At 46.1% G+C, this 265595-nt stretch overlaps 4 protein-coding genes and 4 long non-coding RNA genes across 10 annotated transcripts; 4 read left to right on the top strand and 4 right to left on the bottom strand.

The window, feature by feature from the left end:
- Positions 1-23248: 23248 nt before the first annotated feature.
- On the top strand, positions 23249-27344 carry LOC128346390 (uncharacterized). Its single transcript, XM_053299634.1, has 3 exons — positions 23249-23618; positions 23844-23880; positions 25856-27344. The coding sequence occupies exons 1-3, from the start codon at positions 23433-23435 to the stop codon at positions 26329-26331; spliced, it is 699 nt and encodes a 232-aa protein (XP_053155609.1). The 5' UTR covers positions 23249-23432; the 3' UTR covers positions 26332-27344.
- Positions 27345-37820: 10476 nt separating this feature from the next.
- On the bottom strand, positions 37821-50602 carry LOC128342361 (uncharacterized). Its single transcript, XR_008314928.1, has 4 exons — positions 50041-50602; positions 49233-49430; positions 47007-47049; positions 37821-38332 (listed from the first exon to the last, which is right to left on the bottom strand). It is a non-coding gene; the product is annotated as an uncharacterized LOC128342361 (long non-coding RNA).
- A 1886-nt stretch (positions 50603-52488) lies between these two features.
- LOC128341525 (uncharacterized) lies at positions 52489-54380 on the top strand. Its single transcript, XR_008314429.1, has 2 exons — positions 52489-52563; positions 53840-54380. It is a non-coding gene; the product is annotated as an uncharacterized LOC128341525 (long non-coding RNA).
- Positions 54381-60902: 6522 nt separating this feature from the next.
- On the top strand, positions 60903-146890 carry LOC128346565 (uncharacterized). Its single transcript, XR_008317050.1, has 6 exons — positions 60903-61130; positions 99201-99266; positions 113538-113673; positions 115721-115837; positions 121999-122083; positions 145779-146890. It is a non-coding gene; the product is annotated as an uncharacterized LOC128346565 (long non-coding RNA).
- On the bottom strand, positions 105624-142776 carry TNFSF14 (TNF superfamily member 14). 2 transcript variants are annotated; one of them, XM_053299996.1, is made up of 4 exons: positions 142646-142776; positions 116427-116463; positions 112346-112387; positions 105624-109025 (listed from the first exon to the last, which is right to left on the bottom strand). In XM_053299996.1, exons 1-4 carry the CDS (start codon positions 142769-142771, stop codon positions 108604-108606), a joined length of 627 nt encoding a protein of 208 aa, XP_053155971.1. In that variant the 5' UTR covers positions 142772-142776; the 3' UTR covers positions 105624-108603. The 2 variants fall into 2 exon arrangements, with proteins under 2 accessions (XP_053155971.1, XP_053155970.1); XM_053299995.1 differs by lacking the exon at positions 142646-142776 and adding an exon at positions 119259-119498.
- On the bottom strand, positions 144472-242672 carry LOC128346561 (venom factor-like). Of its 2 annotated transcripts, XM_053299993.1 has the most exons (40): positions 242590-242672; positions 233832-234024; positions 232429-232591; positions 230251-230324; positions 226387-226472; positions 224671-224753; positions 223129-223219; positions 221543-221645; positions 221336-221456; positions 217314-217429; positions 215477-215623; positions 213868-214083; positions 212902-213096; positions 207527-207688; positions 207288-207414; positions 206627-206704; positions 205453-205653; positions 204635-204746; positions 203470-203555; positions 202959-203098; positions 199254-199466; positions 197302-197365; positions 195871-195957; positions 195154-195357; positions 194281-194356; positions 182913-183078; positions 180218-180313; positions 177050-177200; positions 175810-175973; positions 166164-166322; positions 159651-159801; positions 158000-158054; positions 156260-156347; positions 153924-154013; positions 153653-153758; positions 151355-151444; positions 149579-149659; positions 149053-149136; positions 146973-147108; positions 144472-144767 (listed from the first exon to the last, which is right to left on the bottom strand). In XM_053299993.1, exons 1-40 carry the CDS (start codon positions 242658-242660, stop codon positions 144626-144628), a joined length of 4968 nt encoding a protein of 1655 aa, XP_053155968.1. In that variant the 5' UTR covers positions 242661-242672; the 3' UTR covers positions 144472-144625. The 2 variants fall into 2 exon arrangements, with proteins under 2 accessions (XP_053155968.1, XP_053155967.1); XM_053299992.1 differs by lacking the exons at positions 233832-234024; positions 242590-242672 and adding an exon at positions 233034-233063.
- On the bottom strand, positions 167969-175787 carry LOC128346564 (uncharacterized). Its single transcript, XR_008317049.1, has 2 exons — positions 173186-175787; positions 167969-173070 (listed from the first exon to the last, which is right to left on the bottom strand). It is a non-coding gene; the product is annotated as an uncharacterized LOC128346564 (long non-coding RNA).
- LOC128346562 (uncharacterized) lies at positions 173980-188158 on the top strand. Its single transcript, XM_053299994.1, has 2 exons — positions 173980-174151; positions 182870-188158. Exon 2 carries the CDS (start codon positions 186728-186730, stop codon positions 187757-187759), a length of 1032 nt encoding a protein of 343 aa, XP_053155969.1. The 5' UTR covers positions 173980-174151; positions 182870-186727; the 3' UTR covers positions 187760-188158.
- Positions 242673-265595: the final 22923 nt, after the last annotated feature.

Here is a 265595-nt window from a genome sequence, read left to right as displayed (position 1 = left end):
AGGGGGGAGAGAAGTGGGGGTGGGGAGAGAAACAGACGAAAGAAGGGTGGTTTTCTTTCTTTTCAGGTAATAGCAAGCAATAAGGATCAGAGACAGAAAAAAGGATTTGGAGAAAGGAATACTGTAGTTAGAAAGTCCATTAGAGAAGTAATATCAGCAGAAAATAGAGAGAGCTAGAAAAAACGCTGCCTTGGAGCTTGCGTGAGGACAGAAAGAACTGGGGCGGGGTTATCCCCCTCAGGCTCTAGTGGGTGTGGCTCAGTTTTTAAACTATTTACTTTCTGTCCTGCCTGGAGCTCTTGAGAGAGGATAACCCATGACATGTCCCTGGCCTCAGCAACCGAGAAGGAGAGAAACCACAGGCCGCTGTCACAGCTCCAACAGTTCAGAGGCGGTAGAAAATATTAAGAACAGACTGCCGTGACTGAGGGAGAGGATTGAACTCTGCGAGGGGCGCAGAATAGAGAGCAAGAACGGAGAGATTGGGGGCTGATTGGTCGGATATTTGGACAACATCGGTTCCCTGGCTGGGGCTCGCAGTGCCCATGAAGTGGCTGGGTCAGAGCCAGAAGGGAGGGAAGTGCATTGGCCCTAATATGGGCCGCTTTGGCAGGGGAAAAGACTGGGGTGGCTGGTCGCAATTTCTGTGCCTGAAGGAAGCGCGTCCGGGAGGTGCGTCGGCTTTGGGAGTGGAACCGTTGGGGTGCCAAAAAAGGACTGAAAGGCAGACTTTGCCTTGAACAGGTTCTGTGGCTGCAGCGACCAGAGAAAAGTTCTGAACGAGGGCAGCATGAGCTCTGCAGAGGACAGAACAGAGGACAGTGAGCTACATCGGCTGCAACAGGTGCTGTGGCTGGGGGTGTTTATCCGAGGGCAGCCAGGAGGGAGGGAAGCGTCTCGCCCTAAAATGGGCCACTTCAGCCAAAATTGGGGTGACAAAAAAGGGCTGAATGAGATTCTTCGCCTTCAGCAGACTGCTGGCACAGTGAAGGAGACGGGCGAACTGAAACTCATGGAGGTGGACCAGGAAAGGACAACGCAGGCTTCAGTAAAGTTTAAAAAATGGGGAAGAAATAGGGGCGGGGGAAATGGAGTACTTCACTGTGAACCCCAACACACCTTAACTTCTGAGGAAACCCACCTAAATGACAGCTGTTTGCAGTCATCCCCTCCCCCCCAAAAAAGCAAAAGGGGGGGGGACACCTGTGCTGGCCAACCACTGCCAGAAGAGAGAAAAAGGGATTTTCCACAGTTGACAGACTCCCCACCCCCACCCCAGAAAAATGACAGCTGCTCCCAGTCATCCCCCTCCCCGTGACTAGGAGCAACTTGCCAGACTTCCCCACCACACACACATACACGCACACGCCAGAAAAATGACAGCTGCTCCCAGTCATCCCCCCCCGCAAACCAAAAGGGGGGGGGGCGGGAATCCCTGTGCTGGCCAACCACTGCCAGGAAAGAGAAAAAGGGATTGTGAGCTCCCAGTTTCCAGAATTCCCCAACACACACACACACCCAGAAAAAGGCCATCCTAAAGGAGATGGCCAGCTGCTCCCAGTCATCCCCCCCCCAAAACAAAACCACCAAGGCACACCAGAGTTTATGCCAATCTCCCTCCCACTGGCTGCAGATGAGCATGTGGGGTTTTGCCCAGCTGCAAATTAACAACTTGGATCCCAAGAAATTCTTTGGCCACCCTTTCTTTAGCCAATCTAAACCAAAAGACCCTAGAGTCTAGACAGACTAATGTTAACCATATTCAGTCCCTGAACAACCAAATGCAGGTCAGCCAAGATCAACATAAGAGATCACAAAGATCATCTGACATTGCCTACAATGCCAAAAGAAAAGAAGAAGGACACAAACAATCTCCAGAAGAAGCAGAGAGGAGGGGGAAAAATGGAATCAACGTGACAGAAATCGAAGAGCAGACAAGAGAAATGCAACCAGAAGAACAGAAACAGATATGCCTTTAAAGCAAACCCAATCGCAGTACGTGACAGACATGTTCAAAAAACCATATAAAATCAACTACAATACCAAAAGAAAACTAGAACGACAAACTGAATCTGCAGAGGCGAGAGAAAGGCGAAAAAATGCAAGAAATCAACGTGACAGAGAGCGAAGAGCAGAACAGAACAATAAAATACCGAACCCAGAACCAATAATGGCTTTCAACCAAACACAGTCTCAGCATGTTACAAACATGCAAAAGCCAACATATAGACTGAACTATAATATCAAAAGAAAAATAGAATGACAAAATGAATTAGCAGAGGACTCAAAGAAAAGGAAGCAGTAGCGAAATCAGTGTGACAGAAATCGAAGAACCAATAAGAAGAAACAGCATAACGCAGAACAAAACTCCCCATCAAAAGCAACTCACTACGCTGCTAACAAGACACAGATGAACTCTACACTAGATAAGGCTGCTGAGGAGAAAGCCAAACAAAAAAGATCACAGACAAACCACGGTGATGAGGCAAACAAAGAAAACAACCCACCCATCAACAGATACAACACAACACACCAAAACGAATACGGAAACGGACAGGTGAAAGCATTGAGGACAGGGAACAACGACTAGGCAAAGAAAGGCAAGCTAGATGAAGCAGATTAACAGACTGTCAAACCCACGCCACAAATTACTATCATGAAGACAGCATTGATGAACATAACTGTGGTAATTTATCTGAAATCTGCCAGTACTGTGGCGCTCTGTATTGGTTGGATGAACTCAACAGTACAAGGAAGTACACCAAATGCTGTCATGATGGAAAGGTTACACTCAAGGATCTCTCAGAAGCTCCAGACTTACTCAAGGAATTGCTACTTACACAGTCTCCAGAGGCAAAAAATTACCGACAGCACATCAGAGAATTCAATGCGGTTTGGGCTTTGGCTTCAATGGGAGCTGAAATCAGCACACCTCCAGGCATCAGACCGTACTGCTTCCGTATTCATGGACAAATATACCATAAGGTTTCTCCACTGTACCCAAATGAACAACACCAGGCAGGGTATGGACAACTGTATATATTTGATTCTGGAGAAGCAACAAAACAACGCTTACAAAACAACACTGCCTGCTTACCAACTGTAATGGCAAGCTTAGATTCCATGCTAAGAAACAACATCCAATTTGCAAAGTCATATGAACAAATGCATAGACTAACTGAAGCTATGCCCACAGCTAAAGTGCAAATGATTTTCATGGAACAACCAAATTTAGACCTAAGAAGATACAATGCACCAAGTTCTCACCCTGAGGTTGCAGCAATATTTGTCGGTGAGGATGGTGAACCACCTGGTAACCGAGACATATGCATTTATCCCATCGGTGACACTTGCCAAACCATTTCTCCAATGAACCACAACACAGACCCAATGGTGTATCCTTTGCTTTTCCCACATGGCGACTGTGGATGGCGTATCGGAATGGCTCATGTTGAAGAGAGGCGCTCAGCTAAGCAAATGCAAGTCACAAATACTTTGCATATCGCCTCGCTGTGCATAGAGATTTCAGTCTCCTACATAGCAGTGGCAAGTTGAACCAGCAATACATTGTTGACGCTTACCGTGTTTCCCCGAAAATAAGACAGTGTCTTATATTAATTTTAGCCCCCCAAAATGCACTAGGGCAATTAGCGGTGCATCAGAAATTACTGCTAGGTCTTACTTTCAGGGTAGGTCTTACTTTCGGGGAAACAGGGTATGTCAGAACTGAAGGAGCACGTTTGAAATACCTACGACTTAATCAGAGAGATTTACGTGTAGAGCAATACCATGGACTCTTAGATGCCCTGGAAACTCGCGCAAAAAATTAACATCTGAAAACAGGGAAGGTGCTAATATTGCCATCAACCTTTCAAGGCAGCCCTTGGTACATGCAACAAAACTATCAAGATGCCATGGCCATAGTCAGAAGATTTGGATGTCCAGATTTGTTTGTCAACTTCACTTGCAACCCAACTTGGACAGAAATAAGAAATGCAATGCAAGGCACTCAAAGACCAGAACACAGGCCAGATATAATTATCCAAGTGTTTAAAATGAAATTAGCAGCACTCTAGGATGATATCTTGAAACACCAAGTTTTGGGGCAAGTCATCGCATACATCTATGTAATCAAATTCCAAAAGCGAGGCTTACCACATGCTCACATCCTGCTGACCTTGGATTCCAAAAGCAGAATCCGGACCAAAGATGATATAGACAGGTATGTCCATGCAGAGATACCCTCCAAGGATGCCAGCCCCAAACTATATGAAATTGTAACAAAGCACATGATTCATGGACCTTGCAGCATGATAAATCCACAAGCACCTTGCATGAAAGATGGCACATGCTCCAAGAACTTTCCCAAGGACCTCCGGAACAGCACAGAGGAGAATGTGAATGGATACCCTCCCTACAGAAGGCGGACAACAGCCCCAGTCAGGGTTGGAAAATATGATGTCGATAATCGCTGGGTTGTCCCATATAATCCCTGGATCTTAAGAAAATATAATGCACATATCAATGTAGGTGTCTCTGTCAAGAGTGTCAAGCTAGGTGGCCAGATTTGGCTTTAAAAAAGCCAAATTCTGGCTTACGGCTCATTTGACCCACGAGTATAGGTTCTGGCAACCCTGGTGTCAAGTACCTCTACAAATATGTGTACAAAGGACATGATGCCACATCAATCAAGCTACAAGAAACTCAAACTGGTGTGCTTGCTCATGACGAAATTACAACATTTCTGGACGGAAGATATGTTAGTGCCCCAGAGGCAATGTGGCGAATCAATGAGTTTACCATGACAGAAAAGTCGCACATGATAATACGCTTACCAGTTCATTTGCCAGAACAGCAGCAACTGATTTATCACGCAGGCCAAGCACAGCTGACCATTGCAATGGCATCTACCAAACAAACCATGCTAACTGCCTGGTTTCAACTCAATCAAGAAGACCAACAAGCAAACAACTGCACTTACACAGACATCCCCAAGCATTATGTCTTCAACAAAATCCACACAAAATGGAACAGTCGACAACGAGGAGGGGAAGGAGTTATTGGAAGAATGCCAGTAGTGAGCATCAAAGATACTGAACGATACTATCTGCGCATGCTACTTACACGAAGCAAGGGTGCCATTGGATTTAACAGTCTGAGGTCTGTCAATGGGGTACTCTATGAGAGTTTCCAGGAGGCCTGCAGAGCACTAGGACTTCTAGAAGGAGATAGAAATTGGCATGAAACACTATTGAGGCAGAACAGACACAGATGCCACACTCCCTAAGAATGCTTTTTGCAATAATCTGTGCATTTGGACAAGCAGAAGATGTGCCTGAACTTTGGAATCAACACAAACACGCCCTGTGTGAAGATTGGATCCGTAGGTATTCAGAGACCACTGGGCCACAATATGCCCTTGCTGAAATTGAAACTCAGTTGAGGACTTATGGGTTGAGCCTGAAAAACCTGAATCTGCCAGTACTGCATCTACCAGCTGCTATTCAAAAACACTCCTCCTTCGATATTCTGGAAGAGCAAGAAAAAGCCAGAATACATACCAACAAACTGAACAAAGAACAACAAAAAGCTGTCACCACAGTACTGGAAGCTATATATGGCAATCAGAAAGAAAAGTCACACTGCTTCTTCCTAAATGGACCAGCAGGGACAGGGAAAACATTTGTCTATGCGACACTATTGCACACAATCCTAGCCAAAGGAGACCAGGCCACATCTGTTGCTTCAACAGGCATAGCAGCTACTCTACTACCAGGAGGTAGAACTGCACATTCAGTTTTCAAGATACCATTGATCCTGACTGCAAGTTCAACTTGAGATATAAAGCCAAATACAACTGAAGCAAAACATCTCACCAAGACAAAATTGATAGTCTGGGATGAAGCACCTATGACACATGCACATGCCTTCCTGGCTGTAGACAGACTCCTCAAAGATCTAACAAACTGCTCACAACCATTTGGAGGCAAAGCCATCTTGCTAGGGGGTGATTTTCGACAAATCCTCCCTGCCATCATAAGAGGATCAAGATCCCTGACTGTGGCCAGCTGCTTAAATAAACACCACCTTTGGAAACATATTCATGTAATGAAGCTCACACAAAACATGCATGCTCTCCACAATGAGAAAGACTTTGCAACATGGCTCTTAGCAGTAGGTGATGGCAGCCAGGAATGGAGAAACAATACAGTTACCACAGAAGTGCTACCCAACTATACAGGACCCAGTTGAACAACTATATGGGGACATAGATTTCAAAACAGTCACCCCACAACAACTTAAAGGAAGGGCAATTCTCACTGTAACAAACCATATGTCCCTAGAAATCAGCAACCGTGTACTGGAACGAATACCAGGAGAGGAAGGAATATATGAAAGGAAAGACAACATTGAAAATGAACATGAAGAAGATAGCCTGGCATACCCAGAAGAATTCTTGAACAGCCTAAGCCCAACTGGCATGCCACCACACCAATTGAGTCTAAAACCAGGAGCAGTCATCATGCTGCTTAGGAATTTAGCATCCACACAAGATGACTGTGCAATGGAACATGTCTCACAGTAATATGCCTGCAACCCAACATTATTGAAGCAAGAGCCATAACAGATATGGAAAACACTGAAAACGCCCTCATCCCACTTATACCCTCAGACACAAATGTGCCTTTTAAGTTCAAAAGAAGGCAATTTCCAGTAAGATTGGCTTTTGCAATGACCATCAACAAATCGCAAGGACAGACCTTTGACAGAATATGCCTTTACTTACAAAAACTAGTTTTCAGCCACAGTCAATTATATGTTAACCTATCTCGGGTCAGATCATTTGAGTCACTAACCGTTGTATCACCACAGCAAGACAGCCAAAACTGTGTCTACACAGAACTATACAACACTGATCAGACAGAAACAGACTAAAGAATCCCAGATTAAACCTGTGAAAAGGCAGGAACACCAAGACCTTTAACCCAAGATCAACACAACAACCCCAACGCAATTGCACAGAGCAAGTGCCACAAACATCAAAACAACCCTACACTTCCCAGGAACACTGCACTATGTGGTGCAAACAGAACTGTATGAAACCAACACAGACACGGCAACAAAATGAACACCAATCAATCAAAGCCTCTGAAATCATAAAGTAACAAACTAAGACACACACAAAAACTAACCTAAATCAGCTAACAAGCAGGAACAGCAACACCTTTGATCCAGAAATAACACAACAAGCCCTGTGCAATTCCTTTGTGCACCTGCCACAAAACTAATTAAAAACCCCAAAACACTAGAGACACTGCGCCCTGCTATGCATAAATGACTGAAAAAAACAACGCAAACAGAGCAACCAAATGAGAACCAGCCACATAAACTCTCATTGATGACTACACACTAACAAACTAAGACAGACACAAATCCGAGCCAGAATCAACAATGACATGACACCAACATCAACGGACCAGCAATGAAACAAAAATCCCTCTACAAAGACTTTATGCAGCAGCCACACAGACACACAAAACACAAAAAAGAGACATTGTGCCCTGCTATCTAGAAATGACTACTGAGAAACCGTGCAATCACAGCACCAACAGGAGGACCAGCCAAACAAAGTCAAACTGACCATACACTAACAAACTAAGACACACAAAAATCCAAACCAAAATCGGCAACAGGACAGAAACAGCAACATCAACGGACCAGCAATGACACAAAAACCCCTGTACAAAGACTGGTGCAACACCCGCCCACCCTGTCCGTCACGTACTGTAGTTGGGTTTGCAAAAACAACGGCAAAAATACATCGGGGATACAGTGGACAAGGAAGAAAAAACCATTCAAAGAATCAAAGATTCCCAATTGAAGCAAAACAAAGTAAGTGAATGAATGCACAGTTGCTCTGTGTGGGTTCAGCTAGTTGTAAGATATTCCCCTTAGGGGATGGAGCTGCTCTGGGAAGAGCATCTAGGTTCCAAGTTCCTTCCCTGGCATCTCCAAGATAGGGCTGAGAGAGATGCCTGCCTGCAACCTTGGAGAAGTCGCTGCCAGTCTGTGAAGATAATACTGAGCTAGATAGATCAATGGTCTGACTCAGTATATGGCAGCTTCCTATGTTCCTATGAGACTGCAGGTTGGGGTTAAGTGTTCTGTTGTTTTGACTTGTCACTTTTGTGGAAATCCGGCTGGTTGTCAAACTAAAAAAAAAAAGTAATACTGAAGGGAGGCTTCTTGACCCTCCTCCTGGGATGTGATTGGTTGGAGGGGGGAAATGGAGCAAACAGTGGGATAGGAGAAAGATTGCAGGGAGTGTTGGGGGGGGGGAGCCCATGGCTATGTGAACTGTCCATCTAATCCCCCAAATTAAACTTCCTCGAATCTACTGTGAAGTAGATTCACTTCTCGAAAACCCTGCGGCATAAAGCCATGTCTGAATAACTCCTTGGTGAAGTCACAACTTTCTCCTCCACATTGTTCCTACACTGTATGGTGAATTGCAGCCAACCCTGTTTGTTCCTCTCTAATTAAGCTGAACTAGAAGGATTGTAACTAATTTGCTGAAGCTAATTTGCAAGTTTTTACATTCTTAGAGGTTCTTTTACACTACTCCTGATCCTTCTTCCTAAACTTGTAATAAACCCATTTTAGTATTTTGACCATGTGGGGTTAGTAGTGTGTTCAACTTTGAATGCTCTGGGCTAGGGAATTTACCCTCCAAATGTTTACCTGACACAGTTTTCCCAGTTTACTTGATACAGTTTCCCCTGAAACATGGAATACAAAGAGCTCTTTCTAACAATCCCATGAGCGGGCTAGCTGTCGGACAACGGGGAAGCCTGCAAAAGCCTGCCTTCCCCACAGATAATCCTCAGGATTGTCTGGGTGAATGGACCGCGCACCCAGATGGTCTGCTAGACCACCACTGCCCCAGTCAGCATGGAAGCACAGGGGCTGGGATGCATCATTCCGGGCCCCAGATATCCCACAATGCACCACACCCGTGTAAGGTGCATTGTGGGGATTGTGCCCTTAACCTTGGCTAACTGGCAGGTTTCATAGGCGGGTTTGCTGCCAAGGCACTGTCGGGAGTGGGATGGCTCCCAGTCTGGCAGTTCTCATAGCTGCCCTAACCTGGTCTTGGCTGCTCATGAGAACAGCCTCAAATGGTTGCTAGCTCTGTCTTTCGATCTGTGTAGATGGGAAGGCCAGTAGACACTGATTCCTAATGGATAAACCCTGAGAGACCTAAGTCCCCCTTACTGGAGTCTTTAGGGTGGTATTAAGGAGGTGGCAGCAGCAAGGACCTAAAGAGGAATATGGAGAGGCAGTGGGTTGGTAATACCTCCCTCCATTGAGATCGTTATCACTGTAGCCTTATTCACATGTTATAAATGCCAGCTGTGCTCACACTTACAACCAGTGTTCCCCATAAGAGGGATTCCCAGATGTTGTTGACGACAACTCCCAGAATCCCCAGGTGCAATGGCCTCTGGCTGGGGATTCTGGGAGTTGTAGTCAACAAAATTTGGGAATCCCTCTTACAGGGAACACTGCTTACTACTGACAAAACAAAGGTAGTAGTTTTGGGCAATAGTTACACCAAAGACAGGTGGTCAGTTAATGTCCAATGGATAGAGTAATGCTCCTCCTTTTAAATATTTGGGTGTTTCCTTCCATAAATCCCTCACTTGGAAGGCACATCTCTATGCTGTTGTAGTAACTGCTCGACACTCTGTGGGGGCTATTCTGAAGTTATTTTACTCTAAAGGGGGACAATTAAATGCCCCGACTCTTAAAATATTTCAGAGCAAGGTGATAGTTCAGATGTCATAAGATATTGCAGTCTGGGGATGGATCGAGAAGGTTGTTGCACAGCTGATAATAGTTTAGCCTAAGGAAGATTTTGGGCCTCCCCCAGGCATGCCACTGCTGATCTAAGAATGGAGGCAAGGCTTCCTTCAATTTCCATCAGAGTTCACCTAGCATTGCTAAGGTACTTCAAGAAATTAGACCATCTTCCAGAACATCATTTAGTTAAATCTTGCTTTTTACATTATAAGGACAGGAATCAATGGTCTGGATTCCTGTCTCACATCCTCGAGTTGTATTCCCTGCCCTCCGTGGGGGAACTCAGATCTTGGAGTAAAGAAAACATTCGAGACTGGCTGCATGAATGGGATGCTTGCAGAGATGCTGCTGCGACACAACTCTCAATTCTTTTAATTTGGTACTGCGGTGCAGTGAGAAATGACGTAACTAGCAAGCCAGAGGTTGGCTGCTGGTTTGAATCCCCACTGGTATGTTTCCCAGACTATGGGAAATTCCCATATTGGGCAGCAGTGATATAGGAAGATGCTGAAAGGTATCATCTCATACTGTACAGGAGGCAATGGTACACCCCTCCTGTATTCTACCAAAGAAAACCACAGGGCTCTGTGGGCGCCAGGAGTCAACGCCGACACGACGGCACACTTTACCTTTACCTTTATTAAAGGAAACATAGAAGCTTCTCACGGTACCTGGTTGATCTTACCCGCATATAACTGAGAAAGCCTTTTACAACCTTATGCTTTCAAACTATGCCCATGGCATATCTCAAAGTGAGATTTTGTAAACTTCCATCACCTTTGTCCCTGTGGCGCTGGCCAAGTGGAGGATATTATACACTATGTCTTTTACTGTCCCTTCTGTGATATGATTAGGGGGAAAACGTTGAGACATCATAGATAAATTCAAGGGCTTGGATGTTGAATGTCTGATTTACTTTCTTGCAGATTCAATCCAATATCCAAGTTGCCACGTTTGCCTTGCTTTCCTTTAAACGTAGAAAGAAATTTACATCTGTTATGCTTTATTCCAAACTGTAGAGCTGGTCTCAGCTCAACTAATTCTGTGTCATTATTTGTTGAATGTTATTGTATGCTCTTTTGTTTTAACCGCCCTAGGGTTGCCATATTCAAGCTTCCAAATCCCGGTGGTCTAATTTGCATATTATATAAATTATGTGGCAACTAGTTTGCATTTTATTTATTTGACAGATGTATATACTACCTGCCACTACTCAAGTCTCTAAGTGGTTTAGAACAATAAAACAAACCAATGAATGATGAGAAAGCCGCTTTGTGCAGAACAAAGCCTGCTGTAGAGCAAAATGCTGCCTGGATAAGTGCCATCATGTTATGGTTAAAACAAACTTGAGAGTAAATCCCACTAAAATAAATGGGATGTTCTCCTAAGTAAACATTGGTGTGTGATGCAAAACCACAACTACTACGTGTTTCACCCCGGCTAACCGAGCAAAGAGGCATGTTTTTAAAAGTTCTGATTCTCTATATTTAGTGGATGCCCCCACCCTCTCTTGGCAGCATGGAACAATGGGCTCACTGGGCACCAAAGTCATGTTGCCAAGAGTCTCCCCCACCACCCTGGAACTGGCCCTGATCCCACCCTCTTTACACTATGGGGTTTTTTTATTCCCCCCTCCCCTTTTATTAAACTCTCTTTTACTACAATCTTGCTCCCAGTTCAACTCTCAGGTACCCATGGGGAGAAACCTCAAGAGCAGGAAACTCCTTCCTTCTTCTCACCCTCTCTCCTTTCCTCCTGGAATTAAGCCTCCAAGCAGGCTGTCCAGGCCAGCCTCAGACCGGACATAAGAGGCTCCCTCCAGGAGTAGCTGCAAGGGAAACTGCTGCGGAGCTCCTGGAAAGAACTCATGGTGGGGAAGGGAAACTCAGGCGCTTGCTCTGCCACCTGCCTCTGCTCTTGAGCACTCTTTAAGGTGGCTCCAGCTCTCCCTTGCCTCACTGGGAGAGCCAGTCAGAGCTACTTTAGGCCACGTGCAAAGCTAATGGCAGGAGGCCAAGCCCCGGAGTCTGTCTTTCTTTCTTCTCCTTCTCTGCCCTCCCATGTGATTGGATCCAGAGTAAAATTTGGGCAAACCAGGTGGCGCATTTGAAATCCAGGTAAATTTGGGTGGAATTTAGCAGCCGGGTGGAGGAGCCAAAATCCAGGGGCGACTCAAAATTCCAGGGGACATGGCAAGGATAAACCTCCCTCCCCCTTTTCTTTTTTAATGTTGTGTTATGGCCAATGGTCACAACAATAAATGTATTATTCACTTACATTTGATTAATTATTAAGTGCCATCATTCATTGCAATTGTAATCGAGTCCATCCACCTTGCTGTTGGTTGTCCTCTTCTTCTCTTTCCTTCAACTTTTCCGAGCATTATGGATTTCTCAAGGGAGCTGGGTTTTCGCATAATGTGTCCAAAGTATGCTAGTTTGAGCCTGGTCGTTTGTGCCTCGAGTGAAAATTCTGGATTGATTTGTTCTAGGATCCATTTGTTTGTTTTCCTGACTGTCCATGGTATCCTCAAAAGTATTCTCCAGAACCAAAGTTCAAAAGCATCAATACTTTTTCTATCTTGCTTCTTCAAAGTCCAACTTTCACATCCATAGAGTGTCATGGGAAAAACCATGGTCTGAATGATTCTAATCTTTGTAGGTATAGACACGTCATGGCATCTAAATATCCGTTCCAAGGCCTTCATTGCAACCCTACCAAGTGCTAGTCTGCGGCGTATTTACATTAACAACTGCATATATGGGAGAAAGTTCTGCCCTAGGGATCTGCAAAAAATTTTGGGCACAGAACGATCTGTGCCCGAAATGAGCAATTTCGGGTGATTCAGGGCCGAACCGAATCACCCCCGGTGTCCCCCGATATTTTTTGGGCCCGAGACGAATCACCCGAATTTGGGGGCTGAAAAATTCAGGTGATTCGGTTCATGGTTGCTTTGGGGGGATTTTTTGAAGTTTTAGTGACTTTGGGGCAGTTCAGGGGCATAGCATGGGATCTGGGCAAAAAGAGTGGGGTGGGGTGGTAGTGCCTAATGGGTGCAGGCTACCACCCCAATTTCAGGGGGATTGGGCAAAGGGCTGATTTTTGGGGAATTTCTGAAGTTTTCATGTCTTTGGGCAGATTGGGGCAGATTGGGGCAGAAAGTGGGGACTGGGGCAGAATAGTGGGGTGGGGTGGTATTGCCTAATGGGTGGAGGCTACCACCCCAATTTCAGGGGGATTGGATAAAGGGCTGATTTTTTGAGAATTTTTGAAGTTTTAGTGACTTTGGGGCAGATTGGGGGCAGAAAGTGGATCTGCCCCAAAGGAGTGGGGTGGGCTTGTAGATAGTGCCTAATGGGTGGAGGCTACCACCCCTCCCCAATTTCAGAGTGATTGGGCAGAGGGGTGAATTTTGGTAAATTCTGAGGTTTGTCTTCATAAGGTGAAGTGTGCTAAATTGATTACTTCCTCATATTCATAGTAATTGAGAGTGTGAAAAAGTGAAAGTGGGGTCATGAGAGTTGTTTAATTGAAAAAAAATCTCATTTGCTATGATAGAATGAGAATTCACACCTCAGAAAAAACTTCTGAGGTGTGAATTCTCATTCCATCATAGCAAATGAGATTTTTTTCAGTTAAACAACTCTCATGACCCCACTTTCACTTTTTCACACTCTCAATTACTATGAATATGAGGAAGTAATCAATTTAGCACACTTCACCTTATGAAGACAAACCTCAGAATTCACCAAAATTCACCCCTCTGCCCAATCACTCTGAAATTGGGGAGGGGTAGTAGCCTCCACCCATTAGGCACTATCTACCAGCCCACCCCACTCCTTTGGGGCAGATCCACTTTCTGCCCCCAATCTGCCCCAAAGTCACTAAAACTTCAAAAATTCTCAAAAAATCAGCCCTTTATCCAATCCCCCTGAAATTGGGGTGGTAGCCTCCACCCATTAGGCACTACCACCCCACCCCACTCTTTTGGGGCAGATCCACTTTCTGCCCCCAAACTGCCCCAAAGTCACTAAAACTTCAAAAAATCTTAAAAAATCAGCCCTTTGCCCAATCCCCCTGAAATTGGGGTGGTAGCCTGGACCCATTAGTCACTACCACCCCACCCCACTATTCTGCCCCAGGCCCCACTTTCTGCCCCAATCTGCCCCAAAGACATGAAAACTTCAGAAATTTCCCAAAAATCAGCCCTTTGCCCAATCCCCCTGAAATTGGGGTGGTAGCCTGCACCCATTAGGCACTACCACCCCACCCCACTCCTTTTACCTAGATCCCATGCTATGCCCCCGAACTGCCCCAAAGTCACTAAAACTTCAAAAATTCCCCAAAAATCAGCCCTTTGCCCAATTCCCCTGAAATTGGGATGGTAGACTCCACCCATTGGGCACTACCACCCCACCCAAAAAATTTTCCTGTGGGCCCCCTTTCCCCCCAAATCAATTCAGATTCGGACTCGGATTAAATCCGAATCCGAACCGAATCAAGGGTGATTCGGGTGGCCCATATTCGGGCACAAAACAGAACAGGGGTGATCCGGTTCGTGTCCCGAACCGAATCACCGAATACCTGAATTGCACACCCCTAAAGTGGATACCTACCACTCCAGGTGGAAAAGAGAATTGGAGGAAAGGTTGCATCATCATTATAGTTTCTCCCCTTCTGCATTGATAACTCTGGGATATGAAAATGGCAGGGCCAACCTTAGACAAAGAATATATGATATGGAGCATTAAATTGGCTAGGGCTCTATTCCTGTTGGTGTCCATTTGGGTAACAAGTTCTGGACTCCAACCCTGCTAGATATCTGAACTTGATAACTGTACCAAAATACCATAGAGCTTTGACACAGGCACGATGTAATGCCTTGTCAATTGTACCAAGATATACAGCATAAATATATAACTCCTTTTATTAGCTGTCATCCAGGTTGTACAGATTCTTTTTATCTCGATTGTCTTTAAACTGACTAGAATGACTCAATAATTATAATGTGGCTATGTTCTGTTGTTTAATAGCCAGCAAATTCACAAGGAGTTCATTAAGAATCAAATCTAGCTAATTTATGTGTTTAATCTATGTATTTAATCACTGTATCATAACCCTGTTGGTTTACTTTGCTGGGCTTCTGTTTGTAAACTGTACTGGTCTGCGACTGTAATAAAGTCTTGAACTACTTGATTAGCTAATATAATCTTTGTATATGTTACATCTTCCACATATACATTCATTTATTTATAATATACCGCCTTTCATTAAAACAATCCCAAGACATTACCAGCATTACCAACTTCCCAGCCCTACCCTCCCACCTGCATCACCCAATCTTATAGCCCTTTTTGCCTCTTTTCAAGCATGCAACATCCTCTATGCATGTCTACTTAGAAATTAAGTCCTATTGAGTCCAATGGAATTCATTGAGTCCAGTGGAATTTACCAATGTATAGGAGGAGGATCCCTATAACATAGGAAGCTGCCATATACTGAGTCAGACCATTGGTCTATCTAGCTCAGTATTGTCTTCACAGACTGGCAGCAGCTTCTCCAAGGTTGCAGGCAGGAATCTCTCTCAGCCCTATCTTGGAGAAGCCAGGGAGGGAACTTGAAGCCTTCTGCTCTTCCCAGAGTGGCTCCATCCCCTGATGGGGAATATCTTATAATGCTCACACTTCTAGTCTTCCATTCATATGCAACCAGGGCAGACTCTGCTTAGCTAAGGGGAAAAGTCATGCTTGCTACCACAAGACCAGATCTCCTCCCACAAGACTGAGCAACACAGTTCCTGTTTAAATCTTCTGTTTTAAATCTGGTCATTTCTTTCCCTCCATGCTTTCTCTGTTTCCTCTTATAGATATAACCAGATATAAACAGGGACTGTGTTTTAGGGATCCTCACCCTATACATACGTATTGGACTCAATCGGACTTAATTTTGAGTAGACATGCATAGGTAGGTACTGCATGTGGGGAGGGGCAAATAAAGCAAAGGCTAAATGATTTGGAAGGCGGAATAAGGGCCTGGGAAGGGGGTGATGAGGGTTTGGGCTAGGGTTTTCCCCCAAGTCAGACTTCCTCCACTGCCGCCCTTTTCTTCCTCTTGCCTGGAGCAGAGCAGAAGCAAACCAAGTGATCCAGCACCACTGACTGATGGCAGCTCTCCTCTCCTCACCCCCACCCCGCATCCAACAACCACAATTCTTCTTGCCTGGAGCAGCAGAACTGAAGAAGAGAGCAGTCATCGAACACTTCGGCTGAGCAAAAGCACAGTGGAAGCGGCAGCACCGAAAGCAAGAGGCAGCAACACGCAGGCAGGCAGACGCGAATTCCTGCCCTGCGCTCTCTGCCTCATTCTGACTGGCAGCTGGGAGAGAAGGAAGGGTGGAAGAGAGAGCATGATTGGTGGGTGGCTTGCTATTGTCGGAGGGGGGAGGAGGCGGGAGAGACGCTTGCCCAGCCCAGGTCATTTCGTCTGCACGGCCAGTTAGTTCGTAGGGGGTGCTAAACCACCCTGGCACCTCTCTATTGGATATGCTCCTGCTTCTAGATAACCGTGGATATACTCTGTTATTGTAATAATCATTTATTATATCTCAGGAACGTCTTTAAATAAGGTATTCGGTGGGCGGGGTGTGTGGGGTTGGGGTTGGGGTTGAAAGCAATTCATTTCTGAATTGACCGAGTTTATTGTCCACTTCTGCCGTGTCTGTCAGAATTCTCCTTTAAAAAAATAACCTTTGAGTCACTCTGTACCTTTAGAGCTTTGATTTCATTCTGCAAAGTCTCAGTCAATCATACTGTCTAGTAGTGCATATTTATTTGATAGATAGATAGATAGATATCTAAGTATTGAATATAATGAAATATCTTGTCAAATTAAGCTCAGAAGCAGGTGCTGATTTTGTGGGGTCAGAACTCAGGAGAGGATTTTGGTTTGCCGATTCTGGATGGGGTTACACTCCCGCAGAAGGAACAGGTACACAGTCTAGGAATGCTTCTGGATCCAAACCTCTCTCTGGTGTCTAAGATTGAGGTAGTGGCTTTCTATCTGCTTTAACTCACACACCAGCTGCATCCATTTCTTGAGATAAATGACCTCAGAACAGTAGTACATATGCTGGTAACCTTCAGACTTGACTACTGTAAATGCACTCTGTGTGTGGGCTGCCTTTGTACGTAGTCCGGAAACCGCAATTGGTGCAAAATGCAGCAGCCAGATTGGTCTCTGGGTCATCTCAAAGAGACCATAGTACTCCTATATTAAAAGAACTACTTTGGCTACCAATATGTTTCCAGGCAAAATACAAGGTGCTGGTAAAGCCCTGAACAGTTTAGTCCTGGAGTATTCAAGAGAACGTCTTCTTCACTATGAGCCCCATCAGCCTTTGAGATCATCTGGAGATGTCCATCTGCGCAGCAGCTTGTCTGGTGGCCATTCAGGTTTGAGCCTTCACTATTGCCACCCCAAGACTTTGGATCGCACTCCCTGCTGAAATAAGAAACTCTGACAACTTTAAAAAGTCTTTAAATACACATTTATTCACTGAAGCTTTTAACTAGAATTGTTGTTTAAACTGTTTTAATGTCTTAATCAGTATAAATAGAAAGGACAGATTTAGAACAATTGGCTGAGAATGATGATGTCATTAATCCAGCTGATAAAGGAGGGGTTATTATTCAAAATAGAGGCAATTATGGAAAAGAGGCAATTATGAAAAACAGAATGATTCTTTCTGTCCATCTGACTTTTCTATAATTTCATTAAAATAACTTGGAGTTTCTAAGATCCCCTCTTTCTAAGTAGCCAAAGGAATGTTAAATCATAGAAAATATTTGTCACTGTGATTAATCCGGCTACTAGTCGGAGGGCTACAGGCCATCTCCAGCCTCCAGGCCACCTCCAGGATCAGGCAGGATGTCTCTGAGTACCAGTTGCGGGGGAGTACAGCAGGAGAGTGGACCACTGTGTGAAACAGGATGCTGGACTAGATGGGCCTTGAGCCTGATCTAGCAGGGCTGTTCTTAATTCCAGGCACCATAAGGATGAGCCCCTCTGACAGCCTCTCTAGAGGCACCAGCTGATTCTTCTATGATTATCCAGTCTTCTGGTCCTGCCCAAATGTGACTTGTGTGAAAACGCCACTCTCACTTCCCGGAATGCAGAGCTATGATTTCCAATAGCCACAGGGAGGGGGTGGGGAACCAATTTACTGAGCAGAAAGTGGAAGGGGCTTAAAATGCACAAGGGAATTATTTCTTGTAGACATCCTCAGCACCCCCCCCCCCTTTCTCCTCCCCACAGAGTATATGCTGGCATTTCCATGAACTGCAGCCTTGGAAAATCCAAGTTGCAGCTGACAGAAGAACCAGCCATCACACTTACAGCACCTCGTCCTTCAGACAAACAGGGTCGTAAATGTGAACCAATCCAGGAGCATTTAGTCTACTGACAAAACTTAGAGATGTTCTTTGTTAAATTTCTGTTCCCATATGAGACACCAATGTTGTCTCATATGTTGTCTCCTCTGACTGGAGGACCTAAGTGACAGAACAGGGCAGATTATAGGGGCTGCATTCACTTTCACTTTTTCACACTCTCAATTACTATGAATATGAGGAAGTAATCAATTTAGCACACTTCACCTTATGAAGACAAACCTCAGAATTCACCAAAATTCACCCCTCTGCCCAATCACTCTGAAATTGGGGAGGGGTGGTAGCCTCCACCCATTAGGCACTATCTACGAGCCCACCCCACTCCTTTGGGGCAGATCCACTTTCTGCCCCCAATCTGCCCCAAAGTCACTAAAACTTCAAAAATTCTCAAAAAATCAGCCCTTTATCCAATCCCCCTGAAATTGGGGTGGTAGCCTCCACCCATTAGGCAATACCATCCCACCCCACTATTCTGCCCCAGTCCCCACTTTCTGCCCCAATCTGCCCAAAGACATGAAAACTTCAGAAATTCCCCAAAAATCAGCCCTTTGCCCAATCCCCCTGAAATTGGGGTGGTAGCCTGCACCCATTAGGCACTACCACCCCACCCCACTCTTTTTGCCCAGATCCCATGCTATGCCCCCAAACTGCCCCAAAGTCACTAAAACTTCAAAAAAAAAACCCCAAAGCAACCATGAACCGAATCACCTGAAATTTTCAGCCCCCAAATTCGGGTGATTCGTCTCTGGCCCAAAAAATATCGGGGGACACCGGGGGTGATTCGGTTCGGCCCCGAATCACCCGTAATTGCTCATTTCGGGCACAGATCGTTCTGTGCCCAAAATTTTTTGCACATCCCTAATCCACTTAGCACAAGTGGAACTAAACCTATGGAGTGGAATACCAGCTTTAACCACAATACAAAGATATTAATTCATGCTCTGGCCTCCACTAAGCAGTCCTGCTTCCAGACAAAGGACAGCACTAGGCACACTTGAAAAATGTTACTCAGGAACTTAGATTGCACATATTCTACCATATAGACATTAGAGTACATGCCAAGTTGAGCTCCATATAGCTTGTACTTTAGTTGAAAAAAGTTTTACTGCAGAGGGGATAAATTGGGTGCTCCTAGAGCGGTGGAAGGATTGAATTGCTTGTACACTCTTGTGTGCATTCTGCCTTACATATTCACAATGGCATAGTTTGTGATGATATCATTCACAGTGATTCAAGATGGTGGACGTGTAAACTTTTGAGGTGCAAGTGGGCTAACTTGTGAACCGCTTAATCGATTTGAACCAAATTTGCTACAACTGTAGGGACACATAGGGATGCCCTAATGTTGTGGTGTGTGATGATGTCATCCAACCTAATTCAAGATGGCAGACATGTAAACCTTTGAGGTGCAAGTGCACTAACTTGTGGACTCACTGTTTAACTGATTTGAACCAAATTTGCTACAGCTGTATGAATGCATAGTGATGCCCCAATGGTGTAGTTTGTGGTGATGTCATTCACCCCAATCCAAGATGGTGGACGTGTGACCTTTGAGGTGCAAGTGTACTAACTTGAGGACTGTCTAACCGATTTGAACCAAATTTGATACAGTTGTAGTGAGTGACACACAGAGACACTACAAACTACAAAGGTGTAGTTTGTAATGATGTAATCCACCCCAATCCAAAATAGTGGATACATGAACATTTGAGGTGCAAGAGATCTAACTTGTGGACCTTGATCTGAACCAAATTTCGTCCAGTTGTAGAGACAGTGAAAGGAAAGTATGTTGATTAGTTCTTACTAGAACATTATTGCAACAGAACATATTGAAGATTATTATTGCCACTCCCCAGTCCTTAGGGACACATGCAGTCCTGTCAATAAACGAAAAGAGAGAGGCCAGGACTGGGGCCAACCATGCCAAATTATTTCTAATTACTTCTGTGGATATGGAGTCACTGCCTGAGGTTCGCTAGGTTTAAGCTGCCTCGCCAAAGAGTCTATTTCAGTACAAGTTACTTGTGGGCAGTGGCCACTCTGGCAACTGACTCAAATCCAGATCTAGGCTTGTGAAAACTGCTTCATCTCTCTTGTACAACTTATGGTAATACTCATAGGAACATAGGAAGCTGCCATATACTGAGTCAGACCATAGGTCCATTTAGCTCAGCATTGTCTACACAGACTCGCAGTGGCTTCTCTAAGGTTGCAGGCAGGATCTCTCTCAGCCCTATATTGGAGGTGCCAGGGAGGGAACTTGGAACCTTCTGCTCTTCCCAGAGTGGCTCAGTTCCCTAAGGGGAATATCTTACAGTGCTCACACATCAATTCTCCCATTCATATGCAACCAAGGCAGACCCTGCTTAGCTAAGGGGACAAGTCATGTTTTCTACCACAAGACCAGCTCTCCTCCCTTATAGGTGCAGGTATCACACAATCAGAGTGGTATAACTCACTTGATAGATGAGAGGCTAATCAAATGAGAGTGGTGGTTAAAAGGAAGGAACAACTGAGCACACAGATGAGAGATGAGCACAGCTAAGCACACAAGGAACTATGGTGGAGGTTTTTCAGTACCTGCTGAAGGCAGGAAACCACTTGCTTTACTAGGCTGTGAGACTGTTCATTTGCTGGCAATTTATTGTTTCACTCAGAAGTCATATATGTAGATGGCTGTTAAAATTATTTTTCATTGTGATTTGATGATTTGCCTCAAACAAATCATCTGGCTTCTTGCATATGCAATCAATAAGTGAAACTAACTTTCTGTAACTGCTCATAGATTTCCTCATCCTCAATATGATTTAGTAGTACTTGCTACAAACGAGAGTGAGGATGATGACACTTTGTCTTTCTTAAGACTCAATAAATAAATAAATTCCTGTGTCCCCCCGCCCTGTAATGCCCCTGTCTAGATAGAAGAACTCCTACAGGACAGAAGCAAATATGTTTCAGTTTTGAGCTCTGACGAGATGTCTGTCGGAATTACCCATAGAACCGCAGTTCCTCCTGAAAATAATGCACTTTCTATCGCTAAATCGTTATTGTTTTCTTAATTCTTCGTCGCGTCTCGCCGTGCCTCCCAAGCAGGGCTGGTGCTAGGGTTTTTTGCGCCCTAGGCGAGATCACCTTCTGGCGCCCCCCCCCGCAGCCAATCATATATCAAACACAGATGTATTATAGGAAGAATGAAAAGCACAGAATTTGAAATCCCCCCCCCCGCCAGCGCTCATCGGGGCAGCAGCGTTGCCCCCTTTACCGGATGTAACTGGAAGTACTCGACACGCCTGTATGCGTTGCACACGCACCCAACGCGCACAGATATGTCGAGTACCTCCAGTTCCATCTGGTAAAGGGGGCAACAGGGTGGCACGATGCCAGCCCAACGGACTTTTAGGAAATCGAGCGTGGGGAAGGGAGAGAAGTGCACCCTCCCCTGCCCTTAAAGTTACCCCAGGCCAGTTCCATGCACCTCCCTAATGTGGGGCCCATGGAGCAGACTTGCAGGAGCTAGGCAGCCAGGGGAGCCAATGGGATGAGAGGCAGTAGGGATGGGGGGGGACCCTTCTGGGCAGTCTCTCCCCGCAGTGAGCCAGCTGGCTGGGTCCAGGGGGGCTGGGGGGAGGTGGTGGTGTCTTGCCATGGAGCTGGTGGCCCTTTGGCTACTGCCGGCCACCAGGCACTGCCAGGCTCTCCCGGGGCTGTGGCTGCTGGTTTCTGCAGCCCTCTTGCCTGATGTCTCTGCGCCACCCACAACCCTAACCCTACCCCCCCCACCAGAGAGGGAGCAGCGGCAGCCCGCTGAGTGTGCGGGGCAGGGGGGGGCAGCCTTCTTGCAGGCGGCGGCAGCAGCGGCCTCAGCCTCCTCCTTGCAGGCCTCTCCTCTGCGGCCAACCAAGCAGGTGCTGCTTTCCGCCCTCCTGCCGCATGCAGGTGGGTTGCTCCTTGTGCCGGCGGCGTCGCCGTGCGCCCCGCGAGCGCCTCAGCGGGCAACTGCCAGGCTGCTGCTGGGCGGGCGCCACCACCGAGGCCCTCGACTCAGCCGCGGTGGGCTTCCCGTGCTGAGAGTCACTCAGCAGAGCCGGCCCGCTGCTGACGGCGGCTCCGGGGCGCCCAGTGGCCGGTCGGGGCTTTGGGGTGAGGATGGTCGCCCTCCTCCTCCTCCTCCTGCAGCCGCAACTGGCAGGCTGGGCAAAGCAGGGCGCGGGGGCGGGCTGGGGAGCCCCGCCACGCCAGAGGCGCGGCTGGCTGGCTGGCCGGGGTTGCGGGGTGCCCAGCAGCAGCAGCAGGCCGCTGCCCGGCAGGTGCCCCCACTGGCTGGCCTTCGGTGGGAGCCTCCACGCGGGAGGCTCCCTCTGGAGCGGGAGGCGAAGGTGGTCCTCGCAAGGCCTGGACTGCTCTGTCCAGCAGGCGCGGCGCGGCCAGAGAGAGCGAGCTGAGTCCCAACCCGCCCCCGGAGGAGGCGGCGCCGCCTGCTTGCTGCTGCTTCTGCTGCCGCCTCGGGGGCTGGTCGGGGCCTGCTGCTGCTGCCTGCCTGGCCCCTGCCGCGCGCGGCGGGGGGAGCCCTGGGAGGGGGGCGGCGGCAGCCCCGGGTTGGGTCCCCCGCCTCGCCCCGCCGCCAGACAAAGGGCTGCTGCCTTGTCCTGCCTTCTTGGCCCCTCGCTCTCCCCCGCCAGGCAGGGGCCTGCAGGCTGACCGCTCGGGGTGGGGGGGGGCGGCAGGCTGGCCAGCGCGGCGCCCCCTCCATTTTGGCGCCCTAGGCAACTGCCTAGTTCGCCTTAATGGACGTGCCGGCACTGCTCCCAAGTTGAGCTCGCCAAAACACTTTCCATTGCACAACTGTCTAGACATAGGCACTGCTAAGAATCAAGAGAAAGATGGACACATGCAGACGAGACGAGAGGAGCACATTTCCTTCCCGCGGTGGGCTGGGATCAAGGGCGGGACGGCGGCTCCTCCTGGGGACAGAGGGGCTGCCGACTCTGGTGCCCGAGTTGTGAAGGAAGCGGCAACTTGTTTAGGCAGAAAAGGGCGGAATCGCCTCTTGGTCACATGGTGGGGAGGCGGGGCGAGTAGTTTTATAAACAGCGAGCGCTTGCCGTCTTCGATCATGTTTTCATGCCGGCCGCCTCAATGGAGCCTCAGAGAGCGCCGGAGGATCGACGGGTCTGGCTCACCCCCGCCGTTCGCTGCGCGCTGGTGCTAGGATATTGCGTCCTGATCGGTGCGGTGGCGGCGCTGGCCGTGATCCTGACCAGGCAGCTTTCGCTCCAGTCTCCGAGGCAGCAGGGGATGCAGGAACAGGTATTGTGAGGGAGGTGTGGCGATGAAGCGCGGCGGCAGAGATGGCAGTGGGCTTGCCACTAATGCGCCCGGTGTGGGGTTTGGGGAGGGGGAGATGTCCTTTGATGTTCTTTGACATCGTGGTGGCCGATGTCAAAGCAGACCCGCTGCGGCGCCACATCCTCTCTTTTGGCTCTTGTTTGTGCAATGTCTGGCTCTAACGCCAGCCTTCCCCTTCTCTTTCAGAACCAGAACTGGACTCAGCTGGCCCTGAATGATACCAGTAAGTACCCTTCCTCGAAACCTGTTGCTTGCTTTTTGGAATCCTCGCGGAGTCCTGGGCACTAGGCTCAGAAATGAGTACTGTGTGACATGATGGCCCATGCCGGGGTGGAAAGCTCTGGCTTGCCAAATCTCACATGACCTGGAAACCCTCTGAGGGGCTCTTGTGGGGATCACACTGCAAAAAACGTGCCCGTGTGGTGGGACTGCATACCTGTGATTGCAAATGTGGAAATCTACACGGGTGTTTGTCATGCAATTGTTTTATGGGCCAATGTATACATTAAAAGGTAGTAGGGGCATGAAACAGGGGTGTAGCTAGGGGAGAGGGGGCTGTCTTCACCCGTCCCCCCACTGGCCCCTCAGAGTGAGGGGGATAATGAGGAAAATAGGGAAGGGTAGAGTTTGGGGCCCCTCAAGGGCTGGGCTGGGTGGGTTCTTTGAACCCATCTGCTCAATTATAGATACACCCCTGGACATGAAAAGGTCTCTCATTATGTCAGCTTCTCATAAAAAGAGTTTACGAGGGAAGATCAATGAATGAAGGAGCTCCTTAATCCTTTCTCCTCTGGGTGTTTTCCTGACGCATCCCTCTGCAACTGCTTTTTTCATCCAAAGGGTGGCTATATATTTTCTGAAGCAGGTGGAAAAACTGCTTGGTATGAGGCTAGTGTGATTTTGAGCACAATAAAATAGCTGGGGAAAATAATTAAGTAGCCTCGACTCCACTATTCCTTCGCTCAAACTTACAGCCTCCGACAGAAGTGTTTTTTGAAATTTTATATTTTAAAGTTAGGAGACTGTTCCATACATCTGCTCTGTAACATCTAGTGTGGACTTATGCAGACATGGATTCCGTGCAGGAATTTGGTCATGTTTGAATTAACCAGGAAAGGGGTCTGGACAGAAAGGTTGGCCATGTAGCTGCTGCCAGAACTTCTGGCTGACTGCTTTGGTGGCAAATGGCCCTAAGAACCATGGTTCTTGCAAAAGGTATGTCTGAGACATCCTTACGGGCTGCATGCATTGCAGGGCGGGGCGGGGGGGAGCAAAGAGAGGTCTGAACAAATCCCAAGGTCCTCTGTCTTCAGTAGTGTGCATGGGTTACGGACCTTCCTGCAGGAACCCATCCAGTTCTGTGGACATGCCCTCAAAGCTTTCTGGAAAGCATTCTGTATGTCTTGTGCATGGCTAGAAAAATCAAATGAGTCTGGTAAAGAATTTTGTGTCACTTTGAAGTTTGCATACGGACCTTGACAGAACTTTGGAGGAGGGGGTTAAAGGGTTCTTTTGCATTAGCTGAAAATACACAACTGGGGCAAAGTATGTGTGATTTTCATCAGAAAATGGCAAGCAGAGAAAAGGTTGGCATCCCGTCTCACTGCTTCTCCATCCTAATCTTTCCATTCTCAAAGCTGCTCTACTACACTGCAAAACAATAGCAATGGCTTCAGGGCAGGGGACTGTTACATGTGTTAGTATGAAACTTGTAGTTAGCCCCTGATGAGAGGCAGAAGAGCTATTACATTCAGGACTTCAGGGAAAGCTTAGGCATTGGCTTTTTGCAATCTAAATCAAAACAGTTGCGTATGATACAATTCACTACAGTATATACCAAGAGAGTCACAGGGAACACCAGCCTGTAAAAACTGAATGTATCCCCAGCGAATGTATCTTTTGTTGGAAGTGTGGCTTCTCCTGGATGCTCAGTGCCGGTTTCTGCACCTTCTTTTCTCTGCACCACTCTGTAAGAGCCATCTTATGGCAGAGGCTATATGATTTGAGAATTGCAGCTGCCTAGATGACTTTGCAAGGAAACTTTGGGGCGTATCTCTTAGAAATTATGATGCAAGGCTTGTTCTTGGTGTGGATCAGTTGGGTACCCAGGGGACCTGTTGGGAATACTTAATTATAATGCAAAATTATTGCTGTCATGTTAAGCAATAGTTGATGCTGATTCTTTCATTTGTCTGCAGAAGAAATAAAGGAAAAGCAGCTGCAGTGGTCCTCCAATGAGAGACTTAGAGAAGTATTCCTCAGTCCAGGTTTCGAATACAACAGCACTCTAAAAATGCTAAAGATTCAGGATGAAGGCGCATACTACATCTATGCCCAGATGTCTGTTATATTATTGGCCTCAGGCTCTAAAGAGAAGGGGAATGCTACCCTCATCATCCATCATAAGACTTCCCGCAGTTCTGTTCCTATTGTGACCATCATCTTGCGCCTGGCTCCTGGTTTAAAGCAATGCCTCACTGAATTCATGGCTATCTCATCCTATCAACTGGGAAAGGGTGATTATCTCTATGTGACACTAACAGCAAGCACAGACACGAACTCCAAAGAATTCACTGGCTGGCAGCTTTATGATCATGGTAACCTCTTTGGTCTCTCTCGCAATTTTAATCCAGAAGTAACTAGAAGTAACCCTTGCTCAGATGTTACCTCATGAATGGAGTGAATGTTCCAGGACTGCAGGAAATTTCTTCCACATGGTGTCGGAGAAGATTTATCCAGACTAGAAGCCATGACCGTAGCTGCTTGTGGGATCATACAGACTAGTGTCTTGGCTGAAAGAGGACCAGACTGTCCACACAAAAATGTGTTATTTATTTGTTCAAATAATAGCAGTGAAAAGACATGGCTTTGGGAACTGGGCTAATGTGGGGAATGGTACAAGTCAGGACTATATTGTACTGTGGGTCAGTCTCTTTATGAGAGTAAAGAGAGAAAACTGGACAAACTGATCTGTTAGGAAGAGTAGGTGTCAAGACCCTGCCTCTAGGAATGAGGTTGGGCTAGATCCCCATGTGCCCTTTCTTCCACAGTTGCTCCGATAGTATGCCAGTGTCAAAAGCATCACCCAGAATGCTTACTGGGATAATTGCGGGGGTGAGGGGATGAAGCTTTGCCTCTATCGAAGTAGTAAAAGAGCACACTAATTATTTATTTCCTCTCCCATCTCTCAAACCTAGCACCTAGAAAGTAGCTAGCACTAAAGTAGCCCAGTTCCAGGCTAGATTATTGTTATTGGGAAACTAATTTATATTTTTAAACTAATTTATATTTCTATAATAATATGATATAATAAAATATTAGTATTTTATTTTGAATTGAACGAGAAATTACATGCATCTGGTTTTGATGTAAGAAAGTCTGATCTAGTGCCTACATGCAGAGTGATCTGATTATGGTGCTCAGCTCTCCTTATCTCAGATATATGAGTGAAATGTGTTGCCTGTTGTAATGCCAGATAAAATCCTGGTACGAAAGGTTTGGGGAACACTATATGAAGGACTCAACCTGACTTGTCTGTAGTTGGCCAAGATGATAGATTTGGACTCAACAGTATATGAGGGCCTCTGTTTATTTCACTGGGGCAAATGTGCATGTAACTTTATAATGAAGGTATATTTATTACACAATTGTGTAATTAAAAAAATAAATGTGGATTTCTTATATATGTACAAATGGTCATATAATCTGTGTCTAGTCATACTTGACTCCCAGCACTAATATTCAGTTCTGTGGTATACCACTGTACACCACTATCACCAGCAGTGTTGCTTAACATTCCGTGGCAGAGCTGGTTTCTCAGAGCTTATATCTGCCAATCAGGTTAGACATCATACCTATATGGCATAAGGTTATTCTGAATTGTGATCAGACTGACACATGAAGTATAGGTGGTTTCTGTAGTGGTATTAGAATCATCCAGGCTTTTAGAGCTGGGAGACATTACTATCCATGCTGAGGCCCCTTTTCCGGAGTGGGTCAGGATTTCATAGCTGCCATCACAACTATGGCCTTGTCTCTGTATCAGGGCCCATGCATATCGTCTGGACTTGGTGTTTGTTGCTGGGCATGACAGTGATCTGGAAGAAAGAACATCAATCTGTTTCCATGGATTACTGCCTGGTAGGGCTTAGATTGATTGGGACCTTTAACATCTGTAGGGGTTAGGACCTTTAATCTCTGCAGACCAGCCAACTGGGATGGTCTGCCCTCTGGGACTTATGAATTTATATTTTCTGTCCAATATGGCTGACAGTTCTGTCAAGGCCCTGGTTGCTCCTGGGAGTGGAGAAATGAGCTGATCCACTGACACGATTGTTCCAGAACATCCTTTCACCAACCATCAACTAGCTTCATGGGCCAGAGTCCAATTTCAGGACAAGTTGGTGATGGTGACAGCGAAGAACTAATACTACTCTGCCATCATAGAATCTGCAGAAAGCCGCCCAGTAGAGCTTTTCCATGTAGTTCAGGGTTTGTTACAGCTTGGACCTCACAATCAAATGCAGGATGTGTCTGCAATCCATGGTGACAAAGTTGTGAAGCATTTTGCAGATTAAAATATCTCACAACTTGGACTCTACATTAGCAGTGGCAGATGATGTACTATTGGGAGCTGGCTGTCCAATGATTATGGATTCTTTTCAGCCATGTAACCTGAACATGGGGACAGGATCACTTGTAGCATGAATCTGTCCACTCTTGCCCTTCCTAATAAAAATTGTCAGAAGGGATGTCCAAGAGGGCAGGGAGATGATAAATTTGTTTTTAGCAGAGGGCATGATTCCATTCTGCTTTAACATTGGTAGTTGTTCACCCTCTACTGAAAAAAACCTTCCCTAGAACTCATTGTATTAAACTACTGGCCAGCCTACCTTTTGGGGGCAAGGTGCTTAAGTGTGTGATGGCTACTCAACTCCAAAGATTCCTAGCTGATATATATTATCTAGACAATTTCAGTCTGGTTTCTGACCTGGGTTTAGAATTGAAACAGCCTTGGTTGCTCTTGAGGATGGCCTATGCTGGGAACTAGAAAAGGGGCGTGTGTCCTTGTTGGTTCTGCTGGAATTCTAAGTTACTTTTGATACTATTGACGATGGTATCCTTCTGAACTAGATGGCTAGACAGCACTGTTTTGCAGTGACTCTTCCTGGAGAGTTGGTTCCAGAAGGTGGTAAAGGGATTTATGGTGTTCCATGTGGTTCCGAATCTGTTCTCCATGCTGTTTAATATCTGTATGAAACTGCTATGAGAAGGCATTCAAGGGTATTGAACTGGGTGTCACCAGGTAGTAGATGATGTATCACCATCTGGAGAGGCTGTGTATCTAGAAGTGGTGATGGATGAGAGCAAACAAACAAACAAACAAACAAACAAACAAACAAACATTAAGCCTGGTCAAGACAGAGGTTCTGCTGATCTAGTGATGGTACATCAACCTGTTATGGATGAACAGGTGCATTCCCCTTGGAATAACAGGTTCACAGTTTGGGAGTGCTCCTGGACTCAGCCTTGCTCCTGAATACAAGGATAATGGCTGTGGCCCAGGGACCCTTTGTTCAGATTTGATTGGTATGCTGTGTCCATGCCTGGATCAGGTGGACCCATGCCCTTGTCACCTTATATCTAGACCACTGTATTATTCTGTACATGGAGTTGCCCTTGAAAATCCTTCAGAAACTTCAGTTGGTACAGAGAACGCAGCTGCAAGGGTCCTGACAGGAACCAGACATTGTCAACATATTGCATTGGTTATCAATCTTACCCCCAACTTATCAGCATTATTTAATCACTACTTGATGATTAATTAATAACAAACTTTATTTCCATACTGTCTCCAATGCTCTTTAACATCTATGTGAAACAGCTGGGAAAGATCATCCGGAGGTTTGGTGCAGAGTGTTATCAATATGCTTATGACACCTAGATCTATTTCTCCATATCAACTTCATCAGGAAATGGTATAACTTTCTTAAATGTCTGCCTGGAGTTGGTAATTGGTTGGCTGTAAGGTAACAAACTGAAGTTGAATCCAAATAAGACAGGTACTGGGGGTGGGAAACGAGATATGGTTTTGATCTGCCTATTCTGGGTGGGGTTACACTTCCCCTGAAAGTACTCCTGGATCCCAAACTCTCTCTGGTTTCTCAGGTTGAGGCGGTGGCCTGGAGCCTTTTTTATCAGCTTCAGCTGATATGTCAGCTATGTCCATTTCTGGAGGTAAATGACATTAAAACAGTGGTGCATAGGCTGGTAACTGTCGTGCCCTCACCCACGGAGAGTGAAGAGGAGGAGGAAGTTGGCAATCCTCCAGCAGAAGCAAAGGCCCCTGAAGGGTACTGTACAGAACATAATTTTAACTGAATGTGGGGGGTGGCACCAAAGTCATATTCGGCAGCTGGTGCTGGCTGGGGCAGGGAAGGGTGAGGAAGAAGTCATCATCCCACCACGTGCCCCACCCCTGTCACCCAGCAGGGCTGTCCTTCGGGCATGGCAAGCAGGGTGACCACCCCGGGCCCCGTTCTTTAAACCCCGCTTCGAATTTACTGGAAGGGGGTCCCTCACTGGCTGATTTTTTCCGGGCCCCACACCCCACCAGGGCTCTCTAAGGACAGCCCTGCCACTCAGTTCATGTGTGGTGGCCATTTGAGGGGTCAGCTCAGCAACTTCCTTTTACCAGGTTGGCTCCTCAAATGGCTGTCACACCTGCACATCGGCCAACTGAGCAATGGGGCATGTGGTGGATTCTGTGAGGAGCAGGGCAGAAGCAGGGGTGGATGGGAAGCAGTAGCAGGACATTTCCCAAAATTTTAAAGGTATAGTTTGCTTCCTTGCTGAACACCGCCCCCCTCCACCAGCCCACCACTGGGAGCTGTGGTAGCCATTTACTGAGGAGGGTGGGTTTCCCCCGCCCATACCTAAGCCCCATCAAGATTTGGCACCTTGGCCATTGCCTAGGTCTGCCTAGTGCATAGGCCAACTCAGCCCTGCATGGGCCACAATTCTACCAGTGGGTGAATTCTTGTTACAAAAATGCAAGGTCTAGTCTGTAGAATAGCAGGATTTATAGATATCAGTCTGGAGATAAGGCAGAGATTTCCCCTGTGGTCCTGGAAAGAAAATATGAAATAGAATGGAATGTTAAACTTTGAAGGGGCGGTGGTGGAATATGAACTTTTTAAAGCTTTTATTATTACTGTGGCTATGATTATCATTTATATATCAAAGGGTGGGAGGTTCACCATGTGAGAAAAAGAAGCACAACAGAAAGACCAGCAAACAATCACTGGAAAGGACACTATGTTGGAATGAATGACAGTTGCTATCCCTCTACTAAATATAAGTGAGCATGAGCCACCACTTAAAAGGTGCTTTTTTGTCACTCTGCAAGAATTAAGGAAAGAGATTACTTGCTTACTTAGGACAACTTGATATGGCAATTTAACTTGAAGGGATTCTCTTTAGATTGTTTCCTCCAGAGTTTTTGAGAAACGGGAAATACCCTAAGAGTGGAAGGCAGACTGAACTCTTTCTCCCTCCCCACTCCTTTTTGAGGTGTTCTTGAAGAGAAGGGAGGATGAAAATTAAACAAATAAAGAGAGAAAGAAATAGGGTTTTTTTAAAATCATGAGGGCACTTGAACCAAGACAGCATAATCTTAGGCAAGTTAGCATAAATTGATTCCCTTATTTGTTCTGAAACTGCATACTATGAGTAATTACAATTTCAGTCAAAACATGACTGGATGGATATATTGACTGGCACGATGAGGGAAATTACTCAAATAGTCCCATTAAAGCGAAAAGGAAAAATTAGCCAATGCTTAACTTGTCCTTTTAATTTCAATAGGACAACTTTGAGTATTTTTTATCATTGTGACAGCCATTGCATTTTAGTATAAGTCCATTATTGTAGAATGATACAATTGAAACCAGCAGGGAGCCTAATTAATTAATTAATTAATTACATTTGTATACTGCCCAAAAGAGAAGTTTCTTAAAATTGAGATTTTTTTTCCTTTTTGAAAATTGTATTATGGGTATGGCCAAAGAAGTGGCATCTTAAAAATATAAACCATCTTAGTCTAAATAAATTTATCCTGATATTGTGTTATTAATGACTCACCCAGAATTTATAAACAGCTTAAAGATAATGGTTGATATCCAGACTAAATTACTCATGATTAGTCCCTCTGAAATTAATGGAACAACTTTGTCAATGGGACTACTCATGAGCAACAGTCCATATGTCACTGTGTTATATGGCAAATGTATTATTACTTAGCTCAGTGCTCCCAAATTGACTTTGGTGCAAATAAGGCAGACTCAGGCTCGGACTGGCCCACAGGGCAACAGGTCATATTCCCAGTGTGCCCCACCTGTGGGGTGCCCCTGCACCCTGCCGCGCTCAGCAGCAGTGAATACTCCCACCCTTCAGTACCCCTTCTGCTCAAAACCTGGTGCCCTCCCCACATACATTCCACCGCCCTCTCAGTGCCCCCAGTCTGGCCCTGGGCAGACTGAGGCATTATTTTAAAATGCATACCCTAGTTTCAGTAGAACTGTTAATTTAAATGCATTCCACAAATCTTTCCATCTGCAAAGGCAAGGCAGTCTCGGGATTGTAAAGTTCAGCAGGCATTTAAGGAGGTGGGCGGGGGGAAGGTGCCTTTGAGCATGTCAGAGTGATTATTCTTCAACTAGCTGGGCCCGGTGCAGATAGCTTTCCTGCTTCTCGTTTACCCTGCCCGCCGCTTTCTTTCCCCCACCTGCCCCCTGCTGCCGTTTTCTTGCCCATCTGCCGGTGCCGACTTCTTTCCCTCCCCACCACCGTTGCCGTTTTCTTCCCCCGTCCGCCCCACCACTGTTTTCTCCTGCCCAACCACCTCCCTGCTTCCACCATTTTGAGCCACTTTCCTCTTCCCTTGCTGGCAGCTTGCTCACAAACTCTCCTGAGAACTGCCTCGCGTGGGTTTAGTGAAGGGTATACCTAAGAAGTGTGTGTGTGTGTGTGTGTGTGTGTGTTTCATTACAGGATGAACCCCGGGATTAAAATAAACCAGACAGAATTAAAAAAACAACACAGATTTGTTGTAGTTTGAAGCTTGTTACTGAAACTCTGTAATGTTAACAAAAAGCAGTTAGACACAAACCGTTACAGGACACATCCCTATAGCTGTTTTCAGGTCAAACAGCATTTGATTAGCTTAATTGATTAGATTACCTTTTAATAATTATTATAACAATAACCGGTGGCTTTATTTTGATAATTTCTTTATAGTGGCTTATTTCCTGACAAATGCAGTGTGCATGCAGCAAAGGAAGTGTGTGTGCAGCAGCTGCTGCATTCCAGACTAAAGCAGTGTGTGTGTGTGTGTGTGAGTGTGATTTTTATGGATCTGCCCTTCCCCTCTGCAGCATTCTGTGTCACCCAAAATATGTCCCTGAGGGCATGAAATCAGAGACACTTTCAGGGCAGATTGGTAAAAATCTCCCTCCCATTCAAGCTCCCAAACTGCTTTAGTCTGGAACACAGCAGCTGCATGCACACTTCCTTTGCTGGACATGTGCTGCGTTTTTCAGGATGTCAGTCACTGATTTTATGCCTCTTAGGATATTTGAACAGAGTTTTGGAGTGTATTTAGAGGGGCAATTCATATGAATGAATTGGCCACTGTGGCTGGGAATGATGGGAGTTATAGTCCACAAACAGCTGGAGGGCTGAAGTTGTGGACCCCTGGATTAAAGGATGCAGTGTGACAGTGTGGCAGATGTTAGGGCAAGAGCTGTCTCAGCCTGGCCCTATCTTGCTCATATGTGATGGCTAGTGTTCATCTGAACTGGCAGTCTTTTTCTATGTAAACATAAAAAATGGGCTTGCCTGGCTGTGCTGATGAATTCCACAGTTCTGCAATGTCCTTCCAAGTTCCAGTTCTACAATCTGCAGGAGCCAGCATGGTGTAGTGGCTAGAGTGCTGGACTAGGACCGGGGAGACCCGAGTTCAAATCCCCATTCAGCCATGTTACTTGCTGGGTGACTCTGGGCCAGTCACTTCTCTCTCAGCCTAACCTACTTCACAGGGTTGTTGTGAAGAGAAACCTAAGTATGTAGTACACCACTCTGGGCTCCTTGGAGGAAGAGCGGGATATAAAATGTAAAATAAAAAATAAAAAAGTCCTTCTTAAAATCTGATGATCAGAACTGTACAAATGTGGCTGCACCATAGATTTGTATAAGGGCATTATAATATTAGCAGTTTTATTTTCAATCCCCCAGCATGGGATTTGCCTTTTTCACAGCTGTCATGCACTGAGTTGGCACTTTCAATGAGCTGTCCAGCACAACCCCAATATCTCTCTCCTGGTCAGTCACTGACAGCTCAGACTCCATCAGTGTATATGTGAAGTTGGTTTTTTCGCCCCAGCATGCATCACTTTACACTTGCTTACATTGAACTGCTAGTTTATTCAATTGTAATAGAATGGATTGGGGGAGACAATGGCAGGACTGCAAAACAGCACATATTTTTAATCAATAGTGAGTGTGATCCACTTCCTTAAGGCAGCTCCTCAGTGCCAAGAAAATTGCTGGGATCTTGCAGGGAACTATACTTCACAGGGTTACACTAGCAAGGAGGAAGGAAGCTCAGCTGAAGGGGGAAGCAGAAGAGAACTTGTCTCAGATCAGAATGATGGAAACAGCTGTCCTTAAGGGCTAGGCTCACTAACTTTGGTGGGTGATTTCTGTTCCACTTGGAGGAGGAATATACATGCAGAGGCGTATCTAGGGAAAATAGCGCCTAGGGCAAACACTGAAATTGTGCCCCCTGTCCAAGCATCTGACACCCATCTTTCAGATAACTTTACCATAATATCAGCTGAAAAATACAAGTCAGGCTCGTTAATCTTTTAATATTTCAAAAACTATTTTAGCAGTGGACTTAGCCAGACCAAAAAATGCTGGAAAACTACAAATTTCAGTATGCTGGGGCTCATGAAATACCCAAATACTATCTGGAGGTGTACTTGGAAAACTAAACAGAAGTGCCTGTCTAATTCTTTACTATGTACAGTATTTATTGTCGCATCACCATTACATAAGTTTTAAAAATAAATGGAGAATTTGACTTTTCCCAGATACTCTGTATTAAATTAAAGGATATGCAGAGTAAACTGTGTCACTGCTTGAAATATATTCTAGTCTTTCAGAAAGACAGTTAAAATGAGAGAAAGAGAGCAAGAAACTCCCAGTGGGCCTTAATATTAAGGATTTCACACTGATTCAAAGACAAATTCACCATTAATAGCCATATTAGCAAAATTACATTTAACTCACTTATCACAAGAAGCAAAGTAAGAGCAAATGAATACAATCCTAGCTCATAAGCATCAGCTCAGTATTCACAAGCCCTGATTCTCTGTACATAGTGCCAATCTGAATATGTGTACAGTGACTTATATTATATATTATAATTTTTTTACCTGTAGCCCCTTCGGGGGGCTTCCTAAAGGCTGGGGGGTTTGCAAAGGTTCCTCCTCCCCCCACTGGCCTCTAGGGCCTCACAGGGACCATTTGAGCATGTGCAATGGCCATTTTTAAAAATCTTTTTTTAAATGGCCACTGAAAACAAAATGGCCACCGTGCATGCTCAAATGGCCTCTGCAAGGCCTGGCATGACCTAGGGCCTCACAGAGGCCATTTGAGCATGCACGGTGGCCATTTTGTTTTTGGCAGCCATTTTTTTAAAAAAAAATTTTTACAAAATGGCGCCCCCTTCAAGTGTCGCCCAGGGCACGTGCCCTGCCTGCCTAGATACGCCCCTGCATACATGACAACCTGGGTAATTGTGGCCTCTTGGAGCAATATATACGATCGTTAAATTATGATCAGGCAAAAAAGATCATTACACAGAGGGTAAGAAACATAGAAAAGCAGAGTGACATTAGCCTGATTACTCCCAGATATAATTATCTCAGTTTTTCAAATTACCCGAGGCCAGCTGCATTCCTTACACATTTGCCTACACCCAGGCTGAGAAGGTTCTTCTCTCAGGCCCGTTTTAATGTGCTCCCTTCAGCTGTGTTGGAGAGCAGATTTCGAGGGATCTCCTTGGAGGAATGTATGTGCCTATGTGGAGCTGCTGAGGTGGAAACATTTACTTTGTTTAACTGCCCTTTCTATGATATTGCCCTTTCCATTCAGATCGCCCCATATTGAAAGAAACATTGGGATTGGTCTGAGGAACATTTTATTGTTTATTTTTTAGGAGATAGGCATGAAGAAGTTACTCATAGGATTGCTTGCTTTTGTTCGGAGGCATGTAAACTAAGGTGTCTGCAAACTGGTTTTTAAATTTTTACTTATGTTATTGTATTGAACTGTATTGCTCTTTGCTGTAGTGTTTATTTGGTCATTGACCGTAAATAAATGAGTTCAGATTGGAAACAGCTTGCAAGAGCTACTGAATCTCAGAACTTTGCTCCTTTTCCCCACAACAAATGTTACTCTACCATTGGGTTCTACCTTTCCCCTGGGGATTTTTGCATCACAGGGACCTTTGGAAAAGGAGCCTGAAGAGCTGGAATGGAAAAGGTGGGCTGTAGCCTGAGCTACATGTAGGCTGCCTCGTGGTCTAAGGAGCTCTTCTGGATGGTGGTTTGTTGCATCTATGATGCAATCGTAGGGAAGCTTCTGCCAAGTCTTGGAGCATCTGCCAAGGCAGAAGCAGGAGGAAAATGCTACAGGAAGTGCATGAGGACAGAACTAATTTTTTAAAAAGGCATATCTGGTGGGGAGGTACAGACAATGGGAGCAACAGATACAGACAACCAATGGGCAATGTTTCACTCCCTGGTGTGGACAGAAAATGAACACAAAAAAATATAACATGAATACAAAACAAGAAACCCCCAAGAATTGCTGCATGTGGATGACCCTTTCCTCTTCAATGTGAAAAACCTACAGAAATACATGTGGGAAAGTTCTCTGTCTGGAAGGGCCCAAAGAGGCATAGGACCTTTTTGTTCATACTGGTTTTCAGACTGGAAAAGACTTCACAGCCACCAAAATTCTAACTTACACAGTTCATCTGTTCAAGCTATAGCTGCTGTTGAAAGCCAGAGAAAATGCACATGGCAGTTGTTTATAATGAAGTGAGTGGGCATACTGAGGGAAAGTCAAACCTGAATCAAGCTGTTGCTGATACGAGTTCGACTTGTGTGCCACAACTGAAGTCATGGTTGAATCATTCATTTAATTTCCTCATGCTCAGGAAACTAAACAGATTTCACTTACTTTTGTGAATGAAATGCTTGGGATCATAGCTACCAATGTTCTACATACATTAGTGAGAGACTAAACAGCTGTTTACTACAGAGTAATTGTGGATGAGATGACCTATCACCACAATAGAACAGGTTTCATTTTGCTTCTGCATTGCTATAGAGAATATTTCTGTGAAGTAATTCTTTTTTTAGCTTTTATGAAACTGAAGCCATCACAGCTAAACCTTTTTTACCAAGAAAATGTTGGAAGATGTAGTCTGCTGTTGTAATCTTCCTCTTGACAGATGCCTTGTCCAAAGCTATGACAGAGCATCAAACGCTGCTTGATGTCTTAGCGGATGGTAAGAAGAGGATTCATGACCACTATATGTTCACTGAATAGCATATGTTTTAAAAGTAGTGGTGCAAGGTATGTCTATCACAAACCCTGTTGCCTAGTATTAAGATAATCTGGAGAGATCCAATTATGATTGCCGCCAACTCATTTGGTGGCAACTTGTGTCCAGGCCTTCTCTGTGGCTGCCCCAGGGCTCTGGAATACGCATCCTCTTGAAATAAGAGCATCTCCTTCTCTTTTGCTTTTAGGAAGAACCTCAAGACCTACCTGTTTCCCCAGACTTTTAACTGAATTGTTTTTTTAAAAAAAAATTAATGTTTTTATTGTTTGAGATTGTTTTTACTTGTTTTGTGCATTTTAATGGTTTTATATTGTTTTACATTTGCTATAATTTAACTTTGTACACCACCTAGAGATGTCTATATCAGGCAGTATAGAAATATGATAAGTTAAATAAATAAATAAATAAATAAATATAAATAAGTGTTAGTATGTGTAAACAGTTTCTGAATAGCCACCCTGATATCTATCTATCTATCAAACTTTATTGCATTTCTATCCATCCCATATAAAATCTCTGGGTGGATTACAAATAAAAATAATCTTTGTGATAACGTCATCCAAATGTCTTGCCGCATTTGAACACTTTCAACAGGGAGAGGAGAAAATACATCTGAAACTATTTTGCTCCACAAACTGGACCATTGTTTCCTTGCAGTTGGTTGCTGTTAATTATAGGAAGCTGACTGAGTGCTATGAGGATGTGTTATCTAAAGAAAGAGAAGATCTTGGGGCAAAATCTGATGGATAGGCATGAAACTCACCAGAGTTTGCCTTTTCCTTCATGCTACAGTTTTTGCTGCTTGTTTGGACACACCATAAACAGCTCTTCAAAAAACGATGTTTGTTTTTTCCATCAAGCAGAACTTTTTTTGCTTCTCCAACCAAAGTACAAACTTAGCACATGCAACTCTTAAAAAAAACCCCTTTTGTGTCATCGTCGTCCCCGCCCCATCAAGTAGAACGTGGTTTCATTTCTGTCAAGGAAAGTACAAAGCAATTGTGAAACAACTTTGAATAGTTCTGATGAAGACTACAATGACAGCAAAGATGTAGACTGAGAGTCCCATTCTTCTTGGCCACAGAAAATCTCCATGGCATGCTGATGCCGGGCATGAGTTTCGCCAATCTAAATCTCCTAAGGAATTCTACAGGGTTTTAAAAATGAAATCACTGACAATATCAGCAGCAGTCTGCACAATCACATTTCTTCAGGCCCGTATTAACACTGTAAGCAAAATGGAAATGTTTGTCATAGGAGACTATGAGAGCACATCTATTACAGTCTTTTACACAACTGACTCAGATGTTTCTTGAGTACAGTGTCATTATGATGTGTTGTCATCATATCACAGGGAAAACCAACAAACAGCAAGAAGATCCAGCTGTGAATAATAATACATTTTATGTCTCATATGAGTAAGGCCTGATGCTGTATGTAAACCAACATTATACAAAATAAACTATGAAGAGTAAATTGTGCGAACTCCACATACAGGTGAAACTCGGAAAATTAGAATATTGTGCAAAAGTCCATTAATTTCAGTAATGCAAATTAAAAGGTGAAACTGATATATGAGACAGACGCATTACATGCAAAGCGAGATAAGTCAAGCCTTAATTTGTTATAATTGTGATGATCATGGCATACAGCTCATGAAAACCCCAAACCCACAATCTCAGAAAATTAGAATATTACATGGAACCAATAAGACAAGGATCGAAGAATAGAACAATATCAGACCTCTGAAAAGTATACAGTGTACTGTGCTTGATTGGCCAGCAAACTCGCCTGACCTGACCCCATAGAGAATCTATGGGGCATTGCCAAGAGAAGGATGAGAGACATGAGACCAAACAATGCAGAATTGCTGAAGGCCGCTAATGAAGCATCCTGGTCTTCCATAACACCTCATCAGTGCCACAGGCTGATAGCATCCATGCCACGCCGCATTGAGGCAGTAATTGCTGCAAAAGGGGCCCAAACCAAGTACTGAATACATATGCATGCTTATACTTTTCAGAGGTCCGATATTGTTCTATTCTTCAATCCTTGTCTTTGTTCCATGTAATATTCTAATTTTCTGAGATTGTGGATTTGGGGTTTTCATGAGCTGTACGCCATGATCATCACAATTATAACAAATTAAGGCTTGACTTATCTCGCTTTGCATGTAATGCGTCTGTCTCATATATCAGTTTTACCTTTCAATTTGCATTACTGAAATTAATGGACTTTTGCACGATATTCTAATTTTCCGAGTTTCACCTGTATGTGTGGAAGCCATCTGAGTCATGGGGGTGGGGCAGCTGGCAGGAAACACCAGCTGGCTGGACGCCAAGATAGCATGCTAGAACGGGTGAGGGGTGTGTGTGTGTGTGTGTGTTCATGCATGCGGGCCTGTGTGCATGTGTGCCTGCATGCTTGTGTGTGAGAGAATGGCTATGTTGCTTGTGTACAACATCTATATATATATATTTCTCCTAGGTGTGCCTTTGAATGTGCATCCCGGCAGCCCAGCTGACTGGCTGGGCGACAGACGTGCCTGCTTGGCCGAGGTGCACCCAGGAGGATTGGTTGCCGCCGCCGCGGGCCTGGCTGTGGAGGCCAGAGGTGGCTGTGGGCCCGGCCTGGACACGGAGGCAAGCCCCAGGAGGGGGGAAAGAAAAGGGGGGCAGAAGTGGCGGTGGGGAGGAGAGGCGGCTGGGCCTGGAAGCGCAGACTGGGGCAGAAGGGCGGGGGGAAGAGGTGACCGCCGGTCCCAAAGAGCGCACAGATGCTCTGTGCAGGGTCAGCTAGTTTACACTATTTTGCTAACACCATTCTGAAGGAAATTAAATCAAGCAGAACTGTGAGGCTTATAGGGAATTTCTGGGAAGATAATCTGTAGTTTTGGACACGGTTGTTAAAGCATTTGTTATTTTTAATTATCATTGTTATTTCTGTGTGGGGTTTTTTTTAAGACGAAGGGGGAAATGAAATACAGATTTAAAATTTCCTGCTTCTTTTTGTGTCCTTAATCACTGCTGAATGAGGTGGGATCACACCGTCACTACTGCTGAATCCACTAATTTCATGTACTTGTGTTTTTTCAGCGGGGGTGAGGAATATGGCTATCTTAGTTGAAGGTTTTACAAAGCTTTTGGTGTTCAGCATCAGGAACCATGTGGTTTGGGTAAGCTCTTCTCCGTAGTGTCTAATCATATTTTCCTTTTTAAAACTCCAGGGCATTTCCCAGATTACACGCTGAAACATACTTGCAACGTGTCCTCTAAATTCCCTTCCATATTTCCTGTGTTTCCACATCGGTGTCGCTGTGTTTTCATCAGGGTGCTGTTCACATTTCCCATGCCTTAATGATGCGCTTTTGCCCTACAAAGTTGTAAGTGCGCTGCAGGAAAGTAGCTGTATTTTTCCGTTGTAGGCAGCGTTTCCCAGCATTTTATGCATTGTAGCATTTTGCAGTGTGGATAGTTCTCCCCCTCACCCACCCATGCTTGCTTCCTCTGCCCCCTCACCACGGGGAGAGAAGCAGGCAGGGAGAAATCTTGGCTTTCCCCTCCTCTCCTCCCCACAGATCCCAAACCACACCCCTCCCTCCTCCTCCGCTTGCTCCCAACATAACTTGAGCTTGTCAACACAGACGAGGAGGGGCGAGCAGCTGAGATTTCTGAATCCAACCCTTTCTTGTGCACTTTTTACTGAAGAGGAAGCCCACTGAACTAAATCATTTACTTCTGTGCAATCCCGCTTGCTCCATCTTTTACAACTTTTAAAAAGGCAGTCAAGACACATTTGTTCACCCAAGCTTTTAATCAGCTACCGTTTTAATTGTTTGATGATTTTTAACAGCTTTAAACGTTTTAAATTTTGAATTGCTGTGATGTTTTAACCTTTTTATTTGTTTTATTGTTTTGTTGTAAACCACCCAGAGACTTGCATTTTGAGCGGTATACAAATATGTTAAATAAATAAATAAATAAATAAATAATGAATACTACAAGGCAAAGGGCAGGGTGAGAGAACAGTCACTTCCTTAAAAGGAAGCCCATTGAACTGAATCATGATTCCTTTACTTCTGTGCAATCTCACAGCCCTCACTGGAGGAGCGCTCCCCTCCCCTCTGCCTCTTCCCTCCTATTATTATAATAATAATAAACTAACTAGCTAAATAAATAAACAAATAGTTTGTTTGTTTGTTTGTTTCTCTGGAGAAGCGCCACTGCCATCCTCCCTCCTCAGGAGAAGGCCCGGCAGGAGGGAAGCAGCAAGGGCCATGGAGGAAAGAAGAAAGGTCTCTAGAGGAGAGCTGGTCTTCTGGTAGCAAGCATGACTTGTCCCTTTAGCTAAGCAGGGTCCACCCTGGTTGCATATGAATGGGAGACAAGGAAGTGAGTCTCACAGTCAGTGAGACTCACCAGATGGGGTTAGGTGGAAAGAGTGGGCTTAGCCTGCTCTCCCCGCAGACGAGCAACCCTGCAACCGTGGGTGGCCGGATCGGCTGCCCAGACTTCTGCCTGCTCTGTCACAGAACCGGCAGGGGTGGCGTGGCCCCCAGAAGTTCCAGGATGCCCCACGCTATTGCATCCGGCATGGAAAAGTTGTGTTTTGTCGGGTTGTTAGTTGCTGCGATATTGCTCCTGCTGCTGTTTCCATTCCAAAAGTGACTTGCCTGAATGGAGGTATTTTGCTGCTAATAAGCAGCTAGTCTGGAAAGCGCCCAGACCTGACGAAGCTGACTAAAATAGCTTTTACTGTATCAGAAAGGTAATTCTTTCTAGAGGTCTTTGCAGAAAAAAGACCTTTCTACAGTCAAGTATGGGGAAAACCAGGCTCAGTCACATGGCACCTCTCTGGAAAAATCACAGTACTGAAAAGTTCATTCTTAGAGAATTGATATTGTTAGTAACCAGCACAGAATATAAAGTACCATTGGAATGTTCCATTCAGGTTAAATGTATGTAAATGAAAGGAATGAGTTATAGTCCGTATCATAGAAGATGCTAAACAACAGTTGGATATTATCACTAATCTTGTAGACAATGACACTTGATCACTATTATTACATCCCCACTTTTAACGGTTTGAATAAAATGGATAGTTTAAAAGTTGTTTCTGTTAAAGGTTTAAATTCCCCCAGCAAACGTAGGAAATTTGCTAAGTTATTGAAAAAAGAACATGCGTCCATAATTATGTTACAAGAAACCCATATTAAACAAGGAGATGAGAGGTCCCTTCAGTTGTTAAATTTGGGAGAGGTGCATGCAGTCTCTTCAAAAGGAAAAAAGAAAGGTGTTGCTATGATTTTACAGAGGAATATCACCATAACCGTTTAAGAATGAGTTATTGACCAGGAAGGACATGATATATTTGGGAAAGCATAGTTGAGTAATATTAAAATAATTATTTGGATTTATTTATGCTCCTAATAATAATTTTAAAAGGGGTTTTTTTTTAAATAGAATTGATACATTTTTGATGGAAAATTTGAATCATGAAATTCTGCTTGGTGGAGACTTCAATTAAATGGTTTCTTCCAACTTAGACAGATCTAATAAAACAAGAACAAAAATGTGGATGCTGTTCCTATAGTATTAGAGATGTTCCTCTATGGCATTAGAGGAATGCCCCATCCCAAGGTCTCATGCTGGTGGGATGGATCTTTGTTCCATGCACTCACCAGACAGCCTCAAGGAGCCTTTTCATTGGCCTGTGGCTAATGGGGGGGTGGGGCGCGGGTTTTCACGCCACTCAGGAGGTTCCCCCATCCAGGCAAAGAGTTTGGCTTTAGGTAGGGAGTGTGCTGCTGTGTCTGCCTCCCACCCAAATGGCCTTTGTGGCCTATAAGCGTTCCAGCAGGCAGCTATTCCTGTAAAGTAGCTGCTTTTCGTGCATTTAGACCAGGGCTGCTCAACTGCAGATGTTTGCCTACAACTCCCATAATTCCTGGCTATTGGCTACTGTGGCTGGGAATTATGGGAGTTGTAGTCCAAAAACAGCTAGGGGGCCAAAGTTAAGCAGGTCTGATTTAGACTGAAGGCAGGCCTTTTGGACAGCTGGCCTATCCCACCTGATCACCTTATGCAGTTCTTAGTGTCCCTGCACTCTTCTGGGCAAGCGTTTTCTACCCTTGCCAGCTATTTGGCTGTGCTGTCTTTTGAGGCTCAGGCCCGGGGGATGCGAGATGCTAATGGGGACTGTAGGGTGTGGTGTATGTTGGAGGGTTGGACTAGAGAGAGACCTTGGGCTATAGATCAGAGGCGGCTGGTGACTGTTGCGTTGCTATCAGCTCTTCTTTTATGGTTTCAATCCCTGTGTAGCTCCCTGTGGGATGTAGCGCTTTTGGGGGCGGTGGTGGTAGTAGCTTTCTTCGGTGGTGGTAGTAGCTTTTTGGCTTCGCGAGGTGCTTCCCCATAACAACCCTGCGCCTCGTGATCGGGGCCTGCAATATACGGACCTTTCCTTCCCTGGGGCAGCTGTGGAGCTGCACTTAGGTCATTCTAAAACCGACCAGAGGGGTAGAGGCCAGTGAGTTGACTGAACTGGATGCTGTGGCAAGTGCCACCTTGTGCCCTGTGCAGGCCTTGCGGTGATACGTCATGTTCCGATCTGGGTCAACAGGATGCCTGTTTGTTCATGCAGATGGCATGCCCCTGACTCAATACCAGCTCTGGGCTGTGTTGTGTAAAGCTCTCATTCGGTTGGGTGAGCCGGCTCTTTTAGCATTGGTGCTGCAATGGCGGCCCGTAGGCTGGGTTTTGCAGACACATATGTTAAGCGTATTGGGCGTTGGAGGTCCAAAGTGTTTTTGCCCAATGTGTGTTAAGCACTGTTTGGTTATGACCAGTCTGTTGTTGGGTGTTCACCGTTATTCTTTTGGCAGGTGCTGGCGGAGCAGCGTGGCTCTGGTGCGGGTGCTCATCTGCAGCCACCCCCTGGTCTTCTAGGCTTTCAAGTGGGCCATCTCCTTGCATTTTGGTACCCAACTTGGTTTGGGGAAGCAGGCCAGCGTGCACTGGTTGGAGTTTTGGGGGATGGTGTGGAGCCAGTTGCTTCCAGCATTATGGGATTATTTAGCGATTAGTGCCCCTCCCAAGGTTTTAGTTAGAGGGGAGAACTTCAAGGCACCTGAACCAAGCTTCTCGGGAACAAAGAACAGAGTCAGATAGAGGTGACTATATATGACATTCTAAATGGTCTGAAAAAAATTTAAATTAACAAATTGCCAGGGCCAGATGGCATCCACCCAAGAGTCCTTAAAGAACTCAAACGTGAAATTGCCAGCCTCCTTGACAAAATATCTAACTTATCCCTACGACCAAGCTCTGTTCTAGAGGACTGGAAAGTAGTCAATGTAACACCGATTTTCAAAAAGGGATCCAGGAGGATCTGGGAAATTACAGGCCAGTTAATTTAACATCTGGCAGATTATCATCTGGTGCAGTGGGGAAGTAGCTTGCCTAGAGATCAAGAGGCTGTTAGTTCAAATCCCCGCCAGTGTGATTCCCAGACTGTGCCTAGTAAATATATATTTGTAGTCACCTATATCGGGCAGCCGCGATTAGGGAAATGCAAACAGGTTTGACCCCGAATCAAGCCCCCCCCCCCCGAGTTCGGTCTGACCTCAGACCAACCCCACCTCCACTGACAATTCGGTGGTGGGGGGTTGCGATGTGTGTGTGTGTGTGAATTTTTTTAAAAAAATATACCTTTAGCCCCTTCAGGCTAAAGTCTCTTCATCTTGGCAGGACTTCCATTTTCTGAAGAAAGTCTTCCTTTTTATAGCTTCCCTGACTCTACTTGTTAGCCACACTGGCATCCTCCTGAACTTGGTTCCTCCTTCTTCGACGATCCCAACTGACAGGGGCGGATTAAGCTTTTTTTGCAGCCCATGGGCAAAAAGGCTTTTGCTGCCATTTTACCTTGAACAAAAAAAGTTTTGCCTTTTTAAAAAAATAATGTAAAAGCGGAGTGGCGGGGGGGGACTTTTTCGTCTCCCACTCCACCATTGCTGCAGCCACCACTGCTCACAGAGAGGGGTGGCAAAATTTGAGGAGAGGCAAAATTTGCTGCTACTCAAATTTTGCCACCGTAGGCAAATGCCTACTCTGCCTCTCCATTAACCCACCACTGCCAACTGAGCTACTGTTATTGTGGTTTTGAATAAGTTCCATGATTTTCTGGAGTGATTTGACCCTCCTGACTTCTCTTTTTACCGCTCCCCTGATTTTTGAGAAGTTTCCTCTTCTGAAGTACAACGCATCTGTATTAGACTTCCTTGGCAATGCTCCACTCGCATATAAGCTGAATTGGATCACATGATGGTCACTATTCCCCAATGGTTTTACAACTGTTATTACTTCTTTCTCCCTATATGAAATGAAACATTGCTGTGTCAGAGCATTCTTACCCCGGACTTCCAGGCCAATGTCCAGGGACTCTACACTCATTGGGGGCCCCCAAATCCTCTTTAGTCTGTCCCGGGTGGTGTGGTTGCTGTGTTGTCAGCCTGCACTGTGCTGGGCGGCCAAGTGTGACTGTGACCAGTGCTGGGTGCCAAGCATGACATCTGCTTTAGAGATAGAGAGGGGAGTGGGGAAAGAAATATGTGGGATGGGAATATGTTGAGTTGTGTGTTGAAAAGTTTCTGCTACTGCATATTTGCATAAATATACCTGTTTTATATTCTTACGTTCTTGTGAGTTCAGTTGCTGTTTGTGCCCTCAAGAACCCACATATTAGCAATAGCAATAGCAATAGCACTTACATTTATATACCGCTCTATAGCCAGAGCTCTCTAAGCGGTTTACAATGATGTAGCATATTGCCCCCAACATTCTGGGTACTCATTTTACCGACCTCGGAAGGATGGAAGGCTGAGTCAACCTTGAGCCCCTGGTCAGGATCGAACTTGTAACCTTCTGGTTACAGGGCGGCAGTTTTACCACCAGTTTTACCAGTATTAAAAATACTGCGTGTGTCACGGTGTGTGTGTATGTAAAGGGATGATGCTTAACTTCTTTATTTATTATTTAATAAACTTGCAGGGGGGGGGGGGCTCAAAGGCCTTTAGGTCCAGGCTCCAAAATTACCTAGGTGCACCTCTGACTGGTGTGGTGTTTCTGGTTAATCCATTCCTTGATCTAGGCCAGCTTTTGAATGGGGCTTTTCTTACTTGTATTCCAGTCCTGGTGTAGAGGCACAGCTAACAAACAGCCAGCAGCAAGAGCACTGAACAGCAGTTTGCACTTGCGTCTCTGTACATAGTATTCATTTCATTAAACTATTAATATTCCTGATTCCACTCCTTGTCCTTGCACACCACCACTCTTTCTTCTGGATTCTACAGCTGGGTTACTCAGATGTATTGGTGTCCTTGCACAAGAATGAAAACTATTTATTTATTTATTTATTTATTTGGGAACATGGGCTTCCCAACTTCCAAGACCTCCCTGACAAACTCACCTTTTCCCTGTGTTACGGGCATATAACCTCCCCTGTTCATCCCCCACATTCCCCTACTACAGAGCATGAAATATGCTATGGATTTTGATATTGGGCGGTATATAAATTCAATAAATAAATAATAAATAATGAAAATTAATAATTATTCTAATAATAATAATAATAATAATTAAATTTTGCAGTACCTGGAACTTCCCTTTGTTCTAGTGCTGCTCTCCTGTCAAAGCCCTGGAACAATGGGATTAAAAAAAAATCAGTATGAGATGGAGCTCTGTATCGGACATAGACTGCAGGGTGTAGGAAGCAAGTCTGCCCAGGAATGGAAACGAGAGGGGTGACAGGCGGAGCTGTCACTCCCAGATAGCTAGCCACAGTCTAGCAGGGCAAACATTTGGCTGCAGAAGGAACAGGCACAAGCAAGCAGAGAAGTATTGATTCCAGAGTTGGAGTCATGGTTGCTGCTGCTGCTAAATGTACAGGTCCCAGAAGATATGTAAATAAATAAGATAGCCTTAATTTACAAGATTATAAGAGATTTATGCCCAGAGGGATTTTATTAAAAAATTATTTCCACATTCTGGACACTGTTAGATTAGTGCTAAGTTTATTTAATAACAATAATTTCATTTTAGAATACATGCATCATGTTATTTTTTTAATGGAAATAAATGTGTTTTTAAAAAATTATGTATGTTAAAAGTGCTTCTTTTATCATACATTTTAAGAATGCCATTTTGAGTTCAATCCCCCACCTCACCTGCAAAAACTGATATTTTTAAAATGTTCTAAGCCTTTTCCTGCCTAGGGTAGCCTAGTCCTCAAATCCCTCCCACCCCACTGTATACCTTTATCCATATTTTCATTGCTGCTTCATGTATAGAATAAAAGTGTTGTTTTTTTAAAGACAAAACCCTGACTACCTTTCATATGTTTAAGGGCTCCCAAATAACTTTCTTGCCCAGATCCTAGGCAAAATCCTAGGGCCACTGCCAGGAGGAAGAGAAGGCAGGGACTCAGAAGGCAAGGACCTATCTTCACATTTTCTCCCAGGGCCTACTCCAACCCTGCTAGACTCCTGGCATAGGAACGGGCTTTCTGTGCAACAGCACCCAAATATAGCACTGCCCAGAGGTTGCTGGTTCAAATCCTCACTGGTATGTTTCCCAGACAATGCAGCAGGGGGCGTGGCCTCGCTCTGAAAATGCCAGCGAGTGCTGTGAGTGAGTGCCAGGAGAGCAGCGCCCGGCCACGCTGTGGGCACAGCACTGGCTGGTATTTGCTCTGAAACGGGGCACATGGCGAAGCTGAGCCCACTGCGTCAGACGCAGTGGGCGCTGGGCCTGCCTCCCCCAGGCAAGCACATATGGCGGTGGCAGGCAGCCGCAGTAGCTACCACGTGCGCCACTGCCAGGAGCCAAGGCGGGCACACAGGCAGCCTGTGAGGCTGCCTGCCGCTTGCTGGCACTGCGGGACTCCTCCAGACATGGGGCCCAGGGCTACCACCCCGGTTGCCCCAACCCAAGGACGGGCCTGAATTAATGTTGTCTGGAGACATGGAGTTAAAGTTCCAAATAAAATAGTTTATTTAGGAAATCCATGAGGGACAGAGATAAGATCTACATGAACAGAAGAACAGCCCTGATGGCAGGCCCAAGGCCTATCCAGTCCAGCATCCTGTTTCACACAGTGGCCCACCACATGCCTCTGAGAAGCCCACAGGCAAGAGATGAGGGCATGCCTTCTCTCTTACTGTTGCTCCCCTGCTTTCTGGAGTGACTTTCCCGTTCAGCTTTCCTTTTACGAGTCCCCTCGTTTTTCAGAAATTTCCTCTTCTGATGTCCAATGCATCAGTGTTGGACTTCCATGGCAATGCTCCACTCACAAATAAGCTGAATAGGATCACATTATAGTCACTGTTCCCCGATAGTTCTACAGCTCTCACCAGGTCCTGACATCTCTCTGACATCTCTCACCTGGTCCTGGGTACCACTTACTGGCTGTCTCTATCCCTAATGTCTCTAGTGGTCAGTAGGGTTACTGATGTTAAGAGTCTATGCCATCAGGAGCTGCATCTCCAACAGACAACTGGAGAGCAGCAGCTGCTCCTGCTCCGTTTTTGCCACCATCATCACCCGCTTGCGAAGATGGAGAAGGAGTCAGCAAGAGGGTGGCACTGGTGGGAGGCGCAGTCACTCCTTGCTGCCTACTCACTTCCTCACCCTCTGAAAGAGAAGGCAGGCAAGCGAGTGGTGAGGGTGAGAAGGAGGAGGAGCAGCCGCACAGGGCTCTGGTGGGTGGTGGGGTCCTTTGCTGGGCCCCAGCAAGTGCCCCACTGTGGTCTGCGCGCTACATGCAAACCACAGCCAAGGGTCACTCAGAACAAGCCAAAATCTCACAGGAAGTTCATGTACCTCAGCGAAGCAAATGCTCAGCTCACACTTAATTGGAAATTCAGTTGCTGACAGTGAAAGTTTCTTCTACTTCCCATCCACTAGGCAGACTTTGTTTCTCAAGGGCCTGGACCCCAAACAGGAAATAAGTTGTGTGCATGACAGTTGGCTTGGCTGAGGTTCGGCCTGGTTGGTCACAGCGGGAAGCTCCTTGCAGTGCTGTTAAAGAACAGTGGATTTGGTTGGCCTTGAGGAGGGCCTGCACTGCTCAGGGGAGGGAGGGAATGACAATAAGGGAAAGGCAGGCTCTGAACTCCTCAGCTCTTTCCCCTCTCCTCCTGTATCCCCAACCAGCATGGGCTGGTTAGTAATCTGCTGGGCATTTTTCACACAGGGCTTTTAAAGCCCTTTAGCTCGCATCTCCTCTGGAATGGAGGGTGTGCGTCCACATATCAGGCGTATTTACCCCAAAGTCCCTGTGAGCTATTGAGGAGCACTTCACACACAGTTTTTCACTGCACCTTGGAGTATAGCTCTATTTATATCCAGGGTTAAAAAAAATAAATCTATTTTTTGCATCGGTTTTTTGGGAGAACTTCGAGTTTGTAGTAAACCCATGGTAAAGCCTGCTGTGTGAAGAACACCCTGGTCATCTGCATGGCATAGTCATTTGACTCAGCAAATGAGCAGCCTGGGCAGCTCAAGTTAAAGCCAGGGCTCCACATTTCTGGGCTGTGCAGGGGCACCAACGTCAAACTTTGCCTAGGGTGCCAAAAACCCTGCTCCCATGCAGTTTGTTTAAGTGTAAGATTGAGATGTAAAAGCATACCTAACCCATCATATTTCCATACACAATGAATGAGTACGCAGCTCGCTCACTCAGCTCAGTTTGAACCTTGCACAGCACGTTCAGTCTGCAGCAGCAGCAGCAGTGTGGATGTGTGTGGGGGCAAACTGGACCTTCATTTGCTGGGCATCATGATCTGCAACCCCAAGCCCAGGCAATGGCAGTTTGGGCCCACTGCGGTACATGATGTGCAGGAGGTATGGTGGCCATGAACAAGCCTGGTGTGTGTGTGTGTGTGTGTGTGTGTGTGAGCAAATGGGAGAGAGCTCATCTGGAGGACATGATGCCACACCAGGAGGCAGCACAGCAAGGGAGGAACAAACGAGTGGGAGGAAGCCGAAGGACATGATGATACCACCCAGAGTGGCCGACAGCACAGGGCAAGCATGGGCCCCTGGCTGCCCCCGTAAAGTGTGGCAGTGTGGTCTGGCAATTGGTGTGACTCAGGTGGCACCAGCAGCATGCTTGCCAGCCCGCATAATCTGCCACTGAAGGCAACGCCTTCACCAGCCCTCTGTAAAGGGCTGGCCCTGGCTCAGCAGAAAGGCCGGGGCCTGTCAGGAAAGGGAGGCGGGACTTCCTGGCTAAGCAATAAAACCTCCTTCCTCTTCCAGGAAGGGCATAGAACCCCTGCTAACTTGGCAAAGAGGCTCCTTTTTAATGTGGTGATTCTCTTTATTTAGTAGGGGGAGAGTAACTGGCCCTCTCCATCCCCAGCACAGTATCCCCAGTGACTGTTGCTGCTGTCGATCTTATGTTTCTTTTTTTGGATTGTGAGCCCTTTGGGGACAGGGAGCCATCTTATTTATTATTTTTCTTTGTAAACCGCCCTGAGCCATTTTTGGAAGGGCGGTATAGAAATCGAATAAACAAACAAAAAAACAAAAGCAGTAGCTAGCCAAACGGGAGAGGCAAATGTCCAGTTGACAGCGGAAAGCCTCAGCAAAAGCTTGGGCTTCCCTGTCACTGGGAAAGTATACTATTTAGAGACTGTGGGCAACATGGCAGCCCACCTTGCACAGACCCCCCCCCCCCCCGCAGTTGATAGAGCAACTCCCCTGGACACCAAGCTGCTTTCCTTCTTCCTCTTCCTAATAGCAACAGGAAGAAGAGGAAAAGATTTGAAAGAAGGAAGGGGTGTGATCTTAATAGGGAAGGAAAGAAAGCGGGGGAGAGGGGAGTGCCATTTGGAATTCTGCTTCAGGTAGAACAATGTCATGAGCTGGCATACCACCTAACTCCAGGTAGGTGCTCTCAGCTCTCATTCAGTCTGCCCCTCTCTGCTTCTCTGCATTCAAAACTGCTAACTACCTCTGCTGTCACCCTCCTCAGCTGGAGGGATGACACCTTCTCTAAGATCTGATGGTATCTCCTTCAAAAGACTCAAAAAAATACTTCAAAAGACTGCAGCTATCTGGATGCCATCTACTAAGCATTAGCTCTCGTTGATTAAACCTTAACCTACCATCTTGGAATATTTACCGACAACTGCCTAACAAAGCAACTGTAAACCAGCAGTGTAAAAATATTGGCCAACATCCCCACTAGGTGTGGAGGTGCTGCCTGCAAAGTGCATCTGGAGTGCTTAGAAATCCAGAGTTGCCCTGTGCAGGTGGAAAAATTTCCACCAGTCCTTCCTCCTCCTGGAAGTGCTACTAAACACCCGAGAAATCTCCCAGAGGGTTTTATTTGGGGAGTTTAAATGACACTTCTAGGGGGAGGAGAAATCAGGGAAAACAAAACAAAAAACAAACCTGCTTGCGCGACCCAACTTTGCAGGCAGCACCTCCACAATGTTAGTGGGGATGTCAGCCATGATTTCTGGCTCTCTCTCATCTTCTTTATCAAGTTGAGATTAGATGTCAGCAGGGGCGTAACTACCATTAGGCAAGGGGAGGTGGCTGCCTGGGGGCCCCCACGCCTCGAGGGGCCCCCCAGAGGCAAGTCACATGAGGCAAGTCACATGACTATATATTGTGAAGTGTGTGTGTGCATCTGCGAGGGGCCCATTTAAAAATTTTGTCTCTGGGCCCACTCCAGCCTTGTTACGCCCCTGGATGTCAGCCTCCGTTTGCAGCAGCCTGTTCACGCTGCAAGGTCCTCAATCCATTTTTTACTGACCACATCATAGAAGTATTGTGCGTAATCTAAAACTCTCAGTGGACACAGAAATATGTTCCACCCAGAAGCAGTTGCGTCAGGCTTAAACTCCTTTATTTAAACCACATGATATGAAGAATGAACAAGACAGGCTTGATATCCACCAGCAGCCCAAGATCTTTTGCTGACTAAAGTGAGGCACTAGTGCTACCCTTGCTCCAGGCTACCCCACTTTCTCCCCTCCTGTGTCCAGTGCTCCATGCCCCTCCCCATTTTCAAACAGACATGTGACCAGTGAGGAGGGGAATGAAGTGGCACTTTGTGCACTGCTGCTGTTAAGCCAGGAAGCACAGGGAGCCATCTACGGAATAGGAGGCGGAGATGGAGGCAGGGCAGGATGGGCAGGTAAGCAGGTGCCTCTACTGCCACCTGAGAATCTACCACCTAAAGTGAACTGCCCCCACTTGGCTCATGGATGGGTCAGCCCTGGTTATCCAAGGCTGTTCCTATTAGTCCTCCCCCATTCTGCCCCATCTAAATTCAGCACCAAGGAAGCTTGATTCATGCACTCAGAATCAATTACTGTGTATTCAGAGTCACACATGTGCTCTGTTTACATATCATCATGGCCTCCATGTTTTCAAATATCATTTACAGCCACAGAAGCTAGAAGATGGTTATTTTAAAGCAATCGCTGATCATGGATTTTGTATGAAATTCCACACTCACAAAAGATAGATAGTTCAGGCTTCTCTAGCAGAGGGGTGGCCAACTTTTACATTCCCTGACCAACAACCTGATTAATACTGTGCACACGCACCTAAAAAAAGGCATACATGCAGTGCTAGCATTCCTGCTTCTGAAGAGTGAGGGACTTGCACACAGAGGGGCCCATGTTCACTGATCCTCCCCCTTCTCCTGAAAGTGTTGAGTGTGACCCAGACATAGGTCCCTGAGGGTCACATATGGAGGTACTGCAATACCAGGTTGATGCTTGGAGTCAGGTCATATGGAGCTCTGGGTCATATGGAGCTCTTCCAGGGGAATTGGGATAGGTGAAAATCACCCCCCTCCACGAGCCCCTGCACTCCAGAAGTGGGGACATTAGTGCATTCCTGTTTTAACTGCACACACCCAGCATATTCCCTCTCAGCTACATAATAAAGCTGGCATCACAGGATTTCACAGTTATGGAGCACGTATGGTCAGGCATAACATTATGCACACACATATTTCATATTACACACAAAAATCCAAAAAAGAGGTCTAGTATTAAAATGGCTACTGAAATGTGGCATCTCTAGTTCTTACAACTTAAAAAAACATTTTTGGTAGGGCTTCCAGGGGAACAGACACAATTACTTTGGGGGCTTCATCAAACACATGGGCCTCCAGTTGTTCATCTCTGACATAGGGGGCCTAGTACCCCTGAGCATATTACACTTTGACTATAACAATGCAGTATAATGCCATGCCTAAGGTTTCAGTCACTTACTCAGATCAAGTGTTATTGACCTGAGTGGGATTTAGTTCCAAGTAAAGATGCACAGGATCAGGCTACATATCTGAAAATGTGTGCTCAGGAATATATCTGAGTCATGTATAGAGCAGATATTTGTTATCATATAACTAGATTTTTTAAAAAATGTCTTTTGAGTGTTTGCCAAGTCTCTCATTGCAGCTTGAGGAGTTTTCTGGAAGATCCAAGTCTGGGCTTGTACATCACCTCATCTGAGATTATTGTATGAGGATTCCCCTCCATGAGGTTTCCATGGGCAATAGCTTGGGGGAGACACTGTAAGGAGTCAGGCCATCTGTAGCTGCAAATTTGCAAAGTGACAGTGGAATGATTCGGTGAATCCTTCCATCCACTTCAGTGGAAATTGATGCTTGAGTCTGCTCTACATCACTGCCACCTCCCTGCTCGAACACTGCAAGGGGAGTCTGTGCGACATACCGAAACTGAGGAAACCACATCCCCGCTAGGGAGCGTTTTGAGAAAAACAGCGTGGCCATCATTCAGCAGTTTTTCTTGTGCTGAAAAGCCGACTATTTCCTCTACGTTGCTGAAGCCAGCAACAAAGCCTGGATGGTTGCTTGTATGATGAAAGCATCTGGCTGGAACACAGCACAACGCTCCACCGACCCTGCTTCCTGAATATGCAGATTTCTTTTTTCGCATCTCTTTGTCCATCTGGAAAATAAAATGTAGTTTTCCTTTCCCTTGTCAACTGTGACGTACCTAAGGTTCCATATGAGGTTCTGACTCTCAGGTGTCAGCTATTAAATCACATAAAGACTGCTTGGCCACTGGGTTTAGACTCACCAAAACCAATTACAAATATGTAGCTGCCACCAGCAACTTTAGAGATCAGTAGGCAGGAGAAGTCTTTCCATGAGGCAAGGTGAGGTGTTTGCCTCAAGTGGCAGGTGGAGTAGCAAGATGTCCCCCACTGCAAGCATGTGCCCTCCCATTGCTACGCAAGCATGTGCTCCCTCCCACACCGCTGTTCTGGTTAAGAAAAGGGGGACAGAACTGAAGAGGGAAATATCAAAAGGGCAGTAGTGTTCTGAAGATATTCTATATAGTCAATGTTATCCTTTTCCACATCTTATATATTATTTATTTTTCTATGTAAATTGCTTTGGGAGCTTTGGTTGAAGAGCTGAATATAAGTATCCCATAGTAGTAGCAGTCCATCATCACTAGCTGCTCTAACTCCTTCTCCCTTATTATTACTATTGGTGTTGTTGTTATCCCACTTTTCAACAACAAAAAGGTTCTCAAAACACTTTATATAGACAAAAGAAGAAGATGGTTCCTTGTCCCCATAGGGGTCACAATCTAAAAAAGAACACCAGAAAGACATAATCAAACAGCACTTACCATATGCTCAGAGGTATGCTTCCAATTTTTTCTTATATATTGTTGTAACACTATTCCCCACTCCCCAGCTTTTGCCAGTGCCACCAGCCTGCACATTCAATGGACTGGAGCATGGAGGGCTTAGCCAAATTGTGTTTCCATTGTTGAGGTTTTGTAGGCCAGTACACTATCTCAAAGCCACCTAATGGCACAGCGGAAAAATGACTTGACTAGCAAGCCAGAGGTTGCCAGTTTGAATCTCCACTGGTATGTTTCCCAGAATATGGGAAACACCTATATTGGGCAGCAGTGATATAGGAAGATGCTGAAAGGCATCATATCCTACTGCACAGGAGGAGGCAATGGTAAACTCTTCCTGTATTCTACTAAAGAAAACCACAGGGCTCTGTGGTCACCAGGAGTCAACACCGACTCGATGGCATACTTTACCTTTACACTATCTCTGGCTGCACATCAAGTCTCATGCCCTCATGGCATGAACATCATGGGCCATCAAATTTACTCACTTTTTAGATCATAGTTGTAGTGGCCACACTCATAATTATCTTTTCAAACCAAAGGTTGTTTGCATTAATTGTATATTTATTTATTTATATATTTATTTATATTGGCCCATGTTCTCTGCAGTGTTACAGGCCCCTTTTTAAACAAATGAAGTCACATTAATCCTTCATTTAACAAATTTACCCTCTTCTGTATTTCACCTATTCTGAATTGGCTCATATTATTTATTCTTTAGCAGTGTATAATAAATAATGTATTCATTATTCTTCAGTCACTTATTGGAAAATGGTGGACTATGAAGGCGATTGTCTGACTCTGGTATTTGCGGAGGGAGCCTTGCCTGATTCACACATACATCATTTTTATATGGTTCATTTACACAGAAGGGAGGTTTCTGACCTAGTGGGATAGTTTTGCATGAGAAAACAGACCCCGAATTCCAGAAATTCTTCCATTTGCACAAGCTTTTGTACCACCTCTTTTCAACATTTTTGACCGTCCACTAGATGACATACCCTATAGCCAGTATTTTCCTTATTCACCATATTTCTCATACGATAACACATACACCCCCCAAACACATTGTGAGTCTGCAATATGAGAAGTATTCCATTAGCACTGTTCATGGAACAGCACTAAATCATTTCCCCCTCCTTCTTACGGTTTGTTGGATTCCCCCCTCCTTCTTATGGTTTGTTGGTTTGTTTGTTTATATATATATATCCAGCATATATATGTGGTTATATGACAACAATAGGTGATCCTGCTTAAGAACATAAGAACAACCCTGCTGGATCAGGCCCAAGGCCCATCTAGTCCAGCATCCTGTTTCACACAGTGGCCCACCAGATGCTGCTGGAAGCCACAGGCAGGAGTAGAGGGCATGCCTTCTCTCCTGCCATAACTCCCCTGCAACTGGTTCTCAGAGCCATCCTGCCTTTGAGACCGGAGGTGGCCCACAGCCCTCTGACTAGTAGCCATTGATGGACCTCTCCTCCATGAAGTTATCCAAACCACTCTTAAAGCCATCCAGGTTGTTGGCTGTCACCACATCCTGTGGCAGAGAGTTCCACAAGTGGATCACGCGTTGTGTGAAAAAGTACTTCCGTTTGTTGGTCCTAGACCTCCTGGCAATCAATTTCATGGAGTGACCCCTGGTTCTAGTGTTGTATGAGAGGGAAAAGAATTTCTCTCTCTCCACTTTCTCCAAACCGTGCATGATTTTATAGACCTCTATCATGTCTCCCCGCAGTCGTCTTTTTTCTAAACTAAAAAGACCCTGGTGTTGTAGCCTTGCCGCATAAGAAAGGTGCTCTAGGCCCCTGATCATCTTGGTTGCCCTCTTCTGTACCTTCTCCAGTTCAACAATGTCCTTTTTAAGATGTGGTGGCCAGAATTGTACGCAGTACTCCAAGTGTGGTCGCACCATAGTTTTTTATAAGGGCATTATAATATTAGCTGTTTTATTTTCAATCCCCTTCCTAATGATCCCTAGCATGGAATTTGCCTTTTTCACAGCTGCCGCACATTGAGTCGACACTTTCAATGAGCTGTCCACCACGACCCCAAGATCCCTCTCCTGGTCAGTCACCGACAGCTCGGATCCCATCAGCATATACTTGAAGTTGGGGGGTTTCGTCCCAATGTGCATCACTTTACACTTGCTAACATTGAACTGCATGTGCCATTTTGTCGCCCACTCCCCCAGTTTGGAGAGATCCTTTTGGAGCTGCTCACAATCCGTTTTGGATTTCACTACCCGGAAGAGTTTGGTATCATCTGCAAATCTGGCCACATCGCTGCTTACCCCTGCTTCTAGATCATTTATGAATACATTAAAAAGCACCGTCCCAGTACCGATCCCTGGGGGACCCCACTTCTTACTTCCCTCCATTGTGAAAACTCTCCATTTATACCTACCCTCTGTTTCCTGCCTTTCAACCAGTTAGCAATCCACACATGTACCTGTCTCCTTATCCCATGACTGCTAAGTTTCCTCAGGAGTCTTTGATGAGGAACTTTGTCAAAAGCTTTTTGGAAGTCCAGGTATACTATGTCAACTGGATCACCTTGATCCACACACTCGTTGACACCCTCAAAGAAGTCCAAAAGGTTGGTGAGGCAAGATGCTTCTGTCTATGCATGAGAGTTTGAGCCTGGTCATTTGTGTCTTGAGTGAAAATTCTGGATTGATTTGTTCTTTTGTTTACCTGTAACTTTTCTGAGTGCCCCCCAAACCTAGAGCCAGCCTTGGGCAAGAGCCAAGCCAGAAGGATCTGGGTGATTCTCCACCAAAATCAAGACTGTACCTCAGAATCTGGTGCAATGTGCCAGAAAGTGCAGGGAAAAGATGGCGGAGGGGTGAGCGGGGGGGGGGCATGGCAGTTGAACTTTGGAACCAATATATGCCTGGTCCCGCTGAGCTGTGTATATGGAACCAGCTTGACTTGGCTCTCAATTTCTATTGTTCCGGTTTCCATGGTGAGGTGATATATTTATCCTCTGGTCACAGCGAAGAAGAGTAAGAGGATGTGGGGAGGCCAGCAACTTTCAGCTGGTCTTCATTTACCAGTGTAACACCCACAGACTTAAGGAAAAGAAAAGGCGTTGCGGTTTTTCTTTTCCAGCATGCAATATAGGTGCAATATTATTATTTTTTGCTTCACAAATATGAAGTTGTGATTGGGCCTCTAAAAGGTTACTGAAGGAGGAAAAAGCCCAGATAGGTAAAGGGAAAGTCCTGTTCTCAACAACGCGTACATTTGCTAATATAATAATTACGGTGATTTTAAGGAGGAAGTATAGTCTTTCTAGGCCGAGAGAGAAATGTTATAAAAGTTTATTGTAAAGCTTTTTAGCATTTAATAGCCCTGATATAGATCTGGATGTAAACAATCATGTGGGCATTTAAATATAGTTATAGGATTTTATGAATATTTTCTAGAGGGGTAGCCATGCTACTTTCTTAAATAAAAAACAATAGAGACTGTGGCACCTTAAAAACTGATGGTTGTCGGGGGGTTTTGTGGCACAAGCTTTTGTGGACTAGAGTATACTTGATCAGCTGCATCAAGTGTCATCCTCAGATGAACCCCTATAAATAGTGGAGACTTGCACTTTTTGGCCTTTTGGCCTCATTTTTTAAATTTTTTTCTTCCACACTCCTGTGTATGTAAATGGGGGCAAGGGAAGAGGATAATACTTCATGCATCTGAAAATGTCCCTGAGGATGCTTCTTCATGCATTTTGAGGAACTGGGTGTCAGCCCATAAGAAATTTATTTATTTATTTATTTATTTATTTATTTATTTGATTTATTTAAAAAAATCATGTATACTGCCTCCTCTAAAGACTTTAGGCAGTGACATATGTCATCATATCAATCTGTTTTATTTTCAAGTGATGTAAAACTTTTTGTAGCTTTTCTGAATGACGGAGTATGTCAATTTAAAATATGTCAAGGAATGAAAAATGGCTCTTTAAAAAAATAAAAATAAAAGAGTTCCATCTGTCTTGTCTGGACCCAGTACATGCAATAGAAAAAACCAACAGTTTGGTAATTCACTTGGAGCGTATTGTAATCTTAACTGCAGAGATATGTAGGATCTGCTCCAAACCTAGCTAAGAGTCCCTCTAGTGCCCATATACAGAATTGCAAACTTCTGATTAACCCTCTGAAAAGTATCAAGTTGGGGGTGCATTCGCATATTCATTCCAAAGGGGAAGCTTTGGTGGACTTTATACTGCCCATGGTTTTGTAAGTGAGTATGGCTACTGGAGGGGACTATTGCTTTGTAGGCTTTCTGGAGATACCCGGTAGGGCTAGGCCAATTTGGGACACAAGATGCTGGGCTAGATCAGATGGTCTAAGTCAGCAGGGCTGCTGTTGGTTTCATATGGTGTGGCCAAACTAGGCAATATTGCAGGGGTGCTCTTTCTCAGACCAAGAAACCAGAATGTACAGTGCCAGAGAGCCACACAGACACTTAGGCAAATTCAATATTTTTTTAATACAAGTCAGTAATAACAAATCATAGCATAGCAGGGTTTGAACTCAGTGAGATTTCTGTCATTCTTCCTTTTTTACTGTTTTCTTCAAGTTTGGCTTGTATTCAGTTGTGCAGAAATGAAACAATGTCATTGGTGACTTGGAATTTTTGTTTGGTGAATGAGATTGGGGAAGGCCTTTAAAAGAAGTACCCTCCATGGACTCATTTGCTCCATGGTGTTTGGGGACTGTCTTTTTGTTGTTGTTGTTTAATGTTGCTACCTCTCTGTGTATAGCAACAGTGCCTGGAGGCACTCCCAACAGCTAGCTGCTTCCGGTTGCCCCCTTTCATTAGTCTAGAATGAGGCAGGAAATGACCCTGCATGTTGTTGGACTATAATTCTTAGCATCTCCAGTTGAAGGCCACTGTGGCCGATGGGAGTTGTAGTCCAAATGTGAAGACAACAAATGTGTAGTCTGGGGACTCACATTTGAGAACCCCTATTGTAGGGACATTTCCTGCTTTATTTTAGACTTTAAAAAATTGCAGCCAGCAGCATCTGGCTGCTGGCAACATTCTCAGTTTATCTAGGTACTGTTGCTATACACAGGGAGGTGGCAAAGAAAGAAAGAAAGTAAGTAAGAAAGAAAGTCACTCCCTAAACACCATTGAGCAGGTGTGTCAGCGGTACTTTACTTTGGAAGGCATACTATCAGGACTGAAAGAGGTACATTTTCACCTTGAAAAAAGCTGCATACAGCTTGTGAGATGCTAGTTAGCCACCCCTGTGATATTCCTGTTGCATGACTGGGGCCTGTGTGGTTTATTTTTCAAATGCAAATAGTATGAAGTGTGTGTGACGGGGAGTGATATGCACTGAGACTATTTGGAGGAGGCCCATTGCCCCTGACAGTCCTGATCTGAGTTGGGACTCCTGCATCTGTTATTTGCCATGTGGGGAAAGCTCCCATTGGAACCAAATTAGTCAGAGGAAAGGAAAGAGCTGATACCAGTGCTCACAATGCATTGCACTACACATGCAAGTACATCTACTCCCCACCCCTGAATGTAAACACAGCAGCATGAAAAGCAGTTTCTGGTAGGAACGTTGATCAGCCTATCCCGATAACTCTGAAAATGTGCTGCCACAAGGGCACCACGGGTTTAATTTGCATGCAAGATAAAAAATCAAAACATGTTATTATTGTGTTAACTTTCCTGCTAGTCTAGGTAGCCTCTAAGACAGGCCTGCTGAACTTAAGCCCCCAGCTGTTTTTGGTCTACAGCTCCCATAATCCCCAACAACAGTAGCCAACAGCAAGGGATTATGGGAGTTGTAGGCCAACATCTGTAGGAGGGCCGAAGTTGAGCAGGCCTGCTCGAGGAGAATGCTTTAGTCTATGTTGTAGCATTAATCAGGAATGTTTGACTGTATAAGCAGAAATACTTTCGCTCAGCCAGCCTAGAAATGCATGTACGAAGGACCAGTCTTCATTACCCCTGAAGAAAACATCTCCATTACCAGAAACTTTACCATGAGCTCGACACAGAGTCATATAACCAACTCCAAGAAGAAGCTATACATCTGATATGTAAGTCATAGCATGTTAGAAGAGCACAAAACTAATTAAAACATTGCTGGATGTTTATTTGCTTGAGTAAACACTTACTGAGTTCTTGGAGCACAGATTTGAAATCTTAGGGCTCAGGATAGAAAATGAAGTGGGATTTCTGAGTGTTCATATCAATCATTAGAAAAACCTCATGGGGTTTTTCTATGAATGCTCAGAAATGTTAACTGCTGTTTCTTTTTCCGTAAGCAAAACAAAACAAAGCAAAACACCAGCCTTACCTTAAGGAAGGGCGAAGAAACTGGTGGGTGGGGACAGTTTTCCCTGTAGCAGGGATTCCCAGATGATGTGGACTTCAGCTCCCATAATCCCCATCTAAAGACCATTGTAGCCAAGGATGCTGGGATTTGTAGTCAACAACATCTGTGTCCCTGTTACAGGAAAGGGGAGGGAGCAAGAGTGCAGGCCCTGTGCAAGTCTCATAGGGACCTACATAGGAAGCTGTCTTCTAAGTCAGATCGTAAGTCAGGCTCTTGGTCCACCTAGCTCATTATTGTCTACACACAGGCCTGCTCAACTTAGGCCCCCCAGCTGCTTTTGGACTACAACTCCCATAATCCCCAGCCACAGTGGCCAATAGCCAGGGATTATGGGAGTTGTAGGCCAGCATCTGTAGGAGGGCTGAAGTTGAGCAGCCCTGTAATGGCAGCGGCTTCTCCAAGGTTTCAGGCAGGAGTCTCTCCCAACCCTACCATTCAAAGCAGATGCTCGGCCACTGAACTATGGCCCCATCCCCTAAGGCAGGGGTAGGCAACCTAGGGCACAGGCATCGCAAAATTATTTTAAGTGGGCACTCACATTGACTCCTGAGAGGAAGAAGCTGCACCGCTCTCTTTAGCAGGAGTCAGGTCTTCTGGGCTAGATCATCTTTCCCCTTGTGTCCAGAAAGGGACACTGGCATTTCTCCATGTTTATATCCAGGGAATATTAGTGGGAATTTCTCAGAAATTCTGCTTGTCCAGGAACGTTCTTATGTTCTAAGAAAGCTTACACTGGGCATTCATTTTGTTGTATTTTAAAATGGTAAATGTCCACTAGACACAAGTCAGAGAGACAAACTGAAACATACTAGTGAATTACACTGGATCACAACAGACTGGTAAGAGCTTGATTTTAATTTATTTTAAATTAAGATTAATATGCATTTTAAAAAACATTATTTACTTTACATACAACTATAATTTAATTATATAGCAAGAAAGACTTTTTAATGTTAAAATATATTACTGGCACACGCAACCTTAAATTAGAGTGAATACATGAAGACTTAGCCCTAAGGGGAATATTTTACAGTGCTCACGTGATCAGACTGGGTTGGGGGGTGCTGGGGCTTGCAACATAGGGAGGAGAGGGCAGGGCAGCTCTTGGCTCTCTGGATCCAGTTACTGTCAGGAGAACAGCTATTAGAATGGTAAGTATATGCCTGTGATTATGTACAAGTTATATGCTTTCGTCATTAGGACTGTTTTTTTTATTTAAATCATATCTATGGCTGGTCTGTTGGGAGATTTAAATCTAGTTCTCTCTGAGGTAGTAAACCTGTATCTGAGCAGTGCCACTTCAGACTGCACACGAGGGACTAGAATGATGGAAGCTGCCTCTACAGGTGAAACTCGGAAAATTAGAATATCGTGCAAAAGTCCATTAATTTCAGTAATGCAAATTAAAAGGTGAAACTGATATATGAGACAGACGCATTACATGCAAAGCGAGATAAGTCAAGCCTTAATTTGTTATAATTGTGATGATCATGGCGTACAGCTCATGAAAACCCCAAATCCACAATCCCAGAAAATTAGAATATTACATGGAACCAATAAGACAAGGATTGTAGAATAGAACAATATTGGACCTCTGGAAAGTATACAGTGTACTGTGCTTGATTGGCCAGCAAACTCGCCTGACCTGACCCCATAGAGAATCTATGGGGCATTGCCAAGAGAAAGATGAGAGACATGAGACCAAACAATGCAGAAGAGCTGAAGGCCACTAATGAAGCATCCTGGTCTTCCATAACACCTCATCAGTGCCACAGGCTGATAGCATCCATGCCACGCCGCATTGAGGCAGTAATTGCTGCAAAAGGGGCCCAAACCAAGTACTGAATACATATGCATGCGTATACTTTTCAGAGGTCCGATATTGTTCTATTCTACAATCCTTGTCTTCTTGGTTCCATGTAATATTCTAATTTTCTGGGATTGTGGATTTGGGGTTTTCATGAGCTGTACGCCATGATCACCACAATTATAACAAATTAAGGCTTGACTTATCTCGCTTTGCATGTAATGCGTCTGTCTCATATATCAGTTTCACCTTTTAATTTGCATTACTGAAATTAATGGACTTTTGCACGATATTCTAATTTTCCGAGTTTCACCTGTATACACACAATATATATCTGCACATCGAAAATTAGCCTCTCTCTCTCTCTAACAAGCTTGTTTTCTATTTACATTTATGGAAGAACATTTGATCATGTGAGCCCTCACCTGCATCCGATAGCGTTACAGTCCAGACACAGGTTTACCACTTTTGAGAGGACCAGCCTGCAGATATAAATTATTCCCATGCCATGTCTTTTTCGTCATGGGAATTACTTGCAGGGCTATTTTGGTGAAACCCCTCCCCCTCTCCATCTCGTGATTGGAAGTGGCTAACGGTCACTGCTTAAATATAGCAGTGGAACTTCCCAGCTCCTGTGAGCAGAGAAGAGCGTTCATCTGTTCAAGCAGCTCTTCCCATGACAAAGAAGAGGAACAAAGCGTGCTGTTCTGAAACTTCAAAACCTTTTCTTTTCCTAAAGTCTGTGGGTGTTTGCTGGTGAGAGGAGACCAGCTGAAAGTCAGTCCCCACATCCTCTTGCTCTTCTTCGTTGTGACCAGGGCTAAATATATTGCCTGTTGGCGGAAACCAGAACAGCAGAAATGGAAAGTCATACTGATCCCGCACACATAGTGCAAGGAGACCTGGCATATTGGTCGCAGAGTTCAGGGCCTCCCAGAAATGCTCCCTGAAATAAGAACATAAGAACAGCTCTGCTGTATCAGGCCCAAGACCTATTTAAGCCAGCATCTTTTTTCACACAGTGGCCCACCAGATGCCTCTGGGGAGCCCACAGGCAAGAGGTGAAGGCATGCCCCCTCTCCTGCTGTTACTCCCCTGCAACTGGTATTTAGAGGCATCTTGCTCTGAGGCTGGAGGTGGCCTATAGCCAGCAGACTAATAGCCACTGATAGCCCTGCCCTCCATGAATTTGTCTAAGCCTAGGTGGCCAGATTTGGCTTTAAAAAAGCCAAATTCTGTCTTACGGCCCATTTGACTCACAAGTATACCCCTTAGGTTCTGGCAACCGCCTAAGCCCCTTTTAAAGCCATCCAAGCTGGTGGTCATCACCACATCCCATGGCAGAGAATTCCATAGATTAATTATGTGCTGTGTGAAAAAGTACTTCCTTTTGCCGGTCCTAAATTTCCTGGCCACTAGTTTCTTGGGATGACCCCTGATTCTAGTGCTGTGAGAGAGGGAGAAATTTTTCTCTCTGTCCACTCTCTCTATTCCACAGCAGTGGCTGGTCCTCATGAGTCAGGGGGGCCAAATACAGGCACAAAGGAAATGAAAGTTGAAAATTAGAAACATTAATATTGTTAGTAAACAAAGGAAGATTTTATTATTAGGGGTTAGAAACTAGCTCAGTTCAAACATAATGACAAAGTGACTGGTTTGTAATCTGTTATGAGCATGAACAGAAGCAAGCCTCTGGCTTGCATGCTTCCCTTTCCCCCTCCCTTCATACATGAGACGGGGAGATTAGACCACTTTTCATTCAAAGCAAACTGTTAGCTATTCTGACATTAGGTTGTACAAGTTTACAGATGTCTGAACACTCATACGTGTGTTTCTGTGGATGCCTGTACCTGTGTTCATTTTAAAAATGAATCTAGGTACAGTTCAAATGCATGGTTCTGTACTTGTTCGACATAACAAGTGAATAATGATACCTGTGAATCTGTACCTGTGTACACTGTACACTCATTGTATAAGTGGTGAACATGACGTGTGAATAGGGCTGTAGCAGAGGTGCCCAGTCATAAAGGTGGGAGGGGCTGCACGCACACTTCCGTCAAACAAACATACGAGTATCCAGAGGCGGCTGGCGAGGGCAGCGCCAGGGTGGGCGGCAAGGGGGAGCAGGAGGTACCTTTAAAAGTCTTTACCTTGGCGAATAACTGCACCGGGCAGCCTCTGCTAGCAGTGGTGGTCCGCCCAGCATCCTGCGCAGAACCTGCCCCACCTACAGCACTCCTCTGGCCGCATGGCGGCCATTGCATGGAAGGAGAGCCAGCGTGGTGTAGTGGTTAGAGTGCTGGACTAGGACCGGGGAGACCCGAGTTCAAATCCCCATTCAGCCATGATACTTGTTGGGTGACTCTGGGCCAGTCACTTCTCTCTCAGCCTAACCTACTTCACAGGGTTGTTGTGAGGAGAAATATGTACTACACTGCTCTGGGCTCCATGGAGGAAGAGTGGGATATAAATGTATAATAATAATAATAATAAATAATTATTATTATTAGCTATTCTGATTCCTTGGGAGCAGCTCTGGGCATGGACTCCAAAAGAAGACACACACACACACACACACACACACACACACACACACACACACACAGTGCGGGGAGCTACCACCACACTTATCCCCTCCATCCCCCCCCCTTGGGGTCAATGCCTGGACCCATCCCCAAAGAATCAGAAGCCAGATATTCCAGCCAGAAACAGACAAAAGGACATTACAGCAACAGGGAGGAGGTGGATGCTGGAGGAAGCTCCCTGCTGTGGAGGACTCATTTGCTGGAGCTGCCTGTAACTTTTAGCTTGGATACTAAATTTGGTTGCTGCTGTTCTTGTTCTTACACTTTAGTGGGAGGAAAGTTGCACCCCGCTCCTTGCCTTTACTAACCTGCTGCAGCGGATCAGCAAACCGTTTACCTGGAAAGCAGAGGGGGATGCTCCTACCTTGGTGACTGAGAGGCAGAAGCTGTTTCACCCCTCCCCACCCACACTTTCTGCTTTCTCATGCTGTGCTCTCCTTCTGCTTTTTCTGCTTCTCCCTCTGCTTTCCAGGAGTAACAGGGAGATGTTATTCAACAGGGAGAAGTTTATTCTTGAGTAGACTTAGCAGTCATGGGATAAGAGGATAGGTTCAAGTGTGGATTGGTACTTGGCTGGAGGACAGGAAAAAGAGGGCTGGAATAAATGTACAGTTTTCACAATGGAGGGATTTAAGAAGTGGCGTGCATCAAGGATCTGTACTGGGACTAGTGCTCTTTAACTTGTTCATAAATGATCTAGAAGTTGGGGTAAGTTGTGAAGTGGCCAGATTTGCAGATGACACAGAACTATTTAGGATAGTTTAGATCAGGGATTCTCAATGTTGGGTCTCCAGATGTTATTGGACTTCAACTCCCATAATCCCCAGCCCCAGTGGCCTTTGGTTGGGGATTATGGGAGTTGAAGTCCAATAACATCTGGGGACCCAACGTTGAGAATCCCTGGTTTAGATGGTGTGAAGATTGTGAGGAAACAGGAAACAGAATGTGAAGAGCTCCAAAAGATTCTCTCCAAAGTGGGTGAATGGGAGACAAAATGGCAAATGCGATTCAGTGTTGGAAAGTGCAAAATGGGGCGCGCACACACCTCGCGCCCAGTTTCACATATTGGAATTGAATTAAATAAATCAATTCAATTCAATTCCTATACCACCCTTCCAAAAATGGCTCAGGGTTTAATGTTTACATTAAAACATATATACACTGATGGGATCTGAGCTTTTGGTGATTGACCAGGAGAGGAGAGAGCTCTTGGGGTTGTGGTGGACAGCTTTTTGAAATTGTCAACTCAGTGTGCGGGAGCTGCGAAAAAAGGCAAATTCCATGCTAGGGATCATTAGGAAGGGGATTGAAAATAAAAATGCTAATATTATAATGCCCTTATACAAATCTATGGTGCGGCCACATTTGGAATACTAGTCTGTACAGTTTTTGTCACTTAAGAAGGAACTTTGTAGAACTGGAAAAGGTGTCAAAGAGGGCAACCAAGATGAGCAGGGGCCTGGAGCACCTTCTTTATGAGGCAAAGCTACAGCACAGGTGCGGAGGGAGGCCAGTGGCGGCCCAGGTTCTGCTGCCGCCGTGGACCCTTAGCCCCGCCCCCTGAATCTGACATCAGATGCAGGGACGTGGTTTAGCTCCCCAAAGGGGCCACGCGGAGAGCAGCAGGAGAGAGGCCATGCCCTCAGCTCTTGCTTGTGGACTTCTCAGAGGCATCTGGCAGGCCACTGCGTGAAACAGGATACTGGACTAGATAGGTCTTGGGCCTGATCCAGCAGGGCTGTTCTTATTCTGAGAAGCTATTCTCAGTAGCTTGGGCATTTAAATTCCCAAGTTCACCAGCATGGAGAAAAGCAGTGGGGGAGTCTCTTGCCTCAGCAACTGAGCCAGTATTTGACTCCAAGTGAAGTGCACCACAGTGGCCAAATCTGGTGCAATTTGACCTAAATCAAATCACTGACCAATTCATGGCCAGTCAGGTGAACTTGGGCATTTTGACCCATTTTGCCAGTCCTTCTCCAGTCCTTCACCTGTCCTCCTTCCTTGAGCCATTTACTGATAGACATGAGAGAGGTTCAAGCACAGCAGTTTCATTATGAAAAGGACTGCCAGAAAAGATTTTTATTTCCTCTTCCCGCAGCCCTAGGCAAGATGCAAGGTCTTTTGTGAACCAGTCTTTTCAAGAGCTTCAGACATCTCCCTGTCTCTCACCTATCTCTGCCTTTACTTCAGGCCCCTGTCTCCTTCCCCTCTTTCCATCACCCCTGTTCAGATGTAGCCCATCCCTGTGGCCCCATCCCAGTGAGCTTCCTACCATTTCCCAAGTCCTGCACTCTGGAAATATTATTTGTTTGTTTGTTGCATTTGTATTCCGCCCCAAACTTTCATCTCTGGGTGGTTTTACAAGTAAAACAACTTTAACAAACTATATATAATATTTTAACTTATAAAACAAGTTAAAATATATACAAACACTTAAAACAATTTAACAATTTAAAAATCAGCCATGAATTAAAACCTTAAAATTTTAAAGAACAGAAAATGCTTGGGTGAAGAGGTGAGTTTTCAAATGCGTTCTAAAAATTGTCAGAGATGGGGAGCATCGTATCTCAGTAGGGAGCACATTCCACAGTCTCGGGGCAGCAACTGAGAAAGCCCATCCCTGTGTGGCCACCAGCCGAGCTGGCGGCAACTGGAGACGGACCTCTCCGGACGACCTCAATGGGTGGTGGGGATCATAATGAAGAAGATGTTCTCTTGGATACCCAGGGCCTAAGCTATTTAGGGCTTTATAAGTTATGACAAGCACTTCGTAATTTGCCTGGAAACCTATTGGCAGCCAGTGTAACTCTATCAACAAAGGAGTGATGCGGTCTCTCCAAGATGGCCCAGAGATCAATCTGGCCGCCACATTCTGTACCAACTGAAGCTTCCGGACTACATACAAAGGCAGCCCCACATAGAGCGCATTGCAGAAGTCAAGTCTGGAGGTTACCAACATATGTACCACTGTTTTGAGGTTGTTCATCTCAAGAAACGGACACAGCTGGTATATCAGCCGAATCTGATAGAAAGCACCCCTGGCCACTGCCTCAACCTGAGAAACCAGGGAGAGGTGTGGATACTCCCAGGCTGAGAACCTGTTCCTTTTGGGGAAATGTGACCCCATCTAGAACAGACAGATCAAAATCATTTCTAGGGTTCTGACCCCGCACAATAAGTACCTCCATCTTATCTGGATTCAGTTTCAGTTTATTCTCCCTCATCCAGCCAGTTACTGCTTCCAGGCAAGCATTTAGGAAAGTTATGCCATCTCCTGAAGAAGTTGACATGGAGAAGTAGATTTGGGTGTCATCAGCATACTGATAACACCCTGCTCCAAATCCCCTGATGATCTCTCTCAGCAGTTTCATGTAGATGTTAAAGAGCATTGGAGAAAGTAAGGAGCCTTGATGGACACTATACTTAAGCTCAGACTTCAAATAGCAACAGTCTCAAATCGACACCATCTGGAATCTGTCCAAGAGGTAGGAGTGGAACCACTGTAAAACAGTGCCTCCCACCCCCAACAACCTCAGACGTAGGGATGTGCAAAAAATTTCGGGCACAGAACGATCTGTGCCCGAAATGAACAATTTTGGGTGATTCAGGGCTGAACTGAATCACCCCCGATGTTCCCCGATATTTTTCAGGCACGAGCCGAATCACCCGAATTTCAGACCCAAAAAATCCTGGTGATTCGGTTCATGGTTGATTTTTGGCGATTTTTTTAAGTTTTAGTGACTTTGGGGCAGTTTGGGGGCATAGCATGGGATCTGGGCAAAAGGAGTGGGGTGGTAGTGACTAATGGGTGCAGGCTACCACCCCAATTTCAGGGGGATTGGGCAGAGGGGTGATTTTTTGGGAATATTTGAAGTTTGGGTGTCTTTGGGGCAGATTGGGGGCAGTAAGTGGATCTGCCCCAAAGGAGTGGGGTGGACTGGTAGATAGTGCCTAATGGGTGGAGGCTACCACCCATCCCCAATTTCAGAGTGATTGGGCAGAGGGGTGAATTTTGGTGAATTTATGAGGTTTGTCTTCATAAGGTGAAGTGTGCTAAATTGATTACTTCCTCATATTCATAGTAAGTGTGAAAAAGTGAAAGTGGGGTCATGAGAGTTGTTTAATTGAAAAAAATCTCATTTGCTATGATAGAATGAGAATTCACACCTCAGAAGTTTTTTCTGAGGTGTGAATTCTCATTCTATCATAGCAAATGAGATTTTTTTCAATTAAACAACTCTCATGACCCCACTTTCACTTTTTCACACCTCAATTACTATGAATAATATGAGGAAGTAATCAATTTAGCACACTTCACCTTATGAAGACAAACCTCATAAATTCACCAAAATTCACCCCTCTGCCCAATCACTCTGAAATTGGGGACGGGTGGTAGTCTCCACCCATTAGGCACTATCTACCAGCCCACCCCTCTCCTTTGGGGCAGATCCACTTTCTGCCCCCAAACTGCCCCAAAGTCACTAAAACTTCAAAAATTCTCAAAAAATCAGCCCTTTGTCCAATCCCCCTGAAATTGGGGTGGTAGCCTCCACCCATTAGGCACTACCGCCCCACCCCACTATTCTGCCCCAGGCCCCACTTTCTGCCCCAATCTGCCCCAATCTGCCCCAAAGACATGAAAATTTCAGAAATTTCCCCAAAATCAGCCCTTTGCCCAATCCCCCTGAAATTGGGGTGGTATCCTGCACCCATTAGTCACTACCACCCCACCCCACTCCTTTTGCTCAGATCCCATGCTATGCCCCCGAACTGCCCCAAAGTCACTAAAACTTTAAAAATTCACCAAAAATCAGGATTTTTCCCAATCCCCCTGAAATTGGGGTGGTAGACTCCACCCATTGGACACTACCACCCCACCCCAAAATTTTGCCCCTGGGCCCCTTTTTACCCACCTGAATCGATTCAGATTCAGATTAAATCCAAATCCGAACTGAATCAAGGGTGATTCGGGTGGCCCAGATTTGGGCACAAAACAGAACAGGGGTGATTCGGTTCGGGTCCGAGCCGAATCACCCGAAAACCTGAATTGCACACCCCTACTCAGACGTTCCAGAAGGATACTATGGTCAGTAGTATCAAAAGCCACCGAGAGATCCAAAAGGACCAATAGAGTCACACTTCCTCTGTCAATTGCCACTTGGAGATCATCCATCAGGCTGACCAAGGCAGTCTCCACCCCATAGCTCGCCCGAAAACCAGTTTGAAATGGCGCTAGATAATCAGTTTCCTCCAAGACCGCCTGGAGCTGAGAGGCCACCACCTTCTCAGTTACCTTGCCCAGCTATGGAGGTTGGAAGCAGGCCTATAGTTGCTCAACTCTGAGGGATCTAATGCAGGCTTCTTTAGAAGAGGTCTAATAATTTTCTCCTTAAGAGAAGGAGGCATCCTGCCCTCCCTCAGAGAATTTATGATTTCTACCAGGCCTTCCTGCTAGATAGAACAAGCCATGTTGGACAAGGGTCAAGAGAACAAGTGGTAGGCCTCACCGTTCCGAGCAGCTTGTCCATGTCCTCAGGAGTCACAAACTGAAACCGATCCACATAAGAGGAGTTGCCGGACACCTCCAGTTCAGACATCGAATTAATTGTGGAGTCTCCATCTAAGTTGGCCCAAATCGGAGAGATTTTATCTGCAAAAAACTCTTTAAACACATCACATCACAGCGGGTAACTGATGGCTCCAAATTCTGGTTCAAGGAAGGGGGGGCATATACTAGCCCCCTCATAACCCTGAACAACTCCACTGGACGTGAATTCGCATATGCAATACGGGCAGAAGAGAACTGCTTCTTTGCCACATGTATTGCCTAAGCATAGATCTTTAAATGTGCTCTATGTCGTAATCTGTCGGATTTTTAGTCAAGTCTTTCTCCACTTGTGCTCCAGTCGCCTACCTTGCCGCTTCTGCCCCCGTAGATCTTCCGTATACCAAGGGGCCTGTTTTGAAGCGGGTCAGAGGGGACGCTTAGGAGCAATTGTGTCTACTGCCCTGGTGAGCATGTTATTCCAATTTTGCACGAGGGCATCAACAGGATCACTGGCAGAGCCAACATTAAAAAACCCCAAGGCTTCTTGGAATCCTATTGGATCCAATAACCTCTTTGGGTGGACCATTCTAATAGGCCCCTTGCCCCTGCAGAGATGGAGAGTGGTTGTAAGCCTAACCTTAACCAGAAGGTGGTCCATCCATGACAATGGGGAAATCACAGGAGTCCCCACTCATGGAACACCACCCATATCAGAGCAAAAGACCAAATCAAGTGTGTGACCTGCAGTGTGCATCGATCCGGAGACCACTTGGGATAGGCCCATAGTTGTCATGGCCGCTATGAATTCCTGAGCTGCCCTGGACAAATTGGTCCTGAAACGAACATTGAAGTCCCCCAGCACCAAAGGTCTGGGAGACTCCAACGCAAGTTCCGCGACCAAGTCCGTGAGCTCACCAGGGGATTCCGTTGGGCAGTGGGGCGATCAGTACACCAACAGAAGACCCAATCTATCCCTGGTCCCCAGACTTAGGTACACACATTCAATATGGTCAGATACCTCGACAGGGACCCTGGTAAGGGAGATGTTATCCTTATAGACAACAGCCACTCCACCTCCCCGCCCACATCCCCTCACCTGCTTCTCTACAGAATACCCCGGAGGAAGAACCTGGGACCAGACTGGGCCACCAGCCTCCCCCAACCAAGTCTCAATGATACACACCAGGTCAGCGTCTTCATCCATAATCAAATCATGGATGAGCTTGGGTTTATTTTGGACCGACCTGGCAATGCAGAAGAGCAAGGAAAGGCGATGTGGTTTATTGGCAGTGCTCCCCAAGGTCATAGAGCTGGCAGGATATCCGGAAGAGGAGACAACTATTAAATTTCTGACTACCCTTCCCCTGGAACAGCCTGCTGACCTGCCAATGTTTCTTCTTCTATTCACCACCACCACCAGAATAGCTGCCCCACATTCAACCAAGGCGTCCCCTGTCTCCCCATCTCTAGATGAACCCAAACACATAACTTCTTCAACCCAATCTCACCAACAGTGAAGTGAGCAAGAATCTTCTCTAGCTGTTCAAGTTAGTATGTCGGCCCCAGCCCTCAGTCCCACCTCCGAAGGCCGCCTCCAAGGGCCGGCCCCCTTTGGCGGTTGGCTGTAGGTGGCCTGTGACAACAGCTGTGCCTCTGGCTGCAGCCCACTCTAATAAAGGCCAAGATCTCAGAAGCCCAATGGGTGTGTCTCACACCCACACCAATCAGGCAGTTTGGCCAGGTGCAGAGTATATCTGAACACAATTAGAGTGAGTTCAGCCCCTGATAGCAAACAGGCTACAGCAAGGAGGACAAGAGCAAAGAAAAAGCCTTGGCCAGACCCTTCCCCACCCAGAGGAGAGTGGAGCATAGAAGCCAGATAAGAACTCCTTACCCCCACAGCCATCTTCCAGCCACCCTTCCAACCGCCTCTAGCTGCTCCAAGATGTTTAGTTGTCCCTTATTTATAGATTACATTTATATATATAATTTATATTTATAAATGCCCACACTTATTCCTGACACTTTGCTTTCAGGCCTCTTAAGCATATCAGTCATTGCCCCTTGATCACTAGACTAGATGCACAAATAGGTCCAGTATGGGAGTGGAGGTTGGCATTATGCCTGTTGACGTCACAGATTATTATTATGTATATTGCACCATCCATTTACATGTGTTTTACAAAGAATGAGGGGCTTACAATCAGCATAAGGGAAACAAAGGAAGGGTAGGAAAATGAAGGCGGGGATAAACAAGGGAGCAATATGTGAATGTTTCAGCTGCAAAGACTTCAGCTTAGTTACAGCCAGAGATGTGGGGTTGCAATTTTTTTTGGTGGGGGAATCCTATGTTTAATTTTTATGTGAAATATTTCCATTTCTCAAATATAAATTGTATCACAAAATTCATGAGTTACTATGAATGGATGCTAATGCAATATTAGGCAAACCTGGAAATTCCAAAGTGGTAATTAATGTTTTTCAGCTGATTATCCTTAAGAAGTATGCTAGAGGGTACAATATGTTTGATTGATGTGTAAAGACAAGGGTAAAAATATATCAACCAATCAAGCAATCAATCAATCTTTATTATGGTCTCAAACCAGCACCAGGAAAAAGGATCATGTAAGAGGTGATATTAAAAGCAGATTAAAATGATAGAGTCTATGCCTGTTAGCATAAAGACTGTAAGGCTACTATGAAATTGCTATAAGACTAAAAACGATGAATGTTTGTAAAAAGCGATACAGGAGCTATAAAATTGCTAAAACAGTAGCATGTGACCACTGTTCCCTCTAAGAGGGATTCCCAGATGTTGTTCACTACAACCCCCAGCATCCCCAGCTGCAGTATTCTTTGGCTGGGAATTATGGGAGTTGTAGGGAACACTGCATGTGACTATGGAGTCACAGTAGGGCTAAAATCTATGAGATGGTGTTGAAAGTTACATGCTATTAACTATAAATTGCTGCAGTGCTAAAATCTGTAGAAGATAAACTGAGACTTTAAAAGGAGTAGTGCTTTTAAGAAGTTAGTTCTTGCTGGTGGTCAGAGCCCAGCAAATTCTGCATACTGCTGCGCAGAACTTGGCAACATTGTATGTTATAGGTGGATCTGAGTCTAAGAGTGAGACGTAGTATTGGCCTGAGCATCCTGGTGACCTGTCAAGTTGTGGGAGAATAAGGGCGTTTTGTACGTCTCTGTAGAACAGGCAGTGAAGGATGAAAATCGCTTTGGGAACTTTTGATGAAAAGTGGTACATTAATATTTGCCATATTTTTAAAGGAGGACATTCTCAATAGTGTCAACCAAGTCGCAGGGGCACAGATGTTCTGGGAAAGGGATCTTCCTATATTTTCCTTCAAGGCCAGCCAAGGGGAGGGCATCACAGCAAGTCAGGGTAAAGACCGTTCTGCGGTTTGGTACTTCTAGCTGTGTGTTGTTATGTACCTTAGACTTTCAGAGAAAAGAGAGTTCAGAGACCTATTTAGGTCAGTTTGGCTTTCTGCATCCATTATGCACTATTTGATAAGTGTTATGGCGCACTTGTAACCCAAGGAAAGTAGGTGGGGAGGGGAAAGTCCAAGTAAGGATTGTTTCACGGATAGAGATCGCTTCCATGTTGATTGGAAGCTGTCCATCAATGTTGAGGGCCATTGGGAGGAGGGATAGTCTCAGCCAGTAGTTGTGTTTGGATAGCCAGATTCTGGCCTCCACTTTCACCAGGCCTGCTTCCAATCATAGAGCGGCATTAGAGACACAACAGGGGACTTGCAGTACTCCTCTTAGGAATTTGGATTGAACGAGGACAAAGTTGGAAAAGAGGCCAAGCTGGGCATTGTATAGAAGTTGTGCCATCGACTCAGCTTCATATAGCTTAAGGGCTGCGGGTATGTATTGGCCCCCTTTTGATTGGAAGAATTTTAGAATGGCAACGGCACTTCCCTGGGCATTTTGGGCAACATAGTTGTCATGGGCCTTCCTAGTTCCAGAAGCATGGAAAACCACCTCCAGGCGGTGAGGTTGGTAAAAAGCATGAGACATGATTGATGTCATTACCATTTATACACCTAGGAGTTTTCCAGATTGCACATTGGAACGTACGGGACGTAGCAAGGTTGGAGTGGGCCCAGAGACAATATCTTAAAATGCCCCCACCCCTCACTGAAGCTCAGCTCATGAAGTAAAGAAATCTTAAGTGAGGCTGAATAGTGGTAACAAAAAGCATAGATATATAGATATAGATATAGATATAGATATAGATATAGATATAGATCTCCTATGTGCCACAATAGAACATCATCCTAAATTATTTTTTTAAAGGTTTTGTAAATTGTGGATGATGCAAGTCATTTAATGGTACTAGAGAAAGCCATGCTGTTCTGGTAGCTCCAGGTCTTAACACTCACATCAGTTTCGGAGGATGAATACAACTGAAGGAAGGCCGGTGTGCAGCTGTGGGCGTCAGTCATGGGACTTGCCTCAGCAGGGGCTAAGGCAGTGGGCCCCCAGACAACTGTCTCCCCTTGCCCTATTATAGTTACACGCCTGGGAACATACTCTAAGTGCCCCTCCATATTGCCTGTATTTCCACATCGGTGTGGCTGCGTTGTAAGCAGGGTGTGTTCACATTTTCCATGCCTTGATTCGAATTTTAATGATACGTTTTTGCCCACAATGTTGTAATTGTGCTGCAGGAAAGTAGCTGTATTTTTCCGTTGTAGGGAGCCTTGCCCTGCATTTTATTCATTGTAGCGTTTTGTAGTGTGGACAGTTCTTTGCACCACCCCTTGCTCTCTCCGTCCCCTCGCCTCGGGGAGAGATACAGGCAGGGAGAAATCTTGGCACCCACACTTCCCTCCTCCTCCGCTTTCTCCCAGCATAACTTGAACTTCTCAACACAGAAGGGGAGGGAGGAGATTGGAGGGGTTTTATTATTATTTTTCCACCGGGGATCTTTTGTGCATTCCCCTTTTAATTTGCTACTTTGGCCAGAGACTCATATTAATGCACCTGAGCAGATTTCTGAATCCAACCCTTTCTCATGCACCTTTTACTGAAGAGGAAGCCTATTGAACTAAATCATTTACTTCTGTGCAATCCCACTTGCTTAAGAGCCTCCCCATCTCTTACAACTTTTAAAAAGGCAGTCAAGAAGACACATTTGTTCACCCAGGCTTTTAATTAGATTCTGTTTTAATTATTTGATTATTTTTAATAGTTTTAACGTTGTTTTAAATTTTAAATTGTTGCAATGTTTTAATCGTTTTATTTGTTGTTTTATTGTTTCATTGTAAACTGCCCAGAGACGTGCATTTTGGGCAGTAAATAAATAAATACTACAAGGCAAAGTCCCTTCTCTCTCAGCCTAACCTACTTCACAGGGTTGTTGTGAGGAGAAACTCAAGTATGCAGTACACCACTCTGGGCTCCTTGGAGGAAGAGCGGGATATAAATGTAAAAAGGAAATAAATAATTATTATTCATTTACTTCAGTGCAATCCCACAGTCCTCGCTGGAGGAGTGCTCTCTCCCCTCTGCCTCTTCCCTCCTATCTATCTATCTATCTATCTATCTATCTATCTATCTATCTATCTGGAGGCACACCCCAACCATCCTCCCTCCTCAGGAGAAGGCCTGGCAGGAGGGAAGCAGTGATGTTGAAGGCGGAGAGGAGGAAGCCACAAGGCTCCCCAGCCCTAGTGAGATTCTGCCAGGGGCAGGCATCTCCTTAGGGTGAGGCAACTAGTGTGATCACCCCGGGCCCCGCGTTTGGAGGGGCCCCATGGTGGTAGTGCTGTGGTGGTGGCGAGAGTGGCGAGCAGCCTGCCTCACTGATGGCTTGGCTCCAGACTCTTGCTGGCCGCGGCATCCGGGGTGGGGGTGGGGAGACGGACAGTGAGCGGTGACCAAGGCAGCAAGCGGTGAGCAGCCTGCCTCAGTTCCCAGCAGCATGGCAGCTGGCACGGCCACTGCCATGTGTGCAGGGGGGGAGTGGCAGTGGCCAGTGAGAGGTGAAGGGCCTGCTTAGTGCAGCGAGGCTGCCTGCGTGCCCACCCTGGCTGTGGAGGGGGGAGGAGTGGCGGCAGCCAGTGAGCGGCAAGCTGCCTGTTCCGCTCGGCGAGGCTGCTTGTGTGCTCTCCTGCCTTGGCTCTGGGGGGTGGAGCAGCGACAGCCAGCAAGTGGCGAGCAGCCTGCTCTGCTCAGTGAGGCTACCTGCGCACCTGCCTTGGCTCTGGGCGGTGGAGCAGCGGCAGCCAGCAAGTGGCGAGCAGCCTGCTCCACTCTGCAAGGCTGCCCACACACCCTCCTCGGCTCTGCGGGGGAGTGGCGGCTAGTGAGTGGCAAGCAGCCTGCTCCGCTTGGAGATGCTGCTCATGCGCCTGCCTTGGCTCGGGGGGGTGAGGGGAGCTGAAGACCTGCTGGCCGCCGCCACCATGGAAGAGAACACCCACCCAGGCATGCCAGTTCCTCTCTTCCCCCTTCCAGGCTCGCCACAGGATTTCCTTTTGCTCCCCGATAGAAAAAAACAATTTTTTAAAAAAATCACATCACACACACTCCACAACTCCATTGGCCCCAATGGAGCAGGAGGAGGGGCAGATAAATGCGTTTCAAGGAGAATATGGACACTCTTGCCTGGAAAATACGTTTCAGGGGATGGAAAATATGGATGGCCACCAGCTTATAACGAAGCATTAAACAACTTTCGTTTTGAAACCATTACACTATTCCATCACAGTCTGCAACGCATTGACTGCTGTGAATCTCATAGTCTGGAAAACACCCAGGAATGCGTCCTCGGTCTCTTAGGGAAGGCCATGATTTTGCTTTTATGGTAGTTGATTTCCAGTCGGTCTTTCTTGCAGTATTGGGGTCCTTGAAAGTTTTGCTGCATCATCAGCATAGAGCAGGGTGGAGATATGTTTATTTGCCCACTTCAGGGATGGAAGTATGGGTTGTTTAGGTGGCCCACCATGTCATCTATGTAGAAGTTGAACAGGAGCATGTAAGCAACCTTGTTTGACACCCTTATGGGTTGGGACAGCATTAGATAAGTGTCCTTTGGGGTTGCATCTAACTTTTCAGGGATTTGTAATCATGCATTGCAAGTGGAATATTTTTAGCCTACTTTCCAGTAGGCTTATGAGATCACCCTGCATTCTGTGTGTTCTGTGTGTATGTCCGAGTGTGTGTCCACGTGTGCCCCACTTCGCAATGCCTGGACCAATATGAACCAAATTGGGTACAGTTGTAGGGACACATGGGGCACTTCAACAGCATAGTTTGTGATGATGTCATCCACCCCAATCCAGGATGGCAGATGCGTAAACTTTTTAGGTGCAAGTGGGCTAACTTGTGAACCACTTAACCAATTTGAACCAAATTTGCTACAGCTGTAGGGACACATAGGGATGCTCAAATGGCGTGAGGTGTGATGATGTCATCCAATTCAAGATGGCGGCTACATGAACAATTGAGGCGCAAGCAGACTAATTTGTGGACTGCCTAACCCATTTGAACCAAATTGGGTACAGTTGCAGTGAGTGACACACAGGGACAGCTCAGTGGCATAGTTGGTGATGATGTCATCCACACCAATTCAAGATGGCGGACACGTAAACTTTTTGAGGTGCAAGAGCACTAACTTGTGGACAGCCTAACTGATTTGAACCAAATTTGCTACAGCTGAATGGACACATAGGGATGCCCCAATGGTGTAGTTTGTGATGATGTCCCCACCCCAGTCCAAGATGGCGGGTACATAAGCCTTTGAGGCACAAATGCACTAACCTGAGGACTGTCTAACTGATTTGAACCAAATTTGGAACAGCTGTTGTGAGTGACACAGAGGGACACCTCAATGGTGCAGTTTGTAATGATGACATCCTCCCCCTTGATCCAAGATGGCAGGCGTGAACATTTATGGTGCAAGAGATCTAACTTGTGGATCTCGATTTGCACCAAATGTAGTCCAGATATAGAGACAGTGAAAGGAAAGTAGGCTGATTAGTTCTTATTGAAAAACTTGTTTAAATCGGTTGATGAAGTACAAGGCACTGGTCAATTGTGGACTGTCCCTCCTTGAATCCAGCCTACTTCTCTGCCAGGATGTTTTCTTGTTCCAGCCAGTTCCTTAGTTTCTAGGAAAGATGTCTGGTGTAGAGTTTACTGACTGTGCTGAGCAGGCCGATAGGTCTATAATTGGCTGGGGTCATCCTTCCTGCCTTTTTAAAAAAGATGGGAACTATGACTGTGAGCCTCCAGTCCTCAGGGATGGTGTCTGTGCCTATCAATGGATGTGAACAGCGCAGCCAGAATGGGAGCCCACCAGACTGGATTGTTTTTGATAAGCTTAGAGGGGATTAGGTCATTGCCAGGAGCCTTCCTGGGTCTAAGGTGGGAGACCAGGTCCATGATCTCAGCAGGCGTCACTGGCAGTCATGGGGGCAGGTCCTCTGCATCTTGCTGAGGGCATCCGTGGTCCACCTCTTCACTTTTGTATAGTTCATTCAAGTGCCATTCCCAGGACTCTGGTGAGATGAAGCTGTCCAGGTGTGTCAGGCCATTGCTAAGGTAATCCATGGTAATGCGGCAGAATAGGGCTGAGTCTTTGGTTCTGACTGCTCAAAGAAGACCAAATGGCTTTCATAGTGTCTCTTTTCTTGTATTAAAGAAGTTGCTTGTATTACCTCTTCTGCTTGAGGAGGTCCTGTGCCGTCACTAGACTTGTGTTGGACTTGTAGGTGTTGTAGTTAGCCATAGGAACATAGGAAACTGCCATATACTGAGTCAGAGCATTGGTCTATCTAGCTCAGTATTGTCTTCACAGACTGGCAGTGGCTTCTCCAAGGTTGCAGGCAGGAATCTCTCTCAGCCCTGTCTTGGAGAAGCCAGCTTTCTTTTCTTTTCTTTTTGCTTGAACACATTCAGAGTCGAACCAAGGTTTGGAGCAATGTAAGTGCAGCTGTGGGAAGCCATTGTTTCTTCAGGTTAAGTGTTTTGTAGTTTCTGCACTAGGTTGCTATAGCTTTCAAAGATTAAGTTCAAGGAATCTGCAGAGAGCAGAGAGAGGTGAATGCCTTCAAAGTGTTCTGAGGAGAGTTATTCTGTTATTGCATTGTCCAGTTGGGTGGACCATTTGATGTGACAGGCTCTTCCCACTGGCAAGATGTGAGGTTGGTAAAAAGCCTCTGTGTGTAGCTGCCAGGCAAAAGGTTTTAGGCATAGGGTGACTGGAAAATGGTTGCTGTTGAATTGTGGTGTGACTTCAAAGTGGTCTGCAAAGTGGAGTAGGTCCCCAAAGACAATTACATAGTCAATGACACAGATTTTAGTCCTGGCCCACAAGGTAAGTTCTGCAGAGTGGTCAGTTTCAACAGAGCCATTGAGGATGTGGAGATTGTCTGTTGGACATTTGGGCTAGACAGAAACCAATGTAATTTGACTTCTCATCCTTCAAATGGCGTGCTAGGGAGAGTAGGTCTGCTTTGGGATTAGGTGGGAAGCATTGTTGGCATGCATATAAGATGTCATAATCGGGACCTATCCTGGCATTATAGTCCCCTCCAATTGATGAAGGAGGATAGGAGGTTGGTCAGGTAGTGTTCCAGTTCATGCCACAGTTTCCTGACCTGAGATTTCTGTCTCTGTGGGGGTTGATAGATATTGCTTACTAGTAAGATACAGTGTCTGAAGGGGATTGTAACTGCCATAGCATGTTTCTTGAATAGAGGAATTATTGTGGATGATGCTCACAGGATGGTGAGCCTCCATGTTTTGCATATAACTTTTAATCCATTCCTGATTCTCTCTTTTATGCCTTTCTTTAAAATGATGTTCTTATGGCAAATATTTGTACCCATTTTTTACTGTTAACTATTAAGCAGGGTGGATTTGATTTAAATCAAACTGATTTAAATCACGATTTAAATCACGATTTAAATCACTAGCAGGGTGGATAAAAATAAAAAAAAATCCGATTTAAATCAAAAAAATCCGATTTAAATTAAAAAAAATCCGATTTTTTTAATTTAAATCGGATTTTTTTGATTTAAATCAGATTTTTTTTATTTTTATCCACCCTGCTAGTGATTTAAATCGTGATTTAAATTGTGATTTAAATCAGTTTGATTTAAATCAAATCCACCCTGCTATTAAGGGTCATTTAGTTTGTGGTTTGTTTCTGTCTTAGCAATAGCAATAGCAATAGCACTTAATTTATATACCGCTTTATAGCCGGAGCTCTCTAAGCGGTTTACAATGATTTAGCATATTGCCCCCAACATTCTGGGTACTCATTTTACCGACCTCGGAAGGATGGAAGGCTGAGTCAACCTTGAGCCCCTGGTCAGGATCGAACTTGTAACCTTCTGGTTACAGGGCGGCAGTTTTACCACTGCGCCACTTAGACAGCCATCGTTTTATTTTAAATTTTACTTTTACTCCTGGTTTTTATAGTCTTTTCTCATAGTCTTTCATTAAATGCTGGTATTGTGTACCCTTAGACTCTTAATATCTACTTTTACTTACAATATGTAAAAATACTTTAAATATGTAATCACTCCTTTTACTTTATGCTGGACTCTGACTGTAATAAAGATTGATTGAGTCAGGAGGGAGACCTTTATGCTTGTTTTTTGGATATCAGTCTGTATTCATATTGGCAGGGACCAGTGTAGGGATTCCCAGTGGGGCAGTCAGTGATGGGTTGGGTGCAGAGAGCCACATAGTTGAGGGAGGTAGTTTCTCGGGTGGGTTCTGCTGCTACTAGTTCCAGCTGTATTTCTGATGACACAACAGTCAGAGACTGGGGACTGTTATCATGATTCTGGCATGAAGACAGTGGAAGCGTGGAATCTTGAGCTCTCCGCTCAGAGGATCTCTCATACAGGCTTCACAGAGGAAGCAGGCAGTTCCCTCATCTCAGTCAAGCAAATTGGGAAAATTAGAGCGCTGATGTCATCAAAATGAGGATAATTGGCAAACAACATTCCAAGGCCCATAGCCAACAAGACAGTGTCCCTGAGGGTTGCGTATGGCATCTGCTGCTTTGGTGGCGATGAGCACAATGTAGAGGCCTGTTCCTCTGGGGTAGGTGTGTCTGTATGTAGGGTCTGAAGTTCTTCATCAGCAATAGGAGATTTGCATAGTGATGTTATTAGCTGGGTCTGGGTTAGGTCAGGGGCCCCTTCCTTTGGAGTTTTTGTGAATGAGAAGCATTTGAGGCTCTTCAGCACCAGGAGGTAGCATAGATAGAGCTGTCTTGGGTTGGAGTTGGGCAAGCTCTGGGTATCCCCACTCCTTGAATTAGCTGTGGGGGGAGGATTCAATGATGTCTAAATCATTGTCTTCAAGCTCTGAGTCTGTGTCGGAATAAGAGAAATGAACTCATAGTTTCCTCCTGAGTCTGGGAGGGGTTGCAGCCTTACTTGTACCCAGCAAGAAGGTCATCAGGTCATGCTCGAGGGAATTTATTAGGGCTTTGGCAGTTGCACTACTGTGGCCTTCAGGTGGGGACTGATGATGGAGAGTATCTATGTCTCTGTCACTGTCTGTGGGTTTAGACTCGGTCGGGGTGGGGGTGGTGGGGGTGGAGAGGAGTGTTCATGGCTGTGCCTGTTTTTTAACCACTGTGAGTAAATTCCCCAGATCGGCAAACTCTAAGCCTATAGCTCTGTGATCATCATGTTCTCCGGGCTATAAAGGGTTAGACTGTGGATGCAGCTGAGATGCATTTGCAGGCGGTTTATTAAGGCTAGAGATAGTTTCCTTAGCAACTTCATCATCAAGGTCGCTTTCAGCAGGAATGTTTTGACTCTTGCTCTTCGCTGCCATTAGAGGCCAAATGTTAAAGCTGCCCCCCACCCCCACCATTCAAAGGAGCTGGTGTGGGAAGGTGGGATGACTGAAAGTGAGCAGGAGTCTCTTTAACCCTGGGCAGAAATTGGATCAAGTCCAGATCTACAGATCTGGAGTGGCAGTTAAATAGTTGGCTCAGAGAGTTAGTAATCATTTTGCAATGAGTTCATCTCTTGGCATTATTAAGGTTAATCTCTCTTTGTAGTAGCACCTGGGAGTTTGAAGTACATACATTGATATAGACGAATGGGTTATTTTTGGCAGTCCAGCATGTGTCCTGGGTGTGATTTTGGCAGTGCTCCTGACTGGAACTGAGGAGAGAGCTGCCTGGACATTGTTGGGGGCTGTTTTTGGAGGTTTAATTGTATATTTGTGTAGCACAAATGCATCAAAGGCATGCCTGAGCTTATTTACTTTTGTTGAGAGTTTGTTTAAATGTCCTAAAATTTGTATGACAGTTTCTGCTGTAAACAAACATGCATCTCCTAAATATTTTGGTAGGGATCCATAGGAGTGGCTATAGGGATGTCTGGCTCTCTTAGGTTCCCTGTCTCTTTCCTTTCGTGGGGTTTCCAAGCCAGAGTTCTTAGACAGTGAAGGAGATGCTTGATGTAATGCAGTCGCCCTTGTAGCAGACTCTTTGGGTGGGGAGGGGGATGAAAGTTCTCTGTGCTCAGGACCATAAATCTGTTCTTGGTAGGGTGTGCAAAGGTTTTACTCATGGCTCTGTTGGTGGGAAGGTAGGAGTCGATCCTCATTTGCTTCCCTGCCTTGGCTGGTAGGTCATTAAGGCTCTTCCTATTTTTTCTCTTCTTGCTTTTATTTGTCATGGTTAAAGTTTGTGTAGTTTTGCTAGAGAATTTGAGCTCCAATGAAGAGAAGTCCAGTTTACAAGTAGGAACTCGTGAATAGTGCTGCTAGCTAGTCACCATCTTCACCCCTCCCTGGGCAAAGATATCATAATTTAAACCAAAAATTGAGTTCAAAGTTCACCTAATGGTGATAAAGATCAAATCAAAACAAAATTAACATTGTTATTTCATCTTGGTCTGCAAGTGTAAGCAAAATCAAAACTAAAACTGTGATTAATGTTTGTTTCATTTTCAGTGCAACAAATGTACACAGCAGTATCTCATTTCTTTTCTCGAGCTGGGGAAGTTGGAAGTATTTGCATATGATCTATTGGCTTCCGCTTGCTTTTGGTTTGAAAGTAGTCTTAATAATGCCTAATCAGAGGGGACAAAAAACATGGTTGTGTGACATCATTATAATGAAGTCCAAGCAGGAAGAAAATGTCATCATGACCCCTGAGCCTGACCTCTCCTTGACAGGGACTGAACTGGATGATTCTGATGGAGGAATGGAGTTTGAGGCCCCTCTGCTCCAAGATTCAGTAGATCCCATATCCACTGATCCCTAACTTGGCCAAAGGACCAAGACCCCTAACTCTTGGATCCCCTGACCCCTAACTCTTGCTTTCTTCTTTGAGTTCTGAGAAAAAGGCTGCATTATTCACACCAGTTCAGTCACCACAAGACCAACTATGCCACAGCCAGTGGCTGCATAACTAGACACAGATCCTTTGTTCTCCAGCACTCCAGGACAGGGGTATGGCCAGGTTACACTTCCCTTCAAAATGGTTCTGTCTGCAACAGATCAGTGCTGGAACAACATCATTATGCAAGCTTCTGTCTTACTCCTTTGATTTTGCCTTGATCACACATAGACCTGACTTTCTGGCTCTTGACCTCAGCTTGTTGATTTTGGCTTGTGCTTGCTTCATTGGGGGCCTGACTCTCCAGCTCTTGATCTTGGCTTCTTGACCTCAGTTTACACTTGCTCCCTTGGAGATCAGTTTTGTGGCCTTGGCCTAGCCTGACTCCTTCACCTTCAGCTGACAGGCATGGGACTGGCCATTTAAAACTGAACTGGATCACAGGGGCACCTCTCAACTGAGAGGCGCTCGCACAGGGCAATGAAGCTTAAAATAATTCAGGGCCTGGGGTGATGTGGAGCTGGGGAAATTGCCCTGATTTGCCCTACCCCAATGATGGTCCTGTACAAGATTGTGCCATAAGTTATTTAAAGTAGGTAGCTGCTTTAAATCCTTTGAACCATGCAGACAACTATATGATTTATTAATCCCTGCATTTCTGTAATTCTGGGATTTGATTTTAAAACATGATTTGATAGCAGTGTATAGGGACAAAACATTCGCAGAGATAGTATCTTGGCATAATTAAGAAATTTGGTCACTTGCATTCAGCAGTTAGGGCTCTTCAAGATGATGATATAGACCAACTTGAGTGCATATTTGTATGAAGAATAAAATGGAAAATCTGCACTACATTCAAGGACGTTGTGCAATATTTTTAGCACCATCTGCTGTCAATCTGTGGCAGTCCATGAAATGGCTGTGTTTTAAACTCCTTTTATTCTAACTTTTAAAACACAGTTATTCCATGGATTGCCACAGATTGTCAGCAGATGGGGCTATGAATATTATACAAAGTCTTTGAACATCATGTGGATTTCCAGGAGTTTTTTTAATCGTCGTAATTTGTGCTCAAGTTGGAATATATAACTGGAATAGTGCTTAGAACCAGAAGAACACATGGTTGGAAATTAAGGTTGGATGGATTTTAATTACATTATGAGGCGAGTCTCATGATCAGTGAGACTCACTGTAAGGGGTGTGAAGCCCACTGTAAGGGGCTTAGCCCTCTTTCCCCACAGACAATCAGTCCTGCAGCCGTGGGCGACCGGATTGGCGGCCCACACAATTGCCAGCTCAGTCACGCAGCTGGCGGGGGCTGCAGGGATCAGGGGCCGCATGGCACCCAAAAGTTCCAGGATGCCCCGCACGAGTGCGCGGGGTTTCCTGGAGAGAACCCCCGAGCCCGGGGGTTGCCATGTGTTGCCACGCCACAGAGCCACACCACGGCAATACATGACCAAATAAACGTGGTTAGCAGAGTGCTCGCTCCGCTAACCCCATTTAAGGGGAGGGCTGCAGAAGCGGGTCACCCACTTTGGAGAAACCGGGCTTGCCTGCGAGCCCGGTGGTTCTCACGCTCGGCTGAAATCGGGCTAGGCTCCCTTAGCCCAATTTTGGCTGATCGTGAGAATTGCCTCTGTGTATTTCACTGTCCTATAATTCAGAACTATGAAATAGATCGGTGGCAGTTATGGATAAAAGTGCAAGGTGAGTGGTAGCAGTGTTCATTCTCAAAGCCTCCAAATCAGATCAGGGCAGGAGTCCAGAAAAGTTGGGAAATGGAATGTACATCAGCTTATGAAAATACTGAGGCGGTTCCCACAATAAGTGGGAACTGCTGAAATGGGGTTTGCGGAGAGAGCGGGCTTAGCCCACTCTCCCTGCAGACGAGCAGTCAGTCTGCTCTGGGTGGCCGAACTGGCCACCCACACAACTTCTGACTCCATTATGGAGCTGGCAGGGGCTGGGGGGATCGGGGGCCGTGTGGCCCCCGGATGTTCTAGCATGCCCTGCGCGGGTGAGGTTGCTTTTTAGCCTCCTGGTTGGGTGTCTACTTGTGAGTTGCCACGGTGCAGAGCTGTGCCGTGGCAACACACAATCGTAGAGCCTGGGTTAGCGGAGCGCTCGCACCGCTAACCTGGGCTTAGGGGAGGGTTATTTAAGCAGGTGACCCGCTTGAGAGCAACCGGGCTCACCTGCGAGCCCAGTGGTTCTCACAGTCACCAGAAAGCGGGCTATGCTCCCTTAGCCCACTTTTTGGCGATCTTGAGAATCACCTCACTGATTTCTATATTTTTGGCTAAACAAAGTGAGGTCTCTGGTTTAACTTTCTTATTTGACACTCCCTGTCAAACACAATAACACAACCCTGTCAAACACAATAACACAACAGGCAGCTCACATGATCATGAAATCAGGCCTAAGAGGCTGTATATCAAGTGTCATGAGAACTCATGGGAATCCCTCAAACCCAGATCTTTGACAGCAGGTTAACACAGATCCTAAACCATGCTCTTATCCCAGGTTGGGGGTGGGGGGATAGGAGCCTCCCTACCTCAGGTTGCTGATTGTGTCTTGGACTTGCCCTGTTTCAGCGGCTCCCAGCAACCAGCTGCCATGTTTGTAATAGCTGTAGCTACGGGGGCTGCCAACTGTAATTATGCCGCTCTGCACAGCACACTCTGTGCTCCTCCTTGGAACAGCATCAGTAGGGCTGAGTCTGCCTCCTGCCCCCTCGTGGCTGTGAAACAGGTTCAAATTTGAACTGGTTCAGTTCAAAGGTTCGAACTTGAATCAAACAGGACATTGAACTGGCAATGCTGGTCCGAGTTCAAACCAAAGAGAGCCAGGTTCTGTTTGAACTGGTTTGAGCCTCCAAAACTGGGTTTGGTGATAGGCATCCATGGGTGCCAACTACATTCCCAACCCCCAAACAACCAGACACTCCTACAATTTTTAATGGGTTTTTTGGGGTGTGTGTGTGGGTTTTCACCATAGGGTATAATTATACCATTGGGAATGAATGAGTGAGTGAGTGAATAAATGGGGACTTGAATCGGCCCATTATTCCCTGTGCAGAACACCTAGGGGCACAAATCCAGGGGTGCCTACCACTCACCAAACCCCAAAGCAATCAGACTTTCCTGTAATTTTAGATTTTGCGGGGAAGATTTTTCCAATTTGCATTTCTCCCACAGGGAATAATGGGGATTTGAAGCAGCCCCATCCCCCCTTTGAGGGGTGCCTTGGCACCCCAAAGTGAGTTTGGGGGCATGGCAAGTATGGCTGTAACTCCCCCCAGGTAGCCCCAACTTGGTAGGGTTTACTGTATATATAGCCTGTTTCAATGTAATGAATAGGAGTTCCTCCCCCATTCATATAAGTAGAACAGTGTGTGACCTGACCTATTGACCTTAATTGCTGTGAGTTCACAGCAATTAAGGTCACACAGTGTTCATTGCATTGAAACAGCTATAATCTTTTAAAAATATATTTTAAAAAACCGTAAGCCCTACCAACTTCAGGCTGCCTGGGGAGAGTCATGGCACAAGCTGCCATGCCCCCAAACCCACTTTGGGGTGCTCAGGCACCCCCCATAAGTGGAGATGGAGCATCCTGAAATCCCCATTATTCCCTATGGGAGAAATTTAAAAACTGAAAAAATCTTCAAAAAAATCATTAATAATCGCAGGAATGTCTGGTTGTTTTGGGGTTTTGTGGGTGGTGGGCACCCCTGGGTGCCTACCACCCACACTGGTATTGTGCCTCTAGGTGCTTCACATAGGGAATAATGGGCCAGTTTGAGTCTCCATTATACCCCATGTAGAACCTGTTCGAATTGGGTTCAAATTTGAACCTGTTCGAAGGTTTTAGACTCCATTTTCGGTCATATCCTCCATTTTATGTCACTTGTTTTGCTTGATTTCCTTTGCTGAGCTCATGCTTCCCTGATTGGCCAGATGAGTCTGGCTCCCTGGTAGGCTCTGCAGTGGTGTCAGACCTTGAGAACTGGCACCCTATTGGCCGGCAGAGAGAACAAAGGTGGAGATTCCCAAAGGAGGGAGTTTCAAATCCTATTTAAAGCCAAGCCTCTGGCCTAGAAAAATCACTCAGGCTGCAGTCTTCCTTTGCTTCCTTCTGGCCTGCTGCTGGTGGTGGGCACAGCAGCAGGTCAGTTTCTGTGGCCGTTTTTTGGTTCTTAGCTGTGTGTCTTTTTTGTTGTCGCTGTAGTGTGGCCTGCTAGGGGCACAAACCCAGGATGGGTAGTAGACAACCAAGAGTGCCCACCACCCACCGAACCCCCAAGCAATGGGCACTCCTGTGATTTTATTTATTTTATTTATTTTATTTTAACATATTTTTATACTGCCCAAAACTTACGTCTCTGGGCGGTTCACAACCAGATAAAAACAAAGATAAAATGTTAGTTAAAAACAAAACAAAACTTAAAACACAGCAATTTAAAAACAATTTTAAAAACAATATTCTAAAAACAACATTAAAACAATTAAAACAATATCAGTTAAAAGCCTGGTTGAACAGATGTGTCTTTAGAGACTTTTTTAAAATTGTCAAAGATGAGGAGGCTCTTATTTCACTAGGGAGCGCATTCCAAAGCCTCGGGGCAGCCACGGAGAAGGCCCATCCCTGAGTAGCCACCAGACGAGCCAGTGGCAAAATCAGATGGACCTCTCCTGATGATCTCAATGGGCGGTGGGGTTCATGACGAAGAAGACTTTATCTTAAATACCCAGGGCCCAAGCTTTATAGGTTATGACCAGCACCTTGTATTTTGCCCGGAAACATATCAGCAGCCAGTGTAACTCCTTCAATACAGGAGTAATATGGTCTCTCCTAGATGACCCAGAGACCAGCCTGGTGGCCGCATTCTGGACCAACTGTAGTTTCTGGACTACGTACAAGGGCAGCCCCACATACAGTGCATTGCAGTAATCCAGTCTGGAGGTTACCAGTAGATGTACCACTGTTTTGAGGTTGTCTGTCTCAAGAAATGGGCGCAGCTGGCGTATCAACCGGAGCTGATAGAAGGCACCTCTGGCCACTGCCTCAACCTGGGATACCAGGGAGAGACTTGGATCCAGAAGCACCCCTAGACTGCATACCTGTTCCTTCTGGGGAAGTGTGACCCCATCCAGAACAGGCAGATCAAAATCATCTCTTGAGTTCCGACCCCGCACAATGAGTACCTCTGTCTTATCTGGATTCAATCTCAGTTTGTTATCCCCCATCCAGCCCATTACTGCCTCCAGACAGGCATTTGTGTGTGTGTGTGGGGGGGGGGTTATGCCCTCTCCCAATGATGCCAACATGGAGAAATTGATTTGGGTGTCATCAGCATACTGATAACACCCAGCACCAAATCTCCTGATGATCTCTCCCAGCAGTTTCATGTAGATGTTAAACAACATCGGAGATAATATGGAGCCCTGAGGGACCCCATACAAAAGTTCAGATTTTGAAGAACAACAGTCTCCAAAGGACACCATCTGGAACCTACCCGAGAGGTAGGAGTGGAACCACTGCAGAGCAGTGCCTCCCACCCCAACCCCCTCAGACGCTCCAGAAGGATACTATGGTCGATAGTATCGAAAGCCGACGAGAGGTCCAGAAGGACCAACAGAGTCACACTTCCTCTGTCAAGTCCCAGTTGGAGATCATCCATCAGGCCGACCAAGGCAGTCTCCACCCCATAGCCAGCCCGGAAGCCAGTTTGAAATGGGTCTAGATAATTAGTTTCCTCCAAGACTGTCTGGAGCTGGGAGGCCACCACCCTCTCAATTACCTTGCCCAGCCATGGAAGATTGGAGACAGGCCTGTAGTTACTCAGCTCCGAGGAATCAAAGGTAGACTTCTTTAGAAGCAGTCTAATAATTGCCTCCTTAAGACTAGGAGGCATCCTACCTTCTCTCAGAGATGCATTTATGATCTCTACCAGGCTTTCTACGTTAACCTCCCTGCTAGATCGAACAAGCCATGTTGGGCAAGGTTCAAGAGGACAGGTGGTGGGCTGCACCATTCCAATCAGCTTGTCCACATTCTCAGGAGTCACAAACTGGAACTGATCCAACCTAACCACATAAGAGGAGTCGCTGGACACCTCCACATCAGACACTGAAGTAATTGTGGAGATGGAATCTAAGTCGGCCCGAATACGAGATATTTTGTCCACAAAGAATTTATTAAACACATCACAGCAGGTAGTAGATGGTTCCAGATTCTGATTCAAGGGAGGAGGGGCACATACTAGCCCTCTCACAACCCTGGACAACTCCGTTGGACTTGAACTTGCGGATGCTATACGGGCAGAAAAGAATCGCTTCTTTGCCGCACGTATCGCCTGAGCGTAGGTCTTCAAATGAGCTCTATGTTGCAATCTATCGGATTCAAGCCGAGTTTTTCCCCACCTGTGCTCCAGGTGTCTACTTCGCCACTTCAGCCCCTGTAGTTCTTCCATATACCAAGGCCAGTTTTGAAGCGGTTCAGAGAGGATGCTTAGGAGCGATCATGTCTACTGCCCTGGTGAGTTTGCTGTTCCAATTCTCCACCAGGGCATCAACAGGATCGCCGACAGAGCCAACACTAAATCCCTCCAAGGCTTCTTGAAATCCTATAGGATCCAATAACTTTCTCGGGCGGACCATCGTAATAGGTCCCTCGCCCCTGCAAAGGTGGGGTGTGACTGTGAGTCCAACCTTAACCAGATGGTGGTGCGTCCATGACAATGGGGAAATCACAGGATTCCCCACCCACAGAACACCACCCTGATCAGAGTGAAAGACCAAATCAAGCGTGTGACCTGCAATGTGCGTCGGTCCCGAGACCACCTGAGATAGGCCCATAGTCGTCATGGCCGCTATAAACTTCTGAGCCGCCCCGGACAATTTGTCCTGAAGTGAACATTGAAGTCCCCCAGCACCACAAGCCTGGGAGACTCCAACACCAAACCCGAGACCAAGTCCGTCAGCTCAGTTAGGGACTCTGTCGGGGGGATCAGTACACCAACAGAAGTCCCAGTCTATCCCTGGTCCCCAAATGTAAGTACACACATTCAAAATGGTCAGACACTCTAACAGGGATCCTGGTAAGGGAGATATTATTCTTATAGACCACAGCCACTCCACCTCCCCGCCCGCAGTCCCTCACCTGCTTCTCAACAGAGTACCCTGGAAGGAGAAGCTGGGACCACACTGGGCCCCCGGCCTCCCTCAATCAGGTCTCTGTAGTACATACCAGGTCGGCACCTTCATCCAGAATCAAATCATGGATGATTTCTGATTTGTTCCGGACTGACCTGCCATTACAGAGGAGCAAGGTGAGGTTCCAAGGGTGGTCAGAACTGCTCCCCAAAGTCAAAGAGCTGGCAGGACAACCGGAAGGGGAAACAGCTATTAGATTTCTATGTCCCCTTCCCCTGTAATGACCCATTGACCTGCCAACGTTACTTCTTCGGTTTCCCACCACCACTGCCCCACCATCAGTGGACATGCCCCCTGTCTCCCCATCTCCAGGCAAGCCGAGACACATTCTAAAAAAGCCCTCAACCAGGACTAATTAAAACAGAAGCCCCATTATTAAATGCCCACCACATAAAATATACCTGGGCCAAGAGGCCTGGCCCTCACCCTCGCTGTCTCCTCAGGTGGCGACCCCACCGGTGGCAGACCTGCTGCCACAGGCAGCGTTCCTATATAGGGCCAGAGAGAGCCCCTCTGGTCAGCTGGTAGCAAAAACAGCTGACTCAGTCCTGGCCCTGATCCTGCAAAGCAGCCACTGCCAAAGGCCACAGTTCTGCAGGTCAGGCAGGGGGCTGGCAGGTGGACTTGCCTTCTCCCCCCACTCCTGGAGGCAGATGTTCCAGCACAGCAACAGCAACAAGCAGACAGCCCACACCAGTCTCTCACCCTGGGGGCTGTCTAGGAAGCAGGTGGTCTCTCTCGAATGCTGCAGGGCTTCTCTTATGTGATTTAATTTTAATTTTATTTTATTTGCATTTTTTCATTTCTCCTATAGGGAACAGTGGGGATTTGAGGTGGCCCATCCAGCCCATCCCCCCCATTTGGGAGTGCCTGGGCACCCCAAAGTTGGTCTGGGAGCATGACAGGTTGTGCCAGAACTCCCCCCAGCCAGCCCCAAGTCATTTGGGTTTACGCCCCCCCGCTGGAAGTTTTTAGTTCTGGCCTCTCTTAACAGTCTATCTCAGGCTTCCCCAAACTGCGGCCCTCCAGATGTTGCTGAACTACAACTCCCAGCATCCCTAGACACAATTTTTTGTGGCTGTGTATGCTGGAAGTTGTAGTTCAGCAACATCTGGAGGGCCGCAGTTTGAGGAAGCCTGGTCTATCTCTTTCAGAGTGAATTCTCTGGTTTGTATTATGAAAAGCTCTTCATAGAGAGAGCTCATACAGCAACCAGGAATCCAAAAATTGGATTCTTGGATGCTTTATGTGTTCTCTCAATGAGTCCCTATGAAGAGCTTTTCATAATATTATATACAAACCAGAGAATCCACTCTGGTAGAGATGCCAGAACTAAAAAAGAGGCCAGAACTCTTGTTAAGAGAGGCCAGAACTAAAAAATTACTGGGGGGGGGCATAAAACCAACCGACTTGGGGATGCTTGCGGGGAATTCTGGCACAACCTGCTGTACCTGCAGACCCAATTTGGGGTGCCAGACACCCCCCAAAGGGGGGTATAGGGCATCCTCAAATCCCCATTATTCCCTATGGGAGATATGAAAAAAACTGAAAAAACCCTCTTCAAAAAATCATTAATAATCACAGGAGCGTCCGATTTCTTTGGGGTTTGGTGGATGGTAGGCACCCTGGGTGCCTACCACCCCTGGGTGCCTACCACCCACCCCAATTTTGTGCCCCTAGGTGCTCCACATAGGGAATAATGGGATGGTTCAAGTCCCCATTATACACTGTGTAGAACCTTTTAGAACCGGTTAAATTGGGTTTGAATTCAAACCAAACAGGGGGCGGAGCAGGGCTCGAATAAAACCAAAACCGAACCTACCCACCCTGGTTCGAAGCTGGTTCGAATTCAAACCAAACAGGCCAAGCTGGTTTTGTGCACATGCCTACTGCAGATGTCATGAGGTTTTTCCTTTTATGATAGCCCGATGCATTGTGGGAAAGTTCTCCAGTTCTCAATGGATTTCCCTGCTCCAAGCTAGCTGCAGCACTCGTGTGTACTTTGCTTGCAAAGCCCAATGGTAGCTCTGTTTGTTCAGGTAAGAACTCTTCCCACCCCCACACCATCTCCAGATGATCGTGTGTATGAGCCTCTCTTGAATACTGAGATAATAGTTTGAAATTTGGTATACATGTTTAGGATGCAAGCCTACATTTCAAGTTTGAAGACCACCTTGGCCTCCATGGCCTCCATACCTGTTTTTAGGTAGAATATGGTATTTTACTTAAACTGTAAAAATACATATATTGTGAAATAAATTGGATTAAGCTGATATTTGTTCTACATGTATTGGTATTTATGTTTTACATGTGTATTAGATTTATATTGCTGTGACTCATGGCTGATGGAATAATATAAAACATGTCATTAAACAGAGTAGTAGAAACAAAAAAAGTAACCAAGGAAGGAATGGATTGCTGAACATTCCAAATCTCAGAATGGAGCCAGTGTCCTGCAGCCCCCCCCAAATGAAGGTTTAAAAGAAAGACTCACAGTAGATGACCTCAATGTGGGTCCCTTTCTAACTTTAACCCCTCCTTAACACTAGATTTCCACCCCCAGCTGCATAAAGGCGCATAAACAAGCAAACCACTCCCAGCTATGCTCTTGTTGTCAAACTCTTCCCTGCACTATGGTACATGATGTATCCACAAGTGTGGACCTTCACCTGTTATGAAATTTATATTATTAATAAAAATAAGACAGAGAGCCGGGTCTCACAATCAGTGAGACCTGGTTTGGAAGGGTGAGTGGGGAGAGCGGGCTAAGCCGAGCAGAGCAGGAGCCTTGGGTGGCCAAATCGGCCGCCCACACGATTGCACGCTCCGTGATGGAGCTGGCAGGGGCTGGGGAGCTCGGGGGCCGCGCAGCCCCCAGAAGCTCCAGTATGCCCTGCACAAGTGCGCAGGGCATACTAGGGAGACCCTCGGACCTGGGAGGCGGCTTTTTGCCTCCCCTCTGGGGGTCTACTCGTGAGTAACCACAGCGCGGAGCCGCACCATGGCTACTCACGATCTTTAAAACCAGGTTTGCGGAGCGCTCCTCCCTTGGCTTTAGGGCAGGGGTAGTTAGGCGGGTTACCTGCCTAGGAACCACCGGGCTCGCAGCTGAGCCTGGTGGTTCACACAATGGGGTGAAATCGGACTAGCCTCCACTAGCCTGATTTCGCCCCATCGTGGGAATAGCCTCAGAGTAGGAAATTACCCCCAAATGAATGGGCTTTCTCTGATGTGGTGGTTTCTATTAAGGGTGTGCATGGAGCCACTAAGGGTGGTTTGGTTCAGTTTGAGTTCGAACGGAACTTGAACTGAACTGCCTGGCCCACGAGCCGGTTCGTTCAAACCAGCGGTGGTCCAGTCCGAGCGGTAAAACTGGTTCGACCCAGTTTGAATGCTTGTAAAGGGAAATTTTACAAGCATCAGGGGGTTGAAAAAGGGCAGGCGGGGGCGGGCAGGAGGTTACCTTATGCACTGTTGCGGCCACATGGCTCCTTGGTGGCAGTGGGCCGGTGGCGGCTCCTCTAGGCCCTGCCAGCGCTCCCTCTGCATAAGCACGGGCTGGCAGAGGCCATTAGGGTGGCCTCCACACATGCATCACACGCAAATTTCTACGTTCTGGAATTACTTCAGAATGTACAACAGGAATGCACCACTGGATTCTTTATGGAATTGACTGATACCAGGACATCTGATTATGTCCTAGGCATGGATTAATTATTGTTGGAACTGTGGAGTACAGTATACATTTCCACTTTTTACTTTGTGGTGATACTGGTTTTGTTCTTGAACTAGTATTTTTAAGCCCGTTATAATAACGGGCGCTAGGTCCCCCCCCCCCTTTAAGCATTCTTCCTTTCTATTGCCCTTTTTAAAATTTTTGTCTCTGTCTCTCTTCCTTTCTCTCCTTTCCTTCCTTTTCTTGCTCTCCTTTTCCTTCGACCCCCCCCCCACATGATTAAGGGCCAAATCGGCCCATGCAATTGCCCCCGTGGCCGCCGCTGCCAACTGACCGCCCTCCCAACTGCCAAGTCCTCCTCAGCCCCGGCCCACGTCTATCGGGCGATATAAGTCCATATTTTGAGAAGAAGAGAGGAGCTCGCAAGCAGAGCTCCTCTCTCTGCAAAGCCTCTTCCCGAACTGGAGCTTTGGGTGCAAAGGACGCCTATTGCGTCCTTTGCGTCCATAGTGCCAGTTCGGGCAGTGGCTTTGCACAGAGAGGAGCTTGGTTTGCGAGCTCCTCTCTCCTTCTCAAAATATGGATTTTTATCACCCGACTGACGCGGGCCTAATCGGGTAAGGAGGAATCGGGCAGCTGGGAAGGCAGGCGGGTGGGTGGTCGGTGGCGGCGGCCGCGGGGGCAATTGCATGGGCCAATTTGGCCCTTAATCATGGGGGGAGGGTCGGAGAGGAGGACTCGGGCAGCTGGGAGGGTGGGAGGGCGGCAGCTGCGGCGGCTGCGGTGGCTGCGGCAGCAATTTTTAAGAACGATTGGGACATCAATTTGGGGCAATTCTGATAATTTGGCCAACATGGCCGTCCGTATCTGGGCGGCCGTATCTTTTTTGGCGGTTCTGGGCATGCGCTCTGCGCATGCCCCAAACTGCCAAAAAATACACAGGAGGCACGGGATCACACTCAAGGGTTTTATTATAGAGGATTAACAGTCTTTTGTACAGTTTATTATGAGTATGTATTATGAGTATGTTATAGGCATTGTAATTGACAGGTTGTGTGTGTGTGTGTGTGTGTGTGTGTGTGTGTGTGTGTGCGTGCGCACGCGTGGTTTCTATCCCATTCCCATTATAAGTCAATTGGGAGAAAAACCACCCCAGAAATTAATGGGCTTTCTATGGTGGGGTGGTTTTTATCCCATGACCATTTAAAGCTATTTGGAATGGAAAGAACACCCTGTTTCTCTTTGGAAACATCAGTTTTGTTTTGTTTTGTTTGTTTGTTTATACATTTTATATCCTGCTCTTCCTCCAAGGAGCCCAGAGCAGTGTACTACATACTTAGGTTTCTCCTCACAAGAACCCTGTGAAGTAGGTTAGGCTGAGAGAGAAATGACTGGCCGAGAGTCACTCAGCAAGTATCATAGCTGATTGGGGATTTGAACCCGGGTCTCCCGGTCCTTGTCCAGCACTCTAACCAGTACACCACAGTTTCTCAACCGCCGGTCCCCGGACCGCTGCCGGTCCTCAGGGGGTTGAGTGCCGGTTCGTGCAAGTCCTTTAACACCCCCTCCTTTTCAAGCATGCCAGTCCTTTAACACCCTGGAGATTAGCTCCCTGGAGCTAATCTTTAACCTGGCAGCCTTCACTGCAGGGCTCATGTATAAACTCTGTTCTGAACTTCTGCATGCATAAACTCTGTTCTGAACTACTACAGAGGAGGAACAGAGGAAGGCAGGCAGGCAAAAGATAAGAAAACAAACAAAAGTAAGCAACAGTGCTGATCAAATGAAAAAAGAAGGGAAAGATAAGAAGAATGAAAGGGGTGGGGGTGAGGGGCGGGCTGATCATGTACTGACTCAACAAAAGGGCATGAAGATCAAATAAAATGGGATTTTTAAAAGCAAGCATACAGGAGAGAACAAGTACAATCTGTGTGAACTGAGAAATAAAATGTGGGGGTGGGGATGAGGGAGATGAAGAAAGGGGTGGCTAGGGTGAGCTACTGACTTATCAAAAAGGGGATGAAGCTAACATAAACTGGGATTTTTAAAAGCAAACATGCAGGCAGGAGAGAGAACTAGTGCAATGTATGTGAACTGAGAAAACCAGTGGAAAAAAGAGATCACGAGAAAGGGGATGGAGTGGGGGCTGGGTGTAGCAAGGTATGAAATGGTGAATAGAGGAGAGAGAAGGAGGGAAAGAAGGATGAAGAAGAGACCCACTAAAAGTCTTCCCACTCATGTGTGAGTACATAGTACTCCCCCCTCCCTTAAACCTCTGCCTAAAAATCATTACAGTTGTAAAAACCTGGATATATATGAATGTGTGGTATGAAGGGTTAAATCTCCCACCCCATTCCCTGTGGTTTACTTTCCTAATGTGGATGCCATATTGATGTGTAAAGTTCATTACCATAACATTACCTTTTCAAGGTAATGAGTGTTTTAGTTCTGAGTGTACTGCTTGGAGGTTTTTTGGATGATGTTTGGTTACAGACTTCCAGTATGATATGAGATGTCATGTTTTAAGCTTCCTATTAATTAAGTTGATAAGCTGGTTTTATGATAGCAAACATGCATTGTCCCATTTGCTAAGGAGAGCAAGGGCAGTGATTACCAAATGAAGAGAGGAGGAAAGCTGGAGGGGGAGTACTGTGTGTGTAAGAGAGAGTACTATTTTAAAAGCAATATTAAATTACTATTTTTATGCATTTAAGAAGCAAGATATTATGTATACAGGAACTTGACACAAGTTCCTGCCTGCATGTTTATATGCAAAATAGATAGATGAGGAGTAAGAAAAGACAGAATTGGAAGAATGGAGTGTAAGGTTGCAACCTATTTTTAAAATATGGTAATGTTAAATCTGGACTGGACAAATCTCAGGTGCCAGGGAGCCATGATGTCTCATCCTTTCCTCCCTCCCCCTTTTGAGCCAGAACTTCAAAAGTTAAATATTGATTAAATTCATTTTCATTAATTTCACTTTGATTTAATTGATTGATTAAGTGTTATTTTAATAATCAGCACCCTAAAAATTGACCTCGGCCCCCATGAGCCAAGTCACGGTCAGTTTTGGCCCATCAGGACATTTGAGTGGTGAACACCTGTGAACGCCTGTACTAATAGAAAAACTTGAAACCCCTTTGCTAACTGCTGGTCTGGGACTAGAAACTGCACACAAAAAATGTAGCGGTCCTTGAAACTCTGCATGACGAATTTAGCGGTCCTTGACTCCAAAAAGGTTGAGAAACACTGCACTGCACCACGCTGGCTTCCCCTTACAAGTTCAATTGACCTTGAAAGATGATAGTCTCTGAAAAATAGTCCAAGGGACTACAGAATTCTGTGCTCTTGAGTTTGGGAAGATGAAACCTGCCCTTCCCACAATGTCAGACCTAGTGTTTGGAACAAATAAATCATTCAGAAGCATCTGACCTCGTAGAAGCCGGGATTTTACGTAGCAGGACAAAGCCAAAAGATCACAACCACAGTCCCCACAACATGACAGCTTCAGTAAGCCTGGCATTGATGGATCAACCATTCACAGTACATCTCTGGTCTTTTCCTATTTCTCCTAGTCGGATACAGCCCAGAAAGGGGGAATTGGAGCTTGGTTCCAGGTGGAGAAGCGAGAAGATGAAGAGGTGAGGTGTGGCACTTAGCAGTCTGCTGAACCTCACTCACCTGCCCGTGAAGGTACCGGGATAATGGGTTACATGACACGCAGAAATGGCAAAATGTGGTCTAAAACCAGTCCATCACTGGCCCAATGCATGCATCATATGGAAGCACACAGGGATGGTGTATGGAATGATCAGAGACACCATCTTTCTGCCACACCACACCCTGTGCCTTACTCACCCAGAAATGGGGAAGGAATATTGGGATACATCAAAGTGATTATCCTGATATGCTGCAAGGCCTGGCTAGAGTGAATGGTGCTGATCAAGTGATGGAAGGGAGCCTGGCAACAGCAGCGGTGAGAAGATGCTGGTATAGCAGCTGGCATGCACAGTGGCAATGAGGTGGGGCTTCTGACACCTGAGATGGCCCGGGATATGAGGAGCTAGGCCTGGGAAACAGCCAAAGGGCAAGGAGGTTCATTAGGGAAGGAGGGGGATAGAGACAGGAAATAGAGGAGGAAGTGGGAGGCCTTTGAAGGGATGTGTGGGTGAAACAGAGGTGTTTAAGGATGTGCAGATCAGTGATGAGGTGAACAGTGATGAGGTGGGTTCTGGGTCCTCCAATGAGAGGCCAAATCAAGAGGAGTTTAGTCTGACAGGAGGGGGCAGTGAGTGAAGCAACTCCTTCCCTTGCAATTTGAGGCCTTGAATGTATGAAAAAGAGAGAGGTGGTGGGAGAGACCCTCATGAACCCTGAGGGAGGAATCAAAATGCTGCCTGAACTCCTGGAGAGCCAATGCCAGTCAGAGTAGACAATGCTGCTGTAGATGGACCAACTGTCTGACTCAATAGGCTGCAGCTTCCTATGATCCAGTGGAAGCACCTTGACTTAACAGAACTGGGGAGGAGAGCGCGTCTTGTGGTAGCAAGCATGAATTGCCCCAATTGCTAAGCACATCTGCCCTGGTTTGTATTTGAATGGGTGATTACATGTGGAGGACTGTAAGATAGTCCCCTTAGGAGATGGGGCTGCTCTGGGAAGAGCACCTGCATACTTGCATGCAGAAGATTCCAAGTTCCCTCCCTGGCATCTCTAAGATAGGGCTGAGAAAGACTCCTGCCTGCAACCTTGGAGAAGCTGCTGCTAGTCTGGGTAGACAATGCTGAGCTAGATGGACCAATGGTCTGACTCAGTATAAAGCAGCTTCCTATGTTCCTAACTGAAAGCATATATTGGCCTGCTAGTCCTGGCTGGTGTGTTTCATGCCAGTTATGAAGAGCTGCGGGGGACTATGGAGAGTACATCTGGGGCCTTCCTACTTCTGTGCCATGATGCAGCTGATGGTTTGGCTTGAAAACATCACAAGTAATTTAAGGTTTGATGATAAAGCAACACAACAGGAGAGAAGATTGCCAGGCTGGCACCATTACAGGCATCTGGGCCTTGTTTGTACAGCAGCTACAGCTGTGCTACATTCCTGGGTCTGACCTAACAGCTGAAGAGCAGCTGTTTTTGAGGTGCTGTGCCTTCTGGTAATACATGCCAAGCAAGCCAAAGAAGTACAGTTTGAAAATATGATGGTGCTGTGATGCAGAAACATCCTACCCACTAGGATGGGTAGGTGTTGTTGACCTTGGGAAGCAAGCTGTAGGAGGTCTGCAATGAAGACAAGTAGGCCTGCAAGTTGTACAGCAATATGTAGAGCCATGGAACAACACCTGAGGCCACTTCAGGTGAATCACCCCTGTACCTGCACTCCAAAACTCTGTGGAGCACATGTAGAGGTACTCTAGTTTCAGACTGAAAGATGTGCCAAGAACGCATTGGCACATCCACAAGTGACAACAGAGCAGATCCCTTCTTGCTGCAGCCCTGATGTTATCACATGTATAGGGCTGTGTTCAGCTGAACCTGCCCTCAGAGAATTGTGATGAGGAATAACTTTTCCCCCCAGTGTACAGCTGGTAGAGGATCTCCTGAGCAAGGGGTTGACCTATGCAGCCATTATGAGACACAACAAGCCTGGAACTACATTCACAAAGGGAAGCACTGTCATCTGGGTTTGGCTTGGGTGGACAGCAGATCATGGTCTTGTGTGTACCCAAGAAGTGTGTGTCCAAGGTTAGCTGACAAGAAACCAAGCAAAAGATATAATAGTGGGCGACTGGCCTGAAGAAGGCACTTGACCAGCTCCCAGACCTATGATGATTGCCTTTAGGTCAGTCACAGAGTGCCCTTCCAGCTGAAATGCTGAAAACTGAGCTGTTGAAGTATGGATCCTTCAAACCACATGGTTTGAAGTGTTTGTTTTTCTTAGCTGAGAATTCACATTCTCAGTGAGTTGTGCAGTCACACAGGGCACCATGGTTGGGATACGGGCATCACCCACTACACTTCTCTGGATTGAAATGTTAAATTATTGTGGGTTCTGTGGCCTGAAAAAGTTGTGAGGCACCCATTGTATCCAATGGAACTACTCAGGAGTAGAAAGTCCTACTTGTATATAAAAATCATGGACTCTGGATGAGGGTTAAAGTCTCAGAACTTGAGCATTTCAGAGAAAAAGGAGTTTTCAGAATTGCCCACTGCAAACTATGCTACTGATTAATTCAGATGTAGGTCATGGTTTACAAGAATCATGCTCTAAGCCACATGCAGCAAATATAGCCACAAACCATCAGAGTCCTGAGGTTATATTTACCAGAGTAACAACTAGGGCTGAGCCAAAGGTGCAGCTTATTTCACAAACATTTTGGCAGGTATTGAATGCAACTGTGTTTTCAGCAATTATTCTGAAGACGTGTGTGCGCACGCAAAGGACTCTTGGGAAGTTTGCAGAGGAGCAGCGGGGAAGGGGCGTCAGGGAGGTATCCTGCCGCCCCAATTACTCGGAATTTTATGGCGCCACATCGGGAAAGCGGCGGGAGGGGTAAGTAAACCCTCCCGCCGCTCTTAAAGCGACCCCCCGAACCAAACCACCAGGGTCCGGACCGGTCTGGAGGCCTTTTCAATGGCCTCCGGACCGGTCCGGGCCCATCTCTATGAGTGTGCAAACCAGACCAGTTCAAACCCCTGTACATCTCAAACCAGGGCTGTTTGAGTGGTCCAGGTTCAAACCGGACCAGTTCAGACCACTTCAGGGGTCTACTTGTAAAGGGGAATCCGGTGATGAGTAAAGGGGCAGGGGGGGTTCCTAGTTCTAGAGGGTGTGGGAGGGGAGTCAGGACTACTTACCTTCTGTGGCAGCAGGAGTGGTGATGGCTCTCACCACCCCCGCCGTCCTCCTGGCCTGGGCTGCTCTGGAGAAGGCTGGTGGGAGTGGGGTGCCACCGCCTCAACGCCACAGAAAGTAAGTAGCCCTGACCGCCCTCCCACACGCTCCCATGTGTGGGTGGATCGGAGCAGCCTGCGTTGCACTGCAGAATATGTCGGCCATTAGCTTTTTAAAAAATTAACTGAATCTAGTACGCCCAGTAATTTCTAGGCATTTGAATGACAGGTATTTTATGTATTTATTTATTTATTGTTAAATTTATACCCCGTCTTTCATTAAGAAAATCTCGAGGTATGATTGTTGTGATGTCACCGAGATATATTCGGTGTCTGAGACCAGTGCCTTGGGCAATGCTAGTTCCTTCCCACATCCTGAAAGGCATATATGCAGGCTGGTCAATGTGTCCGCCCTCCCACCAATGCACAGGTTTCACATAGTGTGACGCTGTCAGAGGCCTATAGTTCTTTGATATTTATACCTATGAGCTTATATCAGTATTGCACACCAGCAAGAATGGGTTTTGTCTCTGTCCAAGCTCTGAAGTAGCTGGGCTACTTCACAGTAAGCATTGCTAAGTCTGGGGAAGCCCCCAGCCCCTTTCCACAGGGCTACTAACGCTGAGGTGCATCACTTCAGCTCAAGCTATGGAAACTGGTGCAGCTTTTCACCTACCCCTGCTTGAGCATGCTCCAGCCAAGTGTTTCAGGCCACAGGAAATCCTCTCTGTAGTGCTCACCGCCACAGGTCCCCTATGAGGTGGTTTGACTGAAAGGAAGCCTGTGTGAGGCAGAGCAGCCAGAAGCAAGGTAAGTTGGTGTGGCAGCATTGCAGGCTCTCTGTGTATCATTTTCAGCGTCACGCAGTTTGTTATTTCTCTTCAAGTGACGTGAATGCTCATTTATTCCTCACGCACTGGTATCTAGGCACCACAAATAGCACATTTGGTGTTCCCTGTCCAGGGAGCTATAATATGAACAGAGGTCTGGTCATTGCTATCTTTTTTGAACCTCTGCAATACAGATATGGTATACTTTCAAAATTCAAGGAATCTGGGCTAGAAAGAGACAACAATTTATAAGGGATATGAAAATGGTTGGAATGAGGCATCATTTCCCTTGTCTACTTAAGTATTTCTTTTGTCTCAGCTGCCAAAATATTTTTTTACAGGTTTTCAAAACAACAACAATAATAAAAATAGGCCTGGCCCAAGTACCCATGAAAAGGCTTGGAGAGAAATGGCTTTGTGGACTGCAAACAGTCCGTACACACACACACACACACACACACACACACACACACACACACACACACACTAATGTACTCTTTGCTTCTTCTCTGACTTTACAGTCATGATGGAAAATGACCCTGCATTGCTTATGCAACTGAGTGACTCTTACTGTTGTCCCTCACCCAACACAGCATGGGAAGAGGGGGCGGATGTCCATGCCCAGGCAATGTGAGGACACTTCCCTATCTTTTAGTATTACACTGTGGAACGGCAGTGCAGTGTGGGAAGAGAGGAAATGTCCCAACTTTGCCTATACAATGCAGGAATGTGTTCCCTTTTCATTCATTCTGGCCCAACCCTCTTCACAGCTCAGAGGAGAGCCCAGAAGCATTGCTGCAAGGTGGGCCCTTTTGCTGGTTGAAAGCATGGCTGCAAAGTCAGCTTGCCCTCCCCCTCCTCCTCCACAACAAATCAAAAACAGCAAAATTGAATTAATAAAGGTGCCTTTCCATGCCACAATTTAGTATCATTTGGTTTGGGAAGAGTTCAGGTGAGGGAGGGATTTAATATTGGCTCAGTACACTAACAGCAATGTGCTGTCCCTACAGGCAACAACATTTTTCAGGACGATTGGCCCTTAAGGTGTACTATCAGAGTAGTAAAAAAAGTTGGACTTTGGGGAGAGTGTTGAAAATGGCAGTGAGGGATACTCTGGCATTTTTGCAGAGCTGTTTGGAGAGACCCAAGCAGGGTGGCTACTTGTTTGGGAGTATCCTCCCATCCCTCTCAATTCTGCACTTGCTTCCTGCGCCTTGCAGTCCAATTCCGCTCCAGATCTCCATCGAACACTAATATTTTAAATAGATAAATAAAATTCCTGATGTTCTTGGGACACTCTGACAGCAGTGCCCTTGAACAAAGTGGCGGGGGAGTGGGTAGGTTCAGTTACTGCAGAATCCATAGCAGGTTTCTCACTTTGTAGTCGGGGCAGATTATATAGTCAGCGATCACTATGTTTTTCCCCAGCAGCTTTCTTTCTTTCTTTCGGCTGATTGTTCTTCTGTACCAACAGTGCAGCAGAATAACTGGAGTGTTTGGTTCCCTTGTTAGAGAGCACACACTGAAAAAAAACAGGGTTTTTTTTGGGGGGGGGGGCGTGTCTTGGGAGTCTTTTTTACAGCTATGTAAAAATGCACATTTAAATTGCTGCACTCCAGAGCACGAAACAGCCATTTAAAGACTGAATAGCCCACAAGGGCACTCTGCATGGTGATTGCTTTATGGGAAATCATGTTGGGGCAACAGTATTGAAAATCGGTGTCCTATTTATGTGCTTCTTCATCTAACGGCTCATTTAGCCCTCTTCCCTGTCCCTCTAACGATGCATTGTCCAGCCCATGCTATGATTCCAGCTCTAGTCACAAACAAGCCCTTAGCAACACACAATTTGCTTTGCTTTGTTATTTCAGTCTCTTCTTCTTCCAAGTGATTGTTTGTTTAATGGGGAATTTCAAACCAGAGGAGGAGGCGAAAGTGAAGTAGAGGGAAGTCAAGGAATGGCTAATCAGAAGTTCACAGAAGTCCATCCAAAGAGAGGGGTAGAGAGGAGAGGATAATTTTATTTTTGTTTGCCAAAGTGTGCTTGCACACCTGTGCTGCGATGAGGACAACTTTTCCATCTTGAAAATATGGCAATCCGCCTAATGTAGCAGGTGCGCAAGTATAATTTTTAGCTTCCCTGGTTACCATTCACACATGAATCAATGGTAACCTAAATGGCAACCTAAATATCTATCAGCCTCCCCACTTAAAAGAGAGAGCCCTCACCTATTCCAAGTGGCACTTACTGTACTTCAGAATCATTACAAGGAACACTTTGTTAGGTTTTAAACAGGAATATCCCTTTATTATGAAGCATATTGTAAATAAAAAAAGAAAAGATAAATCAAAGTAAGGTATTGGATTTGTATGGTATGGGTTGGATTTAGTGCTCCATGACAGTTGTTGGGGCATCAGATTGACTTAATACACAGTTGTATTTGCACAAGAACATTTAAAAAAAGAAAATGACATTTCGAGGGAATCAGTGGGCACCATGCATGTGCACACACACAGGTACTCCTTGACTACCTTGGCACAGGTGAATGTACCAGTCCAAAATGAGAGGAGAAGCACCTCCTCTTCCTTTACAGCCCTATTGGCCAGAAATGGGTAGCATAGATCAGGGGAACTCTCCTGAGTGTATGAGCCAAACTAAGAAGACACATAATGCACTGTAATAAAAAGCAGCAATATGAACAACCCTGATTTATGCCAATTTACACGTATATGCACTTTATATACTCTTGTCCTAACTTATACCACTTACTTCCTGCAGTATAGTCTGGGACACCTACTGGTTAACAACTATCCCTCTTTCAAATCATATTGGAGATGTATGGTATTTACTAAAGTATGGTAAAATATCATATTTACAAATATATAAGCAACATATTTACAATATACAAGAGCATTCTGGGAGGAAAAATGATGGCTGGATGGAGTCAGCTCTTTCTCCTCTCTGTTCCCAGTCACTTCTTCTGTTCCTTCACATACACACACACACACACACACACACACACACACACACACACACATCTCTTCTTAACAGCAGCCCTTTCTCTTTAGCTGGAGGTAGTGTAGGACTTTCATAAACTCCATTGGCTATTCCTGTATCAAGCATTCTAGATATATTAGAAACAATCTCCTATATTTATTGTTAAACTCCTATAAATTAACTTCTTTTTAAAAAAAATCTGGTTGACTGTTAACATTCTTTTGTCAAATCTCAGATCCTGATCAGTCATAGCTATAAGGCAGAAACATTTGGTGAGTCTATTCAGAATAATCAGACAGAAAATCCATTACAATGTGGTTTAGTTTTACGACATACCTTTATTATTAAGGATGAACAAATACTAATGGTTTGGGGTTTTCTGCATGTTTTCTGCAGTGTTAAAAAACACCCCCCTTTGTCAGTGATGTTTTAGCACTGTCATAAAAATTTCTCATTCATTTAGATTGTCCCTTCTTGCTGTCACTCACAATTGACTTCACTTGCCCTCTGTAATGTCATCACATAGCTAACAGTGATGTGCAATTTGATTTGACCTCAAATCGATTTGGTAGACCAGTCTACCAAAGGCGAGCAGACCTGCTAAATCTGGAGCGGAGGGCTGGTCTGCCCACTGACCTCAGTTGGTAGACCAGCTGTCCCTGCAAAAACCACCATTTTGAGGCCCATTTTTCAAGGGAGAGCTGGTCTACCAATTGGGGTAGGCAGGTAGATAGTGCTCCACTGCAAACTTGGCACATCAGCCCACCTTGGAGGACCCAGTAGACCAGTTCTCCAAGATATGCTGATACTCCAAGTCCGGAGTGGAGGGCTGGTCTACTCGCCGACCCCACTTGGTAGACCAGCTCTCCCTGGAAAAACTGTGCCATTTTGAGGCCTGTTTTTCCAGCTCTCCCCAGAAAAATGGGCCTCAAAATGGTGCTCAAATCATCCAAATTGATTTGGGTGATTTGGGGGTGATTCATTGAGACAGCTGTCCAAACCAACTGTTTTCGATGAATCAATTTGATTACTCTGCAATTCAATTTGAGCTCGAATCAAATCACGGGATCTGATTTGTGCAAACCTGTAATAGCAAAATCTGATTGGCTTGATCAGACATCACCCCATGATCCCTGATTGGCTGGACTACCAGGAAAGACTACCCTCGCTTTCAATCATCTTCATTTTTAATTAGTAACATGGTCCCACAGTTAAATATAGTACTGCTGTCATGATTGTATCTTAAGGTGAGGACTCTGTTAAAGAAAAAGAAACTACATACACATAGAAGGGAGCTCATAAAGTGATAGCTAAATATAATCTACACAATCCCTTCTGGAATACTGGAGGTGGAGGAGGAGATGGTAAATAAGCCATAAGGACATAAAGCGACAGTGCCGATCAAAGTACTGAAGAGTCAGATTATCTGAAATTAGCTTCATCTGCTTTTTACTGCAATCATGAGCAATAGTCTCCAGCATAGGGGGCCTCCTCAAGTTGAGCAACAATATCAGTGAAACTGTCAAATCACATTCTGCATTGTGCTGGGTACATTGTTGAAGAAGAAGGCTGCCAGTGACTAAACGTAAAAATTCATCGTCTTCTGTACACCATCTCTAACACTGTGTACAAGTAACTTTTCTGAGCCTTGAAGGCAGTTTCCTACATGTTCATCATTTGTGTCCCACTACAGTTTCTGGTCAAAGGGATTTGGCAGGCTTTTTCAGTACACGTTGAGTTCTAATCTGGAAAATGTGCAGCACCAGCCCCTAGCTTGTTGACTGGTGCTACTAAAGTAGATGGGCAGATGTTTTGGTGTGACTGTTGTGGGCACCTGTTGGGTAGTGCTCATGATGTGTAACACTAATTATTTTTTGTTGAATGTGAAAGGATGCGATCATGTCCACATAAGCACTCATATAGCTTTTAAAGAAGAAGAAGTGCAAGGCAAACCACTCCCCATCCCACTATTTTCCAAGAATTATTTTCTTATTTTTAATAGCCATTTCTTTTTAACAGGGTTTCCTATCCAACCATACAGCAAACACTTCTGGGTTACTGCTGTTGTTCCCCCAAAGAGTCAACAGGCTTCTACCCCTCCACATGACAATCTGCCATGCAGCAAAACTCCCCCCTCTTTCGTTATATTTGAACAATTACCAAGCTACTGAAACAAGACTGGCGCTAATGCTGCCATTAACAGTTTAAGGAGGGGGCCATTCTCATTGCTGCATAGTCTGTACACAGCCCAAATCTCCTTCAGATCATAAAGGCACCAAAATAGGATTTGAACTCATCCTTGATCCTCACCAGCTGTCTCTCTGACACCTTGATATAGATTTCTTCATTCTCCTCTAGCTGTACCACCCCAGCCAGGAAGCTGTTGTGCCACCAAAATGTGCTGTCCTTCGAGTTGCAGTAGAGAATGTTGTTGATCAGCAGAGGTCTATCCTCTGGGTACCGAGGAGTCCTCTTGTAAATGCTGTGCACAACCCACATATTCTTCTGCTCGTTGTGTGGGCAGCCTGAATTCCCCAAGTAGAGCTTGGAATAGATGTAGTAGTGTCCAGGCTTGTTGCAGATCAGGGAACCCCCTTTGTAGCCCATGTCCTGGAGAAAGGCCAAGCCCAGCGTGTGTTCCCACTGCAGGGTGCTATTCCCAGACGCAGTGAAGGAAGCACCTGAAAAACAAACAACAACCTGTTCCATGCAGTCTGGGAAGGGGCAACCAAGGAAATTCTACCCCCTTTACCAATGGAATGAGAATGGCAATGAACCTAAATTTTATGACTTACACACGCACACACACACACGGAGCCAGGGATCAGCTCTGTTGGGCAACTGCCAGGGCCTCTCCTAATGTGCAACCCTACACAAAGTGTGCCGTTCTGAGGCAAGGTTTTGCAGTCCTGAATCAGTAGAGTCAGATACGTTGCAACACACATTTGTGTTCTTTTGTACTTGTACTACTGCAGTTCCCAGAATGACTTGGCTTTCCTTTTAGGGTGGCGAGTCTCTGCTGGCCTGGCCTCATCCTCCAAAGTGCCAAATTCAAACTCTAAAAATGGCCTTGTAGAATTTACTTCAGGAAAGACACCGTGGAAATATGGCCGCTCCTTGCTTTTCAGCCTCGCAGTAAATCGATAGGATTACTTATTGATCCAGGAGAAGAAGACTGCCGGCCTAGGATCCCATATATACAGGGGTAGCACATTGTGGCAGACAAAGAGATAGAGATTTTCAGTGTCGAATTGCATGCTCCCTCTCTGTGTAGGCAGACAAAGTCATGCAATATGACTTGAAGAAAGCAATAGTGTGTGCATACGCACAAGCAAAATGCCCAGGTGTGTCATAGCGGCAATGCACACAACGAAATATTACACCCCACTGTGCAGTTCCAAATTTACCTTAGGGAAACTCCTGCTAGTTGCCAAGGGCCTCAGAGGGACCCACTGCCAGTCCCCAAGTCCCCCTCTGGGTCCATAGCCTTGTTGTTGCTCAGCCAAGAGAGGAGTTGCTCCATTCTCACCTCCTCTCTCTCATCCCATCTACCCAGGTGAGCTGCTCCACTAAAGACTCCAGGGACGGGCTCAGGAGGGAGGGCCAGTTGCCAAGGCACTGTATCTCGGATATTTCGTAGGCAGTGTGTGCAGGGCTGGCTTTAAGCTTCAGGGGGCCAGCCCTCAGCAAACTGCCCTCCATGGGGCCCATGAAGCTCAGAGTCAGCTTGCATACTAGATACTGTTTCCTCTTCACAAGCCTCACAACCCCTGGGCATACAGGCCTCAGAAGGATGGGAAGGGGTTTCTAAGCACCCTTTCCCATCTGCCGGGGAGAGAGGGAATGCCTTGCTCCTCCCCAGAAGCCCATACAGACAGCCACCCTTCATTTTCATTGGCTTCTTCATCACTGGCATCAAGCCCATTATATCTGTTCTCAGGGTCAGCCACCACCCCTCTTAGCCCCTCCCCTGCCTTCCATGCCCGCCCTCCTGTGTTCTGCCCGCCCATTAACCCTTAAAGGGGACACCATACAGGATTCCATTTCCTCTCTCTGCAACATCCCCCGGTAGGGGTGTGCACAGAACCGCATAGCTGCGGTCCGGCACTGTGGAGGGGGTCCCCTTAAGGGTGGGGAGGGTTTACTTACCCCTCCTGCCGCTTTGCCCCCTCCAGCGCCCGTAGTTCTTGTAGAAATTGGGGCGGCAGGATACCTCCCCACCGCCCCTTCTTGCTCTGCAATGCAAAGGCCGAAAGAAGTCTTATGCGCACGCGGCCTGCAAACTTCACCGACGCGACGGGTAGACCGGGCCTCCGGCCGCTGGAGGCCCGGTCTACCCGCCGGGACGAGGCCGGGTAGACCGGGCCTCCGGCGGTCGGAGGCCCGGTCTACCCGTCGCGTCGGTGAAGTTTGCAGGCCGCGTGCGCAGAAGACTTCTTTCAGCCTTTGCATTGCAGAGCAAGAAGGGGCGGCGGGGAGGTATCCTGCCGCCCCAATTTCTACAAGAACTACAGGCGCTGGAGGGGGCAAAGCGGCAGGAGGGGTAAGTAAACCCTCCCCACCCTTAAGGGGACCCCCTCCACCCGGACCGGACCGGCCAGGTCTGAACCGGTCCGGACGGTCCGGAGGCCTTTACAATGGCCTCCGGCCCAGTCCGGACCCACCCCTACCCCCAAGGTCTCTGCAGGGGGGAGGGGCCTGCTAGTTCCTGGCTGCAGCCAGGCAATGGCTTGTTGGGCCATTCTGGCCCAGTTAAGGGCAGCCGTCCTCCCGGCTTCCTTCCGCCCCCTCCCAGCATGGTTGACTTCAGCTTCATGTGTGGCTGGACATTGATCTGCTTGCTGTCTGGTCAGGTGAGTGCCCCGCCCCACTGGGCACTGGGGGAGAGCCCCAACACGCTGCCTCCCCGTAGGGAGGAAAGAAAACATTATATCAGAGATGCATTGATTTAGTGGCTAAAGTGCCAGGCTAGGACCGGGGAGACCCGAGTTCAAATCCCCATTCAGCCATGAAACTAGCTGGGTGACTCTGGGCCAGTCATTTCTCTCTCAGCCTAACCTACTTCACAGGGTTGTTGTTGTGAGGAGAAACCTAAGTATGTAGTACACTGCTCTGAGCTCCTTGGAGGAAGAGCGGGATATAAAATGTAAATAAATAAAAATAAATAAATAAATAAATAAATTCTAGGGTTACTGGGGTAAGGAAATTAATTTCCAATCCTAACTAGAAGCCCTGCCTGACTTCATACTTGCCCGCTCTATGCACAACAACAAAATTTATATACTGCTTTTCAACAAAAGTTTCCAAAGCAGTTTACACAGAAAAATAAATAAATAAGATGGCTCCCTGTCCCCAAAGGGCTCACACTCTAAAAAGAAACTTAAGACAGACACCAGCAACAGTCACTGGAGTTACTGTGCTGGGGGTGGATAGGGCCAGTTACTCTCCCCCTGCTAAATAAAGAGAATCACCATGTTTAAAAGGTGCCTCTTTGCCCAGTTAGCATGCATTTAGGAACACAGGAAGCTGCCTTAAACTGAGTCAGACTATTGGTCAATCTAGCTCAATATTGTCTTCACAGACTGGCAGCAGCTTCTCCAAGGTTACAGGCAGGAGTCTCTCTCAGCCCTATCCTGGAGATGATGATGATGATGATGATTTATTTACATTTTATATCCCACTCTTCCTCCAAGGACCCCAGAGTGGGGTTCTACATTCTTGAGCTTCTCCTCACAACAACCCTGTGAAGTAGGTTAGGCTGAGAGAGAAGTGACTGGCCCAGAGTCACCCAGCAAGTATCATGGCTGAATGGGGATTTGAACTAGGTCTCTCCGGTTCTAGTCCAGCACTCTAACCACTACACCTGGCAAGAGATGCCAGGGAGGGAACTTGGAACCCTACAAACTTCCAATATACTAGCTCTGCTTCAGTTCTGCTGCAACTGACATCTTAGAAAAGGTGATATAGGTTCAAATTTGGCTTCACTGAGGTACATTCTTACCTGTCAGGTGAGCAGCTGGCTTTTCAGGGGCAGGTTTGTGGTCTGTTAAAGCAAATCAGACAAAATTGAGCTTTTGCTAGTTGTCCCCAGGCACCTGAAGGAACAGAAACCATTGCTACAGAACTCCTTTGGATGGCAGATTATCAGGGCTTTGTGTGTGCATGCCACAATTCTGTGGTAGTGCAGAACATGAACAGAAATTTGATCCTGGGTGCAGAATTCAGAGAGAATCTCTGGGTCATTTTTTTTAAAAAAAAACAACAACAGGTTTCTAGTCCTTCTAGTCAAAGATCTGCTTAGAGATGCTTGGATGGCATTGGCTGAAATCTCAGGAGCTCAAAAACTTGCTGAATAAGACAGATTTCCAGTACTAGAGTTCTACTACCACCACGCCTGCAATCATAAGGGAGTGCCCTAAATAGATTCTTGTCCTTCCCTCCAACAGAAACAGACTAATTTCACAAACAGTAAACATCATAGGACTGACTAGACACTTATTGCAACATACGAGAAGTGAGGCACATTTGTGACTTTGCATAATTCATACAGGACATCAAAGAATCTCTGTTTTCCTATCCCAGAATTTGGATTGCCTTGGAGCAGAATTTTGCTTAGCACAGAATATACATCAATGCCCTTGGTTGCCTGTGGGCAGTATCATCTGAAGCAGCACCAAGTTTTTATTACATACAGCCCCTGCCCCCCCCCCAATCCTCTTTAGTCTGTCCCGGGTGGTGTGGTCGCCCGGCGAAGCATGATGATGCTTAATTTGCAGGGGAGGGGGAACCTCCAAGGACTTTAGGTCCAGGCTCCAAAATTGCCTAGGTGCACCTCTGCCAATGGGAGTAGCAGTGGGAGTGTGAGGGTTCACTCCTGCGTAGCCACGGAGCCTCCCTGCCTTCAGCCATGCTGTGAAGCTGTGAAGGGGTTCAGAAGCAGTGGGCGTGCCTGTTGCTTAGACAGGTGGCTCACTGCCACAGCCCGTGAGTCGTCGCTGTTAGCCAGGCCAGTCATCAGTGGTCAACGTTGTTGGGCACCTGCCAGAGCCCAAGACTGGCAGGGCCCCACAGCTAATGGGAGAGACCATAGCCCCTTTTGCTTAAGCCTGTGCATATGCTGGGATTCGCACGTAAGCAGCCAAGAAGGTGCAAGAGAGCATGGCGTGGCATCTGGGTCATGTTTTTTATTGTAGGAGGCAGCCACTGTTGCTCACCACCAACCTCATCCAGCCCAACTGCTGCGGCAGTGACCTTGATAACTGCCAACTACTCCCTCATTCTGGCAGCTCATTCGCTCGTTCAGGGCATGGCTCCCTCCAGTGGAGGCAGGTAAGTGCTGGGGATCAGAGCCCCTTTGCCCCCAAGTGGCATCTCTTAGGTGGCTGGGCATGGAGAGAGAGAGAGAGAAAGGGAAAGGCTAGGAAGAAGCGGAGGTTCTTCTGTGCCCATCTCCAGTTTAGTTTCCTTGGCTGGCTCCCAAAGCATGAGACTCGTGCCCTGGAGGGAGCCTCAAGAAAAAAAAGAGGGGAGGGATGTGAAAGCCCTCCCCTGCTGTGCCATCATCCCCGACCACTGGCTGAAGATGCTGGGAGTTGTAATTCCACTACATCTGAAGTTGTGCATCCCTGTACTAGGGAGGAGTTCTCCTTGAAATGATTGGGAGCCAGGCAAGAGCACTGCTTGTTCTTCCACAGCTCCCATTCAATTCAATCTGGTTTGCGTGCAGGAGAATTTCCCATGCGATGGTGGAGCCCAGCTCAGACCTGTCTGTCACTTCCATTCTGCTGCTGCTAATGGAACCTCCAACTCTGCCACCTCCAGGGACCACCTCACCTGGTCTCATCTTTGGGTCACCTCTACACAATGGAAGAGAGGGATAGTTTTGCATCTCACAGCTGGTCTTAACTGTGCCCTGTGGTCTCAATGATTATAAAGCATTAGCTATTCTGGCGCACATTCTGTTGTGTATATTTATTTTCAAATTCTAGAAGTCTCTCCTTGGCTCAAGTGGCCTCAAAGCAACGCACCTCATATTAACAACATAAAAAACATTGTTTATAACGATCATTTCCTGGTTTCAGTGTTTCCACTGGCCTTTTGCGTGTGTGGGAATCTTGATATGCAGACTTGCACCCTCAGACGTTAGCCCACAGCATCCCTCTGAGCTATAAGTCATTCCACTAATGGATTGTGTAACATCCCTTTGCAGAATGTAAAGGTTGATATCAGAGGAAGCGTAGGCTGATGGGGCAAGCAGGGGGAGGTGGGGGCGTTATCAGCAGAGACAGCCCACAGGGTTTTGTTTTTGTTTTTGCTGCCCCAAGCAAATTAAAATGTTGCCACTTCTCTGTTGTGCCTTATTGCATAGCAATAGCATATTATTTATCTGTTTTTAGATAACAGAATTGAGCAGAATAATGGTTTCATGTTTTCAAGAACTGAGTTTTGATTGTAGACCGTTTTTTTGGTTTTGAACACAGAATGGGGCTCTAGCCATTAACAGAGAGCAGGGGTTCCCAGATGTTCTTGGACTACAACTCCCATCATCCCCAGCCACAACAGCCAAAGTCCATTGTAGCAGGAGATGATAGGAGTTGTATTCCAGCAACATCTGGGAACCCCTGATTGAGAATTGCTGACACAGAGGGTCATAATTTGTGTCAGCTCTCTGGTTCTGAGATCCATTTAATGAAAACCTTGGCAAATACATAGTCATCACATGTTTTGTGCAATTCAGACATGACAAATAGGTGTTTGCCAGTGTTTGCATGAAATGGGTTCCAGTACCAGAGAGCTGATGACACTGTCATAAAAATGCGCTTTTAAGGCAAACATTCATTCAAGTGTAATGAGATTGCAACCTAAATGTATTTTTGCCTTTAGAAGTGCATTGCACTGGTTATTTGGCCTAAACTCCTTGCTGAAAACTAGAAGAGTTGGATCGACTCCACTTGAGCCAAGAGGTTTGTGCTAGGCTCCTCTCACCACAGAGCAAAATGCATCTCCCCCTCTCTCGCCTCTGACTTCAGGAGGGCAATTTGTATCCATAAAGGGGTCTTGCCTGTTCTAGGCTCTCTGTGAACTGGGGCAGGAGGGTAAGCCTAACTATAGGTAGTGAGGGATACCCATCAAGTTGCACGTTTTCAAAGAGCAGCAGCCCAGGATTTCCTGGAAGGGCTCTGAAGCAGAACCGGGTGCTCTGTGCTCAGTGAGAGGACACACCATTGGTGCACAGGCCATCTCAGGCTCAGTTCCTGGCTGCAGCTCCAGGTAGGGCTGGGAAAGACTCCTGCCTGAAACCCTGGAGAGCCACTGCCAGGCAGTGTAGACAGTATTGACCTTGATTGACTAAGAGTCTGACTCAATTTCTTCATAGGTTCCTCTTTCAGATCGTATATGGCTGGATATGATCCAAGAGTTGCACCCTAGCATCCTTTGCCATTAAAAGGGATCTTGAGAGCTTATGGGAGTGGCAAGATGAGTTTCTCCTAAGGTAAAGGTATAGTTGTGCCTTCTCAATTTCAACTCCTGGTGCCCACAGAACCCTGCGGTTTTTCTTTGGTGGAATACAGGAGGGGTTTACCATTGCCTCCTCCTGCGCAGTATGAGATGATGCCTTTCAGCATCTTCCTCAATCGCTGCTGCCCAATATAGGTGTTTCATCATCGGGGATTCAAACCAGCAACCTCTTGCTCCCTAGGCAAGTTACTTTCCCCCTGCGCCATAAGACAGGAGCCGAATTCGTGTTAAGTTCATTGCACATACAACCTATCCACAATGCATGTGTGTATGTACGTACGGATAGCTATTCTCAAATTGAACATAATTGTAGTACGCTTCTGATCTGCACCCTGCATTTGAGGCGGTCTGTACCCAGGTTCACTTTTAGAATGAATTCATGTGCAGTCATTCACACAAAACCAGATACATATGTATGCACGTACTATATAATGTCCGAATAGGGCTAAGATTAACCAGTCAGGTTAACGAGTAATGTGAGGTCTGGCTCATGGACTGCACTGCTTTGAGTTCATTCTGCTTCTCCAAACTAAGGATTCATATACAGAGCACGACAAGCCTACCTTGTACGAATTTCTCATGGGTGGCTTCAGCGTTTTCCTAAACAAAGAAAATCCAGAAGTAAATTTTTAGCTAGATCGACTGCATCACATTCACATATATTCTGCCACAGAGATAAGCACTGAGGGTAAATACCCTTCTCTGGAATTCTTCCCGATTTCCATCAGAGTACTGGAAATTAGTGCTTAGTCATAGCGACCCAATTCTGAACAAATTCGGAACAATTCTGGATTTTGCTCCTCCTGCCACATTCCTTCCTCTGTCTTTCCAACAGGCACTTGAAGGCTGTTTAAAAAAACTGAGAATGGCTGTTCTCCAGTTACTAGGAAGGGGGCCACCACAACATGCCTAATCTTGGGGTCACCACTATGCCATTATTTTATAACAATTGATTTTAATTGTTTTCGTTTAGTGTTAATCTCCCTGAGCTATTTTTGGAAGGGCGGTGTAGAAATCGAATAAATAAATGATAAAATAAATAATAATTATTATTATGGATGATAATCACACTCAAATATATTTTGCTTCAGTTCTAGGGCCAAGCTGCATCTTTCCGGGATGTATAGAGACAGTAACGTTATGGGAACATCATAACCCATGATAACCTTCCTGTGGCTTTCATTTTCCTGCAGGCTGTGTTGGAAATGTTTGAAATGCCCTTTAGATTCTGAACAGACACCCAGAACTAACTAAGGCAGATTACAAATTATCATTAGAAACTCGACTCAAGCTGAATGTAGCTCAAAATGTGCCGGGATTTTGTTTGGTTATTGCAGTGCTCCGGGGATTAGGAGGAGCATTTCCAGGACTCACATCTGTCTAGTGTATTAATCAAATTATTTTAGTGTCCTTCCTTTAGCAGATACTATATACATGGGGAGTTCTATCCTACTTCTACACACCCAAGGGGAATGGGTGTGGCAATCAGCTTGTGACTGCCTGCATAGCTATTTGAAAGACCTGGGGCTCAATCCACTGGGACGTTCTGCTGCATGAGCCCCACTGAAATGAATGGGAGCTGCTCAAGGGCACATGGCATGACTGTATGGGGGTCCCTTTTATTTCACTGGGGGTCTGTGCAGCAGAACTTCCCAGTGGATTGTGTGTCAGATCCCTAATCCTTGAAAATGTGTGCATTGTTATCATGACATATCAATTATGTATTATCATGAACAATGCAAGATAACAATGTTATCTTCATTCATACCCATTACTCTGGGTCAGCATCTGTGTACACACACAGAGAGAGAGAGAGAGAGAGAGAGTCCTGTATCAGAGGTCTCCCCACGAAAAGCATGTTTAAAGTTCAATTTAAAACCTCTTTCTTTGGTTCTTGACTTGCTGGGTTAGTCCCAAACAGTTTACAGTCCCAAAAGAAATGTAGTACAATCTTTCATAGGACCAACATACTTTGGTTGAAGGAGTTTGCATACTTCTGAGTTACACAAGGTCTCCATCAGGCAGAATGAAAAAGCAATATCATTGTCCATTGCACAGAAAGCAATACAACTGCCCCCCACACCTCCAGACATCTAAGTTATTAAGCACACACTTATGATACATGCTCTTGAGCTGTCACAAAATCATTTGGTCACATATGCCAGACAAGCGTTCTATTGAAAGGGATTAAAAGTACTTCAATTTGCCATCCAATTAAAATTGCTATCAAGGCTGGTTCCAGAGGGGATTGAAGATGGGCATGTGCTGGGGCACAAGTCTGCCAAATGTCTCACCACTTGGCCAACTCCACCATCCTCACTTAGCACAGAGTACCCAAGAAAGCTAGAGGCAGCATAAGAGAATTCTCTGCCTGCCTGCCACATGTTTTCCAGGTCAAGAAGACCCACCATGAAGATGCTGTCCATGCCCAAGAGACCCCAAGATGCTGGAGCTGGCACAGGTTTACACTTTCCCCCACTGTTTCTGTGATTCTAAGCTTCACATACCAACATGAAGCAGATGAAACTTCTCTTGAGCACGCCAGAAAAAGTTTCACCAGCTTCATTTGGGTTTGCCAGGTTGCTGTGAATGACACCAAGATCAGGGTCAGCAACATGGCAACTCTATACAGCAATTAGCAGCCAAATGCATATTCCAGTTAAGCTGAAGCACAGAGATCTAATTTTTTAAAGTGTAACTCCAGTATCTTAAATGGAAACTACAAATGGATCTCAAGTTTAAATCCTTGTTAAACTAGTTGGCAGGAAAGGCTACATCTTGGCTAAGAATGAGCTATATTTTCATTCTGTGTGGCAAAAGCACACTTTGTATTATTTATTTATTTATTTATTACATTTCTATCCTGCTCTTCCTCCAAGGAGCCCAGAGCAGTGTACTACATACTTGAGTTTCTCCTCACAACAACCCTGTGAAGTAGGTTAGGCTGAGAGAGAAGTGACTGGCCCAGAGTCACCCAGCTAGTATCATGGCTGAATGGAGATTTGAACTCAGGTCTCCCCGGTCCTAGTCCAGCACTCTAACCACTACACCACGCAGGCTCTATCTTGAAGACTATCTTCTGGTGGAAACATTGCCTATAAAACCTGTTAGAAATTCTTGGGACATGTATCCTGTCACATTCATAGACTGTCCTCAACATAAGTAAATCAATAGCATACACATATGCCATTCTATAATAGCACATAAAGCCTGGTCTCAACACATGAGATCCCAGCCAGAGAGTCATGAAAAGCTGCCCATCCCAAAAAGCATAAGGACTGGCATATGATTCCCAGCATCTGCTGATTCCACACTGCCTGTTCCGTATGCACACAGAAAGGAAGTCTCCGCGGTCTGCCTCCCACTTCCCTGGTCCACAATGCACCCTGTATCACCTCTGCTGTAGCTCTGTCCAGTTCCTTGCGGAAGCAGATCAAGAAATAGCCTTGGATGCCTAAGCCAGCCAGTATCAGCAGCATCAGGACCCCCAGGATCAGCTGGCAACACGGCCACGTCTTCTGATGCCTCCGCACCGGGGGCACGAAGGGGACATCCCTCTGCGGCCCGTCCACCACAAAAACGGATGGATACCTTGCCCCGGCTTCCATGGTGCTCTCCCTCAAGGGACTGCAACTAGGACAACTGTGTTGTTGAGTGGAATGTGCTGCTGAGTAAACAGGCCTGCTGCTTTGCTGTGGCCTGGGTTATGTTGAAGAGAGTGCAACGCCCACATCCCTAGGAAGGAAACCACAGTCTTACCCAACTGGTCTCTCTACACACTAGGTCTATACGCTTGCTTTGGTGTGCTGGGACTTCCTCAAGGGAAGCCACTCCTCTTGGTCCTTTCCTGGGTGGGTGTACATGGCTTTCTGTTTGATCTCTGGAGGCTTGCACTCCCACACAAACTGCTGTGAAAATGCAGGGTGGGTGGGGTGCTGGGGTCTGTCTTTGTTCCAGCCAGGAGTTCCACCTGCTCATCTGTCCTCACAGCCAGTTGTCAACATGAACTGAACCCATGGAAAAAGAAGCAATTTTGGCTGCCGGTAGGTGGGCTGGTTTTAATGTGCTATTCAGGGTACAGCAGTTATCCAGAGAAGTGGATAACTGTCACCTTCAAATCCCACAAGTCTGCAGAATTTTTTTTGACAAGGCACAATGATTTACTCAAAGAGCAAAAGGCTGTAAGAATCACCTTTAAAACGTCAGGCTTATTAAAATGTTTTTCAAAAATATTTTTACAACGATGTGTAGTGGGAAAGAGATACTAAAACTAACCAAAGTTTGCATTTTACTTTTATAATACAATTCGGCAGAAATACCATGTTATGTTTTGTATATGCTGTTAAAGGCTTTCCTTTCAGTTTTTCACTGCACCGAGTTGTTTAACAAGAAAATACTTTATTATAGCATGTTAGAGTGCTGGATTAGGACCAGGAAGACCCGGGTTCAAATTCCCCCTTAATCATGAAACTCAATGGATAACTCTGGATAACTAACCTCATGGGGTTTTGTGAGGAGAGGCGAGCTGGTCTTGTGGTAGCAAGCATGACTTGTCCCCTTAGCTAAGCAGGGTCCACTCTGGTTGCATAAGAATGGGAAACGTGATGTGTGAGCACTGAAAGATATTCCCCTCAGGGGATGGAGACGCTCTGGGAAGAACATCTAGATTCCAAGTTCCCTTCCTGGCATCTCCAAGATAGTGCTGAGAGAGATTCCTGCCTGCAACTTTTGAGAAGCCGCTGCCAGTCTGTAGACAATACTGAGCGAGATGTGCCTATGGTCTGACTCGGTATTTGACAACTTCCTATGTTCCTATAACCATGTACACCACTCTGGGCTCCTCAGAGGAAGAGCAGGATTGAAATGAAATGAATAATAAATAAATAAAATTTTAGCATTTAAAGGAACCTCAGAGGCCTTCTAGTCTGGGTGACAAACCTTTCAGATATTTGGAAGTAGCTATCATCTCTCCCTCAAGTCTTCTCTTCTTCAGGATAAATGTACACAACTCCTTCAATTGTTCTTCATAGGATTTGGTTTCCAGACCCCTCACTATCTTGGTTGCCATCCTCCGAACGGGTTCCAGTTTAAAAATGTTCTCCTTAAAATCCAGGGTTCCACAACTGGACATAATGACTGACCTGAGATGCAGCCTACTGCTTCCATAAGGATCCACTGCAGGGCTCTTGCAGACTTCAGAGGAGGCTCTGATGCTGCCCTGAGGTAGGGATGGGCTTGAAACACGATTCGGCATCCAAATCGCAGCACAATCCTTTTAAAATGGAGGGCTTCCACACATCCCCTTTAACATGGAGGAGAGCAGATCCGTCCCTGTCCTTCCTCCACTCGCTGCAATGGCCATGCTCTTGTCACTGCCTCCAGCTATCTGCGCATGTGCCGGCGGTGCTCTTTCCCCCAGCTGCCCCCACACAGTACTGGCACACACATGTCCGCCACACATGCGTGGAGGCCATGTGCGTGCCAGTGCCAGGCGGGGGCAGCTGGGGGAGAGCGCTGCCAGCACGCGCTGATAGCTGTGGGGAGCACTATGAATATGGCAGTGGCAGCGCATGGAGGAGGAACAGGGACGGACCTGCTCTCCTTCATGTTAAAGGGGCTCTGGAAGCCCTCGGTTTTAAAGGGGTAGTGCTGCGATTTGGATGTCGAATCGTGTTTTGGCACATCCCTACCCTGAGGTAGCAAATGCAAAAGCTGAGTTTCCACCTTTCCTGATTTGGGACAATGGGCATCGTGACAGCCAGTATTCCAAGTGACGTCTGATCAGAACAGTGTGGAACCATTACTTTTTTGTGATCTGGATAATATGCCTCTGTTAATGCAGCTCAAGACTATATTAGCCTTTTTCGCAGCTGTATTACATTGCTGCCTCATGTTCAACTCAAGGCCCAATAAGACACCAAGATTCTTTTCACATATACTGCTGCCAAGCTGCATTTTCCCCATCCCTGTGGGTGTCCAACATTTCATTACACCAGCAGATGTTCTTTCCATGTTTCAATCATAAGATCTTCTTCCGTAGAACAATTACTATTTAAAACTCTGTAATTTTCAAAAGACCTTCTCAAAGGACATTTGGCCAGCTGCTAAAAGCACCTAAACTTTTTTTCTTTCCAGGTAGCAGCAGTAGCAGCAGCAGCAGCAGCAGCAAAATTCAGCACATGACTTATACTAAGTGGAAGTATTACAGAAGTGAAACTCTGTAAGGAAACGTTCTCTCTCTCCCTCTCTCCCTCTCATACAGACACACACACTTTCACCCCCACTTGAAGTTTCACCTATATCTTTTCATGTCTTAATCTTTGTACTGCTTTTAGCCCAGTGGTTTTCAAATGTGTTCTGGAGAATCCTCTTGCTCCACAATGAGCTTTCCCAGACAACAAGCTTTACTGCAGGTTTTCTGTGAGGCTTTACTGCAAGTTTGAAGTTGCCCCAAAAAACCGATGCAAAAAGTTGATTTTTTTTTTTACCCTGGATATAAATGGGGCTACACTCTAAAGAGTGGTGAAAACCCCAAATTATGTGTGAAATACTCCCTGATAGCTCACAGGGACTTGGGGGTAAATTTGGCCAATATGTGACCGGACACCTCCATTCTGGAGCTGGGTGTGAAAAACTTCAGTGAGAAGAGCAGCAGCATGCCTAGTCATTCTCCAGCCACTTTCGCATATACAGTGTAGGAGAAAGGGAGGGCAGACATCAACACAGGAACAAAAGAGGAGAAAAACCTCTAAGATGCCCAGGGAGTTATTCACACATGGCTTTATGCCTCGCGGTATCCAAGGAGCGACTGTACTTCGCAGCTGATTCGAGGGAGTTTAATTCAATGGTTAGATGGACAGTTCAGATAACTGTGGGGTCCTCCACACACTCCCTGCAATCTTTCTCCTTTGTACGTTCCCACTGCTTGCTCCGTTTCCCCCCTCCAACCAAACACATACCGGAGGAGGAGGCAGGAGGGCTTTGTTTGTTTGTTTGTTTGTTTGTTAGTTTGACAGCTGGTTACGGAAGAACGACATGACAAGTTGTCAAGCAGCCAGATCAAACAACAGAATGCTTAACCCGAGCCTGCCGAATCTGACCCAAATTATTGCTAATTTTTATAATGAATTTGCCTTTGTGACTGCCTTCACCCAGACCATTTTTAAGAGGTAGGGAAATTTAAAGTAGAAATCATTGCTTTCTCCACTGGTGAGGTGAAGGGGAGCTGGGGGCGGCCCGCATTTGGCCGCCACCGTGGCCCCCTGCCCCCCATCTGACATCAGACACAGGGGGCCGGCTAGCCACGCCCTGGCATCTGAAGTCAGACATGGGGATGTGGTCTCCCTCCCAAACGGGGCTGCTAATTGTGGTTTTTAACCTGACTTTTAACTTGTTTACTCAATTTGGTTAATTTTATTATTTTTATTGTATATTGTATCTATTTTATTGTGAGCCGCCCCAAGCAGTAGTGTACTGGAGAAGTGGGGTATAAATATTTTAAATAAATAAATAAATAAATAAATAAATATAGCCCCACTATCCCCCCAAATGACCCCTGACCCCCAAAATGACCCCAAATGCCTAGAAATGACCCCTGACCCCCCAAAATCATGAACCTCCAATTGAAAAAAATCTCACCAACCTGCAGATACTCAGGTCACGGTTGGCGAGACCTGACACAATTTCCTGGTCGCAGAGACTCAAAACCGCGATTGGGAAACCCGCGATTGATGAGGGATGACTGTATTTAATCCATTGAAGTTAAGTACCTATATGACTGTACCATGAAGACATTCCCTCACCCCCATCAATTAAACAAAGGAGCATCATTATGTTAGATGTCCCAATTTGCCATTCCTCCTTTCTTAATTTAGCTCCAATTGCTTCTTCCCATCGTTTTTCACATCACTGGTTTTGCTGTATTGTGTATTTTCTATATCATAAAGTGCTACAGGATTTTGTTGCAGTGATGAAGCCTCATATTAACTGGCTGTGCTGATGTAATATTTCTGAATGTCCACAAACATTCTGATGTCTGGGGAAATGTACCAGCCAACACAGAATATTTGCAAACGATTTCCTGTAAGACAAGTAACAGGACAGTTGGGCTGGAATTAAAACCTCCTAGAGACAGAAGTAGTTCTGTGGATGCTTGCACCGTTGGGGGCTGGTGCCAATTGGAGCTTCCATCCTGGGGGAAACAGTGACTGCCATGGGTCCCCAAGCCAGATTGGGCCCATAGTGGTGGGAAAGAGTTAAAGATTCCCTCTCTCCCCACTTCTGATCTGGATCAGGCCCTGTGGGTGGCTATTATTACATTTTAAAAAACACACCAGAAAAGTGCTGCTATGGTGCACTTGTAATCGTTTGAGCATTCCTTTGCAGTCTGATCCTGAAAGCCTGGGCAGACTGAAGGGTTTTTGGTTGCCATTGATGTGGCTGCTTTCAGAGAAGGTCAGCGCTCTCTAAGCGGTTTACAATGATTTAGCATATTGCCCCCAACATTCTGGGTACTCATTTTACTGACCTCGGAAGGATGGAAGGCTGAGTCAGCCTTGAGCCCCTGGTCAGGATCGAACTTGTAACCATCTGGTTATAGGGCGGCAGTTTTACCACTGCGCCACCAGGGGCTCTTAGGTGAAGAGCCCCTGGAATAGGTGAAGAAGCAGTTCAAGCTTAGGACTAGGGAACACAAGGACAAGGACAAGGAAGACAAGGACTTCAGAAAGTAGCCCAGAGAAGATGGGGACCTAGTAAAAGACTGGTCCAGAGGCAGGAGGGACAGATGAGCAGATCAGAGACTGGTCCAGAGGCAGGAGGGACAGATGAGCAGATCAGAGGGGAATTGTGTGGAGATGAATGGAAATGAGGTGTTCACAGCCAGGAGCTGGAAGTGTGAGGAAAATGGAATATAGTGATTTGACAAAGACAAAGACAAGAAAATGGAATATAGTGATTTGACAAATCCAACCATATAGTGATTTGACAAATCCAACCATATAGTGATTTGACAAATCCAACCAAACCCTTGTTTGCAAGCCGCTAGTCCAGGAGTACACAACTCAAATACCCTAGTGGGCTGGAACCAACCATGGCTTGGTATGTGGGAGCCAAGATCAATTTTCAGGACATTATTATGTTAAAATCAACAATACTGAAGAAAGCAGTTATTAGCTACTTGTGGATCTCACTCCCACCCACCACATTGAGGGACCCACAATTTTATTTATTTATTTATTTGATTTGATTTGATTTGTATACCGCCCTTCCAAAATGGCTCAGGGCGGTTTACAATTAAAACGCACCACTAAAACAGTAAAGAGCTAAAACAAATTAAAAAACAATATAACGATTAACAATTTAAAAACATTTTGAAACAACAATTAAACAATTACAGTAATTAAAAACCCTGAAATCGGGTTTTGAATTTTAAAATAAACCAGAAATTAAAACCCCCACAATTTAGGAAGCTGAGAAAGCTTGGGTGAAAAGAAGGGTTTTCAGGTGTTTTTTGAAAATTGCCAGAGATGTAGGCCCTGTCCCTGATGCCAGAAAGTAGGCCCTGTCCCTGCTCAGCCAGTTGGGCATCCGGAATGCATGCGAGTCCCTTGCCTCTCCCTAAATCCCTGTTGCTTTCAGGCTGCAATACTAGGCATGCTGACTTGCGATTAAGCATTACTGGGTACACTGTGGGATGTATTTCCAAGTAAACATGCATAGGATGGCATTGTAAGGCAGTTTCTGGAGAGGACAAAGAATGGGCCCCCTTGGAGAAGAGGAAACTGACCAACAGAGTGACCCTCTGCTTTTTGGGGGTGTGCTCTGCCTATGCCCACCTGATGCTGCTACCGCCGCTAGTGGTGTGTCCGGACTGGTCCGAAGCCATGCAAAAGGCCTCTGGACTGGTCTGGAATTCGGCCGGCCTGGCGGGGGGGGGGGAGTGTCGCTTTAAGGGTGGGGGGGTAGTACTTACCCCTCCCACCACTCTTCCCCCTCCGGCGCTCGACTTTAAGGTAACGTTTTTGGGGCAGCGGGGTTCCCCCATCGTTGTCTGCAAAGCTCCAGAGCAAGTAGAAGCCGGTGCCATTCATGTGCCCGTCGCGGTGCGCGCACCCATTGCCGCCACCAGCGCAAACCGCGATGGGCGCATGCATGGCGCCAGCTTCTACTTGCTCTGAAGCTTTACAGCCAACGATGGGGGCAGGGGCGGCAGGGAGGAACCCTGCCGCCCCAAAAATGTTACCTTAAAGTCGAGCGCCGGAGGGGGAAGAGCGGCGGGAGGGGTAAGTAATACCCCCCGCCCTTAAAGCGACACTCCCCCCAGTGCTGGACCATGCCTCCGTGGTTCTATGCACATCCCTAACTGCCACTGTTCCATCCCATTCCATCCATTGCTGCTGTGGAAGCAGCAACAACTGGCTCATTCGCTTGTCGATCTATCACAGCTACACGCATGTCATAAGGCCTCAAATGACCAACTGTGTTGAGCCACTGCTGCTCATCAGTGGGATGTTTTAGTCTAAGACCGTAAATATAATTTGACTTTGACTTTGACTCATCAGTGGGACAGGCCAAGAGCTCTTCATGACTCCTGATGTTGTTGCAGGATAGTCCTACCTGGAGGCTGTAGACTCCAAGAGTTGTGGTTTGCAAGGACAAGGCAGTGGAGTGGAATCAGGAATATTAACAGTTTAATGAAATAGATCTAATGTACAGAGAGATGAGTGCAGACTTCTTTTCTGAGCTCTTGCTGCTGGCTGTTTGTTACCACCACCTCTACTCCAGGACTGGAAAACAAGTAACTAAAGCCCCATTCAAAAGCTGGCCTGGATTAAGGAATGGATTAACCAAAAGCACTGCGGGGTAGGGGTGTGCATGGAACTGGCTAGCCCAGTGTGGTTTGAGTCCAGACCGGACTCGAACCAGACCGGCCAAGTCTGGTCCAGCCCCCATCGAAACCCCCCACCCGGGTCTGGTCTGGGTCCGGACACGTTTGTGAATTTAATTTTTTTTAAAAATTAAAATACTTGTAGTCCCTTTGGGGGGCTTCCTATATGCCATGGGGGGGGGTCTGCAAGGGTTCCCCTTCCCCCTGCCGGCCTCTGAAGTCACTGCCGTGGCCCAGGAAATCAATCATTTTGGGCCCATCATTTTGGGCCTCTGTAGTGTGTGGCGGTGGCCATTTTGGCCACCACCGTGCATGCGTAAATGACCCCGTGAGCCCTGGCATGACCCAGGGCCTTGCAGAGGTCATTTGTACATGTGTGGTGGCCATTTTGTTTTTTCCAAAACACGGGTCATTTACGCACGTGCGGTGGTGGCCAAGGCCACTGCGCACTACAGAGACCCGAACGGCCAAAAATGATCAGTTTCCCGGGCCGCGGCAGTGACTTCAGAGGCCGGCGGGGGGTGGGGAACCCTTGTGGACACAAACACACACCCCGGCGGCATACAGGAAGCCCCCCAAAGGGGCTAAAGGTAGTTTAAACTTATTTTAATTTTTTTTTAAAAAAAATTCATGAACATGTTTGGAGATTCGGTTCCGGTCCGGACAGAATGGGGAGGGGGGTTCAGTTTGATCCTGAACCCCCAAACCTCCGGACCAAACCTCTGGACTGTGGGACCGGTCCGCACATCCCTACACAGGGGCAAGCAAAAAAAGGGTTTGAATCCAGGCTGAATCCAACCCCTGAGCCTTATGTTGTGCAAGCCTGCTCTGGTCTAATAAAATCCAATAATGTAATTATCTCTGTTGAGACCCTTTGTAATTTGTACTTTCAGCATGAGGCTAGGGAAATTCTTCAAATGATGTGTCAGCGCCGGCCGTATGATATGAAATGTTCTTCTTTATAGGATCTTGTACATTTGACAGTGGGAGACTGGTATCACCTTGTCTACACTTGGCTCTTGTAATTTCTGATAAGTCTTCACCAACAGATCTCTTTTAACAAGATCCATTATATGCTGCCATGTCAACAGTTTTATCATGTTTTCCTGAGCTATTGTAGGCCTTAGCTTCTTTTGGATTTGTTCCATTTTTCTAAGGTTGGGCTGTAGGAATAGGTTCAGCAGAGCTCCAGTGCAGCCAGTATGTGGGCCACAACCAGGGTGGATGCATTGGGATGGGTCCAACACCTGTTTTTGTTTCTTTTGTTTCTGGTACATTGTGAGTTCATTCAGAAAATACTGGGAAGGTGAGCAAAGCACAGTCTGAGATGGCTTCTGGTAGGATTGCCAGATCAGATGCATCCCAAAACCTGAGATTTCAGAGGCATGGGCTGGTGATGCCACATGATGGCCAATCTTTGAAAAACAGGGTGTGTATGTGGTGGAATCTGGTACTAGTGGTAAAACCCAGGGATAAATGGGTGATAAATGGTGCTCAGCAGCCATGCCCAAATGGTCTGAGATTAAGAATTGCTGCCTGTCTGCTTGAGAGAAAGGGGGGAAAGCTGGGTCACTCTGGGCAAACCGGCAGCCTATCTAATCCTCCAGCCTTGTTTCCCCCCATGCTTGAAGGCCTTTGTGGTCCAATTTGTCAAGATAGCAGCAATGTAACTCCTCCCATGGCATGCTGCAGTGTCTTGCATCATTTCTTTGAGGCCAGTGCAAACATAAAGTATGCCCCCCATCAAACCCTTGTTGTGCAAGTTTGACAAGAAAGGTTTTTTTCTGCTTTGGAAAAGTGGTGTTATTCAGTTCCCTTTGTCCGAGTCCTTGATTTGTATTTCTAGCCAGATGTGACAGAATGGCACATGGGTATAATTAATATACAGTACATAAGTGCACTGGCAAATGCTTTTTGTTTTGGAGATGGAGTTCTTGTGCATCGACCTGTTGCACCATCCTAATGACCATTATTGTCACCTTAAGTGGCACAGCGGGGAAAGGCTTGACTAACAAGCAGAAGGTTGCCAATTCGAATCCCTGCTGGTACTATATTGGGCAGCAGTGATATAGGAAGATGCTGAAAGGCATCACCTCATCCTGCATGGGAGGAGGCAATGGTAAACCCCTCCTGTATTCAGCCAAAGAAAACCACAGGCCTCTGTGGGCGCCAGGAGTCGAAATTGACTTGATGGCACACTTTACCTTTAATGACCACTAGGGGCATTGGGAGTAGAGGTTGTTATTGAGGGTCTCTTTACCTGTCCCTGCTTGCCTCTATGATCCCTGCCTTGACTCCTCAGGTACTTCCTGTAGTGAGTCAGTCTTCTTCCTTTCCTCCTAGAGAGAAGATGGAAATGTCTCTCTCTCTCCCTACCTATTCATTATGTAGCTGATAGATAGGATAGGCCTTTCCTATCTAAAATGTATTTCACCAATAAACTAGTTAAGTAACTTAGACTCTACAGGGATCTCCATCTGTGTTACTTAAACAGCTGCAACAACTAAACTCTGCACCCTGAAACTGGAGTGGTAGCTTCCTTGGTGCTTTGCTAAATAATCACAAAACCCCAACAGGGTTATGGGCCCAGCAGCCCAAAAGTCTGCAGCAGAGTTTTCCTTTTAAAGTGCAGCTGAGTGAGTTAGTAAGACAGCATAGATCCAGAGGTGAGCAGCTCTGCCCTCTCCAAGCTGAATGGAAGGAATTACTATCTGTGGGGGCTATTTTCTTTTAAAAATATATTTAAAAGGGGAGCAATTAATAGCTAGATCTGGGGGTGGGAAGAGAAGGTTACTGCTCAGTTGGAAATAGTTCAAAGCAATTCCCTAAGGAAAATTCTGGGCCTCCCCCAGGGCACTCCTGCTGCTTATGTAAGAATGGAGATAGGGCTGCCCCCGATATCTGTTAGAGCACATCTGGCGTTGCTAAACTATTTTAAGAAACTAGACAGCTTCCTGGAACATCATTTAGTTAAATTCTGCTACTGGTATTATATGGATGGGAATCAGTGGACACAACTTGCTATCCTGTATTTTGCAATTGTATTCCCTGCCCTTCATAGAAGAACTTATTGTTCTTATTGGCTGCTAGTCTGGTGGTTGTGGGCCATCTCCAGCCTCAGAGGCATGATGACACCTCAGAGGCTCAATACCAGTTGCAGGGGCGCAACACCAGGAGAGAGAGCATGCACATACCTCTTGCCTGTGGGCTTCCCAGAGGCATCTGGTGGGCCAGTGTGTGAAACAGGATGCTGGACTAGATGGGCCTTGGGCCTGAACCAGCAGGGCTGTTCTTATGTTCTTAACTTAAGTCAGAGAAAACATCAGAGATTGGCTCCTTGAGAGGGATGCTATCCAAAACGCTGCTGTGGTGCAGTCCTTACAATTTTCATCTTTTTCATCAAATTTCAGTGTCAGTATAAGAAAGATAGACGTTTCATGCTGTATCTGGTTAAGTTCACATGTGCACCACTGAGGAAGGCATTTTCCATCTTACACTTTCAAACCATGCCTACAGCGTATCTTGAAGGTAGATTTTGCAACCTGCTCATCCAGTAGTGAGAGCCTGTGTTGCTGTCATCTGCTGTTGTCAGCCTGCCAGCCTGTGTGCCCCCTAACATGTGGGGATGTGGCTGCTGCCCTGTGGGTGAGTCTGTGTGGGATCGGGGCCAAGGGGAGTTAGTCAGCAGTTGTGAGGACCATCTGCCCAGACTAGCCATCTTCCTGGGCTTATAAAAGGGCTACTGCCCTGTGGCAGTGGGCCCGCCACCGAAGGGGTGACACCAAGGGGGGCCCTTTGGGGGGAGACACTTCGGGGGTCAACGAGGGCCAGGTGGTATTATTTTGGCTTCTGTTGTTTTTAGGTCTTGGGTGTTTCAGATGTGTCTTGGTTTGTCTGGGGAGGGCATGTCCACTGACCATGGGGTGGCTATTACAGTGGTGATGGGAAATAGAAGAAGTAAAGTTGGCAGGTCAGCATGTCATTATAGGGGAAGGGAAGTCAGAAATCTATTCATTATTTCCCCTTCCGGCTGTCCTGGCAGCTCTTTGACCTGGGGGAGCAGTGCCAGCCTCCCATAGACCCTCACCTTGCTCCTCTGTAATGTCAGGTCTGTCCAGGATAAGTCAAAAACCATCCATGATTTGATTATGGATGAAGGGGCAGACCTGGTATGTATTACAGAGATTTGGTTGTGGGAGGCTGGGGGCCCAGTCTGGTCCCAGTTTCTCCCTCCAGGATACTCTGTTGAAGAGCAGGTGCAGGGACGTGGGCGAGGAGGTGGAGTGGCTGTGATCTATAAGAATAACCTCTCCCTGACTAGGATCCCTGCTGAAGTGTCTGACCATATTGAATGTATGTACCTAAGTTTGGGAAGCAGGAATAGACTGGGACTTCTGTTGATGTATGTCATGGCTAAGACTTCTGAGCCAGAAGAGGAGCGGGAGGACTTAGTTGGGAGAGCAGGCTCAGAAGCACAGCAGGAGGACTTGGCTGTGAGAACAAACTCTGAAGCTGAGGTGGAACAGCAGCAGACAGGGGAATCTGGATAGCTGGCAGAAATGAGGGCTGAGGAGACTTATCAGGAGGAAGCTGGAATTTCACCTGTGTTAAGAAGACGTCTCAAAAGAAAGGCTCAGTGGGAGACACGCAGGCACAAGATCTCACAGGAGAGGAAATAGAAATGCTGAGTCAGGAAAGCCTGATTGGTTGCCAGTTATCTCGAGCCCTATATCAAGCAGACACTGTTCCTGAGACAGTACTGTCAGCAACATTGCCTTCCGCAGACAGTGTTCCTTGTACTTTAATTGTTCAACCTTTCTTGTTTCAGCCTGTCCTTGTTTTGCTGCTTCCTTGCTCCTTTATTTCAGTTATTGCTCAGTTATCCTAGAGTGGGGTACCCAGTTTTGTTTCAAGGGACTTTATTTTGCTTATACTACTTTATCTTTGAGAGTCCTTTTTCGCTTTCGTTCATGCAGCTAAGCTGCTACTCTTATCTATAGAATTTCCATCTTGACTCACAGAAGTGGAGCTGGAGGGTTCGTAAAACCTGTTGGGTCAGCCGTGCCAACAGATTTACGACAGTGTACTGATTTCCCCGCTACCCTGTGGAGTCCCTAACTGAGCTGACGGACTTGGTCTCGGGTTTGGCGTTGGAGTCCCCCCAGCTTGTGGTGCTGGGGGACTTCAATGTCAACTTGGGGAACAATTTGTCCGGGGCAGCTCAGGACTTCATAGCGGCCATGACAACTATGGGCCTAACTCAAGAGTCCTCAATGGGCCTATCTCAAGGGTGTGTAACCAGCACATTGCTGGTCACACACTTGATCTGGTCTTTCACTCTCATCAGAGTGGTGTTCCATGAGTGGGGATTCCTGTGATTTCCCCATTGTCATGGATGGACCACCAGTTAAGGTTGGACTCACAGTCACATCCCCACCTTTGCAGGGGCGAGGGACCCATTAGAATGGTCCACCTGAGAAGGTTATTGGATCCAGTAGGTTTCCAAGAAGCCTTGGAGGGATTTAGTGTTGGCTCTGTAGGTGATCCTGTTTATGCCCTGGTGGAGAACTGGAACAGCAAACTCACCAGGGCAGTAGACATGATTGCTCCTAAGTGTCCTCTCTGACACGCTTCAAAATTGGCCCCTTGGTATATGGAAGAACTACAGGGGCTGAAGTGGCGAGGTAGACAACTGGAGCGCAAGTGGAGGAAGACTCGACTCAAATCCAACAGATTACAAGATAGAACACATTTGAAGATCTATGCTCTGGCAATACAGGAGATTCTTTTCAGCCCGTATTTTGTCCTCAAGTTCACATCCAGCAGAGTTGTTCAGGGTTGTGAGTGGGCTAGTAAGTGCCCCTCCTCCCTTGAATCAGAACTTGGAACTGTCTATGGTCTTGGTTATAACCTATAAAGCCCTAAACAGCTTGGGCCCTGGGTATTTAAGAGAACATCTTCTTCGCTATGAACCACACTGCCCAATGAGATAATCAGGAGAGGTTCATCTGCAGTTGCCACTGGCTCATCTGGTGGCTACTCGGGGTCAGGGATGGGCTTTTTCCTTGCTGTCCCAAGGCTTTGGAACACTGTCCCTGCTGAAATAAGAGCCTCCCCATCTCTTACAACTTTTTAAAAGGCAGTCAAGACACATTTGTTCACCCAGGCTTTTAATGAGATACAGTTTTAATAGTTTGATGGTACTTAATAGTTTTAACATTTTAAATTTTAAATTGTTGTAATGTTTTAACCTTTTTATTTGTTGTTTTTATTGTTTTGTTGTAAATCACCAGAGACTTGCGTTTTGGGTGGTACACAAATATGTTAAATAAATAAAAATAAAAATGAATAATTCCTGGTGAAGCAGCGTCCTTGCCATTGTGGTTCAGAGCAAGTGATGGAAATGATCCATTATGTCTTACACTGCCCCTTTTATGATGTGATCGGGGGCAGGGGGACATGGAGGCAGATTATTGAAACATTTAAGGGCTCAGATGTAACATATTTAAACTACCTTCGTGTGGATGCGATTCCATAGTTACCAAGTTGCTACCTTTGCTTTATTGTCTTTTAAACTTAGAAAGAAATTTGTATCTACTAAGCCTTTCTCTAAATTGTAGAGGTCTAGTCTTATTCTATATGCTTTATGTATTGATATAACTGCAGACAGATTTTTTAGGTTATTTTAAACTGTATTTTATTAAGATTTCTCTGCCCCCCTTCTTTTTCTGTTATGTTACGCTTATGTTCTATTTCATGTTTTTGTTCTGTTTTAATGTTATGTTATGTTATATGTTTTGTTATGTTATGACCAGTAGTTACAACAATAAATACATTTACTTACTTTATTTATTGGAAAAAACAAATGCTGGGTGTGATGGGAAACCAATAATAGTAGCTTCTTGGCTGGAAAATTCTCATTTTATAACTAGTATCTGGTCAGATATTTCCCTGGTTGATTGACTGCGGCTTTCAGTTGAAGTCTTAAAGCAGCCATGGACTTTATTCATATTTGTAACCACAATGTGGGGCTTGCTTACAGTGGAACTATGAGGGGGCCTAACTCCCTTGGGGATATTCCAGACATTTTCCACGAATACTCAGCTTCTCTAAACAAAAAACTAAATCTTTTGCCCCTTTGCTTACAAAGAAATACACACAAAAAATGTAATCTACCTAGTTGTTCTGTAAGTAGCAAACCTGTTCCCACCTGCCAGCATTCTAACCAATGAGGACAAAGGGAAGGAATTGGATGGGTTGACAAACACATGGTTTGCCACGTTTTAATTTTATCAGAATTAGATTTTATTTTATTAAAATCATTAGTACATTAAAGAACTTTAAATGTGTTCAACAGTATTGAACCCATACAAACTGAACAAAGAGGAACCTTTTAAAATAGTAACTAAGCAAAGAGGCATCTTTCAAAGTGGTGATTCTCTTATATTTAGCAGGGGGAGAGCAACTGGCCCTATCCAACCCCAACACAGCATCCCTCCAGTGACTGTTGCTGGTATCTGCCTTATGTTTCTTTTTAGATTGTGAGTCCTTTGGGGACAGGGGACCATTTTATTTATGTATTATTTTTCTATGTAAACCAGTGTGAGAACTTTGGTTGAAGAGCAGTATATAAATATTGTAGTAGTAGTAGTAGTAGTAGTAGTAGTAGTAGTAGTAGTGATTCTCTTATATTTAGCAGAGGGACAGCAACAATCTAACACCAGCACAGCACAGGTTGTTGCTGGTGTCTACCTTATATTTCCTTTTAGATTGTGAGCCCTTTGGGGACAGGGAGCCATTTATTTATTTATTTATCTAGCTATTTAAGCTGCTTTGAACACTTCTGTTGAAAAGTGGTATATAAGTATTTGTAGACACTACTTGTATTTAGGTGTTTGCAGTTCCAAGCTGCCTTCCCCTCCCCACTGCACTCTAGCATCTCCATCACAATTGCTGACTAAGTACTTAGTGAGGGCTGTTCCTTTCAACAAGGCATGATTATTTCATTTTGATTATTTCATCAAGGCAAGGTTAATTTACATTCTTGTAAAAAAGCCTGCTACGCTGTTCCAGATCTTTTCACCACATTATTGTCAATCTTCAGCACGATCCAGCATGCAGCGGCAGCAGAGGCTGGGTACCATGGGCACATACCTACATACAGTGCTGAGAAAAGGTTTGTGAACCATCCTCTAGGATGGTCTGTACGTTAGCACAATTCTTATTCCAAACATGATTAGATCCTAAGCTAAACCCTGATAAGAGAGAAAGGCAACCCCATTGAATAAGTAACTCAGGCAAAAAGGATGTATTCTGAATATTCACCCAACAGAAAGATTCAGCAACAAACATCCTTGTGTGGAAAATATGTGAACTCTTCATTCAGTAACTGGTGGCATCTTCTTGAGCAGCAGTAACTGCAACTAAATGTGTCCTGTAATTGGTGATCAGTCCACTAGCGGAGCCAGACCACAGGCTGCCCGTGTCTGGCCACTGCAGCCGCCCCTCTTGCCCCACCCCCTATGTCAGATGTCAGATGGGGGGCGGGCGTGGTCTGGCTCCTGAACTGAGCCGCGCGGCCCCGTTCGGGAATTAGATCCAGGCTGGTGCTGTGTTCACAGTGCAGCCAAGAGTGGCTTTTCCCTGCCTTAAAGGCAGGAAGAGCTGCTTCTGGCCGCACTGCCAATGCAGCGCTGGCCATCCAACTCCTGAACGGGGCCATGTGGCCCCGTTCAGGAGCTAGTTTGGGGCTAGATTGGGGCCAGGAGCTAGATTGGGGCCAGCGCTCCATCAGACGCAGAGGTGTGTGTGTGTGTCCGGACCGTGAGGCATGGCCCCTGAGGGGTGGTGGCCCGGATTCCTTGAACCCGGTTGCCCAATGGTGGCTACACCCCTGGATCAATCTCTCACATCAACTTGGAGGAATTGTGGCCCATTTGTCCATACAAAACTGTTTCTGCTCTGTGACATTTAAGGGCTTTCTTGCACGAACAGCTCACTTCATGTCTTGCTACAACATTTCAATTGGGTTTAGTTCAAGGCTTTGCCTTGGCCACCCCAAAACACGAAATCTCTTCTTCCTCAGCCATTCTGTGGTAGACTTGCTTTAATGCTTTGGGTTATTGTCTTGCTGCTTTCGGCCCAGCCCACTTCCCACTTCCGGCTCAGCTCCGGCTCAATATTGTCCTCTAAAATTTTAGGATGCACGTGGCTAGCCCCCGTGTCTGACATCAAACGCGGGGGTCGGGATGAGCGGGGCCGCCGGCGTGGCCGGACATGGGCTGCTGGCGGTCTGGCTCTGTGCCTGGTTCCTGTCATTTTTACCATTCTGCTGTAAAACAACAAACATGTTTTTCTAGCAAGAACTAATCGGCCTACTTTCCTTTCACTGTCATTCAACAAGTTAGTTACTCATTCGCCATTCTGCCTTTCTGCCTCATTGAAGAGAGAGAGAGAGAACTAGTTTGCATTGCATGGCATGCCTCAAGTTGCCATGATGATGCCATGCCATTTCCTATGCCTGCCTGCCTTATTGCCGGCCTGAGCCCAGCCTGCCAGGGCTACTGCATGCCAGCCTGGGAATGGGTTTATCTGCTGCATTGCTTTTTTGTTCCAGAAGAATTTTTTTCACCCCCTTGAGAGATGCCATGCCATTGCCTATGCCTGCCTTGTTGCCAGCCTGAGCCCAGCCTGTAGATTCTTTGGTAGCATATGAGATGACAGGGCCTTTTCAGTAGTGACCCCTCAGCTTTGGAATGCCTTCTCAGAGGCACTTCACCAAGTTCCTTCTTCCTATTGAAGACCCTCCTCTTTAGAGAAGCTTTTTAGTGAATTTAATCTCTAGTTTGTATCTGGAGGATTTTTAAACTTTATTTTAACTGGGTCCAAGTTTTTAGCTAATTTTTAGGGATGTGCAAATTGATTCGGATACAAATCGATTTGTACCCAAATCTAGCTGATTCAGGTGATTCGGAGACAAAACGAATCACCCCTGTGGCTAGATTCGGGTACAAATCGAATCGTGGCTGATTTGATTCGAATCGATTCGGGTTTCGGATCTGTCCTATTAATTTCCCCAGATTCGCAGCTTTCATTTAAAAAACTAAGCTAAGCTCTAGCCCTTATAGAAGTGGAGTTATGGAGCAAAATGTGTGGTCACTATTTTTTAAGTGTTTGGATTCTTTGGTGTATAATAACTTTTACTCAATGAATCCTTATGAGGATTCATTACACACCTTCATTTCTTCTATTCATTTTGACTGTCTTTTAGACAGTGCCAATTGTCAACTGCCATGTGCCAACTACACCCCACTCCCACCCTCAAGGCAGTGAGGTACTACTCAGTTTAAGTTAAGTGCCTAATGGGTAGAGGCTACCACCCAAATTGCAGAGGGATTGGGCAAAGGGCTGGTTTTTGGTGAATTGTTGAAGTTTTCCATAGGAAATCATGTAGGTTTCAGCAGCCCCATAACTGCACTTGGGGGGTGCTGGGGTGGCCCAGAGTGAGTGGTGGTGTAGTGAACAGAGGGTGCCAGCCACCCCATGGGTTTCTAGCCCATGGGGTTCAGGGTTCTGTTGTTTCTAAGGTGTTCTGAGTGTAGATTCTCTGGTAGCAAATGAGATATTCAGTAAAAACCATGAATCCACTCTCATTTTGCTACCATACAATCTACACTCAGACCACCTCAGAAACAACAAAACCCTGTACCCCATGGGTTAGCAACCCCATGGGAGTGACTGGCACCCTATGTGCACTACACCACCACTCACTCTGGGCCACCCCAGCGCCCTCCAAGTGCACTTATGGGGCTGCTGAAACCTCCATTATACCTTATAGGGAAAAACCTTAAAGATGAGTAAACTTCAACTATTCACCAAAAACTAGCCCTTTGCCCAATCCCTCTGCAATTTGGGTGGTAGCCTCCACCCATTAGGCACTACCACCTCACCACACTCTTTCACCCCAGATCCCACTTTATGCCCCAAATCTTCCTCAAAGACACTAAACCTTCAACTATCCACCAAAAACTAGACCTTTGCCCAATCCCTCTGCAATTAGAGAGCCAGCGTGGTGTAGTGGTTAGAGTGCTGGACTAGGACCAGGGAGACCCGAATTCAAATCCCCATTCAGCCATGAAACTAGCTGGGTGACTCTGGGCCAGTCACTTCTCTCTCAGCCTAACCTGCTTCACAGGGTTGTTGTAAAAGAGAAACTCAAGTATGTAGTACACCGCTCAGGGCTCCTTGGAGGGAGAGCGGGATATAAATGTAATCATCATCATCATCATTAATTTGTTACTGAACTGTTTCAAAATCAAAACCAGGCAACCGCCCCTTTGCCTTCACCTCAAAAACCCGAATGCCGTTTAACAGAAAAGCAACAAGAACTAAAGCAAAAAATAACTGAGCACATGAACCAAACAACCACCAGGGTTCGACTTCCAGCTCTAAAAACAGTTGCCAAAAAACAACTTGCTCAGGCATTAAAAGACGTCAATGCTGCACTTGCAGAAATAACAACCAATAATTTGCAAGAAACAAACCAACTAATGTACAGTGCAGCAACAATAACAACACAAGAGCTCGGATATAAGATCAGTGGACCTGTAAAAAAAGAAAGCAGTACATCACCTAAATGGAAGATTAGATTAGAAATAAAATCTCCAGGCTTAGATCAGATGTTAGTAAACTGAAAGATATGAAAGACAAGAAGCTGAAGAATGAAAACACCAAACAGTATCTGATCCAAAAATACCACCTAGATTCAAGGAGAATTAGAGAAGTCCTGGAAATAATAAAGCAGCAAATAACAGCAGTGTCAAAGAAGATTAGCAGATATGAAGCCAGAACTACACAACACAGGCAGAATCTCCAATTCCAGTCAAATCAGAGATGTTTCTACCAAAGCATAGAAGGAGAAACTGCAAGAAACCTAGAAACACCAAATAAAGAAGAAACAGTGCAATTCTGGGGGAAATTATGGGACAATCCAATAGATTATAATAAAAAAGCAGGCTGGATGAAAGAGGTCAAAAAATGTAACCAACAAATGCAAGATCTAATCATAACACCAGAATTAATAAGTGAAAGAGCAAAGAAAATTAAAAATTGGACTGCTCCAGGCGATGATGAACTGCATGGCTTTTGGCTTAAACACCTAACAAGCCTTCATAAAGAACTATCAAAACAGTTCAATCACATTTTGCAAGGAGGTGATATTGAACAATGGCTAACAACTGGGAAAACTCATCTCATCATGAAAGACCCAGCAAAAGGTGCAGTTCCAAGTAATTATAGACCGATAACCTGCCTGCCAACCATGTTCAAATTACTAACTGGAATAATAGCAGATGAAGTGATACAACACTTATTAACTAACAAACAGCTTCCAGTTGAACAGAAAGGAAATTGCCCGAACACCAGAGGCACAAAAGACCAGCTGCTGATTGACAAAATGATTTTAGAAAACTGCAAGAGAAGAAAAACAAATCTAAGTGTTGCATGGATTGACTACAAGAAAGTCTTTGATTCATTGCCTCACACATGGATACTAAAATGTTTAGAAACAACTGGTGCCAGCAAAAACATTCAGATATTTATTTAAAAAGCAATGAGCATGTGGAGTACACAGTTAACAATCAGTGGCGAGACACTTGGACAGGTTAGCATTAGAAGAGGCATTTTCCAAGGGGACTCACTATCCCCTCTGCTGTTTGTAATCGCCATGACCCCACTTTCACAAATACTAAACAAAACAAGCCTCGGATACCAAGCATCTAAAACATCAAGTAAAATCAACCATCTGCTGTACATGGACGATCTGAAGTTGTATGCAAAGTCCCAGTCAGAAATTGAATCACTGCTAAGCACTGTCCAGTATTCAGTAGCGATATAGCAATGGAGTTTGGACTAGACAAGTGTGCTGCATTAATAACGAACAGAGGAAAAATAAGAAAAACAGAAGGAATAGAACTGCCCAATGGAAGCAAGATCAAGAACCTGGAAGAGAAAGAAGATTACAAATGCTTGAGCAATATGTTCCGTTTTCTCGATATGAGTGACTGGAATGCCAACAGGAGCCACTGCAGCTCTCTGAGGTGGAATCTCACCCAAGGTACTGCCTGTAAGGTGGACACCATTAGACCTAGAAGCCTTGCTAAGGATAGCACGAGTGTCTCCCATGCATGGAATGCCATTTGGGTTTCCGAGATCAGAGTTCGAATTCTGTCTTTTGGTAGAAAGAGGCGATCCTGTAAGGTGTCTATAAGCACCCCTAGGTGCAAGATCCTGTGAGAAGGCATCAGGTGGCTTTTCTTCCTGTTTATTAAGAACCCGTGTTGTTCCAGGGTAGCCAATGTCACCGCTAGATCGGATGTTGCTGACTCTGGTGACCTCGATTTCACGAGCAGGTCGTCCAGATAAGCAAAAACATGGACACCCTGTAGGCGCAGGTGTGCCATGACTGGTGCCAAGACTTTGGTGAAGATTCTGGGGTCCGAGGACAGACCGAATGGTAGGGCCCTGTACTGATAATCGACCCCCGCATACTTGAAACGCAAAAAGCGTCTGCTTACTGGACGGATTGGTGTGTGCAGGTATGCTTCCTTTAAGTCGATAGAAGAGAGTAGGTCTCCGTGTTGCAGGGACTCCGTGATGGACCGTAGAGACTCCATCCAGAATTTTTACGCTCTAACGTGCTTGTTTAGATGTTTCAAGTCTAGCACTGCTCTCTTTGACCCGTCCTTCTTGGGTACGGTGAAGAGAACAGAATAAACTCCCCTCCCCACCTGAGAAGTTGGCACCTTTTCCACCGCCCCTATTTCCAGAAGGTGTTGAATAGCTGACTTTACGTCTGCATGTTTGGTAATATAATGAGATTGGGGGGTAGGAAGGAACTGAGAGCGAGGAAGGGAGTTCATTTCTATTCTATATCCTGACTTGATAAGGTTGAGGACCCAAGAGTCCGTTACAGTCTGTTTCCAAATGTGTAGGAATTTTGAGAGGCGACCCCCCCAGTGAGGAGTCCTCTGTGTCAGAACTGCTGTTTGCCTTGTTGCTTGCCCTGGTTGAAGGCCTGTCTATTTGGGACATTTTTGGAATGGAAACGTTGGCGTGACCATGCTCCTCTTTGTGCTCTAAAATCTCTGTCACGCCCCCTGAAAGGGGCGAAAGGAACGAAAGGGCTGGAAGGGCCTTTTAAAAGGAACTTTATCCCCTTTTTTGGTGGCAGTAGGCATCGCTTTTCTGTTACCCTTTGACTCCACCAGCACGTCCTTGAGAGCTGAGTCCCCAAATAGTTTGGAGCTATCGTAGGGGACTGCTGCCAGGTTTGTTTTTGAAGTGACATCCGCCTGCCAACCCTTCAGCCAGAGGTGACGTCTACCCATGACTGCGGCAGCCGATGCCCTAGAGGCATATTTAATTGAGTCCAGTGTGGTATCTGCCACAAATGCCTGGGCCCGTTGGAGCTTAACTAACTGTTGTCTGAGCCGGGGTCTCATCAATCAAGTCATTAAGCCAAAGTAGGCTGGCTCTAGCCGCCATAGACGCAGCTGCGGAGGACCGTGTTGCCAAAGATGCATTATTGTGCACCCGTCTGAAGGCAAATTCCACCTTCTTTTCCGAGAGATCCTTCAATGAGGCTTCCCCATCCTGTGGGATCAATGAACCAGTGACCAACTGGATGATTGGCGCATCGGTACTGGGGGTCTTGAGTAGGGATGGGCCCGGACTGGTCCGGAGGCCATTGAAAAGGCCTCCCGACCTGTCCGGACCTGTCCAGACCTCGGTGGTTCAGTTTGGGGGTGGGGGGTAGCTTTAAGAGTGGCGGGTTTACTTACCCCTCCCGCCGCTTTCCCTCTCTGGCTCCGTAAAGTTCAGAGTAAATGGGGCGGCAGGATACCTCCTATTGGGAAGTTTGCAGAGGAGCAGCGGGGAAGGGGCGGCAGGGAGGTATCCTGCCGCCCCATTTACTCTGAACTTTACGGCGCCAGAGAGGGAAAGCGGCGGGAGGGGTAAGTAAACCCTCCCGCCACTCTTAAAGCGACCCCCCACCCCAGTGTCGGACCGCAGTGTGGTGGTTCCGTGCATACCCCTAGTATTGAGTAGGTCGGACGTCTCTTGCTGGAAAGTATAGAAGCATGTAGTTGCTGGAACAGGTTTCTTGTGCAATGCCGGCATGGTCCTCTCTCCTTTTATTGCCTCTGTAAAGCAATCTGGCATAGGCAGCAACATATCACGTGGCTTAGCTTTAGGAAATACTAAGTCCCCCTTATGAGTCTGAACTGGCTCAGAGTTTAACTTAGACTGTAGCCCTATGGTGGTGATAATCTTAGTCATAAGGGGAAGAAAAGGTGCCGAGAGGCTTGAGAATGTTCAAATTCCTCTGCCCCAGACCATTCCCCTTCCTCCTTATCTGGGCCCTGGTCCTCTGGGTCCTGGCCTGCTATACCCAGACCTGTCGGACCCACGGTGATGTCCTCATCCCACATGGGCATTGGGTTCAGTTTTTTATCCTTTCCCCTGGGTCTAATGTCCTTGGGGGTAGGATCCTCTGACTCCTCCCCTGAAAGCTCTGAGGAATGTATCGACACTGGTTTTATGGGCTTCTTTTTCTCCTTTACATGCTTGCGCTTGTACTTTGCCTTTTTAGGGGGTAGGTACAGGTGAGCTAGAATCAGAGGAACTCTCTGAGGATGAGGGAATGTGTTTACGTTTCTTTGATTTTTTATGACCCTTTGTGGGTTTCAATTGGAATACTGTATCCACAATGGCATTTTTCAACCAAGCTTGCCATTCTGGTGGCACAGATCTAGGTATATCCTGAGGATTGGGTTGGGCAGCCCGCCTAGGACCAGCTTGACCAAAAACCCCTTCCCCGATATCACAGCTCACCCCACACGGATTCAGCAGCTCCTTGTCACCCTGCGTCTCATCCAACTTTTTGGCGGGCTTTTCTGAAGCGCTTTGTGAGCGGCCGCCATCTTGTCCTCCTCCTGAGGCACCCGATTTTGCCGCCATTTGGACTCCCTCCACTATCGCTCTAATCTCAGCTTGTGAAGGAGGAGAATTAGCGAGAGGCCTAGCCACCCCCGTTTGCAGCCTTTTGTTAAGAAGCGCAAATGCAGCTTGTGCCTGCTCCTCCCGCTGCGTTTGTTCTGAGTTAATTGCAGCCGCCGAGCTGCGTGTCAGGCGCTTCTGCGGCAGGCTGCCTTCTTGCTCCCCTTCCGTTTTGTTCCCGCTCTCACCACTCGCAGGCGGGAGACAGCAGGGAACCTCTCTCACTGCCTGCTCGGACGGACCAGAGACCGCCGAGAAAGGAACAGGGAGGCGGGAGACTTCTGCAGCCGTCGGCTTGATTATAGCCCTTAGCACGCTGCTGGAGGGCGGGAGGCTGGAACCAGGTGCTCTAACGCCCCGAGGGAACCCTGATCTTGCTCTTCCCCTTGGGACACAAATGTTCAAAACCCTCCCTGCGTGCTCCATACACTGGGGATCGAACAGGGGGGCAGAAGGTGGGAGGGGGGGAGCAGGGGAAGGAAGGAGTAGACAGACAACTTTTTTAAAAAAATACTTTTAAAGACAGAGGAAAAGGCAGTGAACAGTGAGGAAAAACAGAGGGAGTAACAAACGCACAGATCAACAATCTCAAACTGACCACAAGAGAGGAGGACAAAAAACCTGCCAGGAGCAACGCAGGACTATAAGAACTGGGGCGGGGTTATCCCCGTCCGGCTCTAAAGGCTTTCCATTAGAATTTACATAGTTCTGCCCAGGAGCACGTGACGAGGATAACCCAATGAGATGCCTTGATTGCAGCAACCGAGAATATCTACTCTGAAATTAGCCTGACACAGCTGTTTACCCCACTGCCCTGCCAAACCCCATATCTTGTTGAACGCTTTCATTGTTTCAGTACTGTTGGTTCTCCTTCCCCCAGTTTTTGCTCAGCACCACTCTCTTTGCCCTCACTGGTACTTAATGTGTCATTTGTGTATGGGTATCAGTGACATACTCGTTAGCTGTAGTGTCATGTCACAACTGACAAAAGCACCTAAAGCAATAGCTAGCAGAGAGGCAAATGAGGCTGAGGGGACAAGAGAACCAAGGAAGGAAGGGAATTAAGCCGAGCAGAAGCAGGCTCCTAGAGGAACAAAACCACACTGAACTGCACTGGAACAATACAAGTACATTTGCAAAGCAGTGTCAAAAAATCTCAGGAAAAAAGAAGTGTTTTTCGACACTTGCAAAAACAGTCACAAAACTGGGTAATCCAGTTTCAGCCCATCAAAGATCTGGTACTTTTGCTGTGTGGTTTTTGAGGCTTAGATGTAAAATTCACAGAATTATAGACGACAAGGCAAAACACTGAGATATGGAAGACTTTCACAGCTGTGGCTTCTCAGGTATGACTAAGTAAAGCACTTCTCCAGTATATCAAATATGTACTGTGTTCATCCAGGCTTTCTTAGGTACTCACTGGTTGCACCTTGAAGCCTTTTAAATTAGTTATTGTACATATGTATCCCAAGAAGGCTCAGAGTGATTGACATGGAACTTCTAGCATTCTCCCATCTAGGTAGTGATCAGGGTCACACCCACTTGGCTTCATCATTACTACAGGGCTAAGTGCTTCTAGATCAAGCAATGGTCTTTGGCTTTTAATCCTGAAGAAGCTTTAAACAGGAGTTTGTATCTTAAACAATAAACATGCCAACACAGTGAGAAATCAGTCTTTTATTTTATACACAAACAATCAGGGAGGAGGATATAGGAGAGTAAAAGCGATAAGAAACTGGAACGTCAGGGATAAGGTTGAGCATTGGCTCAAACCCATCTTAAGCAAGTTGTCCGCTGCAGGCAATGCTTCTGTAGTTAATTCTGACAGCCCAAAATGGTCAATGAATTGGAGAACTCGATGAAATCATTGCACAGTTCCTGGAACTCCTCCTCATCACATTCCTCATCACTTGGCCATTTCTCAATCCAGGTATCCTTGCTAACAATGTAGTTGACACTAGAAAGAGGAGAGGTAAAACTTTAAATCTTTGCTCCACAGGTAAATTGGCTAGCCTGGATACTGCAGAGGAGCACGCAGCCATCATCTGGAGCTTTTCTGCATGGGGCTTTTACAGCGCTTTCACATGCTGAGGCTTGGGGTGCGTCATACGAGGGTGGGATTTAACCTGAATTCATTACTGAGACAGCAAGGTACTATTCACATAGCAAGCAGAATTACTCAGGTTTTATCTTTATGAGTGGAGCTTAACTCAAAGCATCTAAATCCAAAAAGTAGTACACTTTCTAAAATATTTTCCTGGGATACTCCATCATTCTGCAGAGTATGCTTCTGATGTGTGGAGAGACCCCACAGATAAAGCAGCTCAAGGGGAGATGGAGATGTGGCTTTACCAATTGTCTGCTGACATATTGGGCAGACTTGTTTCCTGTGCCCTGGAGTCAATTTCTGTTTATTCATTTATTTCTTCTTCTTCTTCAATAAAAAAAATTATTCCTTTATGAAGAAAAGCCTGATTCATGGTTTAAAAAATAAATAAATTTCCATGGGTCTGTAGCAAGGCTGCCACGTTTCTCTATAGCAGCTACATGGTTTTTTAACGTTGAGGTCAACAGAAAATTAGAAAAAATGCATTAGTTGGGAAGGGCTGGCCTGGAGCTCTGAAACCAGGCATAGTGTATTAAATTTGAAGCCAATGGGTCAATTGATGGATTTTTAATTTGTTTTTAGACAGGGAGCGTGCATCCCTTTTTTTGTTTTATTTCCCCATCAATCTTGTGCAAGCCTGCCACCTGGAAGTCGATTGCAGTCTTGCACAAGATCAATGGGAAAACAAAAAAAGTGAAATACCCTCTCTGTCTAAAAACATTATTAAAAACCAACCAATTGACCAATCAGCTTCAAATTTAGGTCACAGAGTCCTGCTATCCTGTGCTAAAAATGTGCCTGGGAGCTTTTCAGATTACACGTTATAATTGTCGCTTCTTCTTTCCTTGCACACTTGAATAGGAAGAAAGAGGTGGGGTGCCTGCCTCCTCTGCAACCCCATTGGCCAAAAATGGACCAGAAGGACAGCAGGGAAAGCATACAGTGTGAACAATCCCTGCTTGGAAAAAACCTAAAGAATTGTAGCCAAACTTCATAAGATATAGGAATAGGAACAGCCCCAGCTTTACTCCGAATTATGCTTGAAAATGTTTATATCCGTTTATTTCTGCCTTTACTACTCTTGCCCTAAGCTATCTGATGTTAGACCACTTCCTCCTGCACTAAAGCTGGCAGTCTGGAAAGGTTCCTGGTATGCAGCAGTACATTGACCTAGGAATCTCTCATCTCTCAAGCCAGCCGAAGCAAAGCAGGAATGGAAATAAGACTTTCAATTTCCCTTCGGGGGGAGAAACAATTTCCCAAGAACATCCAAGCTAAGTCAGAGAAACTCGCTTTAAAATGAATCCCTAGAGTGCAAACTGTTTCACATTTCATGTGGGGCTTGTGAATGATGTAGGCTCTTACATGCATATTTCCTACAGCAAACATGTGAATGAAAAACTAACTAATGCATGTTCCTAAACACATGCTGTATGTGCACAGCAGGGGGGTGCGGGCTGTAGGTGGTTAGGCTCCTTTGTGTGTACATGTGTTTAGGAACACATGTTAACATTCACATTTCATGTGTTTGTGGTGGGAAATGCCAATGTAAATAATTTATTTAGGTTCCACAGAAGCAAAGGAGAGAGGGATGTGTAGCCCACTGCAGCAGTAGAAAAGACCACCGCAGGACATGTATCACTTGCATATTGTGTAATTGTGCTGTAAAGCTGAACCACATGCGGGAAAGCATTATACATTTCTGAGAGATGTGGGAGTGACTGCAGAAGTGGTGGCAACCACACCATTACAAGTATGTGTAAAGGGCTGTTAGCATCATGGGGGATGATGTTTTACAGCCCTGTCTACGCCCTATGAAAATGTCATTTGCAACCACAAGGGTCCTCCCTCCATGGTACCTGAGAAATCTGTGGAGGTAGCCACTGAGGTACTATTATGTCTTTTATGCCACTTCTTTGGCTTGCTGCTGCTCTTTTAAAAGTTGTAATGCATTTTGTATTGCATTTTGAATATGTTGTGGAGTGCTTTGTGGACTTACGGTGGGAAGGCAGGGTATATATTTCAGCAATAAATGAAATGCAATACAGCACTTACTCATTTTTTGTGGGCCACATGTCCGTGCTGAGACCCCAGATCACATAGGCTGTGTTCACCTCCAACTGCAGAGATTCCTTGCATTTCATGTGACTGATAAACATGCGGCGCTTGCCTTGGACATTCGCGTCACTCCCTGAAGCAGTCAAATAAAACATTCAGAAGTGTTGGAATCAGGGTTGTGAGCTTCAGCTGATAGGGATGTGCACAGACCAGGTGGGGGTGGGGCTCAAAAGTGTGTGTGTGGGGGGTTGACTTTAAGGGCAGGGGAGGGTGCACTTACCCCTCCCTCCACTTCCTCCTCACTGGTGCTCCGTTTGCAACAGGTCCGTTGGGGCGGCAGCATACCTCCCTGCCTCCCAGTTGCCTCGGACCCTATGTCAGTGGAAGTACCTGATGCAACTGCGCGCGCACGTCCCGATGCGCATAAGTGTGTCAAGTACTTCCACTGATGTAGGGTCTGATGAGGTAATGGGGTGGCAGGGAGGTACGCTGCCGCTCCAACAGATCCTTTGCAACTGGAGTGCCAGCGGCGGGGGGGGGGGATGGAGGGAGGGATAAGCAAGCACACCCTCCCGCACCCTTAAAGACAGCACCACCCCCCACCTTCGAACTTCCCCTGCCCAGTTCTGTGCACATCCCTACTGGGGCAAAGGGAAGACAAAACACTGGGAGGCCTATACTATATATACCTATTGGGCCAGCTGCTCTCTCTCCCTTCTAAATGATGAGAATCGGTTGGCCTAAAGGGCCAGTTGCTCTCCCTCGGTGAAATAAAGAGAATCGCCACTTTTAAAAAGGTGCCTCTGCTCAGTTAGCAGGGGAGACAACAGATGTCCTTGTCTTAATTTGGAAGGAGCTCTCCTAAAATAAATTAGCTTAGGCTTGATTCAGAACACGTCTCAATTAGCTTGCTTTAAAGCTCTGTGCCTGAGTTCTGAGCTCTGTGCTGGCAATGATGTTATCCGTGAGAAAACAAGCCCTTCAGATTTTCCTTTGAGAATCTTTATTATGGGGCCACAGCCCTAACTCACTCCACTTTCCAGGGATCCTTGTGCTAGGGAGTTCCTGTTGGTGAGGCAGTGCAGCTCTTCCCTTTAACCTTATCTGGTTGCCCCCATTGCTACTGCTCAATGGTAAGGGGGGAAGGGAAAGAAAGGGGGCAGATCAGCTCAGAATGGGACCAATCTGATTTACAAACCAAGCTAAGATTCAGAGGGGAACCATAATCTTGGTGTTTTCAAATCAGGCAGGGGAGCACTCTTTCTGAACCTTCAATTTTCAGAAATTCTTCTCCATCTCTAATTTGGGGTGTAGTGAAGTGATGGTTTGCTTGACTGACCCTATACCCAATGTCTCATTCTATGTGCAACAAACTGAGTAAATGGGCCAGTTCTCACAGCCCTTTCATACTGGTGGATATACTGTATTGACCAGAATCCAAGACTAGGTTTCCCCCAAGATCTTTGAAGCTAGGGATGTCATCTTAACTTCAGATGTCATCTTAACTTGAGAATCCTCTCCCTTTCAGATAAATACAGGTAAATAATACCTTATTTTAAAATAATTTTTAAAAGAGGGTCATCTTAAATTCAGAGTTATATTTGATTTGGGTAAATACAGAATGCAATGAAGTTGTGCATACGACCTGCTTGTCTTCCCTGGCAGACAAGCAGTGGCCGTCTGTGCCTTCGCTGCACTGCCTGTCCACATGAGTGGTGGTGCGGCAAAAGCTGAAGCCTCATTGGCTTGTTTGCTAGGAATTCTCTGTATGTTCCCGAGGATTCTGGGAAGTGTTCTAATGGTGCCCATTCTGGGAGTATGCTTCAGAGCACACCTAACACTTTCCCGAGCAGGGGAAGATCGAAAGCACTGTGCAAGCTATCTTTCAAAGGAGGTTCTTTAATGTCACGGAGGATCCCCAAGTAAGCTTCTGGGAAACCCAAGGGTTCTCTAGAACACAAACATGAAAGCACTGACCAAGACTAATGTGAGCCTTGAAACCAACGCTTATTTAAACAAAATGGTCTCCTACTTGTGTATTCAGGCTTTCCCGCACCTTCAGGTGGGAAATTCTTACCTGCTTTAATCACTTCCAGAATTTCCATGATGTAGTTGTAATATCCATTTTCTTCTTCTATTTGAACCAGCTTGGTTTTGTACACTTAAAAACAAAGACAGAGAAATGATATTAGGCACGATGCATGTTTTGCTTCCCTCTCCCCTGCCAAAAAAGGGCCTCATACCCTTGTCAAGTGGCTAGTAAATGGTGTAGTTGGGCTTTCTGGACAGGCTGAGGGACAAATCTTGTATTTTGGCACATGTAAACGCACAACCTGCTCACTAATCTAGATCAAACTCTCGAATACATGAGCTGTTGTGGTGCATCAAAGACCCAAAATATGCCCAGAAGCTGCAATGGAAAATGCCACCATGGGAGAGTTTTTGTAGGAGCAGCTCATCATGTGGATGGAAGCAGCCTTGCAATGAGGCATTGTGAAGCAGCTACCCCAGGTGGTGGATTTGGGATCGCAGGTGTTTACCATTAACATACAACTACAGCCATTCCCTCCTGTAAAGGATTCTTCAATGTAAATGGCAGTTACCATAATCCACTCCTGGCTTGCAGGCTTCTGCAATACGTTTCTGCAGATCGATATCTTCGGTCTTCTTCAAGAAGCAGTTTTCTTTGGGAGAAGAACAGAGAGAGAGAGAGAGAGAGAGAGGATGAGGATGAGGATGAGGATGAGGATGAAGATGAAGATGAGGACGAGGACATGGATGTTCTCCCTAGAAGCCCTTCATAGTCTCTGGGGATATTACTAATCCACGTGCTAAACCAATTATTGGTGCTGCCAAATTTTGATTCAAAAATACTTTTAGGACAAGTGGAGCAAAGGCAGAATCTGACAGCTTCTGAACCATACAGCATTCTGACTGTCAAGGAGGGAGGGATTGGAGAAAGAGGAGTGGAGAGAGAGCCTCCCTGTTGCTGCTGCCACAGCTACTGGAGCCTGGCCTCAGCCCAACTACCAGGTAAGAAGGTGGAAATTATATTTTGAACACTGGAAAAAAGAACTTTTCTAGATAGTTTTTCAATGTTACTTGTAAGTGCTAGTCCAAACTAAACCCTAGGGTATTCTCTCATCATTACCTACTGTATTAGAAGTTGCTTTAAATACATTTAGATTGGGAGTACTTTTAAAGCTGGGTCACTTCAAACCTAGCCTGGGCTAATATGCCTTATACAGCTCTAGAGTTACTTTCTTTTTATAACTGCAATATAACTGCATTAATACTGTACCAGAAAAACAACATAGTCTTCTTGGCACAATACAATTACTGAAGTTGGAAATTATCACTGTGTTTATAAGCATGTACAACTTATATGTACAGAATGTACTTCTTACAGTCCATAATCCTTTGGCCCCACAGTTCACAAATTTGCAAATGACATTCCATGTGTCCTGCATGAAGAAAGTGTGCTTCAGACCACAAAGGTGTATTCTACCATCAATTTGTTGGCACTCTCGGTCACTGTTGTTGGGGGGCAGCTCTCTCTAGATACTGTGACCTGAATAAGCCACCTGCTGAGCTACTCATGTTACTCCCAGTGACACTATGAGGCGCTTCACACGATCGGTGTGAAGCGCTGTTCAGGGTAGTGCAGGGAGCTGTCCCTAGGCGGCTGGATCGGCCACCCACACGACTGCCGGCTCCATCACGGAGCCGGCAGAGGCGGTGGGGATCATGGGCCAGCCAGAAGATCCAGGATGCCCCGCACAAGTGCCCGGGGCATTCTGGAGAGACCCCTGGGGCCTGGAGGCTTGTTTCAGCCTCCCAGTGGGGTCTCCTCGTGTGTTGCCACGGCACGAAGCCACACCGTGACAGCACACGATCAACAAAATGGGGTTAGTGGAGCACTCTCTCCACTAACCTCGTTTAAGGGGAGGGGTAGTTTTTGAGGTTTGCTGCCGGGAGCCGTGCAGCTCCTTTGGCAGCAGTTGACCAGGGGAAATCGGGCTAGGTTCCCTTAACTCGATTTCCCCTGGTTGTGAGTATAGCTTCAATGAATGGCTGGACTGTCCATTACATGCAAGGTTTACAAGTTGCATCTCTTTACCACCCTACAGACTACTGCTACCACCACCACCACCACCACCACCACCACCACTATTTATATACTGCTTCTCAACAAAAGTTTGCAAAGCAGTTTTCATAGCTAAATAAATATATAATATGGTCCCAGATAATACAGACCTTAGATACACCCTGAATCAAGAACCAAAGATCACAAATTCCATAGTGGGCCAAGTTCCATGCAAACACCCCAAAACTTAAGTCTAGGTGAGCAGAAACATCTCCCCACCACCCTATCTTACCTTCTGCACATCGACAAATATCGCCTTGGCATATCTTGTTGAGGAGGCCACTTGCTTTAGATGGGTGATAGAACTTGATGCATTGTTCATCTGAAAAGAGAAATGAGAAGAGATGTCTCCATAAGCTCATGTAGTTTACTTATTCAACCCCTCAGGATGAAATCTCAATGGGAAGGCCATAGGAAGTGAACAGTAGAGTTGACCTATTTCTCTCAGAGAATATTCATGTCACACCTGCCTGACTTTATGGAAAGAAATGCATCAAGAGCTTGGCTGCACAAGCTTCCCTAATCAGTCACGTGGGGTATATTCCAATATCCCCTGCAACAGGGATGGCCAATTTTGGTACTCTTGTGAGACACTCTGTTCTCCAGACAACGACCCTGGGACTGCAAGTCTCTTTTGCAGCACAAACTGGCCCCTTCATAAGTGATCAGGCTGCCCAATGAAGACAAAACCATCCAGCAGTTAAGAGCTTCACAATTATAGAGCATGTGGCCTTAGGCATCAGCCAATGCATTAAATACAAAATCCAGAAGTAAAACATTGTAGAACTGGAAAAGGTGCAGAAGAAGGCAACCAAGATGATCAGGGGCCTAGAGCACCTTCCTTATGAGGCAAGACTACAACACCTGGGGCTTTTTAGTTTAGAAAAAAGATGACTGCAGGGAGACATGATAGAGGTCTATAAAATCATGCATGGTGTGGAGATAGTGGATAGAGAGAAGTGTTCCTCCCTCTCACATAACACTAGAACCAGGGGTCATCCCATGAATTTGATTGCCAGGAAATTTAGGACCAACAAATGGAAGTACAGTGGTCCCTCTACTTACGAAATTAATCCGTTCCGAATGCACATTTGTAAGTCGAAAAGTTTGTAAGTCGAAAAGCGGTTTCCCATAGGAATGCATTGGGAACGGATTAATGCGTTCCGGAGCCTAGAAAAAAGACCCAGACCCCCAGTAAGGCTTGCAAACTGCACAGGAACATTTCTTTTCAAGAATAAACAGACAGTAAACAGGCAGGCAAGTCAAGGAAACCGCATGTAAAATTCGTAAGTCGAGGAAACCCCATCTAAAAATTTGTAAGTCGAAAAAAACGCATCTAAAACTGGATCTAAAACTGCCGTTTGTAACTCAAAAAATACTTATGTCGAGTAGTTCGTAAGTCGAGGGACCACTGTACTTTTTCACACAACACATAATCAACTTGTGGAATTCTCTGCCACAAGATGTGACAGATAACAACCTGGATGGTTTTAAGAGGGGTTTGTATAACTTCATGGAGGAGAGATCTATCAATGGCTACCAGTCAGAGGGCTATGGGCCACCTCCAGCCTCAAAGGCAGGATGCCTCTGAGTACCAGTTGCAGGGAAGTAACAGCAAGAGAGGGCATGCCCTCAACTCCTGCCTGTATGCTTCCAGCGGCATCTGGTGAGCCACTGTGTGAAACAGGATGCTGGACTAGATGGGCCTTGAGCCTGATCCAGCAGAGCTGTTCTTATGTTCTAACATTAAGATACAGAACATAATTATTTCTTACACTAAATGAAATAATCCCTAGTTGATCACTGCCTTCACTTCACTCCCCTCCTCTGTTTCCATTTAATCAGTTTTAGATTGTGAGCCCCTTGTGGCAGGGACCTTGTCTTCTCATTCCTTGTAAAGTGTCATGCACATGGATCGAAGTAGAAGTAGTTTGGTAGGGCCACCACCACCAAGAAATGGTTGTTGGGGTGTGGGGGCAGATGGAGCTTGCAGTTGCAGATCACCAGTTGGGCCTCCTGTAATGCTACAAAATATCTTGGAATCTCATCTCTCAAAGTCATGCAGTGCAGCTATGGGGAGTGGCAACATGCCATAGGCCAGCCTACCCTACCCAGCAAAGCACACTGAAGTTCTTCTTGTCAGCTAATTGACCCTTCTGCTCTGTGGCAAAGCACAGTTAGGACAATTGCTGACACTTCAATAGCACACTGCACCTATACCCTGTGTGAGATCATGCTAAAGGCAGAGGAATCCAAGTTCTGTTCCCTGCCCTTGAAGGGAAATTTCATTTGGTGGGTTACAACAGGGAAGTCTTGGAGATGGCAGCCAGTCAGGGAGTTGGACCATGTGTTAGGGAAAGGGTCTACTCAATTGCTGCTGCCTTTTATTGTTATCATTGGATTCATTTCTCAGTTCGGCATGCATAAAGTGGGGAGAAAGACTTTTGAGAACTCAGTAAAGTATTGTAAAATGCTGTTTGACCTCTGCTATGGTTGAGCCCACTGGAGAACCTTACGTAGTTGCCCTTACCTAGATTATAATAGCTGTACACCTTGACCGATGCTGGCTGAATCAGACCAACTTCAAAATACTTCTGAGCTTTAAACTGCAGACATTCATCCTGTGTGTGAGAGACCTGAGATAGGGACAGAAAAGAGAGAGAATGAAACCCGTGGGCTTGCCTTTCACTGAAGGTACTTGTTGCTCACAAGCTTCTTGTGCAATATTCAGTGTCACTTCACTTCTGCATATACTTTTAGCTATGCTGGCTGTTCCATAGAACTCTTTCAGAAGTCTTTACCTTGTCCAAGTAGATAAGGAGGTTCCCTCTTTCAGAAATGGGGTTGTTGACTTCAAACTTGGAGATGAATCGGTCAACTCCATTAGAAAGCTAAACACAAAGAGAAAGCAAGAGACATTGTTTGCACCAGTGTATTGTAGGCTACACAAGTAGCCTTGGGAGCAAAACTGTTTTTGAATTTCAGCTAGAGCAAAGTTCAAAGCAATTTTGTGCACCTGCTCAGGAAAGGCATCTGAAGGCTTTTGAGTGAAGCAGAAAGAATTTCAATTAGACAAACTAAATTCTAGGAACATAGGAAGCTGCCATATACTGAGTCAGACCATTGGTCTATGTAGCTCAGTATTGTCTTCACAGACTGGCAGTGGCTTCTCCAAGATTGCAGGCAGGAATCTCTCTCAGCCCTATCTTGGAGATGCCAGAGAGGGAACTTGGAACCTTCTGCTGTTCCCAGAGTGGCTCCAACCCCTGAGGGGAATATCTTGCAGTGCTCACACATCAAGTCTCCCATTCCTATGCAAGCAGGGCAGACCCTGCTTAGCTAAGGGGACAAGTCATGCTTGCTACCAAAAGACCAGCTCTCCTCTGCAATCAGATTGTACTAATTAAGTTCAGTTGAATTGCAAAAAAAACCCCAAAACCCACCACGTTTATAACAAGAATCACAAAATTTTGCAGATCAGTTTTGCATATTTCCAAGCACAATCAGTTGTTCAGAACATCCAATAATGTGTTTGTTTTGCATCTGCCAAAGGGTCACTGCATCCTTGTGTCACAAAAACATGGATTCAGCACCATGCTGAGTCTATTTACTGATGTGAAAATTCCTTTTGTCGTTAACAGGACTACAGTCTCCTAATTTATAGGTACTCATGCAAATAATGTTTGTCCCTTTTAAAAGGGTCAGACTCTCAACTATCTCCCCAAACAAGAGGCACACAGCCCATCATGGCAGCAATTTGATATATGATGCTCATTCATCTGTGACGCATTCAACACAAGCTAAATGGAGAGGAGCCCACCCAAGGTATGTTGGTAGTGGTGCCCATTTATTTCAATCCGCGTTGTGTGCAGAAGAACTTGACTGGCTAGTGCCCCATCACTGGTCAGAATTGTCTATCTCCCATTCAGTTCCCCATACTCCCTGGATGCCTTCTATGTCTGGAACCCTCTTCCTCAACATGCAGGCAGTGCCACCTTTTGTCTCCTCCTTTAAATCCCATCTTATAAGTCACATTTTCCTTGTGGCCTTTAGTTTATCCCTGAATCCTCATTCCAAACTATATCCACATATTAAGTACATGTAACTGCACCTGTCCACATTTGTTCCTCCCTGACCTTGTCTCTCCCTCCCCTCCTTCTGTTGTTTTTCCGTTGGGTGGGTTCAGTCATCGTAGTGGCAAGCAAGTAGGGGGAAAAACACCAATTCCTGCTGAGCGCATGCTCTCGTTACTGCAACCTCTTTCCTGACATCTGTAGCCGACAATGTCGGGTGGGGAATGTTAGTAATCCACCTCAGCCTGATGTTCAGAACCAGATATTTGAAGTTTGCCTAATTTGACAAAGTTGAGCCGAGGTAGGCTACTGACAGGGAAGAGGAGGAGAGCTGGTCTTGTGGTAGTAAGCATGAATTGTCCCCTTTGCTAAGCAGGGTCCACCCTGGTTTGCATTTGAATGGGAGACTACATGTGTGAGCACACGCAAGATAATCCTCTTAGGGGATGGGGCTGCTGTGGGAAGAGCATCTGCATGCAGAAGATTCCAAGTTCCCTTCCTGGCACCTACAAGATAGGGCTGAGGGAGTCTTCTGCCTTCAGCCTCAGAGAAGCTGCTGCCAATCTGTGTAGACATTACCAAGCTAGATGGACCAGTGACCTGACTCGGTATAAGGTAGCTTCCTATATTTCTATGACATTCTCCCCCAAATATTAGCAGGTTCAGACACCACAGAAGTGGCAGCAGTAGTGGGAGCATGTGCTCAGTGGGAACTGGAGGTTTTCTCCTACCGACTTGCTGCCGTGATGTCTGAACCCACCCATGGCCTCTTTTATATTGTAAGCTCCTTGGGATAGGAACATGTTTATGTTTGCCTATGCAATTTGGTAAGGCACCATCTATTCTGATGGCACTACAAAAATAGTGCCATCAGTATAGATAGTGTCTTACAGAAATGTCATAGTGGAAGAACTGGAGGCATACATTATTCACCCTAATCCAATCTCTATGCACACCTCATCCTATGACCAAAAGCTTTTCATTGGCTAGACTGAAAGTCCTAGTCCAACATCCTCAAAGACAATTTAAGCAACAATTCCCAGCATTAGGCAGGGCTCACCTACCCTTTTAAGGTCTTCAGTGTCTGGTGCAAACCCAGTGAGCATGGAGACATCAATGATTGACATTGTGGCATCAACTTGACCAAGATACCTAGAAACAGGGATAGGAAGCAAAGTGCCCTGAGCATGAATTTCAGAGCTAAGAAATGGATTTGGCTACAGTCACATCATTTTCTCATATGTTAATCCTATTACAATAAATCAGTTCAGCAGATAGGCTGGTGGAGGCAGCACTGGCAGTAGCAGCACTGAGAACTGGAAGAGGTGGAAAGAAATACTGAGGTTGTTCTCACGACCAGCTCTACCTGGCTAGGACAGGTAAGCCCAGATAGGGCTGGTTGTTCTCAGGTTGTTCTCATGATAAGGTTGTTCTCACAACCTCACTTGATGGTGTGGTGCTCCGCACTGCCAGCAGCTGCTCCTGGTCTTCTGGCAGCCATCTTTATCATAGAGTGGGGGCAGAGAAGCACCCCAATGCACCATGCTGCTTGCATGCTGCATTGTGGGGTACCTGGTGGCCCCAACTTGCTTCCCTTCCCCTGATCGCCACTGAGCTTGCCACCATGCTGCTCCTGTGGGCACATGAGCAGCGGAGTCCAATGGAGGCTCCGATCATGTGGGAGGGAGCAGGTCATTCCTGACTTCCCTCTGGCTTCCCCTCATTTGGTCGTGAGGATGACCTCATAGTGTGCCCAATTCTTCAGATGCCTACCTTAGTGTTTTAGGGCAATGCAAAGTACCTAAAGGTTGAAGTGGAGCTTTCTACAACCCAGACTTGCTTGCATTTCCTCATCCCGAAATACAAATAAATTATCTGCATTTGAAAATTGCCTGTCTGGAAATAAATCTGGTTTGCTTTTACTTTTGGATGGTGATATTGATAGAAATTCCAAATATCACCACGCCACATAATATTTTCAAAACACTCCCCTCCAGAGTGTTGGCCTGGACTCAGATGATCTCTGGCTCTGCAACATTAATTTCAAGTGAAGACAGATACAATTTTTAAGATTGGCAGAAGAAGTTTGTGCCTCCATTGGTCTGTGAAAAGCTTTTCTTTTTTGGAGCAAATTCTGGGGGAAACAGTTCTACAGGTTTTCAGTGTAGTTCCTCATAAAGTGGGGAAAACAAGCTGCAGAGGGTGTCTATTAAAATGATAATGAATCTGGGCTTTGTTTTGTTTGCAAAGGATGGCTGTTTATACAAATAAACATGCGTGCTGCTTTAAAAGTAAAGGAATAGCCTGCCTGAAGCGTGAGGGGGGCAATCAGGCTGAGGAGCCAAGTTGAAGAGCCAGAATCTGATTTATTCTTATGAAGGTCAGAAATGCAAGTTGTAAACCCAGGAAATATAAAAAAATCTAATTAATAAATGAAAACTCTGTGTTCATCTTCACCCTCACTTTCCTCCTCCATCAGTACTAGTATCCTGCAGGCCAAACAGTTATAGGCCTGTGCCCATACAGAGTAAATGTGATTATTCCACATATTCAGCAGAATCCTCTGATCTTCAGATGTTGCCCTTTGGTTTCAGATGTGTTCCTTCCTACCAATCCAGGCTGAATATGGGGAATATTCAGCTACTAATGAAATCATCTCAGAGTGTAACCTCTGAAACCAGAGATGCCTTCTGAAAATACTGACTAAGCTCTTTTCTTGTAGAACTGTTATTTCTGCTTCTCTCATTGCTACGCTGAGCCACCCATTATGACCCAGGGTGGTTTTTAAAAGTCATCATACTTACCTAGTGCAGATTTTGATCTTGACTGCTCCCAGGGCTCCTTTTGCTTCTTTACTATCTAGAAATTGTGAAAGACAGACAGAGGTCTTGAGTTCCATTCTTCTGAGACTCAAGGTATATCTGTATACTATAAGGCCAACTGGAAACATGGATCAAAATAACAGAATGCATTGATTGATTGGATTAAGTGCCGTTAAGTCGATGTCGACTCTTAGCGACCGCATAGATAGATTCTATCCAGGATGATCTGTCTTCAACTTAGCCTTTAAGGTCTCTCAGTGATGCATTCATTGTTGTTGTAAACGAGTCCATCCACCTTGCTGCTGTTCGTCCTCTTCTCTTTCCTTCAACTTTTCCCAGCATTATGGACTTCTCAAGGGAGCTGGGCTTTTGCATAATGTGTGCGAAGTATGATAGTTTGAGCCTGGTCATTTGTGCCTCGAGTGAAAATTCTGGATTGATTTGTTCTATGATCGATTTGTTTGTTTTCCTTGCTGTCCACGGTATCCTCAAAAGTCTTCTCCAGCACCAAAGTCCAAAAGCATCAATGCTTTTTCTATCTTGCTTCTTCAAAGTCCGGCTTTCACATCCATAGAGTGTCATGGGAAAAACCATTGTCCGAACAATGGAAATATACAGGCCAGCATCCTGACTAACTGTGCACTTGCACAATGAATAAGGCTGTGCTAGTGGAAGCTCATGTAGCTGCACTGCATCATGGGGATTTTTGGAATTGTGCTCTGGCATTATTTTGCAGAAGTTCCCTGCAAAACACATGATTTTGGGCCACAGGCTGCGGACGTTGTTGTGCAAGCACAAACCTATTTGCACTAATGCAACACTAGTCTGGAACACAAGCTCCAGACTTGGTGCACTAGCTAGCACAACAGTGCAATGTCCTTGTGCAAGTGCACAGTTAGTCAGAATGTCAGCCACATTTAAAAAGAAATCCTAGCCCACAATCATGCAAGGAAGCACACATGTGTGGGAAGCATATGAAGATTTATTTGAGAACAGTGATGAACATATTTGAAACGAAAAATATCAGGAATACTAGTGTGGACATACCCTGTCCTACACCAGTGCAGTTCATCCATATTAAGATTTAAACAGCTTTGTTACTACTCCTCAGGAATTGTGGTGCAGTTTAGGGATGTGCATGAAATTCGCACGAATAGACTCAAATTTGAGTGATCCCCATAGGGTTTGTGTTGGTTTTAGCTTGGAAATAAACTGAGCTTATTCCCATAATTCAATCCATAACTCTGGATCAAAATAACAGAATGCATATGTGGGTGCAAATATACAGGTCAACATCCTGACTAACACTGAACTTGCACCATGAACAAAGTTGTGCTAGTGCAAGCTCATGCAGCTGCACTGCATTATGGGGATTTGGAGAACTATGCTCTGGCACTATTTGGCGAACGTTCCCTGCAGAACATATGAGATGGTTATTTTGATCCATGATTCAAATTATGGAGAATTTGAATCAATTTGATTTGGAACCATGGAACAGAGTGGAGATTTGTTCAAATTGATTCGAATTTGCTCAAATTCAAATTGCAGTCCCCTATTGCAGTTAAATTAGAAAGCAAAATCCAGCCCCTTTATTAGACCCTGAAATTGCTCGCAGACCACTCCTCAGACTTACTTAGCTGCAGTTCTTCAGCAGATACTTGCAGTTCAAACTTCTTGCACTGAGCTGCCTCTTCCCGTAGCTTTGCATTGTAAACTGTCACAATGGACATTGTTGCATTTCCTTCGCCTGTTGCTTGTACGGTAAAATCTTGATTGAGTTTGGTCTGGAAAATAAACAGGATTAGCATGTTCTTATATTGGATTATTTTTAAATGTTTGGGGTGTGGTGAAATGACAGGAAGCATATACAGGATCAATATGGCAACATCAAGAAGACATTCAGATGTTTTGAACAGGGGCAGAACCAGTGCTTGAGTTGGGGATCAGGCTGCAAGAAGAATGTTAAGAGAGAGTAGTGGGGAGCAAGCAACTGGTAAGAGGAGGGGTCTCCATCCTCACTCATGCACCCCTTCATGCCCCCCTTCAAGTGGTACCCGGGGCACGTGCCCTGCCTGCCCCACCCTAGATACACCCCTGGGTAGATCCTATGTGATTGTGGCAGATTGTGACACACAGATCTGCCACTGTCATGTCTCATTTGGCCCTGAGCTTCAAACAGTACAGCAGAAACATCTATGAGATGTTGAGTCTAGCATCCGTCTTTCAAGTCCTGAGGACACAGAAATGTGCTCCTAGAGCCTATGCCCCACAATTGTAGACCACCCTTCCCATGATCATTTTTCCAAGATTAAACAGGAAGACTGTTGTTGTGTTGTTTTGTTTTGATGGCTGGGATAAAACCGATTGTGAGAGTGGGGAGGCACTTTAAAATGAATAGTTGGCACTTACCTGAATGGTCATTCTCCTCAGAAGTATGGATTGTATCCGATGACAGGATGGGTTGTCACGACCTACTGCTCCACAGACAGGGCCAATCAAAAACTTTGTCGCTAGCCAGGAGGGAGGGACCAACCCCTCAGACTTCAGTACTTAGCCAGCGAACTTGTGCTCCAAAAGATAGAAAAAACACAGTAAACAGAGCCAAAGAAAATGGCAATTAGAACAGACTGAATAGGAACATGAAAGACTTGTCAGGAACAAGCAGTGCCCTAACTCAAAAAACCACCCCCAGGGAGGTCAGACCGCCCAGGAGGAAAACCTAACCCACATAAATATGTGAAGGACAGGCAGAAGATAGCCAGAAAAGATAAAGACCAGATACACAAGCAGGAGGGTCGGATACAATCCATACTTCTGAGTAGAATGACCATTCAGGTAAGTGCCAACGATTCATTCTCCCTCAGAAGAGGATTGTATCCGATGACAGGATGGGACCTGCCAAAGCCCTATGAAAAAACCAGGGTGGGAGCTACAAGGTCTGGTCCTATTGCGGAACCACCTGCTGCAAAACGCGGCTGCCAAAAGAGGCGTCGGCTGAGGTCCAATCGTGAATTTTATAATGTTTCACAAAGGTTGAGAGAGAAGCCCAGGTTGCCACCCGGCAAATATCCACCAGAGGCACCAAGGTGGAAAAAGCGGCAGATGCAGCCGCACTTTGAGTGGAGTGGGCAGTGATCTCAGCAGGAGCAGGAGCCCCTGTAGAAGAATATGCCAGTAGGATACACTGGCATATCCAACGCGACAACGTAGGAGTGGAGACTCGCCCTCCCAGAGCACAGTTCCTGAATGAGACAAAGAAGGACTCTGTGGACCGAATCGGCTTCATGCACCACAGGTAGATCTTAACAGCCCTACACATGTCCAGCGTATGCCATTCTTTCTCCTTCGGGCAAGAAGGATGTGGACAGAAAGAAGGCAACATCAGCTCCTGCGCGTGATGGAAAACTGAATTGACCTTAGGTAAATAAGACGGATCAGTACGTAACAAAACATAGTCAGGATAAACTAGACACAACTCCTTACGCACGGATAGCACGCCAAAATCTGCTACCCGCCACGCAAAAGTAATTGCCACCAAAAACAATACTTTAAAGGCCAACAACCGTAGAGGAACCGAATGCAAAGGCTCGAAAGGCGCCTTGGTGAGAGCTCTGAGAACCAAATTCAAGTCCCAGGTAGGAAACCTGTGGACTGTAAGGTGGCTTCAAAACTGCTGCCCCTTTTAAAAACCTCTGAACATGAGGATGTGCTGATAGGGCGGGAACTCCCTGCACCTGCAAAACAGTAGACAAGGCAAAAACCTGACAACGGAGAGTATTGGGCCGAAGCCCAGAATCAAGACCCTTCTGCAAAAACCCCAACACCTGTGCAACAGAAGCCGAAAGAGGAGAAATCCCAGAGGAAGCACACCAGGTCGTGAATGCTTTCCAAGTGGACTGATATACACAAACAGTAGAAGGACAGCGGGAAGCCAAAACGGTCTGTTGAACAGAACTAGAGTAGCCAGAAACTACTAGAGCCTCCTGCTCCACCTCCACGTGTAGAGGCTGAGCCACACTGGTTCTGGATGAAAAAGGGGACCCTGACTGAGAAGCTGAGGATGGGACCCCAGGGGCGTTGGCGGAGCTGACGACAGCGCTACCAGGTCCAAGAACCATGGCCTCCGACCAATGTGGAGCTACCAGGAGGACCTCTGCCTGAAGCTCGCGTATCCTCCAAATGGTCTGAGGTAGAATGGCGAAGGGGGGGAAGGCATACAACAACTCCCTCAGCCATGGGAATGTTAGAGCATCTGTCCCCACGGCCCTGGAAACCTGATACCGTGTGAGGTACCGGTCTAGTTTGGCGTTTGCCGGAGAGGTGAACAGGTCCAGGGATGGATGGCCGAAATGCTGAACCACCTGATGGAAGACTTGGGGGTACAGAGACCACTCCGCGGGGTCCATGTGAGACCGGCTGAGCCAATCTGCAAGGATGTTGGCACCACGCTGATGTGATCCGCCTGCAAGGAGAGAAGGTGTTCCTCCGCCCACTCCAATAGGAGGGAGGCCTCCCGCATCAGGGACCGGGACCTTGTCCCGTCCTGACGGTTGACATGGGCCTTGGCAGTTGCGCTGTCCGTGCGAACCAGGACGTGCTGGGCATGAACCACGGGAAGGAACTCTTGCAGAACCAGCCTGATCGCTCGCAACTCTAGCCAGTTTAGAGTTGGAAGCCTCCTCCTCCGACCAACACCCCTGAGCCAGAAGATGAAGGCAATGATCCCCCCAGACCTGAAGGCTGGCATCTGTTGTCACCTGGACCCGAGGCTTCAGAAGAAACCTCACCCCCTTTTTTGCTGGTGGAGAAAACCACCATCGCAGGGAGTGTTGGACCCGCGGAGGCAGGGAGACCTGGAGGCTGGACTGACTGGCAATCTGCTCCTGAAACAGCCACTGGAGGGGGCGGGAGTGGAAATGACTCCAAGGAACGATCCCTGTGGTGGAAACCATGAGCCCTTGCAACTGACTCAGGGCGAGGAGATTGGACCTGGGGCGTAGGACTAAGGAATGCACTTGGACGCAAGCTTGACCCTGCGTTCGGGCGGGAGACACACAGTCCCCTCGACTGTGTCGATAACAGCCCCGAGATGAACCAGTTTCGTCTGGGGAACGAGGGAGCTCTTCTTGAAGTTCACCATGAAACCGTGGGACTCCAGAACCGACAGGGTTGCCTGTATATCCTCCTGGGCCCTCTGGAAGGACGACGACCTCAGCAAAAAGTCGTCCAAATACGGATAAAGGTGAACCCTCTTGGTCCTCAAGTGTGCCATGAGTGCCACCATGAGTTTGGTAAACACCCTTGGCACAGCCGAAAGACCAAAGGGCAGCGCCCTGTACTGAAAGTGGGACCCCTGGTACGTGAACCACAGGAAACGTCTGTCCTGGGCCAGGATAGGGACATGCAGGTACACCTCCTTGAGGTCCACAGATGAGAGGTAATCGCCCTCCTGGAGAGCCATCAAAATTGTGCGAAGGGTTTCCATGCGAAACCCCCTCCATCGGAGGAAACGACTGACGTACTTCAAATCCAAAATGGCTCTCCACTCATCGTTCTTTTTGGGGACCAGAAAAAGAATCAAATAAATCCCCTGCTCCCCCAGGGGCACAGGCTCGATTGCCTGAATGCTGACCAGATGCTGGATAGCTTCCAACATCAGAAGCGACTTTTGACCCCTGTGGGACCGGGGAGTGGGGAGATAGCAGTCTGAAGGAAGATGGTCGAACTCCAGAGCATAGCCCTGGGACACTGTCCTGAGTATCCAAGCGTCCGTGCACGTTTGTGACCAGGCCGCCGCAAATGACTGCAACCTGCCCCCTACCTGGAGAGGAAGTAACAGCGGGGGGTAGTCATTGGTTGGAACCCTTCTTGAAACTGGGCTTGACCTGTTGACCGGCATGCTGGGGACGACAGAAAGAGCTGTCACGAAAGGAGGATCGGGCCCTTGACCACGACCCTCGCTCCTGCCTGTTCTGCCTGTAACGAAATGAAGGTTTATATCCCTTGGTAGATGAAGTAGAAGGAAGACCTTTACTTTCCTGATGGGAAACGGTTGAGGGCATTGCCTTTTTCTTTTCACTGGTCTCAATCAGAACCAGTTCCAAAACCTCCCCAAAGAGCTTCCCGCCCTGGAAGGCTGAATTAGCTAAGTTGCTCCTGGACTTTTGGTCCACCTTCCAGTTCTTCAACCACAGTAAACGCCTGACAGTGAAATCCGATGCCAGCGCCCTGGCAGAAAGCTGGGCTGCATCTAAGGAGGAATCTGCCATAAAGGCTGCTGCCCCTGCCTTAGGGCAAGCAATTCATGGGGAACTAACGGAACCAACTCCTTCACCCATAGGATAGCCTCCCTTGCAAACATAGAATTAGCCATAGAAGCCCTCAGAGACAAGGCAGACGCCTCATGCGATCTGCGCAGAGCAGCATCACATTTTTTATCGTCAAGATTCTTGAGAACCTCATCCCCATCCCTGGGGAGGACAGCCCCCGTGACCAAGGTGGCCACCTCAGCATCCACAGGTGGCAGCTTCAACTTGTCCATAAACTCTGCACTAGAGGCATAAAAGCGCCGGATGGTGGGAGGGGGCCCCTTACACTCAGTAGGATGGTCCCATTCTGACTGAATAATGTCCAGAAACAACTGGGGAAAAGGTACAGTCACCTCAGGACGCTTGAAGGCGGGAAGGACCTCGTGGTCCCCCACCTGGTTCCAAGAGGCCGGCGGAACCACCCCTTCCAAGTGGAGGCTCTTACGGACCTTGTGTAAAAGGACTGGGTAGTCCGCAGGTGTGAACAATTGGTAGGGCGGAGAAGGCGATGTCCCAGGATCACCCTCATCCCCTGATAACTCTCCCTCCTCCTTATCAGAGTCAGAATCATCAGAACGCTAACTGCCTATGGGGGGTACACTTCCTTGTGCCCGAACGGGAGACGGGTGAGGAGACAATGGGGGGGGGTCATCATGTGGCCGGGGGGCCCACAGCCTGCAAACCCTCGGCCCTTAAAGGGCGCGAGACTCCCTCCCCGACACCCAAAATGGGGGCCGCGCCGCTACCCGCAGCTGCAGCATCTAAAATGGTGACAGGCTGAAGGGAAGGGGTTGGGGGTGTGTGTGTGGAAACAGCGGGAAGGGAAGAAGGAGCTGCTGCAACTGGCCAGGCAAATCTGCCAAGCTCCTCCGCCACCACCTTCCTCAGAAGCGCCGCGAATGCTGGCGGAATCTCCTCCTCTCCTGACTCGGCGCCCGCAGCGCGCTGTTGGCTGGAGGAAGGGCAAGGACGCTTGGCGTGTGGAGCGGCTCCGTCCCAGTCAGAGGACCCGGGCGCCGCCGCCTGCAGCAGCGGCCCATCCTCCAAGCCACCCGAGGGCGAAACGGAGGACTGTGGCGGAGGATCAGCCCACTCCAGGGAACCCTCGGGTTCAAGATGCGGCGGCGGCTGAGCGCCTGGCGCCGCCACGGTGGCAACGCTCCCCGCCAAGAGCGAAGCCCCGGACGATCCCTCTCCTGGCAAAAGGGGAGGACCCGCTGAGGAAGAGCCCTTCTTGCCCTTCTTCTTGTCCCTTTTCTTATCCTTCGGGGTTTTGTGGACTCGAGCTCTGGGGGCGGGAGAGGTAGCCGCCACCCACTCAGCCCTGCACACTGAGTGTGCTAAGGAATCCTCTGAGAGGGAGGGGGAAACCTCCCTCTCACCACGATCAGCTCTGTTGCCATGGCGCGACAAGAGGAGCGGCTGAGGAAAATGACCTTCCTTCCCAAAAACCTCTCCTATCTAGCAATAGAGGATCAGGCAAGTAGAAGACAGCAAGCTCAAGGAAGAAAACAGAGGAGCACAACACAGCACCTGCTTGGAGCAAGACAGGGCAAAGAACTGAAGTCTGAGGGGTTGGTCCCTCCCTCCTGGCTAGCCACAAAGTTTTTGATTGGCCCTGTTTGTGGAGCAGTAGGTCGTGACAACCCATCCTGTCATCGGATACAATCCTCTTCTGAGGGAGAATGACATTGTAGGCAACAGTTTGGGCTTTCATTGGTATTCCATCTTATTAGTTTCATTGAGCTTTAAGTTGTGTTATCCACATTTAGCCCTTGCTGGTGGGTGAGAAATCTCTACAAATAGTAATGCATAAAATTGCTCCGAAGAGATCATACCTCTGCTGTTCGAGCCATAACGGCATTATCAAACGTAATTCTGTGACGGATTGGAAATTCACGTTCTGGCAATTTAATAGCAATGTCCAGGTTCAAGTTCTTATGGAGAGGAATGTCGATATGGTACTGGGCAAGAGCTTGGAACACCATGATGGTCGCCTGGGGTGATAGAAGGAAGATGAAAGGAAGTAAGTTCACCGTGCAGCAGACATCTAGATAAGGGACTAAGTGAAGGTGATCAAGGTTACCAGAGAACTGGAACGCACTGACAGCAGCTCCACATATAGGCAACAAACATATTTAATTCATATGTACCAGCGTGATACTGTTGCTTTCTCCAGCAAACAAGTATAAAGGGTGGATGACATACACGTGGGGCTTTTAACCCACATTTGTGGGTGGGGGGGCAGGGTCAAACTTGGAGGTCTTTCACATGAACTCACTGGGGAGGAAGGGCAGGCTGCGTTAGAGAAACTGCTGTTTTCGGCACGGCCGTTCCCCTCGCCCCCGCTCACTGCCAGAAATGGTGGTGGGCCAGGTGGGAAGCTGTTGAACCTGGCAGCAGTTACTCAGACGAGGTTGTGAACCACAGGCTAAATGCTGGGTTAAAAAGTGGGGCTTGGCATGGGGGCTGCATCAGTAGTGACCTCGCTCCTAGTGCTTCACATGCACAACCTAACCCAGGCTGGGCGGCCCTAGCCTGGGTTAGGCTGCACAAGTGAAGACCCTTTAGATGTGTGGCAGGAGAAGTGTTTATTACAGGATCTCCCAGACTCCCAGAGCGTTTAGAAATGTTAATAGCTACAGAAGGCCCTGGACCAGATTGGGACCATGGCACTGGGAGGAGAGGTATTCTCTTCCTCCTACGGTATTCCCAATAAATTTACCCAGTGAAACTTGTTACTTGTAATAGTAACTGTATGTTTTCTGCTCTGGAGCAGTTGGGTGGGGGGAATTGCAGCCAGGAAGACTGCTCAGAGGAAAGGCTTGCAGTGAAGCAAACTCATTCTTGTCAACAGCTGCCTCTCATATACCACTCCTACCATGAGGTGAATCAATAACAATTTGTCCACACTGGATAGGCTGACAGTCTAATTGCCTTGCAAGTTTTGTATGTTTGTGTGTGTTTTTAAGCCATCAGTCAAGCTTGAAATAAGATGGGAGCACAACTTGGAAAGGACAAGAATGCAACAGGCTGACAATGCTGTGTGAGTTCCCTGTAATAAGTGAGTGAATGAAGATTAGCAATGAACTGCCATGGCCAGAAGTGCCTTTTTACAGCTTCAGTTAGTGCACCAGCAATCCCCTTTCCAAAAGAAGGTAAATCTGGCGACTATGATCCATGCCTTGGTCATTTCTTCACTTTGTGTGACACACTCTCCGTTGGGCTGCTCTCGAAGAATATTTGGAAAATTTTGATGGCCAGACTGCTATCAGGAGTCACCTGGATGGAGTATATCGCTCCTATTCTGCAACAACTACATTGGCTACCAGTGTGTTTCTGGATCTAATTCAAGGTTCCACTTATTACCTTTAATGCCTTAAATGGAGTAAACTCTAGTTATCTGAAGGACCACCATTCCCCAAGTAAATCTACCCACCTTACAAGATTATCTGAGGGGGGCCTCTGCCACCTGACAATACCTGGAGAAGCCTGGCTGTTAGGCATCTAGGACAGGGCTTTCTCAGTCATTGCCCCTGGACTATAAGGATTTGCATTCTATTCTCCCCTTTCTGCCTTTTGTAAATGCCTAAAAACCTTCCTCTTCAGCCACACCTTTGAATAAGAAAGAAAATCTGGTCCATTCTGCTTGTATCCAATTCATCACTTTATTCATTTGTCCAGCTACTGATTTTGTTACTGCTTTAATTGCCTCTAAGTGTTTTGGAATATTTTAGTATGTCTTTTGTGCAGTACACTGTTTGGAGGTCACCTGGTGAAAAGTGGTTTATAAATGCAATAAACAAATACATAAAGGAATGCTGTGGAACTACTCCAAGTGAAAAAAAACACCTGCTTCCAGGAATGCATGACTTCCCTCTTTGCACGCTATCCCAGAAATTTTGCATTCTCGGTTGAACTGTTGCCAGGGACACCTCTGGGTTATCCTTTCCCACTAGCTCCAAGGCAGGACAGATTCGATTGGTTGTAGAAATTTCAGCCACGCCTCCTTGGTGCTAGGAGGATAACCCCTCCCAGTTCTTTCTGTCCTCAGCAAGCTCCATGGCAGCGTTTTTCTAGCTCTCTCTATTTTCTGCTGATATTACTTCTCTAACTACAGTATTCTGTTCTCCAAATCCTTTTTTTTTTCTGTCCCTGATCTTTATTACTTGCTATTATCTGAAAAGAAAAGAAAAGAAAAGAAAAGAAAGAAAACCACCCTTCTTTCGTCTGTTTCTCTCCCCACCACACTTCTCTCCCCCCTCATCTCCTCTTTCCTCTCCGTTGCTTGGAGCCAGTCAGAGAGGTACAGAGCAATTTCTCCAACAAGGGGAAGAGTTTGAATGTTTTCAGCCTGGGAGGCTTCAGGGCCGTTTGTAGGCCCCATTGGCGCAGGCTGCTGCAGGCCCTGCATAGCAAGGCCGCTTTTCCGACCTCCCGAAAACCTCCTGAAAAATTCGCCAGCAGTGAGTTGACAGTCCGTGATCGGCCGTCTCTCATCTATGGGCCACGGAGTCCCCCCTGGAAGGGCGTAATTTTACCGCGTCGGTGATGGCCGCTCTCGAGCTGCCCGTCCCGATTGTCGAAGGGGCCGCATCGAGTATCCTGCCTTCGGGCTGCGAGACTCGCTCTACTGCGGCCCGGCGCGCCACGCTGCTGCAGGCAGCTTGAAGTGGCTGTGAAGAGCGCTTTGGGAGGCTCCCTATTGCCAACGCCCCACCAACCTCAGAAGAGATTAGGCGGATTGGCGAGCTGGCTAGCAACCTGACCGGCAGGGCAGCGAGGCCATCACAGGCATCTTCTGTTCCTAAGATGGCGACGGTTGCGAAGAATCCCTCCATTTTACCTGAAGGAGCCGGTAATGTAAAAGGGAGACAGTCTCTAAAAGGGCGGGAAAAGCCTAAGACTGTGACTATGGTGTTTGGCCAGCAGGGGGAGTCTGCTGCAGAGACTGGGCCTAAAGAATCCTCCAGTTCTAACTCTGCTGTTTTACCTAAGTCTGTGCTGCCACCTGAGTAGCTGGCATGGTTTCGCAATGCAATCATTGGCACCATCTACCAGGTTAGGCCCCCTAAGAGGAGTGAGAGATCCACAAAGGGGAGAAGGCATAAATCACCCAGTGTGAGCTCCTCACCTAGCGAGTTTGTCAGTCCTTCTCCCAAGAAGGCCAAAAGCAAGCTTAAGCATAGTTTGCTGGGCAAGTTGTCTGGCAAGGTGGCACGGGACCATTCCTCTGATGCTTCTGATCAGACTCTGGGGGTCCTAGGGGTTTACTTGCACCTCCCCCCCCAAAAAAAAAGTCATTGCAGACTCAGAGAGGCCTAATCTGCCTTCTGACCCTGAAGACCCAATTAATGCAGGAGGAGGTTTTGATCCGGACCCAATGGTCTGGAGGGGAGGACACTGGTGATGCCTCAGTGTCACAGCACCTCTTTGTGGCAGAGGACTTCAGCCCACTGATGTTCAGAATTATTAAAACAATGGGACTGAGGCTGGGCAGAGTTTTGACTCTTGTGCCAAAGGGGACTTGGTCTTTCCTAGAGCACACCCCAAGGACAGGCTGATGCCCATGCCAGAGTTGTTTGTGGATGTAGTCAAACAGGAATGGTTGACACCAGCTTCCAGCTGCAAGGCTGTGTGCATGGCTAACAAACTTTATTCTTTTCAGCAAACCACTACAGATCTGTTGAGGACACCAAATGCGGATGCCCCGATTTCGCAATTGGTGTCGGATTCCTTGGCATCTCGAGAGGGTGAGTTTTCTCTAAAAGACATAGCTGACCAGAAGGTCTAGCTGTCATTTAATCGTGTCATGAGAACGTGTGCCTGGTGGTCCGTGCAACAGCGGCAGCATCCAGGGCAGCCCGTGACTCCTTATTATTGGTGGTCAATCTTCTGAGTGATCCTCCAGGGGACCCAGTTAAGATGTGACAGCAACTATTCAAGATCCAGAAGGCGCAGGCCCTTATAGCCGATGCCACTCTTGATACGATTAGATTCTCAGCGCAAGAGGCGGTTTCATCATTTGTTGGCAGACGCCACTTGTGGCTCAAAATTGGACAGGTTGGTTCTACCTCTAGGCTAAACCTTGCTACCGTCTCTTACGACAGCAAGAAGCTTTTTGGTGAGTCTGCCCTACAAGACATTCTTGTAGAATCGTCTGATAAGTGAAAGACAATGCCTTCAACCAATAAAAAGACTGATAAACAGCCTTTTAAAAGGCCCTTCCAATACAATCGGTCCTTTCATAGCTTCCGGCCCTTCAGGGGCCAGGACAGAGATACAAAATTCCAGAGGGGATCTTGGAATCCTCAGAGAGCACCCTTTAGAGGGTTTGGTACCTACAAACAGCAAGCTGCTCAGTCAAAGCAGCAAAAGCCACTACAATGACTTGAAGCATTTCAGGCTTGGAGGGCATTTGTCTCACCTCGCCCCAGCCTGGGAAGATTAACCTCAGACAACTGGGTTCTGCAGCTGATCCATCACAGCTACAGGATAGAGTTTCACTCCTCTCCCCCTGCTGCTTTATCCCCACTCTAAGGTCAAAAGCATTCTCAAAGCATTTGCCGATAGTCTAGGCAATCCAACTCCTCCTGGACATCAGGGCAGTGGAGCCAGTGCCTCTGGCACAGGAGGGAGAGGGAGTTAAAACAAAACAAACAAACCAAAACAGCAAAACAAAACACCTCTATCCTATTTACCGTCCCAAAAAGGGACGGTTCAAGGAGAGCTGTTTTAGACTTAAATTTTTTTTGAACAGATGGGTCCACAGAACTCATTTCCAGATGGAAACTCTAAGAGCAGTTTCAGAGGCACTCTTTCATCTGGATGTGCTCGCGTCCATAGATATAAGGGAGGCCTGCCTGCATCTTCCTATACACCCGGAAAGCAGGCAGTACCTTCGGTTTAGATATGCTGGAAGGCATTTTCAATACAGCAGCCCCTCATGTCTCCACAAAGTTGTTGGCACCACTGGTGGCGCAACTCTGTCAGAAAGGGATAGTCAATTGTTGCTGCAGGCGAGATCTCTCCCAGAGGCAGAACAGGACTTGGTCCTTAACTATCGCAACACTCGAACCATGGTTTCATCATAAATGGAGAAAAGAGTCAATTGACGCCATGCCACAGGCTGCGCCATTTGTGGGTAATCATAGTTACCTTAGTGGACCGCCTCTTGCTTCCACCAGACAGGTTACAGACTATCCAGACAGAGGTTCACCTGGTCCTAGTGAATCCAAGAGTTCCTCTGGCTTCCTTGTCAAGACTGCTGAGCTTGATGGTGGCCGCACCAGACTCGGTTCCGTGGGCTTGAATTCATCTGCACGACCTCCAGTGGTTTCTCCTACCCCACCAGAAGGCAATCGTAAGGAAGTGTAGACTGCTTATAAAGTTGCCACCAGACCTGCGTCACTCTCTCCGCTGGTGGATCAACTCCAACAACCTGAATTGGGAAAAGACCTTCTTGGACCCACAGATGTTCATCAGAACAACAGACCCAAGTTGACAGGGGCTGGGGAGCCCACTGCCTCAACCAGTTGGCGCAGCAGCTATGGAACACGGAGGAGCGTTCTCACAACATAAATTGGAGGGAACTCCATGCAATTTGCCTAGCGCTACTAGCATTCCAGGAGATCATCCAAGGCACTGAAGTATTTGTAAAGACCGACAATACGACGGCAAAGGCATATGTAAACAAGCAATGGGGGTCCAGGTCATCTCACCAGGAGGCTGTCCTTCTGCTGTCTTGGGCAGAGAGCAACCTTCCTTCCCTGATGGCACACCACATCAAGGGAGAGCTGAACCTGTTTGCAGACTGGTTAAGCTGGCCTGACATCCAACTGGGGGAATGGGCTCTAAATCCATCAGTTTTAACCCAGATAACAGAGAAGATGGGCATGCCCGAGGTAGACCTCTTCATGACTCCGAAGAATGCACAATCCCCAGCGTTTATGCCTAGATTTCCATGCAGGGAGGCGATGGCAGTGGATGCCCTATCCAGTCTATGGCCAGACGCTTTCCTTTATACGTATCCTCTGACACCTCTGTTGGCCAGAGTCCTGCAATGGATGTGTCTTCGAGCAAGAGTACTCTTAGTGGCACCATTCTGGCCCAGGAGACCCTGGTTTCCAGAGCTCCTCCATCTGGCGGTGGAGCCACCTTGGGAGTTGCCTCAGACCCCGGACCTGCTCCATCAGGGTCCAGTTTTACACCCAGATCCATGTTGGTTTCGGCTCATCGTTTGGAAACTGAGTGCCGAGTCCTGAGCCAACATGGCTACTCGGAGGGAGTTCTCAGCACTATGCTGGCGTCGTAAAGTCCATCGACAGAGAGAATTTATCAATATACATTGGGAGCACTCCTTCGCTGGATGTCTCGCAACTCCGTTCCGAAGGGCACGGCTAAGTTATATCATCTCCTGCTCTTCTTACAAGAAGGGTTCAAGAAGGGACTATGTCCGAATACCCTGCAACGGCAGGCATTGCCGTTGATGGAGTTGCTCTCAGTAGAAAAGACAAAATGTCTCAGTCACATCCTCACCAGCGTAGTTTCTTTGAGGTGCCTCGCTGATGTCACCTCCAACAGTGCATACGTTACCCTCTTGGGAACTACATACTGTCCTCAAGGCATTGCAAGCTCACTCCTTGGAGCCTTTGGCAGCTATTCTGATCAGGATCTTACAGTTTAAATTGGCCTTTTTGGTGGCCATCACTTCAGCAAGGCTCTTCTCGGTGCTGCAGGTGCTGTCTGTAAAACAAGTCACATTGTATATTTCAGAAAGAGGCCATCAGGCTCATTCCAGACCCCTTCATGAGGCCAAAGGTGGTGTCCCCCTTCCACCCATCGCAAGATGGGTTCCTACCTTCATTTTGCCCCAATTTTCCATCAGTCTCAAGATGTTTTCCTCCCTTCTTTTTGCCCGCGCCCGGTCCACGAGAAGGAAAAACTCTGGCATAACCTGGATGTCCGGCGCTGCCTCAAGAAATATATCGCCCGCACCGCCTCATTCAGAAATACGGACCAAATGTTCGTCTCCTTCCACCCGAGATCAATGGGCTCGCCTGTATCAGCACCTACTATCGCACGATGGATAAGGGCATGTATCTCGCTGGCGTATGAGACACTTCGCTTACCCCAGCCTTCAGGCATCTCGGCGCACTCTACCAGGGCGGCCGCCACCTCAGCCGCCTTTTCACTAATGCCCCAATCCAGGACATTTGCAGAGCCGCCACTTGGGCCAATCCCTCTACGTTTACTAAGCACTACAAGATCGAATCCTACGCCGATATTCAGGCGTCCTTTGGAAGAAGGGTGCTTCAGCAGGTTCTCCCTCGGGAGTAGGCCGGAGCGCACCCGCCCTCTGCGTTGGACAAGCTGTGGTATGTCCCAGAGGTGTCCCTGGCAACAGTTCAACCGAGAACGGAGCATTGGTGTTCACTTACCGTGAAGGCTCCTTCTGGTTGATGTTGCCAGGGACACCTCGACCCACCCAGTTTGGCGCTCCTGGCCTCCTCCCGTGGAGAGTCCCTTCTCAGGCCTCCCTCCGGGGTTCGCAGGGTATACCGATCCGCTCTTTGCCTCTAGCCCAAGAACCCTGTGTGCTGCTCCAGTCTGGTTGTTTTTCACATGTTTATTTATTGTCCAGTCCGTCTTTGGTGTGTACCAGTATTTCTCTCGGACAGCAAGAACTGGGAGGGGTTATCCTCCTAGCACCAAGGAGGCGTGGCTGAAATTTCTACAACCAATCGAATCTGTCCTGCCTTGGAGCTAGTGGGAAAGGATAACCCAGAGGTGTCCCTGGCAACATCAACCAGAAGGAGCCTTCACGGTAAGTGAACACCAATGCTCCGTTTTCAAAACATTAAAATAATGATATGATAGCTCTATTCACATGCTATGTTCAACATTTGTATGAGTACAGTATACACAAGTACAGTAAATCACATGTTATGCTGAATGCAGGCACAGCAGTACACTTCTCATCTCTTCCGTGCATTTGAGAGGCCTGAGCCCAGGTTCACTTTTAGAATGAATACTGGTGCAGTTATTCATACAAAAACTTGTGTGAGTGTAGAGACATCTGAACGCAGGTACAACATAAAAGTCTGAATAGGGCTGATGATGTTATGGGAATAAAGCCCATGGACGCCTAGGGATACATCAGAATGTTTTGGGACATTCTGACTGATCTGGGATGCTATGTTTATCATCTTTCGAGCAGGGAGGTTCAGCCACACATTTGTACTGGTCTCTGCCATATGGGAAGTGTCAGAGGAGACGGCCTCAAAATTGAACTCAACATTTCAGTGTAATCACATGTAACAATAGCACCACCATGTGGAACTCCCTGCCACAGGAGGTAAGATTAGCAAACTCCTTTCCTGGATTCTGCCGGTGCTTAAAGAATAGTTTGTTTTAGGCATTTTAATCTTGGCGTTGCACTTATATTCTACAGTGCTGTTTGCTATTGAATGGGCTGCTTTTTTTGTTCGTGGACGTTTTCATTCTGGTTTTATTATACTGAAGTGATTGTTGTCCACTCTAGGTGCCCCTGTTTTGGTTGCAGAAGAGTGGCATATGATTTTTTAAATAAATAAAATAAAATAAATGGCATGTTGCAAATTGTTCTCTGTTACAAGGTGGGTGCATTGAAGTAGAGAAGACAATAGGCTGGTACACACAATTATTAATAGGGTACAACAGGCATCTTACCATGTTTGGGGGCTGTGTGCACACCCTCGTTTTGTTATCATGTGCACCCCCGTGGGTGCAACGTAGGAAGGGAAGGAAGTGATGAGACTAGTGATGAGGGCTGGGTCGGAGGGCGCCATCCTATCCAGCTCTCGTACACAGCACTTTACCGAAGGAGGAAATGCCCTCTCTTCCAGGCGACCTCTTCCTCCTGCTCCAACCTTGCTTTTTCCCTCTCACACAATCGCAAAATGGGAGCACACACAACTCCCAAACAAGGGTAGGACGCTTGTCCCACTTGAATAACAATTGTGTGAATTGCCTAATGTTAAGAGGTAGGCTAAGGTTACACGTGGCTGCGATATAAGATGTAGTTTGGCTCTCAACCAGGCTTTCGCCTCCTGAGGCGGTTAACCTGTACCTGGCCTGTGCTCCTTCAGAGTACAAGTACAGGTTCACATGACGGAGTGCTCCTCTATATGAAAAATTTCCTCCAGACAGGAAACGAGTATGTCTGGTGAAAGATGACACTACTTGCTTACTTTTACACAAGAACCTTCCTCTCTGACACACTTGTTTTCTAGATGCAGGGAATATTTGTAGAGAGGAACATGAAATCATGTGAGTCTCTACCAGCATCAGGAGGTGGCACAGCCCAGACACAGGTTGATCACCAACTCCATCAGAACTAGACCTGTGACGCCGGCTACTTGTTCAGTTGTTAAGCATTCCAGTTTGGGGCATGGCTCTTCAGAAGGAACTACCTGAGGACAGTACTGTAAAGCAAACACTCACCTGGGTTTGTCCATATGTCCCTCCATAATATTTCTGCTCTGTTAGCCATCTGACTATAGGACCTGCAGCATTAAACTTCTTCATTTTCAGCAAGGCCAGCAAACCATAGGAGGTGCCTTCAATGTTATAGGTGCGAGCATTACTTTCTTCCCAACGATTTCCATCTAAACACCAGCAGAAAAAACAGATCTTGACTAAACAGATCTTGAGCGCATATGTACTCCTTATTCCAAAAATCCACTTCTTTCTCATCAGTTTCCACTAAGGTAAGCATGAGCCATAATGAATACTAAACTAAAAACTGGCTGTCACTTGCTGCAATCCCTCTCACCCCTGTCCCAAGCCATGAGCTGGGATCTGGTGATGCCCCAGCATGTTCATCAAAATTCCAACAGCTATAGGAAGAATTAAAGGGCCCAAGAGTTTTTGACAACCAGTGGACAATCAATGCAAGAAACAGAATGTCAGTTTGAAGGAAGAATCTTACATGGGATGAGGAGATCCCTCAAGGATAGTCACAGACACACACAAACGGGGTTTCAGGCCATTTATGATCAGGCTTTAGGTATGCTTATATCTCTGGCCCCACACACTGATTCCATAAAACAAGTGGCTGGAACTGAACTGTTACTCCTGGACCTTGCTTGCACACATACACTGACATCCTCTGCAGCTAATTAAAAAGGTCACTTTGAACCCTGAAGATAAAGTGGAACATGGTTTTTAAAAATAAATATATAAATGAATTTGAAAGAAACTTGTCTCACCCATTTGTCTGAGTGAAAACATATGGCCTCTGTTGGCAGCTAATTCTTGCCATGGGGCACTTTAGGTAGGAGGTGGACAGCTAGATATGTTCTCCCCCAATTCTCTCTCCTGCCCCACTGCTGCCTGGCCACATCACTGATCTCTCTTCTTTTCAATAGCAGAGGTGGGGGAGAGGTAGCCTAGAGAGAGCAGGCCATTTGTAGCTGGAATGTGCCCCTGAGTCCTTTGTGCTTCAAGAGCATTCTCCATTCATACAGGGCAGCCATCCAGGTTAGAAGCAAAGCGGGACTCTCTCAAACACTGGTACCAATTGGCTGGTGTCAATGCAATATCTAGGCCTTGCATCCATTAATTATGCCTTTCTCTCCAAGCTAGACTCACTAGTCTCCCATTCTGCCCCTTACATGGACAGCCTTCAAAAGCCTGACAATACACTATTTTTCTTGTATTCAGCAAACTTTCACAAATGTACCTGTTGATGCTCTCATGAGCACGGCTTCATCGTTCAGCCTTCCTGCTAATGCCAAAGCATAGGATGCGAGGGCCACGGTGTATGGTCTTTGCAGTGAGTCATACCTTTGGGCTATATAGTCACTGGCTTTGGAGATGCTGTTATCTAAACTCTGGATTTTTTTTTTTAAAGGCAAAGAATCTATATTTTAGAAGTATTCCAGGAACAATATTTAGACATGATGCATTTGATTTAAAAAGATAGACAGACAGACAGACAGACAGATAGACAGATAGATAGATAGATAGATGCTTTCCACTTCTGAGCAATAAGAAATCCCAGGGGCAACTCTGATTAGTTGGAGTTCTCTTGGATGAGACAGCTGGAATGCATTCCAGAGGGAACGACAGGACCCTAACCCAGGAAGCTTACAATCAAAAGTTGGTCAGTGGTCCCAGTCCAGCATCCTGCAGGTTCAACAACCAAAGGGAAGGATAGGACCCTGCTCTAGGAAGATTGTAAGCTCTAGGAAGCTTACAATCAAAATTTAGTCAGTGGTCCTGATCCAGCACTCTGCAAATTCAGCATGTAGTAAAATAAACTGCTCCCACTGAGCAGCTGTTTTGCAGGAGAGAGGAATTGGGGAGGGGCTGAATCAAGCTGTGGGCTCCCCCTCTTGAACAGACGATGGACGGAATTTCTGCTTCATTTACTGGGCTACTGTCCTGGCTGTTGCTTAAGGCAGGGCATTAGTACCCTTAGCAGCACTAATCCATGTGATTCTTTCTATAACTAGAAATATGTTGCTCATGGAAATTCAATTTCCTCTATACACAGACCATAGCTGGACTGGGATGAATGTGTATGGAGATAACAGAGAGGCAACAGTAACTACTGCTGCTGCTATGGATATTTATATACCACTTGTCAGCAAAAGTTCCCAAAGCAGTTTACAAAGAGAAATATAAATAAATAAAGATGGCTCTCTGTCCCCAAAGGGCTCACAATCTAAAGAAGAATCCCAAGACAGACACCAGCAATAGGGGTGTGCAATTCGGGATTTCGGGTGATTCGGCTTGGACCCGAACCGAATCACCCCTGTTCTGTTTTGTGCCCGAATCTGGGTCACCCGAATCACCCTTGATTCGGTTCGGATTCGGATTTAATCCGAATCCGAATCGATTCGGGGGGGTAAAAAGGGGCCCAGGGGCAAAATTTTGGGGTGGGGTGGTAGTTCCCAAAGGGTAGAGTCTACCACCCCAATTTCAGGGGGATTGGGCAAAATCCTGATTTTTGGTGAATTTTTAAAGTTTTAGTGACTTTGGGGCAGTTTGGGGGCAGAAAGTGGATCTGCCCCAAAATAGTGGGGTGGGGTGGTAGTGCCTAATGGGTGGAGGCTACCACCCCAATTTCAGGGGGATTGGGCAGAGGGCTGATTTTTTGAGAATTTTTGAAGTTTGGGTGTCTTTGGGGCAGATTGGGGGCAGAAAGTGGATCTGCCCCAAAGGAGTGGGGTGGGCTGGTAGATAGTGCCTAATGGCTGGAGGCTACCACCCATCCCCAATTTAAGAGTGATTGGGCAGAGGGGTGAATTATGGTGAATTTATTTCTGAGGTGTGAATTCTCATTCTATCATAGCAAATGAGATATTTTTCAATTAAACAACTCTCATGACCCCACTTTCACTTTTTCACACTTTCCTTTACTATGAATAATATGAGGAAGTAATCAATTTAGTACACTTCACCTTATGAAGACAAACCTCATACAAATAAATTCACCATAATTCACCCCTCTGCCCAATCACTCTTAAATTGGGGATGGGTGGTAGCCTCCAGCCATTAGGCACTATCTACCAGCCCACCCCACTCCTTTGGGGCAGATCCACTTTCTGCCCCCAATCTGCCCCAAAGACACCCAAACTTCAAAAATTCTCAAAAAATCAGCCCTCTGCCCAATCCCCCTGAAATTGGGGTGGTAGCCTCCACCCATTAGGCACTACCACCCCACCCCACTATTTTGGGGCAGATCCACTTTCTGCCCCCAAACTGCCCCAAAGTCACTAAAACTTCAAAAATTCTCAAAAAATCAGCCCTTTGTCCAAACCCCCTGAAATTGGGGTGGTATCCTGCACCCATTAGTCACTACCACCCCACCTCACTATTCCACCCCAGCCCCCACTTTCTGCCCCAATATGCCCCAATCTGCCCCAAAGACATGAAATTTTCAGAAATTTACCAAAAATCAGCCCTTTGCCCAATCCCCCTGAAATTGAGTTGGTAGTCTGCACCCATTAGGCACTACCACCCCACCCCACTACTTTTGCCCAGATCCCATGCTATGCCCCCGAACTGCCCCAAACTTTAAAAATTCACCAAAAATCAACTGTGAACCGAATCACCCAAATTTTTCGTGCCCGAAATTCAGGTGATTCGGCTCGTGCCCGAAAAATATCGGGGGACATCGGGGGTGATTCAGTTCGGCCCCGAATCACCCGAAATTGTTCATTTCGGGCACAGATCGTTCTGTGCCCGAAATTTTTTGCACATCCCTAACCAGCAACAGCCACTGGAGAAATGCTGTGCTGGGGGGATGGATAGGGCCAGTTGCTCTCCCCCTGCTCAAAAAAGAGAATCACCACTTTTAAAAGGGGCCGCTTTGCTCAGTTAGCAGGGGAGGATTGTGAACAAATGCAGTCATGCATACTTAGATGATTTCGGTCACACAAAGACGCTCGGAACAAGGACTGCAACTTGTGACTACCACTACCTGTCAGAGCAGTGGTGACCAAACTGAGGCTCTACAGCGGTGGTTGGATTACCACTCTGGCCAACATTTATTGCAGCTGGGGATGGTGGGAGTTCCAGTCCAACAACAGCTGGAGAACCTCAGGTTGGCCACCCCTCTGTTACAGACTATTTGAAGCCCAGTCCTGGCTAACACTATGTGGAGAAAACAAACATTTAAGTAACACCCAAAAAGAAAAGCAGCAAAAGCCTGAAAGGAATGGTGGATACACCAGAGAAGTGCTGGGTGGTTTACTCTTTGTTTCCAGGCCAGTCCTGAAGGCTTTTAATGCTGAGGTTGGGGCTACGACTGGTTCAGTAAGAAACAAGTAGTGAAAAGTAGGTGATGTGAACAAGAGCTAGATTGTGATTGTATTATGCATTCCGCCACAGAGAGACTTACATTGACTTGCTCCCTGCAGACTTCTTGGGTCTCCAGCAAAGCGACCAGGACGAAGGCTGTCAATGACACTTCTGGTTCTGCACCTAGATAACCTCCCTTAGAGGGAAGCAGGAGGGGGGAAATCAACAGAATGCAGTTAATTTTTAAAAAATGCAAAGCTCCAACAATAGGCAGAGTTAAGGTACAGGAGAAGAGACAGCAATATGAAAAGCAACCCAGAGCATATTAGAAAACTAAAAACTCCTGAACTCTTGGAGCAGCCATCAGGTTTCTCCTTGAAGTCTACTTGTTTTTAAAAGTAAGCCTTACTTAGACCCCAGCCTCTACTTCCATCAGAACGCTCCTAGTCAGAGTTGATTTGATTTAAATCACTTCACAGGAGGACTCAGTTTTAATCATTTAAATCACAATTTAAATCACTAGTCAGAGATTCTATTTAATCACAATTTTCTAGTAAAAGTACATTCTTGTTGCCTAATATAACCTTAATACATATTCCGGGATGGATGTAGGTTTGATTTTTAGAAGGTAGGTATACCCTATAATAGGTGCACACATCTCATAGTGCTGTTTCATTCGGGCAACCAGGCCTTGCATTTATTTGTTGTGCTATTTGCATTTTGCACATATACCTGTCTTATCCACAGGTACAGAAACGTCATTAAAATATTCCCAAATGGGGTCTCTTTTGCGGGCTGCTGCCACAATAGAGGTGTTTCGCTTCTACAATGAAGGATACACTCAAAATAAATTTCCTCAGGACTGTATGATTATGTTCTGTTCACTTTTAGAATTACTTTCTATTCCCATCCCCTATCCCTTGCCTTTATATCCAGAGAACTCCTTGATTATATCTACTCCATCCCCACAAATCCTCTACTCATTCGTTGGTCCCCTTTAGCCTGATCCAGACATTATGCTGTACAAGTATACAGATGTCTGGACACTTGTATGGATGCTTGTGTAAATGAATATACCTGTTTTCATTTTAAAAGTGAATCTGGATACAGGCCCTTCAAATGCATGGTACAGATAGGAAGTGTCTTTCTGTACTTGTGTTCAGCATAACACATGAATGGGTACCTGTGTACAGAACTGTACTTGTATACGCTGTACACTTGTTGTACAAGTATTGAACATAACAGGTGAATGGGCTTAATATCTTTGCACTTTTAGAGAGATAGGAGGCAAGGGCTTGAGTGTGTGTGTGCTGCATGTTCATCACCTGAAGGTTTTTCAGACAGCAGGTGATACCATGGGTTTACTGTGAGGCTTTACTGCAAGTTGGGGGCATAATGGATACTCCGATGCAAAAAGAGGATTTTTTTTTTAACCCCAGACATAAATCGGGCTAGGTTCCAATATGGAGGAGAAAACCTGAATCATGTGTGAAATGCTCTCTGAAATATTCATTCATTCATTCATTCATTCAATTTCTATACCGCCCTTCCAAAAATGGCTCAGGGCAGTTTACACAGAGAAATAACAAATAAATAAGATCACTCAGACTTCAGGGTAAATCTGGTCGATATGTGAATGCATACATACACTCCCAAAGTCAAGTTGTCATAAAGTCGCCATCTGAAAAAGCTCCTGCAGAATAGGATTGATCAGGTCTGTTATCTTTCACCCCCATATACTCCTGTTAACATGTTCATAGATCCAGAATTGGTCCCCAAATGGGCATAGTTTAGAACAAGTTGAGTATTTTAAGTACCGTGGTGTAATTTTTCAGGCTTCAGGTAGAAGGTGTGTGCATAGAGATTATGTACGGCAGAATGCACATAAGACTGCACTAGTAATTGAATCTTTCAACCACTCTAGGGGTGCTCAATTTGTCCCCTCTACAATAAAACTTTTTTCTACCAAATTTCAAGAACAGCTCCTATATGGAGATCAATTTGGCATGTATTCTAACTTCTCCAAGGTGGAATCTGTGCAGTTTTGGAAAGGAGAGATCAAAAAATCCCCTTTAAAGAACATTTTGCCACTGTAATTTGGGAGATGTTGGAATTATATCTCATGTGCTTCTTTATTGTGATTTTTACCAAGATATATGGCACAAATATATAACTCTGTCTATAAATTGTCATCCAGGTCATATGGACTCTTGATTATCTTCTGGCTGACCAGAAAGATTTAATAGCTTATAATGTGGCTAGGTTTTGTTTGATAGCCAGCAAAATTCGCCAGCAGCTCATTATGAATTCAATTTAGCTATTCCATTTTGAGGTTTAACTTGTTAATATTACAACTTTTATGGTTTACTCTTTTGGGCTTCTGCGTGTATGTATTACTATTGTACTGGTCTGTGACTATAATAAAGTACCGGTATTTGATTTGATTTGAACACATTCATCAAGTATTATTAACATTCATGATGATATATTTGACCTAGATTCTCTTTTTATAAATTGTTTCTTAAAAAATTATAATTGGAATTAAAATCCAATTTTAATTTTAAAAATCTGATTTTAATTTTTTTTAAATCCAATGTTTTGATTTTTTAAAAAAATCAAGGTTGATTTTTATCAACCTTGCTCCTACTGCTGTTTATGAACACTTCTCATCTCTTGCTGAATGTGTGTTCTGTTATTTCCAACTCTGTGCTTGCTAATATGCTAATTCCTGTGTTGTGTTCATCTGAACTAGAAGCTTCAAATCAAATAGCATTAAGAGCAGAAAGAAAGCATACCACCATCTCTCCATGGATCACAGGGGCTTCTTCATGGAAAACACCATCTGGTTTTTGCCTCTCGAGAATCAGCCATTTCACACTTCCACAGAGGATCTGGTGGTTAATACCTTGTAGTGCTACTTTGGAAGCCATGGCAAAGACTTTTGCAACATATGCTGTTAACCTGCAAAAAATAAGGTGTGTCAGCCCAACCATTTTAAAGTGCTTTGTAGTTTGAATCAAACCACATATGACACTAGAAGCATCATTCATGCTTTTGTACAGTTCTTGGGTTTTTTTACATTAAAATAGCAACTGTGGGGAAAGGGTGGTGATCAGGTTTGGGGGAAGGGTGAGAAAGGAGGGGTTACTGAACTCTTGCCACATGCACCATGTTTCTGATAAAAATAGGACCCACCCACCCCCGCATGCTATTAGCCCCAGGAAGGAGATTCCCATTAGCTGTCTGTGTCTGCTGTGACATTGCAAGGAGCAGAACCCACACCAAGCCAGTGTGTTTGGCTTGTAGGTGGGTGATAGTAAAACTGCATGCAGGTCAGCCTAACTTCTTTATTAACCTAACCTGGGAATGAAAAAAGGCTCAGCGAGTAGCAGAACAGAAGGCTCGGGTATGGTTGGGTTTGACTAGCTTTGGGGGAATTAAATGTCCTATGTACTGTAAGTATATTGGATCACATGAAGAACAGATATCTGCCCTTGTCAGCAGGTTCAGTCAAGTGGGTAAGATTGTAATATAAAGATCTCAGCTGGTACAGTCATTCCCTCTCTCCAGGCAACTCTAGTACTATGATGCAGGGGAGGGGGAAATGTCCAACACTCTACAATTTTCAAGCTTTTCTAGGGGAAAATCATGAAAAAGAAACCACTATAACAACAGTATAGGTTTGTAGCTAGATATGCCATAATAATAAAAACAAACAACAACAACAACTACAACTACTACTACTACTATAATAATAAATTATTATTATTATAATCCCAGTGGTAATTGGCACCCTAGGTGCAATTCCAAAACAACTTGAAGAGCACCTCAACACCATAGGGGCCACAGAAATCACCATCAGCCAATTACAAAAAGCAACTTTACTGGGAACAGCCTATATTCTACAGCAATATCTATAATAATAACAACAATGATATTGATAATAAATTTCAGCCATCCCAGGCCCTTGGGAAGGACTCAATGTCTGGATAAAACAGACCAGCCAATAACACTTGTCTGACTGTGTAAAAAAGAAATAATAATAATAATAATAAACCCCCAGTGAGGCACTACCTTGGCATGGTTGTGGGGCTTGTGTGCTCTGAGGAAGGTGAGAGCTATGCCAGAGGTCCAACCATACTGGACAGGTCTCACCAGAGGAGCCAGACAAAGAGTGCCGCTCCCATCAACAATATGGTGAGACGTAACTTTAATAAATCTATACCGGATTGGTCGTCGCCCGGGTCAACAAGGACCGCGCCAGGTGCTATAGTCCCAGGACATCTGGTGGCAAGTGGGCAACAGGACTCAGGACCTTCAGTTGAGCAACCAGGGCTGGAGACAGCAAAGCTACTGGAAGGAACGTCGCTTAACCGAAAAAAATATACAAAAAATGCCAACAAGGAAATAATGATCTGCTATTACAAGTCTAGTCCAACTAGAAGAGGTTATTTAAAAAGAATGTACCAAATTTGGAATGAAAAGCACCCAGATAAAGAAATAACAGAACAAAGGCTAGCAGATCAGAGAAGATTCATAATAAGAAATAAAGTATTCACAGGAGTTGAGCTGGAAGAACTGCAAAGAGCAACACAGGCTCAAGATATGGAAGAAGAATTACCACCAATTGAAGAAGTTGCTCAGGCGCAGGTGGAGGAGGTGTTGGAAATCGAGGATGCCACTGTTACTGAACTGTTTCAAAATCAAAACCAGGCAACCACCCCTTTGCCTTCACCTCAAAAACCCAAATGCCGTTTAACAGAAAAGCAACAAGAACTAAAGCAAAAAATAACTGAGCTCATGAACCAAACAACCACCAGGGTTCGACTTCCAGCTCTAAAAACAGTTGCCAAAAAACAACTTGCTCAGGCATTAAAAGATGTCAATGCTGCACTTGCAGAAATAACAACCAATAATTTGCAAGAAACAAACCAACTAATGTACAGTGCAGCAACAATAACAACACAATAGCTCGTATATAAGATCAGTGGACCTGTAAAAAAAGAAAGCAGTACATCACCTAAATGGAAGATTAGATTAGAAAATAAAATCTCCAGGCTTAGATCAGATGCTAGTAAATTGAAAGCTATGAAAGACAAGAAGCTGAAGAATGAAAACACCAAACAGTATCTGATCCAAAAATACCACCTAGATTCAAGGAAAATTAGAGAAGTCCTGGAAATAATAAAGCAGCAAATAACAGCAGTGTCAAAGAAGATTAGCAGTTATGAAGCCAGAATTACACAACACAGGCAGAATCTCCAATTCCAGTCGAATCAGAGACGTTTCTACCAAAGCACAGAAGGGGAAACTGCAAGAAACCTAGAAACACCAAATAAAGAAGAAACAGTGCAATTCTGGGGGAAATTATGGGACAATCCAATAGATTATAATAAAAAAGCAGGCTGGATGAAAGAGGTCAAAAAATGTAACCAACAAATGCAAGATCTAATAATAACACCAGAATTAATAAGTGAAAGAGCAAAGAAAATTAAAAATTGGACTGCTCCAGGCGACGATAAACTGCATGGCTTTTGGCTTAAACACCTAACAAGCCTTCATAAAGAACTATCAAAACAGTTCAATCACATTTTGCAAGGAGGTGATATTGAACAATGGCTAACAACTGGGAAAACTCATCTCATCATGAAAGACCCAGCGAAAGGTGCAGTTCCAAGCAATTATGCACCGATAACCTGTCTGCCAACCATGTTCAAATTATTAACTGGAATAATAGCAGATGAAGTGATGCAACACTTATTAACTAACAAACAACTTCCAGTTGAACAGGAAGGAATTGCCCGAACACCAGAGGCACAAAAGACCAGCTGCTGATTGACAAAATGATTTTAGAAAATTGCAAAAGAAGAAAAACCAATCTAAGTGTTGCATGGATTGACTACAAGAAAGCCTTCGATTCATTGCCTCACACATGGATACTAAAATGTTTAGCAGTATCTGTTGTCAGCAAAAACATTCAGATATTTATTAAAAAAGCAATGAGCATGTGGAGCAGTTAACAATCAATGGCGAGACACTTGGACAGGTTAGCATTAGAAGAGGCATTTTCCAAGGGGACTCACTATCCCCTCTGTTGTTTGTAATCGCCATGACCCCACTTTCACAAATACTCAACAAAACAGTCCTCGGATACCAAACATCTAAAACATCCAGTCAAATCAACCATCTGCTGTACATGGACGATCTGAAGTTGTATGGAAAGTCCCAGTCAGAAATCGAATCACTGCTAAACACTGTCCGTATATTCAGTAGCGATATAGCAATGGAGTTTGGACTAGACAAGTGTGCTGCATTAATAACGAACAGAGGGAAAATAAGAAAAACAGAAGGAATAGAACTGCCCAATGGAAGCAAGATCAAGAACCTGGAAGAGAAAGAACATTACAAATACTTGGGCATTCTCCAGGCTGATAACATCGCACACACTGAAGTTAAAAGAAAAATTTGAAGTGAATACATCAGGAGAGTTAGAAAAATCTTCAAGTCCAAACTCAATGGCGGGAACACCATACAAGCCATAAACACCTGGGCTATACCTGTTATCAGATACACTGCAGGAATAATAGACTGGACCCAGGCAGAGCTAGAGATGCTGGATCGTAAGACCAGGAAAATCATGACCATCAGTCATGCTCTGCACCCCCGCAGTGATGTCGATAGGCTATACCTCCCTCGCAGCTCAGGTGGAAGAGGAATGCTGCAAGTCCATCAAACAGTAGAGGAGGAGAAAAGAGGCCTTGAAGAATATATCAAGGACAGTGAAGAAGATGCACTTCAAATGGTCAATAACGCAAAACTATTCAACACCAATGAAACAAAGCAGGCCTACAAGAAAGAACAAGTCAAGAACCGATCAGAAAAATGGAGAAATAAGCCCCTGCATGGTCAATATTTGCACATTGTAAGTGGAAAATCAGACATCACCAAGACCTGGCAATGGCTTAAGAATGGCAACTTGAATGAAGAAACTGAGGGTTTAATACTGGCTGCTCAAGAAGAGGCACTAAGAACAAATGCAATAAGAGCAAAAGTAGAAAAGTCAACAATAAACAGCAAGTGCCGCCTTTGTAAAGAAGCAGATGAAAAAGTGAACCACCTAATCAGCTGTTGTAAAAAGATCGCACAGACTGACTACAAACAAAGGCATGACAAGGTAGCAGGGATGATACACTGGAACATCTGCAAAAAATACAAGCTACCTGTAGCCAAACATTGGTGGGACCATAAAATTGAAAAAGTGGTAGAAAATGAAGATGTAAAAATATTATGGGACTTCCGACTACAATCAGACAAACATCTGCCACACAATACACCAGATATAACTGTAGTTGAGAAGAAAGAAAAACAAGTCAAAATAATCGACATAGCAATACCAGGGGATAGCAGAACAGAAGAAAAAGACATAGAAAAAATCACCAAATACAAAGATCTACAAATTGAAATTGAAAGGCTGTGGCAGAAAAAGACCCAAATAATCCCAGTGGTCATTGGCGCCCTGGGTGCAGTTCCAAAAGACCTTGAAGAGCACTTCAACACCATAGGGGCCACAGAAATCACCATCAGCCAATTACAAAAAGCAGCTTTACTGGGAACAGCCTATATTCTGCAACGATATCTTTAACAACTGACAATAAAATTCAGCCATCCCAGGTCCTTGGGAAGGACTCGATGTCTGGATAAAACAAACCAGGCAATAACACCTGTCTGACTGTGTAAACAAGAAATAATAATAAAAATTATTATTGATTAATATAATTAATATTAGAATAGGGAAAAGATAGCAGAATCAGTATGAGTATGCCAAAGTAGAGTTTTTTTGACAAGCATTGAAAGAGAATAATGAAAGAAGTCAGATATATGTCAGAAGGCAAAGAGTTTGAATGGTAGAAATTAGTGATGGAAAACGGAGCATTGGTTTCACTTACCGTGAAGGCTTCTTCTGGTTGCTGGGGCCAGGGATATCTCATGGGTTATCCTCTCTCAAGAGCTCCAGGCAGGACAGAAAGTAAATAGTAGGCGTGTGTCCGAACCGGTCCGGCGGCCATTCTGTAGAATGGCCGAACTGCCGGACCGGTTCTGCCCTGGTTGGTCCGGGTCCGGGTGGGGGGGTATTGCTTTAAGGGCGGGAGGGCTTGTTTACCCCTCCCGCGCCTCTTTGCCCCCGCCAGTGGCCGTAATCTACTGTAAAATTGGGGCGCTGGAAACCAGCCGCCCCAGCCGCCGCCGCTTCCGCCGCACCCCCCCCCCCACGAGCAAATTAGAGAAAAAAAGGCTACTGCCTACAAGGAAAGGCTACTGCCACCCTGCCGCCCCCCCACCCGCCACCCCCCCCACGAGTGCTCACCAAGTTAGAAGAACTTAGAGAGGAGCTCGCGAACAGAGCTCCTCTCTTATCGAAGCCTCCGGCCCAACCGGGGCCTTGGGCGCGTGCGCACGCACGCTAGAGCTCTTTATCCACTAGAGCTTTTGCCGGAGGCCTGGTCTACCCGCCGGGAAGAAGCCGGGTAGACCAGGCCTCCGATCGCCGGTTGCCTGGGCAGACATGAAATCCTCGATCTTGTAAAGTTTGGTGAAAGTGGAAGGCGATGCCCAGGTGGCCGCCTTGCAGATCTCTTCAACATTTAGCATTAGTGGAAAACGCCACTGACGCTGCTGCTGCTGCTCTAGTAGAATGTGCAGAGAGATGCGTTGGTGGCCTCAACTTCTGAACCTCGTAGGCCATCGATATACACGCTATAATCCACGTTGCAATAGTGGTTGAGGAATCTGGGACCCCCATGGAATGCAAACAGAGCGTCTGACAATCTGAATGAGGCTGAGCGTCTAATATAGACCTTAAGACATCGCTTAACGTCCAACTTGTGCCATTTCTGCTCCATAGGATGGACAGGTTTGGGGCAGAATGAAGGTAGGAACCCATCTCGCGATGGGTGGAAGGGGGACACCACCTTTGGCCTCATGAAGGGGTCCGGAATGAGCCTGATGGCCTCTTTCTGAAAATATACAATATGACTTGTTTTACAGACAGCGCCTGCAGCGCCGAGATGAGCCTTGCAGAAGTGATGGCCATCAAAAAAGGCCAATTTAAATGATAAGACCCTGATCAGAATAGCTGCCAAAGGTTCAACAGAGTGAGCGTGCAATGCCTTGAGGACAGTATGTAGTTCCCAAGAGGGTAACCTATGCACTGTTGGAGGTGACATCAGCGAGGCACCTCATAAGAACCTACGCTGGTGAGGATGTCACTGAGATATTTTGCGCTTTTCTGCTGAGAGCAACTCCACCAACGGCAACACCTGCTGTTTCAGGGTATTTGGACATAGTCCCTTCTTGAACCCTTCTTGTAAGAAGAGCAGGAGATGACATAACTTAGCCGTGCCCTTCGGAATGGAGTTGCATGACATCCAGAGAAGGAGTGCTCGCCATGTATACTGATAAATTCTCTCTGTCGATGGACTTTGCGATGCCAGCATAGCGCTGAGAACTCCCTCCGTGTAGCCATGTTGGCTCAGGACTCGGCGCTCAGTTTCCAAACGGTGAGCCGAAACCAACATGGATCCAGGTGTAAAACTGGACCCTGATGGAGCTGGTCCGGGGTCTGAGGCAACTCCCAAGGTGGCTCCACCCCCAGATGGAGGAGCTCTGGAAACCAGGGTCTCCTGAGCCAGAATGGTGCGACTAAGAATACTCTTGCTCGAAGACACATCCATTGCAGGACTCTGGCCAGCAGAGGCATCGGAGGATACGTATAAAGGAGAGCGTCTGGCCATGGACTGGATAGGGCATCCACTGCCATCACCTCCCTGCATGGAAATCTAGTCATAAACGCTCGTAATTGCGCATTGTTCGGAGTCATGAAGAGGTCTACCTCGGGCATGCCCATCTTCTCTGTTATCTGGGTGAAAACTGATGGATTTAGAGCCCACTCCCCCAGTTGGATGTCAGGCCAGCTTAACCAGTCTGCAAACAGGTTCAGCTCTCCCTTGACATGGTGTGCCATCAGGGAAGGAAGGTTGCTCTCTGTTCAGGACAGTAGAAGGACAGCCTCCTGATGAAGTGACCTGGACCTGGTGCCCCACTGCTGGTTTACATACACCTTTGCCATCGTATTGTCAGTCTTTACGAATACGTCAGTGCCTTGGATGATCTCCTGGAATGCTAGTAGCGCTAGGCGAATTGCGCGGAGTTCCCTCCAATTTATGTTGTGAGAACGCTCCTCCTTGTTCCATAGCTGCTGTGCCGACTGGTTGAGGCAGTGGGCTCCCCAGCCCCTGTCACTTCTGTCTGTTGTTATGATGAACATCTGTGGGTCCAAGAAGGTCTTTCCCCAATTCAGGTTGTTGGAGTTGATCCACCAGCGGAGAGAGCGATGCAGGTCTGGTGGTAACTTCAGAAGCAGTCTAACACTTCCTTACGATTGCCTTCTGGTGGGGTAGGAGAAACCACTGGAGGTCATGCAGATGAAGTCAAGCCCACGGAACCGAGTCCGGTGCGGCCACCATCAAGCTCAGCAGTCTTGACAAGGAAGCCAGAAGAACTCTTGGACTCGCTAGAACCAGGTGAACCTCTGTCTGGAAAGTCTGTAACCTGTCCGGTGGAAGCAAGAGGCGGTCCACTAAGGTAACTATGATTACCCCCAAATGGCGCAGCCTGTGGCATGGCGTCAATTGACTCTTTTCTCCATTTATGATGAAACCATGGTTCTCGAGTGTTGCGATAGTTATGATGAAACCATGGTTCTCGCGATAGTTAAGGGCCATGTCCCGTTCTGCCTCTGGGAGAGATCTTGCTAGCAGCAACAAATTGACTATATATGCAAACAAATGAATCCCTTTCAGACGGAGTTGCGCCTCCAGTGGCGCCAACAACTTTGTGGAGACATGAGGGGCTGCTGTATTGAAATTGCCTTCCAGCATATTAAAACTGAAGGTACTGCCTGCTTTCCGGGTGTATAGGAAGATGCAGGTAGGCCTCCCTTAAATCTATGGACGCCAGCACATCCAGATGAAAGCGTGCTTCTGAAATTGCTCTTAGAGTTTCCATCTGGAAATGAGTTCTGTGGACCCATCTCTTCAAAAAAATTTAGGTCTAAAACAGCTCTCCTTGAGCCGTTCCTTTTTGGGACGGTAAATAGGATAGAAGTGTTTTGTTTTGTTGTTGTTTTGGTTTGTTTGTTTTGTTTTAACTCCCTCTCCCTCCTGTGCCAGAGGCACTGGCTCCACTGCCCCGATGTCCAGGAAGTGTTGGATCGCTTGGACCATCAGCAAATGCTTTGAGAATGCTTTTGACCTTGGAGTGGGGATAAAGCAGCAAGGGGAGATGAGTGAAACTCTATCCTGTAGCTGTGATGGATCAGCTGCAGAACCCAGTTGTCTGAGGTTGAATCTTCCCAGGCTGGGGCGAGGGGAGACAAATGCCCTCCAAGCCTGAAATGCTTCAAGTCATTTTTGTGGCTTTTGCTGCTTTGACTGAGCAGCTTGCTGTTTGTCGGTACCAAACCCTCTAAAGGGTGCTCTCTGACGATTCCAAGATCCCCTCTGGAATTTTGCATCTCTGTCCCGGCCCCTGAAGGGCCGGAAGCTATGAAAGGGAAGGGCCTTTTGAAAGGCTGTTTATCAGTCTTTTTATTGGTTGAAGGCATCATGTCTTTCACTTATCAGACGACTCTACAAGAATGTCTTGTAGGGCAGACTCACCAAAAGGCTTCTTGCCGTCATAAGAGACGGTGGCAAGGTTAAGCCTAGAGGTAGAACCAACTGTCCAACTTTGAGCCACAAGTGGTGTCTGCCAGCAAATGATGAAGCCGCCACTTGCGCTGAGAATCTAATCGTATCAAGATTGGCATCGGCCATAAGGGCCTGTGCTTTCTGGATCTTTAATAGTTGCTGTCACATCTTAACTGGGTCCCCTGGAGGATCACTCAGAAGATTGACCACCCATAATAAGGAGGCACGGGCTGCCCTGGATGCTGCTGCTGTTGCACGGATCACCAGGGACACATTCTCATGACACGATTAAATGACAGCTCGGCCTTCTTGTCAGCTATGTCTTTTAGAGAAACCTCACCCTCTCGAGATACCAGGGAATCCGACACCAATTGCGAAATCTGGGCATCCACATTTGGTGTCCTCAACATGTCTGTAGTGGTTTTCTGAAAAGAATAATGTTTGTTAGCCATGGACGTAGCCTTGCAGTTGGAAGCTGGTGTCAACCATTCCTGTTTGACTACATCCACAAACAACTCTGGCATAGGCATCAGCCTGTCCTTGGGGCGTGCTCTAGGAAAGACCAAGTCCCCTTTGGCACAAGATTCAGAACTCTGCCCAGCCTCTGATTTCAGTCCAATTGTATTAATAATTCTGGACATGAGTGGGCTGAAGTCCTCTGCCACAAAGAGGCGCTGTGACACCAAGGCATCACCAGTGTCCTCCCCTCCAGACTATTCCCCATCATCCTTGTCTAATGGAGTCTCTGGGTCCGGATCAAAACCTCCCCCTGCATTAACTGGGTCTTCAGAGTCAGAAGGCAGATTAGGCCTCTCTGAGTTTGCAATGACTTTTTTTTTTTTTTAGGTGCAAGTAAACCCCTAGGGCCCCCAGAGTCTGATCGGAAGCATCAGAGGAATGGTCCCGTGCCACCTTGCCAGCCAACTTGCCCAGCTCACTATGCTTAAGCTTGCTTTTGGCCTTCTTGGGAGAAGGACTGACAAACTCGCTAGGTGAGGAGCTCACACTGGGTGATCTATGCCTTCTCCCCTTTGTGGATCTCTTACTCCTCTTAGGGGGCCTAACCTGGTAGATGGTGCCAATGATTGCATTGCGAAACCATGCCTACCACTCAGGTGGCGGCACAGACTTAGTTAAAACAGAAGAGTTAGAACTGGATTCTTTAGGCCCCGTCTCTGCAGCAGACTCCCCCTGCTGGCCAAACACCATAATCACACTCTTAGGCTTTTCCCGCCCTTTGAGAGACTGTCTCCCTTTTACATTCCCGGCTCCTTTAGCTAAAATGGAGGGATTCTTCGCAACCGTCGCCATCTTCGGAACAGAAGATGCCTGTGATGACCTCACTGCCCTGCCAGTCAGGTTGCTAGCCAGCTCGCCAAGCCGCCTAATCTCTTCTGAGGTTGGTGGGACGTTGGCAATAGGGAGCCTCCGAAAGCGCTCTTCACGGCCACTTCAAGCTGCCTGCAGCAGCATGGCACACCAGGCCGCGGTAGTGCGAGTCTTGCAGCCCAAGGGCAGGAGACTCGACGCGGCCCCTTCGACTATTGGGACGGGCGGCCCGAGAGCGGCCGTCACCAACACGGGAAAATCAAGCCCTTCCAGGGGGGACTCTGTGGCCCATAGATGAGAGATGGCCGATTAAGGACCATCAACCCACTGCTGGTGAATTTTTCGGGTGGTTTTCGGGAGGTCGGAAAAGCGGCCTTGCTATGCAGAGCTTGCAGCAGCCTGTGCCAATGGGGCCTACAAACAGCCATGAAGCCTCCCAGGCTGAAAACACTCAATCTCTTCCCCTTGTTGGAGAAATTGCTCTGTACCTCTCTGCCAGGCTCCAAGCAACGGAGAGGAAAGAGGAGATGGGGGGAGAGAAGTGGGCGGGGGAGAGAAACAGATAAAAGAAGGGTGGTTTTCTTTCTTTTCAGGTAATAGCAAGCAATAAGGATCAGAGACAGAAAAATGGATTTGGAGAGAGGAATACTGTAGTTAGGAAGTCAATTAGAGAATTAATATCAGCAGAAAATAGAGAGAGCTAGAAAAACGCTGCCGTGGAGCTTGCTGAGGACAGAAAGAACTGGGGCGGGGTTATCCCCCTCAGGCTCTAGTGGCTGTGGCTTAGTTTTTTAACTATTTGCTTTCTGTCCTGCCTGGAGCTCTTGAGAGAGGATAACCCATGAGATGTCCCTGGCCTCAGCAACTGAGAAGGGACCTATTTGGAGGGTGTAATGTAGATAAGTGCACCCAAGGAGTGAAGAGACCTAGAAGAAGAGTGGGGGATAGGAGTGAGGGGGCGGGTTATCTAGGTAGATGGGAACAAGGAAGAGTAACATCTGAAAGTCAACAGAATGCAAAAAGAAAGATGTGGGAATGAAAGCCCACGGATGGTCAAAGGCCATTGCATCGGGTACACTGCACTCACCAAGTGCTAGCTTTGCGGTCTTTAAATGCAGCATAAGAGTGATCATCTTTCTTGTAAACCATCTGCTGTGCATAACCTGATAAAGGAGGAGGACAAGGAGAGCTGTGAAACATTGGTTCAGCTTTTTCAATTAATCATGATTCCAGAGTGGCAGAACCAAGGGAGGGCACTCATCCTACAGAAAGAATATTTGCTCTCTCACTCTCTGCAGCATGGTCTCACCTGTGCTGTGTTTCCTTTGCACATTCACCTTGTTTTGCATTATTTTTACTCCCCCCCTTCCCCATCCATCTCTCAAAATGGGAATTCCACTCTGAGCTGAGACTACAACAAGTGCACATTAAAGAGAAGGGAAGGCAGTTCTGAAATAAGGGATGTGTTTGGCACCAAACTGGTTCAGCAGCGAACTGGTTCAGACCTTGGTTTGTGCACATTCCATTCTGACACTGTCTGCCTTGCCCTGGGCTGGAGGGGAATATCAGGGTAGAGCTCCCTGCTCCCTGCTAAGCAACTGTTTGCACCTCCACAGGATGCCATCAGGAGAGGTTCATTTTCATATACTTTGAAAAATAGTTAATTTCCATGTTGATGCTCCAGTTCTGCAGATCAGCAAAATGAAGATGAAAATTATCTTCCTTGTCCTATTTTGACAGTTGCAATAGGCATCATTAGAAGTGGTCATCACTCAGTGGTCATCACTACTTTGAGTAAGGCAAGTAGTACCTTACTACTAACCAGCTGAAACCACTCAAAGGTTTTTTAGTATCCTGACCTTAGGGTGATCACCTTATGGGTAAGCAGATCCACTGGCAGTCCTTTGAATCAGCTGGCAGGGAACGAGGACAAGTCTAACGACACACCTGCTTGGCTTACCTTTCAAGATCTGGTTGATGGCGTCACTCCTGCGGTTCACCCCAAACTTCTCCCACTGCCCAGTGTTGTCAAGGTAGTGGGTGGCAATCACTGAAGGTGTCATGGTGATCATGTTCTGCTCCCCACAGCCAGAAGGAGTTACGATGAGATGTTTCAGGTTGGTCCCATCGATGGAGTCCTCAATAAGCTGAGCCACAGGGTTTCCTGGCCACAAAAAGAGGGCAGAAATGTGAACCCAAGTTTGTAGAAAGGCAGTGAGAGTTGTGGACTGAGATGCAAGAACATATCCATCTCAACAGCATCTCCTATCCTGCTGTTCTTGCAGGATGCCAAACTTCAGTAGATCTTTGCAGGATTCCCTACCTCCCGAGTCCCCAACTAAATTTGGCTTTTTGTCCACTTTGGGTCATCTGGAGCTATGACAATTATGACAAAGCCTAACTTAAGGTACTGGCTATTTCCTTTAAAGTCTTAGTGGTCTGTGGCCTTTATACCAGAAGGAATGTTTTTGCTCAGCCCAAGTTCATTGAGCTTCACTGGGTAGGCCCTCCTGAATGTTCCATCCACCTGAGAGGTATACTGAGAGCTTATCCCTAGCAGTATACTATATTGTCCATGGTGAGTTGTTGAGCAGGGATTGGCCTGGATGGAATGTTGGCCCTTTTCAGTTCCACAGTCCTAAATTTCTATACTTTATAAGAAAGTAATGATCCTTGCCTTGGATGCTAATTTTGGTGTCAGGTTCTGTATCAGGAACAATATCCTCTAAATTAACGGCTTTGACCAGCACCTCCTGGATACCATCTGAAAAAGATGGGGGAAAGGGAAAATATCACAAGGAGACAGGAAAGAACACCATTGCCCAGACTTGTATGAAAGACACAAAATGGTACATTGTTCAGTATTCCTGTTGAGCTGGAGAAACAGTGAGCTGATAGATGAACTACCAAGAAAGACTAGGAAGGTGTATGGGCTGCCTATTTGCCCAGGCTGGGGAACTGGGCAAATGAGCAGCCCATGCACTTGAGGTTGACATGATGGCAGGGGAGTGACTTGAGGCAGAGCAAGGCAACCAGGGCAAGGAGAGATGAATGGGAATGAGCCACACCTGTGGTTTGTTTACTGCCTGCCTCCGCTCTGACCGTATGTGCTGCTTCTAGGATAGGGAGATATTATTACAGCAGGAGGACAGAAGGTACAACCATCCCATACACCTCCCAGCTGTACAGAATGTACAGCCGACTCCTGTATTTGTGTCTCTTTGATGCCAGATACCCTAACTTTTAACTCAGTATCATTGCTGGCTGTTTTATTAGAGGTTTTTTGAGTTTTATCTGGTTTCTTTCTTTTCTGTTGTTGCAATATTTTGGTTTAAATGTGACATATTTTATGTTTTTTATATTTCTTGTAAGCCATCTCAGCCATCTCATATTTCTTATAATTCAAACAGAGATTGGTTACACATTTATTAAATAAATACATTAAACGAACATCAGCCTGTACAACTTATCTAGGTGGTAGCTAGGGTAAAATGAAACGTGTATTGTTGGCAGGTATAGCAAAGTTTGACAAAAGTACATGTTTATGATTTTCTGACTTGACAAAGGGAATTTGTTCAAAACAACAAAATTTTCAAAAAGTCTCCAATCAAGTTTGTATGTGGGACAGTACCAAATTGGTTTGTTTTAGAAATGCAGAATTATAATTGGCATTTTTGCTCAGAAATTGGGGTGGGGGGGTGGGGCATGGGTTTTTAACTCTAGCTCTTTTTAATGTCTTGTCCCTGGGCAATGTAAATATCTGAGACCAAAGTCCCACAGAACCTGGGTTTCTGCTTGTTAAAATGTGGTTTTGGGTGGTGCTAAATTAAGTAGCATTACATGCTTTTTGTGTGCACACAACCACCACCCCATTATAAAATAATTCCCATCTGAAATTGATTGTGAGCCCTTTGGGGACAGGGATCCATCTTATTTATTTATTTATTTATTTATTTATTATTCCTCTTGTGTAAACCGCCCTGAGCCATTTTTGGAAGGGTGGTATAGAAATCAATCAATCAATCAATCAATCAATCAATCAAGAAAGGCCTTCATGAGACTCAAGAAAGAGTAAAAAGGGGTCTGCCGAAGAACTACTGTTACTCACTGTTTCCTTCCGTAGCAGGATCCAATGTAATGTTCTTTACCTTTGTTATTGTCATTCCTTCAGGCTGGTAAGGAAGAAAAAAACAGGAATTCTTTCAGATATAACATAGCAGCAAGGGATTTTGAACAGCAACTTGGAAAACAAACCAGCGCATCTGGTTTAGTTTCTGGTGCAAACACAGCCTGTGTCAGTTACTGTACATATTTCTGTGTGAATACAGTATGGGAGGAGAAACTGGTCAGCCGCATGAATTCCCAGTAGCTAACACAGCAGAACCATCCTGGGTAAAATTCAATGGCCACTGGAAGCACCACATCTGCCTTTAGTGGCTCTTTGCCCTCACTGCTTGATTCTTCCAAAGTTGGAATTTCAGTTTACACAAAAGTAAGGCCGAGCAGGTCCTTTCATGAGGCAAGGTGAAGTGCTGGCCCCAAGTGGTGAGGGCAACAGTGGAGTGACAAGATACTCCCTTCCACTTCACCTGTCTCCCTCATCTGCCCTCAGTAGCTCTTTGCCAAGTTGTGACACAGCTACCACTTGGTAAAGAGTCTCCTCCTCATCCTTGCTGCCACTGTCCTGCCCTCATTTGCCACTGGTCTGATAATGAGAAGGGGGAGGACATGGAAGAGAAAATGAGAAAAAGCATTAGAGTTCTAGAAATGCTTATAGAGCATCACTCTAATGCCCTTTCCTCATTTTCTCTTCTACTTCCTCCCCCTTCTCATTATGAGCAAATGCATTTCTATTTCTATGTAAACCGCTTTGAGAACTTTGGTTGAACAATGTTATATAAACAGGAGGAGGAGGACAACGATGACGACATGCATACTCTGCAGTGGCGGCTACTATCATCACTGCAAAGGAGGAGGAGGCAGCAGCAGAGGTGAGTATGTTTTTAGGAGCACTCATGGAATCAAGCAGCCGCAGTTATTGCCACCATTGTTTGAAGAGAGAAAAAGAGATGTGTTTGATAGCCTGCCTTAGCCACAATGAGGTCTTGGGCTGTTACAGTATCCATGTCCTAGCAAACATACAGACCTCATAAGATCAAGGGAAAACTTCCTGTGGCACACAGATGGGACCAATGTGCACCCAACTTCCCAGAAAGTGAGACGTTTCACTTTCAGGGGGGCGGGGTGGGGGAGTGAGACATTTAACCAAGTGCAATACTACCCAGGCTTGGCTTCCTCGGAGGGCAGATCACTGGAGACTAATGGCATCTTCACATTTGGTTTATTTACAAAGAAACACTGAGCATCAGATGAAGGTGACGTCAGCAACAGAGCACATCTGATGTGCTCACATGCCTAGATTTTTAAAAATTTCAACAACACAAAATGGGAGGATTTCTGATTTTTTAAAAAACCCTCCCCTGCAAACTGTGTCCTCCCCTACAAACTCTGAAATGGGGGTTGCTTTAGGTCCTAAGTTTAGCAGAGGCACAAAAACATTCACAAAACCAAACCTCCAGTTGGGACCAGCTCTCCCTCCAGCCCTGATATTGCATTAGCATGAAGACCCAATCCCATCTCAAAAGCTAGTCTGGTGTTTTGTCCTGCACTGCACAGATGTTTGGTGCAGAAAGGGGAAAGGGCAGGCACCAATAGCAGCCTCTGCTGTGCAGTCTTGAGGCTCATCAGCATCTCTCTTCTTCCTCAGGACTAGCCCAATCTGGAATTTCTGAAAATGGAAGTCTTTGGTTTTTTAAAAGGCAAGTAGGACAAAACCTGGCCAAAGTTAGCTGGAACAATGCTGCATTAGTTGCAAGGGGATATAGAATGTTTGTGCTGTCACAGCTGAAGTAGTGCCTCAGGATGAGACTGTACTTCTACAGTGATCACTGGGAGGAAGGAAGTAGCAGGATGCTCTTAATAACAATACTACAGTAGAGATCTGGTGGTTCTAGCCTCTCTTCCTCCAGGAGTCACTGGAGGACCCAACTTACTACGTACCACAACCTTCAGTTTCTTCTTCACACCATCAGACACATATTGGCCCCAGACAGCTGCCTTGACCTCAATGTCATGCAATCCCAGCTCCAATGGGACAATCACAAATGGCACTGCCCAGGAGGACACCTTTTTAATGGTGATCTCCTGCCGGTATCGTTTTTTAGCAGTGGAGGCGCTGCAGAAAGCTGGGTTGTGTATCAGCTCCACTCGCACCTGAGGAGAAAGAAGAGAAAGTGATCAATTCCAGATGGCGATCTTGGCAATGCACATTCTGGGCAATGAAGAAAGGAGTGCCCTCACCTGGAGCACCTCTGAAACGCCTTTGCTTTATGTTAACAGCATTAGTGTCACCCTGCAGATGTAGTATTTTGGGTTTTCCCCAATTCCCCAATTCCCCCTCCCCCCTCACACCCCGCAATGGCTTTTATCACTTGTAGTGTGAAACCAGCTTTGTAACTGATGGTACATATATATTTACCAGCAAGTCAAATACTGGATCAATGAATGAGTCAGCACCCAGCCTTGCCCCCTTTTTTCTGCTGCCCAACCCAATTATTTGATGGATGGGTGGGTGGATATAGGAGGCATATATGTGATTATGCAAATATGTTCATTCTTTATTTCACAAGTATCTACTTCTTAAAATTGCAGTGAATGGCAGGAGATATGTTGATGATGTCCCAGGAACTATGATGTCCTCTCTTCCCAAAGATTCTCCTTTACCTCACTCTCATGCGTCTTTTCCAGCTTTTGACATCTCCCTAATCAAATGAGCACCAGGGCCTTCATCCAGTTCTGCAGAAGCCCCCTTGAAATGAATGAGAGCTATGCAATAACACTACTATGCTCTCATGCTGTTCCCATTCATTCCAATGGGGCTTGCACAGGAAAGCTCTCTGACAGATGGCATCCCAAGGCCCCAGCTCTCAGTTTCTTTCCCACATACTCTTCCATCCTAAATCAGTTGCATTTCCTTACAAGAGCCTGTGTGTTTTGTTCCAGAGGCAGTAAAGTATGTTCTCTACAGCCACATTGGCAATAAAATGTCACCTCTCAGTCTCTCAGTTCTATGTCGGACTGTATTCACAAAGGCTAAGCAGCCATTCAAAAGTCTGCCTCAGAAAGATGTTTTTGTTGGTTTGTGGTTTTACTAGCAAATGTTTTCACATGTCTATATTTATCACAGCCTCTGATCTCTTCCTGTTGCATCAGCATGTTTGTCTCCAGCAATCAGTCTGTCTGTCTGTCTGTCTGTCTGTCTGTCTGTCTCTCTCTCTCTCTCTCTCTCACACACACACACACACACACACGCATTCATGTCAATGCTTTGCCATGTTCAAGGTCTGGGCTGTCAATCAGGAAGTCCCTCTTTCAAATTTTGCCCTTGCCACAAACTCACTGAATGACCACAGTCTCTCCCTCAGCCTCAGTTCCCCTCCAGCTGAAATGTGGGAGAAACTGGTCTACCTTACAGGTTGTTGAAAGGACTGAAAGACATGTATGTGAAATGCTTTGAACACTTAAGAATGCTTAACAGTATTATTACAAGTACCCAACAAAATGGTGCAGTATATGCCTAGTGTGCATGTGTCACCTGAGCCTGTGGCTGAGCATGATGAAAAAACAAACAAACCAGAAGTTAGCAACAAGGACAGGAGTCCCTGCTATAACTTGGGTCTTACTTGATATGTACATTTTATTTTTTTCTATTTTCTGGGTTTTGGGGGCTGGCTGACATCGATGCTCAGTCTCAGCTCCTTTTCATCCTGTTATGACTGTCTTGAGAGAGTATTCTTTAAGCTGAGAAACTACTTGCTCTTTTGGTTCAAGCCCTACTTCCTCTCCTCCTCACTAGCTCCTGGCTGTTTACGTGCCCTCTGAGTCTGCTAACATTCTGCTCCATTGAGTTACACTGGGGCAGTTTGTGAGGGTCTGGGTCCCTTAGGTTTTTTCTTCGACTTTCTTCTTTTCTTTTTGTAAAACAAACATATCTGCAAGCTATCTGAGTCTGCTGCTACTTCCCTCTTGCCCACAGGTACTCCAGTTATGGATAATAGCCAAAACATAAGTATCACAACACTTCCAATGCTTTCAGAAATAAATACAAGATTAGTTAATTACTAATTCATTATTAGTTCAGTACTGCTTACAACATCCCCAATGGTGGTAGGCCACACCATTCCAAGCAGCTTATCCACATCATCAGGAGTCACAATCTGAAATTGATCCAGCCTAACTACATAAGAGGAGTTACTGGACACTTCCGCATTAGACTGCAATAATTGTGGGGCCTGAATATGAGAGATTTTATCCAGAAAGAACTTATTAAAAACATCACAATGGGCAATTGATGCTTCCAAATTTTGATTCAAGGGAGGAGGGGCAAGTAGTCGTCCTCTCACAACCCTAAACAGCTCTGCTGGATGTGAGCTTGTGGATGCAATATGGGCAGAAGAGAATAGCTTCTTTGCCACACGTATTGCCTGCACATATGTGGCATGCCTCCTTCCTTATAACGTCTAGAAACCCACAGCATATCTGGCACACCAGAAACCCAGAGCCTCCCCTCTCATGAGAGACTCCAAGATTGGGTGATGGTAATTGATGCCCACAGGAGCAGCTGACCCAACAATCAGTAATGGAAGGCCACAGCTCCAATGAAGGCAGCTGAGCAAGAGCAGAGCAAAGCTCATCCTCTGGCCGGGCAGGAGAGGTGGAAGGCAGCAATCAATCTTCCACTCCAAACTGAAGGAGACTGGCTGGCAAAGCCCAAGCCTCTTCTTGCCTTCCCCCCTTCAGTCCTTCTGGCCTGGAGGCCGAATCTATCTATCTATCTTCATTATCAAATGAAATGTCTCAAAAGATCTCAGGGTGTCTTACAATATATATCAATAAAAATATCCAACTCAACAAAATGATAAAACCCAAATGATAAAATATATCAATGAAAAATCATCCCCGATCCCAGCAGCAACGGACATCCCAATAAAGCTATAAGATCTCTCAGCTGACTGTTCTGAATGCTTGCTGGAACAAATTCAGTTTTTACAACCCCCTCTAAAGACCATTACAGAATGGGTCTGCTACCTCCTATCCTAAGTTTCCTAACGAGGAAGGTGCCACCATGGGAAAGGCCCTGCTCCTTGAGCCAATAAACCTGACATACAAAATTGCTTGCTCTCTGAACAAGTTCCCACCCGAAGTCTTTAGTGCCTGGGAAGGTTCATACTTCCACATTGCAGGTGGCTTCCACACAGTGCATAGACTGAGGTAAAAATGGCTCGCTTAAGGCCACCTAATGAGTTTGTGGCAGAGATTAACACGGAACTTACTGTGAGGCAAGGAAGCTTCATTGTTATGTCCAAAAGGGAGAAGAAATATGCAAACTAAGCCATTTGCCCAAAATCACAAGGACACATCTGTGACCCCACCCCTCCAACACCCCCACCAAGGCTCCAAGTGCTAAGGCCAGAGTCTGTGCAAGGCACTTTGCTATTCCAAGCTGTTATGCTGCATGATCCAAGAGGTGCACCCAAGAATCCCTTAAAATATATCAGAAGATGCTGTTGCACAACGTCCAGAGTGCAAGCAGTTGTGCACTACTCAGGAGTTCTGCCTCAGCATCCAGAAGAGTCCATAGAATCACAAGGGGTATAAGTGTCCTTTATGCTAAGCACATAGTTATACTGCAGTCCTAATGCTTACCTTGATGTCCACCTCCCTGTAGTTGTAAAGAACAGCCCGAACCTCCACCTGTTCATTCCTTACTACTGAGTAGGGCAGCCGCAGATCAATGAAGAAATCCTTCATTACGGTAATCTCATAAGGATCAGCCACGCAGATCCCTACAAGGGGGGTTATCAGGAAAGGAGCCAAGTTCAGAATCAGAAGCAGTTGTTCATCAAGTATCCTTTACGACTACGATGCATATTTATATACCACTTTTCAACCAAAGTTCCCAAAGCGGTTTACATACAGAAATTAATTAATTAATTAAATGGCTCCCTGTCCCCAAAGGGCTTGCAGACTAAAAAAAGAAACATAAGAAAGACACCAGCAACAGCCACTGGAGGAATTTTTTACATCTCCTTTTAATCTCCCAAGCATCTTTCAAGACAAGCTGTAACCCAGGATCATTTCCCCAGTCCTCACTGCCGCCCACCCACCCCCACCCCCACCCCCACCCCCACCCCACTTGCTGTTCAGAATTCTTCACCTTTTGTGTCTGAAATGCTCACAGCCAGAACCTCCCAAGTTGTGATGGAATCCTTCAGGTAAAGAGACACGGTCTTGGATGAGATCCTAGGTACAAAGAGAAAAGTGTCATGTCATACTTGGGTACAGCTATTTTGAAGGTACAGTGTCAGGCCAGAATTAGACATGACAATAGCCACATAGTTGCTGCTGAAAATGGAAGCCAAATGTATTCTGCCTCCACCTGTAACATGCAGGACAACTGTGTCCTGACACAACAGGTGCTCTGTTTCCCCACCCCCTTGCCTGCAACAGGCACGATATGAGGCAGGAACTGCACAACAACGTGATAGTAGGACATGAGGAAATTGTCCTAGGCATTGCAGAGAAGGACAGAGTAATCTAAAAGTAGGGCTGCTGCTTTTGGCAGGAACAGCACGTATACTGTGATAACAATGTCCTGTTCTGGCCTATATCCACTTGCTTAATAAGAGGCCTGTGTGAATTGACATTCAGGCACCCATGAGGAGGAGCCAGGTTCATTCCACAACAGCAAGCCAGTTGGGTAGAACGCTTGTTTGTTAAGTTGAGGATAGAAGCCCTCCCTTTTCCCAAAGCCTGATGACCAGCCTAGCAAGTAGGAGCTCAGGGCAATATCTCCCTCCTTCCCACCCGCTTCCACCATTTCTTTTCTCTTTGGGGCAGTCAAAGAGAAGTGGTAGAGAGTCCCTGCCTAAAGAACTGAGCAAAAGCATTTGTCCTCCCTACCAATCCATGAGGGGTGAAGTGAAGAGCAGGTCTCGTGGTCCACTCAGGATCCTTCTGCTAGCATAAGGAACTGTGGAGCAACAAAACTCTATCTCTAGAGACAATCTTTCCCACCCTTATATGCATTTGGGGGGTAATAATTTAATTGTCCTTCATCTCTGTTTGAGTCTCTTGCTTTGAAAAACTGAAGGGTGGATCTACTCTACACACACACACACACATCCAGTGCCAGTTTAACTCTCATGGCCTCCACTAAAGAATCCTGAACTATAGTTTGGTACAGGTGCTGAGAATTCTCTATTGGAGATCTCTTGCCTCTGAAAGAGGGGATAAATGTTAAACTGTTAAACCAGTTTAGGCTTGTGGAGCAGCAGACACACTTCTCCAAAGGAAAACGTAGCTTAGAAGAAGTCTGATACCCTTGCTGATTAGGAGCTGCAGTCAGCTGTTCTATTTGCCACAACCAACTTTCTGGAAACTCAGTCCTGGAGATAATCTCTTCATCTGATAAGAAATCTTCATCAAAGTCACCTGGGAAATCAGGAGAGGGAGGCTTAGCTGTGATTATTTTATTATAGTGATACCTCTTCAAGATGTGAGAAAACTGACCTAAGTGTGACCTCTAGGATTCTCCTTGTTAAGGAGAAAATAAATTAAATGTTCATCTCTAGTCCTGCATTTACAAGTGTGTATGTATAAATATATACATAGGTATCATTTCCCCAAGCTTAGGTGGCTAGCAACTCTGACTTGGGTAGTATCCGCATTCTTGGAAGCCATTTTCCTGATGGGAAAAAGTCATACAGCATTTCCTCAGTTAAGAAGAGGCGAGTTCAGGATAATCAGGTGCTGCCAGAGCACATTGTTTTCCCATTGATATGCATCCCACGTGCATGCATCGAACTTGTGGATTTTCACAAGGGCAAACCTAGTCTTAGGCAATGGTTGCTCATGGTGCACTAACTGAATGTATTTGAAGTGTGCATTCACCAATATAGTTGAGACAGAAGGTAGACACTGGCAGATGTTGTTTTTAATCCTGAAAATACTTGATCCTCAGATCCTTTATGGGGGAAAGTGGATTGTCTGAGGAAGGGATATGAAAGAAGGAACTTGCACTTCCTTCTTTCCTGGCTTTCTGGGAGACATGCCAGTCAAGTCCCATCTGCCCCCAGTATCTCCCTCCCACTCCCCAGTTGTGCTTCTTTGAGAGATCTTAAGAAACACTTCTACTTGCTTCTTGCCAGTAACAGGTGTTCCTCCCGTTGCCTCTCATCCCGGACTCCTTTAATGAAGCGACAGCATTCAAGGAAGGCATCCTTGCATGCATCCTGCTCTGCAACGTATTCTACGCGCCTTTCACAGCTGTATCCCATGGGGTTCTCATGCATGCCATCTTCACAGCACTTCTTTAGCTGCGGATCCTGATATTTGGCCGCTGAAAGATGTAAACCTCATGAAACATCAGAGCACTGGCCTAGTTCAGAGGTAACACTAGACCATGATTTAGCACTATAAGAACAAACTTCTGTGAAACGTGCACACTCCCCACTCCCTTCATCTTTTGCACAGCAGGAGAAATAAAGGTTTAGCTTTCATTTTAGATCAAACCATAGTTCCACAGTGTGATGTACTCAGGAAACTGCGGTTAGTTCTGTCTTTAGTTAGAACATAAAACAAACCGGGATAAAACTGTGAATGTCTCTCTAGAGCAGGGCGGCACAGCTTTGACCCTCCTACAGATGTTGGACCTAGGTGGCCAGATTTGGCTTTTAAAAAGCCGAATTATGGCTTACGGCCCATTTGACCCACAAGTATACCGCTTAGGTTCTTGCAACTCTGTGTTGGACTATAACTCCCATCATCCCTGACTATTGGCCACTGTGGCTGGGGGTGATGGGAGTTGTAGTCCAACAGCAGCTGGAGGGCTGAAGTTGTGCAGCCCTGCTCTAGAGAGAGGTCTTTTCCAGCCCTGCTTCTTTTAAAACTGGAAACCTTGAGGAATGAGCCTGGGGCTTTCTGCATGCAAAGCATGTGTGCTGCAACTGAGCAATGGGTCCACACTAGAAATTTCTATAGGAGATGGCAATTGCTTGCCCTTGGTGATGGATGCTTCCCATAATGGAGAGGGTTCTTTCTCTCAGGCATTGACTTGTTCCTTGAGAAAGCAGGATTTAGCTGGCACCTTGTAGGGAGAGGGAGATTCCTTCACAGAGGGAGCCACCAACAAGAGCACGAATGATCCATTTGCAATATGCAGTCGGTCAGCAGCAAAGCAGAGCAAGCACAGTATTCCTCCAATCCCATGTGGATTTCAGGACATCATTTTCCAAGTCTGGCTCAAATTATTTTGACTTCTGGGGGCATATAGAGCTCTTGTCACTTGCGGGGGGTGGGTGGGTGTCACATACCTTGATTTGCCTTTGACTCAATGAGCTGTATGGAACGACGTCGGCGTCGGCGTCTTGCAACCTGGGGGCACTTTAGATCTGCAGAGAAATGGCATTGAGAGGAAATAACTATCCTGGTTCAAAATAAGAAGATCCCATTGAATCCTAATTCTCGGGCAGAATGATCTTATGCATATTTACAGTAAGCTCACTGGGACTTACTCCCATGTAAGAGAGCATAGGATTGCACCTTAAGGCCTAACTACATATTGCATCCACATGTATGGCATGAACCACAGCAATGATTTCTAAGCAAAAGCAGCTTAAGCAGGGAGCAATTTGGATCAAAGAAGTGTTGGTGGGTGTGAACAAATGCTTTGCCCTTCCTCTGCCCCATGCATCTCCATTCCAAATCAATGAGGTTTCTTTTTTCTTAAAAATAGAAGCCACTGGAGATTTATTACAAATATTTTCATAGTAGGAAGTCTTGGGACAGTGGCCCACAACCCAAGAATTGTATCTCAGCATGCACTACATGGGATCTTGAGGTATAACATTCAGAGAGTGCAATGCTATTATTTGGGACAGCAAAATGTCTTGGCTTGGCCTGAAGGAGAAAGGTCATTCTCACACTGGAAGTCCTTTGCTGTCTCAAAGGCACATATATCCACCCCAATAGTACCTGATCTTTGGGGTGTAACAATTGTATTAGTCTTCAGGGACAGTCCAGCATCTGTAAAGACACCCAAGTTGTTCCTGCCACTGCCAGGTGTACATCCGATGTCGTTCTTCTCCACAGTGTCCCATATCTGGCAAAGAGCAGACACAAGCAGTAGGAAACAATCAAAATGAACTCCGAATGATCCAACTGGGGGGAAATGCAATGCTTGATGTTGCTATCCAAGGCATTCCATGACTCACCTTAGTTTGAGTAAACCTGTGCTCCTTGTTTAGGACATAGACACCTTTGTCCACGGCCACAAGACCAACCCGAGCATTTGCATCTCCTTCCAACTTGATTTTCATTTGAGTCCCTGGTTCGTGAATACGATTGTCTGCATCAGTTGCTCCTTTCACAACCAGCTGTTTAAACAAAGACAACCGACAGGTTTAGTTCCAAGACATGGAAAGTATCTGGTTGATTGTCTTCATGGAGAAGAACTGCTATTTTCTCATAATCAATTTTTCAATTATTGAAGGTGGTTTATAAGCCTCCCCTACATTTCCTTCTTTGAAAGCTAGACAAGGCACACAATAGACAGCTTCCTGAATCCTGAGTATCTGGTGTGATCTAAAATGTGCAGCTTGGAACACAGGAACCATATTAGGAAAAGGCAAACAAAAACTTGTTCTAGGAAATGCAGTATTGGTTCACTTACTGTGAAGGCTTCTCCTGGTTGCTGGAGTCAAGGACATCTCTATGGGTTATCCCCCTCACAAGCTCCAAGGCAGGACAGTTTTGATTAGCTAGAAAGAAAATGCATTCCTACTTGTGCCAGAGGGGGATAGCCCTGCCCCATGTCGTTCAGGCCAAGTTACAAAAGGTGTAACAACAAATTGATACACCAGAAGGCAAAAAACAACACAGAGAATCAACGTAACAAAACGGCAATAAGGATCAACATGAACAAGCACCATGAACTTGAAGTGCTATAGAAATGTCCATCAGCAAAAATCTGCATTCTGCTCCCCAGTATATATGAGCCTTTGTTAGTCTTTTGCTGCAATGCATAGAAAAGACTGCTGAGAAGATGGTCTCCTAGAAATAGGCAAGTGGGTCAAGCCAGGTGGGCAAAGATGTCCTTAACTCAAGCAACCAGAAGCCTTCATGGTAAGTGAACCAATGCTCTGTTCTCAGTTGCTGTGGTCAAGGGTGCTCTATGGGACATACCGCAGCTTGTGTGTCACCTAGGGAGGGAGCATCCTTCTCTTTTCCTGGGGAAGCACCTGCTGCAGCATTCTTCTTCTGAATGCTGCTTGTACTGAGGCACAAGAGTCCATTTTATAATGCCTGATAAAGGCTGAAGGTAGCTTCCACATTGCTGCCTTGCAGATTTCTTGCACCGGCGCAATTGTGGAAAAAGTGGCCAAGGTTGCTGCCGCTCAAATGTTCAGAGGACAGAGATGTTGCACCTCTTAAGCCAGTGCTATGCAGGCCCTAATCCATCTTGTGCTGGTCAATGAAGTAACTGCTCTTCCCATGGTACCAGGAATGAAGGACACAAACAGTGAATCTGTGGTTCTGAAAGACATGGACCTCTTTATATATCTCTTAATGCAACAGCGCGCATCAAACATGTGCCATCTTTTCTCCATGTGGCGCTTCTGCCACTAATAGGAGTGATTCCATCTGGAATTTTTTCTGCTTGACCCATCTGTTTTAATACTTCAGGTCTAGTACAGTGCTTTTTGTCCTGTCCTTTTTGGGTACAGTGAACAAAACAGAATAAATGGTCCTTCCCTCCTGGCAGTGAGGCATCGTTTCCACCACTTCCAGATGTTGGATGGCCTTTCTTAGCTTGATGTGTTTTGTCGAAAAGTGAGAGTGGGGAGTTGGAAGGAATCTGTGGGAAAGAAGCACATCCAATTCTATCTTGTACCCCTTCTGAACTATGTTGAGGACCCACTTGTCCATTACAGAAGCCTCTCATGTACAGAAGAACTCCGACAGGAGTTCCAGTCCCAGCCTGGAGAGTCCCTATTCACTGCTGCTGCTTCGTTTGCTTGGTTTGGTTGAAGGATTGTCTGGTATTGCCAAAGCTCCTGGAAGGGAAACGCTGGCGATTCCAGGATCCCCATTGTGCTCTGAAATCCCTATTCCAGCCCCCAAAGTAGGGCCAGGCATTCCAAAAGTACTGGAAAGGTTTTTTGAAACCTGGTTTATCAGGCTTGCATGGAGCAGATGGCATTGTCCTTTGCTTATCCTTTGTTTCAACAAAAATGTCTTTCAGAGCAGAATTACCCAAAAGGTTTGTGCTATCATAAGGTACAGCAGTCAGGTTATTTCTAGAGGTGGAGTCGACATGACAGCTCTTAAGCTACAGGTGTTGTCCACCCACTACAGAAGCTACAGATGATCTGGACAAAAATCTAATAGAGTCTAAAGTGGTGTCTGCCACAAAGGCCTGGGCTTTTTGAATCTTGACCAGCTGCTATCTCATTTTTACAGGGTCAGTTGGCGGGTCATTAAGTAAATCATCTACCCCCAATAAAGCTGCACTGGCCACCATGGAAGATGCTGCTGAGGAACAGGAAGCTATGGAAGAATTATTGTGTATTCTTCTCAGTGCAAATTTGGCTTTTTTAATCTGAGGTATCCTTAAGGGTGACCTCTCTATCCCTTGGCACCACAGAACCCGATATTAATTGTATGACTGGTGCATCTGTGTTTGGTGTTTTTAGTAACTCCGATGGTTCCTGCTAGAAAGAGTAATATTGGTTCACAATAGCCAACAGCTTCCTGTTGATTGCAGGTAGCAGCCTTTCTTTTACTACTTTGTTGAAGACCTTGGGCATTGGCAATAACATGTCCTGGAGTCTTGCCTTAGGGAATATGAGGTCCCCTTTGGTCAATTGAGTAGCCCCTGAAGTTACCTTAGATTGCAGACCAATGGTGCCTAACACTCTCATCATAGGAGGATTAAATTCCTCAGACACAAAAAGGTGCTGTGAGACACTGCCCTGGTCTTGGATCCTCCCCCCTCCCCCCCCCAACCATTCCCATTCCTCCTTATCTGGAACAATGTCAGGGTCCTGATTACCACCATCTGCTCCATCTTGCTCCCCTTCAAGGTCAGCATCTAAGTCAACCACATGGGTTGGTGTGGCCTTACGCTTATCTGGGTCCAATGGCCTCATGTTCCGATTGTCTGGATCCCCAGAATCAGGGCACAAAAGGTCTGAGGAATGCTGATCATTATGCTTACATTTTGAAGATAGTGGGGCTATTCTTACGATCACTAAAACTGGGCTAGGAAAATCCTAGCCCGATTTTCGTGATCGTGAGAACCACCGGGCTCACAGCCGAGCCCAGTGGTTCTGGAGCGGCTAACCCACTCCTGTAGCCCACCCCTTAGCCCAGGTTTGCAGAGCGAGCACTCCGCAAACCCAGGCTATCTGCTCGTGAGTAGCCGCGGTGTGGCTCCACGGTGTGGCTACTCACGAGTAAACCCCCGGCCGCGAGGCTTAAAAGCAGCCTCCCGGCTCGGGGGTCTCCAAGGGCATACTGGGGCTTCTGGGGGCCACGCAGCCCCCGAGCTCCTCAGCCCCCTGCAACTCCATCTCGGAGCCGGCCTCATGTGGGTGGCCGATCCAGCCGCCCAGGGCTCCCTTCCCACTCAGCGCCCTAAAACAGGTCTCACTGAGGGGGAGGGGGGCAGCTCTTTAAAAGGAGAGATCTCACCAGCTTCCTTGTGTGTCCTTGGTCCCAGTTCCAACCCCGATCTGCTCCTTCTGCTGCTGGTGCAGTTTTCAAAAACACTAGCTGCCGAGGTGCCTCTCATTTATTGGTGCCATTTCTGTCTGCTCACACTTTTTCATGACCTCCCGCAGCCACTGCTATTGCCGCCAATGTTCCCCAGGCTCGCAGCTCTGCTGCCATGGGTGGAGGTTTGGCGAGGAGAACCACCACTGCCCTTTTCAGCCTGGCTATAAGGAGCGGCAATGCTCCTACAGACTCTCCACTTCCTTCCCGCCTCTTCCTGGGCCACTCTACTGCAAGTTCCACAGCCTGAGGGCAGGAAACTTGCACGGCCTCATCAGCATCCGGACCAGGCAGCGTTAGAGTGGCCGGTACCAACGCTTGTGGAGGAAGCAATCTGGGGGCTCTGGTAGCTGTTGGGAAGCTGACTTTACCTTTTCCCTTTGGCACCAGAATCATATTATATCCTCCTGCATGCTCCATGGCAGGAGGAGGGGAGGACAGGAGAGAGGCAGGAAGAAAGATCAGAGGGAGGGTTTGGGGGGTTTTCTTGTGGTTTTTTTTTAAGGTTAAGACATAAAAGGGGCTGAGAAAGAGTCGCTGAGGGGAGATAAAATAAGGAAAATACTCTGAATAGAAAAGGATCCAGGAGAAGAATTTGGAGCTGCCTGGAGTTTCGCAGGACAGAAAGAACTGGGGCAGGGCTATCCCCCTCTGGCTTGAGTAGGCATGTATTTTCTTTCTAACTAATCAAAACTGTCCTGCCTTGGAGCTCATGAGGGGGATAAGCCATAGAGATGTCCTTGACCCCAGCAACAGAAAACAACCAAATTCATTGTGGGAAGCTCATTGGGCACAGCAGATGGCCCATAGGCTGGGCTGATCCCGTATGTGGTCATCCAAGGTCAGAAGAGCCATGAAAGTGCTTCAAATTCCTACTCCCCAGCAAAACAGATCTCAAGACTTAAGTTTCAGCTCTCCTAATTTAGTCACACACTTCCCTAGCCAAACCCCAACTATTTTATTTTATTTTCAAATGCAATAGTTCTCAGCTCTTCCATATCTTCCAGCATTTCACCAATAAAAACAGGGGCACTTTTGTATTTGCAAAACATATTCTCACACACAAAGTCACTCCCTAAGCCCCTTCTATTTACTTCAGCACTTTTTCTCTTCCTCCTGCTATGACTTTATCCTGCAATAACCCATCCTGCACTGGCTCTTCAAACAAAGTGTGTTAGTAAATGGACTGCAACAGTTTCCTTAAAAATTTATATATAACAAAATTAATTCCCAGTTGATCTGGATGAATTTATGATAGAATATATTTGAATAGACAGTTCCAGAAGGGATGGAAAGGAAGCAGTACTAACATTTTGTGTCTATGCATGTCCATGATATACAGGTATGTGCACTAGAATGAAAAAGCATCTGTCTCCCACTCAGATAATATCTAGAAATGGAAACTTGAAAAATCTATTGCAGATGTGTACACACCAGCACAATTCTTAAAATATGTCTCAAACATATCTTCAACAGGCAAAATTAAGACAATCAGGGACGATGTATCGATCAGGGACAAGAGTTGCAGATCAGAACTGTTCTTGATAAACAGAGACAATTGGATCCTGTACACTTACAGCCACATATTCTCCAAAAGCATACCTGTGTGATATTTTCTATGACTGCCTGAATTACATCTGGGTGGAATTTTCTAGATTCTATACATTTTCTAATTAGACCTAAAAACTAATTTGTGTGAGGAAACTATCTGAAATGTTGCCAGATTTTGAATGTTTGCACATTTTTGCTTTAGTTGTAGGAAAGGACCTTGAACTAATGTTGCTATAGCAAATCTTGATGAGGAGTGACCTACCGTTCCCATGCAGGTATCCTTCACGTCCACCCAGACTGAGTCGGCCACAATCTCATTGTTCCCTATTTGGTAATAAGCGACAAAGCGGAAGGAAGGGATGAGATCTGGGGCGATGGGCAGAGACATGGTCACCAGATTCTGTCCAGGTCCCTTTGGCTGCCTTCCAGCCTTGAATATCTTCCCTTTAGTCAAGATCTAATGGAGAACAAGAGACACTAATTGTTTAAGATGAAGGAGATTAACAAGTATGGATTACTTTGAAAAATGCTAGCTGCATATCTTAGGAAGTACTACCTTTATGGTGTTTGCCCCACATCCTAACTTCTTGCATTTCAGACCAGGTGTGACTATTTCCCAAGAGCACCGATACTTCTTACTAGTTCTAAATAACTGTTGTCATAAGCAATTGCATGCACCTAGATATTCTGTAAAGGCACAAAATATTTCCTTTTTAAAAAAAAGTTTACTTCCACTTGCATTGCATTGAGGCATTATCACAAAAAACCTTAAAACGCAATGCTTTGTTTGTTTTTACAATTCAGGCTTGACTATATCTAAGAGGAGGGCTGTAAACTGTTGACAGTCTTGTGCCCCTCCCCAAGGTTGAAAACAACTGTGAGAAGAATGCTTCAGGGGAGGGGGAAGCATTTAGCAATGAAGAGTCAAGCATCTTCTTCTCCTGGTTCCTTCACTGCTGCAAAGTGCTTGTTCCAAAAGGCACCAGAGAAAGCTGTCAGGCTAATGTTACACATAGTTGCAGTATAACATGTAGATTGGTCCTTAGCCATTGCCCTACTCTAGTTATCTCTCTCACAGTTACATGGTACGGTTTCCCTCCATGGCCATGTAGATTCCAACAATAATGGATTTTCAGCCACTGGTGTTCCTTCCAGAGACAATTGCAGTTAACACCTGAATAATGACTTGGCCTTTGAATTTGCCCTGTCCCCATAGATCAGCACTTACTATGTAGGTGAAATAATTAATCTGGTTCAGATCGCCTTGGCTGGGGCCCTTCACATTGAAATTGATTGGCAAGTTGTCCCCAGCCTTGAGCTCTGTAACTGTGACTGCTAAATGGAGATAGAATTTTCTAGATGCATCCTGGGGTGTGTAGGCAATAGCCTCCATGGTTTTTGTGGCTTGGCGTTCCCTCTGGAGCCTCGGATGGTTGGTTTTTACCTAGAGAAGGCAAGAAGTGTTAACAATCTCAAAGCACTTAAACTCTAACTCATAGAGCTAAGCAGAAGCTCCATGAAAAAAAGCGATCATGTTCAAGGCATCATGATCAAGAGATCATGAGAAGCTGACTAGGATTTTGGGAATATGAAGATCTATGCAGATGTATGAGGCACCTATTTCATGTAATCTGCATCCTCAGGAAAGAACCCCACTGTTTTATGAATATCAAAGATAACTGGGGCTTATGCACATCATTCCCCAGGATAATATGTTGTAGTAGTGGAGAAATTGGAGGCAAATAAATATAATACATCACCACGCTCCATACAAACATAGGCATTGTTCTGTACTACTGATACCTGTACTTTCCATTACTGCATAGACTGGTAGGAATGGTGGATCTTCTCCAGCACCTTTAGATTCTCTTATCTAGAGGTGCTGGAGAAGATCCACCACCTCAGGCTCCTTAAGACTGTTATCACACATGCACATTCAATTGGGTTGTGGTTGAATAAGTCCATAATGTGAATCATTATAGGACTGAACAGCTTCTGCCAGACTAGCAGAACACTTCCTGCTAGCACTGGCAGAAGTTGTTCCCTACAAAGATTCACATTATGGACTTATTGAACCACGACCCAATTGAATTTGCATGTGTGATAACAGTCTTAAGGAGCTTGAGAATGGCAGCCTGTAGTGAACTGGTAGCGTAGTAGAATGCCCAAGACACCTGCAAGTAAGATGGAACTGGGGAACTGCCCACCCAGCCAAAACCTGGGAGAGAATGTACCGGTAATTTAAGTGAGAGTGCAAAAACTGCTGGTTGAAGCTCTGCCTGAAGTCTCAGTACACCATATGTACCACCCCCAGCACAGTACCTCCAGTGACTGTTGCTGGTGTCTATCTGATGTTTCTTTTTAGATTGTGAGCCCTTTGGGAACAGGGGTCCATCTTATTTATTTATTATTTCTCTGTGTAAACAGCCCTGAGCCATTTTTGGAAGGGTGGTATAGAAATCGAATAGATAGACAGACAGATATGAACATGAAGCTGCCTTACACTGAGTTGAACTATTGGTCCAGTTTGAAGAAATACTTGTGAAACAGGGATTTCTCACCTTGCGAGTGCTAGTGAGACTGTCAGGAGGCATATAAAACAGGGCCAATAATGAGAGAGAGCCCCAAACATTGTCTCCCTGCACGGTGCAAAGCAGAAGCAGACAGGGAGGTGACCCCCAAGAAAGGGGAATCATGTCCTATAGGGCAGATGGGGATGAAGGTAGCAGAACCGCCTTGCTGCCTGGTTCCTCTGAAGCCCCTCCCCTGAAGGACCACCAAGGGCTGCAGAAACAACTCTCTCCTTTCCCATCCCAAAGGAGTTTACAGTGACTCACAGTGATACTTTGCTTATCCTGGCCCTCAGGCATATTCAGGATCAACTTGGCAGTCCCATCATTCTGGGTAGATGCATCAGCCTGGATAGGTTCTGCCACCACGGGGACATGGGCAGCTGGGGAGCCATCAGGGTTGGTGACATATACCTGAAACAGTTCAGAAGAAAGAGATGACTTTGTGTGGGACATAGCAGCCTCTGCTGAGCCTCATTCAGGGTTCTCAGGCCATTTGTATCATCAGAGGATTCAAGATATTTCCACTGCTATTTATGTATTTCACACTGGTTTGAAGTTGGTATTGGGGGTGTGTGTGTTTTGTTTTGGATACAAAATGTTTTGTGCCCAAAACAGGCCATTTTGGCTGTTTTGTAGCCAAAACAAAACACCAAATGCTCAGAACAAATTTGTAGCCGAAACAAAACGTCCCTGTTTCAGTTACAAAACATTTTGTTCTTTCCGGTGTTTTTCATTTCAAAAAACTTCATTTTGCAATCACGAAAAGTCTTTCTCCTTCACTCTCCATTTTGAGTTTCGACATCTGTTTGAATTTCCGGCCCTTCCAGCCTGCAGATTGGCCAGCAAAAGCATGATCTGCAATTGCCTCCTTATTCATTTTAACGAAATTTAAGGGTAAAATTTACCCTCATTGCCCAGTGGGACAGTGTGCATTTCATTGTTGTGTATAGATCAATTGTATTTCTGGTGGGATGTGGATGGATGTGCATGACCTTTGGAAACCTGCCTGGTTCTTTGCAAAGCTCTACTGTTGTTGATGTGTGATGTTGATGTTATTTGGGGTGGATTTGGGGCAGAAAGGGGGGCTTTGGGGGCAGAAGAGTGGGTCAGGTGGTAGTGCCCCAGGGGGTGTCTGCCACAACCCAGATTCCAAAGGAATAGGGCAAACGGATGATTTCTTAGGAATTGTTAAAGTTTACGTATCTTTAAGGTTTCCACCCTAGGGAATAATAGAGGTTTCAGTAGACCCATAACTCCACCTGGGTGGTACTGGGGTGACTGGGAGCAAGTGGTGGTGTAGTGCACATAGGGTGCCAACCACCCCCATGGGTTGCTGGGTTCTGTTGTTTCTGAGGTGTTCTGAGTGTAGATTTTCTGGTAGCATATGAGATTTTCAGCAACCAAACAATGAATCCATTCTCATATGCTACCAGAGAATCTACACTCAAAACATCTCAGAAACAACAGAACCCAGTACCCCATGGGTTAGCAACACATGGGAGTGGTTGGTACCCTATGTGCTCTACACCACCACTCGCTCTGGGCCATCCCGGTGCCCCCCAAGTGCAATTATGGGGCTGCTGAAACCTCCATCATTCCCTATGGGAAAAAACTTTAAAGACGCGTAAACTCCATTAAATCTTTAAAAACCAGCCCTCTGACCAATTACTTCGAAATAATTCTGGCAGCTTCCTTGCCCCCACTGGGCACTACCACCCACCCTACTCTGCTTTGGGCCACCCCTCCCCCCGATGTGAAGCTGTACTTTTGGTGAAACCTCCATTATTCCCTATGGGAAAAATCCTAAATTTCAAAAATTCACCAAAAATCAGCACTTTGCCCAATTCATCTGAAATTTGGGTGGAAGCTACTCATTGGGCTCTACCACCCCCACCCACTAGTTTTGCACTGGGATAATTTTTAAAATCTAAAACGTTTCGGATTCAGATTTTGCAATTTCGAACAAAGAACAAAATGGGGGTGTTTCAGATTCAGGCCAAAAACAAAACAGAAAACAAAACAAAACGCACAACCCAAGTTGGTGTAAGTCAGCCTGGGGATTGGGCCATGAAAGAAGAAAAAAGGTGAGGACTGACATTACCATACATTCATAGGGCATTCCTGGCTTGAAGTACTTGGGGGTTTTTGTAAAGAGGATCTGATAAGGAGAGGTCACAATGCTAATGCCTTTTCGCTCAGTCTCCACCATGTCACTGCCTGCAAAAAGGAAAGAGAGGATGTCTGTAAGAATATGCAACCAAGTTGTTTGAGAGAGGAGAAAAAGAAATCCCCAAATAGTTTTCAAGTCATTAGCTTCAAATCCAGCAGTTCCAGTTCCTGGGTGGTAAGGATGTGCGAACCAGTTTGAACTCAAACCAGTTCAAATTCAAACCATGGTGGTTTGATGGTTTGAATTCGAACCAAACCAGCCATCAGGTTCAAGCTGCAGGTTCGAATTCGAACCAAACTGGGGGTGGTTTGATTTGAACCAGTTTGAACTGGTTTGGACCTCCAAAAATGGGTGGGATGGTATCTGGCACCCATGGGTACCTACCTTCCAAACCCCAAAGCAATCAGACACTCATATGATATTTTATGAATTTTTGAAATTTATTTATATTTTTTCTCATAGGGTATAATGGGACCGAACCAGCCCATTATTCCCTATTGTGGAGCACCTAGGGGCACAAAAGTGGGGTGGGTGGTATACACCCAGGGGTGCCTACCACCCACAAAGCCCCAAGGCAATTGGACACTCCTCTGATTATTGGTGAATTTTAAAATTATTTTGGAATTCCTCATAGGGAACAATGAGGATTGCAGCAAATGTATAGCTTCACGTCAGGGGGAAAGGGGTGTTCTAGAGCAGAGTGTGGTGAGTGGTAGTGCCCAAGGGGTGCCAGGAAGCTATCAGAATTATTTGAAAGGAATTGAGCAAAAGGCTGATTTTTAAGTGATTTTTTAAGTTTACGCGTCTTTAAGGTTTTTCTCCATAAAGAAGCATGGAGGTGTCAGCAAATGTATAGCTTCATGTCAGGGGAAAAGGGGTGGCCTAGAGCAGAGTGTGGTGGGTGGTAGTGCCCAAGGGGGGGCAAGAAATCTATCAGAATTATTTGAAAGGAATTGGGCAAAGGGCTGATTTTTAAGTGATATTTGAAATGTATGTGTCTTTAGGGTTAGCAATGAGAGTGGATTCATGGTTTGTCATTGAAAATCTTATATGCTACCAAAGAATCTACACTCAGAACACTTCAGAAACAACAAAACCCAGTACCCCATGGGTTAGCAACTTATGGGGGTGGTTAGCACCCTCTGTTCACTACACCAGCACTCACTCTGGGTCACCCCAGCACCCCACAAGTGGCTTTAAGGTTTTTCTCCATAGGGAAGAATGGAGGTTTCAGCAGCCCCATAACTGCACTTGGGGGGTGCTGGGGTGGCCCAGAGAGAGGGTGCCAACCACCCCCATGGGTTGCTAACCCATGGGGTACTGGGTTTTGTTGTTTCTGAGGTGTTCTGAGTGTAGATTCTTTGGTAGCATATTAGATTTTCAATGACAAACCATGAATCCACTCTCATCTGCTAACCTTCCCCCCTGAATCAGCCCTTTGCCCAATTCCTTTCAAATAATTCTGATAGCTTTCTTGCCCCGCTTGGGCACTACCACCCACCACACTCTGCTCTAGGCCACCCCTTTGCCCCTGACATGAAGCTATACATTTGCTGACACCTCCATGCTTCTTTATTGAGAAAAACCTTAAAGTCGCGTAAAATTAAAAAATCACTTAAAAATCAGCCTTTTGTCCAATGCCTTTCAAATAATTCTGATAGCTTCCTTGCCCACCTTTGGAACTACCACCCACCACACTCCGCTCTAGGACACCCCTTTCCCCCCAATGTGAGGCTATACATTTGCTGCATTCCTCATTATTCCCTCTGAGGAATTCCAAAATAATTTTAAAATTCATCAATTATCAGAGGAGTGTACGATTGCCTTGGAGCTTTGTGGGTGGTAGGCACCCCTGGGTGTCTACCACTCACCCCACCTTTGTGCCCCTAGGTGCTCCACAATAGGGTATATGAGCTGGTTTGGGTCCCATTATACCCTATGAGAAAAATAATTGAAAATATTTCAAATATTCATAAAAAAACCATAGGGGTGTCCGATTGCTTCGGGGTTTGGGTGGTTGTTGTCACCCATGGGTGTTCCACAATAGGGAATAATGTGCTAGTTCAAGTCCCATTTAACCCTATGAAAAAATAAATTTCAAAAATTCATTAAAAAAATCATACGAGTGTCTGATTGCTTTGGGGTTTGGGTGGCAGATACCCCTGGGTGCCAGCTACCACCCAACCCATTTTTGGAGGTCTGAACCAGTCCAAACTGGTTCAAAACAGTTCAAATTCTAACCGAACCAGGGGGAGGATCGAGCAAAACCAAAATCGAACCACCCCCTCCTGGTTTGAACCTGGTTCTAATTCGAACCAAACCAGGCAAACCGGTTTTGTGCACATCCCTACTGGGTGGGTTTCAAACATCCTAGTCTAAGAGAAAAAATGTATATCTGTTTGTCACTGCAGGCAATCAATTAGTCAGATCAAAGTATCCCTGCTTGTTATAGATAGAGGATCCTGAAGCATGTTCAAAACTACACATTCAGTCTCTACGAGCTGTGGCCAGGACTGTTTGGTCTAGGTGCTAATGCATGCAAACTGACAGCGTGCCGTAGCACACCTTTTGTGCATATCCAAAGATCCATAATGGTAGCTAAGCTATCTTTCTAGCAACTTGTCCATCACTTAGGAACCCTGAATGGTCTTCCGAGAAACCCCTTGAGTTTCCAAGAACACAGTTTACCTTTGCAGCAAATGCACAGAGGCACTGATGCATATGCTAAGATTCTTTGGGTTGGTTCTCATGATTGCAACAATGTCTGTTAAACAAAAAATGGAGATCCCGGTTGTGTGCATGCTCCCACAATGTGTGTCCTTTGCCAATCTCCAGGTGGTGTCACATAAACCCAACATAAAGCCAATATTGAAAACCCAAGCTCAAATCCTAGAATAATGATTTTGGTTGAAATGTCTGGTTTTTGCAGCGTCACCTAGAGATCAGTAAAAAAATTCAAGTTCACATGACATGCTCCACAGGAGCATGCACACTGCTGGGATCTCCAGTTATGTGAACTGGCCTTTTGAACTGCAGAATGTGATATGTATTCAGTTAGGCTTCCCCACAGTGTGCAAAGAGGAGCATTGTCTGATATATAGTAGAAGCAGAGGCTCCATCAGATCAGCTTGCTCCCTTGGAGGTCCTGCAGAGCAACCTTTCCTTCCTCCTCCTGGCTTGCTGCATTCAAACAGTTCCCTCTCCCGGAGAACTCCTGGCTCCCATACTCAGAAGCAGTTCCTTCTGGGCAACTAAGACAGGACATTAACCAACTCCAGTTGCATCCTGCATTCTTTCAACACTCCTCCGACAGCCCTATCCAAATCATAAATGGATGGATAGTCCCAAATCAATTGTCAGACTCCCACGGGATGAGGTGGGCTCCTAGCCCTTCTTAAACTCCAGAATGACTGAAGCAACCCCAAAAAGGTCAGTCTCAGGAACAGCCAGGGGAGGAGAATAGCTTGTCACCTGAGTCCTCCTCCTGGCTTGCTGCATTCAAACAGTTCCCTCTCCTGGAGAACTCCTGGCTCCCATACTCAGAAGCAGTTCCTCCTCATCAGCTGCCTTGTCTTTAAATACCCCAATGCAGAGCTGACAGGGCTTAAAGCCTACTTCCAGCCCCACCCCCTTCCTGACCTTGCTTCCTGTTTCCTGCCACACCCAACCTAGCTGCCTCCCTAGAGCTGTTTCCTGCAGCTCTCCCTGCCTTGCCCTCTCAACCCCACTGGGATCTGACCAGCCTGGGCCTTTCTCATCCCCACTGCCCCCTAAAGGGAACGAAAGCCCCACAGGAGGGATGCCATGCCCTTCTCCAGCCTCCACAGGGCCACCCAAGCAACCAGGTAACACGGCATCCCAACATCAACACTATGAACTGCACCAAAAAAGTCAGAATCAAATGTTCAATGTATGAAACACTTGCTATTTCAGCTGGAGAAACCATCACTAACCTGATTCTGTCATCACTGTCACAGAGACATAGAGAGAGTTACCAACAAGCTCATTGAGGTTCTTAAATCGGTTCCGTAGCATGGCTCTTGTTAGTACTGCTTCCCCGTCCCCTTCTACAATCTGAAGAGAGAGAAAAACAGGGGACCAAAGTAGTACACATTCGTGTACACACACACACACACACACACACCCCTGGGTATTCTTACCGCAATTCTCTTGAGTGACTCTGGAATGCTGTTTTTGACATCATCTATTTTCACTCCAAATAGGACAAAGGCCACACCATCTACTTTCTTTCCATAAAGAAATCTGAAAGAGCAATATGAAATTACAAGCAAGGGCCAAACTAAGTTGAAATGGCGAATATCTGGAAGAGCCGTTGGACTTTGATTCATGAAGTTTGTTTTTTCTCCATAAGGGCATGCAGTGGGCTTTATCTTTGATCCATGAGATCTAATTTATGGAAGCCATGCTCGACGAGTTCTCTGCAATCAGCATGTTTGTGATTTGAAACCTTCACTCCCGTGTGGAAGGTATTGAGCATCTCACCTACAAGCCAGCACCCCCCTTTCTTTTGCCATTTTCAGCCACATTTGTATATGTTTAGTTTGCATTCTCCTAAAGGGCATAATTGACTGAGGACGTCCACACTTCATTGAGACCACGTCTGATGCGGCGTTTTTGTCATTTGGTACTTCTATCACAACACTTAACTTCGCCCATTTCATCTAGCACCCCTATTTTTGCCTGGCTCAGTTACACCTCCTTTCGATATTTCTGATTGTTATTACACATGCTAAAATCCATGCATTCTATATCATGAGATGGCATTTTGTGTATTATGTGTTATGAGATGGCCTGAGTATCACTGTATACATCATTATTCTTGCTGAATTATTTAGCTTCGATTCATGATTTCTGCTCATTAATGTTGGCTTACCAGCCAGGGATTAGCCCTCTCATGAGAGGGCCAGACCACTGGGGAGGACCAGAGGCTTAATAAGCTTCAGGCTTCCATAGGACTGCGCCTTCATGGGCTAGGGCATCCAACTATAAGGGGCCCCACTAGCCTTCCCCTCTACACTCAACCCCTACAGACTCCCAAGGAGTCTGGTCACTCCATGTGTCCAGCTGTTTCCCTGTGGGCTCTGGCTGGCAAGATCGTTGATGGCTCCTAGTACACTTTCAAAATTCCCAGGCTTGGACAGGTGATGTGGTATATACAGATTGGCCACCACTGAAATTGCAGGTGAGAAGAGCCCCAATTTTCAGCTTCGTCTTAAGGGAGGGGTAGTTAGGTGGGCTAGCCGCCTTGGGAGCACCGGGCTCGCCTGCAAGCCCGGTGGTTCCCACGATCCCTGGAAAGCGGGCTAAGCTCCCTTAGCCCACTTTCCAGTGATCGTGAGAATAGCTTCAATATCCAAACCATGTTAAGCAAGGTCAAAGATTAAGTCTGCATCTGTCCCCGTGAAGAAGAAAACGTGCATGCATGAGCACACACACACATACCTTTTCAATTAAATAGTTGCATTTCTAAAGAAAATTATTCTGATTAAAGTTTCCATAGACTATTTTTCCACACTAAAATGCTTGATGACTCAATTCAAAACAACCAGTATGTTATGTGGACTGCAGTCCTGAGCCTACTTACTAGGAAGTAAGCCACAATGAGTTCATTGGGACTAACTTGCAAGTAGGAATGTTTAGGAGCAGGCTGCAAACTGTATTTTTCTGGCTATTGTAGCAGATTAGGTTAATTCTCCTTCATCTTCCTGCAAAAGCACACACCCACCTTGCAGTGATAGACACTCTGAAATCCTCCTCACCATCAATGTAAAGAAACTTCTCCGATGGTTCCAGTATAACTTCAAAGCTTGGCAACACTGGTCAAAATAACAGGGGAAGAGGAGAATGTAAACATTCATGGAAGGATGAAAGGAAATTATCAGTAGCAAGCTACTAGGACGTGTTAGCCTAATTTGCAATGAAAGGTAAAGGACAGAAGTGGGTCTTCCCTAAGAAGGGGATTAAAGAGGACATGAGGCCTGGGATCAGTCAAGGGTAGTGCTATGCAGGGAGAGTGTGAGCCTTGTGCTGTGACAGAACAGGGCACCCAGGTGCCTGAGTCAGCCAGTCCTCCTCTAGCAGCCCAGGAGACCCAGGATGGCTCAGGGAGGGCTCCTGCAAACCCGCAACAGGAGAGGCCTATATAGACCTGGGGCTGTGGAGTTACCAGCCCTAGCCAAAGGAACAGAATGGGTGCAGTGAGAGAAGACTAGGCAACTGCAGGCCATTTGCCCCACACTCAAAGCTACGGCCCAGGTAAGGATATTGGACAACATTCTTTTGGGAGAAAGGGCCACAACTTTATTAACAAATTTATGAACTGGATTTTGGGGAAGAAACCCCACCCCCCTGCAGTGTAGGTCTAACTGAGGCTGGACTAGACAACTAGTCCCTCCCTTATTGGGTGACACACCCTGGCTCAGCACCTGGACTTGGGGTAATGCTGACTCCTACTCTTCTTTGCCAACCCAAAGATTCAGGGCCTTTTTGTGGACTTTACCACAATCCGCACAGCCTTTGAGGTTCTGAAATCCTCAAAGCAGGTATGAGTATGAACCGTAGCCACAAAGCCTCCAAAGACAGACTGAACACTCCTGGCTTAAACTAGTGCAAAGATGTTCACCAGTGCAACCTCTACTAAAGCTGCATGCGATCTGCACTGCCCCTGCTTGCTGAGGCCTAACTAAGCTAGCTAGGGGTTTCAGAACAGAGTAGGCAAAAAAACCCAACCCTCCCCACTCAAAAGTCAATCAGGTGAGATACAAAAAATTCCTACTCGGGCCCCCCAATGGACAATCAGCAGAAACTCGCTCTGAACCCTAGAATGAGAAGGAAGGAGAGGCTGCCTGGAAAAGAAGAGGGAGTGGGCTGGCCATAACTGTCATTGTCCCTCCTTGGACTGAACCAATGCAAAAGGCCCTGTGTCTTCCAAAAATGGGGTGAGGGAAAACAGCACCCCCCAGCACTCAGCTGACCACATTCTCTCTGGGACTATGATCATAAAGTCGGCCCTGGGGCCTTTGTGTGAAGGATAGGTTAGGCCAGTTGTTCTAAAAAAAAGCAAAAGAATCTGGGTGTGAAGTAATGAGCTGGCGACTCAGCAAGGCAAGGTACTGGTGGCAGAGTGGCTGCTCAACCCTGTATCCAGGATCCAATAAAGGCATTTGAGCATCAGAACTACTATCCCCTCTCCACTAATTCCACATGGGTCACAACAAACCCCAACACATTCAAACTGCCTTCCTGCATGGTAGATGCTCACACCTACCATATTCCTTAACATCAAATGGTGTGCTGAAGGTCTGTTGTGGCGAGTCTTCATACCTGGCCAAAACCTTCCAAGTCCCAAAACTAGAGAAAGAAAATGAAGAGATTCCTCATTACTTCTGTTTTATCAACTCATGTCAACAATTATAAAACAAACATGGCTCCCAAGACCCCTTTCCTGCATGGGTGGTTTACTGCAGCAGAGATATTCTTTGATAGTTATCCATGGAAAGTAAAATTAAGATTAGAACAGAATGCCTGATCCAGAAATCTTAGGGCCTCAGTGTAATGAGGGTAAAACCAACCTAGCTTTTCTTGCCACTGAGCTCCAATCCTCTAATCAACTGTGGAGCTCACTTCATGGCGTCAGGTGAGTCACTGGGGCTATTCCCATGATCTGCAAAAATCGGGCTAGGAGAGGCTAGCCCGATTTTTGCAGATCATCAGAACCACCGGGCTCGGCTGTGAGCCCGGTGGTTCTGGAGCAGGTTACCTGCTCAAGAACCCCTGCCCCAAAACCAGGTTTACGGAGCGAGCGCTCGGCAAACCTTATTTTTTAAATCATGAGTAGCCTACTCATGAGTAGACCCCCAGAGGGGAGGCGAAAAGCTGCCTCCCAGCTCTGGGGGTCTCCCCAGTATGCCCTGTGCGCTCGCGCTCCCAAGCTCCCCAGCCCCCGCTGGCTCCGTCTTGGAGCTGGCAATCGTGTGGGCGGCCGATCCGGCCGCCCAGGGCTCCCTCCCCACTCGTGAGCGGGGAGAGTGGGCTTAGCCCACTCTACCCACTCACAGCCCCAAACCGGGTCTCACAGATTGTGAGACCCGGTCCACTAGGTTTGTTCACACAGTCATTTGAATCCAGGTTTAATGTGGGTTACCAACACTGAAGTGATGGTGTGAACCATGCCAAGATGGCTTATGACCTGAGATTCCCACCCTGGCATGGGTTCACACAATCACTTCCAGGCTGGTAACACACATTAAACATAGATTCAAACAACTGTGTGATTGAGCCTACTGTCTATCTGCCTAACCTACATTACAGGGTGTTTTTGAGGATAAAATTGAATTACCCTCACGTGGGACACTTGGAGCTTCTTGGTGGAAAGGCAAGATACAAACAGGGCCATAACTACAATTGAACTAGGGCGGGCAAATGTCCCTTGGCTCCTGAACAAGGGGACTCCACTGGCTATGGGTCACAGCAGCTAGCTCTTTGCTTCCCCCCTCACACCTCTCTGAGGAAGAAGGTGGGGCACGGGGGTCACTTTTTATCCCAGGGCTCACTCCAACCTTCCTATGCCCCTGGATAGAAATATGCTAAATAAATTAGTAGCAACCCATCTTAAAGCGCTGCGGGGAGGGTGGCAGAGAATGAGCTGCAGCTGCTTCAGTACTGCAAACTGCTCTCTCACTGTCCTTTGGCTTCCCAGCCTAGTTTCCCTCCCCAACTGGGTGAATCAGCAGCCTGCACCGCTCAGTTACAGCCGGGGCAGGGCCCGAGGACGGAGAGTGGGCTTCCGGTACTGAAGCAGCTGCAGCTCATTCTCTGCCCTTCCAGCTCGTTAGGACAGACCACTACTGGGATGAATAATAAGAAAATATTGAACTGTGTGGAATCTAGGATACTCCTACTTTAGTCTGAAACCAGAACAAGAAAGAAGGCACTTCACACTTCAGCAAGCTTTAGATGCATGATAAAATTCATGGTAAATTACGTGACAATCTCTGGTAAGTTGTAAGGCCGAACGTTTGTCGAAGTAGAAGGAATGGAATTCTGGCTGACAACAACGCCATTTGGTGTCTGGAAGGGAGGGAAACGACATTGTTTTAGGCATGCTGAAGGGTGACTTGCAATGATATGGTCTGTTCATTATATTGAGAAGTCCAGTGCAGTGATGATTTTTGGTATGGACTTTGAGACCCGAGCCCAGAACCCTCCACTCTTCTTTTATGTGTGGGGACCCTGCCAGCCTGCCAGGAATCTCATCCCCTCAGTACTAGTAGCTCCTGAAAGTGTCAGCACGCCAGGTCTTCTGGTCCAGCAGAGAGGAGTGTGTGCATGAGAGAGAGAGAGACACTCACCTACTTCCAAGGATTCTCAGTCCTCAGATGTCCTTCCTTCCTTCCTTCCTTCCTTCCTTCTTCTCTTTCTCTCTCTATTCTTCCTTTCATTTTTGTCTTTTCTCTTCGCTTTCCTTCCTTCTTTCCTTTCTTCCTCCTTCCCTCCCGTCACCCACTTTTCCTTTTCTCTCCCTCTCTCCTTCCACTTTTCTTTTCTTTTTTCTTTCTCCTTCCTTTCTTCCACTCGTCCATCTCCTTCCCTCCCTCCCTCCCTCCTTCCTGATCTATTGATGCGTGGCAGGAAAATTGCCCTAGAATAATGTAGGTGGTCCTCAAATAACATAGTTGCTCATTTCCTTTTTCAACTATTCCATCATCATCATCATCATCATCATTATTTTACACAGTCAGACAGGTGTTATTGACTGGTTTGTTTTATCCAGACATCGAGTCCTTCCCAAGGACCTGGGATGGCTGAATTTTATTGTCAGTTGTTATAGATATCGTTGCAGAATATAGGCTGTTCCCAGTAAAGCTGCTGTTTGTAATTGGCTGATGGTGATTTCTGTGGCCCCTATGGTGTTAAGGTGCTCTTCAAGGTCTTTTGGAACTGCACCCAGGGCGCCAATTACCACTGGGATTATTTGGGTCTTTTTCTGCCACAGCCTTTCAATTTCAATTTGTAGATCTTTGTATTTTGTGATTTTTTCTATTTCTTTTTCTTCTATTCTGCTATCGCCTGCTATTGCTATGTCAATTATTTTGACTTGTTTTTCTTTCTTCTCGACTACAGTTATATCTGGTGTATTGTGTGGCAGATGTTTGACTGTTGTTGTTGTTGTTGTTGTTGTTGTTGTTGTTATTATTACTGTATTTCAGGGGCCCCATAAGACCAGACTCTGCCATAACCTAGCTGCACCACTGGTCCAGTGTGACAAGTTTGCAAAACCCTCTCCAGATAAAAATGCTCACATCCATTCTGGTCTAGATTCCAGTTGTTTAGTGGCTATTCCAGATGTGTCCATGGCTTTGTCTTGTGGATGCCTTCCAGGTTTTTCAACCTGAGGGTGTGGATAGGATTCTTGGGAGAGATATAGCCAACCATGTGCATGCTTGTTGGAACTTGATGGCTGTGGTGACAGATGCCTCCTCACATGGGAGGCTTATATTAAAGAAGCAGTTGAATATCCCAGACTGAACGAAACCAACACCAGGTGGCAGAATATACTGATACTTCCTACTGCAGCTCAGACACAGCTTTGGTAGTTCAGTACTGGGACAAAATACCTGGAGCACAGGAGATCCATGACCCAATCTTCCAGTATTTTCATTCTGACTTAAAAACTGCTGCTGGGAACTCCAAAATTTTATTGGAGCAGATGCATTGGGGGAGGAGGTTAAGCCTTTCCCATTCCCGAAGCTTTCCTGATCTACATTCTCCACCTAACCCCCAACCCACTAGTAGGTCTGCTGGGGGAAAATACTGTTACGCTGCCTTGGTTGCACCGCTCCCCTAAGTGATTGAAAGTTCCAGAGGTTTGCAGTGTGTCTTGGATGCCGATTTCCTTTGAAAGGATAGTCCCTGTAGATGTATGGTGTCTTTCAAGTGCAGAGCCTGACCGCCAGCGGCCTGTGCACGGCTGCAGCGGCGACCCCACTCACCCTGCCCCTGTGTCTGACGTCAGACTTGGGGGCTAGCCACGCCCCCCACATCTGACATCAGATGCGGGGGGCATGGCCTGGCTCCCAAACAGAATTGCCTCTCTGTCTTCTAAGAGGTCTCTGCTGTCTTGCTAGCTCATGTAAAGGCCTTTCTCAGGCTGTCTCTGCTAGAAAATGCCTGCAGTGGTTTTTTTCACTCACTGAAACATTTTTTCAAAAGAGGAGGAAAGAGGGGATGGGATAGTAATAGGCAGCAATTGTTTCTATTTCTCTAGATCTGCCCCGGTAAATCACTGGTCAACGTTCTGAATAGTCTAACCATAGTGTTAGGAAGCTGTCAGGGCTGCTGCATATTTAAAAGATAGCCCAGGGCCTGTTGAGGAGGTGAGCTGTTGTAAATCTCCTTAAAACAGTGTATTAATGGAGGGCACTGGCTTCATTTTACTCCCATTGGATTTTTTTTTTTTTTTGTATACCCACTGTTCCTTCATGGAGCCCAGAACGGTATACATGGTTATGTTTATCCTCACAACAACCCTGTGAAGCAAGTTAGGCTGAGAGTTACATGACTGGCCCAAGGTCACCCAGTGACGGAGTGGGGTTAGGGTTAGGGTCTTCCCCATCTGTGTCCAACACTCTAACCACTACACCACAATAGCTCAAAAGAAACAGCAGAAGTAGTGTGAAGCAAGTGCCCACACACTGTTTTAAGGAAAACTGAAACAGCTCTTCTCCGCAACAGACTCAGGGCTGCCTTTTACATGTGCAACTGGCTCAGTGGCTTCTTAACACCATGATGCAATTAGGCTGTGCAGAAATTGTCAACCAGAGTCCCCGTTTTGTCCCTGTTATTGCCTCTTGGAGAAGCCTTGCTCAGTCATTCTTTCCCATGCAACTTGCAAGAGTTGTCATTCTTCAGGCTTCAACTCCCTTCAGAGTTTCTAGAAATTGAAAGTCCATGTGCATGGGTGGGTGTGCCTCATGTCTCAAGTGCATCTGCACGTCAATGGGTGCACAACATAAAGGCACGATGCAGTGCACAGCATGCAGCAGGTGGGATTCTAGTCTTCAGCAGTGTGAAAGAGTAGGGTGGGGGTGGGCTTGGGCAGTAATCCTTGGTATGAGAATTGGTTGTTACAAGTGTATCTCTATTTTCATCTGCAAAATGTTGGAGGGTATGGGCAATCCTACCTTCCCATTCATCTCTGCCAGGAAGTGGGAGAAATGTAATCAGGGGCGTAGCTATAACTGAACAAAAGGGTTCAAAGAACACGGGTCCCCAGCTCCTGAGGGCCCTCCAGCTCCATCCTTTCCTGTTTTCTCCATTGTCTCCCTCAATCTGAGGGGCTGACAGAGAGAGGGATGAACACGGGCCCCTTCTTCCCTAGCTACGCCCCTGAATGTAATACAAGTCTCACAAAGGCAGGTGCCTTCGAAAATGATAGAAACTATTCACAGAGCAATTTCAGCAACATCCTCTGAGCTGTCAGGCAACCATTAGCTTACAAAAGAATTGCCATCCAGCTAATGACCTGCCATTTCATAGCAATACAGATAGCAGAATTTTTCCTCAGTGGGATAAACTGCACAGCTGCAGCTCCTGATGGGTCTCCTCACCTGCTCCTTACCCCTACAGCATTTGGACATACATAGTTGCCTTTTACTCAGACAGACTACTAAGCCTTCTAATAGGGCTGCACATATGTAAGATCTTTCCTAAGAAAAGCTGCTTTGTGTTTTCTCTGCCATCATCACAGAACCTTAAGTGGTTTTCATGCCACTTAAAGCCATTGCCTGTTCGAGTGGCTACACCCACCCTCTTCCAAATATACAGACACTCTCATAATGGCTCTCACCTGAACTTCAACAATCACACTTCTCTGAGTCACAGGCTCCAGGTGATGACCCACAGCAAAGATACGATAGCGCACTGAGAAGGAAAGGAGAGGTATTGCTCATTTGTGATAAAGTTTGAGTAAAGGTGATCGGTGTTGGTATCCTGGAGGACTGGCGTAAGCTCCCAGCCTGGGAAACTGTGTTTGCTGTTATGAGTCTCACGTGTCAAACAGGAAGAACTTGATAAAGCAAGCTCAGATATTTTTATTTATTTATTTATTTATTTATTTATTTATTTATTTATTTATTTATGTCAGGATGTATTGACTGTGAGGTGTTATGTGTACAGCTTTAAATGAGAAGTGCAAGTCACTGTGTTACAGCAGGTGGTGGAACTGGCAACATGTGAAGCCTGTTAACCAGTAATAAGGCCCTGAGTATCGGCCTGTGGTGATTGGTCACTACTTGTATAAGAGTAAAGCTCAAACCAGAGCAACTTGTCCACAGTGGTAAATGCTGCACCACTGTGGTCCACCCGGCTGCTGCTGTATACATGCTGTATCTATCTGCCTTATGTATGTGAATGACTACGTGTAGCTGGACTTACTGAGACAATACATCATGTAAGTGTCCTCAACTTCAATATATTCTTTTGTTGCACTTTTACCTGTGTGTGGAGTGTTCTTACTCAATCAAGTGGGACACAGGTGATTTACTCTGCAATAGGGCGCAGCACCCAACAATTTATTTTAAAAAATCTGTATCCCCTGCATTTTTGACAAGGGTGAGCACCCACTGATTCAGAGAAAAGATCTTGGGCACACTGAGATGGAGTCATTTCCTGTTTACCTCCAAGAGTGAAAGATGCATGTTAAGAACATAAAGACCTCATTCGCATCTAACATGAAACCAGAGGTCCCTTCATCTCTGATTTTGCAAACCGTACATCTGAATGTGGGCAACCACAGGTAAAGCTAAAAAAGGACCCACAGTTTTCCTCCCCCAGAACCGTACTCCAGTTTTGTACTTTCGGTCCTCATGTGGTTTTGCTGCTGGAGGAAGCTTCTCCCTTGCTCCAGCTGCTCTTGCCTGCCAGGGCTGTCCTTCATTAAAGAAGGAAGCCCCAGCAGCCAGTTCCCCCTCCTATCTGCAGTCAGTGTTGTGGTGTTTGGGGTTAATCCGTTCATTGATCCAGGCCAGCTTTGGGATGGTGCTTTAGTTACTTTTATTCCAGTCCTGCAGTAGAGGCGGGGCCAACAAACAGCCAGCAGCAAGAGCACTGAAGGCAGACTGCACTTGCCTCTCGGCCAGAATACAGCCACCTGCAAGACCAGTTTACCAGAGTTAAAAGTGGTCTAGTGTTAGGGTTGTCAGCTGTTCTGCACTGCGTGGGATGTCCCGACTTCCTGCAGGGAAATGCTCGTCCTGTTCGAGACTCAATTTATCCCGCTTTTTGACCTTTAATTTTTTATTTTTTAAAAAAATACTTTTTAAAGCCGCCACTGAGCAGCAGTGGAGAGGGTACACAGTGGCGAGAGCTCTCCCGGCTGCCTCCCAAACTATGTATGGCTCTGGAGTGGATAGGGCAGGGGCAGGCAGCAAGGCTCGCTGGGGCAGCATGCTGGTGACAGGCGCGCTGCGGCTGGTCACTGGAAAGCACCCACCACCACTGACTCAGTGCAGGAGGGAGGGACAGTGTGAGTTTGCCTCATTTGGAGGAAGGCAGGGCCAAGGAAGGGAGTCTTTCGCCCGTCTTCTCTCTGACTCACTCCTTCCCAGCGAGCCCTGCTTCCTGCCCCTGCCCCATCTACTCCAGAGCCATACAGAGTTTGGGAGGCAGCCAGGAGAGTTCTCACTGCTGTGTCCCCACTCCACCGCTACTTAGTGGCGGCTTTAAATATTAAACAAAACCAAAAACAAGCCCTGCTCCTAGGTGGCCATGCCCCCCTCCTCCGGCCCCCTCTCAGAATCCCTATCCTGCATACAGCCAACGCAACGTTGGCAACCCTGTCTCGTGTATATGTCTCTTTCAAGCTAAATTCAACTGTTGGCGGGGCGGGGTATCCCCTGTCTCTAACCGTCTCAATCTAACAAGAGTAAAGGCCTGGCAGATGAGAGGGACTGATCTCAGTGAGGCTACCCACACCTTCAGTAGAGTCCCAGATAAATCTGCAGATGGACCAAGCAGGAGGCTTTACCTGCAGATCCAGGTGTATAGATGGTTTTATCTGTCTGGATGAAGATATAGCCACTGTGGAAGGAGACCAGGACCACCTTCTCCAATGTGAATTGTGGGCTAGTGGCCTGGACAATCACATACTGGTTATTCTTGGAATTCTTCTGCATGTCTTTTGCAGGCACCTGTATGGAAAGATCACACACAAGAGAATTAATTGATCCTGCCCTAGCCTTTAGTAGCACAGCAAATAGTACAACACATGTGTTATGTGCAGGGAGGGGAGAGAAGTGGCAACCCACAAAGGGGCACTGCTAGGCTGAGAGGGGCAGGCAGCCCGAACATGGGTCACCAATGCCCTCCCTATGCCACTGGTACAACATAAATTATCCAGAGTACTAGTCCCTAGGACTGTCATAGTGACCCAACCGGCAGGCCAAAGAAGGAGCTGTCGTGGCCTTCAGAGTCTGTATTTAGCTCCCCAGGCACACACTTGTTAGTCAGCTCTTGGACCCTACAGAGTCTTATAATGTGTAGGGTTCCTTGACTGGAAGCAGTGCTACTGGGAGTATGTACATAGTTTGAGTGGTGATGGCACAATGGAAGCGTACTCAGTGAGGTACATACAGTGGGGTCGAACATACAGTGATTACTTCATTGTATGTAATGGATAGTGCCTGTTTCCTGCTTTTTTCTTTCTTACACCCTAGTAACAGTGGAGGAAAATCTATGTCAGGGCTGGTGAAATTAGCCCCTCCCCTTACCAGGGAAGGAGAAATCTATTGAAAATAAAGGGCAACCATTATTACACTTGAATGATTTAACTCAGGTCCCTGAAGTAGATTGGGCCTGTTCCTTTATATCACCTAGGCCTCAACTGCTTAACAGTGGTAGTGTTGCTGCTTCTATCTGACAGTGGTCTCTTCCTTCATTTTACCTCAGAACTGCTAGGCCTCAGAGCGCCAATCTAGTTTTTAGAACCCTCCATCCTTGTACCTCATAAGTAGAAGAGGCTGCTGAGTTCCTTGTAAGGGCCAGACGGCCCAGGACTTGCAACAGTTGCATGGCAGGCAGATATCCAACAGGTACCATACCTACCATATGAGGATGGAAACAAAACCTGTTGATATTTGGCCTGCACTTCAGCTGCACAACAGCCAGAAATTCAACTGGTGATGTTCCCATCTCCAAATGCTCAGGAAAGCTGCACCTAATGAGCTTCTGCCTGTCATTCAGCTGCCTCTTTGGGGAGGGGGGCATGGCCAAATAGGAAGTTCAAGCTTTTATTTCAGCTGCATGAAATGATAGATTTCAGCAACAACAATAGCATGCCAGTAATCACTTTGTGGTGAGACCTGAATAATAATACAAAATTAGGAGACATTCCCATTGCACCATCAACACCCATCATCACTATGCACCCACCTTTATGGAAGGGGTGACAATCATGCCATTCTCTGGATTCATGGCAGCTTTGACCAAGTACAAAGTGTTCTGTTTCCGTGGGAAGTCATGGATGCTGATGGTGACTTCTGTTGCAACGTTTAATCCATGAGCCTCGACCACAACTTTCTCTTCACTCTCCACCCTCAGAACATTAGGGGTAATGAGGGAGTATCTGCAAAGAAGAAAGATTTCATGTATAGAATTTGATGCATTTAAATGTCAGCCCACATCTCCACACGGCATTTTCTGACTCTCGTGCTTTGGAAAACCTCAAGAAATTAATTATTTGAGATCACTTTGTAGGCAGTCCTCACATTCATCCCAGTCACAGGGCAGGAAAGATCAAATGCTAAAGTGTGTGACATGTTTCAGGGATCCCCAGAAAGATATTTCCAGAAAGTGCGTAAGAGTCTAACCAGCAACTAAAGTTTAGCCTGAGCTATACTGTAAATTGAGCAAGGACCAAAAAAAAAAAAAAAGGCTAGCGTCTAACTCACTCTCATGCAATCAGGTTGGAAATTGGCCCTGAAGCAGAATGATATTCTGAACATGAACAGCTGCCGATATATCCGCTTTCAAAAGAGATCTCACACTGCGCGATTCTATACGTTCCGCCTGTATTTGTAAATGGGCGTGGGTCTTGAGGTATTATATCAGTTTGAAATGTATAATTGCAGTGGGTCTATGCGGTGGAGGACGTCACCGTGTGGTGTGTGCTCCACGAGGGTGCGGCTGTGAGTGAGTGGGGGAGATTGGGGTGCTCTGTATGCACTGGAAATGGAGCCTCAGATGCTGGAGATGGGCTAGGGCCAGGCCTCAGGCACAAGATGAGGAGGAAGCTAGGGCCTGGAAAGCTGACTGGAAGGCAGGTCCTAGAAGCCAAACCCCAAGGGGGGAAAGGCAAAGTAAGCAGTGGGTCCAGGCAGAATTGGCAGCCATTTCTATCTGTATTTATCAATGTGGTTTTTGTTGGAGATGGAGTTCCAGTGCATCGACCTTTTGCACCAACTATCCGGCATTGGGAGTAGAGGTAGTTAGGGTGTCCTTACTTGTCCCTGCTTGCCTCTACTCTATGATCCCTGCCTTGACTCCTCAGGTACTTCCTGTAGTGAGTCAGTCTTCTTCCTTTCCTCCTAGAGAGAAGATGGAAATATCTCTCTCTCTCCCTACCTATTCATTGAAGCTATTCACACGACCACGCAAAAACGGGCTAATGCAGCCCAACTCCGCTTTCCCGTGGTCGTGAGAACCACTGGGCTCACGAGCGAACCCAGCGTTTTACTGGTGGCTAGCCCACCTGAAAACCCTTCCCTTAACCCAGGTTAGTGGAGCGAGCACTCTGCTAACCCAGGTTTTCGGGTCATGAGACACCGCAGCTCGTCTCCGCAGCGTGGCGACTCATGAGGAGACCCCTGACTGGGAGGCTCTCCAGCATGCCCCACACACTCGCATGGGGCATGTTGGACTTCCAGGGGTCAGGCGGCCCCCGATCCCCGCTGTCCCTACCAGCTCTGTGAGCCAGTAGTCGTGCGGGCGGCCAATCCGGCCACCCAGGGTGAGCGCTCTGCTCGTGTGTGGGGAGAGCAAGCTAAGCCCGCTCTTCCCACACTAACCCTCCCGGTGCTTCACACTAATCGTGTGAAATGCCTCAATATGTAAGACCTATCCCAAATGTACCTCACCAATAAACTAGTTAAATAACTTCGAATCTACAGTGATCACTTAAATAGCTGCAACAACTAAACTCTGCACTCTGTAACTGGAGTGGTAGCTTCTGTGGTGCTTTGCTAAATAATCACAAAACCCAACAGTTTCTAGCTCTGTAGGGGGTCAAACTCAAAAGAATGCAGGTTGAATTATTCCCTTCTGTGAGCTAATCCACTGGGCATGTTCGGACATGGCAGGCCCAAGGGTAAATGGCTAGGATGAACTGTAGGGTCTTCTGAGTCTTGCACAGTTCATTTATTCTAACATGACGTGAAAAGCACACACACCACGACTGGATGGCTTGAATGATAGTTTATTCATACTAGAATCTTTAACAAAAGGTTTATGTTCTTTTGATAATCTCACCTCAACATAAAGAAAACGGCTGAAGAGAGGGTTTTGCCTCTGCCAGGAATACAGCCACACAGTGAAATTCAAGCTCACAAGGAAACAAATCTTTGCTAAATGTCAGCCACCTATGTTCACTAATCTGAAAAACAAGGGTGTCGCTAGGTTAGGATGGGGGGTTTGCCTGCTGAGGGGAGAGTGTTCTAGGGTGGGGGCACAGCAAGCACTGAGGAAGAAACTGGGCAGGAAAGAGGTATGTTTAGCTTGGGGAAGGCTGAGTAGGGACATGATAGGTAAAGTGTGCTGTCAAGTCAGTGTCGGCTCCTGGCAACCCCACAACCCTGTGGTTGTTTTTGGTAGAATAAAGGCGAGGTTGACCATTACCGTCTCCTGCAGTATGAGATGATGCCTTTCAGCATCTTCCTATATTGCTGCTGCCCGATATAGGAGGCTTCCCCTAGTCTGAGAAACATATCAGCGGGGATTTGAACTGGCAATCTCTGGCTTGCTATTCAAGTCATTTCCCCGCTGCGCCATTAGGTGCTTAGGGACATGATAGCACTCTTCAAATACTGGCAGGGCTGCCTCATAGAAGAGGACAAAGACTCCCACCTGAGTGAGCCCTGAGAGAATCACTTTGCCACCAGCACATGAAGCCAACAGGAACAGAGGTGGTGTCTGCGATAAATCTGGTAATCTCCAGAATAATGTGGTGATTACTAGGAGCCAGTTTGGCTTTGTCAAGAACAGGTCATGGTAGACTAACCTCAATTTCTTTTTTGACAGAGTTACTAGTTTAGTAGATGCTATGCTGTGTGGACATAGTGAGGTCATTCTCACAGGCAGGCAGGGCGGGCGGCAGGGAAGGCTGCAGAAGCCCACTTGCCCCACAGACGATTGCCGAGGACTGTCTGGGCATGCAATCCATTCACAGATGGTCTGTCGGTACCCCAGGGAACGTGGAGGTGCAGGAGCTGAGATGTGTTGTCCCAGCACCAGGAAATCCCACAATGAACCACACGAGTATGCAGTGCATTATGGGGATCCACTTCAGCACCAGCTGCAAGCACTTGCACACGATCAAATAAATGTGCTCATTCCCTTAACCCCTTTAAGAGATGGGCTCTGTAGGTGGGTTTGCTGCCACCACACTGATGGCAGCCAGTCTCACAGACAGCCAAGCCCAGGCTTGGCTGCCTTGGCCTTGGCTGCTCATGATAGCAGCCTCACTGTATCTTAATTTCAGCTAAGCATTTGATGAAGTCTCAGCAGCTGCCCAGGAATGCTGATCCAATGCTGGTTCTGACTAGGGCCAAATTACATGCAGTGTTAAACATGTCAGTGTTGCTTCCATTCCCCCCACCCTTAAAATATCACCCACTGAGGAGATCTGGAGCAGGTCCAAGACCCAGGTCAGGGCAGAGTGGAACCAGTGCCTCCACACAGGTTTTCCACCAAAAGTCCCCCGCCCCCTTGACTATTTTGCTCCTGAAGGTGCTATCCAAAACAGGTTCTTCAGCATCTTCTATTACAATAGATCCTCAAGTACACCTATTGGATTATACAATGCGGCCACCTGAGGTAGAAAAATGTCTTGGCTTCTCATGTTTAAAACTGGCTTCCTGAGGAACCCAACAACAAAGGGAATGTAGTACATTTTAGTTCTTTTCTCCCTAATGTTAGCAGAAAATGCCAAACTCCTTTAATTGACCTAATTGGAGAAGATTGGGCATCTTGATTTTGGCCTCATTTGCATGACCTTGTGAGCATCCCTTTTCTTTTCTATACTGGTGCTCTGGCCATGCCGCCTTTGTCCAGGACGTTATGCACAAGCAGGCATGGGCAGAGCCCCAGAGAGCCTGTATGAGCTCATTCCCTACAGACCTCATTCCCAGATGTCACTGGCGCATGCATGCACAGCATGACTGCCAGGGATGGGGGCAAACACAGACCAGCGGGGGTGAACACGGGCCCCTGTTACCCTCACTGCACTGCTGGCTGTTCACATGGATAGTGACTGAAATATTCACTGCCATCCATCATGTTCCTGATCTTCAGATTATTGCTGACCTAATTCTCCCTTGAATTTGCATGGTCCCCACCTCCAGCTACCCCTGTAGTCCTTAGAGCTTGTGTCCCATCCTATATAATAAAAGGCTAAGTGAGTGGCCATGGCTTTGGAATGTTGGGGATCTGCGTCCCTGCCTCCCTGGGCTGTTCTGGGCCTGCGCGAAGCGCAGGCCCAGAAGAGCCCAAGGGACACAGGACCTCAGACACCAGTGTCCCACAGCCACGGGCGGCCATTAGCCGGTGTGTGGCGGCGGGGGAAAGTGGCCGAGGCGGCGGCAGAGCCACCGCCTCGGCCATGAGCTGCAGCACGGCGAGAGGAGGCCGAGACAACCAGAAGCGGCCGCCCTGAAAAAGGCGAGGGCAATGGCGGCGGGGGAAGACCGAGACGGGGGACAGGGAAGCTGGGCGAGGTGGCGGCGAAGCCGCCAACGAGGCCCCCGCCCGCTCACAGCCGTCGCCCCCGCCTGCTCACCCGCCCTCCCAGCTGCCCAAAATGAAGCTGGGCGAGGTGGCGGCGAAGCCGCCAACGAGGCCCCCGCCCGCTCACAGCCGCCGCCGCCTGCTCACCCGCCCTCCCAGCTGCCCAAAATCACCTTCCCCGCTCCCCCCCCAAAAGATTAAGGGCCAAAATGGCCCATGAGAAGGTCGCCGCCCCCGCCTATCGCCCTCCCAGCTGTCGAAGACCACCTTACCCGCTCCAGCCCGAGGGAAAAGAGACGAGCTCACGAGCAGAGCTCCTCTCTGTGCTAAGTCACTGCTCAAACTGCCGCTATGGACGCAAAGGACGCCTATTGCGTCCATTGCGACAGTATGGGCAGCAGCTTAACACAGAGAATAGCTCTGTTTCCGAGTTCCTCTCTTCTCCTTCGGGCTGGAGCGGGTAAGGTGGGCTCCGGCGCGGGAGGGCGATAGGCGGGGGCGGCCACCTTCTCATGGGCCATTTTGGCCGTTATTCATCCACCCCCCCAAAAAAAGTATAAGCAAAATAAGGAAGAACAAAAACAGAGACAACAACAAAACAAAAAACAAAAAGAGAGAGGGGACAAGGGGGGAAAAAGAGACAGAAAGAGAGAGAGACAGAAAAGACGGGATAGAAAGCTAGCGCCCGTTATCATAACGGGCTTAAAAATACTAGTTCTTAATAGTTTTGAAACTCCTGTTCCCTTGTCCCCTCATTAAAACACACACACACACAAACACACACACACGGAACAGAGTAACAGGGAAGGAGGGACTCAGTGGGATCATTTACATGGTCACCAGCAGGATAGGAAGGAAGCCAGCAGGAAGGAGGGAGGGGAGGAGGGAGGCCAGCAGGATACGGGGAGGCTGGCAGGGTAGGAGGCCAGCCGCTGGCAGGGTAGGAGGAAAGCCCAGACTGCATAGGAGGGCTGGGCGTGCTCCTGATCGGCAGTTGTGCACTTGCAAACATTAAGGTGGGAGGTAATGATGGTGTGTGAGGTGGCAGCTGCGTAGGGTGGCTTTACCTCCAATCTCAGCAAAATGCTGGGAATAGAGATTAGATAGGGTGCACTTGTCCTAAGCTGCCACCTTTCACATAATCACTCTCTTTCTCCTCCTCCCTTAACTTTTTCAAGCATACAACTGCTGATCGAGGAGCACGCCCAACTCTCCTACCCAGGCTGGGTACTCCATGTGCCTACTTTCTTTCAGTGAAGTCAGCTCAATACAGATACGACAAATATTTATATACCGCTTTTCAACAAAAACGTTTCCAAATTGGTTTACATAGAGAATAAATAAATAAATAAATAATAAGATGGCTCCCTGTCCCCAAAGGGCTCACGATCTAAAAAGAAACATAAAATAGACACCCGGGTTTGGGGGTCTCTCCAGGATGCCCTGCACGCTTGTACGGGGCATTCTGGAACTTCCAGAGGCCGTACACACACTCCGATCCCCGCAGCCCCCGCCAGCTCTGTGACAAGAGTTGGCAGTCGTGTGGGTGGCCGATCCAGCCGCCCAGGGCTGCCTTTTGATTGTCTGTGGGGAGAGTGGGCTAAGCACCTAAGTCTTCTTCCGCAGACCCGGAAGAAGCTCTTCTCACTGATAGCGAGAAGAGCTTCAATATTTATTATGGCTGACCAGCATAAAGTAGATTACATTAAAACAGCATTAAAAAGGCATTAAAATAGGCTATGTCGGGAACTGTGTGAATAGAGAGCAGAGAAGCTAAAAGCTATGTACAGTAAACTGTTATACTGTATAGTATTATATATACAACTACTGTTAAACTGTGGTGAGCTATCTTAAAACTGTGGTTTAAAAAGGTAAAATTAGTGTAAAATGAGTGAGACTATATAAAAGCTTTAAGTGGTTAAAATTAGTGCATATATCTACACTACAGACTTGAGCAGGTCTAACAGTTATTTCCTTTCTCCAGTGACCCTGAGAACTGTAGTTCTGCAAGGGTTCAACTGAGCATCTTTAATGGAGCATTTTGAGCACCTTAACCAAACAACAATTCCAAAGTTTCATTGGGGGAAAGTTAAACCAGCATGAAACAAGTATAAATGTCTAGTGCACTGCAGATATAGATTCAGTGCCTGTAGGCTTGACTTCCAAGACAGAGGCTGCTGGTTCGAATCCCTGCTGGTGTGTTTCCCAGACTATGGGAACACCCATATCAGGCAGCAGCGATATAGGAAGATGCTGAAAGGCATCATCTCATTCTGTGTGGGAAGAGGCAATGGTAAACCCCTCCTATATTCTACCAAAGAAAACCACATGGCTCTGTGGTCGCCTGGAGTCAACACTGACTCAACAGCACTCTTTACTTTTAATGCTTCTATAATATGACAATCACTTAAAAATATCAAAGGCTTGGAATACTACTCCAAAAAGTATCAAAGGCAACTATAAAGTGCATTTTGTTCTGAACAGGGGTTCCCAACATGGGGTGTTAGTACCCTAGGGGTACTTGAAGGGCTCCCAGGGGGTACGCAGAGCTGTCCTGCCCAGTGGTGTAGTTGCCAATTCAGAAGTGCAGAGGGCGCTCTCCATGACAGCCCTATGGTCATGCCCACACCAACAGCCAGAGAAGCTGAGAGGTGCCAGTGCTCCGATCCCTGTGCGTCCCCCCTCCACTACACCTCTTCTCCTGCCTCCCCATGCTGCTGCCATGCTATTTGTTCCCCATCTGAGGATCACCAGCTTCAAGCCAACATGTCCTCAACAATGCGTCCACTGCAGAAGGGGGGGGCAGCGGATGGGTTCCTCAGCTCCTGAGGGCTCCCCCCCCAGCTCTACCACTCCCTATTTTCTTCATTATCTCCCTCACTCCAAGGGGCCACTGGGTAGAGGGGTGAACACGGGCCCCCTCTCCCCTAGCTACGCCCCTGAGGGGAGGGAGAAGGGTGAAGGCCCTTCTTCTGGGGGGTCCATCCTAAGGTAAGGGAATCAACCCCAACCCCCAGTTGCACTGTAAACAGTGCTGATTCCCAGTTTGTGTGTTCAGGGATTGGGTTCCTATTCCAAATAAAGGCGATAACGGAATTTTAGGTTGGAGTTCACAAAACCTTTCTTAACCAGTCATTCAATTCAGGTCCAGTTCAACCTGATTGTAACTGTTACTCATGGATGGACCCACTCTTGGTTCACACCTGAGACTACTTCTGATTTGCCAGTGTGCTGAAGCAATGACATCACTAGTCTACACTATGTGCAGATCTGTCTCACTGCTGCCCACTTACTCTTCCTTACTGGATTTCTAGTGGTGGCAGTCAGTAAGAGTGGTACTGTATCTCTTGTCCTGAGTCTTCCTCCTCCCACTCCACAGACTGCTGCAGCTGATATTCAGTGGTGGCTTCTGAGAGCAGTAGCTCACACCAGCACATGGACCACTGTGAAATCATTCACACATACATTCGGTTGTGCCTACACACACTGGGAAGACACCAGCAGTGGTAGCAGAGGCGTAACTAGGGAAAACGGCGCCCGGGGCAAGCACTGAAATGGCGCCCCCTGCCCCCCCATACTACATTATACTTAGGTTTTTCCTCACAAGCGCCCGCCGCCGCCGCCAAGCCAGGCCACTGACTGGCCACCAGGCGCCAGCAAAGCAATGTGGGGGGGGGGCACGGGCAGCGCAGAAGGGCCCGCTCATGGGGGAGGGGGTGCTGACGTGCTCCCTTGACTGCTGCAGCGCTGCTGCACTGAGCAGGAAACATTTGTATTAACAAAAAATTAAAAAAAATTAAAAAAAAATTTTTTGTCATGGCAGCGCCCCCCATGTGACCAGAAAAGATGGCGCCCGGGGCACGTGCCCCCCCTGCCCCCCTATAGTTACGCCTCTGAGTGGTAGCTTCTGAGCAAACAGGCACAGAGCAAAACAGACACACTTGCAATTGTTATACCTGCTAATCCAATCCACATAGCCGCTAAATCAGTAATCATGACGGCTAAATAGAAATGTCTTGGGCTCTTCTTGAAAAAATGCATGACATTTGAAGTAGACCAAAACAAGCCCGAGTAGGAGCAGAGATTACTTTGAAGGATCTCCTCAGCACATGTCTCCATGGAAGAGAAGGCAGCAAAAGTTTTCCTGAGCAGAAACCCCTTGTTTCAGGAAAGGAATGCATCTTGTACTTACAGCTGGCTGTGGGAAGAAGCTGGGAAACAAACCAGGATGGCAGCCACCAGACAGAGACCAGCCCTTTCCATGGTGATCCGGAAGGCCAGGAGAGGAAGGCTAGGACTCTGGTATTTATACTCTGAGCCCCCTTTCAAGCCAAGCACTTTTGCAATAGCTCAGTGTTTGATCAGTAAATGGGGAGGAGTTTCAAAGGAATTTCAGGCTGTCAAAAGGCACAAGAGTTGATTTTTCTTTTTGAAAGCAGCAATTGAACAGTCGCCTCCCCCCACCCTGCAATCTGCTCCTGATAATTGTGCTAGAAGTTAGCATTTCCCACATTTCCACACTCTTTCTCTCTTCCATTTCTCCCACAATCTGCACACATCCCATGATCTGGGTCCATTTTGGCTTGACTGAACCTAGAGAGAGGGTGGTCAGATCCAGATCATCAAAAGGAAGTACATGCATCACCAAAAAAAGCAAATGGAAATGGATGAAAAGAGGGTGCTAATTTGCATAAAATGTACACATTTTATGGTATAAGTATAGATGCAAATTTAGATAAGATAATTTAAAAACAAATACAACTCATCCCAGTGGGGAAGACTATGACCAGGTGATCTGTGTGTCTGCTCTGTCAGCCATCTAGGTCAGTGGCTCCCAACCTGGGAGCTAGGGATGTGCACGAGCCAGTTTGACGCCTCCTTTGGGAAGTGCCGAACTGGCTCGGGTGGCCGCAGCTGAACTGGTTCGGCGGGATGGGGAGCAGTTCCCTTAAGGAGCAGGTAAGCAGGTTCTTACCTGCTCCACGGCTGCCCTGCCGCTTTCCCAGGAACAGCACTCACCTTAGCAACAACCATGCGGGGCTGTGGAGCTGTTTCCTGCAGGAACAGGGAACCACTCCCCACCCCACCTGCGCTGCTGAGCTACAGGGAACCCAACCCTAACCCTAACCCTAACCACTGGTCTAGGTGATAAATTATCAAGGCTCATTGCTCATTGCCTCTCACCTCCCCACTCCCCTAAAAACAAAAAATACAACTGCCTCATCACTCCCTTTTCCCTCTATCCCAGGGGCGTAACTATAATAGGGCAAGGGGAGACCGTTGTCTGGGGGCCCACTGCCTTGGGGCCCCCCAGAGGCAAGTCACATGACTGACTCCCCCAGCCACGCACCCGCCCGGGCTTCCTTCAGTTGTATTCATCCTCCGAAATTGATGTGAGTGTTAAGACCTGGAGCTACCAGAACAGCAAGTCTTTCTCTAGTACCATGAAATGACTTGCACTGTCCACAATTTACAAAACCTTAAAAAAAATAATTTAGGATGATGTTCTATTGTGGCACATAGGTTTGATATAGATATAGATATAGATAAATTTTACTATGCTTATTGTTACCACTATTCAGCCTAATTTAAGCTTTCTTTACTTCATGAGCTGAGGTTCAGTGAAGTTGGGACCCATTTTAAAATCTTGTCTCTGGGCCCACTACAACCTTGCTACGCCCTTGCTCTATCCCATCTTTTCGTCTCAGTACACTTACATTTCCCCACCTATCCCCACAACTCTTTCTCTTCCCCATTTCTCCCCACATAGTTTCCCCCCACATGCTGCATCCCTCTCTTTTCCTTTCCCTCTACGTCTTTAGTCTTTTAGTTTCATTATTTCCACATTTCCACACTCTTTCTCTCCTCCATTTCTCCCAAAATAACTTTTCCTCCTCTCTCAAATAGCTTTTCCTCCTCTCCTTCCCACTCGAGCCCCAATCCAACAAGTGCACCCACCCTACCTTGCCATGCATAATTCCACTCATATATTTCGATTTACATAGGTCTGCACGGCATCATCTCATCCTCTGCTGTGTGTGTGCTGCTACCAGCCAGGCAAGACGTTATGAGGAAGAAGCAAAGCCATACATGGCCGCCACAGTCCTCCTGTGCCACTGACTCAGGTTGGGAACTGCAGCAACTTCAATTTAGGCCGGGCCAGCCAGGCCCACTTCAGTGCTAAGGCATGGCATGGTGCGGTTGTCCAGCCAGACTCTAACTTTCTCCAGCCGTCACTGTGTCCCTCAAAATCAGAGCAGCAGTCATAACCACATGAGCTCCCAGCCTCTCCAGTACTGCCGACAACCCACCCCTCTGGCTTCCCCATTGGATGACATTATCCAGGAAGACGGAAGGGGGAGATCCCTCCTTGGCATCTCCAAGATAGGTCTGAGAGAGACTCCTGCCTGTAACCTTGAAGAAGCCGCTGCCAGTCAATACTGATGCTCAGACAATACTGAGCTAGATGGACCAGGGGTCTGACTCGGTATATGGCAACTTCCTATGTTCCTAAACATGGGGTAGTAATTTAAAAAGAGGACTGCCCAGTATGATAGGCAAGATCTGGCCACCCTATCTAGAAATGTGCAGGTTGTAAACTTGAACCTAGAGATGTGCAAACTCCCACAAAGGCACACACAGACAAGCAAGAATACTAATTGGAGGGAGGCTGCTCATTTGGTCAAATAATGCAGCTTCCCATCCCGATTACACTCCCCTGTGAAGGAAGCCCTGCCATGTTTAGTAGCAAGAACGGAGTATTCAAACATCATCCTGTATACAGATGCCACCATCTTGGAAATGCAGGGGGATCTAAAATGGCACCACCCAGATTAGATGTGCAAAGGCATTCAAGATGGTACCACCTACATTGGAAACAATGTTCTGGAGAATAGCTCAAATGCTCCCACCGTCTCTATACTGAATCTCCATCATTGCCACTATGGGTTGGTTGAGACAAACAGAAATCTGTCAGTAAAAACACATTTGCAAAGTGTGGTGATGGGCAAAATTTTCAGGTTGCTCCTTGGAACATCAGACTGTGAGCTACTGTATTAGTAGTAGTAATTTTTATTTTGGTCACTGATCAACAAAGAAAAAAAAAAGAAAAAAAAATCAAAATACAGAAAATTCCTAAAAGTTCCTAAAAACATTAAATATATTAGGGGGGAACTGACTCATTATATAGCAGCTCAATAGACAGTGATACTTAATTGTTCAGGTACATAACATGGGCTTACAAATTCTGCTAGCAATTAGGCAAAACTTGGCAACTGCATAAGAGATCTTATCATCATGCTCTGATAAAAGATAGCATATGTCAGCCCAGAAAGTTTAATAAATATGGAGTAATATGCATATTACAAATGTCCCTATAGAAATTACAATATAATAGAACATGCACTGTCGATTCTATAGCTTCTGAGTCACAGAGACAAAAGAGCTCTGAAAAGGAACTTTGTTAAATCTGCCCTCAAGCACAGCAGTGTACAGAACATTAAACCGTGCTTGGATAAACACCCTGCGATACTTGGTCACTGTAATCTGGTTAAGATATCTGGCAGGGCGTATGTTCAGAATTTGATTTCACAGCACTACTCCCCTTGGGATGAAACTTTGGTCTGTCTGCTGTTCTGTATCTAAGATTCTTTGGGTAACCACCAACTTGACCCGATCATAGTCCATCATTATTAGTACTTGCGGTGATAGGCCATAAGTAAGCAGCTTCTGCTCAAATGGGGGTTCTCATCTGGAAATAAATTCATCCACAAGCATCAGCGGACACAGCCCCAAAGGATAAAACTTTAGCTTAAGTCAGAACTTAAAGATAGGAAGCCAGATCTTGGATTCTACCTTGGAAAGACTGGCCTTCAGGCGAAAAACAGCACTGGGGACACCATGAGATGTTTGAAATAACTTCCTGAGGAATTTGGATAGTACCGCTTCTAGTACTGCAAAACTGGGATATGGGCCAATTTGGGCACCATATAACAGTTGAGTCAGGGCTTTGAATTCTAACAGCCTTATTGCCGCAGGAATGAAAATGGCCCTTCTTGAGTAGAAAAAGGCCCAAATGGCTGATGAAGACTTGCGTGCATTTTGTAGCACATCCTCAGAATGGGCCTTAGGATGGCCAGAATATTGAAAAACTATAGCCAAAAACTTATCACAGCTGACTTGCTAAACCCTACATCCCTTGACAAACCAAGTCAGTGTCCTTGGGCCCTTTGTGAACCACATGATTTTAGTTTTGGTATAGTTAATCTGAAGCCACCTAATGGCGCAGTGGGGAAATGCTTGACTAACAAGCAGAAGGTTGTCGGTTCAAATCCCTGCTGCTACTATATCGGGCAGCAATGATATAGGAAGATGCTAAAAGGCATCATCTCGTACTGTGTGGGAGGAGGCAGTGGTAAACCCCTCCTGTATTCTACCAAAAGAAAATGATAGGGCTCTGTGGGCGCCACGAGTTGAAATCAACTTGACAGCACACTTTACCTTATAGTTAATCTGAAGGGCATGCAGTTTACAATAAAGAGCAAGAGAATTAAGTACTCTTCTCAGGTGAATTGTGTTTGAGATATTATTATTATTATTATTATTATTATTTATTAATTTTATTAATTTTATTGAATTTATATACCACCTAATATAGAATGCTGTAGAAATCTTACGGCATCGTCAGCGTAAAATAGTAGTGGAACTGGTTTAGAGGCCAACTGCGGAAGGATGTGGTGAAAATCAGAATTAGTTAAACAAGTGACAATAGAATTTATATGAAAATTAAACAAAGCGGTGCCAAGCACTTCTCGGCCTTTTGGCTGAGATCAGACAAAAGCGCTTCTTGACCGTTTGGGTAAGATCAAGTGTGTGTGAGCTACTGTAGATATTACTGTCAACACCTTAGATGTGCAAGTAATATATGCTGTGGGGAATCACAGAATACTGAAGCAGCTAGTTCTGTGATGATAAAAACTGCTTCTTGCAGTTTTTCTAATCACATAAGTAAAAGCTGCAGTCTTTCATAAATCTGTGCATGATGCCATCTGGATTCCCCCTGCACATCCAAGATGGTGGCACACACATGACAACATGTTTTCAAGGTGGTTGAGGGTCCTCTCCTGTGGAATCTGGAATGAGATACTAAAGAGCTCTGCGTGTTCCACCACTTGCCAATTTCACTGCATGGGCCAGCTAAATCCATGCTCAGATTCAATTCTCCTCGTTATTGGTATACACTTCCCAATGACTGACTGGGTAGAAGCCTCCTGTTCTCAGTCACCCTTCCACCACCTCTTCTTCATTAGCACAGCCTAATGCTGAATTTGTGTCATTCTTTCTATATTCTTTGCCAGCTCCTTCTGACTTTTTAATTTTTATTTTTGCAAATGCTAGATTTTCAGCTACTTTGTTATTCCATTTCAAGGTCCTCCTCCTACCCCATTCTCCTGGACTTTTGTCAGCACATTACTTCATATTTACTGGGATTCATATTACACAGTAAATGTATACATTTATCATGTAACTTAAATGTGTAAATGTACACGATTACCATGTAAGTGTTGCATTTGCATGCAGCACTTAGCTCTGCCCTGACTGAACTGAGAGAGGTTACATTTATTTAAATGCAGGATGTCTATGAAATTAAGCCCTAGCACAGGGGCATAGCAAGGTTGGAGCAGACCCTGAGACAAAAAGATGATGGCCCCCTGCACCCCAGCCCCCTTCTTCAGAGCGGTAGGAGTGAGAGAGCAGAGAGCAAGCGGACACTCAGCCAGTCCCCACCCTGCTTCTTCAAGGCCCCTGGGATATTTGCTTCCTCTGCTTGTTCAGTTGTAGCTACATAAAGAGGGTCAATCTGACAGGGTCAGGAAAGCTTCTGCAATCAGACAAACTTGGGATCTTCTGGTTTGATGACTCAGAAGCATTACTGTATTACTAGTGGGTGAGTTCAAAGAACACCAGCAACCCTCACCACTGCAAGAAGAGGGGCAGCTGAGGGCCCCTCACCTGCCATTCCCCACCCCCTGTATCACCTGAGTGGGTGGGTGGGCTCTTTCTTCTCTCGCACAAATGAGAGGGGGAAAGGGCCCTTCTGGCATCTGGGACATGGGCCCCTTCAGGAGTTCTTACCCTTCAGTGATGACTTATTTTATTTTCATTTATTTATTTAACATATTTTTATACCGCCCAAAACGTACGTCTCTGGGTGGTTTACAACAAGATAAAAACAACATTAAAACATTAGTTAAAAACAAAACCCCCAAGAAATTTAAAACACAACAATTTTAAAAAATTTAAAACAATATTCTAAAACAACATTAAAAACAATCAAAACAGTATCAGTTAAAAGCCTGGGTGAACAGATGCGTCTTTAAAGACTTTTTAAAAATTGTCAGAGATGGGGAGGCTCTTATTTCACTAGGGACCGCATTCCAAAGCCTCGGGGCAGCCATGGAGAAGGCCCGTCCCTGAGTAGCCACCAGACGAGACGGTGGCAAATGCAGACGGACCTCTCCTGATGATCTCAATGGGCAGTGGGGTTCATAACGAAGACGATGTTATTGCTGGAGGAGGATCAGTGGAGAAGAGCATGCACAACAAACCCTCACAAAGATCCTGTGAACTCTTGAATTTTCTACAGGTGCCATCCCACAAGGAAAATGATGTCTACAAATGGCCTGGGGTGAATTTGTTGGAAGACAATACAAGGAGGGCTCCAAGGATTCCAAGAATGTTTCTCTACCATTGCACATTTGAGAGTCTCAACATATGTACTCACAACAGGTAAATACGGTAGTCAGCCACATGTCCCAAACACACTTTGGGCCTTCCACTAAAGCTCCCAGGAGTAGGAGGCCTGCAGCTGACTATTCACCAGTTACAAAGGCCAGCATCTTCTGACATGTTCCAACTGCTTCTTTATGCACATCTCAAGAATGCAGGCAGGCGAAAGTAAGAAGTGGAATGGGTCTGGTCAGGTAAAATGCACGGAGATGTCACAGTGAAAGAGAGGTTTGCCAGTTTCATCAACTAATAAAGAGTTAATCAGGAAATACAGATTTTCAGCTGGTTTCCAGTAACAGGTTTGTTTTCTTGGCAAGAGCATTTGGATAGGAATGGAGCAACCTGGACAATCACCAAAGACATTTAATAAATTGCAACATGCCTGCATGTTTATTTTGAACTAAGCAGTCAGCAAGGCTTGCTCAAAAGCAAGTGTCATAGTTCTGAGACTGTGAGGTGATTAATGGCTACTGGGGGCTGAGAGTGAAATGTATTTCAAGCAGGCTAGTAGAAGAACACCTCAGAGGAGATGGAGCCTCTCAGGCCATACCAGGCACGTTAGGACTCTGCTTCCCACCCATGTAGCAGTGCACCTTGCCCTCAGCATTTTATTGGCAACTGTGTCAGTAGCCTGGATTTGTTTGGACAGTAAAATAACATGTTTATAAGAAGGCATCCATGTTCACCAATATATGAGCTTTCAAATTATTCTGAAGGAACTCTTCCCAGGGGCTGAAAGTTCAAGCAAGTGTTCAAAAGGGGAAGGAAATGTGGCCCTAGTTCCTAGTCCTAATGGACCAACATGGTTCCATGACTTCGATAATATCTCCTTAAAATCCTATTATTAAATTCTAATTCTTAAATCCACTGAATTTTTTCAGTTGTATAGTGCTAATGGCTCCCTGCACCCAATTGAGTATCTTGTCACAATTGATTTATTATCTCATTAGGTACTGTAATTCCAAAATGAGAGCTTCATAGAATAGAAAACAAAGAATGATAGATCACTGAATGATAGAATGATAGAATTGGAAGGGACCTTGGAGGTCTCCTAGTCCGAGCCTCTACTCAGTGCAGGAAACTGTGACAGCATCCCTGGCAGGTAGTTCTTCAGGCTCTGTTAGTGAAGAAGAGCCTAGCATTGCATGAGACAGACTGCCCCACTGCTGAACCACGTTCATAGTAAGGACATTCTTCTTAATGTCTACCAGGGCTGCTCAACTTCGGCCCTCCTGAGGATGTTGGCCTGCAACTCCCATAATCCCTGGCTATTGGCCACTGTGGCTTGGGATTATGGGAGTTGTCACCCCAAAACAGCTGGGGGGGCAAATTTGAGCAGGCCTGATAGGCTAAATCTGTTCCTATGCAATTTCTGTTGGAAGCGAAGGACTCCGCGCTGCCTCATGCCTCTATGACAGAGGGGGACAGACTAGTGAGTCAGAGGGCTAGAGGGATCAAGACATTGGTCATTCCTCCTCTCTACTGCTCTGACACTATCCCTTTGATATATAGATTGCTACTCTCAAGGACTTCCTTCCTTCCTTCCTTCCTTCCTTCCTGCCTCTCCTCCCTTCCTCTCTTCTCCCTAACACACACGTTTGCCTCTCTCTCTGCACCATGTGTGCAGAGATGCAGACAGCATCTGTCTGCATCCAGCTAGCTAGCTAGATTAAATATACAATCTTTTCATTTTCCTATCTAGAATGGAGTTCTCCAATAAAGACTCCTTATATTGATTTGAAACTATGAACTGGCTCCAAGTTTCTTTTGCTCTCAGCAAACACGCATGCCTGGGCAGACTCTGCTGTGTTTTGTCTCTGTGCACTCTGCTGTAATAGAAGGGTATCTCTTACCAGAGAGAATTCCCAACAATTTCAATCCATTACTCCTGCCCTCAGGAGCAAAAGAGAACACAAGCACTCCTGTTCCAAACAGCAGCCTTCAGATATTTGAAGATGGCTATCCTTAACCCTGGTGCTGGGTCATGTTCCCTGGGTCTATCCTTAAACCTGGGTCATGTTCTGTGCGTCCGAGTGCACACACTGTGTCCAAGTGCACACAGAGCAGGGGGCAGGGGGCAAAAGCACCCAGCTCCATGGAAATCCCTCAGAGCACCGCACTCCTGGTGCTCGACTTCCTCCTCCAGTCCCTGGCTCTGCACTGCTCACTGAAGTGCCACTCATGTGCTGCGCAAGCAGCAGAGATTTTCGACCAGCAGCACTCATGTGCAAGGAGGCAGGGAGGAACCTGCCTCCCTTCCCACTCTCCCCACTGCCAGAATATTTGGCCATGTGCATGACCTCACTCCCTCTGCTCCTTTCATATATGAAATTTTATCACAATAATCCTGAGACCAAATTAAGTGTGGCGGTGGCAGACTCCTTCCAGAAGGAGGTTCATAACATGATCCATGCCTGTTGTTATGCACAATTTTGTGGAGTGACTGATGGCATTCTCCACATTGAGCAAAGAATAAACCCTATTCCTGTAAAGAGAGAGAGAGAGAGAGAACACCCAACATTTATTTTAGCCCACTTTTTTCTAACTTGAAAGCACTAGAACAAAAGCTTGCGTAATGAGGAAAGGTGTTGGCAGGCCATAGTGCAACTTGTCTAGGTCTGCATAAATGATGACATATCAGAAGGTTGACTCCCTAGGGCTTGCCCTCCTGCATCTAAGCAAACCTTTGCCATCATGCCACTTGATTTCCAATCATTGCCCTTTGCAGCAGTTTATATATCTATATCTATATCTATATCTATATCTATATCTCCTGGGCATAAGCTGTTTAGGGCTTTATAGGTTAAAACCAGCATCTTGTATTTTGCTTGGAAACCTATTGGCAGCCAGTGCAGTATTTTAATATAGGAGTACTATGGTCTCTTCAAGATGACCTAGAGACCAACCTGGCAGCTGCATTCTGTACCAACTGCAGTTTTGGGACTGTGTACAAAGGCAGCCCCACAGAGAGTGGATTGCAGTAGTCAAGTCTGGAGCTTATCAGCATATGTTCTACTGTTCTGAGGTTGTTTATCTCAAGAAATAGACACAGCTGGAGTATCAGCCGAAGCTGAAAGAAAGCACCTCTGGCCACCGCCTCAATCTGGGATTGAGGGACACCAGGGAAAAGTTTGGATTCAGAAGCACTCCCAGGCTGTGTACCTGTTCCTTCTGTGGGAGTGTAACCCCATCTAGAACTGATAGATCAAAATTGTCTCCTGAGTTCCAACCCCACACAATAAGTACCTCTGTCTTAATTGGATTCAGTCTCACTTTGTTCTCCCTCATCCAGCCTATCACTGCCTCCAGGCAAACATTTAGGTAGGTTATGCCTTCTCCTCATGATGTTGACATGTTAGCATACTGATAACACCCTGCACCAAATCTCCTGATGATCTCTCCCAGCAGTTTCATGTAGATGTCAAAAAGCATCAGAGACAGTATGGAACCCTGGGGGATGCCATACAGAAGTTCATATTTTGAAGAACAGTCTCCAAGGGACACCATCTGGAATCTGCCTGGGAGGTAGGAGTGGAACCACAGCAAAGTCCCATCCCAACACCCTCAGACACTCCAGAAGGATACTATGGTTGATAGTATCGAAAGCTGCCAAGAGATCCAAAAGGACAAACTCCCTCTGTCAATTCACCATATGAGATCATCCATCAAGTTGACCAAAGCAGTCTCCACCCCACAGCCCACCCAAAAATCAGTTTGGAATGGGTCTAATCAATTTCCTTCAAGACTGGGAGGCCACTATCCTCTCAATTACCTTGCCCAGCCACGGAATCTCAACCAGCCATTGTTGTTTAACTCCAGACCCCAGCCGATTTTTGTCAGAAGAGTCCCTACTTGCAACAGAAACCCACATGCATGATGGAGGGAATTGGGGGCAGGGAGTTGGAAAGCTTTCTCACCACCTCCAAGTGAGTGAGCCAGAGAAAGAGTGACTGAGCCAGAGAGAGAGAGAGAGAGAGAGAGAGCGCAAAGGTTCTGGCTACAGTTCTGCCTATTGAGCAATTTGGTTTCATTTCCTCATCCTTGTCAACAATCCTATGTGAAAGTTAGTTCCTTTGGCATCACCTGGAAGTTTTTCACATGGGGCTTTTAAAGCCCTTTAACTTGCATCTCCAACCAGAATGGAGGGATTTACCCTGAGGTCCCTGTGAGTTATCGAGGAGCAGTTCACACACAATTTGGGTTTTTCACTCAGTTTTGGGGGGACAACTTCGAGTTCGCAGTAAGCCTCCCAGTAAACTCACGGTAAAGCCTGCTGTGTGTAAATGTCCCTGGAGATGGAGATGACAGGGAAGCAGGAGTATCAGCAGCAGCAGTGAAGAGCTAGCAGCCCCACTAGTGTCTTAATTAAAATGAATAGTATATTAACACTATGTTGCTTATTCTCCCCCACCGCTGGTCCCTGAAAGAGTGGAAGACTGGCAATTTAATATAGGAGCTAGTCACATGACCAGGCGGATGGGCGGAAGCCTGCAAAGTCCTTACCTTCCCTGCTGGGATCACTGACTGCGCTCACACCCAACCCAATCTCCGGAGGCCGGGATGCTGCATCCCAGACTCCAGGTATCCCACAATGCACTGCATGCTGAGAGTGGTGCATTGGGGGATTCCCCTAGGAGATGGGCGCTCTAGGTGCTCTTCTCTGTGTTTCCTCAAACTGGACACAGCCCAAGGAGACACATGATCAGGAAGCCTGGGTTAAGGGAGCACTCGCTCCCTTAACCTCGACTAAAAGGTGAGCTAAAAAGCCAAGCTAGGCGGTGCTGCCCTGCTGGGATTGGGCCCAATCCCACGGTTCTCACATGCAGCCTAACCCAGGCTGGGCTTCCCTAGCCTAAGGTTACACTGCATGTAAGAAGAACAGCTTCATAATTTTCTCATAAGGAGAAAATGGGAGCTCTCTACATCAGGGATTCTCAACGTTGGGTCCCCAGACTTCACCTGGAAGTCTTGGTGATGGAAGTCTTGGGATGATGGGACTTCAACTCCCATCATCCCAAGCTCCAGTGGCCTTTGGTTGGGAATTGTGGGAGTTGAAGTTCAAGAACATCTGGGGACCCAACATTGAGAATCTCTGCTCTACACCATAATTTATGTGCATTTACTCAAAAATAAGTCCCACTATGTATAACGGGGCTAGGGAAAGAATGTGTAGGCAGGGACGGCCCTTTTATGGGGCATGCTGCAGCAGTCATCTCAGGCAGCAGATGATTAGGGCACCAGCAGGGTGGCAAGATCCCCACCCACCCTCCATCACCATCAGAACAGCTTTTTAGGACTGATCTGACCCTGGCAAACTTTGCAAGGATAACCTCCTCTTACTCCTTGCAAACTTTGCAAGAAGCACAAGGAGAGAAGAGGGTGCTGCTAGCAACTTCCCTTCCTCTCTACACCCTGTGCATGGGTCACTTTCAAAAGGGGCCTGGCCCCCACCAAGAGCATAGGGCAAGACAGCATTTTGCACCTCCCCTCAGATGCTGTAATACCTTGGGCCACCCCATCCATAGGATTGCAGCCAAGTCCAGGAACAATTTGAGGAAGAGATTAATTAAGAAGCGGCAACAGAGTCCAGAGAAACGGAGACACTTAAAACCTCACCAAACATTGGTTTCGTTTATTTCCTTGTTTCTTTTGTTTCTTTTTGTTTGCTTGTTCCATCACAAGCTCCCCAGGAGTCAATGAAGGTGATACTGGAGAAGTGTATTAAACCAAGAAGAATGTGACAACAGTATTGAAATAATAACATTCGAAGCCAGACTCAGTGGGGAGGTGAGGACAGTTGAAGGAACACAGGAGGGTTAGACAACCAACTGGCAATTTCCCTCCCATCGTGCGGATGAAGAACAGCAATGTGAGTACATAAAATAGACCCACAATAATTGCTGTGTGTGGAAGCTCTGTCTTTCCTCCAAGTGCAGTTCAATCTGGAATGCCATGAACACAAAACAGCCCTATGTCTGGAAAGGCCCTTGTGTTTTTTTACATGTCTGCCCCATTAAGGTAAAAAGTGGGTGTAGCATCTGCCCTGCCCTCTTGGGGAGCTGCCCTGCCCTCTTGGGGAGCTCTAGAGTGACCCAGTCAGCAAATGATGTCCACAAGCTGGGTGGGTCTACCCAGGGGCGTAGCAAGGTTGGAGTGGGCCCAGAGACAAGATTTTAAAATGTCCCCCATCACTGAAGCTCAGCTCATATACATATACATATACATATACATATACATATACATATACATATACATATACATATAACCGATGTGCCACAATAGAACATCATCCTAAATTATTTTTTTTAAGGTTTTGTAAAGTGTGGACGATGCAAGTCATTTCATGGTACTAGAGAAAGACATGCTGTTCTGGTAGCTCCAGGTCTTAACACTCACATCAGTTTCGGAGGATGAATACAACTGAAGGAAGCCCGGGCAGGTGCGCGGCTGGGGGAGTCAGTCATGTGGCTTGCCTCTGCCCCCCCCCCAGGCAGTGGGCCCCCAGACAACTGTCTCCCCTTGCCCTATCATAGTTATGCCCCTGGGTCTACCTCCCTTTACCGAGGATGCAGATGCAGATTCTCAGTGGACCAGTGATGCTGCATGCGGAACTGCAGAAAACAACATGGCAACGGCAAGAACACTGTGGTCGCTGCCAGCCAGATGAGAATGGAAAAAACTTTCATCCACTGCTAGGTAAAGGGATGGGCATCCAGATGGAAGGGGTCCATCAGAGGTCACCTTTACCAAGGGCCCCCTTGAACATGGAGCCAGTCCTGGATGGGGTTCTTTAGCTTGTTGGAGAACAGTGCTGAGCCCACCCACTCCTGTGCCTTCCATTCCCTTAGTCAATTGCTCCTGCCACCTTTCTCTGCTCCCACCTCATTTCTGGAGATGGGAACAAAGAAAGGAAGCTGGAATGACTAACAGCAGAAAGTTTCAGTATCCCTCTGTCACATGCTTCAGAGTAAGATCATCCCACCCCAGCTTCATATGTGAACACCATCACCACCACCCTGTCGTATCTGATTTGGCCCCTAGTGCCAGCAAAGGCTGTTTAATACATATCTCAGCACTCCATTTCCATTTCTATTTCTCCTTCATGTACTTTCTCCTTCCTCTTCCCTGTTTTGAATTTTTCCAATTAACTTTCCTCCCCTTTTTAGCCCACTTTCCTAGCTTATGAGACCCCCCAGCATTGTGTGTGTGTCCCTGTCCATCCGTGTGTGTGTGCCCCGCCCCCCATCAACTTTGCAATGCCTGGACCAATATGAACCAAATTGGGCACACTCGTAGGGAGACACAGGGACACCTCAATGACATAGTCTGTGATGATGTCACCCCAGTTCAAAATGGTGGACGCATAAACATTTGAGGCACAAGTAGGCTAACTTGTGAATTGCCTAGCCAATTTGAACCAGATTTGGTACAGTTGTAGTGACACATAAATGTTGGAGGTGGGACTGGGCTAACTTGTGGACTGTCTAACCAATTTGAACCAAATTTTGAACAGTTGTAGTGAGTGACACATAGGGAAACCTCAATGGCATAGTTTGCAATGATGTCATCCACCCCAGTTCAAGATGGTGGACATGTAAACATTTGAGGCGTGAGTGGGCTAACGTCTGAACTGCCTAATTGATTTCAACCAAAATTATTCCAGTTGTAGGGATAGTGAAAGGAAAGTAGGCAAATTAGTTCATACCAGAACAACTTGTTTCAGATACTTACCAGTCCATAATAAAATGGCCTCAGCTAGTAGTCCCTAAATCCTATGCTATGTTTAAAGAATCCAGACTGCTCACCCAAATGGAAAGAATAGCCCAGTTATTGCAGGAAGAAGAATCCCCATGCACTGCAGATGAGGTGCATCACTCAAGGATCTTGAAGTGTGTTGTCCTGAGACTACAGAACAGTGTATTTAGAAACAAAATGCTAAGGAATGTTATTAGTTTTAGTACTGGTGCAAATAACCTTACAGCTGGGTCAGCCATCCAAGTGTATGAGAAGCTCGCCAATTTCCCAGATAAGTGTTTGAAAAAATATGGCTTGCTAAACATCTGCCAGTGCCAAATACTGGAAGATATGAAGTGTCATTATGTGTCAACTGCTAATACCATTGCATGTCAGCTTTCAGATAATGTCAAATGCTAAATGCTATTGCATATCAACTATCAAATACTAAATTACATTGCATGTTCAGCCAAATACTATAAGCTATCAAATGCTAAATTGCATTGCATGTTCAGCCAGATACTATAAGTCATCCCAAATATTGAAACCAAATATAATTTACTGTCAGATACAGACATCAAATATCCTATGGTATTCAGCAAAAAAAAAAAAAAAAGGTAATGGAATACTCAGATAATGAATCTATTCACATAACCGTGCTCGTAGGTGGGTGGGCAGGGGGAGAGGCAGAGTTCAACCTACTTTTCCCCAGATGATTGTGTGCAGCCCCTGCAGTGCACAAGCTGCACACCTACTACACCTGTAGGATGACTATCCACACTGCTCCCGGCAGCGCAGAGCAACAGAGGCCCGGACTCATTTCCCCAGCCTCTGCATATCCCACAAGGCATCGTGTGCAATAATCATGGTGCCTTGGGGGATTCCCCGTCAGATGGGTGCTCCAATTGCCTTGGAGCCAAGGAGACACACAAGCCCGGCAGCCAGGTTAAGGGACAGCTTGCTCCCTTAACCTCAGCTAAGAGCCAGACTCAGGAGCGGGGTTAGGCTGGTTGGGAGTGCTGGGATTCACACAGATCCCAGCACACCACGGAAGCAGCCTAGCCCAGGTTAGGCTGCTTGTGAGAACAGCATCCATATCTAGTGTTAACATCCCTGTTCACCAAGGAGAAAGCTATGGAGAGTTTGCAGGGAGAAGATTTATTTCACTCAACTCTGACATTCCATCTCATTGTGGGTGGAATTGCTGACATATCATTTATGTATAATAGTAATTAAATGGTTATCTGCTGTGTAAGGACTGACTCCAGTGTAGCCATTTCTTTCTAAATGAATGGTGCACACACATTAATACAGCATGATAGTGCCAGTTTATACATGTAACCTTTCTTGAGCCCCATCTGTGAGTAGGGTCTGAATTATCCTTCTCACTAACGTGTCCTGAAAAGTTTGTCTATATGGATACCCAGTTCCAGTAGAATATCTCAACATGTATGCATTCAAGGGATCGTGTCAGAAGGGGATGCTGAGAACAGGGTTACAAAGTTTTGGAGTTTGACTTGAATTTTCAAGATTTTAGTATCTTTCTCAAGGTCTCCAGAAAAAGGAGAAAATAAACACAGGGACATAGGAAGCTGCCACATATTGAGTTGGACCATTGGTCTATCTAGCTCAGTATTGTCTCCACAGACTGGCAGCGGCTTCTCCAAGGTTGCAGGCAGGATCTCTCTCAGCCCTATCTTGGAGAAGCCAGGCAGGGGACTTGGAACCTTCTGCTCTTCCCAGAGGCATAATAGACAAGAACCGTGCTTGTCTTTGACTGTAATGTTTGATAGTGTGATAGATGTTTGATTGTTTGATAGACAAGAACTGAGATCATGTGGCTATTCACACACACAGGCAAAATCAGACTAAGGAAGCCCAGCCTGGTTTTGCCTGCATGTGAGAATTGCCGGAAGCGGTGCAGGTCCTGGCAGTGGCATGGCAGCAAACAGTGCCACTAGGAAGCCACAGCTGTTAGCCAGGGTTAAGGGGCGAGTGCCCTCCACGTGGCACCTACACACAAGTAGCCTCCCAGCCTGCATTGGGAGGCTCTCCGTAATGCACTGCACACTTGCACAGTGCATTATGGAAGTTCTGGGGGCCTCCTGGTAGCAGCCGGAAAACATCTGGGTGAGCGATCTGCTTGCCTAGCCAGAAGACAAGAATCATCTGCAGGGGAGGTAAGTATTTTAAGGCTTCCTCCCCCGTAGTGTGGAGCCCTTTCTCCCTGATCATGAGAAAGGGCTCAAGGCCTTCTTCTGCATTAGCCCCACCACTCATTAAGATCATTTAGGGAAGTCTGCTGGCTCATCCGGCAGCAACTCAGGGGTGACCGTAGCTGCCCTGAGCTTTGGAACGCACTCCCTGATGAAGTGAAAGGCTTAACATTTCTGGTGGCCTTTAGGGAGGCTTTAGAAACACCTGTTGAACCAGGCACTGGGTGGATGTTTTTCTTTGTTTTTTACTGTTGTTGTTTTTTTAAAATTAATTGTCTTTGCTTGTAAACTGCCATGAGCTTTTATGATTTGATGGTACTGAAATGTAATAAATAAATGAAATTTTCTCCTTGCTTTTGAGGCGGGTAGAAAACACACACCATCACACAAAGAAATTGCCTGTGGAGTTGGGCTGGCCCTTGCTTTGTTTATGCAGCTTGCACAACTTTGCAGTAGGGAGTCTTTCTTCAGCATTCCTGGAACTGGGTCATGGACTGGGAGCATTAAACTCTTTTCTAACTTTTCCCGATACCGGGGTGGGGGCGGGGGGGCAGTATTTCCAAAGCAGATTTGGATCAGTTTGTCCATGGCCAATACACACTGGTATTCTGATAAGCACCTCTCACAGACAGTGACCTTTGCAAGGGCTGCAAGGCCCTTTGTTTTTGTTCAGAACTGCCAAGGGAAGAGGGGACAAAAGATTCCTGCAATTTGCAGGACAAAAAGGTTTCTGCAATTTGCAACATTTTCTTTTTAAAAAGAAGAAGAAGAAGAAGATAATTAGAGCAAAGCCACTGCAATTTAAGAAAAATCCAGTGGCCCCCCCCCCCCACCCACCCACCCCGGTAAAGAAGGAATCTGTCCAGGTTATCCTCCTTCATGCTACAGATGTTGCATATCTGTATGCTGAATGGATGACATTCATACCACTTTACTTCAGATTTCCTTACAATCAGCCATGTCTTGCTATCGCCTTACATACCCTTCATTATTCCTGCCCAGAGAACTTGTGTTTGGGGCGTTATAGAAATATAATAAATAAATAAATAAATAAATAAATAAATAAATGAATGAATGAATGAATGAATGATTATTTACTTCTGGTCATTTGCATACCAGTTCCTCCTCTGCATATGCTATTGTTTATCTTCTTTCACACTGCAAGTTGCTTCATTTCCGTGTCCAGATCCTCCATTACTAACTGGCTTTGCTCTAATAGCTAATTCGTATGCACATCCATTTTTTATTTTTATTTTTTCTTAGATTTATATCCTGCTCTCCCTCCAATGAGCTCAGAGCAGTGTACGTGCTTATTTTTATCCTCACAATAACCCTGTTAGGTAGGTTAGGCTGAGAGATACATGACTGGCCCAATGCCACCCAGTGAGTTTCATGGTTGAATGGGGATTCAAACATGGGTCTTCCCGGTCCTAGTCCAACACTCTAACCACTACACTATTCTGGCTCTCAATCTCCATGCACCTGACTGCTCACTTTGACACTACAGCTCTCATTGATGTGAGTAATAGGAATTAAGGTCATTCACACAACCATCCTGGGGAGGGAGGGCGGAGGGGGCAGGGTCCTCCCTGCATCCCTGAACACAATCTCCCTGCCCAGTAAACTCTGCCACTCAGACAGCACACTAGCAGAGCCATGGAGAGCAGCACAGCTGGGAGCCAGAGGAGGACGTCCTCCAGAATCCTGCAATGCACCACTCCAGGCAGAAGCACTCTTACCTCTGGACTTCTTGGCAGAAGTCCAGGGCCTCCACACCCACTTGATTGATTGATTGAGTGAGTGAGTGAGTGCCATCAAGTCGATATCAACTCTTAGCGACCAGATAGATAATTTCCAGGATGATCTGTCTTCAACTTGGTTTTTTAGGTCCCTCAGTGGTGCATTCATTGCTGTCATAATCGAGTCCATCCACCTTGCTGCTAGTTGTCCTTTTCTTTTTCCTTCAACTTTTCCAAGCATTATGGACTTCTCAAGGGAGCTGGGTCTCCGCACACTGTGTCTGAAGTATGAGCCTAGTCATTTGTGCCTTGAGTGAAAATTCCTGGATCAATTTGTTCTATGATCCATTTGTTTGTTTTCCAGGCTGTCCATAGTATCCTCAAGAGTTTTTTCCAGCACCAAAGCGCAAAGCTTCAATACTTTTTCTGTCCTGCTTCTTTAAAGTCCAACTTTCGCATCCACAGAGTGTAATGGGGGAAACCACTGTCTGAACGATTCTGATCTTTGTAGGTATGGACATTTATTTATTTAATTTATTTATTAGAGACATTTAATATACTGCTCACTCCGAAGACTCCAGGCGGTGCACAAAAACATGCAAACAAGGCAACATTAAAAATTACATTCTAAATTAAAAGCTAAAGTAACTAACAAAAAACAAATAGGTAAACTACAGGGTAAAAGCATGGAGAAAAAGAAAAGTCTTCAACAGAGATTTGAAGATCAGTAAGGAAGGGGCTAAATGAATCTGGAGCGGAAGAGAGTTCCAGAGAAGTGGGGCAGCAACCAAAAAGGCCCTTTCACTGGTCCGAGAGCCCCAAACCTCAACATGTCATGGCATCTAAATATCCTTTCCAACACCTTCATTGCAGCCCTACCAAGTGCTAGTCTGTGGCATAAGCTATCTACCACTTCAATGTCTTCATTATCAGTTCTGAGGCTGTTTGCTGTACCCATTGTCATTAGTTTAGTCTTCTTTACATTTAATTGTAGTCCGATTTTTCACCTTCATTACTAGAGCTTGCAGATCATCTGCATTCTCAGCTATCAGAGTCATCTGCATATTGTAGGTTGTTGATGTTTCTTCCTCCAGCTTTAAAACCACGCTCATCTTCTTCCAATCCAACTTCCCTCAGTATATGTTCAGCATATAAATTGAATAAAGAAGGAGAAAGTATAAAGCCTTGTCTTACTCCTCTGCTGATCTGGAACCAGTCTGTTTCACCATGTTTTGTCTGGACTGTGGTTTCCTGTCCTGTGTATAGGTTTCTCATGAGAACAATGAGATGTTCTGGGACACCCATTTTCCTAAGGATATTCCACAACTTGACATGATCAATGCAATCAAAGTGTTTCTGTAGTCAATGAAGCACATATTATTATTATTATTATTATTATTATTATTATTAATAATAATAATAATAATAATAATAATAATAATTCTTAAGCCATTGCCAGGTCTTGGTGATGTCTGATTTTCCGATATCACTGTAGTCAAGAAGAAAGAAAAACAAGTCAAAATAATCTACATAGCAATACCAGGGAATAGCAGAATAGAAGAAAAAGAAATAGAAAAAATCACCAAATACAAAGATCTACAAATTGAAATTGAAAGGCTGTGGCAGAAGAAGACCAAAATAATCCCAGTGGTAATTGGCGCCCTGGGTGCAGTTCCAAAAGACCTTGAAGAGCACCTCAACAACATAGGGGCCACAGAAATCACCATCAGCCAATTACAAAAAGCAGCTTTACTGGGAACAGCCTATATTCTGCAACGATATCTATAACAATTGACAATAAAATTCAGCCATCTCAGGTCCTTGGGAAGGACTCGATGTCTGGATAAAACAAACCAGTCAATAACACCTGTCTGACTGTGTAAACAAGAAATAATAATAATAATAATAATAATAATAATAATAATAATATGGTGAGACGTAACTTTAATAAATCTAGTATACTGGATCGGTCGTTGCCCGGGTCAACAAGGACCGCGCCAGATGCTATAGTCCCTGGACATCTGGTGGCAAATGGGCTACAGGACTCAGGATCTTCAGTTGAGCAACCAGGGCTGGAGACAGCAAAGCTACTGGAAGAAACGTCGCTTAACCGAAAAAAATATACAAAAAATGCCAACAAGGAAATAATGATCTGCTATTACAAGTCTAGTCCAACTAGAAGAGGTTATTTAAAAATGTACCAAATTTGGAAAGAGAAGCATCCAGATACAGAAATAACAGAACAAAGGCTAGCGCAAAAACGCAAATGCCGTTTAACAGAAAAGCAACAAGAACTAAAGCAAAAAATAACTGAGCTCATGAACCAAACAACCACCAGGGTTCGACTTCCCGCTCTAAAAACAGTTGCCAAAAAACAACTTGCTCAGGCATTAAAAGATGTCAATGCTGCACTTGCAGAAATAACAACCAATAATTTGCAAGAAAAAAACCAACTAATGTACAGTGCAGCAACAATAACAACACAAGAGCTTGGATATAAGATCCATGGACCTGTCAAAAAAGAAAGCAGTACATTGCCTAAATGGAAGATTTGATTAGAAAATAAAATCTCCAGGCTTAGATCAGATGCTAGTAAATTGAAAGATATGAAAGACAAGAAGCTGAAGAATGAAAACACCAAACAGTATCTGATACAAAAATACCACATAGATTCAAGGAAAATTAGAGAAGTCCTGGAAATCATAAAGCAGCAAATAACAGCAGTGTCAAAGAAGATTAGCAGATATGAAGCCAGAATTACACAACACAGGCAGAACCTCCAATTCCAGTCGAATCAGAGACGTTTCTACCAAAGCATAGAAGGAGAAACTGCAAGAAACCTAGAAACACCAAATAAAGAAGAAACAGTGCAATTCTGGGGGAAATTATGGGACAATCCAATAGATTATAATAAAAAAGCAGGCTGGATGAAAGAGGTCAAAAAATGTAACCAACAAATGCAAGATCTAATAATAACACCAGAATTAATAAGTGAAAGAGCAAAGAAAATTAAAAATTGGACTGCACCAGGCGACGATGAACTGCATGGCTTCTGGCTTAAACACCTAACAAGCCTTCATAAACAACTATCAAAACAGTTCAATCACATTATGAAAGGCGGTGATATTGAACAATGGCTAACAACTTGGAAAACTCATCTCATCATGAAAGACCCAGCAAAAGGTGCAGTTCCAAGCAATTATAGACCGATAACCTGTCTGCCAACCATGTTCAAATTATTAACTGGAATAATAGCAGATGAAGTGATGCAACACTTATTAACTAACAAACAGCTTCCAGTTGAACAGAAAGGAAATTGCCTGAACACCAGAGGCACAAAAGACCAGCTGCTGATTGACAAAATGATTTTAGAAAACTGCAAGAGAAGAAAAACAAATCTAAGTGTTGCATGGATTGACTACAAGAAAGCCTTCGATTCATTGCCTCACACATGGATACTAAAATGTTTAGAAACAACTGGTGTCAGCAAAAACATTCAGATATTTATTTAAAAAGCAATGAGCATGTGGAGTACACAGTTAACAATCAATGGCGAGGCACTTGGACAGGTTAGCATTAGAAGAGGCATTTTCCAAGGGGACTCACTATCCCCTCTATTGTTTGTAATCGCCATGACCCCACTTTCAGAAATACTAAACAAAACAAGCCTCGGATACCAAACATCTAAAACATCAAGTCAAATCAACCATCTGCTGTACATTGACGATCTGAAGTTGCACGGAAAGTCCCAGTCAGAAATCGAATCACTGCTAAACACTGTCCGTATATTCAGTAGCGATATAGCAATGGAGTCTGGACTAGACAAGTGTGCTGCATTAATAATGAAAAGAGGAAAAAAAACAAAAACAGAAGGAATAGAACTGCCCAATGGAAGCAAGATCAAGAACCTGGAAGAGAAAGAACCTTTTAAATACTTGGGCATTCTCCAGGATGATAACATCGCACACACTGAAGTTAAAAGAAAAATTGGAAGTGAATACATCAGGAGAGTTCAAAAAATCCTCAAGTCCAAACTCAATGGCAGGAACATCATCCAAGCCATAAACACCTGGGCTATACCTGTTATTAGATACACTGCAGGAATAATAGACTGGACCCAAGCAGAGCTAGAGAGTAGAGACGCTAGATCGTAAGACCAGGAAAATAATGACCATCAATCATGCTCTGCACCCCCGCAGTGATGTAGATAGGCTCTACCTCCCTCACAGCTCAGGTGGAAGAGGAATGCTGCAAGTCCATCAAACAGTAGAGGAGGAGAAAAGAGGCCTTGAAGAATATATAAGGGACAGTGAAGAAGATGCACTTCAAATGGTCGAGAACGCGAAACTATCAAAACCAATGAAACAAAACAGGCCTACAAGAAAGAACAAGTCAAGAACCGAGCAGAAAAATGGAGAAATAAGCCCCTGCATGGTCAATATTTACACAATATAAGTGGAAAATCAGACATCACCAAGACCTGGCAATGGCTTCAGAATGGCAACTTGAAGAAAGAAACAGAGGGTTTAATACTGGCTGCACAAGAACAGGCACTAAGAACAAATGCAATAAGAGCAAAAGTTGAAAAATCCACAACAAACAGCAAGTGCCACCTTTGTAAAGAAGCAGATGAAACAGTGGACCACCTGATCAGCTGTTGTAAGAGGATCGCACAGACTGACTACAAACAAAGGCATGACAAGGTAGCAGGGATGATACAC

This window comes from Hemicordylus capensis, chromosome 2, assembly GCF_027244095.1.
Source record: "Hemicordylus capensis ecotype Gifberg chromosome 2, rHemCap1.1.pri, whole genome shotgun sequence".
In the NCBI taxonomy this organism is placed as follows: domain Eukaryota; kingdom Metazoa; phylum Chordata; class Lepidosauria; order Squamata; family Cordylidae; genus Hemicordylus; species Hemicordylus capensis.
Note: the sequence above shows the minus strand (reverse complement) of the source record. Positions and strands in the feature narration are given on the sequence as shown.

What these genes read in the sequence shown, in the direction of transcription:
- LOC128346390 (XM_053299634.1), top strand. Translation starts at nt 23,433, where the DNA reads ATGCCGGCCGCCTCAATGGAGCCTCAGAGAGCGCCGGAGGATCGACGG. An exon ending in AGCAGGGGATGCAGGAACAG is followed by an intron (nt 23,619 to 23,843) that starts GTATTGTGAGGG and finishes CTTCTCTTTCAG; the next exon opens with AACCAGAACTGGACTCAGCT. An exon ending in GCTGGCCCTGAATGATACCA is followed by an intron (nt 23,881 to 25,855) that starts GTAAGTACCCTT and finishes ATTTGTCTGCAG; the next exon opens with AAGAAATAAAGGAAAAGCAG.
- TNFSF14 (XM_053299995.1), bottom strand. Translation starts at nt 119,471, where the DNA reads ATGGAAGCCGGGGCAAGGTATCCATCCGTTTTTGTGGTGGACGGGCCG. An exon ending in TGGACAGAGCTACAGCAGAG is followed by an intron (nt 116,464 to 119,258) that starts GTGATACAGGGT and finishes TTCTTTGTTTAG; the next exon opens with GAAAACGCTGAAGCCACCCA. An exon ending in GCCAGCTGCTCACCTGACAG is followed by an intron (nt 109,026 to 112,345) that starts GTAAGAATGTAC and finishes TTTGTTTTTCAG; the next exon opens with GTGCTTCCTTCACTGCGTCT.
- LOC128346562 (XM_053299994.1), top strand. Translation starts at nt 186,728, where the DNA reads ATGCTGGATCGTAAGACCAGGAAAATCATGACCATCAGTCATGCTCTG.
- LOC128346561 (XM_053299993.1), bottom strand. Translation starts at nt 242,660, where the DNA reads ATGGAAAGGGCTGGTCTCTGTCTGGTGGCTGCCATCCTGGTTTGTTTC. An exon ending in CTATACACCTGGATCTGCAG is followed by an intron (nt 230,325 to 232,428) that starts GTAAAGCCTCCT and finishes TTTCCTTCTCAG; the next exon opens with TGCGCTATCGTATCTTTGCT. An exon ending in GACCGCAAAGCTAGCACTTG is followed by an intron (nt 183,079 to 194,280) that starts GTGAGTGCAGTG and finishes TATTTTTTGCAG; the next exon opens with GTTAACAGCATATGTTGCAA.